The sequence below is a fragment of the Oncorhynchus clarkii genome, chromosome 1 (genome assembly GCF_045791955.1).
Source record: "Oncorhynchus clarkii lewisi isolate Uvic-CL-2024 chromosome 1, UVic_Ocla_1.0, whole genome shotgun sequence".
Lineage (NCBI taxonomy): Eukaryota > Metazoa > Chordata > Actinopteri > Salmoniformes > Salmonidae > Oncorhynchus > Oncorhynchus clarkii.
In genome coordinates, this window is record NC_092147.1 from 65141463 (window position 1) to 65418260 (window position 276798).

The 276798-nt window shown below is 42.8% G+C and overlaps 9 protein-coding genes and 1 long non-coding RNA gene across 20 annotated transcripts; 5 read left to right on the forward strand and 5 right to left on the reverse strand.

The window, feature by feature from the left end:
* Positions 1-4095: 4095 nt before the first annotated feature.
* LOC139410960 (zinc finger protein 883) lies at positions 4096-9454 on the reverse strand. 2 transcript variants are annotated; one of them, XM_071156689.1, is made up of 3 exons: positions 8403-8471; positions 8274-8299; positions 4386-8091 (listed from the first exon to the last, which is right to left on the reverse strand). In XM_071156689.1, exon 3 carries the CDS (start codon positions 8013-8015, stop codon positions 6615-6617), a length of 1401 nt encoding a protein of 466 aa, XP_071012790.1. In that variant the 5' UTR covers positions 8016-8091; positions 8274-8299; positions 8403-8471; the 3' UTR covers positions 4386-6614. The 2 variants fall into 2 exon arrangements, with proteins under 2 accessions (XP_071012779.1, XP_071012790.1); XM_071156678.1 differs by lacking the exons at positions 8274-8299; positions 8403-8471 and adding an exon at positions 9342-9454 and having other exon boundaries at positions 4096-8091.
* Positions 8602-17683, forward strand: LOC139411035 (uncharacterized). The gene is made up of 6 exons (XR_011634558.1): positions 8602-8689; positions 12152-12300; positions 12446-13993; positions 14263-14321; positions 14462-14583; positions 17091-17683. It is a non-coding gene; the product is annotated as an uncharacterized lncRNA (long non-coding RNA).
* Positions 17684-18820: 1137 nt separating this feature from the next.
* Positions 18821-33184, reverse strand: LOC139410930 (nuclear receptor coactivator 4). 5 transcript variants are annotated; one of them, XM_071156605.1, is made up of 10 exons: positions 32808-33184; positions 24129-24255; positions 23000-23140; positions 22744-22832; positions 22387-22495; positions 21716-21817; positions 21462-21584; positions 20135-21304; positions 19887-19979; positions 18821-19793 (listed from the first exon to the last, which is right to left on the reverse strand). In XM_071156605.1, the coding sequence occupies exons 1-10, from the start codon at positions 32843-32845 to the stop codon at positions 19788-19790; spliced, it is 1998 nt and encodes a 665-aa protein (XP_071012706.1). In that variant the 5' UTR covers positions 32846-33184; the 3' UTR covers positions 18821-19787. The 5 variants fall into 5 exon arrangements, with proteins under 5 accessions (XP_071012706.1, XP_071012716.1, XP_071012741.1 ...); XM_071156615.1 differs by having other exon boundaries at positions 19899-19979; positions 32808-33147; XM_071156640.1 differs by having other exon boundaries at positions 33044-33063.
* Positions 33185-43077: 9893 nt separating this feature from the next.
* Positions 43078-51770, forward strand: LOC139410986 (Yip1 domain family, member 3). Its single transcript, XM_071156746.1, has 9 exons — positions 43078-43335; positions 43701-43901; positions 44105-44211; positions 44325-44370; positions 44497-44589; positions 44878-45009; positions 45117-45230; positions 45813-45936; positions 50768-51770. Exons 1-9 carry the CDS (start codon positions 43264-43266, stop codon positions 50905-50907), a joined length of 1029 nt encoding a protein of 342 aa, XP_071012847.1. The 5' UTR covers positions 43078-43263; the 3' UTR covers positions 50908-51770.
* Positions 51771-61312: 9542 nt separating this feature from the next.
* Positions 61313-69698, forward strand: LOC139410993 (leucine rich repeat containing 73). The gene is made up of 6 exons (XM_071156760.1): positions 61313-61684; positions 62060-62220; positions 62713-62835; positions 65277-65377; positions 68922-69120; positions 69500-69698. The coding sequence occupies exons 1-6, from the start codon at positions 61413-61415 to the stop codon at positions 69568-69570; spliced, it is 927 nt and encodes a 308-aa protein (XP_071012861.1). The 5' UTR covers positions 61313-61412; the 3' UTR covers positions 69571-69698.
* Positions 69699-78626: 8928 nt separating this feature from the next.
* Positions 78627-149013, reverse strand: LOC139410918 (tight junction associated protein 1 (peripheral)). 2 transcript variants are annotated; one of them, XM_071156585.1, is made up of 10 exons: positions 148684-149013; positions 115906-116026; positions 111995-112053; positions 103043-103235; positions 100506-100534; positions 96180-96341; positions 92274-92340; positions 87275-87382; positions 86927-87010; positions 78627-81390 (listed from the first exon to the last, which is right to left on the reverse strand). In XM_071156585.1, exons 4-10 carry the CDS (start codon positions 103199-103201, stop codon positions 79906-79908), a joined length of 2094 nt encoding a protein of 697 aa, XP_071012686.1. In that variant the 5' UTR covers positions 103202-103235; positions 111995-112053; positions 115906-116026; positions 148684-149013; the 3' UTR covers positions 78627-79905. The 2 variants fall into 2 exon arrangements, with proteins under 2 accessions (XP_071012686.1, XP_071012693.1); XM_071156592.1 differs by lacking the exons at positions 111995-112053; positions 115906-116026; positions 148684-149013 and adding an exon at positions 111050-111106 and having other exon boundaries at positions 78633-81390.
* A 46325-nt stretch (positions 149014-195338) lies between these two features.
* LOC139410972 (delta-like 2 homolog (Drosophila)) lies at positions 195339-220070 on the forward strand. Of its 3 annotated transcripts, none has more exons than XM_071156725.1 (6): positions 195339-196545; positions 206957-207049; positions 211785-211842; positions 215665-215795; positions 215894-216041; positions 216747-220070. In XM_071156725.1, exons 2-6 carry the CDS (start codon positions 206971-206973, stop codon positions 217546-217548), a joined length of 1218 nt encoding a protein of 405 aa, XP_071012826.1. In that variant the 5' UTR covers positions 195339-196545; positions 206957-206970; the 3' UTR covers positions 217549-220070. The 3 variants fall into 3 exon arrangements, with proteins under 3 accessions (XP_071012826.1, XP_071012816.1, XP_071012834.1); XM_071156715.1 differs by lacking the exon at positions 195339-196545 and adding an exon at positions 200332-200514; XM_071156733.1 differs by lacking the exon at positions 195339-196545 and having other exon boundaries at positions 215665-215811; positions 216747-217683.
* Positions 220071-222083: 2013 nt separating this feature from the next.
* On the reverse strand, positions 222084-223329 carry LOC139411020 (2'-deoxynucleoside 5'-phosphate N-hydrolase 1). Its single transcript, XM_071156806.1, has 4 exons — positions 223114-223329; positions 222838-222909; positions 222432-222542; positions 222084-222250 (listed from the first exon to the last, which is right to left on the reverse strand). The coding sequence occupies exons 1-4, from the start codon at positions 223247-223249 to the stop codon at positions 222132-222134; spliced, it is 438 nt and encodes a 145-aa protein (XP_071012907.1). The 5' UTR covers positions 223250-223329; the 3' UTR covers positions 222084-222131.
* A 348-nt stretch (positions 223330-223677) lies between these two features.
* Positions 223678-227070, forward strand: LOC139411010 (male-enhanced antigen 1). Of its 2 annotated transcripts, none has more exons than XM_071156784.1 (5): positions 223678-223762; positions 225096-225415; positions 225557-225665; positions 225838-226727; positions 226891-227070. In XM_071156784.1, exons 2-4 carry the CDS (start codon positions 225128-225130, stop codon positions 225999-226001), a joined length of 561 nt encoding a protein of 186 aa, XP_071012885.1. In that variant the 5' UTR covers positions 223678-223762; positions 225096-225127; the 3' UTR covers positions 226002-226727; positions 226891-227070. The 2 variants fall into 2 exon arrangements, with proteins under 2 accessions (XP_071012885.1, XP_071012895.1); XM_071156794.1 differs by having other exon boundaries at positions 223699-223762; positions 225100-225415.
* A 617-nt stretch (positions 227071-227687) lies between these two features.
* Positions 227688-273883, reverse strand: LOC139410951 (serine/threonine-protein phosphatase 2A 56 kDa regulatory subunit delta isoform-like). 2 transcript variants are annotated; one of them, XM_071156665.1, is made up of 17 exons: positions 273764-273883; positions 272534-272617; positions 264621-264798; positions 240605-240804; positions 239154-239264; positions 238889-238981; positions 238146-238276; positions 237716-237775; positions 237516-237624; positions 237336-237389; positions 236151-236321; positions 235766-235893; positions 235347-235448; positions 235093-235165; positions 233349-233387; positions 233110-233226; positions 227688-232660 (listed from the first exon to the last, which is right to left on the reverse strand). In XM_071156665.1, exons 1-17 carry the CDS (start codon positions 273788-273790, stop codon positions 232523-232525), a joined length of 1815 nt encoding a protein of 604 aa, XP_071012766.1. In that variant the 5' UTR covers positions 273791-273883; the 3' UTR covers positions 227688-232522. The 2 variants fall into 2 exon arrangements, with proteins under 2 accessions (XP_071012766.1, XP_071012756.1); XM_071156655.1 differs by having other exon boundaries at positions 228103-232660; positions 233086-233226; positions 273764-273881.
* Between the last annotated feature and the right edge of the window lie 2915 nt (positions 273884-276798).

Consider the following 276798-nt stretch of genomic DNA (forward strand, 5'->3'; position numbering starts at 1 on the left):
GAAGGCATGGAGGATATGTAATTGGGAATTGTGTGATTACTATCCACTGTCATCTTTAAGTCAATGGAGCATCCTCAGATGCTCAAATGTCTCTCTACTCAAAAACACACAACACCTCTGCTCTAGCAACCTGCTGTTATGAGTTAAGTTATTGTTATACCGGTTACGCCTGTCAACATTTTCCATATACAACTACTTCTTAGCATGGCAACTAGTCTACAAGTCTCCCTCCATCACAAACACACACACACATACTTTGTCCATATCCATACCTGCACATTACAACCCTCGCCCTTTCTGGGTTCTCATTCCTTGTTTCACTACTCATTCTCTTTTTCCCCGGTCCTCATCCTCCAATCCGGAGCTTTCCAGGGGAATTGCCATGTCTATCACAGGGTTTAAATTGCCTGGGCTGCAGTGGGCCTCTGCTCTGTGTTGATAAGATGTGCTGGGGTTCCTGGCGGCTATTTTGGGGAAGAAATCGCATCTTGTGTTGCCACCGGGTGTTGAGCCATGAAAGTGTTTGTGTAGAAGAAGTAAAAAGCTTGGCACCCAGATCTCTGAGTTGTGGGATTCTGTCTCTCTCTCTCATTATGGAGTGTTAAAGTACATGTGAGGCTCCCCGGGCATCGCATTTTAACTGCTGAGGAGGAGAAATGAGAAGTCAAATGCTGAAGTTCACCCTGCCATAGATCAACAGCAGCTATAACAGCAACACCGCCATGCCATGGGGTAGACGAGGATGAGGAGGAGAGGAGGGTTAGAGCAGAATACTGGCGTCTCCGCTGTGCGGATTGATCTGTAAATTGCTTCAGCCACTCCCAGCAGAAACCTACATGTCGTGCAGAAACCATGCCGTGATCATAGTGTACTTTGTGCTCAACGTGTTTGAAATGTAAAGTCTATGTTCCCATGTTAGCGGAGACTGCATCGACGGTAAGCGCTGCACACGTCGGCTCAATCGGAAATGACCTTTACGTTTCTGACGTGGGACCTGTAAACGCTTCAGCGATACAGATTGAATAGAATCTTTTGTCTTTCCCTGCCATTTGTTTTATTCAACAGAACAGTACCAGTACATCCAATATTCTGCCCCAGAGTGGGGATCAATCAGATCAGACAGAAGTACTCATCCACTGCTGCTCTGAATCTACATATGAGAGAGAGAATGGTTGAAATAATGTTCCCCCTGAATCAAAATCTGCAGACCTCCCATCCCCAACTTGGAGAATGCCCCCCCCCCCCCCCCCCTGTCCTACTCCTAACGTAACATATGTGTGTGTGGGGGTCTAATAAGTAGGTAAGTGTCCTTAAGGGAGGGTAGGGAGGGGTAGGCAGCACAGCACTGGCAGTGAGGAGGAAAGCGGAGCTTGCAAGGGACTGGGTAAAGAGTCCTGGGAGGTGTTCAGTCGCTGCACAGGATCAACTTAGTATGTCCCAGAGCACATTTGACCTTCATGTTGACGCTGGCTGGGATCTTGGTCAGCTTTCTGGTGGCGGTTGGGAAGACTGAAAAGTGATGCATTGCGCCACCTTACTGGCATCAGTCACGTCAATACCATAGTACCATTACAAACTCTTAGCTCTGTTAGTGTCTTTTAAATGTGTCCCCCGGCCGCTCTTACAAAAGGTTATTAAAATATGTTATTATAAAGCAGCGGTCTTTTTAATGTTCTGTATTCAGTTCACTTCACTATTTTATAATGGTTTAATTTCCATCCGTTTGAAAATACCCTTCTCACTTCGTGTTCTCCAACCAAAACAAATGAAACACATGTGTAGTAGTGTGTGCCGGGCAGAGCTCCCCTTCTCCGTATTTAGCCGAATCCTTGATTTGAACGTGGCTGTGGGGAGATGTTGTAGCCTAAACATCACATAAGAGAGAATGAGCTCCACTTGATTGTGAGAGTGAGTAATTAGCTTGTTGCTTATCTAATCGTTTTGCCCTTTGTTTGGCACTTGTTGGTTTTCACCTCATTAAAATCAGCCTTATCAGGGATTGGCACAATGCACCACCACCTACTGAGCTGTGTGACCATGTTAACAGGGTAATATGTTGTTTGTTTGTTCTTCCTGCCCGTAGGGGCATTTATATCTTTATTCAGTCTGTATCGCTGCAGCGATAGATTGCATGATAGAAATGTAACGGTCATTTCAGATTGAGAGGACATACGCCAATGCAGTCTCCGCTAACACGGGAACATTTTTATCACGCTGTACCGCTGATTGAATAGAGCCCTTAGTCGGAGGTGGGTGATCAACCAGATTAAGGGGGAAACGGGCATTTTGCATGACTACAATCACACCATGCGGGGCCTTCGGTATGTGGGGAAACTAGTGGAAGAGGATGACATGGAACAACAAAGGATGGAAGAAGATCAGATGCTGAGAAATACATACAAATTAATGGAAATATAAGAACATTATTGATGTCAGGTTCTCTTTACTGCACCAACCAATAAATGATGGAAAAACTGTCATTTTCATTTCTCTCCACAGGCATGTGGTAACAAGTAGCATTCATTATTCAATGAGGGAAGTGAATGAATAGGTCCTTAATCTCCAAACCAAGAGTGAGCACAGGCTGGATCCAACTTAAAACTCCTTTGTTCAAGAAAGAGGCCCACAAATCAGTGCTTACAAATTTGTTTTCTAAGGTGTCCAAATTCCTACTGATCCGCCCTCTCTCTCACCCTTTCCTCTATCTCATGTCCTCCACACTGGTCTCAAAGAGGAACTGACGCCCCACAGCACTGTTTTCCTGTTTCCACGGAGACCGTGCCTCGCTGAGGTCCTGGGCACTGGGCTTTAACTTGTTTTTTTTATATATTTTTTTGCATTGGTTGGCTCCCAATAATGGAGCCCAAATGAGACAGGAAGGGCACAGTGGAGGGGGGGGTTCGGGACAGGGATGGGGGCAGAGAGAAGTAAGCAACAAAAACATTCAGAAATGCATTCATAATGACATCACTACCATTTCCCACAGCAGTTCTCATAGAGCGAGCCCTCTGCCTTCATTCATTCATTGGCTCGGAGTTGGCTTTTCAGGAGCCCGGGGAGGCCATCTCTCCCCTCATCTCAATGCCCTTTTTGTTGCAGAACACAGAGCTCGTTTCTAGGCCCACAGAAAAGCCTGGGTAATTTAGTTTAGGGTTGCCAGGAAGTCTGAGCCCTCTAGCCTGGCAACAATGGCAAATGTTATTGCCTCACTTTGAGGGCCCAGAAACTCCACAGCTGCAAAGCCTGAATTCTAATAGAAACTTTATTTTTTTTGGCCCACTCTCTCGCTCTGTCTTTACAAATTCCTTTGAGTGGTTGCAGAGTAGCCTAACAGAAATTAGAAGAGCACTTTTCTGGGCGGTGTGGGTCCCCTCGAGGTTTTAGTGTGCTATAGTTGTTTGATTCAAATCGCTGTCTTTCTAAATGTGACAGAGGTTGTTGTCTGATAAGCTGTGCCAATATCTCTAGATAAAATAGTATTTGACTTACTATTTATGTAGTTGACACGAATCTGAATCAACATAAATCAAGAGGAACAGTGAGTAGGATTCCTCTGGGACAAATAGCCTGGGTCCCAGTCTGTTTAGCTATCATTCCATTCCTTGCCCTGCTAAACGTGTTTTCGGGCAATGACAAGGAGTACAAAGAGCGGAATGTTAGCAAAACAGGTTCTGGATTTCAGGCTGTGAGACAAATACTATTAGTTGCATGTCTTTTACACACTAAGGGCTCCATTCAATCTGGATCGTGGAAATTCAGCGTTACAGCCTGATTGAAATTTACAGTCAATGTTCCTGCGTTAGCGGAGACTGGATTCACGGTAACCGCTGCAGATGAGGGTTCAATAGGAAATGACCTTTACATTTCTAGTGTGCTGTCTGTAACACTTGGGGCGATACAGATGGAATTGAGCCCTAATTGTTTGTGGCCCTGTGAGATATTTTTGGAAGCAGATCAAGAAAACAAAATGTCATTATAAAGTTGAGTTAGCCAATAAACATTTGTCTTAAATACTAGTAGAAGACCTGATAAATAAAATCAGTGCAAAAACAATTCTCTAACAATTTTTTGTAAAAGGAAGAAAAACGTCTTCTGTTTCTGTAATGGGTCAAGCTGACCGACTTCTTTTTTATTTTATTTTAAGTGTTTTGCTGCCATCTAGTGGGGGACATCAAATCACAGGTGAATTATCAACAGTAGTTGAACAATTTAACTAATTCAACATAATCCACAAAACAAAAATGATACTCATTAGTCAAGAACCACTGAATAGCGGTAACGCACAATCGAGTTATCAACTTAGCTGATTTAGTTGTTCCAATATTCTGTAATCAACGATAGGCCTACTCATTTTTAAATATATCCAGGACATCATGGAGCCAGCCTTTCTTTCATGAATGGTTTATTACAAAAACGCAAGACAAAAACAAGTCAACTGTATTCTAATGGCAAACACAATACAAAAAACATACACCTCTCTATAGGATGTAGGTCCGCTGCATCAAAAAAAGAAAGAATGACAGCGAAAAAAAGAAAACGATATGAGTTTCAGAATCTAAAAAGGCAGAGATTGCTGAAAAACAAGAGAGAGGAGAATATTGTTTGCCACTGGAGAAAAAAGGCCAGAACCACAACTGAAAACCAAACCAAATAAAACTGAACTCAATGAAGGTCTGTTTTGAGGGGAACCAGGGGAATTTAGCTCTTCAAACAAACATTAACTTACATAAATACAAGGAAGGTACCAAGTTTTTTTCATCATTTTTTTTCTCCTCGGTTATCAGTGTAGATGCAATAGACCGGGTCTGTGCTCGATACATGCCTCTATACACTTTCAAGAAATAAGAAAAAGAAACAGAGGTTAGATGTGACAATTAAATTCCAATTTAAACAGTAAAAATGGTATTCACAAGGTCAAATGTCGATAATTGTTTAGAGTACCCTGGTTGTGTTTAAAGCAAATATAAACATCAAACAAGGAGATAAGTTGAGCACTTTCAACAGATAATTGAACAGTTTAACTGGAAAAGAAAATCCATCTGGCTATGCATGTATACAAGCATTATTTGAAAGCTTTGATGATATACAGTAAGTAGTTGACAGCACTTGATAATATTTCTGTGAATAGTAATGGATTTTGTGAGAGGTTACATCTGAAAAGGTGGAACTTTAGGGCAAATGGGGAAGGCTTTGCCACCGAAATGATGTTTTCAACTATAGCCATTGTGAATCACATTCACTGCCATTTAAATTGCACCTTTGTTCCCAATTCATAAATAAGTAGTGCAGTTTCCCCTACAACCTCAATAGACAAATACTTGTACAAAATATGAAATCCCTAATCCCAGGAATATTTGAAGGTATTTGTCAAAATACACTGCACATATTAAATATCTCAACTATTCTCACTTTCACAAATGCAATGTTTTACACACACGCACAGCAGATGTAAAAACAACATATATTGTAACTATTCTCAAGTTATATTCATCATGCATACATATATATGGAGTCAATTTTATACTTTGTGGTAATTGCAGTCAGTATATGTTGACAAATACCACATATAGTATTTTCAAGTTCTAAGGATATGATTGGACTTCATATTTCGACATTAAAATCCTTAAATCAACCATCTGAATGTTCATCCGAACTCTTTGTAGTAGAACTAAACGGTCTAAGCACTCATACTACATAAAAACTTGGTTGAGCACCCGATGCTAGCAGTTTTCAACAAAAAAAGATGCAACAACGTAATTAAATCCCAAATATATAGAAAAAGATCTATATTTTGTTTTGTTTTTTAATTTCACCACTGTGTGTTGTCATTGAGATCATAAACAAGTGATGTTGAGTAGGGGATGGGAAAGTAACACGTGCCAGTTTTCTGATTGAAGGATTCATTTTAGCACATTTATTGGAAATGCCTGGATTCAATCAACCTTCTTTAGTTTCTCATAAAGTACTTCACTGTTTTGATTTTATTGATGGTTGGTTTGAGCGTCATAGATTACTTGCGTGAACTGAACAGATACAGTAAATCTTGAAGATAAACCATAGAAGCTTGATTGAACCAGGGACTGTGTGTGGTGTCATGCAGACATCACATTAATCCCTTAGAGGTCAAATCCTGATTTAGTTTGATGGCAAGGTTCCTTTTGACCCTTGTCATGTCACAGAGATAAAAAATAGATTATATACAGAAAAAGAGGAAATGGGTTTGCTCAACAGCAGAAGCATTTTATAGCAGTTTTATTTTGATGATGTGTAGCAAGGGTGGCTTCCTAACACGGCTGATATACTTCACATCTGGCAAGACTCTAGCAACACTTTCACCCTAACCCTGTAGCTAACCCAGACCAAAAGGGAATGTGAACAAAATAAATCTAAATATTTATTTGCATGGGCAGCAGAGGACAACACAGTCAGTGTAATCTAGGAAAAGAAATATGCAATTTGCTGATACCATACCATAAGTCATCATCACACACACGTTATATACTCAAGAGTAATGCCAATTTAAGTCCGAAACAAGATCCCCAAAAACCTCCCAACCCCTGAAAGCCAGAGTAGTAAGCTGTGTGTGGGTAGTTGAGAGCAGACCACTACTGCTCTCACTCAGAGTCTGAATCAAGTGGTGCCATCTCATCTATGCCCTTCCACTGGCGCTGGTGGGCCTCCTCGGCATGCTGCCGCTTGTGCCTGGAGTAGCTAGACGAGTGCACAAATGTCTTGTTGCAGGTGGTGCATTCGTACTTGCCCCCTGTGGAGTGAGATCTCTCATGGTGGTGGAGGTTGGACGACCTGGCGAAGGTCTTTTTACAGTAAGAGCAGCTGAACTTGTCTCCCTTGTGCATTTGCTGGTGCCTGGCAAGGCTCTGCGCCTGACTGAAGTGCTTGTCACACTGCTCGCATGCATATTGTCCTTCCTCTTCCTCAGAGACTGATGTTTGGCGCTGCCGCTGCCGCTTGGCAGCTCTTGACCGCTTGTTTTTCTTGCAGAGGGTGTAGAAGTTGGGTTTGTCCCTCGAACACAACTTGAGGCGTATTTTCAAGTCTGAGGACTTGGTAAGACTGTCTTTACCCTGGGCATAGTTATTCAGAAGATCCTTGACATGAGAGACTTGGTGTTTCGAGAGGCCAATGGAGTTCTTGAAGGTCATGTCACATTGTGTACACGCGTAGAACTTCTCTCCGGGGAGGTTCTTCACGATCGGGATCTTCTTCTCGCCAGGGATCTTCTTCGCGCCAGCCTGCTTTTTATTTTTCCTGCTGCCTGGCGGGCGGCGGACATAACTGATTTCTGCAGGTCGAGCACCAGAGGGAATACCCTTCCCTTTTTTGTGGATGAGCCTATGACGCGACAAGCTGGAGCTGTGGTTAAAATCCTTCCCACAGATGTTGCATGGGTAAACTCTCATGCCCCGATGTGTTCTCATATGAGTGCCGAGAGCTCTTCTGCTTTTGAATCGCATTGCACACTGTGTGCATTTATATTTGTTCCCCTCACCTGACCCTGCATCCATTTGCTTGTTTGGGGGTAGGGGTGCCTTTCCTGTGTGCAATTGCTGGTGTCTTGAGAGGCTTGAGGAATGACTATAGCACTTCCCACAGTAGTTGCAGCTGTAGTTTCCCCCTGGTGAGCTATATTCCCCTTTCTCCGAGCCTGAATCAGAGTCATCTCCAACAGGGACCAGATGGCTACTCCCTGGCTCAGTGTGGTCGTCCTCATCAGAGTCGTTTACTATGACACTCTGTTCTGCAATGTCACAGCCAGGGAACTCCTCCTCATACTGGGCAAAAAAGGGCTCATCTGGCTCTGCCTTCACCTGGTCAAGATTCAGGCCAGATCCCTCGTCCGCCTCCTTTTTCACACAGGATATTGTGAACTTGGACCCGACCTCTGCCCACTTGACAACATATTCTATGGGCTGGGTGTCCAGTTCCACTGTGATGAAGTCTGCACCAAGTGCGTCCGGTTCAGACGAAGTCAAATCAGTTTCCGAGTCCTCCATTTGACCAGGCCCTAAATGTCAATGTGTGTAACTTGTGGTCTTGTTATAATTACAGGGTCAACAGATTCCACCACTCCTAAAAGAGAGAGAAAAAAAGTAAAAACTACTGTCAGCTGCCTAGCTAGATAGCTCTATGTCATCGTAACAAATTAACATCACATCCAATATCACAAATAAACAAGAACGGTTGAATATCACAGGTTAAAACATTGACATAATTGTACTTTCACTATCGAAACGTGGAGTTGAATTGTGTACCGAGGAAGTGCTTTGCATTACGTTGCCTAGAGGAAATGAAACAAAAAAAACGACTGCTTAAGTAGGTGTGGTGAGCTTGAGCAAAACAACAAATTATTGATAATTACAGACTGTTAGTTAATACATTACATTTGAGGTTGATTTACGCCACAATGACAGAAAATTACCAGACAAAGCAGCAACAATAAACAGGAAATACAGTAAGGGCTGGGATGAGCACAATGCATGATGGGAGTGGATTAAATCGGCTGTGACTAAAAGGCCGCATTACAACAGACAGATGTATAAAAAAATGATTGCTTTCTTGTGCCCAAAACATAATCAAATCCTAAAATGACATCCAAGAACTATAGTGAATGACAAAGCAACATTGTCGCAGGGCGGATGCCGGTAGCTATATCGACCAAAGAGAGCTGGTAATGTATGTTTTATTAATTCCGCATTTTTAGCTCAGAAGGCGCTCTAGCTCAGACTAGACACAAATACTCACAGCGGCGTGAATTCATCCCCCCCGCCATAAAAATAGCACCGAGCATTCATCATGGACTGTTTTTTTTGTTGCGTATTCATGCATTATTCAATTGATTTTCTCAGACACATATTTCCCTATTGATCAAGCAGCATAGTGCTGATCATAGAAGCATAATACATTAAACAATGAACATGTCTTCAGTCACTGATCATGTGGATCATCTTGGAAGGTTGACAGACTCAAATCCAGCATCGATGACACATGCAGCTAGAGGGCATAAAACGAGAGCCAAGGCTCGAGAGCTGGCTTCATACGATTTTAAACAGCAGATTCAGTGTCATCAGAAGTCCCCCCCCAGTTACGATAATGATTTTTTTTGACAGGAATTGCCACCAAACCGTGGCCCGAGCATATCACCCGGCATAATGCTCATTGCAATAGACATGGCAAGATGGCTATATTTCGCATAACCAAGACGTTGTATCGTCATGTTTTAAAATTATAAGGCTGGTTATGTAGTCAAATTTGACGTATGAACAATTATACCGAAATAAGCGATGGTGCAAGTTAATAATGTTCTCGAGATGACTATTTACCGGGCTTTTATCCTTCTAGATTCGTTGTCTTGACCCTCGACGAAATTAGTCGATTCTGCCGCACCTCTGTCAGATCACAACCAGCGTCCACACGGATATCAAGCCTTGGCAATGGCTGCGTATCGTCACTGATTTGAAATACTGTGGATTGTCTTAACGCGTTGAAGGACAGTGTGTGGCAAGCCAGCCACATGCATTTTCAATCCATGATATATACCGCTCCTGCGCAGCACGCAATGTATCTCGAATTTCATTGGGCAATGAACCAGAGAGGAACAGACGTCATTGGACAGGACATAGCATGTGCCTGGTGTCGTGAAAACTGTCGCAAACACTATTAAAACAGTTACATTATTCGCCTTCAGTCTATTACTTGTTAAGATAACATGTAAATATTACACATTATTAAATTAAATCGTAATAACCTCCACCCTTTCCTTTTCGAACCACCTAAATACCAAATGTATTTGTCGAGCCAAACAAAGGACATCGAACCTTGGCTTTACGGCTTTTTGAGTGACGTCATTTGGTGGCTGCAGAGACGAAAGGGGAAGCAAATGTCTACTGTTTGCTGATGATCTGGTGCTTCTGTTCTCAACCAAGGAGGGCCTACCGCAGCACCTAGATCTTCTGCACAGATGCTGTCAGACCTGGGCCCTGACAGTAAATCTCAGTAAGACAAAAATAATGGTGTTCCAAAAATGGTACAGTTTTTAGGACCACGAATACAAATTCCACCTAGACACAGTTGCCTTAGAGCACACAAATTATACATACCTCTGACAAACATCACCGCCACAGGTAACTTCCACAAAGCTGTGAACAATCTGATAGACAAGGCAAGAAGGGCCTTCTATGCCATCAAAACGAACATGAAATTTGACATACCAATTAGGATACTTGAATCAGTTATAGAACCCATTGCTCTTTACAGTTGTGAGGTCTGGGGTCCGCTCACCAACCAATAATTTACAGAATGGGACAAACACCAAATTGAGACCCTGCATGCAGAATTCTGCAAAAAGATCCTCTGTGTACAACGTAAAACACTAAATAATGGATGCAGAGCAGAATTAGACCAATACCCACTAATTTTCAAAATCCAGAAAAGAGATGTTAAATTCTACAAACACCGAAAAGGAAGGGATTCCCAAACCTTCCATAACAAAGCCATCACCTACAGAGAAATTAACTTGGAGAAGAGCCCCCTAAGCAAGCTGGTCCTGGGGCTCTGTTCACAAACAGACCCCACAGAGCCCCAGGACAGCACCACAATTAGACCCAACCAAATCATGAGTATAAAGGTGAAATTAAATAAATAAAATGAGAAAACAAAAAGATTGACACATTGGAAAGAATTTACAAAAAAACAGCGCAAACTAGAATGCTATTTGACCTTAAACAGAGAGTACACAGTGGCAGAATACCTGAACACTGTGACTGACCCAAAATGAAGGAAATCTTTGACTATGTGAAAGGCCGCTGAAGGCAGACCTGGCTCTCAAGAGGAGACAGGCTATGTGCACACTGCCCACAACATGAGGTGGAAACTGAGCTGCACACCCTAACCTCCTGCCAAATGTATGACCATATTAGAGACACACATTTCCCTCAGATTACACAGACCCACAAAAAAATAATTGAAAAACAAATCCAATTTTGATAAACTCCCATATCTATTAAGTGAAATACCACAGCGTGCAATCACAGCAGCACGATTTGTGACTTCTACCACAAGAAAAGGGCAACCAGTGAAGAACAAACACAACCTACATTTATGTTTATTTATTTTCCCTTTTGTACATCATTACAACACTGTATATAGACATCATATGACATTTGACATGTATTTATTCTTTCTGAACTTTTTTGAGTTCAGTACTAGTACTGTTATTTTTTGTTTATTATCTATTTCACTTGCTTGTGCAATTTAAACATATGTTTCCCATGCCAATAAAGCCCCTTAAATTGAAATTAAATTGGAAGCGAGATACTACACTCTCTGTTTTCCCCGAGCTTTTTTCTAGTTTAATGAAAGTCAACTAACTATGTAGACCAGACCCAGCTGCTATTGCATTGATGTCTAAGGGAGACACACCCAGTTAAGTAGACTGAAACTGTCAACGCTAAAAGGCCTGCGTGAACTCTCTTAAATGTATCCACTATCTTTGGTGGATGTCTTAAACAAGTCTGCTAACGTTACTAGGTAGCTACATTGTTTGAAACTATTATCTAACTGTGTCGGAGTTGAGAAACTAATAGTACACCCAACAATTTCAAAGAAGCTAACGGTAGCTAGCTAAGGTATAGAGATAAGTATTCAGTAATAGTAAGTTAGCTACCGTACCATACTCAGAAGATAGCTAACGTTAGCTAGCTCGCGTTAAGATAGCTAGCGCTTCCTCGTCTTGTTTCTGGCTAACATAGCATAGATAGCTAACAAGCAGCCTGGGTTTGAATTAAATGCTCCCCAGAATAGCTGGTATATAGGCTAATGATAAATTGCAAGCCATCTAGTTACCTTTACCTAGGTGCGCTAATAGCTAATTCCTTTATTAAAGTAAGTTAACTAGATAATTTCACTAACTGAGCCAGGAAGGAAGACATTCACAGGTAAATTAGGAAACATGGACAATACATCATCAAGTAGACCCAGTAAGGGTGGAGCATCGCCTGAATATTCAAACACTGAATTCGGCGTAAATTATTTCTCAACGTGATATGGAAAGACTGCAATTCAATTCGACCTATTTGATGTGGCCATGAGCATCAGCTGACTATTTTCTGTGTGTTTTTCTCTTCTCACGCAGTGGCTGGGATGAGCCCCCTCTCACCGTATCTTAATGTGGATCCAAGATATTTTACACATGTGAGTTCCAGTTAGTATAATGAATGACTTTGGTTCACAAACTTGGAATCTGCCAGATTCAGGACCTGGATCTACAATACAACAAATCGGGTGTGTTTAGTTTTACTGAGGGAGGTCGGGTAATGTAATTATGTGCATGAGCACAACTGTAATTTTAGTCCCGTCCGAATCTGCCATGGCAGGAGAGTAACAAATAAATTCTTGTTTGTAAATTCTTGTTTGTGTTGCTTTTTAGGTGCTGCGGTTGGAGCTCTCAACGGGCTCCTCGTAGGACTATCCGAGACCAAAGACATGGCTTTGTCTAAGCCACGTAATGTACAGTCTTTGCACAAATTAATGGTCTTTTGGAGGCCGTGATTAAATTGGATCTCCTTCACAAGTTATTTCTGGATTTGAAAGACAAAGCAGATTAAGAGTTATGTTCGTCTCAATCACTTTTTCAGTATACGATAATTACTCATTCTGGTATCAACCAGCAGAGGGCAGTCTTCACCAATTTGTTCAGTATGTGTCAAAATATTTCATATGGCTGGTTGATAACTTGTCATGCTCTCCATTATGATTGCGCTGGTACAATGATTCAAGGGTTCCATTTGATCTTTATAAAGGTATTTAAATGCATCTATATGGGTAATAACATAAGCAGCAAGATTTTTGGCCAACCTCAATCTTATCGGTTGTGTGAACAATCTGCAATCTGTATTGGTTCAACTAAAACTCCAAAAGGATAACCACTTGAAAGGTTAGTCTTGGCTTTCCCTTCCAGATATGAGGCAATTATTTGGGACTTAAATCTACTCAAAGTATATGCTGCTCCACGCAAAGAAGAAAAGCTAAGTGACATGCATGGACAATCTGACGTGACATGGCATGACATTAATCCATCATTTGTAATTATTAACACTAGACCTCCTGCTTAGTTCACAGTGAGGATCTTACTCTGTGGTCCAAAGGTAAACTGCCAATGGGATCAGACCACCGCTAGAGAGAGGGGGGAGAAGCACTGAATTATATACCTCTACATTTGCTGAAATTGATTCTCACCAAACCTCTTGGCTGAATTTATAATGCTGATGGGCAGCATCATCATTTCCCCCAGTCGGTATCAGTAATAACACATTGTTCCATGGAAAACTGGATATAGTAGCCCTATATGATGGTGTTTTGTTGTAAATCTGACCTACGTTGTTGCTTTCACTGAGATTATGTCACACTCACCCGGCCATTGGAAAATAAATATTTTGTATCTAGCTACAGTGCCCAACCCTATCACATAACATTATCCCATTCATATTAGGCTAACACTCAGTGCTTAAAACTCTAGAAGAAAAAGAAACACACACCTCCCTTAGGCGAGGTGCTGGCCAGCGGAGCAGAAAACTTGAAAATAAAAGTGAGCCGCACACTCTAGGAGCTCAGGTGCAAAAATGTAATTACCAACGTTTCGACAGCCAAGCTGTCTTCATCAGGGTATAACCTGTGCTTAACACACCTTTGTCGACACACCTGACTTTTTAGTGCAGTAACACAGCTGGGTTTATAGGCCTTGTCAGCGCTCTTGACATCCCCAGCAATCACATGACTTAGTCCCTGACAGGAGAAGGAGGGCGAAGTCTGTCTTGGCCACGGGTAGATTGTGTTCACTGTAATGCCGGCTCCAGTTGGAATATTGGTTTGACCAGGGTCATTCTTTTTCCAGCTGTTCGCTGTTAGAAGATAGACGGTGTCATGTGCAGTTTTACTGTTTGTGCATGTCTGAAGCTGAATCAGATCAATCATGAAGGTACAGCAGTCTAACTACATTATCATCTGACAGGCTGTTCGTCACTTTGCCCGATGATCACCTCAACTCATGGTTAACCTTTTTGATTTAGGATTTCCATATAAACTGAAGCATAACTTCAACGGGCATGTGTCAGGTTTTCAATACGCGGCCATTTTACTAGAACCCCTAATCGTAAATCAACCCTTGTATCACATTGACTTTGTCAGAGTTGATGTTTAGACTGTAGATGTCTGTGTTTTTAATGGATATGATATCCTTACTTTTAGGCTCCTAAATCTGGTGACCCTCCAAGGAGCGACATGGGCGAACACACTTGGCTCACTGGGTGAGTGCCGTCATTCCCCACCAGAGGATTTACGCAGTCGTTGGTGTCATTTGAGCAGTGTCACACATTGGCATACTGTTATTGTTGTTTCTATTGAGATAATGTGGCATTAATTCACCTGTATGCTTTTGTGTCCTCAGCTTTGATGTACAGTGTGTTTGGGGGTGGCCATCAAGAAGGCACGGTTAGCAGAGTATGACATCAACACTGTTGCTGCTGGGATTATGACAGGCATGCTGTACAAGTCCACAGGCTGGTAGAGGTACTTTTTTTGTACAGTACAATAGCTGGCTGGATAGTATGATGTTGAATACAGAACGGAAAAATCCGATTTCCTGTCTGGAAACATTTCCTCATGTCTCCTCATCCACACAAATAAACAAAGACAGAGCCCTGGCTCACATTTCACTTACTTTTGCATTTCAGGTCAATTGCGGGGGGGGGGGGGGGGGGGGGCAGAAAATGCATGCATGACACTAGAGTACCTGGAAATACATTGTCACCTGCAGTAAAAATGTTTTCTGGCACTTGGGATCAGACAATGATAAACACTTCTATATTTTCCCCCCAACATATTATTTTTAGTGGAAGCTAATAGAAAATACCAATCTAGGACTTTCTGGTTTGGTCGACCAGGAAAGCCTGAAGGTTTATCTCAATGACTGATGACAGGTTCAGTGAGTTTGTAGGGAGGGACAATAGGCTGTAATTGCCAGATTTTGTTATCATCTAGACAGGACACCCCTCTGCTGCCTACATTTCCCAGCATGCGTCGCTCCAAATTCACAAGGGGAAGTTTTTTGAAAGCTCGCACAGGACAACACTGCTATATCACTGGGAGGGAGGGGCGTGGGTACAACATCAGCCAAAGGGGTTTAAGGACACCCAACTAAATATACAACCGTGGGATCAACAACGGGTTTCAGCTTTAGAGTTCATGTACTGTTAAGGTTGTAACATGAACACTACTCCGCTGTCCGAGTTGACCACCGTGGGTTTTCTTTGCCAGACAACTATTATTTCTGCTCTGAACATGCTTGAAACTCGTCAAACAGACATGCTGTCTGTCACATTTTAAACGTTAGACTCATCATGTAGTCTCTGTAAAATCTTTCCCTTTCTGACTTTTTATGGTACAAAACAAAGTCTAGTTATGAATTACTCTTGTTTATACTCTCCCCATCTGTGTTAAAGCCCTGCTGTAATAAAAAAATACAAAAAAGTGGTTTAATCGCACGTCATTAAAGCCGTGCTGCTGAGTCAAATGTCAAACTAAGGCCATGGTCGTAATAGCTCTGTCACTGATGTGTTCAACGTCTAGAATTCCACTCATGCAATGTGTCCATTGGAAATGAATCAAGTGAAGAGGTGCCTGTTTCCAGTTAGGGTTTGTCTTGTCTAGACCAGAGTCATTTCTCTCTGTATGGCCCTGACCTTCACCAGTAGGAACACTCAGATGGAATCAGATCAACATAAAAATAAAACAATTACGGACTTGCATTTGTGTGGCATGCTTACACACGTCACTAAACCTTGCAGGAAAACGGCTAGACATGCAGATCATTTCTTACGTCCATTAGGGAAGTAGGATTAACATAGCTAGTTGGACTTTTTGTTGTTGTCCTGAGGCAACTGGCAACCAACCTGCATAATTGTAACATTATCCCATTGTGCTGATGCCTCTGCTGACTGAGTCTGCCTCCCATTCAATTTGGTTTCAGACTAGTGGTTAATTGAGAAGTCTCTTAATAGTAGTGGTAGTGATTCACACAGCGTCATAGTGGGATATGAATAACAATCCTGACACACACAAAGGAAAATAAATGTTTTGTATCTAGCTACAGTGCCCAACCATATCACATAGCCTAATATGAAAGGTTCTTTATTCTATTAGAACAATTCCCTGCTGGTGCATACGGCATATGGAAATGATCAAAAAGCAGTTCGATGTAGTGTTTTTGACAATGACAGCATGTTTTGCATTCTCCTTGCATCAGTGCTCTGCTCCCATGGTTGTGGGCTCCCTTGTGTGGGTAGGCGGGGTGTTGTAATTCAAGCAACCTCTCCGTCTTCCTGCCATGGTGACATAAGCACCCCTACTGCACCACACACACTTTATCTAGGGGCTGCTGGTTGTGGGTGTGGGCCTGTGGCTGCAGTACGAGAGAACTTATCAGTCTTGTACCTTACCGCTGTATGGGACCAGGGACAGCCAACCACGCTGCTTCTCAGCTCTCCTGATACACTCTGAAGACGTGTTGGGTCTGCCTTTGCTTCTGTGTGCCCATAGCAATGGCTTCTCATTGATACGCTTTGCCATTCAAGGCTGACGCTGAACTGTAAGCTGATCCCGTGTACTTTCCTATGTATCTATGTGAAATCATGCTTAGTGCTGATGATTTACACCATCGTGGTAACCGCCACTCAACCCCGCCTGGTACATAGGGCATCGTGTTAACTAGGGTTCCATTAACCAATGAAGACATATCCCACTGTTGCTGTTAGCTGTGCGTACTTTCCAGGTTCCATAGGCGTGTGCAAATTCCTACCAACAAACTGCCCTTTCACAATGCCTTTGTCAAGAGTATGTGTTGAATGTAGACTGAGGAAACATACCTCATGTCTTTGTTCTATTGTGGCTGTGAGGGGGGTGGTCAGCTGCTAGATGTCTCTGTGGTACTAGAATTCCAGTCTTTATTCCATCACTGTTTATAAGTCGGTGTATGATATCAGTGTAGGCTGGTTAGATTTGACTTTTTTTTTTAATAGGGTGTGTACGTGGACCAGCGCGAGGGGGAATGGCTCTATCAGCTCTCTGTGTAACAACTGGGACCAACTGAAGGGAAACCCTCCCACCCGCTACTGAGCTCGGCATTGAACATGGACCAGTCAAAACATTTCCCCCAAATATATCTTGATACCTTTGTAGACATATCCTCCCTTTCCATAATAACTTCTCGTCCCTGAGTTAAGCCCCTAAGGTTGCATTGAAGGGTGGCCAGAGGTCAAGTGTTAGACCTAATTTATGCTGTAATGCACATCAACGCTGCACATTGATGTGTATCAATTTGTTGCTGGTGTTAGGATTCATTGCTGTGAATATCTGATCAACTGCCTATGCACAGCTTTTTCCTAAATTGAACTGTCTAAATGTCACATTGAATCAGTATTATTGACAGAGTTGAATGTTGTTGCAAAGATTGAATGCAGTCTTACTGAAGTGAAAGGTGGAGTTGCTTCCTATGGATGTCTACATAAGTATCTCATTCCACAACTTTGCATGTGGTAATTTGCAAATGTTTGCTTTATGCCAAGAGAATGTTACTGTTGTCGTTAATAAAAGTCACAGTTTGTTAAACTTAGGGAACATAATGTCCTGCTTTCTATAAAATGTGATTTCCTTTATCAGTAATGTCATACCAAGCCATCTTGTGATTTCACCTGACTTGCACAAAGATAAGATGGAAAAGGAGGCTCTCAAGTCTGTTCTGCTCATCTAAACAAATCTCAGAAGTAATGATTATTTTGCTTCGATTGCCATTTAGAAAGGTTGCAGTCATCGAGTTCAATCATATGACACTGATCTGTGTATCATAGCATATTAGATTGGTCCTCACATTTGTTTACTTGTGACAGGTTTTGCGACATGAAGTGCCTGCAGTTCCAGAAAGAAAAATGGTAACGGGGCAAAGCAGTTAGCCCACTTGTCTTTAGTCGTGGCACGGTTCTATTGGTCAAAAACCCTTTAAAAATAGATTGAAGTCAGTTTGCAGATTCTATATAGAACACTTGCAGCAGTTGTATGGTATTCAAGAAATTTGAGCTATGCACTTCTTGACTCAACCCATTTCAGTGAGGGGGTGTCTGAGTAGATATAGGCCATAGGTTGAGGCCGTCACATGCAGGGAGAAACAAAGTCGCCTGTGCATTGAGTTCAGAGTATGGTTGAGCCTGTGGCCAATGTCTGTCATCATGGAAAGACTGGTGAAACTTGTTCTGACATGGCTTATCTAATCCACGATAGTTGGGTACACAACCCCATTGTGACAGCAGCCAATATTGTCATCAGCACAACATTGGTTAATGCTTCACTGTGCATTTCTCCAGACCAACTGCCCATGCTTGCAACTTGGTTTGGGAAATAAAAAGAAGTTCAAACACTTGAGTTACAAAAGAAGGAAGTCCAAGAACAGAACTCAATGTGTTGTTTTTATTAAGAGTTAAATATGGTACAGGTACAACAGCAGAGAAAGATAGATAGATAAGCAAATGTTAGATAAGCAATCATATGGATAGTACTTCATGGTAATATGTTAAATGAACAGGGGAAAAAAACATTAGAAGCATTCATCAAGCACCATTGTGTTTCTCCTCTCCTACCCCACTCCCCATTGCACTTCAAGAGCCATGTACAAATACCTTTGGGTTTACCCACTATGGAGAGACATCTACAGAGGTAATATGCAGAAAGACATATCAGTGGTTATCAATACAAGGTGTTATTTTTTTTATCGGTTCTACCGTGATTACGCAGTAGTCGTTTGCATCGTTCGATTCAACCAATCGAAAGTCATTTCAATGGAATTACTATATTGGGCACAACATTTTCAGCTTGCATATTTGCAACATGAAAACAATCAACTCTTGCACGGCAGTGATACAATCAACACACAGGTGATACCGGACAGGAAAACCAACACTTTTCACAACGTATCCACTAAATACAATGAAGCAAACTTGAGGCACATAAACCAGAACAGGTAGTGCGATAAAGGAAGATGTATTGGTCATGGAGAACACCTTTAGGTTAAGCTTGTAATTCAGATGAGTATTTTGAAGCCATTGAAGAGAAAGCTATACTGGTGTTTAAGACAATAAGATTTCACCAGATCGGAAGAAAACATATACTAGGAAATAGAAATCAAAGTGTAGCTTACATTACCTGATAGTCTTATTTGAGTATGGGGGGGGGACTAGATATACCCACAGTGCATAGTCACAGACTGATGGAATTCTGTGAACAGCACTAGTGATGTATGCGTGACAACTCTTTACCGCATTCCATAGAAAGGGTTTCTTAAAATATGGTTGATTAAAATAAAATCTCACCTCCCTCAAACCAAGCATTAATGTATTGAGCTGGTACTTTCTCGAGAATAGAGATTCTCAAAAATCACATTGTGAGTTAGCTTTAGATCCAAGGGCCCATCTTGCTAGCTTGACATTGAAAACGCTATGATTATAGAAGACAAATTCAAAAAAAATCCAGATGGCAGTACATCCAAACCCCAGTCTCTACTTCAGACTAGAGGCACATCTCAGAGAGGGGGGGGGGGGGGGGGGGAAGAGACCCAGACGAGCATTGGAGGAAAGAGTTAATCAAGACATTGTGCGCGACGATCAGCATTAAAGTGGCTCCACAATAGAATCCTAAAAATTTCCTCAAAAAGCTACTGGTTACAGCTTTTACATCTGGAAAGAGGGGGAAAAGAAATAAAGAATTCAAGAACAAATAATTAACAAATTAGTTCTCAGATAAATATGAATGCCTATTGAGATTCTTACTTGTATAGGTGCCTGTTGTAGCCACTTCTCTTGGTCTCCACCGATTTTCATACAGGAAAATAGATCACATACTGTGGGAGGGGCAAGTCGCTCCTGAAATCAGACCAAGGAACACAGTATTGTGAGTATGACCCAGCTTTAGCTTGAGGCTAAAAAAGATTCACTGGTTAACCAGTGGTTGAGAGATTTCAAAACTAAAGAATGCAAAGACGGAGTTTTTCCAATCAGTTCATTATCCATAGCCTTACCTGAGCATTGGCCCGCTTGCGTAGAAGCCACTTGTCCTCCTCTGGTTCTGTGCTGGGTTGCTCCTTTGTGACAGCAGTGCTACTGTGGGTCTTCTCAGGTAAGACCCAGCACTCTGGATGCAGTGGTATGCTGAAGGGGTTCTCCCACTTGGGGGCTTTGAACTGGGAGCTGTGTTCCACCCTGCTGGCCTTCTCTTCCCCCTGGGAGGCTGGTTGAGACGCCCAGGCTGAGAGGGATAAGGCTTGGGATGTGGGGCCTATGGTCTTGCCAGGCTTGCTAGGGTAGAGCCAGGCCTCCAGGATGCCCTGAACCTTCTGTTCTTGCTCTTGGTGGTAGAGGGTGGACTGCTTGCTGGGGTTGTTTTTGTCCACCGAGACCCCGTTCTTGTCCCGACCCTCCTTCTTGAGGAGCCAGGTGGAGAGGGCCTCTTTGCCGCAGTTCTCATCACACACACACTGGGAGAAGCTGGCGCAGGACTCGTTGGCTTTGCAGGACTGCTGGCCTGGAATGGCCTGCTGCAGCCAGTTGTCTACAGGGCTGGGTGTCTGGGGTGTGGTGGCAGCAGAGGTGGGGGTGGTTTTCAGGCACAAGATTTTGCCCAGGTTCTCAATCTCCACAGACTTGTCACAGCAAGAGCCGCAGTCTGATTTGAGCAGCCAATCGCTGGTGTTGAAGCCCTCCTGGAAAGGCTTGAAGACCAGGGGTGTGTTGGGGGTCTGGGGTGTGTTGGCAGAGGTGGGGGTGGTTTTCAGGCACAAGATTTTGCCCAGGTTCTCAATCTCCACAGACTTGTCACAGCAAGAGCCGCAGTCTGATTTGAGCAGCCAATCGCTGGTGTAGAAGCCCTCCTGGAAAGGCTTGAAGACCTGCTTCCACCTGTCAACATCAGAGGCCTGGCAGCTCTCGCTGGTGGGCTCCTTGGCAACAGTAGCTGGGGTGATGAGCCAGTCACTCAGTTTCACCATCTCTGCCCTCTCTTCCTCCTCAAGAGCCATGTCTAACTCAGACTCATCAATCTTCTCGATGGAGAAGGTTGAGCTGCTGCTGGTGCTACAGATACTGTTGGTTCTCTCTCTGATGGGAGTCTCCTCCTTCAGCAGCCACATCTCCAGGTCCATCAGGTGGCCCCAGGACTTGTGGAAGTCAAAGGGGGCCTTAGGGCAGGATGACTGGATGACAGAGGAAAGAGAAAAAACATGACCTTTTTGACTTTGTAATAGTCTGGGTATAAAATTGGACCAAATATTTTCTCATGTGAAAATATCTAGGAGCCGTGTCTAGATAAATAAGCAACAAGAAAATGTATTTTGCGCCTTCTGGTCTCACCTGAATATTGCTGCGGGGTATCAACCAATCCTGTGGGTTCTTGCTTGGCTGGTATCCAACTGGGGTAGTAGTCACTGGACGGTTTCCAAGGAGCCAGTCGGAAAGAGGTACAGACGTCGCACTCTACATATAAGAAAACAAACAGGCGTGCATGTCAGTACAGTGCATTTCCTTGTGAGTGAGGACTCCATGCATGTAGAACCAAAGGAATCACAACTTCACATGGAAAGGGTCTGTGTCATCATGGTACAAACCTGTTTCTTAGCTGCGATTGGACAGCTCTGCTGAAGCCAAGATTGCTCACTAGTATTCGATTTTTGAGGGACAATATTCAGCACGGGTCCTACTTCCATGTGCTGGGGAGGGAAAGAGGGAAGTTATGAACATTCTATCCATAGTTAAAGGACATGTGGGAGATGTCAGGGTTTTATGTAAGCAGTAACCACATAGATTGAGTAACTAGGGCCACAAGGCAGTCAGCGAGAAAAGCATAACCCATACCGTCACTGTTGTTCTCAAACTGCAATTCCCAAGATTCCCCCCAGAATATTGATAACATGCAACTGTATACTATACCTTCATACAACATGGGAAATCTTTTCTAAGACTCTTTCCTTGACGACAACTGATATCAATTTACATGTCTAAATTTTATGAAATGTACCTTTAACATGTTCACAAAGACTGGCAATGAGTACAGTTTTACGCCTCGGTGTTGAGGTGTTAGTTGTAAAACCTCCATTAAGAGCAGATAGGGCGCTTTATGCGGGCAGGGTGACAGAAGAGGCTCAACCGGTAAACACACAGCCAAAGTTTAGACTTCTCAAATCAACATCGGGCATTGGGCTAAATCCAGTCTGAAGTGAATTTTGTTAGTAAGATGTGTGTGTGTAATTCTGGTTGTAGCTCCCAGAGGATCATGTACCTGGGTGGCAATGGTTCCAAAGGAGGTGATGGCCTGACGCAGGGAACGAGTGTCAGCCTGGAAGCTCATCTCAGGGGTTTCCTCAGGAGTCAAGTTCAGGGAAGATAACCTGAACACACAGAAGTAGACATTTCAGCCCACCCCTCCCACAGTCATCTACCTACTTTACATATGCCAAACTTCAGGTTCTAACGTGACTATGCCCAAGTTAATTAGAGGTATAATGGAAGCAAATACTGAGACTGAAATGATTGCTCAAGCACCATGACTTAAACACCAACTGTAAACAATAATTGTGAATGCTGACTCCCAAAATTACATTCAATTCAAGACAGAGGCCAATGTGGCAGCTCTTACTTTTCCATGCAGCTGGTGAGCTGGTTGGCCAGATTGTTGCTGTTGGAGTTCTCTAGCTGATGAATGAGAATATCAAACTGGCCTCGGAGCTGTGGGCAGAAGAAAGAGGGAGAGAAAAGGAGAAGATCAGACATGACACCGGTAACGTGAGGAGAAGGTAAAAAGAGAGAGACTAAATGGAACTTGATCTTCAGAGGTTTCTGAGCAGACACTTTGCAGTGCATAGTTGTGTTGCAGACATGGGGGTACTACTCACACAGTGAAGCTGATGCAGCTGCGTCTGCAGAGCCTCTCCCTTTAGCTGCTCCACAAGGTCAATCTGCTCCAGCAGCCACACCTCACGGGAACGCATAAACTCCAGGTGTCTGCTGATACAGGTGTGAAGCTGTGACTTCACCTGTAAACACAAGAGAAATTAACAAATTAGTTTGCAAAAATAAAATAAAAGACCTGCATACACACACTCCCAAGTCATGGCTGGGAGAGGTCGCTCCTGCTGCTGAAGCTAAGCAAAGTCAGACACACAGACAAGACAGCACACTGACCTATACACCCATCAGAAGTCTGATTCTAGCCTCCAACAGCCAACTACTATATCCACGTCAAAGAGTAAGGGAAAACACCTTTGCCTTGACCTATTCCTCTGCTGGGTAGTCAGAAAAAGGCTGGATGATTCACTAAGATGCAGTGAGACGTGAGCTGCTGCTGCAGTAGTGGATCCTCTGCCGTCTGTGTCCTCAAGACTGCAGTGACCTGCCCTCTCCCTGCTACTGCCTTATTAAGGCGGGTCAAGGAAACTATCCGGTGGTCATGTTTCAATTGTTGGTCTCTCCGGTCCCTCTGCTCGTCCTCATCACGAGCCACATACTAGTCATTAAAAATGTGGTCACGTCAGGAGGACAAAGACACGTTTTATCACAGCTCAAAAGACCCATTTTAACATCACAGCTCTAACAGGGCTTAGCATATCTGCCACAGTTATGACATACAATAATGCCATGGATCAGTTTGTGGAGAACTAATGACTACTCTGCCATGTTTGCTAGGCTTCCCAGCACATCAAAACATACACGCCCTATACCCATCTGCCTTCCTTAATCCTGTGGTGACTAACCATGTTGCTTGTCCTAAATCCCTGAAAACCACTTTGTTTACACCATAGAGCCCATTGTATCAAAATCAAATAAAATGTTATTGCTCACAGACATATTTAGCAATGTTATTGCGGGTGTAGCGAAATGCTTGTATGAGCCCGGCTGTGTGCCCCTGACATAACCAGAGCACAGACTGACCAAGTTGCGGTTCCTTCTGATCCACTAGAAGGGGGGGGGTTCAACCCTGGGTGGGACCACAGGCTGTAAGATGGTCCCCTGGTGGCTACTCACCTCTCTGGAGTTGTCCTTGAGCTGGGCCTCAGCCCTCGTCACCCCACCGATGGCCTCCTCCAGCTGAGAGCGCGCCTGCACACACTGCCTGAGGGTGGCCTTCTCTCGCTCCTCCACAAGAGACATTCTGCAGAGAGATACCGTTTTTGTTACAGGGTTAGACTGATAACACGAAAAAAAATGCTGTTCTTTCTTTCCAAAGACCTAAATCCTCCCTTGGTTCAGTGAGCCACTGTCTGCTTTCAGGGATCGATTGTGAGCCGAATAGGGGGTGCTCGAACAATCAAGTTCATTGCCTATACACTAATAAAGCAAATGCTAGTCTAATTAATGCACGAGTATGGAAATATTGTACCGTCAGCACTGAGGCTCAATTTGTGTTCCCTTTTACATTGAAACCAACAAACTCTCACTTTCCTGTTTTCTGTCCCTTTTCACTTCTGCTTCACAGAAGTGGGGGAAAATAAGTATGAGACGTAAGAAATTAAACAAGGTGCATACTCCCATCACAGTACTCATTTTGTCATTGTGACCACCAACAGGTATAACTACAGTGACCGATCAGGGTCACCAGCCAAACACGGAAGACGCTGGGCCAATTGTGCGCCGCCCTATGGAACTCCCAATCACGGCCAGCTGTGATACTGCCTGGAATCGAACCAAGGTGTCTGTAGTGACGCCTCTAACCCTGAGATGCAGTGCCTTAGACCACTGTGCCACTCGGGAGCAATGACTGAGGTACATTTTAGCAAGGGAATTAAGTTAAAAGGAATATTTAGGCCTATTAGTTCTGAATTGGTCTCATGACTTGTTGTTAACTGGGTCTTTACACCAGCTTTGAGGTCTCACATGACATCCCTCACAGGCATAATGGAGCCCACAACAAAACCCCCATCCTAAAACTGCTGCTCAATCACTACCTGTCATACCCATTCTGCTGGGCTTTTGACAGACAATGGACAACTGTTATAGTGAATGTTCAGCATGCCCTCTAGGTCAGGTTTCACCAAACTCAGTCCTGGACCCCCTCCCCCGCTGGGTGCACATTTGTTTTTTTGCCCTAGGACTTCACAGCTAATTCAAATAATCAAAGCTTGACTAGTTGGTTGGTCATGATGAGTTGATGATTTGGTTGATGTGATTAGATGTGTTGCAAAATACAGGTCCAGAATCAGACCGGATGCCCATCATTGATTTCAGAGATCACCAAGTGGGGTTCCTCTGGTTGTATTTGAGCAAAGGTTCAATAAATAGTTAAAAATTGACACTCCAGTGTTAGGCCTATAGTTTAAGCAAGTATTTCAATGCAGCTTAAATTTCAGGCCATAACATCTCACTCCCACTTAAAACATTTCCCTTTCTATACCTCCATTCATGTGAGTGTGTGTTCAAGCAGCTGACATAGGATTTATTCAACTTTAAGGATCAAGCTGCAAAGTTAATACTACACTGTTTAAAACATACAACACGATTAAGTATTTGATCAAAGTAAAAACGTAAAAGAGTTAAAAATTCAGAGATCTTAGTACAGCTTCAACCATAAATAAATATATAAAACCAGTACCTTGCAACAAAGTAACTGATACAAACGTCAGCTTTAGAGACTTGTTTGACAGTTTGTTTAGAGTAAAAGTAAGCGGTCTCCGAAAGCCGGGCAGCTTGCTTTTACTCTTTCCTTTGGTCTTTAGGAGACGACAACACCCATTTAAAGGTATTTCTCATGTTAAAATAGCACCGTCTTCGGCAATTAACCGGTTGGTCAATACATGCATTAGGGTTTAAAATGTCATGTAATATTAGCTCATGTAAAAAATGGAGGAGTTCGTCCCTACGTGGCTTGAATCGTCAAGGCCAACTATGCAAGAGACCGGCGAAAAATTACGTATTCTTGAAAATCAGCTGTACAAAGCCAACCAAACTCCAAGGTCATAGCTACCTCATGTTAAGGACTGTCCAGCGATATGTGTCCGTTTAAATCCGCTGATGTTGCTCCCTTCTCTCATAAACAAAGGATACCAGTTTAAGTGTTCGCTTTCATGATTTATCGTGCCACGAACCACGGCTGATCGCTTCGTCATTGGCTGAGTTTATGTCTGAGCCTACGTTCAAGCAACCACCATCATGCCGCGTTCAAATCAAATGGGAACTCGGAAATCTCTGAATTCCGATATATATAAAAAAAAAAAAAAGAGAACTCTTGGGGGGGGACTAGCTCCGACTGGGAAAGTAGATTTGAACGGTCATCCAACTCGGGCCTCTTCCTCGACCTCCGACTTGCCGACCTGAATAAAATCAAATGTATTTATATAGCCCTTCTTACATCAGCTGAAGATCGCTGACGTCGTGATATGGGCCACGTATTTTTCCGAGTTCCCAGATGTTCTGAACGCGGCACAAGTCTCGCATTCCGCACGTACACCACTAATAGGAAAACAAGGGCCCTTCAAAGGCGGTTCTAAGACCGCCAAGCGAATACTTGTCAGCATTTTTCCTTTTGTCAATCACACCAATGAAATGCAGAGCAGGCACAGGCGCATTACCGACACAAATAATGATTTGGCTCATTGGCTGGCTGTAATAAAATTACTCTCTATTGGAAATTTAAAAGCAATCAAGTGAATTCGACATTTCTTTACATTGTAATAACAAACTAACAATTTCCATGTGGGCAACACACTTGCAAAGTTCAGTGAGGGTCCAAGTGACAGGCTGCCATCCCCAAAAGGTGGGTTCAGTGTTTTAACTATAGTGAATCATTGTATTGTGTAATGTTAACTAGTTAATATGTTTTAGTAATCAGTAAATTGCCCATCACTGTGTGTGTGTCCATAGATAGACAAGGTTCACAATCATGTGTTGACAATCTGCTACTGTGGGGTGCGGTCTTCCTAGCCCAACATGTACTATTTTAAGGGACCGTTACTCCTTAAAGTCCAAGATTTAGACTGGCTCTGGCTGCCAAAAACTTCATCTAAATGTGAATCGATTCTCAATTGCGATACTGTTCTATAAACATAAAGCCCTATACTTTCATATCACAAAATAATTTCACAAATGCAAAATATACACTTACTGTACACTGTTTTAACCGGATTTATCACAGTTGCAGCTGACAGTATTTTTCATTGACAACACGTTTCTGGCGGCCTTCGAATCCCTCACGGTGTGCCCGATTTTGTTTTAAATGTGGACTCACATTATTTAAGTATTGTGTTGGGAAGAAAAGTACAATCATCACCTTGAAAGATTAGGAGCTCAATTCAATCCAACACACATTGCAGTATTTACAAAGTAACTTTTTCCCCAATGTCAAATTAACTCACAGATTGGTCTTGGGTAGTGTATAAAATGTAAAACTACCCCCTCATAAGTATGCTTTCACTTTTAAGAATTAGAAGTGTGTGGGCATGGGATGAATATTGTAAATAAAGGATTAAAAAAACATCTTCCCCATGTCGGATTAGATCTCACAATAATCTAACTATGAGCCAACTGTTTTTAATATTTAATATTGCGGAAAGATAGTTGCTTCCGTCAATGTAATGTTTTGCATCCCCATATATTTATATACACAAACATTCATACATATACACCTTTATTATTCCCTGCAAACCCTACCACCCCTTCCCCAATTGGAGTAAACTAATAAACAATAACACCTAGGCTTCTACCTTCAGTTTATACACATTTTTACAGACAATCTATTGTACAATAGTTATATTTTGTTTGTTTTTAAACCTTCCTCTATTTCTGATGTCCATCCATTTAGATTTATATTTGTATTTCTGAACCTACAGTGCCTTGCGAAAGTATTCGGCCCCCTTGAACTTTGCGACCTTTTGCCACATTTCAGGCTTCAAACATAAAGATATAAAACTGTATTTTTTTGTGAAGAATCAACAACAAGTGGGACACAATCATGAAGTGGAACGACATTTATTGGATATTTCAAACTTTTTTAACAAATCAAAAACTGAAAAATTGGGCGTGCAAAATTATTCAGCCCCCTTAAGTTAATACTTTGTAGCGTCACCTTTTGCTGCGATTACAGCTGTAAGTCGCTTGGGGTATGTCTATCAGTTTTGCACATTGAGAGACTGACATTTTTTCCCATTCCTCCTTTCAAAACAGCTCGAGCTCAGTGAGGTCGGATGGAGAGCAATTGTGAACAGCAGTTTTCAGTTCTTTCCACAGATTCTCGATTGGATTCAGGTCTGAACTTTGACTTGGCCATTCTAACACCTGGATATGTTTATTTTTGAACCATTCCATTGTAGATTTTGCTTTATGTTTTGGATCATTGTCTTGTTGGAAGACAAATCTCCGTCCCAGTCTCAGGTCTTTTGCAGACTCCATCAGGTTCTTCCAGAATGGTCCTGTATTTGGCTCCATCCATCTTCCCATCAATTTTAACCATCTTCCCTGTCCCTGCTGAAGAAAAGCAGGCCCAAACCATGATGCTGCCACCACCATGTTTGACAGTGGGGATGGTGTGTTCAGCTGTGTTGCTTTTACGCCAAACATAACGTTTTGCATTGTTGCCAAAAAGTTCAATTTTGGTTTCATCTGACCAGAGCACCTTCTTCCACATGTTTGGTGTGTCTCCCAGGTGGCTTGTGGCAAACTTTAAACAACACTTTTTATGGATATCTTTAAGAAATGGCTTTCTTCTTGCCACTCTTCCATAAAGGCCAGATTTGTGCAATATACGACTGATTGTTGTCCTATGGACAGAGTCTCCCACCTCAGCTGTAGATCTCTGCAGTTGATCCAGAGTGATCATGGGCCTCTTGGCTGCATCTCTGATCAGTCTTCTCCTTGTATGAGCTGAAAGTTTAGAGGGACGGCCAGGTCTTGGTAGATTTGCAGTGGTCTGATACTCCTTCCATTTCAATATTATCGCTTGCACAGTGCTCCTTGGGATGTTTAAAGCTTGGGAAATCTTTTTGTATCCAAATCCGGCTTTAAACTTCTTCACAACAGTATCTCGGACCTGCCTGGTGTGTTCCTTGTTCTTCATGATGCTCTCTGCGCTTTTAACGGACCTCTGAGACTATCACAGTGCAGGTGTATTTATACGGAGACTTGATTACACACAGGTGGATTGTATTTATCATCATTAGTCATTTAGGTCAACATTGGATCATTCAGAGATCCTCACTGAACTTCTGGAGAGAGTTTGCTGCACTGAAAGTAAAGGGGCTGAATAATTTTGCATGCCCAATTTTTCAGTTTTTGGTTTGTTAAAAAAGTTTGAAATATCCAATAAATGTCGTTCCACTTCATGATTGTGTCCCACTTGTTGATTCTTCACAAAAAAAGACAGTTTTATATCTTTATGTTTGAAGCCTGAAATGTGGCAAAAGGTCGCAAAGTTCAAGGGGGCCGAATACTTTCGCAAGACACTGTATATACACTTTACAGACCGTATGTTTTACATGTGTTATCTTGTTATTAGTCCCACAATTGAGCTCCATTCAACCCCTCCCATCTATCGCTTAACACCATCCATTTTGGATTTCTATTTGACATATATTTTTCAACTGTGCTGCAATGCCTCACATAATTACTGAACCTTTCTATTATCATAGCTTCTACAGATTGTAAATTAAAGATAAACCTTTTTGCTAAAATAATTATTATATTATTGATTGACTGACAATGACTTATCAAATCACCCGGTATTGCTATCTGCAGCGTTAGTTCTAGGTTATTGTTGCAATTATTAATGAGCATCGCAAGCTGCTCCAAGAATTTAGACAGGTTTGACTTCCCAACAGCAGCAGCACACTGAGCAGGCCAAGGTCCGCAGCAAACAAGTAAATTAGAGGCAAATTATTGTGTTCGTCAGGCCTGGCTATCAGCTCTGCTTCCACCCTAGGCAAGATTAACATATGCCACCCTGTGTCATGTATAGTATAAAGATTTGGAATCGATTGATTGACTTGAGTAATGATGTGTATCATGCTCAATTAATGTATTTTAGTTATGCTACTAAATAAGCTCATGGAAACAAAACATTGTTGCCAACTATTCACATCGGAATTACAATGTTGCAATCACTAGGCAGACAACTGCCTATAGTAGGAAACAGAGTTGTTATCAATAAGCCACATATGGCACACATGAGTCACAACCCAAAGACATTTATTAACATCATCCAGTAGAACTATAAAAATAGTGAGAATTTGAGCTTCGGAAATAAGTGCGCTTCATTTCACAGGAGCAGTGTAAAATATAGGTTCTCTCTCAATGAACCAGCCTTAACAAACCCTGGTTTTGGAATATGTTTTTTCTGGACAGACTTCCTTCTTTTCACTCTGTCAATTAGGTTAGTATTGTGGAGTAACTACTAGATGTGTGCCGAGTAGTCGGACAAAACAAGTATCGTAAAGGATATGGGCAATTTTCTGGATACGATTATGATCAGGTTATTTGTTGTAATTATTTGTGATCAGAAAAAAGTAGGCACACATCTTTCTCATGTCAGTCAGTCATCAAGTGAGGTGCTAATTGGTTTAAATAACTCAACTGGCTGGTTTGTTTTTCTGTAAAGAGAAGAGTACATTGATCCTGCTGCTCTGCTTGGATATAGTAAAGCTGCATTTGGTTTCATAATTTCACCCGATCACTTTCACTTCTCTGTTGCGGTCTGTTGGGTTCTAACTTGAAATATCCTTATTCATGTTAACATATTAGAACTGGCTGTATGAAAATTTACTGAGTGAGAAAGGGAAGTGCAGAAAGTTTACCTTCTGTCAGAACATGTTATGGTTAAATCTTATGGTTAAATCTCATGTACCCTATGGAGTGGAGAAGGGCAACGTCTGGTTTCAGTCACTGATAAGGTATGACAGTTAGGGCTGTGAGTTAGAGAGGAGTGAGGAATGTGGGTCGAGGTCAGGTCAGATATTGTGAGGAGGAACATGACATACACACATACATAGGAGCCAGGGCCATGCCTACACCAATGAGAGGAACCATATAAGTTCCTGCCTAGCAACATGGATGTCTAGATGTGCAAGGAGTTGACGCAGACCAGTAGAGCGTGTAAATATGTGTGGAAACATGTTGAACACTTTACTCAAGCCATTTCAGCTTTTGATTTTGAACTAATTTGTAAAAATGCCAAAAAACAGAATTACACTTAGACGTTATGGGTTATTGTCCATAATACAGTAAAAAAAATAACAATTAAATCTACTTTAAATTCAGGCTGTAACAACAAAATGTGGGAAAAAGTAAATGGATATGAATACTTAGTGAAGGCACTGTATAACAATCAAGCTGATATACTGTATAGCTAGATAGCGATGTGCCCATACCACTTTTCCCATTTTGTTTGACACCAGGCCTCAAACGATACCTTGATAAAGTTTTGGCTAACACCTTCGGTTATTACCCGCATGTGTTAGCTAGCTAGTATAATTAAACAAATGCCGTCTCCTGACTGCTTCAATGAAGTATGAATACTTTTACCTACTAGCTAGCATTAGCGTAACAACAAGATAATTCTCTTCCATACGAAGGCAGAGGTGGGCAATTCATGAGTCTCGACATTGAACCCGTTGGTTGAGCCTTCGAGTGCGTGACGTCTCACACATGCGCTACAGAGCCATCTGATTAGCCAGCTCGCACTGCCGGCATGAGCAGTTAGCACCAGCCAAACAACAAGCCCACCAATTTTTTTGTTAAACCTTAACACAAACGGTCTAGTATGTGTTGCTTGGCGCATCGGTCTAAGGCACTGCATCTCAGTGATAGAGGCGTCACTACAGACCCTGGTTCAATTCCAGGATGTGTCACAACCAACCGTGATTGTAGGGCGGCGCACAATTGTCCCAGCGTTGTCCAGGTTAGGCCAACATTGTAAATAAGAATTTGTTCTTAACTGACTAGCCTAGTTAAAAATAATTTTAAAATGAGCAAGTTAACACAAATGATTCATAGAATACGTCATGCGTCCACTGCCTGGCCAGTGATCTAGCTAGCTACATTTCAGTAATTAGTTATTCTCCTAAATACGGTGACTGGATACACTAGCTGAGTTGAACACATTTGGCTGAACACAAACTAGTAGCCAGTTGTTGCTGCCCATGGTGGAATCATATCTAACCCATTGGCTCCTGGATACTATGCTATGTCCACATGGTCTCATAACCATGTGTATGCGAATTAGCATTTTGTAAGCTAGCTAGCTGAGCTGTTTTATAAGAAAAACGGATGACATGAATCAAACACTGTAGTTAGCTAGCACGCTCTCTTCTGCGACAATATATTGTCAGATTCGTATTATAATTAATGTTAACTGTAATTGAAGATGGTGGTTACTACTGGATTAAGATCCGATGGAGATAAATTGTCCGCTATGGTTTGGAAAGGGCTCAGCCGCAAAGAAGCTCAACCAATCATCCGATGGGTTCAATATCGACTCCTGAAATTCCCCTGGTCATAGCTTTTGTCAGATTTGACCTTTTGTAGCAGGTTATGAGAATACGCTTAAAGCTAGGAGAAGGGTCAAATCTACATTTGACGTTAATTTGATCAAATACGGATCCCATCTAGGCATGAACATAACTTTCGTGCGCTTACGTGGTTAGCTAGCGGAGCTAACGTTAGCCATCGGAATATTTTCAAAACCTTTTAGCTAAATGTTAACATGCCACCGACCGCACCTACCTTTTCCCCTTGTATTGTACTCTTGAATTCGAAGACATCGACGTGTATAGCTAAGTTATCAAGCTGTTTTAAAATATAATAAAATAAAAACTATAGTCAACTGCTTTTCTTCTATGCGGATAAAACGTCCCGTGTCAGGGTCGTAACTAGTTAGAACAGCAACAAAGTCTTACACCCAGCTATCTCTACAATGTATCTTCTTAAAATCTGATTTTAAACCTAACATTAACCCTTACCTTAACCACACTGCTGACCTAAACTTACATTTAAACAAAACAAAAACAAGTGTTTTCCTGAATTTAAATTTGGACTTTGTGGCTGTAATATCTTGTGGAAACCTAATGTGTGAGGCAAAACGATTTGTTGTCTCGCACGGATATCTCGCGATAGTTGTACCACTACAAATAAGTGTTTATGCTTTGCTGCTATCTAGAGGTCTTTTATTTTATTTTAAATGTATGTCTCTGCATTAGATCAGTAGGTAGGGCAGGCTGACACGAATGAAAGCACTGAGCTACTACTATATAATAAAAACAGATGAAAGGGGTTATCATAATATTTGCTGGACTATTGTATTTACCGGTATGTATGACATTGACAGTTTTTTTTTTGTTGTTGTCAGCCACTCCCCCTGAAATGCATTTGTGGAGATTATTATATGGATGAGGGTTGGCTCATAGAAAGGATATGAGAAAATAAAATTGTATTCGTCACGTGCTGAATACAACAGGTGTGGATTTAACCCTCTAGAACAGGGGTGTCAAACTCAAATACCCAGTGGGCCAAAATGTAAAACCTGAACAAAGTCACGGGCCAACATTGAACAAATGAACCTTTTAATATGGACCCAAACAAGTTTTGCTTTAACATTGAATATGGAACAAGCATCGCTTATTACCATACAATATATAATTTAATAGTGGAGACATGCAAAATCGAATTTCAAATGAAAAAACACATCAATGGCATTCATTTATTAAATAAATACAATTTAAATAAAAATTGTATGCCTCTTTTCTATTTGCAGCCTTCTGATTTAAATACCAAAATAAACTTTTTCCACTGGCTAATAATTTTACAAATAAAATGAAAATAAATCAATCAACCATTCAAGCCCATGCCTTGTAGCAAGAAAAAGTGCATAAAGAAAACGTTAATTATTGCACACTGGTCTAATCTGATGTGCCCAAGCCAGATACCTGGCATCTCTTCTTGGATGCTAGTTCATCAATGTCTGGGCTCAAGCTCTGAGCTGAAGAAATCCTCAGTATCGAGCGAAGATGTTCATCAGTCAGACGTCTCCTGTGAGTTGTTTTGGTCATCTTCATCGAGGAGAAAAGTTGCTCGCATAGATAAGTGCTGCCGAACATGGAGAGCATCTGAGCAGCTTGGGTGCGGAGCTGAGGCATTGTGTCAGGGATGAACCGTGGAAACTGTGCGGCGCCCACAGCATCATACTTTGACTTCAGCGTGTCGTTGCACTGGAGTTCAATCAGCTCCATTTGGATGTTGGTTGGTGCATTTTCGACATCAACTGCGAAGGGATTACTAAGCAGTTCAAACTTGCATTTCTGGGCATCGAAGTCGGCAAATCGCCGGCTAAACTCAGCGGCGAGAACACTGAGTTTTTCAGCAAACTGTGCGCATGGGAACACGGTGGTAGAGATCTGCGCTTTTATGGATTGGCAGCAGGGAAAATGGCAAGGGTTTCCTTGCAGCATCTGATTCTCCCACAGGCACAGTTTAGTTTTGAAGGCCCTCACTGCAGCAGCGTACATGTCTGTGATGATGCGCCCCCGCCCCTGAAGCTGCAGGTTCAGCGCATCGAGATGGCTCGAGATGTCACAGAGAAAGGCCAGCTCACACAGGAACTTTTGCTCCCGGAGCTCTGCTGTATCCTTCCCTTTGGTTTCCAGGAATTGACATATTTCCTCACGCAGCTCGAAACATCTGTTCAGTACTTTTCCTCTGCTTAGCCATCTCACCTGTCTCAGCCTCCAGTATTTATGCTGCAGTAGTTTATGTGTCGGGGGGCTAGGGTCAGTTTGTTATATCTGGAGTACTTCTCCTGTCCTATTCGGTGTCCTGTGTGAATCTAAGTGTGCGTTCTCTAATTCTCTCCTTCTCTCTTTCTCTCTCTCGGAGGACCTGAGCCCTAGGACCATGCCCCAGGACTACCTGACATGATGACTCCTTGCTGTCCCCAGTCCACCTGGCTGTGCTGCTGCTCCAGTTTCAACTGTTCTGCCTTATTATTATTTGACCATGCTGGTCATTTATGAACATTTGAACATCTTGGCCATGTTCTGTTATAATCTCCACCCGGCACAGCCAGAAGAGGACTGGCCATCCCACATATGCTCTCTCTAATTCTCTCTTTCTTTCTCTCTCTCGGAGGACCTGAGCCATAGGACCATGCCCCAGGAATACCTGACATGATGACTCCTTGCTGTCCCCAGTCCACCTGACTGTGCTGCTGCTCCAGTTTCAACTATTCTGCCTTATTATTATTCGACCATGCTGGTCATTTATGAACATTTGAACATCTTGACCATGTTTTGTTATAATCTCCACCCGGCACAGCCAGAAGAGGACTGGCCACCCCACATAGCCTGGTTCCTCTCTAGGTTTCTTCCTAGGTTTTGGCCTTTCTAGGGAGTTTTTCCTAGCCACCGTGCTTCTACACCTGCATTGCTTGCTGTTTGGGGTTTTAGGCTGGGTTTCTGTACAGCACTTTGAGATATCAGCTGATGTACGAAGGGCTATATAAATAAATTTGATTTGATTTGATTTGACCTCTGTGTGATACGGCACGTCTGCGTATTCCGAACCACACTCCTCCAGAAAAGATTTAAACTGGCGGTGATTTAGACCTTTGGCTCTTATAAAGTTAACTACCTGTGTTACTGTGGTCATAACATGTTCCATCTTTAGGGCTTTGGCACACAGTGCTTCCTGATGTATGATGCAGTGGTAAACAGTTAGCTCACCTGCACAGTTCTCTTCCCGCATCTTCTCCCGAACCATGCCCACCAGTCCACTCTTTTTACCGCACATCGCTGGCGCACCATCTGTCGTTAATCCAACGAGTTTATCCCACAGCAGCTTTATTTCAGTTACACATTTGGAAACCTCCTCAAAGATTTCCTTTCCTGTGGTTGTGCCATGCATTGATTTGAATCCTAATAGCTCCTCCGTAACACACAGATTTGAGTCCACTCCACGGATGAAGACTGACAGCTGAGCAGTATCAGATGCGTCGCAGCTCTCATCCACAGCGAGGGAGAACGCAACAAAATCTTTTCCCTTTTCCATCAGCTGGTCATACAGTTTGGTGGCAAGATCACATGTGCGATCAGCTACTGTGTTCCTGCTCAGGCTCACGTTTGAAAATGCTTGTTTTTTCTCTGGGCATACGAGGTCGCAAACTTTCATCATACACTTTTTCATGAACTCTCCCTCATTAAAGGGCCGGGCTGATTTTGCGATCTCTGCTGCCACTATATAACTAGCCTTTACAGCAGCCTCGCTTTGTGATGTGGCTTTTTTAAACATATTCTGTTGTGAAACCAAACTTCTTTTCATCTCCTCTACTTTCTGGCTCCTTTGAGTCATGTCCAGGTCCTTGTATTTGTCATGGTGTTTCGTTTCATAGTGTCGTCTAATGTTGTACTCCTTACTTACAGCCACGTTGACTCCACAAACAAGACAAACAGGTTTGTCTTTTACATATGTAAACAGATATTCTGCCTCCCACTTGTCCAGAAAGCTCCTGTTTTCTGCCTTTCTTTTCGCCATTTTTGGGAAGGGTTAGCTCGCTGACAGTTGAAGCGTCTATGTTGCTATGACTACTGTCACAGAGGAGAGAGCGTTTCTGGGTCCTGTCCTGATTGGCGCGCTAAAACAGCAGAGCATTATGGGATTCGTAGTATTAGTGGTGAATGCGCTGTATAATACCGGCGGGCCAGCTCTAGTAGTAATTTGGTATTGTCTCGCGGGCCAAATATAATTACCCCGCGGGCCAAATTTGGCCCACGGGCCAGAGTTTGACACCCATGCTCTAGAATATATGTCTGGTTCGACTAAGCTAACAAATAGTCATAGACAAAGGAGATGATTGTGGACTACAGGAAAAAGAGGACCGAGCACGCCACCATTCTCATCGACAGGGCTGCAGTGGAGCAGGTTGAGAGCTTCAAGTTCCTTTGTCCACATCACCCGAAACTAACATGGTCCAAGCACACCAAGACAGCCGTGAAGAGGGCACAACAAAACCTATCCCCCTCAGGAGACTGAAAAAAATTTGGCATGGTTCCTCAGATCCTCAAAAGGTTCTACCGCTGCACCATCGAGAGCATCCTGATTGGTTGCATCACTGCCTGGTATGGCAAATGCTCTACCCTACAGAGGGTAGTGTGAACGGCCCAGTACATCACTGGTGCCAAGCTTCCTGCCATCCAGGATCTCTATACCAGGCGGTGTCAGAGGAAGGTCCAAAAAATGTTCAAAGACTCCAGCCACCCTAGTCATAGACTGTTCTCTCTTCTACCGCACGGCAAGCAGTACCAGAGCGCCAAGTCTAGGTCCAAGAGGATTCGAAACAGCTTCTACCCCCAAGCCATAACACTCCTGAACACCTAATCAAATGGCTACCCAGACTATTTGCAATGACCCCCCCTCTTTTACACCGCTGCTACACTCTGTTGTTATCATCTATGCGTAATCACTTTAATAACTCCACATGTACACTACCGTTCAAAAGTTTGGGGTCACTTAGAAATTTCCTTGTTTTTGAAAGCAAAGCAATTTTTTTGCCCATTAAAATAACATCAAATTGATCAGAAATACAGTGTAGACATTGTTAATGTTGTAAATGACTATTGTAGCTGGAAACTGCTGATTTTTAATGGAATATCTACATAGGCATACAAGAGGCCCATTATCAGCAACCATCACTCCTGTGTTCCATTGGCTCGTTGTGTTAGCTAATCCAAGTTTATCATTTTAAAAGGCTAATTGATCATCAGAAAACCCTTTTGCAATTAAGATCTCGCTTTTCTGTTAAAAAATAAGGACATTTTTAAGGGACCCCAAACTTTTGAACGGTAGTGTACATATTAGCTCAACTAACCGGTGCCCCCCTGTATATAGTCGCGCTATTGTTATTTTACTGCTGCTCTTTAATTACTTGTTACTTTTATTTCTTATTCTTATCCGTATTTTTTTAAACTGCATTGTTGGTTAGGGTCTTGTAAGTAAGCATTTCACTATTTGGCTCATGTGACTAATCAAATTTGATTTGATTTGATACCAAGGATCATTTAGCCAGTGGCATAAAGTACTTAAGTAAAAATACTTTAAAGGACTACTTAAGTAGTTTTTGGGGGTATCTGTACTTTAATATTTATATTTTTGAATACTTTCCCTTCACTACATTCCTAAATAAAATAATGTACTTTTTACTCCATACATTTTTCTTGACACTCAAAAGTACTCGTTACATTTTGAATACTTAGGAGGACAGGAAAATGATCAAATTCACACACTTATCAAGAGAATGTCTGATCAATAAACGCAAATGCTTAGTTTGTAAAGATGTCTGAGTGTTGGAGTGTGCATCTGGCTATCGTAAATAAATAAAAACCAAGAAAATGGTGCCGTCTGATTTGATTAATATAAGGAATTTGAATGATTTATAATTTTACTTTTGATACTTAAGTATATTTGAGCAATTATATGTACTTTTGATACTTAAGTATATTTAAAACCAAATACTTTTAGACTTTTACTCAAGTAGTATTTTACTTGGCGACTTTCACTTTTACTTGAGCCATTTTCTATTAAGGTTTTTTAACATTTACTCAAATATGACAATTCTTCCACCACCGTAGCTATTTAATTTAGAATTTTAGGACCCCAAATGCATTGAATAACAGATTAACTAAGACCGCACTCAATGAGCTGTTTGCCATAAGCAAACAGGAAAACGCTCATCAAGAGGTGGTGCTCCTAGTGGCCAGGGACTTTAATGCAGGGAAACTCAAATCCGTTTGACCTAATTTCTACCAGCATGTTAAATGTGAAACCAGAGGGTAAAAAACTCGACACCACCTTTACCCCACACACAGAGATGCGTACAAATCTCTCCCTCGCCCTCCATTTGGAAAATCTGACCATAATTCTATCCCCCTGATTCCTGCTTACAAGCAAAAACTAAAGCAGGAAGCACCAGTAACTCAGTCAATAAGAAAGTGGTCAGATGAAGCAGATGCTAAGCTACAGGACTGTTTTTCTAGCACAGACTGGAATATGTTCAGTGATTCTTCCGATACCATTGAGGAGTACACCACATCAGTCACTGGCTTCATCAATAAATGCATCGATGACGTCGTCACCACAGTGACCGAACGTACATACCCCAACCACAAGCCATGGATTACAGGCAACATCTGCACTGAGCTAAAGGGTAGACCTGCCACTTTCAAGGAGTTGGACTCTAACCCGGAAGCTTATAAGAAATCCTGCTATGTCCTCCGCCGAACCATCAAACAGGCAAAGTGTCAATACAGGACTAAGATTGAATCGTACTACACCGGCTCCGACTCTTGTCGGATGTGGCAGGGCTTGCAAACTATTACAGACTACAAAGGGAAGCATAGCCGCGAGCTGCCCAATGACCCGAGCCTACCAGATGAGCTAAATTACTTCTATGCTGGCTTCGAGGCAAGTAACACTGAAACTCCATGAGAGCATCAGCTCTTCCGGATGACTGTGTGATCACGCTCTCCGTAGCCGATGTGAGTAAGACCTTTAAACAGGTCAACATTCACAAGGCCACAGGGCCAGACGGATTACCAGGACATGTACTCTGAGCATGCGCTGACCAACTGGCATGTGTCTTCACTGACATTTTCAACCTGACTGAGTCTGTAATAACAACATGTTTCAAGCAGACCACCATAGTCCCTGTGCCCAAGAACACTAACGTAACCTGCCTAAATGACTACCGACCCGTAGCACTCATGACTGTAGCCATAAAGTGCTTTGAAAGGCTGGTCATGGCTCACATCAACACTATTATCCCAGAAACCCTAGACCCACTCCAAATTGCAAACCTCCCCAACAGATCCACCGATCATGCAATCTCAATCGCACTCCACATTGCCCTCTCCCACCTGGAGAAAAGGAACACCTATGTGAGAATGCTGTTCATTGACTACAGCTCAGCGTTCAATACCATAGCGTCCACAAAGCTCATCACTAAGCTAAGGATCCTGGGACTAAACACCTCTCTCTGCAACTGGATACTGGACTTCCTGACGGGCCGCCCACAGGTGGTAAGTGTAGACAACAACATCTGACACGCTGATCCTCAACACTGTGGCCCCTCAGGTATGTGTACTTAGTCCCCTCCTATACTCCCTGTTCACCCACGACTGCGTGGCCAAGCATGACGCCAACACCATCAGTAAGTTTGCTGACAACGATGAGACAGCCTATAGGGATGAGGTCAGAGAACTGGCAGTGTGGTGCCAGAACAACAACCTCTCCCTCAATGTGAGCAAGACAAAGCAGCTGATCGTGGACTACAGGAAAAGGCAGGCCGAACAGGCCCCCATTAACATCGCTGAGGCAGTAGTGGAGCGAGTCGAGAGTTTCAAGTTCCTTGTTGTCCATATCACCAATTAACTATCATGGTCCAAACACACCAAGACAGTCGTGAAGAGGGCACAACAAACCTTTCCCCCTCAGGAGACTGAAAAGATTTGGCATGGGTCCCCAGATCCTCAAAAAGTTCTACAGCTGCAACATCGTGAGTCTCCTGGCCGTTTGTATCACCGCCTGGTATGGCAACTGCTCTGCTTCTGACAGTAAGACGCTACAGAGGGTAGTGCGTATGGCCCAGTACATCACTGGGGACCAGCTTCCTGCCATTCAGGACCTATATAATAGGCAGAGGAATGCCCATAAAACTGTCAGAGACTCCATTCACTCAAGTCATAGACTGTTTGATCTACTACTGCATGGCAAGCAGTACCGGAGCAACAAGTCTTGGACCAAAAGGCTCCTTAAAAGTTTCTACCCCCAAGCCATAAGACTGCTGAACATTTAATCAAATGGCCACTGGACTATTTACATTGACACCCCCCCATCCATTTGTTTTGTACACTGCTGCTACGCACTGTTTATTATCTATGCATAGTCACTTCAACCCTACCTACATGTACACATTACCTCAACTAACTTGTACCCCCTGCATATAGCCTCATTATTGTTATTTTATTGTGTTACTTTTTATTATTTTTTACTTTAGTTTGGTAAATATTTTCTTAACTCTTCTTGAACTGCACTGTTGGTTAAGGGCTTGTAAGTAAGCATTTCACGGTAAGGTCTACACTTGTTGTATTCGGCGCATGTGACAAATGTTTGATTTGATTAGGGATGGTGCCAGGTTTCCTCCAGGCATTCAGGCCAAAGAGTTCAATCTTGGTTTCATCAGACCAGAGAATCTTGTTTCTCAAAGTCTGAGAGTCCTTTAGGTAAACTCCAAGCAGGCTGTCATTTACATTATTTTAATTGAACCTTTATTTAACTAGGCAAGTCAGTTAAGAACAAATTCTTATTTACAATGACGGCTTAGGAACAGTGGGTTAACTACCTTGTTCAGGGGCAGAATGACAGATTTTTACCTTGTCAGCTCAGGGATTCAATCTAGCAACCTTTCGGTTACTAGCCCAACGCTCTAACCACTAGGCTACCTGCCGTCATGTGCCTTTTACAGAGGAGTGGCCTCCATCTGGCCACTCTACCAAAAAGGCCTGATTGGTGGAGTGCTGCAGTGATTGTTGTCCTTCTGGAACGTTCTCCCATCTCCACAGACAAACTCTGGAGCTCTGTCAGAGTGAACATCGGGTTCTTGGTCACCTCCCTGACCAAGGCCCTTCTCCCCCGATTGCTCAGTTTGGCCCGGGCGGCCAGGTCTAGGAAGAGTCTTTGAGGTTCCAAACTTTTTCCATTTAAGAATGATGGAGGTCACTATGTTCTTGGGGACCTTCAATGCTGCAGAAGTTTTTTGGTACCCTTCCCCAGATCTGTGCCTCGACACAACCCTGTCTCAGAGCTCTATGGACAATTCCTTCAACCTCATGGCTTGTTCTTTGACCTGCACTGTCAACTGTGTGGACCTTGTATAGACAGGTGCGTGCCTTTCCAAATCATGTCCAATCAATTGAATTTACCACAGGTGGACTCCAATCAAGTTGTAGAAACATCTCAAGGATGAGCAATGGAAACAAGATGCACCTGAGCTAAATTTCAAGTCTCATAGCAAAGGGTCTTATTTACATAAGTGTTAAGGTATTGCTTTTTTTTTTATATAAAAATGTGCTACGAAAACTGTTTTTCACTTTGACATTATGGGGTATTGTGTGTAGACTGTTGGGGAAAAATATAAATGTATTACAATTTAGAATAAGGCTGTAACGTAACAAAATGTGGAAAAAATCAAGGGGTCTGAATACTTTCCGAAAGCACTGTATTTACATAAGTATTCAGACCTTTTGCTATGAGACTCGAAATTGATCTCAGATGTCTACCCTTACTAAGCACTTAAACTTGGCAATGACGTACTGTCCCCATGAGTGACAGAACACTGAGCCAATCACGGCGCAATGCTCCTATTTCCTGCTGGCTCACCCCACCACCACAGAAAGCACTGTGCTAGGCTGAAACACCTGCATTTTGGAGGTGCCTTATTCAAGAAAAAAAAGAGACCATGTGTGTATGCAGCTTTATTAACTGAATGATATATATTTGTACATTGCTTGCAAACTGATATGTGACACGTATTAATGCCAAAATAACATGCAAAACAGGCCTCTCAAAATATATATATTTTTTTTTTCTCTGAAAATGTGGGTCTCAAAACAGCCCCACCTGCACTGAATGACGTGTGATTCAAAATTCAAAAGGCATTCGTGCATCTGAGCTATCTTTTTTGCAGGTACATGGCAACAGTTGAATAAAATGAGAGAAAAAAAAGAAACAGCAGCGTGCGGGTTTCTTATTTTTTACCCACTGACATATGAAAACTCTGAACACAAAGCAACTCTAAGCATACACCATATGCACCTGTGAACTAAGATCTGAAAGGATTTGGTCATTTTGATTTGGAGCAAAGATATTTTTGCTAATTGTTTGGAGCAACATGCGATGTTTTCAATTTCAAAGTCGCGCGAGGTGTTATGTTTGCACGTAGTACGCACGACGTGTTACGCGTTGAGTCTGAGTGACGCAGCCCCACCTGATTAGGCAGTGTAATGCATTTTTGGGAACAAATATTTATATTTTAAGCGCCCCTGATGCTGTAGTTGACAATTCATTTGGTTGTATGTGAGATTGAAAGTGCAGTTTTCTTTTTAAAAGGGATCAAGAACACGTTCACCTGCTCTAAAAGATGGCTTCGTCTGATGGAAACAAAAACACGAACACGGAACCATGGGGTGGTTTTGAGGACAACATTATCCAGGTAACGTTAGCTAGCGAGTTAGCTAGGTAGCAATAGCCAGGAAAATACTTGTGATGTTTTTACTATTATTTTCCTAGCTACATCGCGATAATGTTACATCTTCTTTAGTGTTGCCAAACTAAATTTTTCTGTGCAATACATATAGTACAGAGATAGCTAACGTTAAAGTTTGTCCAAAAACAATGTTATGCTAGCTTGCTCGCTAATCATAAACTAAGAAACATGTATTTATTTTCTTAGCTAGCTAAATGAATTATTAACTTCACAGGTTGTGACAGTCTGATGAAAACATGAACAATTTGAGCGTGAAACAATTTCACGTACAAGGATGTACAGTAGTTATGTAATAAACTATCTATTACTAGGGCACTGGGTCAGCAGTGATTGACATGGAAAACATGGATGACACATCAGGCTCCAGCTTTGAGGACATGGGGGAGATGCACCAGCGCATGAAGGAGGAGGAGGAGGTGGCAGAGGAGGCTGAAGAGGAGACTGGAGAGGATGGCGAGTTTCTGGGAATAAAGGGTATCAAGGGCCAGCTGGGGAGACAGGTGGCAGATGAGGTGAGCTGAGAAAGCTTTGTGATGCTGATGGGGAACAACTTGTCACACACAACATTACCTTTGTTATAAAAAGGGCTTTGCCGTTACCCAATATTGTAATTTCTATCTCAATAGCCTTGTCTGGTGAATTTTGATGTCATAACTTTGACTTTCATCACACCTTTGTCAGCTGATTTATAATGAACGTTCCCTCATCCTCTTAGGTGTGGCAAGCAGGAAAGCGGCAGGCTTCCAAGGCTTTCAACCTATATGCCAACATAGACATTCTCCGGCCGTACTTTGATGTGGAGCCTATGCAAGTTAGGAACAGGTGAGTCAGTACAAATGTGTTTTGTAATCACGACTTGTAGTCAGTCCTAACATGTATAGTTTAGCATTCACATTTTATGACACTCTTCCTAACATGTCTCTTTTCTACCCTAGGTTGATTGAATCAATGATACCCATCCGTATGATCAATTTTCCACAGGTGAGTGGGATTTTCTTTTCCCATACTATTTTCACAGGCTGGGGAAAGATTTCAATCTAGAAGTTTTCAGAGCTTACCTGGCCAATTAACATAAATGTTTTTACTGCTCTTCTTTTTCAACTGCAGAAAATTGCTGGGGAGCTGTATGGGCCCATGATGCTGGTGTTCACGCTGGTGGCCATCCTCCTGCACGGAATGAAGACATCAGGAACAGTTATTGTAAGAGAGCCCAACTTATACTGTCTTCATAAATGCATGTTAATATACAGTATACAGATGGATATGGCATATTAGGTGTAATGAACACTTTTCTACATACAACTGTAGATGAAGGTAGCATCAACTCAACCATTTTGACATCACGAAAGCATAAAGCATCTGTTCAGAGTCTCAGACATTAGGTACTGCTTATTTAGCACTCATGTGGTCTGTTCATCCTGCATTGTTATTATTAGTTGTCTATCTGACCTTGATTAGGCCTAATAAATGTTTTTCTTCCCTGGACAGAGAGAGGGTACTCTGATGGGAACAGCCATAGGGACATGCTTTGGTTACTGGCTGGGAGTTTCCTCCTTCATCTATTTCCTGGCGTACCTATGCAATGCCCAGATCACCATGCTCCAGATGCTGTCTCTGCTGGTGAGTCAACAGTGACCATAACTCTCCTCACAGCATCCCTGTGTAATCCGTTTGCTATAAAAGCAGTGTGAAATCTCACCGTCTGTTCTACTATGTGCCCCCAACAGGGTTATGGTCTTTTCGGGCACTGCGTGGTTCTCTTCGTCACCTACAACGTCCACTTCCACTCCCTGTTCTACATCCTGTGGCTGGTCGTAGGAGGGCTCTCCACACTGCGGATGGTAAATAGGCAGATTAATTACTTTAATTCCAAAGAGCCCTTTGACACTCTCTGTCTGCGTTTTGAGTGGTAAGGCTTAAGCAACCGACTAGACGAACGTCGAGGAGTGAAGTCGGACACTAATGTGGTTTTCCAACAGAAAGGCTCAGATTAACATGGCAGTGTTGCCGTTGTTTCTAAAATTTTTAGTTTATAATGTTGAAATAAGTATGTCAAACTGAAATCACGTGTGTAGATTGTTAAATCAAATAGTGAGAGCCTAAAATATCACATTCATTTGTATATATCCACTGTATAGGCCTATATGAATCGCGGCAAAGTTGGTTCCTGTCTCAGTCATTTCTTTGCCTGGGTCAAACAAAAACACCCGAATGACTGGTTGATAATAGAGCCTCCCACAATGCAGGCGAAGGCTGCAGGATGAAGTTGGTGAAGAGCAACTGTAGGTGCAAGTCAGACAAGTTTTATCCCCATAATGCAACACACTTTGAAAGGCCTAGACAAAATATATCCGCTCGAATGCGCCCACTATGTCAGTGATAGTCAGTCTCTCCCCCTGGCTCACCTTCTCCCTCTCTCTCAGGTGGCTGCTGTTATCTCTCGGACTGTGGGCCAGACCCCACGCCTCATCCTCTGTGGAACACTGGCTGCTCTGCATATGCTCTTCCTGCTCTACCTGCACTTCGCTTATCACAAGATTGTTGAAGGTAAGATTCCCCGGAAGGCAAACCAGGACTCGTCTTCACAAAGCATCTCAGAGTAGGAATGCTGATCTACACTGAGCAAAAATATGAAACGCAACATGGAACAATTTCAAAGATTTGACTGAATTACAGTTCATATAAGGACATCAGTCAATTTAAATCAATTTATTAGGCCCTAATCTATGGATTTCACATGAATGGGAATACATGTATGCATCTGTTGACCACAGATAACTTAAAACCCGTCAGTATCGTGTGTGTGACCACCATTTGCTGCATGCAGCGCGACACATCTCCTTCGCATAGAGTTGATCAGGCTGTTGATTTTGGCCTGTGTAATGTTGTCCCATTCCACTTTAATGGCTGTGTGAAGTTACTGGATATTGGCTGGTACTGGAACACGCTGTCGTACACTTCGATCCAGAGCTTCCCAAACATGCTCAATGGGTGACATGTCTGGTGATTATGCAGGCCATGGAAGAACGGGGACATTTTCAGCTTCCAGGAATTGTGTACAGATCCTTGTGACATGGTGCCGTACATTATCTTTTTTTTAATTTTTTGAATTTTACCCCTTTTTCGTGGTATCCAATTGTAGCTACTATCTTGTCTCATCGCTACAACTCCCGTACGGGCTCGGGAGAGACGAAGGTTGAAAGTCATGCGTCCTCTGATACACAACCCAACCAAGCCGCACTGCTTCTTAACACAGCGCGCATCCAACCCGGAAGGAAACACCGTGCACCTGGCCACCTTGGTTAGCGCACACTGCGCCCGGCCCGCCACAGGAGTCGCTGGTGCGCGATGAGACAAGGACACCCCTACCGACCAAGCCCTCTCTAACCCGGACGACGCTAGGCCAATTGTGCGTCGCCCCACAGACCTCCCGGTCGCGGCCGGTTACGACAGAGCCTGGGCGCGAACCCAGGGACTCTGATGGCACAGCTGGCGCTGCAGTACAGCGCCCTTAACCACTGCGCCACCCGGGAGGCCGGGGCCATGCATTATCATGCTGAAACATGAGGTGATGACGGCGGAAGAATGGCACGACAATGAGCCTCAGGATCTCGTCACGGTATCTCTCTGCATTCAAATTTCCGTCTATAAAATACAGTTGTGTTCGTTGTCTGTAGCTTATGCCTGCCCATACCATAACCCCACCACCATTGGGCACTCTGTTCACAACATTGACATCAGCAAACCGCTCGTCCCCACACGACAGATGTCTGCCATCTGCCCGGTACAGTTGAAACTGGGATTCATTCGCGAAGAGCAGACTTCTCCGGCATGCCAGTGGACAGCAAAGGTGAGCGTTTGCCCACAGAAGTTGGTTACGACGACGAAATGCAGTCTAAGACCCTGGTGAGGACGACAAGCAAGCAGCTTCCTTGAGAAGGTTTCTTACAGTTTGTGCAGATATGCTTCAGTTGTGCAAACCCACAGTTTCAGAAGCTGGATGTGGAGGTCCTGGGCTGACGTGATTACACGTAGTCTGCGGTTGTGAGGCCGGTTGGACGTACTGCAAAATTCTCTAAAATAATGTTGGAGGTGGCTTATGGTAGAGATCTGAACATTAAATTCTCTGGCAATTCCAATTGCAAGCTCCCTCAACTTGAGACATCTGTGGCATTGTGTTTGAGTGGCTTTTTATTGTCCCTAATACAAGGTGCACCTGTGTAATGATCATGCTGTTTAATCACCTTGATATGCCACACCTGTCAGGTAGATGGATAGTCTTGGCAAAGGAGAAATGCTCACTAACAGGGGTGTAAACAAATTTGTGCACAACGTTTGAGAGAAATAAGCTTTTTGTGCCTATGGGACATTTTTGGGATATTTTATTTTAGCTCATGAAACATGGGACCAACACTTTATATGTTGCAATTATATTTTAGTTCAATGTAAGATCATTTTTGCCTTTTAAATCTTTAATGAAGGATGGGGGGACCAAGATCAGCACTCCAACTTTGAGACGCTTAATGAATACAAATATGTCCAAATATAAACACATTTGAATTGCTTCTATTCAATGATCCTCCAAGTTAGGCTTGGGCAGTGTACTAGGGTATTTTTAAATAGTTATAGTATGATTTTTCAATACTGTCAAAATAAAAAATATATAATAACCTCTGAGGTAGGGATAGGCGTTTAAAATAATTTCCCTATTCAAACAGTATCATACATTTTTGTCAGATATCCGGACATTCAAAATACACATTTTCTTCACTTCTGCGCATTGGAGAGAGGCTGGCGCTCTATTGCTGCAGCTACAGAGGGCTGTGTGTGTGTGTGTGGCAGTGAGCAGACAGAGGAAGAGCGAGAGACGCAGTAGCTGACTCGGCCACATCCAAGACTAGCTAACTTGTAGGAGCCACAATGTTATTTATCATCCCATACAGTGCATTTGGAAAGTATTCAGACCCCTTGACTTTTTCCACATTTTGTTACGTTACAGCCTTATTCTGAAATGGATTAAATAAACAATTTATCCTCAATCTACACACATTGCCTCATAATGACAAAACAAAAAGTTATTTTTCTCACGTTTTTGCTAATAAAAAAACTTATTTACATAACTATTCAGAGCCTTTTGATATGAGACTCGAAATTGAGCTCAGGGGCATCCTGTTTCCATTGATCATCCTTGAGGTGTTTCTACAACTTGATTTGAGTCCACCTGTGGAAAATTCAATTGATTGGACATGATTTGGAAAGGCACACACCTGTCTATATAAGATCCCAAAGTTGACAGTATGTCAGAGCAAAAACCAAGCCATGAGGTCGAAGGATTTGTCCGTAGAGCTCCGAGACAGGATTGTGTCGAGGCACAGATCTGGTGAAGTATACCAAAACATTTCTGCAATATTGAAGGTACCCAAGAACACAATCGCCTCCATCGAAGTTTGTAACCACCCAAGACTCTTACTAGAGCTGGCCGCCCGGCCAATCTGAGCAATCGGGGGAGAAGGGCCTTGGTCAGGGAGGTGACCAAGAACCCAATGTTCACTCTGACAGAGCTCCAGAGTTCCTCTGTGGAGATGGGAGAACCTTCCAGAAGGACAACCATCTCTGCAGCACTCCACCAATCAGGCCTTTATGATAGAGTTGCCAGACGGAAACCACTTCTCAGTAAAAGGCCCATGACATCCCACTTGGAGTTTGCCAAAAGGCACCTCAAGGACTCTCAGACCATGAAAAACAAGATTCTCTGGACTGATGAAACCAAGATTGAACTCTTTGGCCTGAATGCCAAGCATCACATCTGGAGGAATCAAGTCACAGTGAAGAATGGTGGTGGTAGCATCATGCTGTGAGGATGTTTTTCAGTGTTTTTTTTATTTTTAGTACATTTTATAAAAAATGTCTCAACCTGTTTTTGCTTTATCATTGTGGGGTTGATGTAGGTTGATGAGGGATTACAACAATTGAATCAATTTTAGGATAAGGTTGTAACGCAGCAAAATGTGTAAAAAGTGAAGGGGTCTGAATACTTTCAGAATGCACTGTATAACAGTGCCTGTCTTGACTGGAGTAGCCTAGAGAACCTAGCCAGCTATAGCTAGCTAGGCTAATTGAGGCCACATTCTGCGCTTTCTCCCCAACCCCATTAGGATAAACAACAGCCTACCTGTTGGTTGCTCATTGTAGACTACTCCTTCTCATTTTGCTAACTTTTTAATTCCATAAACTTGCATTGCATTAGTGACCTGTCACTCCACTTGCTACATATTGAGCCACTTTGATTGGCCAACCTAAACAGAAAGCTACACACCTGAAGGCTACCGGTCTTTTTATGGGCCGCACGTCATAAAAACAACATTGGAAAGTTTGTATTATTATATTAATAGTTTGAAACATCATGGTGTGTAATATATACCCTTGTATGTAACAATGTTACATGGATATTTTAATTTAATTTAGAAAAAGCCTTTTCAGTGTTAAATAGACGTAATAAAAATGGATACTCACACACAATACTCTGTATTCGAATACTATTGTCCGTTCAAATATTCAAATATCTGTGCACATTTCTACTCGGGGGCACACCCGCTTTGAAGGAACAGTGGGGGTGCATGCTACGCCACTGCTGGTAACTATCTAAGGTGCCAAATAAATGATCTCCAGCTCAGGGCTCCAGCTAGGCATTTGGTTTGCTAACTTGCTAGCTAAGTGGCTAGCTTGCAATACCAAGCTTCTTGGTTACAGCAGAGACAATCAATCAACTCCTGGATCAAGATCCCTGCTCCCTAAATTAGTTTTGTGCGTCAATGTGTTTTGTGTTGTTTTTTTTTTTGGGGGGGGGGGGGGGGAATAGTGCCCCTTGTGTGCACTGCCGGTAATAACGTATGGTACAGGGACGGTATGAAAATCTGGATACCGCCCAACCCTGGGCCAAGGTATATTCCTAAAAGTCCAATGCAGATGTTTTTATCTCAATATCAAAAAGCTATTTCTCAAGCAATCAATTTTCTAGGACTGCCTGGGAGTGGTCTGAGGGAGCTAATTGGAGGGATATGTAATTTTAACTAAATGTTATTAGCAGAGGTTTGAAACTCTTTGTAATTGGTCTATTAACTTATACCACCTGGTGATATCGCAGGCCAAAACTCAACCCTACCAAAACAGGCTGAAATTCCATGTGTTTTTTTCCAAACAGCTCTTCTACTAAAAAGTAGTTATTATAATTGTCACAATATTATTTCAACCTCAGAGTGGAAATACCATACAAAACACTGGAAAATCAGGTTTTTGACTCCACTGCCCTTTTTAAACTGGGTCTTGAATTTGATTAAATAAAAATGAGACATTTGTTTTGCATTTTTTTTGTCTGAAGGTATCCTGGACACATTGGAAGGACCCAACATGCCCCCCATCCAGAGAGTGGCCAGAGATTTGCCTGTGGTGGCCACCGCTGCTATGAATGCTGTGAATGCCACAGTGAAGACCCTTGGTGTTATCCTGCAGTCACAGTGATGTTGTGTCCAACATCAACGATGAGACCATAGGCTCATGAGAACCTGGATTCCATGGTGGTGGTGTTGTGTAGATAATACAGACTGATGTGAAGGTCAAAGACCATGGTGGTTACTGGTTATAGTTGACATTCATCATGATACATGAACATTGTCTCGGCAAACAAATCATCATCAGTTCACAACAACTATTGGTTGTTTATATTGAACCAAATCAAAAAACTAGTGAATGTCATGTTTGTTCTCTTCAAATGATTGACTCCCTTTTTCATAGGGATCTTGTATTTGTTAAAGCAGCTTGAGTGCATTAAGATTCCCAGCTGTTTGCATTTGTTCTCATGTTTAGACAAATTAATATTCAACTCGACACTCTCCTTTTTGTAGGCTTTGTTACACAGGGTAGGGTGATTCTATAAAATTCTAGACGTTCAACGGGAGGACGGTTCCCTAAGGCTGTGTGATGCCTTCTATAGTTTCTTCAAAGGAATTATTATTATTATTATCATGTATGATACGGGGTAAATTTAGAGTTTTATCTAGCTTGTTTTACACAATGCACCTCTTGTCTGATAACCTAATGGGAAAATAACCAGATATTCAGTTGATATGTCACGAGATACTGCATTAACTTATGCATATTGTTCCTTCTAATCAGCTTTTGTTTCACCCAGTCATTTGTGCTGTGCATTATTTGTACTTCCTAACATTTGGGTGGGATGCAAGGTAACCTCTCCTCCTTTTTATTTAAATGTGAAATTGTATTTATAGGGTTATTGTACAAAACGATACAATGGAAATAAACTTTACGGACCTAAGACATGGTCTTCTGAAAAAAAATCAAGAAGTCCTGCAATTAGATCCTAATCTATGAGTTTCACATGCTTGGGAATACAGATATGCATCTGTTTGTCACAGATACCTTAAAAAAGAACAGTCAGTATCTGGTGTGACCACCATTTGTCTCATGCAGTGCAACACATCTCCATTGCATAGAGTTGATCAGGCTGTTGATTGTGGCCTGTGGAATGTTGGCCAACTCTTCAATGGCTGTGCGAAGTTGCTGGATATTGGCGGGAACTGGAACATGCTGTCGTACACATAGATCCAGAACATCCCAAACAGGCTCAATGGGTGACATGTCTGGTGATTATGCAGGCCATTGAAGAACTGGGACATTTTCAGCTTCCAGGAATTGTGTACAGATCCTTGCGACATGGTGCCGTACATTATCATGCTGAAAAATTAGGTGATGGCGGTAGATGAATGGCATGACAATGGGCCTCAGGATCTCGTCATGATATTCTGTGCATTTAAATTGCCATCGATAAAATGCAATCGTGTTTGTTGTCCGTAGCTTATGCCTGCCCATACCATAACCCAATCGCCACTCTGGGGCACTCAGCAAATGTTGACATCAGCCACCCGCTCGCCAACAATGCACCATACACGCTCTGCCATCTGCCCGCTACAGCTGAAACCGGGATTCATCCGTGAAGAGCAGACTTCTCCAGCGTGCCAGTGGCCATTAAATATGAGCATTTGCCCACTGAAGTCGGTTACGACGCCAAACTGCCGTCAGGTCAAGACCCTGGTGAGGACAACAAGATGAGCTTCCCTGATACGGTTTCTGACAAGTTTGTGAAGAAATTCTTTGTACAAACCCACTGTTTCATCAGCTGTCCAGGTGGCTGGTCTCAGACGATCCCGCAGGTGAAGAAGCCGGTTTTGGAGGTCCTGGGCTGGCGTGGTTACACGTGGTCTGTGGTTTTGAGGTCAGTTGGACATACTGCAAAATTCTCTAAAATGACGTTGAAGGTGGCTTATGGTAGAGATCTGAACATTAATATCTGGCAACAGCTCTGGTGGACATACCTGCAGTCAGCATCTAAATTGCACTCTCCCTCAACTTGAGACATAGATGACATTGTGTTGTGTGACAAAACTGCATGTTTTAGAGTCGCCATTTATTGGTCACACACTAATTTAGCAGATGTTATTGCGGGTATAGCTAAATTCTTGTGTTCCTAGCTCTAACAGTGCAGTTGTATCTAACAGTTCTCAACAATACACACTAAAAGTAAAATAATGGAATTAGAAATATGAAATATTAGACTGAGCAATGTCAGAGTGGCACGGACTAAAATACAGTACAATAGAATACATTTATATACATATGAAATGAGTAAAGCAGTATGTAAACATAATTTAAACATTATTAAAGTGGCCAGTTATTCCAAGTCTATGTACAGTTGTGGCCAAATGTTTTGAGAATGACACAAATATTAATTTCCACAAAGTTTGCTGCTTCAGTGTCTTTAGATATTTTTGTCAGATATTACTATGGAATACTGAAGTATAATTACAAGCATTTCATAAGTGTCAAAGGCTTTTATTGACAATTACATGAAGTTAATGCAAAGTCAATATTTGCAGTGTTGACCCTTCTTTTTCAAGACCTCTGCAATCCGCCCTGGCACGCTGTCAATTAACTTCTGGGCCACATCCTGACTGATGGCAGCCCATTCTTGCACAATCAAGTCTTTTTGAGTTTGTCAGAATTTGTGGGTTTTTGTTAGTCCACCTGCCTCTTGAAGATTGACCACAAGTTCTCAATGGGATTAAGGTTTCGGGAGTTTCCTGTCCAAAATATAGATGTTCTGTTCCCCGAGCCACTTAGCTATCACTTTTACCTTATGGCAAGGTGCTCCATCATGCTGGAAAAGGCATTGTTCGTCACCAAACTGTTCCTGGATGGTTGGGAGAAGTTGCTCTCGGAGGATGTGTTGGTACCATTCTTTATTCATGGCTGTGTTCTTAGGCAAAATTGTGAGTGAGCCCACTCCCTTGGCTGAGAAGCAACCCCACACATGAATGGTCTCAGGATGCTTTACTGTTGGCATGACACAGGACTGATGGTAGCGCTCACCTTGTCTTCTCCGGACAAGCTTTTTTCCGGATGCCCCAAACAATCGGAAAGGGGATTCATCAGGGAAAATGACTTTACCCCAGTCCTCAGCAGTCCAATCCCTGTACCTTTTGCAGAATATCAGTCTCCCTGATGTTTTTTCTGGAGAGAAGTGGCTTCTTTGCTGCCCTTCTTGACACCAGGCTATCCTCCAAAAGTCTTCGCCTCACTGTGTGTGCAGATGCGCTCACACCTGCCTGCTGCCATTCCTGAGCAAGCTCTGTTCTGGTGGTGCCCCGATCCCACAGCTGAATCAACTTTAAGAGATGGTCCTGGCACTTGCTGGACTTTCTTGGGCTCCCTGAAGCCTTCTTCACAACAATTGAACCGCTCTCCTTGAAGTTCTTGATGATCAGATAAATGGTTGATTTAGGTGCAATCTTACTGGCAGCAATATCCTTGCCTGTGAAGCCCTTTTTGTGCAAAGCAATGATGATGGCACGTGTTGCCTTGCAGGTAACCATGGTTGACACAGGAAGAACAATGATTCCAAGCACCATCCTCCTTTTGAAGCTTCCAGTCTTGTTTTTCTAACTCCATCAGCATGACAGAGTGATCTCCAGCCTTGTCCTCGTCAACACTCACACCTGTGTTAACGAGAGAATCACTGGCATGATGTCAGCTGGTCCTTTTGTGGCAGGGCTGAAATGCAGTGGAAATGTTTTTTGGGGGGGGATTTAGTTCATTTGTATGGCAAAGAGGGAGGTTGCAATTAATTGCCATTAATCTGATCACTCTTCATAACATTCTGGAGTATATGCAAATTGCCATCATACAAACTGAGGCAGCAGACTTTGTGAAAATGGATATGTGTGTCATTCTCAAAACTTTTGGCCATGACTGTATACAGGGCAGCAGCCTCTAAGGTGCAGGGTTACGTAACCGGGTGGAAGCCGGCTAGTGATGGCTATTTAACAGTCTGATGGCCTTGAAATAGAAGCTGTTTTTCAGTCTCTCGGTCCCAGCTTTGATGCACCTGTACTGACCTCGCCTTCCGGATGATAGCGGGGTGTACAGGCCGTGGCTCGAGTGGTTGATGTCCTTGATTATCTTTTTGGCCTTCCTGTGACATCGGGTGCTGTAGGTGTCCTGGGGGGCAGGTAGTTTTCCCCCTCTGGAGAGCCCTGAGGTTGTAGACGGTGCAGTTGGCATACCAGGCGGTGATACAGCCCGACAGGATGCTCTCAATTGTGCATCTGTAAAAGTTTGTGAGTGTCTTAGGGGCCAAGCCAAATTTCTTCAGCTTCCTGAGGTTGAAAAGGCGGCGTTGCGCTTGCTTCACCACACTGTCTCTGTGGGTGAACCATTTCAGATCGTCAGTAATGTGTACGTCGAGGAACTTGAAGCTTAGTTGAATTTCCAATGTGTTATCACTATGCTTTCAACCATCTAAAAGCACAACCAAATTACAATGAAAAAACAATGTCTTATTTTTGGTTTAGTTGTCACACAAATCACCACGCTTTATATACTTACATTGGAATCAAAATGTGACCATGGATGTGTTTCTTATTTTAAAGTTGAATGTTAAATTAGTCTGTAAGATAGCCTTAACTTTAAGCTATTTACGCTATTAAAAAAGTTATATTGAACTGTGTTTGGTTGTCAACGCAACCAAATATCAACATTTGAAGGAGATGCATCTTCTGTTTGGATAGTTCCATCTGTGCTGCTGGCTTTAATTCAAGTTGGTCTACAAATGAATTAAAACCAATCAGAAATCTAATTTAAAGAATAGAACTAAATAGAATCAAACTTTAAATGCACTTTAAATAAAATTTGATTTGATTTAGTCCTATTCTTTAACTTAGATTTTTGGTTGATATGGAGACGTGAATCCAGCATATTAATGATTAATTTAAAAACAAACTGGTATTAAAGTCAGACTAATTCAGTGGCACAGGTGGAACTATCCAAGCAGAATATAAATATCCTTAAAATGTTGATATTTGGTTGCGTTGACAACCAAACAATTCAATAAGACTAAATATAGTTATATTTGAAATCAACCAGACCTTGAAACCCTAGGCCAGTGATTCCCAATCTTTTTATAGGCCCGTACCCCTTCAAACATTTAACCTCCAGCTGCGTAGCCCCTCTAGCACCAGGGTCAGCGCACTCTCAAAAAAAATTTCTCCATCATTATAAGCCTGCCACACACACACTATACGATACATTTATTAAACATAAGAATGAGGTTGAGTGTTTGTCACAACCTGGCTCGTGGGAAGTGACAAAGAGCTCATATAGGTCCAGGGCACAAATAATAATAATCAATAATTTTGCTCTTTATTTAGCCATCTTACATATAAAACCTTATTTGTTCATCAAAATTGTGAATAACTCACCACAGGTTAATGAAAAGGGTGTGCTTGAAAGGATGGGCATAACTCTGCAATGTTGGGTTGTATTGGAGAGAGTCTCAGTCTTAAATAATTTTCCACACAGTCTGTGCCTTTATTTTGTTTTGATGCTAGTGAGAGCAGAAAATCCACTCTCACATAAGTATGTGGTTGCAAAGGGCATCAGTGTCTTAACAGCACGATTTGCCAAGGCAGGATACTCTGAGCGCAGCCCTATCCAGATATCTGGCAGTGGCTTCTGATTAAATTAAATGTTCACAGAACCGTTTGTTTCGATGAGGCTCTCTTGTTCCGATATCGGTAAGTGGACTGGAGGCAGTCTCTCAATTCATAAAAACATCAAATACTTTGCCCCTTGATAACCAGCGCACTTATGTATGTTGTGAAAGCGTTACATGGTCGCTGCCCATATCATTGCATAATGCAGAAAATACACAAGAGTTCAGGGGCCTTGCTTTTGCAGCATTCCCTTGGCAGCAAGAGCCTCTCGGTGGATGCTGCAGTGTACCCAAGTGGCGTCGGGCCATCAGTACAGATACCAACACATCTTGACCACCAAAGTCCATTTGATGTCACAATGCTGTCCAGTACTTTAAAATATCCTCTTCTGTTATCCTGGTTTCCAGAAGAGGATGTCTTCCTTATTTGACCCTCAAACGTAACGGGCATAGCTGGGCTAGCAACAAATATAGAATTACTGATGCTAGCATTGGATGTGCTTGTGGAAGCAGAACAACTTGTGTCATCGACAGGTGCAGGTGTAGTACTGCTGGTAGTAGCAGTACTACCAGTAGAGCTGGTATGTGTCTCTATGGACGCGGGCCTTACTTTTTTTTTAACCATTTATCAATTTTTAAGCCAACGGAATGAGCAGCAGCTACGTTTGGCTACATACGGACCATTAGTGGAATTCCGCCGAGAGAGTAACAGTTAATGTGATTGGATGTTAATTTTTTGACTAGGCTACCTGTATTTGACATTGTGTTGTTATTTCGCTGAACACTAGATGGTTTAATTTTATTTTTGGCAGTGAAATGTGGCTACTCAGGCGAGAAAAAAACATCACCCAAATGTATAGCCCCATGGAAAATCTAAATGGACTGTTTGAAAATGTGAATCACATTTTTATTTGGCATAGCCCTGGGTATACCCCAGTTTGGGCATAGCCGCCCTAAGCCTATGCGTTCTCTATTTTTTGTTGAATTGAAACAATAGCTATGGATGACTTTGCAAGTGCTTTATACTGTAGTCCTAAATAGCTTAATCGAGGATATATGAATGATAAAGTATGGTCAGATTTCATTTGCTCTGTTAAACCTACACTTTGGAATGGCTTGGATAGCAACAGTAAATCTGTTTAGTTTTTAAGTGGAGATCGCTCAACAATCATTCTCACGATAGCACATTGGTAATAGTCAGTGATAAATATCATAGCTAAGCAAGGCTGGGCTTGGCTATAACCTTGCTGCCCAGCCTATTGAATTGTATTCTGATAGTGGATCTAATGTTGTTTTAAAGGTACAAATTCAACATATTTTATACAAGGTTTGTCTATGTTGAAATGTGGCAGCATAGCCATGCCCTCCACTAGTCCTCTCCGCTCACTAGGGGAACTATGGGATGTGACTGCAGTCTGCAACGAGACATGAGATAGGCACAGTGGAAGGATACTCAGCTGTCACACCCTCAACCTGGGTGACTACCAATGTGCTGGAGGCTATGGTTATTCAGTAATCATATATATATATTTATATATATATAGTACCAGTCAAACATTTGGACACACCAACTCAAAGGTTTTTCTTTATTTTTACTATTTTCTACATTGTAGAATTATAGTGAAGACATCAAAACTATGAAATAACACATACAGTGCCTTGCGAAAGTATTCGGCCCCCTTGAACTTTGCGACCTTTTGCCACATTTCAGGCTTCAAACATAAAGATATAAAACTGTATTTTTTTTGTGAAGAATCAACAACAAGTGGGACACAATCATGAAGTGGAACGACATTTATTGGATATTTCAAACTTTTTTAACAAATCAAAAACTGAAAAATTGGGCGTGCAAAATTATTCAGCCCCTTTACTTTCAGTGCAGCAAACTCTCTCCAGAAGTTCAGTGAGGATCTCTGAATGATCCAGTGTTGACCTAAATGACTAATGATGATAAATACAATCCACCTGTGTGTAATCAAGTCTCCGTATAAATGCACCTGCACTGTGATAGTCTCAGAGGTCCGTCAAAAGCGCAGAGAGCATCATGAAGAACAAGGAACACACCAGGCAGGTCCGAGATACTGTTGTGAAGAAGTTTAAAGCCGGATTTGGATACAACAAGATTTCCCAAGCTTTAAACATCCCAAGGAGCACTGTGCAAGCGATAATATTGAAATGGAAAGAGTATCAGACCACTGCAAATCTACCAAGACCTGGCCGTCCCTCTAAACTTTCAGCTCATACAAGGAGAAGACTGATCAGAGATGCAGCCAAGAGGCCCATGATCACTCTGGATCAACTGCAGAGATCTACAGCTGAGGTGTGAGACTCTGTCCATAGGACAACAATCAGTCGTATTTTGCACAAATCTGGCCTTTATGGAAGAGTGGCAAGAAGAAAGCCATTTCTTAAAGATATCCATAAAAAGTGTCGTTTAAAGTTTGCCACAAGCCACCTGGGAGACACACCAAACATGTGGAAGAAGGTGCTCTGGTCAGATTAAACCAAAATTGAACTTTTTGGCAACAATGCAAAACGTTATGTTTGGCGTGAAAGCAACACAGCTGAACACACCATCCCCACTGTCAAACATGGTGGTGGCAGCATCATGGTTTGGGCCTGCTTTTCTTCAGCAGGGACAGGGAAGATGGTTAAAATTGATGGGAAGATGGATGGAGCCAAATACAGGACCATTCTGGAAGAAAACCTGATGGAGTCTGCAAAAGACCTGAGACTGGGACGGAGATTTGTCTTCCAACAAGACAATGATCCAAAACATAAAGCAAAATCTACAATGGAATGGTTCAAAAATAAACATATCCAGGTGTTAGAATGGCCAAGTCAAAGTTCAGACCTGAATCCAATCGAGAATCTGTGGAAAGAACTGAAAACTGCTGTTCACAAATGCTCTCCATCCAACCTCACTGAGCTCGAGCTGTTTTGCAAGGAGGAATGGGAAAAAATTTCAGTCTCTCGATGTGCAAAACTGATAGAGACATACCCCAAGCGACTTACAGCTGTAATCGCAGCAAAAGGTGGCGCTACAAAGTATTAACTTAAGGGGGCTGAATAATTTTGCACGCCCAATTTTTCAGTTTTTGATTTGTTAAAAAAGTTTGAAATATCCAATAAATGTCGTTCCACTTCATGATTGTGTCCCACTTGTTGTTGATTCTTCACAAAAAAAATACAGTTTTATATCTTTATGTTTGAAGCCTGAACTGTGGCAAAAGGTCGCAAAGTTCAAGGGGGCCGAATACTTTCGCAAGGCACTGTATGGATGTGTAGTAACCAAAAAAGTATTAAACAAATCAAAATAAATTTTATATTTGAGATTCTTCAAAGTAGCCACCCTTTGCCTTGATGACAGCTTTGCACACTTTTGGCATTCTCTCAACCAGCTTCATGAAGTAGTCACCTGGAATGCATTTCTATTAACAGGTATGTCTTGTAAAAAGTTAATTTGTGGAATTTCTTTCCTTCTTAATGCGTTTGAGCCAATCAGTTGTGTTGTGACAAAGTTACATTCTTCAAGAATCAATGGCTATATATTAATACATTAAAAGTCCCTTTAATGGATTTAAAATAATTAATTAAATCTGATGCCAACCAGATGTCATCAAACAGGCACCAACTCACATCAACAACAACTCTCCAATCCATTAATATCTTAACAATATCAACACAAACGCTCTCCTCGCACACATACAAATACGTGATTCATGTGATAGAGCCTGTGATAGAGCCTAAACATATCTCATAACAATGTCTTACTATCTCATAATTAACTACTTACTATCTCATAATAATGACTTACTATCTCATAACTCTTAGTTAGATTTGATTGTTTAGGTGCTTCCATAATAGTGTGTTTGACCCAGAGAACAGTTTAATTGGAAGGTTAAACTCATGAGAGTTTATTCAAGGCCTATTGATTATGATGCTTTTTTTTTCTTTTTCAAAACGTTTTTATAGGGAATAGTTAGTTATATGACAGGTCTATTTATTTGGTGATCATGTTGCATTATGCACTTACATTAATAATTTGAGGGGAATAAATGTAAAGGCCAAGAGTTATCTATCTATGGGTGTGGTATAGACAGGTCAGGTGATGTATTTGGGCAGGACGAGACCAGCACAGCCCAGGTCAGACCGACGCCAGCACTGCACGTGATCAATAGCAATATCCTACTCTGTACTGAGACCACAGCTATATATATATTCGCCCTCGACTTGCATTTTTTACTCCTGAAGAAACATTTGCTCAGACCAGCAATATTTCCCGAGGTCTGCAGCCACACATATTCTTTGAGGAGGCTGCACGCGCCCTTGACGACTGAGGAAAACGAGCATTGGTAAACTAATTAGAGAGCAACATGTGACAGTCAGAAAAGGACTGATTGCAAAGATGTTTCTGATGACATTGAGAAGAGGGTGTCCATAGTAACCGCTACCTGCCGCAAAAGGGGCAAACAAACGATCGCCTTTGCTCCGGTGCCAAGCTCAAAACATGACTGGAATGCAACCCGTTTGTTCTGCATGAGGACCTGGAAAACTGCACGACATTCGATTTTATTGGAGCCTGGCTAATATGTATCGACGAATGTACCCATTCACGGCCTGTGTAAGAAGAATCGCGAAGGGTTTAGCGAGCTACGTGGTAGCAGGAGGTTATGTCAGCGCTTGAAACGGCGCATGGGGGTTTATGAACGATTTAACTTCAGAACACCTACCTCGTGTGCTCTTTTCCTATGCATAGCCTAATAAGAAATGCTCAATTAAACCAGCTACAATACATACAGTCTTGTAAATATCGGATATCGTAAATAGCCTATTGACTTTGAAATGTAATTTAACAGCCTACCGACGTTGGATAATTGTATCCCTACAATGCATGTCCATCTCTGCTGGGCACAAACCTTGAATGTAATGTAGGCCTAGTAGACAAACATTTACCAAAATGCTACCAGGTTCTATTCAAATAACGGGAGAGGCACTGTCGGGAGCTGAGATCAAGGATATTTGTGAAAGCCTGAAAGAGAACAGTGTGAGGCTTTTGTCTATCAGGGGATGTCAGCTTTCAGACCGAGACTTCGGACGGGTGTGTCGCGGAGTGACGGAGTCCCACTCACTGGCGCAACTCAACCTGAACCTCGGTGTGGTCTCCACCATCAACCGAACCAAGCATCTTGCCGATGCACTCAAGACCAACAGATCGATCCAGACCCTTTTGTAAGTAGTGGATTACAATTAATAAGTTGTCTGTCTGATTGATTGGTCTTAGTGGTTGATAATGATACGGCTACTGTCTATTCACTCATTGTAATCAGCATGGGTCCCTCAATTTGGGATCCATTAAGAGCTGTAGCATGTTTTTGCCATGGCATCACATCCGGGGGACCAGACTCTAATTGCCATGAGGATGAGCATGAACTCAAGTCTATGTCAAGTTGATGCTTTATGTAGCTTGAAAGCGGTGCTCTGCATTAGGCTATATGTGTAAACATGAGTGAATGAATTGGGTGGTCTTCACTGGCACTTTCATATTGAATGATATTCTGCATTTTTTCCCCCTCTTTCTCTCCTTCCATCTCTCATATGCCACAGTCTCCACGGAAGCCCCCTCCTGGATGCAGGATTGGTCACACTTAACACTGCTCTTTCCACTCACCCTTTACTGGTCTCTCTGGACCTGGGGGACTGTATGCTGGGGGACGAGGCACTGCGGCTAATCTGTGGCATGCTGCCTCCGGACGGGGCCAAATCAGGTAGAGCCACGCAACACTGCCCTCACTTTTACTGGAGGTATCGGACTCTGAACCTGCTTGGCTGGCTGAGGGACTGGGGCCTGGAAACAGTAGGCTAGTGTAGAGGTCCTCTCTTGTTAGTGTGTGTGTAGGGGAAATGGAAGCAGAGAGAGAAACACATGTTTTAGTATAGAAAATACAGTCCAGACAAATTGCAACCTCTATAGGCTTTATAGAGCATTCATAAAGTTGTTATTAACACCACATAGCTCTGTCACAATGATATTTTTCCATCCTATATGTCGCATGACATTTGCTTATGAGTGATTTCTGAAGCATCTTTATAGGCCGTATAAAGGGCTTTATGAAGGCATTATGTTTACAATTAGACTCATTTGACATGATAATGGAGAAAACACAGACTAGCTAGTCAGAGCCTTTAATATATGGCTACATTCAGCTCTGGCTATAGCTAGTTGGTCATTTGATGGTGATGGACTGCCTGTCCCACAGGTCTTAGGGAGCTGACTCTGAGTGCAAACCCCAGCATCACCACAAAGGGCTGGGCCCGCTTGGCCATCGCTGTGGCCCACAGCTCCCAGCTCCGAGTCCTCAACCTGGACTACAACCCCCTGGGTAAGAACCAATCACGAGGACACAAAACCAATTACTGTACTTTATATCAGTGAATTTCTTTATATGGAATCCGCTTGTATGGAATCAAGTTCTCAACATTTGAAAGGAATATTGCACTCAACCCAAAGTGTTGCCATTAAAAATACTTAATCAATATGAACTATTGTGAACTTCAAGTGTTGGAACAACATTACTGTGTCATCATGCGTAATGGGCCCGTTTCAGAGGTGAAGCACTCTTGAGTTACCGATGATGTCCATTTTATGGGCCAGTTGCCTCCTGCATTACCCAATAATATTTGTTATCTCCATGACAACCACCTGGCTGCTTGCACTAGAGAGAAAGAGAAATAGGAAAGGAGGTCATCTGAAGAACATAATGTCCCAAGTTAACTTAAATTTACATTTTAGAGGGCATAGGCCTTCTTGATACACAATTATAGGGCTATGGTAATTTTGGGTTATACCGGGTATTTAGGTATATAGGGCATAACATTTGGATTCCATTTCATCCATCTGAATTATGGAGATCAATGACACTCCTAATGACTGGCACATCAAAATCAATCAAATGTTATTTATTTAATGTCAAAGTGCTTTGCAGAAACCCAGCCTAAAAGCCCAAACGGCAAGCAATGCAGGTGTAGAAGCACGGTGGCTAGGAAATGCATGTGCCTTTAACATAGCAAATTGTAGGGGTAGCCCAGACCAGGACTCAAACCCGGGTTCAGTGACTGTCAGCCCACCACCTTAGCTTTTACGCCAAGTGATCTGAATCCCTTGACGAGGTCACTAGGTGTTGGGTTAAGGTGGTTACACTATAGCAAGTCCCTCATGTGAACTGCCCCGCCAATGGCCTCGCGGGCGCGTTCCCACTTCTGACACCAATGTAGTGAACACCGTGGGTAGCCCCAACTGGGACTTGTTTGGGCTCCCGAGTGGCGCAGCAGTCTAAGGCAGTGCATCTCAGTGCTAGAGGCGTCCCTACAGACCCTGGTTTGGTCACGGGCTGTATCACAACCGTCCGTGATCGGGAGTCCCATAGGGCGGCGCACATTTGGCCCAGTGTCGTCCGGATTAGGGAAGGTTTTGGCAGAGGTAGGCTGTCACTGTAAAATAAGAATTTGTTCTTAACTGACTTGCCTGGTTAAATAAAAATAAGTAAATAATGATGAGATCCAAACCCCTTGATGAGGTCGCTAGGTGTTGGGTTAAGGTCACAATACTTATACTGTTGAAAAGATGTGCCTGATGTGCCTGATGAAGGTGAAAGCTGAAACGTACACTCAGTGGTCAGTTTATTAGGTACACCCATCTAGTACTGGGTCGGACCCCCCTGTAGCCATGAAGGGATGCACCTGGTCAGCAACAATGTTCAGATACCCTTTGGCGTTCAAATGTTGCTCAGTTGGTATCAAGGGACCTAACGTGTGCCAGGAAAACATTCTCCACGCCTGTACCGTTGACACCAGGCAGGATGGGGCCATGGACTCATGCAGTTTAAGACAAATCCTGATTCTGCCATCAGCATGACGCAACAGGAACCAGGATTCGTCGGACCAGGCAATGTTTTCCACTCCTCAATTGTCCAGTGTTGGTGATTGCGTGCCCACTGGATAGGAGTTGAATGCGTGCGCCTGCGTGCGCCCGGCCCGCCACAAGGAGTCGCTAGAAAGCGATGGGGCAAGGACATCCCGGCCGACCAAACCTTCCCCTAACCTGAACGACGCTGGGCCAATTGGGTCTCCCCCAGCTGCGACACAGCCTGGGATCAAACCCGGGCCTGTAGTGATGCTTCTAACACTGCGATGCAGTGCCTTAGACCTCTGCGCCACTCGGGAGGCCTGAGATGCTGTTCTGCACACCACTGTTGTACTGCACCATTATTTGCCTGTTTGTGGCCCGCCTGTTAGTTTGCATGATTCCTACCATTCGACCGCTCTCATCAACAAGCTGTTTTTGCCCACAGGACTGGTGCTGACTAGATGGTTTTTATTAGTCGCACCATTCTCTATAAACCCTAGACATGGTCGTGCGTGAAAAGTCCAGGAGGCAGGCCATTTCTGAGATGCTGAAACCGGCGTGTCTGGAACCCATGATCATACCGCGCTAAAAGTTGCTTAGGTCACTTGTTTTGCCCATTCTAACGTTCAATCGAACAGTAACCGAATTCCTCGATGCCTGTCTGCTTTTTTATAGCAAGCCACAGCCACATGACCTACTTTCTGTAGGAGCAAACCATTTTCATGAACGTGGTGTACCTAATTAACTCTATCAGCTTTATGCTGTTGGAATAAATTAATTATTTATGCAAATACTAATCTGTGTGTGTAGTCCTAATCTGTTGTTCTGAGTCAATGGCACCAATCAGCTTTCTGTAATGCTCAAATGACAAACTCACCTTCTGAATTCACTCATGTTTTGGCTGTGTTGGGATTCCAGGGGACCAGATTGCTGGTATGCTAGCCGTGGCTGTGGCGTCCAGCAGAACTCTGGAGGTGTTAGATCTGGAGGGAACAGGCCTCACAAACCAGTCAGCACAGGTCTGTAGTGTCACCAACATCACCACTAGTGCATAGTCATCTGCACCACTGAGTGTGTGGAAAAACAAAACAAAGAAAGTGGAAGAAATATAAACGCAACATGTAAAGTATAAGCTGATTTCTCTCAAATGTTGTGCACAAATGTGTTTACGTCGCTGTTGGTGAGCGTTTCTCCTTTGCCACGGTAATTTATCCAACTGACAGGTGTGCCATTATCAAGAAGCTGATTAAACAGCATGCTCATTACACAGGTGCACCTTGTGCTGGGGTCAATAAAAGGCCACTCCAAAATGTGCAGTTTTGTCACACAATGCTACAGATGTCTCAAGTTTTGAGGTAGCGTGCAATTGGCATGCTGACTGCAGGAATGTCCACCAGAGCTATTGCCAGATAATTGAATGTTCATTTCTCTACCATAAGCCGTCTCCAATGTCAATTTAGAGAATTTGGCAGTATGTCCAACCTGCCTCACAACCGTAGACTCATCTCATATGTGTATATACTGCACTCAATACCATCTACTGTATCTTGCCTATGCCGCTCTGTACCATCACTCATTCATATATCGTTATGTACATATTCTTTATCCCCTTACACTTGTGTCTATAAGGTAGTAGTTTTGGAATTGTTAGCTAGATTACTTGTTGGTTATTACTGCATTGTCAGAACTAGAAGCACAAGCATTTCGCTACACTCGCATTAACATCTGCTAACCATGTGTATGTGACAAATAAAATTTGATTTGATTTGTAACCATGCCAGCCCACGACCTTCACATCCGGCTTCTTCACCTGCGGGATTGTCAGAGACCAGCCACCCGGACAGTTTATGAAACTGATGAGTAGTATTTCTGTCTGTAGTAAAGGCCTTTTGTTTGGAAAATCTCATTCTGATTGGCTGGGCCTATGTCGTCCCAGGCCCACCCATAGCTGCACCCCTGCCCAGTCATGTAAAATCATTAGGGCCTAATGGATTTTTCAATTAATTGATTTCCATATGTGATGAACTGTAACTCAGTAAAAAAATATATATTTTTGTTCAGCATAGTTTCATTATGATTTATAGCTTCCACCCCTGAAATGAAACATTTTAGTCATTTAGCAGACACTCTTATCCAGAGCGGCTTACAGGAGTAATTAGGGGTCAGTGCATGCTCAAGGGCACAGACAGATTTTTCAGCTAGTCGGATAGGGGATTTGAACCAGGGACCTTTCGGTTACTGGCCCAACGCTCTTATCCACTAGGCTACCTGTCGCCTTGTCATGTGAAAATGTGTATTTCATATCATTGGAAAAGATTTGCACCCAAGTGAGCAGTTCGGATTTGTTACTTCAAGCCCAAATATCATGTTTGACTAAAACGGTGACCTAAATCGTCATGGGTAAGCTCTGGCCATCGTCTTTCAGCTCAAAAAAGGATTTCTATTGGTGTGGCCATTTAACTTCCATGCCTCTTCTCAAAATGTGGTGCCCATTTCCAGTATTACTAATGCCAATCATCAATTGAAAAATAACTTACTTCCATTAATGTTATGGAGGTAGCTTTTCACATCCCTTATGGTTCCATTATATTTAATGAGCTTTAATGTGAATGTAACATTGTTCTTTTCCAATCCCACCTATTCTGTAGATTGTAAATTGATTTTATAGTTATATCCACTAGGTGGGGCTGCTGTATATCAAATCTCCCAATTTAGCTGTCATCGTAGCAAAGCCCTGTTCCTCTCATGGGCTAATTTCAAAGTCCGTCTGCTTTCTTAGGAGACGAAGGGGCTTTCATGGGCATGCATATGAGTGTGGAACAACAAGGGTGGGAGTGCTGAACAGAGCCTTGGGCTAGCATACCAAAGTCACCGTCTGGTGGCTGCGAGGCCTCCTCAGTCTTTGATCAAAGTAAACTCCATCTAGACAGGCAGCTCCTTCTTAGTCTCCCTCCCACACTCACTGGTATTGACCCATAACCCTGAGTCTAATTTGCTGTGAAGATGTGCTTACTACACTCAGACACTCTTTTCTCACAAACACACTTCGCCAGCTTTGGCCTGGCAAGTGCAAATGAAAAGTGCTCAAGACTTATGGACAATTTATCAATTTCAACAGACTTTCAATTCATTTTCTAGCTACTGTGTCTCTCTCTCCTCTCAAGCTAGCTGATTTATAAAGAGACTAGCCTTGACATGCACTTCACACTAAGAAGAAACGTCACTGCTTTTGAGACGAGTACTATAAATCGGAACAAATCGGAGCAAACAAAAATACACGTTGACATTGAAGTGATTTGTTACATGCCGAAGTAATTCAAGAAGGAACAAACCACATACACTGAGCAAAAATAATTTCAAAGATTTTACTGAGTTACAGTTCATATAAGGACATGTAAAGAACTTCATTTGGCCCTAATCTATGGATTTTACATGGGAATGCAGACATTCATATGTTGGTCACAGATCCCTTTTTAAAAAAGTAGGGGGCGTGGATCAGAAAACCAGTCAGTATCTGGTGTGACCACCATTTTCCTCATGCAGCGAAACACATCTTATTCGCATAGTTGATTAGGCTGTGGAATGTTGTCCCACTCCTCTTCATTGGCTGTGTGAAGTTGCTGGTTATTCGCGGGACCTGGACCACGCTGTCGTACGCATCGATCCAGAACATCCCAAACATGCTCAATGTGTGACATGTCTGAGTATGCAGGCCATGGAATAACTGGGACATTTTCAGCTTCCAGGAATTGTGTACAGATCATTGCGACATGGAGCCGTGCATTATTATGCTGTAACATGAGGTGATGGCGGCGGATGAATGGCATGACAATGGTCCTCAGGATCTCGTCATGGTATCTCTGTGTATTCAAGTTGCAAACGATAAAATGCAATTGTGTTCGTTGTCTGTAGCCAATACCATAACCCTACCACCACCATGGGGTACTCTGTTCACAACGTTGACATCAGCAAACCGCTCACCCACACGACGCCATACATGTGGTCTGAAGTTGCGAGCCCGGTTGGACGTACTGCGAAATTCTCTTAAACGACGTTGGAGGATTATGGTATGAGAAATGTACATTTCAGTTCTCTGGCAACAGCTCTGGTGGACATTTCTGCTGTCAGCATGCCAATTGCACACTCAACTTTAAAACTTCTTTGGTGTTGTGTGACAACTGCACATTTTAGTGGCCTTTTGGCCCCAGCACAAGGTGCACCTGTGTAATGATCATGCTGTTTAATCCGCTTCTTGATGTGCCACATCTGTCAGGTGGATGGATTAACACTCACTAACAGTGATGTAAACAAATTTGTGCACAACATTTGAGAGAAATAAGCTTGTTGTACGTACGGAACACTTCTGGGGTCTTATTTCAGCTGACGGAAATTGTGACTAACACTTTACATGTTGCGTTTTTATATTTTTGTTTAGTGTAAATTCACAACCTAGAATACAAAATCCCCACTGGCATGCAGAACTCTACCTACCAAGTCCTCTTATCAACCCCTACTGCAGCCTATCGGTGCTTCATGACAGTCTCCCCTCCCCTGTGCCCTCAGGTATTCCTGGACGTGGTGGAGAACTACCCCACCTGTCTGCGCATGCTGGTCCTGGCTGAGAACGCCATCAACCCCGAGCTGCAGCAGCAGATCTCAGACCTGCTCTCCGAGGGAGAGGAGGACGACGACAAAGAGAGCGAGGCCCGATGCAGCGCTGGCATCCCCACCAGGGAGAAAACCACCTGGGTCCCCCACAGTAGTAAGGGCTGACCTGGCCAACCAAAACGCTCTCCTTCCCTGTCCCTTCTTAGTCATAGTCTAGACAGTTCCACTGGGGTGTTCTGTTCTGGAGTCTTGCAGATTCAAAATAAATAATTTTCTATACCGAAACATCGGTATAAGTGATGACCTAAAATAAATAACCCTACAAACTAACTAACCCATTTGCTTAAGAATTAGGCCTGTTCCCATTTCCGGAGTGCTTTAGAGTAGACTGGTAGTGAGATCTGTTTGTGCTTTGGCCAACTTGTTCATTGTCTTTCCGTATAAGGCTGAAGCATCCTACAGATGTGGCGACCAGGCTAGCTGTGGAGTTATAGAAGTCCTAAACCCGTTTCCGTTGTCTCTGCCCCTTGCAGACTCCCACCCCCAGAGGGTCCTGCTGACGTCAGGTCTAGGCGAGAGCCTACTAGCAGAGACTGAGATGTGATTCCACAGCCTTCCTACCTTTTTTTTTTTAATACCTCTTTTCCTTTTGCTAGTCTGCACATAATTGTGTTAAAGATCACCTAGTAGCCTGCAACCAATTACATTTTTTGCATGACCTGTAGCACTTTTACATAACACAATACATTTTGGAGCAGGCACAAAATCCTTAAAACCCACACCAAGTGACTTATAGGCAATAGTGAATTATTTATTTTAAACATGCACAGTCTATTTATAGTTCCGATTTTGAAGGTTATGTAACCAATACAAGTCTGTATGCTCTGATATGATAGATCGACTATATATGATTGTTGTGATGGTCTGATGTCAGAATAAATCTGTTTACATCTTCTTAAAGACGTTTGGGTTCTCGTGTTTCCTAATTGAAATAGCCTACTTAATGAAATTCCTGTACAATAGCTAACCGAACACACACTGGTTTCCTTTGATCTGAAATGTACCTCTCCACTAATGCTTCATATGAACATGATTTTGAAATTGTAGTACTAGCCCTAATAACAGGATGTTCCTGGGGTCAGCACTTAAACGTCACATACAACATGATCTGAATTGAATGTAACGAGCATGTGGTAATTCAGTATCACACTATGACAATGCAGCAGTGTTGTTTCATCATCCCTGTATACAGTGAGCCCTACCCCCACCACCAGTCAAAGCTGATTACTATGGAGAAAAGACTTTATCCCCATCAAATCCCCTTGTGCCTAAATGAATTTCTAACTGGCCTATATCCATCCATGTTATGACATTCTATTCAACATTTTTTTTGCAAACCTCCACATCAATACATTTTAAACGCCTCCAGTGTGCTTAGGGATGTTATGGACAGTACTAACCTCTATTGTGACATTCTATAGGACATTCTTTCTAACCTCGTCTTAACGCCGCTTTCTTTGATGTTGTGGATTGAGGGTACAACAAGCCAACGTTAAAAGAGGCAAAGTCTTAGACAGAATGAAAAATAGAGCAGGAATTACTTTCAATGCCCATTCCGGACCAGCACATTCTCATGTACTGTAAGAATAAACCAATCATTTGTACAATTCACATTCAGTTTCGCTGGTAATCAGTTAATGAGACCATAATCTTATTTTTCACTGATCTGAGTAATCCAGTGAGGTAGGTTTCTGATGTTGGGGTGCATAAATGAAAACAGACATTTACTGTGTTAACCCCTTTCAGTGCTCCATTCCCATAGGACAGCTAAATAATGAGTGGAATCAGGGATGGATATCACGATCAATCTCCCGAGTTGCTAAGTGACAGGGACAACAGAAGCCTGTTTTTCAGTATCTCCTCCTGTTACACTTGAACTTTAATACCTCTTTTCCTTTTGCTAGTCTGCACATAATTGTGTTAAAGATCACCTAGTAGCCTGCAACCAATTACACTTTTTGCATGACCTGTAGCACTTTTACATAACACAATACATTTTGGAGCAGGCACAAAATCCTTAAAACCCACACCAAGTGACTTATAGGCAATAGTGAATTATTTATTTTAAACATGCACAGTCTATTTATAGTTCCGATTTTGAAGGTTATGTAACCAATACAAGTCTGTATGCTCTGATATGATAGATCGACTATATATGATTGTTGTGATGGTCTGATGTCAGAATATATATGGATATATGCTTTGAGGGCCCAACACCGAGTGGCATGATACAATAGTTTAGGGCAGTCATTAATGTTAATTACAGTGGGGAGAGCAAGTATTTGATAACCTGCAAAATCGTCAGTGTTTCCTACTTAAAGCATGTAGAGGTCTGTAATTTTATCATAGGTACACTTCAACTGTGAGACGGAATCTAAAACAAAAATCCAGAAAATCATTGTATGATTTAAGTAATTCATTTGCATTTTATTGCATGACAAGTATTTGATACATCAGAAAAGCAGAACTTAATATTTGGTACAGAAACCTTTGTTTGCAATTACAGAGATCATACGTTTCCTGTAGTTCTTGACCAGGTTTGCACACACTGCAGCAGGGATTTTGGCCCACTCCTCTATACAGACCTTCTCCAGATCCTTCAGGTTTCGGGGCTGTCGCTGGGCAATACGGACATTAAGTCCCTCCAAAGATTTTCTATTGGGTTCAGGTCTGGAGACTGGCTAGGCCACTCCAGAAACTTGAGATGCTTCTTACGGAGCCACTCCTTAGTTGCCCTTGCTGTGTTTTTGGGTCGTTGTCATGCTGGAAGACCTAGCCACTACCCATCTTCAATGCTCTTACTGAGGGGAGGTTGTTGGCCAAGATCTCACGATACATGGCCCCATCCAGCCTCCCCTCAATACGGTGCAGTCGTCCTGTCCCCTTTGCAGAAAAGCATCCCCAAAGAATGATGTTTCCACCTCCATGCTTCACGGTTGGGATGGTGTTCTTGGGGTTGTACTCATCTTTCTTCCTCCAAACACGGCGAGTGGAGTTTAGACCAAAAAGCTCTATTTTTGTCGCATCAGACCACATGACCTTCTCCCATTCCTCCTCTGGATCATCGGCAAACTTCAGATGGGCCTGGACATGCGCTGGCTTGAGCAGGGGGACCTTGCGTGCGCTGCAGGATTTTAATCCATGACGGCGTAGTGTGTTACTAATGGTTTTCTTTTGAGACTGTGGTCCCAGCTCTCTTCAGGTCATTGACCAGGTCCTGTCGTGTAGTTCTGGGCTGATCCCTCACCTTCCTCATGATCATTGATGCCCCACAAGGTGAGATCTTGCATGGAGCCCCAGACCGAGGGTGATTGACCATCATCTTGAACTTCTTCCATTTTCTAATAATTGCGCCAACAGTTGTTGCCTTCTCACCAAGCTGCTTGCCTATTGTCCTGTAGCCCATCCCAGATGTCCTTACACAGCTGTCTGGTCTTGGCCATTGTGGAGAGGTTGGAGTCTGTTTGAGTGTGTGGACAGGTGTCTTTTATACAGGTAACTGGTGCAGTTAATATAGGTAATGAGTGGAGAACAGGAGGGCTTCTTAAAGAAAAACGAACAGGTCTGTGAGCCGGAATTCTTACTGGTTGGTAGGTGATCAAATACTTGTCATGCAATAAAATGCAAATTAATTACTTAAAAATCAGTGATTTTCTGGATTTTTGTTTTAGATTCCGTCTCTGAGTTGAAGTTTACCTATGATAAAAATTAAAGAGCTCTAACATGCTTTGTAAGTAGGAAACCTGTAAAATCGGCAGTGTTATCAAATACTTGTTCTCCCCACTGTATATCATTGTGACGGCAACTGTAAGTAGGCTACTTACACTTTTCATAAGCAGATTGCTGACCCTGTTGCAGTCGTCATTGGATGCCACAGAGAACGGAATGCCCACAGGGAGGCAGGCTGGTTCACTGCTGGACCATGCCAAACGAACGCTGCATTGCTGGCAATGATAACATCGTCTGCTATGCAATCCGATGACGTAGAGAATCTCTAATGCCGGCATGTAATTCAATTAGGATTCCTTTATTATTATTTTTTTTTAAATCGCCGTCCCCTTTCTCTCTCAGGCAATGAAGGCATTTCAGCCATAAATCTAATTTGAGCTGCTACAGGATCTTCTTTGGATGGAGCTCCAATTTCCTAGGTTTTACTATTGTGAGAACATTGGATGGTGTGATATTGAAAAGGAATTGTGCATACCTCATATACAAGGTCATGAAAAAGTCCCTTTGTATAGTCTTTTTAATGATTGTCAATTTTGTTTAGTGTCCACCAAATGAATAGATTAAATCATTCACAAATGTATAACAGGAGGGTAAAGTATTTAGGCTTTTCTGTTTGTATTATCATCAGGGAAAACTCCACCTCGAGCTGGACTAACATTTTAAAAGTGATCCTTAACTGCAAGTCCAGGATGAGTCATATCAGTAGGGGGAACCCTTAGTTAAGAGCTACTGTTCTAATCTTCCAAGGTAAATGTGTCAATGTTTAAAACGGAGCTGAACTTCCTGATTTAGGCTCGTTCATTAAGAAATGCAGCTTGTTTGACATCAAATGGACCAACAAATTACACCATGTAAAATGGGACACTATTTTAATGTTGCACATCTTTTAGTTGTCTCATTAAATACGAATATTAAAAGTATATGAATTTCTACAATTTATAGTTAGTTTGAAGTTAAGTCGTTGAAGTTTGAAGCTATAGGTGGGTTGGTTGTTTAGCAACAAAGCCAACGCATGTGCAACTTTGGGGCAAAACAGACAGGGTTGGCTTAGATGTTTGACAATATGTAAACAAATACATTTGCACAATGAGGACTTCTCATACATCGTTGCAGTTGTTGGTTGGCTAGCTCGCAAATGTTAACCATATTGGAGTTGACGTGACAAAAAACCAACTACGATTCCCCACATTGCAGCTTCTTTTCATTGTTGCTGGCCATCTCGTCACAACACACAGACTTCTGCCCCATTGAAGCGTGCGCATCGTTTGTGACGTTGTCAGCTAACCAGTCTACGGACATTTTAAAGGATTGGCCCATGTACATTGTGTAATTTACTGATGGTCCCTATCTAGCCCCATAGGGATGTCAAACCAAATTGACCACTGTCCTGACGATAGGGTTGCGAGCAGCTGCACTGCAGCTTGTGTTGTGGGCAGGATTGAAATCAACCCAAGAAACTGTTTCAGTACCCTTCATTCACTGAAATACTATTTTTTCCTATCTCGCAAACCTGTTTTGGACGAGACTAACATCGATTATCTTATTGTCAATTTTGTCACTAGAATAAATGTTTGACTCAGATGCCATATAGGCCGTTTTCAAAACAAGACGTTTCTTTTTCGGGGCAGTCGCTCTTTAACCTCTTAAAAGGAACAAACCAAGTAAAAATATTGGAGGTAACAAAGATGGCTACATAACCAGACCACAAATTAAGTTTAAAATATTTAATTTGTTTTAAAATATACATCAGTTAAATTCAGAAAAAAACGAGTTCAGTTTCAACAGTCTTTTGTATAATTCTGTCCAAGTAATTTTTTTGAGAAAAAATAAAAAATAAATCACGTGATACATATGACCATGGAAGCATACACTTACATACAAATCAAAATGAAATCTACAAAGCTATGAATGAACAGACACTGCATCAGGAGAGCGATAATATACAACGGAGCACACTTTTCTTAGTATGAGAAAATAATCTGATTGACACTTAACTCCATGCTAGACAGGGTTTGGTTTGGGACAGACAGGTACCAGACGGCAGTGTGTCCCCTATGATAGGTATAACAGTATTATTCCCCAATAAGCACAATCACACCGTATATTTTAAATGGCAACCTCCAGCCAAATAAAAGTCCTGATTTAGGCATGTGTATTTGAGAGTATTTAACATGTATTTAATTCATGTCAAAGGGATCATTTGACAACTGAACACCATAAAAAGGAGACGTGGTGAATAATAAACAGCAATGGATGCATACATTGATGTGACAAGACAGCATCTTTATTAGTATTCATGAACCATCTCATTGCAATAACACCGCCCTTGGGCAGGGACTGGCTTTGTCACCTGGCAGAAATGAATGCTGAGCAAGAGAGAGCACAAATGCAACTTCCAAGCTCAGAATGTATGATTACACTATAAACCCCTGCTTCTGTATTCATATGTAGAGCCAGGGTTTTCTAATTGCATAATGTAATACTTCACGCTCCAGTTAGTCAAATATCAATATTTCCAATAAACCCTTGGCACTGTGTAAATATTGTATTGGAGACAACTGTGACTGGCTGTTTAAGTCATGCTCTGACTAAAACCTACACCTTCAAATTAACTGTGAGCTACCGGTTAACGGTCACCGTCACAGAGGGATTATCAGTGTGTTTATTCCACCGCATCAGAGAGAGCGACGAAGCGGACATTTTTCAACATTTCAGACTAAATTTTAAAAAGCTCCACATGACTGGAGCATCCCGGGAAGGTGACCTTGGATCAAAGAAGCGATGTGTCGGGCAGAGATGTGTTCAATTATATTCTTGAAAGAGGAGTCATTAAAGTTGCAGGAGACCAGATGTAAAGGCCTATTTATAATGCCGAGTAAATTAGAGCCCCGCACATTTTATCCTCTTTCTCTCCCCCCATTTCGATTTTTGTATTTGCACAAAACCTTGTCTACAGCACATCTGATGAGCCCATTAAATATTAAAAATGTACATTTCCAGTTTCAAGACCATGACAGACTACCATTCCTCCTTTCTCTTTTTGAAGTATTAGAGACCTATTTCTGAGTGTAATAAAAAATGAATAATTTAGCCAAGGGTTGTTACAACTATTAATTACGGGCTATTAACAGCACATCTAGACATCATGGAAAGACCAATAAGCAGACTAAGCAAAAATAAAATAGCTCAAATAAAAATGAAAATGTTTAAGGCTGTTAATAGGTGGAGTGAGGTGGATTTCTGAGCCCTCAGTCCCACGTCCCGTCACACAACACAATGGAGTTGAATTATTCAGGGTTCAGGAGTGAAAGCTTCCAACATATTGGATACAGTATGTGGAGAGCCTTTTATACCGGGATATGGGGACTCATCTCACTCAGGAGGGAATACAGCTCTCAAATATGACCCCAGTGACCGGCAGCGGCACAGTACTAAACAGAACAATGTTTCCATTTCCTTGATATGTCTTGTACTTCTTGGTCTAAGGACAGAGATTTTAGGGGGGACTGAAACCCACATCTACCAGGTACAGGGCAGGCTCAAGAGACATCAAGGAGGAATATATATATTTTTCTCCAGGTGGTTTCTGTGTTCCAGCATGCACTGCCTGCCAATGGACTTGAAATGATATTACACCGTCATCAGCCCATAGAGGGTGGCATGAACATACAATACCAGACGGATTAGAGTCTGACACCATGTGGACACGAGCATGTCTGAGGGTTGAGAAACACCGCACCAGGCGTGCACCTGTATCCTGGATTACTGCCTTATAACGAATGCAACTGCAGAGCTCCCACTGTGAGCGGTCAATCTAGGACCAATAAAACAGCAGGACTGTATGGTAGACTTGATAACCACACAATCAAAGAGCTGTTAGAAAGGGCAACAAAAATAACCCCCCCCCCCCCAAATCAGTAAATCATCCATATGTACTAAAGCTACATAGTTGAGTGTCTGATGCTGAACAAATGGAATTAAAAATTAACACAAATTCAACATGGCTGAATGCAGAACACTTAGCCAATTGAATATAATGGACCAAATGAAAAAAAAAAGTACACAAAAACAATAAATCTCTTGATGAATGAATAAATATTCCCGATCCATATAAAAGGCATGTGGATGAAAAAGTAACTACAGTGAAAATAAACGTTACATACTGCAAGCCATTTATCAGATCCAGGTACAAGTATGACATCCTCGGTGAACCCCCACAATGGAGACTGAGTAACACACCAAATCAAAATACTTTCCTGGTTAGGATAGTCAACGCTACAATTACCCCAAATCTCATCATCAACCAGCTGTCATACCATACAGACCTTTTGCCTTTCATTATCCCTGGTCACTTAGATGGTCTGGACACATGTACTGTAGCTGTATGAGATACAAATACGTTACCCACAGAAGTGGTACACAATGAGAATTGAAGGCATCTTCAAGGAGAATTACTTTCACCCAGAACCCAATGAATACTTGAAAAACACATCCACAAAAAAATGCCTGGAGATGGATGGCTTGGTTCTTCCCGAAAAATACTGACTCCATGTTTCATGCCATATGAGTCTTCCATTGTAATACCCCATATACAGTAGAGTTACCAATAGTACTACCGGCCTGTTTGTTTCTTGAAATGAAAATACAGTGATGACAAAAATCCAATGACAGAACAAAAGTGAACTGATCTTCAATTATAGAGCCAATGTTATATCTCCGTATCTAGTTCTGGAAATAATATTTACACACAACAATGACATAAGTTGCCCTCTGAACACAGAGCTTCAGGTTATAGGGGTGTAACGGTTCACCAAACCCAAGGTTTGGTACGTATTGCCGTTTTGGGGGTCATGGTTCGGTTTTACAGTGGGGAAATGAAATCAATTGTTGTTTATTTAAGAAAATACAAAGTGCTGTTATTCCTGATTCCATATATGATCATGAATCATAATACCTGATGAGAGCACAATCAGGAATATCACTTTGTATTTTCTTAAATGAAAACACACGATTACTCATCAACACTAAAATAAAGTGCAATATGCATGTAAAATCAATATGTAAACATGGCTCAGACATTGTATAGGCCTATGCTATAAGGTTTTCTTACAATAGAGAAAAACATGAGTGTGACTCTCATAAAGGGGGCCTGTCTGTAGCACGCTACTTGTCATTTGCCACTCCAGGGTAATGTGATGGGCTGTCACTTAATAAGTAGCGCTCTGTCGCCCTGGAGGCCCATCAATCTTTAGTAAGCGCAACACAGGGTGGGATTGGCCAATTCATTGACAACTTCGGTTTTTAGCTTGCTTATATAGAGCGGGTACTAATTACCCGTTGGCTGAAATGGGTACGAGAGGGCGAAGATCGTAATGTTGCTCGAGCACTTTCACCAGGTGCTGAAACCCCTAATTTTCTCAACCAATGAAAATGGGCGCATATCCGCGGCTATAAACATACCCATCGCTCTTGTAGTTTCTTTGGCCGGTCAGAATCAGCTGTGAAGGGTTCCTTGAATGTAGAGGGGAGACAAAGTTCTTTTTTGGGCGTTTCTGCCTTGCTCCGGTGGTAGGAATACTGGGGTGATGTTGGCCTAAATGTGTCAACATGTTTGAGATGTTGGCAGCTGCATAGGCTCTTCTCGTTGAGCAGCGGCGACATACTCTCCCTGTCCATCGCTGTTGTAATCTACTAGGAAGCAAACATTTTCCAAAACTGGAGATTTAAACGATGGAGAATCTTCCTGGTTTATCGACCACACCACTCGCCATACGGAACTAGTTCCCGGCTGCGCCTCACAAAAGGACGGTTTGAAATGCACAAATTAAAGATATGAATTTTGATTGCAATTTTGAGATATATATATATATATTTTTTTATTTTTTTTAATGTATGTATTCATTTGGGTACACAGTGCGGATCGAACCCAGGCCCCGTACAAACCGGTTTAGTACAAATACGTGTACCGTTACACCACTAGTAGGTTACTCTAGCTCAGAGAACACAAATACATTGACTGTTCTAGATTATCATTGTCATAATATCTCTATAAATAGTTGAGTTAACACCTCTGGCATAAAATGGGCGCTTAAAAATAAAAAAGGCCAAAATGTAAATGATTTGAATGAAGTAGTGATTGAAGAAATAATAAAAGTGAACAAAAAAAAATTAAAAAAAATCTACGAATACTGTATTTTTGTTATCTAGAAAATAACCTTTAGAGTGAGACCTAGAATTTCTGGAATCAAGGGTGACCTTCCTAGTTGTTGTGTGGTGGACCAATTTCAGAGAAGAGAGCCCTTAAGAGTGGGTGCTCAACAAACCAGTGCACACTGCAGGAAATTCAGAGGGGGATCAGAACAGAACATTTCTAGGCATTGGGGGGGGGGGGGGGGTTACAAACCCCCTCAGACAGAGAGGGATAGGCACAGAGTCTGTGTGGGGGTCCAGTCCACAATCCACCCCAGACAACAGCATGCACTTGCAAGTGCTCAACCTCTCCCCCATTCATCGATGGAGGAAAAGTTCACATGTCATCAGATGCCTGCATGACATAACATTTCTCTAGGGAGGGGGGAACACAAATTCAGGTCAAAAGAGAACACAGGAGGGAGAAGGCAACGACTCCATCCACATTGTCTGTTTTCCAGTCCTGCATATCAACGATCATCTCAAATGATGAGCTGAATCGTAGCTCCATCTGGGCTGTTCCATGAAAACACACTGGCTGGATGTTTACACACAGGAAATGACACGGTATGGCTATATCCTGGAGTCGCCCTTCTCCTCCGGCAACAGTTCGGAGTGTTTGAGAGACAGAAAAAAACGAACCTCCTGTAGAACCCTTTGTTCTGCTACTGGAGAGGTTTGCAGCTCACAGTGGCAAGAGAAGAAACGCTATGAACTTTGCCATTCAACTGGCAGGCAGGCATTGCACAGATCTCCAAAGAATCAGTTCTTGAATGTAGTTATTAGAGAATGTGCATATTTCCTGACTAAACTCATGAGAGACAGCAGCGCGGACAAAGGTAGGACCAACACGTGGTGGTCGACTCGAATCATCCTTCCTTGCTGGTAAGATAGAGAGCCCGCAGAGAAGAGTTAGTCTGTCAGACGACATATGAAGTGAGAGGAAAAAGTCCCCTAGGTCTCAGTCCAGCAGGTTACCATGCTCCTGTGCCCGAGTCAGGCTGTCTTTGCGGTGCAAGTGGTGGACTCCCATCCTCTTTGGGCTCTTCAGGGGTCGGCCGGAAGTGGAGGAGTTGGAGGGGAGGGGAGGGGTGTTCTCTGTGTAGTCCTCTAGCCCTGCCAGGACCCTGGGTACTATGACAGGGAAGTCCTGGGGCAGGATGTCTCTCTCCTCTGCAGAGCTGCCTACAGACCCCGTCTCCTCCACAAACTCATTCCTCTTGGCCTCCGCCAGGCTGGTCTCCACAGTGATGGCCGTTGACACGGTGTCGCCACTGGCGTCGTCTTGGTCGTTGTCCAGGGCCATCAGCAGCTGCTCGCTCTCCTCTGTGGAGAAGTCTGCTCCGTAATGTCCCCTCCTGTTGCGGAGGTCAGCCATGCTGCTGGTGTCAGTGTCCAGGCTGGACTCTCGGCTAGCTGTCCAGCTGCGAGTGGAGGACCCCTCCTCCCCGTCCGAGTAGGCTCCCCGTAGTGCCCCCCTGTGGGATCCCCCGCCCCCTGGCTTGCAGGTCCGGGTCCTCTCCAGGTCCTTGACTGTCTCGCTGCTGAAGGAGGTGCGGTTGACCAGGGTGCCCTCAGAGGATGGTGCCATCTTCTCCACAAACATGCGCTGCCAGTTGGCCAGCAGGTCCTCCTCAGAGCTGCCTGAGCTGGCGAAGGCGCTGGGGGGCTGAGGGGGGCTGCTGAAGGGGCTGGACTGACTGGAAATGGGGTCTGCTGTGTCCAGCTGAGTAGGTGTGCGGCAGGGGTCACGCTGCCCCCCTCCCCCTGAGGAGGAGGAAGCCCCAGAGCGCCAGCCCCCGTCCGACACAGCGGGGCTGTTGGGCACAGTGCGCTGGCGCTCGTTCTCCTCGTCATTTTGCACCAGGCTGAGGGAGATGGCCTGGCGCGTTGCGTAGGTGCAGTTGGGCAGGGGGCTGTTCTTGGGGATTTTCACCTTGTCGTCTGAGGAGAACTCGATCACCTTGCGGCCGGGGTAGAGGGGATGGGGCGGAGGGGGGGCTGGGTAGGGGTTGAGCTTCTCAAAGGCCCCACCACCCTCCTCTCCTGGCTGGCCGTCTGCTGACAGGCTGCTCTGGCTCCGACACATTCCGTTCTGCTGGAGGAGCTCTTGTGCCTGGTTGCTTTGGGCTGGGACTCTGCTGCTGTGGCGGGGACCCCCATTCTCTCGACCCCCTCTTCCTGCCTCGGCCTGGGGCCCCGTCATGTCCACATGCACAAACACGTCCTCTGCCTGGGGTCGGCCTGCGCTGCTGCTGGACTGGGCAGAGTTGAGCACCAGAGGCTCAGGCTTCTCCAGTACACGGGCGATGACGGAGGTGGGCACCACGTCGGCAGGCGTCAGGCTCATGGTGTCGGAGTCCTGGCCCTGGGCCCCCTGGGAACTCTTATCCGGCAGACTGGCCTTCATGTGCTTGTTCACCATGTCCTGCAGCTCATAGGGCAGCTGGAAGACAGAGGAGACACAAACATAAAACGTGACATGTTCCACAGACAGGCAAAAAAGACCATGTCAAAATCAGAAAGTTAAGGGCTATTTTAAACTAGAGTCCCGTGGAACACTAAAAGTACTACATATTACAGACGTAACTTGTATAAACAACATAGCACCAAATAATGAGAACTCCTCCCAACTGCAGTATCTCCCAATTCCCTCCATTAAGTGGAACGACTTTAAAAACCTGCATCTCACAAGGGCTGACAAATCTTTCTCGACTTGCGCTTTAAAAGCAGCTGGTGAAGCCACTAAGAGCTCGCAGTGGGAGTATTTACAACCTCATGTCAAATGCAATGAGCCTTAAAACTTTACCTCGTAACCGAGTAGCTAAAACGTAGCACTCATATCGCTCCTATGCAGGGACTTTGTGCTCCGATCCAAATTAGAAAGCGGCACATCTCAGTGGGATACGAGTGGAGTCAGTATTGTCAATAGTTCCAGATTATTTATCAAAGAGCTGCTATGATCCTGTAGTGGATTAGTCTCCCTGTGTAAAAGCAGTGAGTGACACTAACACATGGCAGCCAGATCAGACACGACACTGGGCTGGCTGTCTGATGCCGAATATGTGAATGGAAGAGAACGCAGGGATCTATCTGGTGGGTTGCCTTCAGAGAGGACTATCTCAACCTCAATCAGCGCTGTGAAGGAGACTGTCTCCTGCTGCCTTTCTTCCCTGGCAACCAAATGTCTCCTTGTCCCCGACTCCCCATTCACAGGAAACGAATAGCAGAAAGAATGAGAAGAAAAAAAAAATCTCTCACCTCTAATGAGATAACTGAAGGGTGGCAAGAAAGAAAGAGAAAGTGAGTAGAGAGAGTAAAGGGAGAAAAAAGGCAGGCATCTAGGGCCCTTTATCACGGTAATACTGGGTGTGAAGAGGCAGGGCAGAGATATTGATTTGTGGAAAATGGGCAGAGAGAAGAGGTGATTCCACAGCACCCACTGCCTGATGCCCTAACGATCCTGGTGAGCAACGATCGGACAGACCGCCCTCCTCCCGTTCACTTCCTCTGGTCAGCCGGGCGGGATCAATTAAACAGCACAGGGCTGCCAGGATGACCCCTGAATTTTATATGACATACCCCTGACCTCTGGGCCAATTACATATAGAGAGCTAACAGGCACCCTAGAGTCATAGGTCATAACCAATGATGTATATATACATTAGATGACTGACTGACAAGGAGTGCTGTGTTGAAGCCACTGCGCCTCCATCTTGGCACTCACATTTGTAAAAAAAATAAATTAAAATAAATTAAAAACATTTTGGAAAGTATAGAAATGCATTTATTTATTAATGTCTACATTAGTTTTTTCCAAGTTTATTCTAATAGACACATTAATGCATACTTTCAAATGTTATTGTTTGAGCTAAACATATACAGTGCATTCGTTTTCCACATTTTGTTACGTTACAGCCTTACTCTAAAATGGATGAAATTGGGTTTTTTCCTCATCAATCCACACACAATTCCCCAAAATGACAAAGCAAAAAAAGTTCTGAAATAAAACTTTTAAAATACTTAGATGTCAAATTTACTTAAGTTTCAGATCCTTTACTCAGTACTTTGATGACTTCACAGTTCACAGTTATTTTCAGGTCTCTCCAGAGATGTTCGATCAGGTTAAAGTCTGGGCTCTGGCCGGGCCACTCAAGGACATTGAGACTTGTCCCGAAGCCACTCCTGCATTGTCTTGGTTGTGTGCTTAGTGTCTTTATCCTGTTGGAAGGTGAACCTTTGCCCCATTCTGAGGTCCTGAGCACTCTGAAGCAGGTTTTCATCAAGGATCTCTCTGTACTTTTCTCGGTTCATCTTATCCTCGATCCTGACTAGTCTCCCAGTCCCTGCCGCTGAAAAACATCCCCCACAGCACAATGCTGGTTTTTGCTCTGACATGCCATGTCAACTGTGGGACCTTATATAGACAGGTGTGTGCCTTTCCAAATCATGTCCAATTAATTTAATTTTCCACAGGTGGACTCCAATCAAGTGGTAGAAACATCAAGGATGATCAATGGAAACAGGCTATACCTGAGCTCAATTGCAAGTCTAATAGAAAAGGGTCTGAATACTATGTAAATAAGGTCTGTTTTTTTAATTTGTAATAAATGTGCACAAATTAAAAACCTGTTTTCATTGTCATTATTGGGTATAGTGTGTAGATTGATGAGGATTTTTTATTTATTTTTTACTTGATCAATTTTCTAATAAGGCTGTAATGTAACAATGTGGAAAAAGTCAAGGTGTCCGAATGCACTGTATGTAAAAAAAGATTCTCCTAAAAGTATACTTTTTTCAAAGGTTCTAATGTTAATATCCCCACTACAACAACAAATACATATGTTTGTCCTTTAAACATTTAGTTGATTTACGTTAATTCTTATGCTGTTCCTTCTGGGGTGTGACAATTTGGCCAACCGGTGGCTTCAAAGCCTCATTGGCCAATACATACTATCAGCGATCCAAGGTTTATATACAGTACCAGTCAAACGTTAGGAAACACCTACTCATTCCAGGGTTTTTCTTTATTTTTTAAAACTAATTTCTACATTGTAGATTAATAGTGAAGACATCAAAACTATGAAATAACACATATGGAATCATGTAGTAACCAAAAGTGTGTTAAACAAATCAAAATATATTTTAAATTCTTCAAAGTAGCCACCCTTTGCCTTGATGGCAGCTTTGATTTGTTTAACTCTTTTCATAGTTTTGATGTCTTCACTATTATTCTACAATGTAGAAAATAGTTTTAAAAAATTAAGGAAAACCCTGGAATGAGTAGGTGTTTCCAAACGTTTGACTGGTACTGTACATCACTGGTCATGACGAGCTAACAAGCAGCTATGCATCACGTCCATGTGCACACAAAGGTACTGTGTTTTAGAGCCTCAACTAAACACACGCAATAGCTGTAGCAAAAAAAGTGTTACATTATTCAGTGAGTTAGAGACCTTTTCAGGGACCATTCTTTCCTATAGAACACTGGCTGTATTATTACAGGCACTGCAGGCAATCACCGTGACGTAAATCTGCACGGGCCCATTGATGGCCACAGTCATGGTCATTTTACACGCTTTTGTATTAACTGCTTGTGCGCTGAAAATGGTATCAATTAGCATAAACGCATCAATAGAGGGCCAGTTTGAGGCAAAGTGGGCATACTATATATGGCATGATGCCTGGGCAGATAAAAGCTGAGCTTTCTCATGGAACAATTACATGTGCAGCAGTGTGAATTGGTGCTCACAGACAGCCAATCCACTCTAGCGAGTAGCCTCAGGACTGGGCTGCTGGGCAACTTCTGCAATGCTGTATAATTGATTTGTTTCCTTAGGCAATCTTCAGAATTCATTAAAATCTCCCACAGATGGCTGCTGCCCGCCTGATAAGATGATTTGTATACACCGCTTCGTTTCAGACCACCTCCCAGGGAGCAGCGCATCTGGACACAGGATGACTCAATGCTGTCCGTCTGCCTCTTTCTGCCCTCCTGTCCGCCTGCTTGCCTGTCCGCCCGCTTGCCTGTCCGCCCGCTTGCCTGTCCGCCTGCTTGCCTGTCCGCCTGCTTGCCTGTCCGCCTGCTTGCCTGTCCGCCTGCTTGCCTGTCCTTGTCCATTCTGCAGGATCTTTTCCCAGGAGGACGCCGTAACCATGGTTATCCATGTTGCCCTTTTGGTGTGCTTCCTCTCCCCCTTTCGGATTCTCTCCTAATGGATGATGACTGTCAAGGGGATGTTTCCTAATGGTTAATGCTTTGATTTTCAAAAACGTGTCCTTGTCTTCCAAGGCACTTTCCTTGTTTTGTTTTGCGAAAAAGAGTTTGCTGCAACAATTAGAGTTAGACCTCAGTCGGTAGACCCAGTACAAGAACTACCAAGTTCTGCCCACTAGTTTCTTATCTAAGTCCTTAGTAGCTTAGTTGGTCAGAGGGTGATGCTGGAAACACCAAGATATTTGAAATTCCAAGATTCTTCAAATGTATGCACTCATTGTACCTTAAGTCGCATGTGTGTGTGTGTGTGGGGGGGGGGCATCTGCTATGTGGCATATAAATACACAAAATCAGTCTCGCAAGCTCGGGGGGGGGGGGGGGGGGGGGGGGGGGGGGGGGGAATTGCTGGCTCACTAAGGGAAGTCCATACAATCAACAAGTGTTTGAACAGGCTGCCTTTGACTACTTGAGCAGTTTAAAGAAGATCATATGAAATGTGTGTTTAAGTCCTAAAGTTGCCTTTGGCATAGAACCACCAGGTAAGCACAACGCTCATGACAAATATAGGAGAGCATAAAATAGTTCCCTCAAAGCACAAATAAGCTGATCACAAAACAAGGGAATAAATTGAGGCATGAGAACAGATCTGCAGTTTGAGGCAGGTTGTTAGGTTCCACAGCAGTAATCCTGGCTGCCACACATCCTGTAATGAATTACGGCAGGACTGGGAGATATATTTATGCTCCGATGAATTATACTTCTCCTAAAAATAGCCCTGGCTCCTGGCTGCCTGTCACGGCCCTGGGGCGACAACCTGGCTGGCGCATCGGTAGTAATAGTCCTCCGGAGACCAGAGTATCAGGAATTAAGACGTCACTGTAGATGAATAAACTAACTGAAGGTGTTCGAGCCGGCAGGTAGCCCTGTGCATCAATGGACTGGAGAAAAAGACCCTAAAGTCACTAAGCCTCACCTCCAAACACGGTCTCTCATTTGATAAGGGACTGGATTGTTAAAGCACAGGTAGTGTTGGACTTTGGCACTAAAAGGGAAGCTGCTCATACTAAATGTATTTATTCAAGAGTCTCAGGGAGTGAAATAAGAATCTAATGGATTGTACACCTGAGAAAAACATTTCATCCAAGAGAAATTCATAGCACAACACTTTGAAATGGATTTGTTTATTCATGCTAATGTGCTGATTACCCAGCAGTATGTGGTTTAATAGCTCTGATGAAAGCCAGTGTTGAACTCGGTGGCTCTTGATTTAGTGGAGAGACATCACTGATCACATTATGGGCCAGAACCCAGAGGTGAGAAGAGCGACTGAGGTGCTTCAAGTTTTCATTGGTCAATGGCAGGTCCAAACTAAGAAAGTATTTCTGGTACTGTATATCGTCCACCTCATAGAGTTGATTGGTCACACACAAAGGCCAGGAGCTGTGATAAAGCGGCCAGGCAAACCTCTGCTTTTTTTTTACCCTCCCCCTCTTTCTACTCTCTTTGTTTCTCTCTTTGCCTAGTCCTCTCTGACGCCAGGGTCAGACAACAGTCCCCCAGGCGACCGCTCTCTCCCCCTCTTTCTCTCTCCCATGTCCAAGAGTGTCACTGCGGAGGGCAAAACAAAGATCTAACAGTGCCACCATGACAAGTGGAAGGCGTTTTATATATATATATATATATATATATATATATATATATATATATATATATATATATATATGAGATGTAATCATTCACATCATACGATCAGAGCTGTACTTACATCTGCAAACTTGTGGTTCCTGAAATGGGACTTATTGCACTTCAAAAGCTGCACGGCCAAATTGCAATCTTGCCGATAGCGCTCCTGTCAGGGAGAAGAATAGAACAAGGGGTGAAAGGGTAGGGGTATGGAGAGAGAAAAGGATAACATGTTTTTTTAAAGTCAGAGGTATACTGGAAACGTCCATTTCTCACAAAGCACTTGGACTTTTTTTTTCTTAGAACGGTGGTTGAACTGTTCAAGGTCTCAATCTCCCCCCCCCTCACTACCACCACACTGTGGTTCTATACATCTAACTTCATATTTGGTATGAGATAACTCAAAGAGGGACAGTGTGACAACACCCACGTTCAACTCCTCCAGCTTGTCGATGGTGTTCTTGGCGTCCAGGAGTTTGTTGGTGAGCTCCACTATCTCCTGGTCCGTGGTCTTCTTGTCCCTCTCCACCTTACGGAGCTGCAGACGGATAATGGTGGTGGGATGCAGAACATTAGAAAAGCAGCGTCATGCATCACTGGCGGAGGGATAACCATAGCCAGCACTCGCTGCAGGACTCTATGTTTAAGTAAGCACACATGGGGATTTCCTCATTGATTACAGCTAATGCCAGTCTCCTCCTCCAAAGGCTGTTGCTAGCCACTCAGCTCAGCGGTGTTGAGAGAGAAACCAAAAAAAAAGTACAGCCGCAGAAAATGTCATAAAAACCAATCGATGGCACATTATGAAGGGACAAAGTGGGAGCTCTGGGTCTGAGTCTGTGCCGAGTCACCCTAATAATGTGGTTACTCCCTCTCGCACTCACGCCATACGTTTGGGGAACACAACCTGGAACTGCAGTCAAACAGCTGGGCAGGTGACACGCTGTTGTATCGTTAAGAGAGCCAGTGAATGGCTTCCGTTAACATCCAGCTATGTGAGTCACACTAACAGGACAGATAGGTTATGCAAAAATCCACAATAGGCAACAATTGATCAAATACTCTGTAGCTTCAGCACTAATATTAACTGATGCGCCATTATAAAAATCAGGATTAAGGGGATTTCAGAGGTACCACAGGAATAGCTTGTGGTGCTGATTGGCTATGGGGAGTGTTTTTTAAGTAACCATGACTTCGCCAACAAATTGGGATTGCTACAGTAGGGACCTCACACTATACGTGCAACATTTCTCAAGTTTTAACAGGGGGGGAAAAAAAGGAAAAAAAAGTAGTTTCTCTGGGCTTCAGTACTCTCACAGAAAACAATCCCTAAACCGCTGAGCTGGAGAACTTCCAGACCAATTAATTGTGCGTGCGGATCCAGATGCTGTGACTCCTCTGTGTGTGTGTGCGTGTGTGTGTTAACTAGCAAGCAAGCACAGGCCCAGATCGTCGCATTAATATTCACCACAGGCTCATTATTTGTTATTTTTTAATTGAACCTTTATTTAACTAGGCAAGTCAGTTAAGAACAAATTCTTATTTACAATGACGGCCTAGGAACAGTGGGTCCGACTGCCTTGTTCAAGGGCAGGACGACAGATGTTTACCATGTCAGCTCGGGGATTCGATCAAGCAAAACTTTTAGTTCCTGGCCCAACGCTCAAATCACTAGGCTACCACCCCCCCCCCCCCCCCCCCAAATTAGAGCCTCCAGTGAGCCCACTGTGTGGGGTTTGGATCTGCACTGACACCCTGTGAACAGCTGAGAGAGGCCTAGACCACGGCTGCTGTTCTGACCATCTGCTAACACAATATCAACATAATTATTGGTGAACACACCAAGCACAATGTCTTACTTTGGGGGGTGGGTCCTCCCTGCATCTTCTATCTGACATTGTCCATTTACTAGCTAGATGTTAACTGAAGCCTGCACGGAAGTGAGCACTGAGCAGCTCTGTCCAGTTGTTTTAGAGGTCGTGATCAATCGCGCGACATGATTGGACTATGAAAATAGCTAGATCCAATCCTCAGAGGGAGAGGGTGTGGTCACCACCACTAAATCACACTTAGTAGAAAAGAGGAACCGTCATTCATCGGTCCGTAGAGAATCAGTGAGAAAGGGAGTTACTGAGCGACATATAGACAGAATGAGACCCAGACTGCATCTCCTGCTCCACTGGCGGCCGTGTCAATAATTAACCAATTCGCTTTATATATGCTAAACTGAAGAGGCTTCGAAGGAGAAATACAAAATGCACACAGAAATAAGCCAGCCAGCCATTGTGATGCAGAGAGACAGTTTGACTGGGCAATGCCACATCCAAAAAACACCAGTGATCTCTTCTACAGCCCATTGAGCTGCAGAGCGTAACACGCCTCTGGTAAAGGGGATATACAGTCTACACCGTCCTAATATTGAGTTGCACCACCTTTTGCCCTCAGAACAGCCTCAGTTCGTCGGGGCGTGGACTCAACAATGTGGCGAAAGCTAATCAACAGGGAAGCTGGCCCACGTAGACTCCAATGCTTCCCACAGCTGTGTCAAGTAGGCTGGATGTCCTTTGGGTGGTGGACCATTCTTGATACACACGGGAAACTGTTGAGTGTGAAAAAAAACCCACCAGTGTTTCAGTTTGACACACTGGTGTGCCTGGCACCTACTACATTAACCGTTAACAAGGCACAAGTCTTTCGTCTTGCCCTCTGCTTGGCACACATACGCAACTCATGTCTCAAGGCTTAAAAATCATTTTTTAACCTGTCTCCTTCCCTTCATCTACACAGATTGAAGTGGATTTAACAAGTGACATCAATAAGGGATCATAGCTTTCACCTGGAGAGTCTATGTCATGGAAACAGTTCCTAATGTTTTGTACACTAAGCGCACAGAGAGGTGGGGGGACTTGAAAACTAAATGTTTCAATCACTGGGCACACCCAGAGATACACATAATCGCCCGGCCCCTCATGCCCAACCCAACCCCCATGCATAGGGGCCATAGCAGAGCTACACAGACAGGATGATGACTGCGGGACATCTGGAGCAGTTTGCCAGGACAAGACGATGGAGAGACTCCTAGTTCAGAGGCGACAAGCAGAGCAGTAATGAACATGACAACTGCAATAAATGCTCAGGGGGAGGAGGATGGAGGGAGGGAGGGAGACAGGGGAGAAATAGAATGATAACGCAACTGCGTAGACCCAGGTTTGACTGATAGCAGCCTGATGATGATGAGACAGCCCGTCACGAAGCAGCAGCATGAGAGAGAGGGAGAGAATGAGAGAAACAGACAGAGAGAAAGAAAAAAAGAAAAGAAAAGAGACGGATGGTGAAAACAAAGACAACACAGAACATTTTGGTCTCTTCTTTTGGACACTTGGCGAGATCTCCCGTGCGTCATCGGCTAATATGGTTTCTGATTGCGAACTCCTCTAACGCAGCACGTCAGAATAGGTTGAAACGGGCCCGTCGTTTAAGCCTGGACTGTTAGACAGTGGTCCATAGGCCTAGTCCAAAGCCACACAATCAGAACCGGGAAAATTGCATCAATTTAGGCTTAACACAAAAATAATGGAATCCACAAGGATGAGGAAGGATTTGAGAGCTGTGTGCTAGGGACGGCGGCGAGGACGCGATAATTCGATTCAAGGCTCGCAATTTGTTTAATAATTGAATCCAAAAATGTACAAATGCAACCATTGTGCAGGTTAAATGAATAAGCAGTGACCGACAACAATGTCTGTCAGATGCTGTGAAAACGTGTAAACCTTAGTTTTCCGTCGTGCATCAGAACAACCAGTAATTGGAACAATAGATAGAATCCTGCGAACGTTTTGAGTTCAGCCAAGTTCCACGGTAACATGCAAGAACTCAAAAATGATGAGAGTACTCAAAACACAGACATCGTTTTAACTGCCTATCCTTATTGTGCATTTTTAAAAAGGCCACCGTTGACAAGGTGACTGTGGGGGTCAGAGCATGTTTTGGACAGAGTAATCCTCTGGCAATTGCAAAGAGATTACCTCGCATCAGGGCCAGCCTCACTCACACACACAAACCACCTGTCCCCAAACACAAAGCGCCAACCGACCCATCAGTCCTCGATCCGTCTGTTTTCCTAAAGCTACCTCCTCTACAATGACAATTAACAGGGCTGGACTGAATTCAGAATCAGACAGTAGAATGTTTGCAGAGTAAATCTGTGGTGTGAATCCAGTCTGGGTAGGGCTAGCCTGTGGGTAATGGGCAGTCAAGGGGGATGGCTTGTAGTGGTGCTCAGATCACTTGCCATGCGGAGAGTTGGCAATTGCACACTACAGCAAGCAACATCATTTATTTCCCTGTCAGTGTAAAACAGAGCAGCTTGAACTTTGATTTTCTCACACAGCTATCACAGAGGGCAGGGGATCGTACCACAGCCACCAGCAAAGGATCACAGCAAACTATTTCGACATTAGTCAATCTACATATTTATGGGAAATTAATATTTGGCCAGTGGGAACGTTTGCTTTGACTAAATGTGATTGGATTAGAAAGAATAGACATAACGTATGCACACGCATGCACATACCACCAACAGAGACGGGCTAATCAAACAACCATCACACATGTGTAAACAGCAGCATACATATTAGAGGACATAGATGCATACTTTATGTCCTGACACACAATATCTGATTGGTTGTATGGTTGATGAGTCGTATTATAATCATCCAATAAAACGTACAGCATCATACATAGGTTACTATGTTTTAAAGGGACAGTGTGGGACTTGACATTGTGGGAATATGTAAAAGAGTCTCTGCACATAAAACCCCTGGTTGTCACCTAGTGTGATTTCGGGAGCGTGTGTGAGCTCGCGCACACAGACACACGTTTGCCTGGCGTGCTGCCTGGGGGAATAGCAGAGCTGTGGACCTTTCCGTCTCCCAGAGGGGCTAGCAGAGACATGGGTGATAGAGAGAATTGACTTCAAATGAAAGGCCAGATCATTCTGTGCTAATTCCTTGCAGCACTCTGCACCACAGAACCTTCCAAAAGAGACCCTGCGGCATAATTAGCTGACAGGTGTGGGATAATGGCATAATGAGAGTGCTCTTAAATAAACGTTTTTTTTTTAAACACACCGCTGTATGGGAAAGGTTCTTCCCCGATATAGAATAACTCCACTGACTTGGCATGCTGGGAAACTCCTTCGACATAGAAACCTTTGGACGTTGTAGTGTTTGCAAATCTACAATACTTTTGACCAGGGAAAGGTCAAAAGGAAAAGCAGTATTTTGGGAAATGGAGTGCAGGTTAAGTTGTGTGTAAATGTTTCCTTTCAAAAAAAGTAGTCACCAGAAGAACATGAAATATTTATGTCCAATGAACACCTATAGATAAGCAAAGAGGGCAGGTGGGAGGGTTGAAAGGTGAAAGGTTACCAGGGAATGAAGCTTCTCCTCCAGGTCCTGGTTGGCCCTCTGGGAGGCGGTGTAGCTGTTCTGCAGTCTGTGGAGGACAGAATGTGTCTCAGTTAATAGTACCGTGTCTACAGAGCTGAGCCCCATCCAGATAGAACACGTATTGGAAACCCACAGATGTTATTGCTGCAGAGACTGAGACACAGAGCCCACTGGTACAGAACGTAGCACTGCAGTAAAATAACTCGTCAACCACTTTTCTTTTTCAGTGCGATCGCCTCCCATCATAGTTCAGATTACGCGGTTGTCTTCTCTTGTGCATCTTGTCTGGTTGTCAAATGAATAATTTAAATTGCCATATAGACCAGAATTATCTCCACAATGAGGCACCAGAAAACGGGCAAACCCTGCAGTACAAGTATGCACGCAGTTCTCTTGGCAGTCACATCCATGCACATTTTAGTTCACTTTATTTCCATTGCTACTCAACAGCAGCACGGTATGAATCCTCTCAGACTTAATGAAGCCATCAGAGTTTTGCTCGCTCCGGTTTTCAACAGGTTAGACATTCGGAACAAATTACGAGAGATGGGAGGAAAAGGGAGAGAGGGGACTGTATTAAACCCATTTCAATAGGACCAATAGCAATTACTTTCCCACTATCCACTGCCTCCTAAATTGGCTAGATAAATTCCTCAAAAAAAGTGAGAGGTTGTGTATTTCATGGAATGCAATTATGGAGAACATTTTAAAAAGGGCTAAAATGGCAACCTACTGATTTTCCACATAGCTTTGCAGGACATGTTTGAGGTATTGATGTTCCTGTTGTATAGGACCCCTGATTGTGCACCACCTTCATCAGTAACGCTCACACTTTGTAATGGTGAGCAACAGTAAAGAGGTGTGGTAGTCCAGAAGTTCAGGGCACTAAAGTGCGCCACGCCTTAAGCTTTCAGTAAGCGTGAATCATGATAAACTATGCTCAAGTCAACTCCCTTTGAGACTTTTTTTTTTTTTAAAGAGAGAAAAACATCTATTTAAAAAAAGGTCTCATCACTTCTCGGTCCATTGTTAAATTACAAATATTGCCTTTGTATGGTTAAAACCCCATCTCACAGAAACCCCAGAGGGTTTGAACGCAGGACTGTCTGAAAATCCAATAGAAGTCTAAGAAGCACACAAATGATGCTCACAAAGCACTCTGCCCGTCACCCTTTCCACCGAGAGGGGATTACAAGGCCAGAGTCTAACAGCCGGTGATCCTCTCCGTGGTAGTCAGGTCTGCACCAGGGCCAGGCTCTAGCCTACTAGTTTCATTTCCTCTTTCTGCCATGAGCCATGCTGGGTGCTCATTTGACCACGCAGACGTGAACGTGTCACAATAACTGCTGTCCCCGGGCCAACTGGCCACGTGATTGATTCATTGATCAAACAATATTGCACATGGACACGCGCACAGGTTTAACCTCATCTATATTACAACCCTGATGCAATGACACTAAATCGCTATTGTAGTGTCCAGGGTGATACCAGTGTGTATAAATGGGATTCATAGTACAAAACCTCTGGCTTTTTAAGACATATTTCCCAAAGGGCTGTCCTTCCCAATAACACCAGCATCTCTCCTGTCGCATTCCTCACTAATCATAAAGGCTTCGCTGCAAATCACTGCCAATGACTTTCACTGTCTTTTTCCCCAATCAAAAGTGAATAGACATTTGAGCAAAGCTCACCGATAGCCACCGAGACCACAGCGGTGCCCATTTACATTAGTCATTCAGCAGACGCTCTTATCCGGACTTACAGTATTGAGTCCATACTTTTCGTTCACACTCCCGCAGCATTTCAGGGTTTCAGAGGGTAGACATTGATCGGACTTTGCGCCGACGGACTTGGAGCGCAATTACAGTCACCTGATGGCTCCGCTAAGAAGTCAGATTGATTAGTTTACGGCTGCCAGACTATTCAAACGAAGTCCTCAGAGAGTCACATGTGAATGCTGCTAATGGGTCTGGTAAAGTAAATAAATAGCTAAATTTTAAAAAATGTAGTCGTAATTACAACAATTGGCTTTTCATTCCCAGAGCCTTTTCAGTGATTGATCTCTGAAAACATCTGTGTAACGGTGCTGCCCGGTGATAATCAGATAGGACATACGAGTGGAGCACACTAGTTAACTGATGGCAATCCAATTGAACCCTTATCTTTGCTGAAGCTGTATTTGAAGGTGTGATCATCTAGTACGGAACTGCAGATGGACCATCGCATCCCACACAGGCATGTAGCCTCATTCTGTGATTTATTGATGGAAACACTGCAGGGATAATTGAAAGTGACTGGCTGCTCAGAGCGAAAAACAGGAAGATTCCTCTTGATTGGAGATAAACTGGGATGATTGCTTTTGAATGTGACACACACACACAACACACGAGATTTGAAATGAGCATCCACGTGGTTTTTCCCTGGAATCTTGACTTAAACGTGCATCTTCACATTAGTGCAACCCAGAGCCAAAGCATTCGTGACAGTAAAATTAGCAAATCTATTTCTCCACATACATGTGGACAGCGAGATAAAAATGAAATGGCACATTGACATATAAAGCTATAGGAAATGTATTAGGAAATAATTCAAAAGCAAGCAACATATTTAACGATTAAAATGCTTAAGAAACAAAATGGCAACCATTATCAGCCGACAGCAGATATGGGAAAATGTGTTGCCGCCAAGTCGTATTTACCAGCTTCAGCCCCGTGTCCTCCCTCTGGAGGAGTTTAGGTTTCCTGTGTGTGGTGGTGGGAAACTCATCCATCATTACCATGACACTTCCATAATAACATAAGCTTTACAATCTCATTAAAGTGAGAGCGTTTGTCTCAAATGGTGGATTATGCATACCAACCATTACGCGCGTGTCATTTTGGCCTCTTTTTTTTTTTTTTACCTGCACTTAAACTCACAAATTAGGAGCAAAACAAAATACTCAAATCTATTTTTTTTTATTTTTATTTTTTTTTCGGACTCAAAGCGCGCATTTTCCAGGCTTTTCAAGACCAACTTCCGTTAATAAGCTTTTATCGCTAAACTGTGAACATTTTAAATCTTTATTTAACAAGCTACAAAGTTGTACACAGGTGGTTCTGGGCCTGCCCCTTTTCTTCAGAAGTAACTTGATTGACAAGCAGATGTGTAGAGTTTGATTTATTAACCAAAAACTGAGAGGTGGGTTGCAGGTGTATTGCCAGGGAAAGCAGGAGACGCTTTTAAATCAAGAGGTTCTTCAACAGTGGAAAGATTGAAAGAAAGACAAATGATAGAAGAACCATAGTTGTGTGCCCGTAATGTGGTATAGAACGAAGTCAAGAACATAAACAACTAAAATGTTGTTCTGGCTCAACAGTCAGGCTCTGAGTTCTAACTCAAAAAAGGACTGGTGGTCATGTATTGTAGAGGAAGGCCTGACGTTGTCACTAACTAGGGCTGACAGAGGAAGTGTGGTCGGGCGCTATGGTAACATCCTCCCATTGAACAACGTTCTGAAATATAGATAGATACATCATAGATAAAACAGCATAGACTTTCTGGCATCTACATTTTTTCCATGTGGCAGAAACTCCCCCCAACCACCTCGCTCTCAAATAGACGATCCAACATGCCCAGAGGTTGAAGAAATTAAAGTAACAACTAGCTGCATAATCAGATGCCTAAGCTCTCATTAATTCAACAGCTTTGATCAGATTCATTAAAAATGGATTACCGGGGAAGGTATTCATTTCATCTTTATCGTTTCCGAAAAAAGTGAGGTTGGGAGAGGAAGTGAGTGTGCGGTGTAACGGAATGAAATATTATCCGTGTCACGAAGTGGCAAGAGTGCCTCCCATAACATGGATAATGGGCTCAGGAAATGAGGGAGGTTACGCTCGTCACCTGCGGAACTTGTCTCTCATCTTCTCCAGGTCGTCGCGCGTGCGACCCATCTCCCCCTGCATGTAGTGGCGGCTGGTCTCAAACTCCGTCTCCATGGCCTCCATCTTGTGGGTGGTGTGGGAGAGCCGCCGGCGAAGCTCTTCATTCTGCTGCTGCAGGATCCTGGAGGGGAGAGGGAGTGGTAGAGAGGTGAAGGTGGGTGGGGGGGGGGGGCAGTCAGCCCAGGTGCAGTGGAATGACTCACAGACAGTACTGTATTCACACATAGTGACTAGACTGACAAGACAAACAGAGAGCCATGGGAACTTGCTTCAGCCACAGAACTCACCCAAAATTCAGGGTCACAGTTTATTCATAGTTTATTGAAAATAATGTCAATGGGAATAGAGAAAATTCATAATTAACAACTACGATTAACATGAGGGAAAAATGGCATATGTGAAAGAAAGGTCCATGCACATGAGTGAGTGCATATTTATGACAGAAAGTATGCGTCTTTTCTCTGTGTGTACGAGAGAGAGCGAACACATGGTTGTTCACAGCACTCGTGTGTGTGTGTGTGTCGGGTGGCTGCCTGCCTTTGTCCTAGTGTGTCTGTGGAGTTTAATGGGAGCAGCTGTTAGGACGCTGGGGGGACGGAGCAGCTGCCATGGGACAGGACACATCTGCCATCTGCCACAACCCACTGTCCACAATCCTGTCACCACACCGTGTGTCGCACTATGCAGCATCCAGCCACCCACTCACTCACTGCACACTGATTAAAACCACTGTTTTCAGGGTCTCTGTCCTACCGGCTCAGACAGACCCAAATACCTAGGGGACCGCTCTGCTGCATGACAGCAGTTAGCAGCCAAAAAAAATATATCCTAACTACAGTCCACCGATGTATGTTTAAGTAAGACTTCCAGTGGGCTCAGATTAGGTTGTGAGAGCCAGGCAATTGATCGGCAGACGGGGGACCACAACAGGAGCATCCAGGTGCGTTACCCTGTCACAGGGTGTGATTGGGTGTGACAGGGTGGAATGAAGTTAGCCCTCGCACTGCTATCGGTTCCCCCGTGCTGCATCTGCAATAGTCAAATGGGACATTTTCCCCCACCTAACAGCTGGCAGACACAAAATCTTTAAAATCGACAAGCTCCAGTCCAAACTTCCAGAGCAACAGGGTAGTCCTCTTCAAAGTTGACAGCTCTGGAGGGGAAGGAAGGAAAATGCCCACGTGTATCCTACACATGCAGACACACTTTGCCAACCAAAACCAGGGCGACTCAAGAAAAGAGAACATCAATAATTCATGGTATGTTACGGTTGGTGGGGCGGCAGCCAATGTTTTATTCTATAATTACACACAGGATTTCACCGTCTCTGCACGGTTCTGTTCCGTTTTGGCTCTTTCAGGGCACGGGTTTGAGGAAAAAGGCAGAAAATTGGTTTTTGGCACAGTCTGTGGGTACTACCCTGTAACCCTGTACAAGTTTACTTGAGCTAAGTATGTGTGCACACACACACACACACACACAACCAACACATATGTTTATGCGGATTATGACATGAGAAACATGAGCTCAGATCCTATTCAGATCACGGAGAGTGGGTGTGTAAAAGAAGCCAAGCTTACGCCTTACGTTTAAAGAAGAAGAAGAAACAACAAAAGGAGTGTAATCCACTCTGCTATGCTGTAAATACACATAAGCAGCGAGGGGGAAAAAAATCTACATTAATTATACGGTAGAATACACGCTTTCACAGAACTGCTGCTGCTAACCAATGCACAGTGTGTATAAAAGCAAGGCGTGGCTACCATTAAGATCTAACCTGGATGATTGGGCATTACAGTGCAACAGCAAAGGCAAAATGAGCATGTCACAGCATAAAAGGTGTCTTGCGATTACAGACTACCCAGAACCTGAGTGCACTGCGGTTAGGGTACTTTTTTAGGCTGTTACAAAACACCTCTAACAGCCTTGCACATCGAGATGCTCCCCGGGAGCCAAACAGGAGGAGTGGTAAATTAAGGCGCAAATGGGAAAATAACTGTGATAAGAGAAAATAGATATTCCCAAGCTTTCAGAAAGGATTTTGAAAGACTGGGATTGGGAAACGGTCTTTCAATTCACTTGTAAAACACATCCTTAGAGGTTTTACATGCATTACACCAGGGTTGCCCAAACTGGTGACCCTAACTACATTTTTTCCCTTTCTTGTTTTAAAATTGTTGGACATAAAAGACTGCAAAAACACCAAAAGTATTCCCACACATAAGAGAGATATACACTGAGTGTACAAAACATTAAGAACATCTTTCTAATATTGAGTTGCCCTTTTGACCTCGGTATCGAAAGCGTTCCACAGGGAAGCTGGCCCATGTCGACTCCAACGCTTCCCACAGCTGTGTCAAGTTGGCTGGATGTCCTTTGGGTGGTGGACCTTTCTTGATACACACAGGAAACTGTTGAGCGTGAAAAACCCAGCGACGGTGCAGTTTTTGTTACAAACTGGTGCACCTGACACCTACTACCAAACCCTGTTCAAAGGCACTTCAATATTTTGTCTTGCCCATTCACCCTCTGAATGGCAGACAAACACAATCCATGTCTCAAGGCTTAAAAAAAAAAAATCCTTCTTTAACCTGTCTCCTCCCCTTCATTGACACTGATTGAAGTGGATTTAACAAGTGACATCAATAAGGGATCATAGCTTCCACCTGGATTCACCTGGTCAGTCTGTGTCATGGAAAGAGCAGGTGTTCTTAATGGGAAAACATTTGACAAAACTATTGTGACTTTAGTTGGACTTTTCTGACCTTTTCCCATTCAGAAGAGTATGGTGGAAACAACGGGAGGGAGAGAGGAGGAAGATCGGTCTGTCAACCGATGTACTGGTAATCCCATTCATCTGAGAAACAGTCCTCTGCAGCATGCGCAGTAGACGAACAGCCAACATTCTATAGAACAGCATGACAAAACTCCACTACCGCTGGGGAGACAGACTCAGCTCTGGCCTATGTAGAGACTTGAGGAACTCTAGGGCAAGAGTGGGTGACTGGGCGGTAATGATTAACAGCGGCACTCAGCTCAGGTTGTATTCAGTTAGTCTGACACAGAATCATTCAACATCCCACACCAGCGCAGGGGCATCTAGGCCAATCAGTGACATTGCTTGTGTACCACAAAGGAGCTTATCAGCATTTACCACCACAAGGAAGAGAATGGGGGGGGGGGGATCCAACAGCAGCTACGTCGGTGTCAATTCATTAAGCATTGCTGCCTGATGATGCCCACACATGTGGATGGTGGCCTGACTATATTAACCCTTTACATCTCGTTCACTGATACCAAAGGGAACTGTAGCGTACCAGAGCCAGCGCTGGGCTAGACTTTACTGCGAGAGGCTAAAATGACACATCAAACATGCACCGTCACACACGCAGCTGATAGATTTGGTAGTAATTAGCCGACTATAGGGATTATTTTTGGGAGAGGAAGTGGAGCGGAGGAGGACCGCAGGACTGATGGAGGTGAAAGTTCGAGCTGTAATTACAACTAGTGTTCCGTCTCTGTACTAGTGGTCAATCCTGCACGGCTGGTGGTAATGGACTCCCCCACATACTCCGAGCTGCTTTCTCTCATTAGCTGTGTGGAGTTTTCACAGCTGGGGGGGTTCCAGCAGGGAGACGCCACTGATCACATAGATTCACTTTGAGCCCAGGCTGGGGTGGGAGAAGGAGGCGGCAGGGGGGGTGTGGGTGACGGATGTTGGCGCTAATAGCAACCTGCTCCTCTTCCACTCTCACTCACCCACCTGCGCAGCACCCTTCCCACCACACCGCAGGGGCTTGTCATCATAGCACCATATGGGATCAGCCATGTCTCTATGAACCCTCCCTCCCCTTAGCGTTACTGACGCAGAAGCTGGGCGTCTGAGTGCGGCCTGCCCGGCTCCCTCTCCTCAGGAAGTGTCTAGACGGGAGCAGCTGGGGCTCCTGGGAAGGGCTGGCTGTGGCTTGGTGCCAACCTGGCCATCTCCTATAAGCAGCCTATCTACCCAGTGCCAATCAGGTCACGCCACCCGGGGCTACAGCTTCCCACACAGTAGACTGATCTATACAGTACACACTGAGGTGTCAAAACTGGGCTCAAAGTGAAGCAGGCAAATAGACACAGTAACCCATAGCCAAAGAAGTCATGCTGAGATTCACTGTTTTCTGTTTGTTTAAACTGTAAGTCAAATTTAGTATTTTCAATCCTGTGGCTGAAGCATTTCTCACCGAAAATACAGCACATATTTGTCAAAGCATAAGTAGATTATAAAATAATTACTTACTTGATCCTGTCTGCATCTGATAAGGAGTCCTGCAACAACAAACATCCTATTAGTTTGGCCATTGTAGATATGTTTGCAACAAAACAGACATTTTGCTGGACCGGCAATCATTACTGGCTGTAATTAGTAATTTCTTTTAAAAAGGCTCTCTATCTACAACCTTGAGGCATTGAGCTAGGCAGACAGACCTGGGAAACATTGGAGATGCACTCCGCGACAACAATACACCATTTCAAAAACACTCACTGGCTTTCAAGGACTGAACTAAGCAGAAATTGTACAAAAAAAAAATGTTCCACATTTATATTAACCTATTTCGCACTGCACAGAATTCAGATTCCTTGGTAGTTTTCAGTGTTAGCCACATTTCTGTTGAAGCCGAAGGGTTAGAGAGATAAGCAGACAAGGCAGAATTTTACAGGATGTCTCTTAGTTGCACATGCCAATACGTCTCATGGAGCTATGAAATCAATTTGACAGCCCCTGTCATTCTGCAAACTAAAAAAAAAAAAAAAGACTTCAGTTTACACAGAAGAGCAGCCTGCGCATCTACGGCACTTAAGAGGCTAGTTATCAGCACCACATATATGAATATTGTATTCTCATCTCTGTAGAATCATTTCACAGTATTAATCCAGAATATCTTTACAACATAATGGCCAGTCTCAACAACGGCTATACACCGAGTGTACAAAACATTGTCATGATCTTTCCACTGACCAGGTGAATCCAGGTGAAAGCTATGATCCCTTATTGATGTTAATTCCACTTCAAATCAGTGTAGATAAAAGGGGAGGAGACAGGTTAAAAGGGTTTTTTAAGCCTGGAGAAAAACTCAATATTAGGACGGTGTTCTTAATGTTTTGTACACTCAGTGTAGCGCTATAGCAGAATGCAGTGCATTAAAATAAAAATATCTAAAAGTAAAAAACTAATATGACACAGATGCACAACACTGACCTTTTCAGTTTGGATTGGACTAGAAAGCTGGCTAGTGAATACCACTTGAGTGTTTGTACAGTACGGTTCTACTCTCGAGCCATCTAGGGAAATGACTTACCTTCAGTTATTGGCAAATGTAATTTCAATTTATAATATGACGAGAGTTGTAGCTAAGCAACTCGCATGTTGAATCCGCTCGACACAATACACAGATTGTTGTTGAGAAGGCTTCCAATTATTTTTATGGAAGGCGTATAACAATGGAGGGGAAGGGGGGGGGGGGAGAACTTCTCCTCACATACCTTGACCTGTGATAAAATAGAAAAAGAGAGGTGTTGTGATACTGTTTCAGAGTGAGGAGGCTGGGGCACATATTTAGCTGTGGGTTTATCCATAGCGTCCTTGTGTTGTGTTCTGGTGTCCAGCTGAGAGGACTGGTGCCCTTTTTTCTGGTGATGGTCTCTCTGCCGACTCTTGTCCTCGCAATCAGTCTCACTGCAGCGTTGAGAGCTGGAGTCCCCGCCACCCCCCACACGGCTGTAGATGGGCCCCTCAGCTTTGGGCCTCGCTCCCTCCCTAAGGGGGTCTGCCCTACACTTCTCTGCATTCTGGTCAGGGGTGTCCTTCGGGGTGGGATGCCAGGTCTTTGGTCGACCTTTTTCCTTCCTGGAAGGCCCGTCCCTGTCCAGCGCCGAGGACCACTCGTCCCACGGCCGGCTCATCGCAGGGTTCCTCTCGGTTCCTCGCTTCTTCTTCGCTTCGGGAGTCAGGGGAGAATTTTGTGCCTGGTGCGGAGGCTGGTTTCCCTTAACCGGTCTTGTGTCCTCTTGCTGTTTTCCACCCAGCATTTGCATTCTGGCAGGGCTGATGAGCCTGGTGGTGACATCATCCAGGAAGTTGGAGAACTTCAGTTTATTTTCTAGGAATTGGATCATTCTTTCTGAGGTTGCTGAGCTTTGCGAAGTGGAGGACGGGGTTATCTGTCTGGTTGAGGTGGTCTTGGCCAGAGACCTCCTCTGGGGCTTCCCGCCTCGGCTCTGGCCCAGCATCTCGGCAGACTTGGACTTCCTGAGGTCTGAGAAGTGGACGCCCAGCTGGTTGGGCTGCTTTAGGATCCCCTTAGGAGGGAGGGCTAGTCTCTGGAAGGAAGTCTGCTGGTGGTGCTGACCTCCTCTGGGAACCAGGATCTCTGCATTGTCCTTGAAGACCAGCGAGCGCTCCAGGCTGCGACTGGACTGGGCTGGAGAGGTAGAGTAGCCACCTCGCTGGGAGTCATCTGAGCGGAGGTCTTCGTCTCCAGAGAGAGCGAGTAGGCCCTCACTGCGGCTCAAGAAGCGTCTCATCCCCTGCAAGTCCCTGGCTGCCTGGTTGGCTGTGACGCCCACTGTCATGCCTCTATGGCTGAAGATTTTGGGTGGGGGCAGGACAGTAAGATCCAGGCTGGACAGGCTGGAGACATCCAGCTCACTGTCTGAGAGCAGAGACCAGGAGGAAGAAAATATATTGCGGCTCTCAGGACTAACTGGGCATTTCAGGTAGGGGTCTGTGAACCTTGTTCGCTGAAAACCTGGAGTATGGTTTGGAATGCGAATTACCTGGCAGGGGTCAGGAGGGTTGGGGCCAGCGGTGTTGGCAAGCGCAGGCGGCGTGCTCCCACTAAGGTCCTCTAGGAACGAGGGCAAGTTGTTGCGCGACTCGCGGTGCTGAGGCGGAGCCTTGCGGTACGGCTTCCTGGCCGGGGTAGCGCTCGTCATCCTTGGTGCTCAGCGTCTGTCCGGTCGGTTATTCCTGCCAGGAGACAAGCATTAGATGTGGTAGAAGCGACACCAGCCCTGAGCCCTGCCCTGTGCAAAAAGCCAGCTGTAAAGGTCTGTCCAGTTCCACTCCCTTTCTCTCCCTCCCTTCCGACCATGCCTACTCCCTCCCTGGCTCTCTCCACTCTCCCTCGCTCCTAAAGCGGTAGCAACAAAAAAAGTGGTTTGAATCAATAGGCTTTGATGAGAGCAGTAGCAGTGGGCAGAAAAAAAAACGGCTGCCTGGTGCAAGCTGTCTGTAGTGGAGAGTGGAGGGAGGGGTATGGGATGCCACTTCAAATAAACATCAAACACAATTCATGTGTCGTGATGGAGGATTTTTTAAATATCTGCTCTCAAAATTCTGCCTGCAGAGTATGGTGTGTGCATACGTGTATGTGGAATAGAATGAGAGAGAGGAAAATCTGAGCATGCCCTCAAGCCTACAATTGATTACAAGCAGAAGTGTGTTCCCAATAGATGAACTCTTAAACTACAGTCCACTGACTGGAAGCATTGTGGGCTAAGTTTAGAATGTAAAAACTAGGCATATTCGTTAGGAAAAGAAGCCACACCCCCTACCAAAATCAAAACCATGGAAAACACACACACACACACGCTCCGGAAGGCACTTTTAGGAACACAGACACACCCACACCCACACACTAGTGGCTGTAAATGACTAAGACGCTGAACAGGAGAAGAGCCTGTCACAATATCTATTCTGATTGATGACTTGGCTTTTGCTGAGTCACTCTGTAGCCCTGTGGATCCAATTGCCACAGAGTGGAGAAACACCAGAGAGCCGTCTATCCATCCTGCAACACAGAGAAGGAGACCGTAGTCCTCTCTATATCCATTATACACGTACGTTACTTATGCCCCAGTCTGATGCACTCATTGCACTGTAAATCCGTCCGCATGCTTTCCAGCCGAAACCGTTCTGAAGAGTTTGTGCATATATCATGACATTTAGGTCTTTGGCAAGATTTTTTTCCCCCCCAGTTGTTCAGGCACATTTTATTTTTTTAGAGGCAAGCTGAAGTCGGTAGTTAAAGTCTACGCCCCTTCATCAGTCAACAGTAGGGATTCTTCAATTAAATGTTTGTCATTCAATGAGACAAATAATTTTTATGCAAATTTCACTTGAGGAAACACTGCAGCAAACATCTTAGTTGGATGTAATATAGCGCGCGACAGATCTCCTTGGAAAAAAAAAATGTGAAAAGTAAATGACAGATTTGAGTTATCTTGAGGAAGTGTATACTGGCTACGGCATCTTAAAAAAATAAAAAAATATTGACAAACAGTACTATTGCCGCGTTTTTCTAGCGAAGGTCTTTTAAGGGAGTATGCGAGCACATACCCACCAGCCGAACTGAAAGTATGCCGTCAACTTAAGCCATAGAAATCCTCTTAAGAGGTTCAGATACAATAAACCAGATTGAAGATCAGCACTCGAGATACCCTAACAACATGCCACTTCGATACAGCTAAGACCAGAAGTGACATCTTCATGGCAGGTTAGGAGAATTTACACAGAAGGTCAGGAAAGTTAACATAGCAGGTTAGAAGAATTATGTTAAGGTTTGGAAGAGGGTTTGAAGCGGTGTGTTTTTAGGGAGTCCCGTCAGCACTTTGCTATGTATCCCTGGGGAGAGCATTCTGAGAAATCTGAATGATTAGGAAAACATTATGGAATAAAGGAAGGTTTAACCACCTCTGGCTTGGTTCAAAGATTCCCTTCATTCAAAACAGTGCATAATTGCACGACTGGATTATGCCCTTGGGGGGACCAATGAACATAAGCCATCGATCAGTCCACCGCTTCCTGGGTCACAGATGTCCCCTCCACCCCTGTTCTCTCTCATGTCCCACAAATACCCCAGCAGCACAGGGGTGTTCATCATGTTGCTATTTTTACAGTGTGTGAACCCCGCTGACGGGTTCATTGGGGAAAATAAAGGGAGGGAAAGGCTGGTGCGTCACAGCGGAATTCCAACGAAAGATCAATGACCTTCACAGCAGCTTGTGCAGTGGGGTGGGGCCACATGGTCAGAACTAGTGTATGCGACGTCAGAGCAGAGTGCCAATCCAATCACTAGTGTATGCGACGTCAGAGCAGAGTGCCAATCCAATCAAACTATATACAGTGGGGAGAACAAGTATTTGATAAACTGCAAAATTGGCAGTGTTTCCTACTTACAAAGCATGTAGAGGTCTGTCATTTTTTATCATAGGTACACTTCAACTGTGAGAGACGGAATCTAAAACAAAAATCCAGAAAATCACATTGTATGATTTTTACACAGTCTCTCACAGTTGAAGTGTACCTATGATAAAAAATTACAGACCTCATGCTTTTACATGCTTTGTAAGTAGGAAAACCTGCAAAATCAGCAGTGTAACAAATACTTGGTCTCCCCACTGTATGTCACATGCGCCGAAAAGCTTACTTACAAGCCCTTACAATGATGTTAAAAAAGTTTTTTTTTTTTTTTACTAAATAGGGGGGGGGGGGGGGGGGGGTGTACAGGTTAATCGAGGTAATATGTACATGTAGGTAGGGGTAAAGTGACTATGCATAGATAGTAAACAGGGAGTAGCATCAGAGCAATGCTGAGTATCAGTGTGGCAGATGTGTTGTCTACCCTTACAACCTGGGGGAGGTCAGTCCAGGATCCAGTTGCAGAGGGAGGTGTTTAGTCTCAGGGTCCTTAGCTTGTTGATGAGCTGAGGGAACTACGGTGTTGAACGTGGAGCTGTAGTCAATGAAGAGCATTCTCAAGTAGGTATTCCTTTTGTCCAGGTGGGAAAAGGCAGTGTGGAGTGCAATAGAGATTGTGTCATCTGTGGATCTGTTGGGGCGTTATGCGAATTGGAGTGGCTCTAGGGTTTCTTGGATGATGGTGTTGATGTGAGCCATGACCAGCCTTTCAAAGCACTTCATGACTACAGATGTGAGTGCTATGGGTCAGTGGTCATTTAGGCAGGTTACCTTGCTGTTCTTGGGCACAGGAACTATGGTGGTCTGCTTGAAACATCTAGGTATTACAGGGTCAGGGACAGGTTGAAAATGTCAGTGAAGACACGTACAAGGTAGTCAGCACATGCTCTGAGTACACGTCCTGGTAATCCGTCTGGCTCTGCGGCCTTGTGAATGTTGACCTGTTTAAAAGGTCTTTCTCATCTGGAACAGCTGGTGCGCTCATGGATGCTTCAGTATTGCTTGCCTCGAAACAACAATAAAATGCATTTTATTGGCGGCAGGTAGCCTAGTGGTTAGAGCTTTGGACTAGTATCTGAAAGGTTGCAAGATCGAATCCCAGAGCTGACATGGTACAAATCTGTCATTCTGCACCTGAACAAGGCAGTTAACCCACTGTTCCTAGGCAGTCATTGAAAATAAGAATTTGTTCTAACTGACTTGCCTAGTTAAAAAAGGTTAAATAAAAAATGAAATAACAATTTTGCCCATCTGGTAGGCTCGCGTCACTGGCCAGCTCCTGGCTGGGTTTCCCTTTGTAGTTCGTAATAGTTTGCAAGCCCTGCCACATCCAACGAGCATCAGAGCCGGTGTAGTAGGATTCAATCTTAGTTCTGTATTGACACTTTGCCCGTTTGATGGTTCGTCTGAGGGCATAGCAGTTTTTAAAAAAATAAGCACCGAGATTAATAATCCGCACCTTGAAAGCGGCAGCTCTAGCCTTTAGCTTGGTGTGGATGACTGAGGTGGTACACTCCTCAATGCAATTGGATGAATCACTGAACATATTCGAGTCTGTGCTAGCAAAACAGTCCTATAGCGAAGCATCCGCATCATCTGACCACTTCCATATTGAGTGAGTTACTGGTACTTCCTGCTTTAGTTTTTGCTTGTAAGCAGGAATCAGGAGAATATAATTATGGTCAGATTTTCCAAATGGAGGGCGAGTGAGAGCTTTTTACGCATCTCTGTGTGTGGAGTGAAGGTGATAGAGTTCTTTCCCCCTCTGGTTGCACGTGACATGCTGGTAGAAATGAGGTAAATGGATTTAAGTTAGCCTGCATTAAAGTCCCCGGCCACTATAAGCGCCGCTTCTGGATTACATTTTCTTGTTCGCTTATGGCCTTATACAGATCGTTGAGTGCGGTCTTAGTGCCAACATCGGTTTGTGGTGGTAAATAGATGCCTACAAAAAAATATAGATGAAAACTTTCTTGGTAGATAGTGTGGTTTACAGCGTATCATGAGGTACTCTACCAAAGGCGAGCAATACCTCGAGACTTCCTTAATATTAGACATTGCGCACCAGCTGTTATTGACAAACACACATATCCCACTCCTCATCTTACCGGACGTAGCGGTTCTATCCTGCCGATGCACGGAGGGAGAGGGAGAGCTTTATTCGAGTCTCTGTGTGTGGATTAAAGGTGGTCTAGAGGTTTTTTTTGCCCCTCTGGTTACACATGTTGTATGTGTCGAACTGCTTTGCTTTATCTTGGCCAGGTCACAGTTGCAAATGAGAACTTGTTCTCAACTAGCCTACCTGGTTAAATAAAGGTGAAATAAATAAAATGTGACATGCTGGTAGAAATTTGTTCAAACAGATTGAACTTTTCCTGTATTAAAGTCCCCGGCCACTAGGAGTGCCGTCTCTGGATGAGCATTTTCTCGTTTGCTTATGGCCTTAGACCGCACTCAACGAGCTGTATTAATGTCAGCATCGGTTTGTGGTGGTAAATAGACAGCTATGAAAAATATAGATGAAAACTCTGGGTAAATAGTTTGTTCTACAGCTTATCATGAGATACTCTACCTCAAGCGAGCAAAACGTTAAGACTTCTTTAATATTAGATTTCATGCACCAGCTGTTATTGACAAATACACAGACCCCTCATCTTAACGGAGCTATTCGTTCAGTCTTGCCGATGCATGGAAAACCCAGCCGACTGTATATTATTTGTGTCATCGTTCAGCCACGACTCGGTAAAACATAAGATATTACAGTTGGTAGGATAGTCTCTAACGGAGCTCATCCAGTTTATTCTCCAATGATTGCATGTTGGCCAATATAATGGATGGTAGAGGTACCCAAATCTCACAAGGTACCCAAATCTGCATCCCCTGTGTCGGTCTCCTCTTCATGCGAATGAAAGGGATTTGTTCAACTAGATATTAAAATATGACCTTTGTCCTTGGAAACTGCAACACCCACTTAACTGATGCTTTTACCATTTACATTTCAGTGTTTATCTCATAGAAAGAATGACTAGAACGTGCATCCCCATTAGAAGTGCCAAGCCTGTTCTAGTCATTTTATTTCTGTGGTTCATCTATCCTCCATCTAGATTGTGATGGACTTTACAGTATGGTGGAATTTGGACCCGAGATGTTAAATCGCTGTACTACGTAACGGTTTGACTCATCCTCGAGAACTCTATTTCCTTGCCACACTGAATTTCTCATGCATGGTGTAGTCAGTGACTCAAACCTCCATTAAACATTCATTCAGTTATAACAAGAAAGGGAAGAGAAGAGCATGTTGAGTCTGGAAATCATAAATGTTTTGTGCGCTTCTTCTTCACATTTGAGTGACGAAGCCTAGAGTGATGGCCTAAGTCCCCATGTCACACAAGGCGTGGCAACCCCTGCAGTGGAAAGGAAGGGTGCATCTACTCAAAAACAGGTCTTTGCCACCGGACCTGCTTAACCAACTGCATAAGAATGTGCACCTATTGGCCTGACTAATATTTCAGTTTTTCCTGAGCTGTTGCATAAGCTGCTGGGGTCAAATAAAAGTTGGCAGATATAGAAAATGTCGGCCAATTTGTCCCTGGTCACTAAAATAACCAGATCAATGAAACACCACATGGATGTACAGCCTGTATTTACGCCCTGCCTACGTTTTACCAATAGGAACCTCTGTCCCCACGTCTCCGTCTCTGTCTGCGTGTGGATTTGTGAAATCGACCTCTGTTAAGAAAGCCAATTAAGGCTGGATTTCTGTCACTTTACAGCACTGCGGCTCTTTACAGAAATACACTTTACAGCCGTGTGGCAGTTTCTCAATAACAGCGCAGTGGAAAATAGCATAGTGATTTTTCGGGACTTGATGTTTGCCTGGGATTTAAGTGGCAGCACGAGGGGGTGGCAAGTTGCGTTCCATCAGTCATGAAAGAATTGTTTTCTACTCTCAGTTCTCAGACGCACTCCCACACAGGGGGGGGGGGGTCTTTACAAATGTTCCGGCAGTTAGAAGCATTAGTTTGTGGCATTTTTAAATGCGCAGGCAACAAGTCCCATTTAATGAACTTCCCTAATGGTTATCCCTGCCGTATCCTTTTCTTCATATGTCAGATGTGTCTTAAAGCTTTGCCTGAAAAACAACATTATTATAACTGACTACAGCCCAGTTTTCAATATCTTATAAAAAGGAAGTCAAACTTCGGTCAAGGATTTTTCTGCCATTGAAATGCTTGGGTGAACCACCTACAGTAAGTGTTTTTTTTCCGGGTTGCCCAAGTCCTAAAAGTGTAAAATAAACAACACTTTCGGTGTAAACGACTAAAAACAGATAAAGTATGTAGGAAAGACAATGGACCTAGATATGGGCGGCAGGTAGCCTAGTGGCTAAGAGCATTGGACCAGAAAGGTTGCTGGTAGAATCCCCGAGCCGACTAGGTGAAAAATCTAGTGATGTGCCCTTGACCAAAGCACTTAACCCTAGTTGCGCCTGTAAGTCGCTCTGGATAAGAGCGTCTGCTAAATTTCTAAAATATATTACAATATAATCTTTGAGAACTAACAATCACCTAAATAAAAGCTAGACAGTCAGGGAGAATATGTGTGAGCAAAAGAACACAGCATTATGTGTGAGCAGAATTGTGTGAGAGCAAAAGAACACAGCATTATGTGTGAGCAGAATTGTGTGAGAGCAAAAGAACACAGCATTATGTGTGAGCAGAATTGTGTGAGAGCAAAAGAACACAGCATTATGTGTGAGCAGAATTGTGTGAGAGCAAAAGAACACAGCATTAGCAAAACACATAGAACTGCAGGAAATTAGCTTTAAACTGATACATTGTCTCTCAGCTGCATGGCAAAACGTGTAAAATTACAGGAAATTAGCTTAACTGCAAAAATGTGAGAATTTTGGGGAATTGCAGGAAATCTCTCTACACCACCAAGGGTGGGTGCCTAAAATTCTCTCTAAAATTCAGCTGACCGCACCCCTTGCCATGCCCACCACCTAAGCCCCTATTTGATTCAGAAAAAACCCTGACTTCAGCTCATTAGAAAGATGGAATTACTTATAGGGAATCTGTAGTGACAGCCCTTGTTTGGGACATGAAAGTGTTGGAATGCCATTTACCCAAAGACAGTGTATTTGAATGAGCTACGGGGGGGGGGGGGTCTTGGTAAATGAGTGTGTGAGTTAAATCAGCCTTGGAATGAATGATCAGATGCAATTACAGTACAGAGAGAGTCAGGCAGAGGAAACGTGAGTGTATGAAATTACAGCACATCAAATGAATGGATTCTGATTAGGCAATCTGAGGTAAAGGAGGAAGACATCTCAATACTATAAGGAACAAAAGTATAAAATAAAACATGCAACAATTTCAAAGATTTAACTGACTTGCTCATAGAAGGAAATCCGTATTAGGCCCTAATCTATGTATTTCACATTGGCGCAGCCAATTCGTTTTTCCCCCACAAAGCCAGAATTAGTTTTCCCCCACAAAAGACGCCATAAATGCAGTCAGATTAAGACCCTGGTGAGGACGACGAGCACGTAGATAAGCTTCCCTGCGATGGTTCCTTACAGTTTGTGCAGAAATTCTTCAGTTGTGCAAACCCACAGTTTCATCAGCTGTCCGTTCTGGTGGCTGGTCTCAGACAATCCAGCAGGCGAAGAAGCCGGATATGGAGGTCCTGGGCTAGCGTGATTACAGGTGGCCTGCGGTTGTGAGGCCGGTTGGATGTACTGCCAAATTCTCTAAAACAACGTTGGAGGCGGCTTATGGTAAAGAAATTAACATTCAATTCTCTGGCAACAGCTCTGTTGGACATTCCTGCAGTCAGAATGCCAATTGCATGCTCCATCAAAACTTGAGACATCTGCGGCATTGTGTTGTGTGACAGAAATACAAATTTTAGAGTGGCCTTTTGTCTCCAACACAAGGTGCACCTGTGTAATGATACTGTTTAATCAGCTTCTTGATATGCCACGCCTGTCAGGTGGATGGGTTATCTTGGCAAAGGAGAAATACTCACTAACAGGAATGTAAACAAATTTGTGCACAACATTTTATAGAAATGGGCTTTTTGTGCATATGGAACATTTCCGGGATCTTGAATTTCAGCTCATGAAACATGGGACCAACACTTTACATGCTGCGTTTATATTTCTGCTCAGTATAGATTGCTAGTGGGTACAGCAGTACTTAGAGCAAAATTGACTAGAACATACTTTAGAATAGCAAAGCCTAGTCAGTGATTTAGCTTTACTTTTGTGTACATGACACTGGACATGAAAAATGATATGCTGCAAGGTCTGAAATATCTCAATGAAATGGCACAATCCAATAGCATTACATTTGATACAATCATCACACCACACGATCCCAGTTCCTAAACCTACTTATACCAGCAACATTTCCCCATGGTAAACCCACACACCTAAACGTAGCAATATAACCGTACTGAAACAACCCTAGGTTTCCCATTATTAGAAATAGAACATATTTCTAGGAAAATAACCACCATACCCAAATTCTGAGGTACTCCAGCGACGTCCTCATCCACAGGTTCTTAAGTCACAGGCATTCTGAAGAGATACAAAAGGAGCAGGCTGAATTGTAATCAAAAGGATTCCAGTAAAGTAGCTATTAGCTAGTGACTTCATTTGACCCTCCGTGATAGAAAGGATTCAGTGCACGTGCTGCTATGCTGGGTTCCCTCCTCCAGAATCGTGATACACCAAGGGGACTCGCTTACCTGAGACAACCTTAAAAACTTTGTGTGTGTGGAACCACTACTTTATCATACCCAGTTACCTAATGATGTCCACTGGGATTTGAGTGACATAGCTCACAATGATACCAGGTTTCGGAATTAGGTCACTGAAAAAAAAAATGAAAAAAGAAATAAAAAAATCGGAGAACTTTTTACACACCCAAAACTGTTCCGAGGCACTCTACCTAAAACGTTCAATCAAATATTGAGTGAGTGTTTCATGTTTGAGTGGAAATTCATGTGAGGCTGATTACACAGCAAGAACACTTCATACAACATTCAGCACCCCACTTTCACAATCTTCAATTACCTGGATTTGGTGGCAGTTATAAATTAGCTACCATTTTTAAAAAAAACTATTTTTATGAAACAAAGCAGGCATATGCTTAAGCAGAATACTGTAATTTAACACAATGGGTGTTTAATATTCCTGTATCAAAGAACTCTTGAAGGATATGTATATTTTTTGAAAAATAAATTCTCCTTAAAATTGGCTAATACAGCGGCCCCTCTCTGTGTGTGTGTGTGTGTGTGTGTGTGTGTGTGTGTATCAGCCTTGAGCTGATCACACACACACAATATTATTCAGTGTAAAAGCGGTCTTTTTTTTTTGTGCTGCTCAGGGCTATGGGTAAGCAACCTTTGCAGGAAGATGTGTCAGAGAATAACAAATGTGAACGCCTGTGCTGTAGTCACCAGCAATGCGTGACAATCAGCTAGTGGTGCCCTGGATTACAGAAACGCACCATGTTTTTTTTCTGGATCAAAATGGGGCTTAATTGGTGGGTGTGACAGGGGCGTGGCCAATGGTGTGCTAGCCAACTATTCTTTTTTTAAGGCACTCCTGTTGGCCGCAGTGACAAAATATAGCTGTTTTCAAGCTCATATCCTGCAATTCTACACAGATAACAAATCAGTTTTAACACACAAGAAAGATCACTTTTTTTTTTAATGGGTGTTCATTGTTTTGTGGAAACAAGTTAGAATTGAATAAAAAGTTGTAATTTTGACAAATTAGACGTGCAGAAATAAAAGCAACTTCTGAAAATGAATACTCGGATTATAGTGATGTGTCTGATCTCGCCAACAATGTCAAGCATGTTTAGATGGGTGTAATCTAGAGCCAAGTGTGTTGATTTTTAATCCAAGGGTATCTTTGACAAACATGTTGAATTATGCAAGACAACACAACAACAGTAATTAATGAGGCAATCTCGACAGTGCAGGCGATTGAGTGCAGATAGGGTAGTGTTTAGGGTAGTGTTTAGAGCTTGCAGCACTGTTCCACCCATTTATGCTAATGTTTTTAATTTATGCAAATACACTGTATTTATACAAATGAGGCACATAATTGTCTTTATTTTAACAAAAAATATTTTCTACAAAACCTGATAAAAGAAAATTGTTACATTTCACAATAAGTTGAACACCTGGATTCCCACCAAAATCTAATTTGTAAAATGGTTTGTGTTCTATAACTCAGTCAATATCTGATTGTTTATACCATTTCAAAAAGTATTGTTACTCATTGTCCAACTGTTGCATTAAAAACATCATTTTGTTGACTGTTGCTAATTGGAAAGGTAATTTCCTGAAATTCGACACATCTTGCCATGGCTTATGCTATCAGAGTGATTCAAATAGTTTAACTAAATCAAATGGGGGGCTCCCGTCATGACAAAAATACATATGGCATAATATTTAGAATTTTAGATTCTCCCTGGCTGTCTAGCTTTTATTTTAGTGATTGTTTGTTCTCAAAAATAAATAGGTTCAGATTTTTTTTACACAGAATTTCTTTCCCAATCCAGAACAACGGTCCAAAAAACACTTACATGGTCCACCCAAGACTTTCCCACGCAGAAAAAACCTGCACACACACACACAAGTCCACAAACACGTATGCATACACTTCAAACAGTCTCAGCACTGTTTGACATTTCACCTAATTTAAAATCATGTAATTTAAACCATGTAGAAAATAATGGAACATAGTGTTTTCCTCAGAGGTCACCCAGTGTTTTAGGTAGAGCACTCTTATAGGGCTCATTTACTATAGAACAAGCCAGTCAACAATAAGGGAATCAAATCATTTATTAAAAACAAAAAATCTAAATGAGAAATGTACCTTTTTAGCCTGTGGCTTACAGCGTAAGGGCACAGCTGTGGGAAGAGCTTGACCACAGAGATTTATGGTCATCACGAATCAATCATAGAATTTCTATTTTAAGAGCCATCCTTACGGTCACTCCTGAACAGTGGGTTGGTGTAAGAGTACCCCTTGCTGCGAAGCGTTTCTCTTACCACTGCCCTGGTGGCACTCTATGACATAGTTAATAACTGCTGGGATGTTCATGTTGCGCCTAATCTGTGCTCCCCCTGCTGTCATTCTGTGCTAATGTGGCTGTTTAGATGCCTCTCTACTCTATGTCCAGCATCCTGCTACCTGGGCTTTGTTTAACTTTCTGTAACAAATGAATTCGTAAAAATTGATTGATTGTACCGCCATTTTTGCCTCATCAACCCAATATAGCGACCAATTAGAGCAGCTGTTAGTGGCGGGCTGTAAATGGGTGGTGTTAGGGGAGATGGAGGCACACAGCTGGTGGACTCAAGGTTACCTGAATTGGTCCAATGAAAAAGCAGCTGCATATAAAGTGAACCTAGCGAGAGTTGTTTGCAAAAAAATAAAATTAAAATAAAATAAAAAAATGAACTAATGTTTTCACTGAGGTGATGGAAGGACAGTGCTCTGTTATTAACAAGCACCTGGACCGGGCGGTGGTGTGCTCTACAGGGCCATGTTCAGTCTTGTTTGGGCTAAGCTTGAAAGCTACGGTTCATATAACTGAACCCGTGGAAAATAGTCATTTTCCAGGGACATTGAGTATGGGAGAGAGAATAATAACCCGAGTCATTATGATACACTCAGGGCTTTTGATTTGGTGGAACCTAGGTGGCTGGTTCTCCTTCACACCGATTATGGACGCATGTATTATGCGTCTGGAGCTACTGTACTAACAACAACAAAACACTAGACATTTACTACACATTTTGTGGCTCTTCTGCCTCATTTACATTTAGCCAACAGAAACATTACCTTCTTGTATCAATGAATAAATAAACATGTTTAAGCAGGCTCTAGTTCAAGCTCACGAGTGAAAAGCATTCTTCAGTGAGGAAACCATTGGAGAATATCCCAAACAGCAGGAGGTCCAGTGTGCCATGCAAAACCTACCTGACAAGCAATTCACAAAACAGTAAGGCCACAATGTACAGAAGGGAAATGAATGTGTATTTTAACACTATAAACAGGAGTGATTTTGTGCATTTTCCATACACAAGAAAAAGGGAAACCAAGGACAGAGAGTAATGAATGAAAAGCATACTTTGTGTGTGTGTTGCGTGTCTGTGAGGGGGAAGAGTGAGCGAGAGAGAGAGAGAGAGAGAGAGAGAGAGTGAGCGAGAGAGAGAGAGAGTGAGCGAGAGAGAGAGAGAGTGAGCGAGAGAGAGAGTGAGCGAGAGAGAGAGAGAGAGAGAGTGAGCGAGAGTGAGCGAGCGAGAGAGAGCGAGAGAGAGCGAGAGAGAGCGAGAGAGAGAGAGAGCGAGAGAGAGAAGGCGGTAAAGCAGGATGATAGAGAATGGTGGATGAATAGCCACTCACCTTTAAGAGCGTATGCTACGTGTTCCAGACTGATCGCCCTGGGTGTGTCCCCTCTGGCTCCTCTTCCTGCCCCTCCTCCTCCTCGCTTTCTTGGCATGTGAACCTCCGGGCTACCGATAACCTGAAACAAAAGAAGGTGGATGGAAAAACACGGTCGTGTCAGTACCTCCGAGGTGTCAATCTCCCAACTCTTCGAATATGTAACAAGCCAGACAGAGCTGGGGCTCAGGGGACAGTGTGCGAGGCAAGCCTCATACAGGAGTTTTTCATTCTCTGTCCTTGGCATTCACTCCCACACCGTCTGACTGCCTGAATGACTGCTGCCACACATTAGCTCCCTCTTCTAAGCACGGTGATGCTATTGAGGGAAAATAAGGCCTTGATAATACATTTCTGCTTTGATTGAACCATCGGTCTGGAAGAGAGACCGTAGTCCTTTTCAAACAGAGATCCAGTGTTTCTAATGTGAGCATGATTAAGTGACAACTTAATTACTTTGTTTCCTTGGATGAGCCCTGGAGTTGAGTGCGTGAAGTCATTTGTTCAAAGTAAGGTCAAAGGAGCCAAACCGCCCTGTCAAGAGCATGACTAACACCCCATCCCAGCCAAATAGATACAGTAAACCTGACAATCTCTCACCTCCAATTTATTAAGGCTTACCTTCGGATATACTGGGATTTTGAATCCTTCATTTGAATAAAATAAATTAAATAGAGAGTAGCCGAAGACCCGACACATTTGTTGCCTGCGGACGAGAGCCAGTCAGTCTACAGCTCGACTCTGGCAAATCAGGGCTAACTTACTGACTTGTCTCTGCCAATCAGAAAGTCGATGAGACAAAGCTATGAAAGTATTTCCAGGGTTAAAATGTGTGCTACTGCAGATTGGACAAGGTTCACAGTACCCCTTGGTTGCTGTGTAGATTAAATACTGTAGCCCACAGGTTACCTCAATGACATATTTTTGCTTCATGCTCAAGTCATGAACAAAAAATGTTTTACGTTTGAAGTCTTAGAAGTCTTAGAAAATAAAATGTTCAGCACTGCAGTGGGCCATAGACTGCAGCAGGGTTCTCGAACTGTAGGGCTACGTTTTTTAAATTTATTTCTCCATTTTCATTGACACAAAAGATGGTAAAAACACCAGGAAATCAGCTCAGAGTGATTTTAATTGAATAAATCTGTTCCCAAATATTCCCACGCATAAGAGAGACACGTGATCTTATACAAACTGTAAGCAAGGTTTGAAATCATTTTTGGGAGTCAAATATATCCGTTTAGGCTTCTTGCGGTCAATCTGCAGTCTACAAATTATTTGTAATTCTTTTCCGACCCCCTGACCATCCACTCAAGAAAAAGATTTTCACCTCATTCTCCAACTCAGTCTTTCAGAATTATTTACAGACAAGACACCATTCATCGTCGGCCCAAACATCTTGATTACTGTCCAGTCATAGCTGTCAGCAAAGCTGTCAAAGGCTGTCTACTTTGAAGAATCTCAAATATATTTATTTAAAACTTTGTTGGTTACTACAGGATTCCATGTGTGTTATTTCATAGTTTTATGTCTTCACTATTATTGTACAATGTAGAAGTTAGTAAAAATAAAGAAAAACCCTTGTGTCCAAACATTTGACCGGTACTGTAGTTAAGCTGCAGCTGGCCCAAAACAGAGCACACATCTTGCTCTTCATTATAATCAGAGGGATAATATTAATACTATGCATGCCAGTCTCTCTTGGCTAAGAGTTGAATAAAGACTGACTGTCACTTCTTGTTTTTATAAGAAACAATGTGTTGGAAATTCCAAATTGTTTGCATAGTCAACTTACACACAGCACTGACACACACACTTACCCCACCAGACATGCCACCAGGGGTCTTTTCACAGTCCCCGGGTCCAGAACAAATTCAAGGAAACGTACAGTGTTATACAGAGCCATGACTGCATGGAACTCTTCCATCTTATATAGCACAAGTGAACCGCAAACCTGGTTTCAAAAAACAAATAAAGCAACTTCAAGGCACCACGCCTCTCCCCCACGTGACCTACTTGTTGTGTGACTGTACTGACACGTGACCTACTTGTTGTGTGACTGTACTGACGCGCATGTGTGACTGTACTGACGCGCATGTGTGACTGTACTGACGCGCATGTGTGACTGTACTGACGCGCATGTGTGACTGTACTGACGCGCATGTGTGACTGTACTGACGCGCATGTGTGACTGTACTGACGCGCATGTGTGACTGTACTGACGCGCATGTGTAACTGATAGACGCGCGAGCGCGCACACGTCCTTTGTAATGCCTGTTCGTCCCGTGCCCGACCCCGGTAAGACTAGCTGTCGCCATTGGCGTCGGCTAATGGGGATCCTAATAAATCAAAAACACCCGAGGCTAGGATATAATTAAAAGCATCAGGTGGAATGTCAGTTAAAATGTCAGCAGCTGTCTTCTGACTGGGAGACACAGCTCTGTTCACAGTGGGCCTACATGGATAAATCACAGATCATAACGCAAAAGTGAGAGGGGAATGAACTGTACCGTGTTATGCATGTGGGGGAGTGACAAGAAAATATGCAAATCCCTTTAAGTATCATCAACAAGAGACCACAAGAGAGAACAAAATGCATTTCAGTCATATTGGATGTGGGCCTAAGTAGTGAGCAGGAGGATTGGATCTAGTTTATCCATGTTGCTTCATACACTGCTCAAAAAAATAAAGGGAACACTAAAATAACACATCCTAGATCTGAATGAATTAAATATTCTTATTAAATACTTTTCTCTTTACATGCTGACAACAAAATCACACAAAAATTATCAATGGAAATCAAATTTATCAACCCATGGAGGTCTGGATTTGGAGTCACGCTCAAATTTAAAGTGGAAAACCACACTACAGGCTGATCCAACTTTGATGTAATGTCCTTAAAACAAGTCAAAATGAGGCTCAGTAGTGTGTGTGGCCTCCACGTGCCTGTATGACCTCCCTACAACGCCTGGGCATGCTCCTGATGAGGTGGCGGATGGTCTCCTGAGGGATCTCCTCCCAGACCTGGACTAAAGCATCCGCCAACTCCTGGACAGTCTGTGGTGCAACGTGGCATTGGTGGATGGAGCGAGACATGATGTCCCAGATGTGCTCAATTGGATTCACGTCTGGGGAACAGGCGGGCCAGTCCATAGCATCAATGCCTTCCTCTTGCAGGAACTGCTGACACACTCCAGCCACATGAGGTTTAGCATTGTCTTGCATTAGGAGGAACCCAGGGCCAACCACACCAGCATATGGTCTCACATTGGGTCTGAGGATCTCATCTCGGTATCTAATGGCAGTCAGGCTACCTCTGGCGAGCACATGGAGGGCTGTGCGGCCCCCCAAAGAAATGCCACCCCACACCATGACTGACCCACCGCCAAACCGGTCATGCTGAAGGATGTTGCAGGCAACAGAATGTTCTCCACGGCGTCTCCAGACTCTGTCATGTCTGTCACATGTGCTCAGTGTGAACCTGCTTTCATCTGTGAAGAGCACAGGGCGCCAGTGGGGAATTTGCCAATCTTAATGTTCTCTGGCAAATGCCAAACGTCCTGCACGGTGTTGGGCTGTAAGCACAACCCCCACCTGTGGACGCACCCTCATGGAGTCTGTTTCTGACCGTTTGAGCAGACATGCACATTTTTGGCCTGCTGGAGGTCATTTTGCAGGGCTCTGGCAGTGCTCCTCCTGCTCCTCCTTGCACAAAGGCGGAGGTAGCGGTCCTGCTGCTGGGTTGTTGCCCTCCTACGGCCTCCTCCACGTCTCCTGATGTACTGGCCTGTCTCCTGGTAGCGCCTCCATGCTCTGGACACTACGCTGACAGACACAGCAAACCTTCTTGCCACAGCTCGCATTGATGTGCCATCCTGGATGAGCTGCACTACCTGTGCCACTTGTGTGGGTTGTAGACTCCGTCTCATGCTACCACTAGAGTGAAAGCACCGCCAGCATTCAAAAGTGACCAAAACATCAGCCAGGAAGCATAGGAACTGAGAAGTGGTCACCACCTGCAGAACCATTCCTTTATTGGGGGTGTCTTGCCACCTGTTGTCTATTCCATTTGCACAACAGCATGTGACATTTATTGTCAATCAGTGTTGCTTCTTAAGTGGACAGTTTGATTTCACAGAAGTGTGATTGACTTGGAGTTACATTGTGTTCATTAAGTGTTCCCTTTATTTTTTTGAGCAGTGTATATGAGACATGAAGAAGAATTGTAAATATCATACATGTGATGGATCAATCTGCATGGAAACGGATCCATTTTTTCTGACTGCTCTTTGGTAGACTGCAGAGAGAAGTCAGCAGCCACTTAAAATGGGGCCTGTCAGTGAGAGCTGCCATGGGCCTATTCCTCCTGAATGCACCATATTGCATCACCAAAACCCCAGCCCTATAACACATCCCTACCTACAATCCTGCTCTGCCCATGCTAAACTGTGTGACAATTTAATCCCATCATATTTCCACTCCTGCGCTTCGTAGAGCACAGGCTCACACAGATGGACAGACTGTCCTGGACGGAGACAGTGGGCATAGCCGAGAGGTGACTGTGACAGTCTTCCATACTATAGTGACATTAGTTCCTCGGCCAGGGCTCAGAACATGTTTGAGTTATGGGGGCCTGAGGGCTACGGTGCAGAGGGAGTGTCCGGCTGGGTCTGAGAGATGTCAGATCAATGTGTGGCAGCCTCTTCACTCTCAGGTCATGGCTTCCTGTCTCCCCAAGGAACATACAGTATGGCAGCAGGCTCCACACAGGAACCACACAGTGGCAAAGAGCGGAGGCACTGGTTGACTGAATGAACAGCACATTTTGAGAGAGCGGCATCTTTAGTACATGCTAGATGAATTGAACTATTCTTTAATTGTATTTTACCACAATGGAATGTCTCTAAATGACCTTGGATTTCACATTCTGTTCAAAACTACCATGCAATCAACTGTGCGGATAGAAGTGTGATTTTTGAGATTCAAATCAACTTCGAAATCCTTTGTAGGAAATGGAAAACAACATGTATAAAAACACAAACGAGAACAATGACTCAAACACTGTTTACCGGGGAAACTATTTCCAAGAGGCTGACAGGTGTGTATAATTACTGCTGCGTTGGCGCTGGTTGGAGGAAACTCTAATGCAGTTTGCAGCTTTGAACTATGGTAATTATTTTCCTTTGCCTATTACATTGAAGCTTAAAAAAGGGGCAATCTGCAGTTGAAACGATAACAAAGCACTTTCCCAGTCTCTGTTCTGTTAAAAAGCTGCGGGGTGGGGCCTGGAGAAATGTAACCACTCAGCGATTAATAGAGAAGAGTTATGGATGCAAGGACTGACCATCCATGATATTAACATGACCATTTTAACTATGTTTTCAGGCTATATAGTGTTTGTTTACAAACATTGGAGTAAAACAAGCTTATATTTTGGGTTCTCATGGAGTGTGACAGTTGAACTAAGCTCATGAGGCATTTATAAGTTCTATTCTTCAAGAATCAATGGGTATTAGGGATGCAAACTTCGGTACATTTTGCTGCCAACTAACCGACCCTCATTAACCGGTCACATTTTTTTCCAAACAGTAAAATGATGTGAACAACAGAAAATACTTGTATGCATACAAGGAAAGGACATTTTTCATTTCGAGCTTCATGTAAACATGCAACAATAGCCAGCCTATCGTATTACACTATAGCCTATTATTGAGCATTCACCTCATGTAATGAAGCAACTAATAAAACACGCCATTTTCATTTCTCAAAATGCAATTTGTGGGTTCTAAACAGCGCACCTAATGCAAGCTGTGAGAGATGAAAATCTTAGTTAGAATGATGGGGAATCTAATAGTAACAACTAGGATGGGTTGCTAATATGACTAGGATTGTGCCTTTGGCTTCTAAACAACAAAATAAAGTTAATGTGAAAATCAGTAGAACAGCAGAGAAATGCTGGTTATTGGCATGAGGAAGTCTTGCAATTGCATTCACGGTTCTACGGGTGGATTTTGGCAAGGCTACTTTGAAACAAGGTAACGCCTCATTATTTGAAGTCAAGTACAACGTTCAGGTTTCAAACAAGTACACTGCCTCAAGCTCCCATTGGAAAGTGGTGGGTGACGCGCTGAGTACTGTTGACTATAGCCTATGCCAGGGGTATCCAACCTTTTCTAGCATGAGAGCAACTTCAAAAGAAATTAAACGTGTCGCTAGCTTTCAAATTAGGCTCATTCTTCTCTTCTCTCCCTTGCAACTTTTCCCTGGATCTTTAGTGCAATACTTTCTCTTGTACACTGTTTTCTGTCAATATACCTAGTAAAATAAATGGTTCATAAACTATTTATAAAAATAAAAAAACTTTATCTAGGCAAGTCAGTTAAGAACAAATCCTTATTTACAATTATGGCCTACCAAACGGCCTCCTGCGGGGACAGGGGCTGGATGTAATAAAAAAAATATAGGACAAAAACACACATCACGACAAGAGACAACATAACATTACATAAAGAGAGACCTAAGCCAACAGAGCATGGTAGCAACACAACATGACAACATGGCAGCAAACATGGCAGCAGCACAAAACAGGGTACAAACATGACTGGGCACAGACAACAGCACATAGGGCAAGAAGGTAGAGACAACCATACATCTCGCAAAGCAGCCACAACTGTCAGTAAGTGTCCATGATTGAGTCTTTGAATGAAGAGATTGAGATAAAAAAAAAAACTGTCCAGTTTGAGTGTTTTTTTGCAGCTCGTTCCAGTCACTGACTGCAGCGAACTGAAAAGATGAGAAATCCATGGATGTGTGTGCTTTGGGGACCTTTAACAGAATGTGACTGCTGTACGTGGAGGATGGGGGCTGCAGTAGATATCTCAGATAGGGGGGTGTGAGGCCTAAGAGGGTTTTAGAAATAAGCATCAACCAGTGGGTCTTGAAACGGGTATACAGCGATGACCAGTATATAGAGGAGTAGATTGCAGTGATGTGTCCTATAAGGAGCATTGGTGGTGTAACAGTATAGCTTCTGTCCCTCTCCTCGCCCCTACCTGAGCTCGAACCAGGAACCTTCTGCACACATCAACTGCCGCTTCTCATGAAGCATCGTTACCCATCGCTCCACAAAAGCAGCGGCCCTTGCAGAGCAAGGGGAACAACTACTTCAAGGTCTCAGAGCGAGTGACGTCACCGATTGAAACGCTATTAGAGTGCACCCCGCTAACTAGCTAGCCATTTCACATCGGTTATGGTGGCAAATCCGATGGCCGAATGGTAAATAACATCTAGCCGCTCGAAAGCACCCTTACCTTCCGATCTATAAAATTTGTCTCCGTAGTCTAGCATTTTTAATCTTGGTGATCAAAACAGTCAACAATTCTAAATGCAATGGTGCGTTATTTGTTGTGCAATAACTGGGCTTATAAAAGTATGTTTCACTCCAGTACCAGCTTGTGCGCTATATAAAAACAGGTGATATTTTACATTAGTAGCCTAAAAACACATATCTTGATTAGATTGATGCAGGGGGTTGAATACCCGTGTCAGAATCACCTTCGTCAGCAATTACAGCTACGAGTCTCTGTGTAAGTCTCCGAGCTTTTCACACCTGGATTGTACAATATTTGCCCATTATATTTTTTTATTCTTCCAGCTCTGTCGGTTGTTGATCATTGCCATTCAGCCATTTAAGTCTTGCCATAGATTTTCAAGCCGATTTAAATTAAAAAAAACTGTAACTAGGCTACATTCAAATCAGTCTTGGTAAACAACTACAGTGTATATTTGGCTTTGTGTTTTAGGTTATTGTCCTGCTGAAAGGTGAACGTCTCCCAGTGTCTGTTGGAAAGCAGACAACCAGGTTTTCCTCTAGGATTCTCTTTTCCGTTTATTTTATCCTAAAGAAAAACTCCCTAGTGCTTGCCAATGCGAAGCATACCTATAACATCATGCAGCCACCTCCATGCTTGAAAATATGACGAGTGGTACTCGTCATATATAAGTTCCTCGGCCAAGAAGGTTTCATAATTGCAAATGTATATACACATATACACATACAGTGGGGCAAAAAAGTATTTAGTCAGCCACCAATTGTGCAAGTTCTCCCACTTACAAAGATGAGGCCTGTAATTTTCATCATTGGTACACTTCAACTATGACAGACAAAATGAGAAAAAACAAATCCAGAAAATCACATTGTAGGATTTTTAATGAATTTATTTGCAAATTATGGTGGAAAATAAGTATTTGGTCACCTACAAACAAGCAAGATTTCTGGCTCTCACAGACCTGTAACTTCTTTAAGAGGCACCTCTATCCTCCACTCGTTACCTGTATTAATGGCACCTGTTTGAACTTGTTATCAGTATAAAAGACACCTGTCCACAACCTCAAACAGTCACACTCCAAACTACACTATGGCCAAGACCAAAGAGCTGTCAAAGGACACCAGAAACAAAATTGTAGACCTGCACCAGGCTGGGAAGACTGAATCTGCAATAGGTAAGCAGCTTGGTTTGAAGAAATCAACTGTGGGAGCAATTATTAGGAAATGGAAGACATACAAGACCACTGATAATCTCCCTCGATCTGGGGCTCCACGCAAGATCTCACCCCGTGGGGTCAAAATGATCACAAGAACAGTGAGCAAAAATCCCAGAACCACACGGGGGGGACATAGTGAATGACCTGCAGAGAGCTGGGACCAAAGTAACAAAGCCTACCATCAGTAACACACTACACCTCCAGGGACTCAAATCCTGCAGTGCCAGACGTGTCCACCTGCTTAAGCCAGTACATGTCCAGGCCCATCTGAAGTTTGCTAGAGAGCATTTGGATGATCCAGAAGAAGATTGGGAGAATGTCATATGGTCAGATGAAACCAAAATATAACTTTTTGGTAAAAACTCAACTCGTCGTGTTTGGAGGACAAAGAATGCTGAGTTGCATCCAAAGAACACCATACCTACTGTGAAGCATGGGGGTGGAAACATCATGCTTTGGGGCTGTTTTTCTGCAAAGGGACCAGGACGACTGATCCGTGTAAAGGAAAAAAATGAATGGGGCCATGTATCGTGAGATTTTGAGTGAAAACCTTCCATCAGCAAGGGCATTGAAGATGAAACGTGGCTGGGTCTTTCAGCATGACAATGATCCCAAACACACCGCCCGGGCAACGAAGGAGTGGCTTCGTAAGAAGCATTTCAAGGTCCTGGAGTGGCCTAGCCAGTCTCCAGATCTCAACCCCATAGAAAATCTTTGGAGGGAGTTGAAAGTCCCAAAACATCACTGCTCTAGAGGAGATCTGCATGCAGGAATGGGCCAAAATACCAGCAACAGTGTATGAAAACCTTGAAGACTTACAGGAAACGTTTGACCTCTGTCATTGCCAACAAAGGGTATATAACAAAGTATTGAGATAAACTTGTTATTGACAAAATACTTATTTTCCACCATAATTTGCAAATAAATTCTCTCTCATCTTTTTAAGTGGGAGAACTTGCACAATTGGAGGCTGACTAAATACTTCTTTGCCCCACTGTGTGTGTGTGTGTGTGTGTGTGTATATATATATATAATGTAGCCTACAAGTAGAAGTGTTTAGACTGTTCTGAAAAATAAGGTTCAAATCTGTACCAAAATGAAGTGTAAAAACAATCCAGATGGATATTAGGCACTAAGTGCCTTAGCAGCTGAAACAATCATTCATCCTAAAAGATTCAACACGAATGCAGGAAGAGTGTACAAAGAAAACATGTCTTATACAGAATAACAGATGTCAAGAGCCCACTCACTACAGATGAGTCATCTGATCACATTAATTTGTGAATGACCAGCAGAATCTTACACCCCACCACTCCAAACGGACAGTTGAACAAGTCGATCAACTCAATTCGCTGTCTGTGAAGCTCAGACACTTGCTCCTTCATCCAGTGAAAATACACTAGTGAATTAGGAAAGTATTGAGATCTTAACTTTTTCCACATTGTTTTCCACATTACAGCCTTATTCTAAAATGGAATAAATTGCCCCCCCCCTTCAATCTACACACAATAACCCATAATGACAAAGAAGAAAACACTGAAATATCACATTTACATAGAGTTGAAGTCAGAAATTTACATACACCTCAGCCAAATACATTTAAACTCAGCTTTTCACAATTTATGACATTTAATCCTTGTAAAAATTCTCTGTCTTGGGTCAGTTAGGATCACCACTTTATTAAAAGAATGTGAAATGTCAGAATAATAGGAGAGAATGATTTATTTCAGCTTTAATTTCTTTCATCACATTCCCAGTGGGTAAGAAGTTTACATACACTCAATTAGTATTTTGGTAGCATTGCCTTTAAATTATTTAAATTGGGTCAAACATTTCGGGTAGCCTTCCACAATAAGTTGGGTGAATTTTGGCCCATTCCTCCTGACAGAGCTGGTGTAACTGAGTCAGGTTTGTAGGCCGCCTTGCTGGCACACACTTTTTCAGTTCTGCACACATTTTCTGTAGGTTTGAGGTCAGGGATTTGTGATGGCCACTCCAATACCTTGACTTTGATGTCCTTAAGCCATTTTGCCACAACTTTGGAAGTATGCTTGGGATCATTGTCCATTCGGAAGACCCATTTGTGACCAAGCTTTAACTTCCTGACTGATGTCTTGAGATGTTGCTTCAATATATCCACGTAATTTTCTCCCTCATGATGCCATCTATTTTGTGAAGTGCACCAGTACTTCCTGCAGCAAAACACCCCCACAACATGATGCTGCTACCGCTGTGCTTTAAGATTGGGATGGTGTTCTTCAGCGTGCAAGCCTCCCCCTTTTCCTCCAAACATAACGATGGTCATTATGGCCAAACAGTTCTATTTTTGTTTCATCAGACCAGAGGACATTTCTCCAAAAAGTACAATCTTTGTCCCCATGTGCAGTTGCAAACCGTAGTCTGGCTTTTTAATGGCGGTTTTGGAGAAGTGACTTCTTCCTTGCTGAGCGGCCTTTCAGGTTATGTCGATACAGGACTCGTTTTACTGTGGATAACAACACTTTTGTACCGGTTGCCTCCAGCATCTTCACAAGGTCCTTTGCTGTTGTTCAGGAATTGATTTGCACTTCTTGCACCAAAGTACGCTCATCTCTAGGAGACAGAACGCGTCTCTTTCCTGAGCCGTATGACGGCTGCGTGGTCCCATGGTGTTTATACTTGCGTACTATTGTTTGTACAGATGAACATGGTACCTTCAGGCATTTGGAAATTGCTCTACAATTGTCGTTCTGAGGTCTTGGCTGATTTCTTTTGATTTTCCCATGATGTCAAGCAAAGAGGTACTGAGTTGGAAGGTAGCCCTTGAAATACATCCACAGGTGCACGTCCAATTGACTCAAATGATGTCAATTAGCCTGTCAGAAGCTTCTAAAGCCATGACATCCTTTTCTGGAATTTTCCAAGCTGTTTAAAGGCAGTCAACTTAGTGTATGTAAACTTCTGACCCACTGGAATTGTGATACAGTGAATTATAAGTGAAATAATCTGTCTAAACAATTGTTGGAATAATTGTGTCATGCACAAAGTAGATGTCCTAACCAACTTGCCAAAACTATAGTTTGTTAACAAGACATTTGTGGAGTGGTTGAAAAATGAGTTGATGACTCCAACCTAAGTGTCTGTAAACTTCCAACTTCAAACTGTAAGTATTCACACTTTACTCAGTACTTTGTGGAAGCACTTTTGGCAGCCTCGAGTCTCCTTGGGTGTGATGCTACAAGCTTGGTACGCCTGTATTTGGGGAATTTCTCTCATTCAGATACAAATCCGTGCTCTGGCTAGGTCACTCAAGGACATTCAGAGACTTGTCCCGAAGCCACTCCTGCGTTCTCTTTATCCTGTTGGAAGCTGAACCTTCGCCCCAGTTTGGAGGTCCTGAGTGCTCTAGAGTAGGTGTTCATCAAGGATCTCTCTGTACTTTGCTCCGTTCATCTTTCCCCTTGATCCTGATTAGTCTCCCAGTCCCTGTCGCTGAAAAACATCCCGACAGCATTATGCTGCCAGGTTTATTCCAGACGTGACACTTGGCATTCAGGCCAAAGAATACAAATCTTGGTTTCATCAGATCAGAGAATGTTGTTTACCATGGTCTGAGTTTAGATACCTTTTGGCAAACTCCAAGCGGGCTGTCATGTGCCTTTACTGAGGAGTGGCTTCCTCTGACCACAAAGGCCTGATTGTTGGAATGCTGCAGAGATTGCTGCCCTTCTGGAAGTTTCTCCCATTTCCACAGAGGAACTCTGGAGATCTGTCAGAGTGACCATCGGGTTCTTGGTCACATCCCTGACCAAGGCCCTCATCTCCCGATTGCTCAGTTTGGCCGGGCAGCCAGCTCTAGGAAAAGTCTTGGTGGTTCCAAACTTCTTCCATTTAAGAATGATGGAGGCCACTGTTCTTGGGGACCTTCAATGCTGCAGAAATATTTTGGTAACCTTCCCCAGGATCTATGCCTTGACACAATCCTGCCTCGGAGCTCTAGACAATTCCTTCAACCTCATGGTTTGGTTTTGCTCTGACATGCACTGTCAACTGCAGGACCTTATATAGACAGGTGTGTGCCTTTCCAAATCGTGTCCAATCAATTGAATTTACCACAGGTGGACTCCAATCAAGTTGTAGAAACATCTCAGGGATGCTCAATGGAAACAGGATGCACCTGAGCTAAATTTCGAGTCTCATAACAAAGGGTCTGAATACTTATGTAAATAAGTTGTCTTTTATTTTTAATACATGTGCAAACATGTCTAAAAAGCAGTTTTGATTCTTAATCCATATTTAAAATCAATTTTAGAATAAGGCTGTAACTTAACAAAATCTGGAAAAAGGGAAGAAGTCAATATTTTCCAAATACATGCACGCATGCATGCGTGTTTGTACACACACACACAAAAGTTAGACACCCCTTCAGAATTAGTGGACTCGGCTATTTCAGCTACACCAGTTGTTGACAGGTGTGTAAAATCACGCACAGTCACGCAATCGCTGAGGACAAACATTGGCAGTAGAATGTCCTTACTGAAGAGCTCAGTGACTTTCAACATGGCGCCATCATAGGATGCCACCTTTCCGACAAGTCAGTTCGTCAAATTTCTGCCCTGGTAGAACTACCCCGGTCAACTGTAAGTGCTGTTATTGTGAAGTGGAAACGTCTAGGAGCAACAACAGCTTAGCCGCGAAGTGGTAGGCCACACAAGCTCACAGAACGGGACCACAGAGTACGTAAAAAGGAATAATGGTCTGGGGCTGTTTTTAATGGTTTGGTCTAGGCCCCTTAGTTCCAGTGAAAAGAAATCTTAAAGCTACAGCATACAATTACATTCTAGACAACTCTGCACTTTGTGGCAACAGCTTGGGGAAGGCCCTTTCCTGTTTCAGCATGACAATGTCCCCGTGCACAAAGCGAGATACATATAGAAATGGTTTGTTGAGATCGGTGTGGAATAACTTAATTGGCCTGCACAGAGCCCTGACCTCAACCCCGTCGAACACCTTTGGGATGAATTGGAACGCAGACTGAGAGTCAGGATGGTCGCCCAACATCAGTGCACAACCTCACTAATGCTCGTGGCTGAATGGAAGCAAGTCCCTGTAGCAAACGGGGGACCAACTCCATATTAATGCCCATGTTTTTTTATGAGTTGCTCGACGAGCAGGTGCCCACATACTTTTAATCATGTACTGTGCCATCCTTTAAATCATGGATAAAGAATCATACCAAGTTACACTCCATAATTGTTGTAGCCACACAGCGTGAATCTGATTGTACCATTCCACAGATTCCGGCAGGGGTTCAAGGTATGGTTATCTAACTGGCTCAATGCAGGTTGGCCACAAAAGCCAGGTGATTCATCCCCTCTTGGACAACCTAATGCGTAGGCCCAGTACGTTTCATTCTTTCTGAAAGATTGAAAAATCTGTCATTTTGAAAATGTCTGAAATCCAATCTCTTCAAAACGATCCTGTTTTGAAGGAATACCGCAGTTAAACAAAGCCAACATGTGATGTGTCCGGCAGAGGTCTGGCTGCCTACGAATCCTGAAACTCTCTTTGGTCTGGCTCCGCCGCCACTTCCATTCCTCATTATTTTTAACGAGAATGTGGAACACACCTGTAGAGCCCAGTAAGCTGATCAACAGCACCTCACCTTGGGATTAACATTTATCACATATAACTTCTGAATCAGAGACAGCTAAATTATTCACAATCCTTCCATTAAAGGTCAATGGAGAGTCTGAGACGGAACCCGAAGGCAGACGTCACTACTGACTAATTGTGCTTTTTCCCCCTCCCCAACTAGATCCAGGGTTTACCAGTGCCATTTCCATCCCAATATAGTGCTCCATCTCTAGTTCTCCACAAATGGACAGTCTAAAAAGGGGTTATAATAGCTCAGCATAGATAACAAAATAACGCCCCTTGTGTGCACTTCTGGTAATACCCTATACCCCGGTATGGTACAGAAACGATACGACGGTATGAAAATATGGATACCGCCCAATCAGACTGCACTGCAGCCTCACAAACAGGTGACACTCGGTCACACAGGGCAATTTCCACAAGCAGTGCTTAAGCGCATGAATGGTAATTCAGCTCTCAAGTTTGTGACAGCTAATAAAAGAGAGAGCAGTTCTAATTAAAATCAGTAACACCCTCTGTTCATCTCTCCTCTGCACCCCTGTCTCATTTGGGCAAAGACAGAACATTCTAATTGGTCATGGGCAGCACAGGCAAACAGACAAAGCTGTTAAAACACGTACACAAACATCCTGGCACGTCAGTTGGTTACGTTCTACTATTCTGATTTAGTTGTCATCCAAAAGGGGGGGGGGGGGGGGGGGGCTCATTGACCTTCAAATTAAATTCCCTTTGACTGACAGTGAACTATGTCCTGTGTCAGTAAAATGCTAACCACATAACCTAGGTTGAGAGAGGATAAGACTGTATGAAGGAAAAAAAAGAAACTGAGACGCCAGCCTGGTGTGCAATCCATCACCCGCCCGAAACTAAGTGCCCCGTCATTGAAATAAATAATATGAAGCACAAATGTCAGTCAATAATTTAGAAAAACCTCCATCCTTGTCATTACCTGAGTACTAACACAGTGACATGATATAAGAGGATGGAGAATTTAAATATACATGATAAAAAAAATGTTTAAAAAAAAAGAGGCATTTGAGTATAGCCTCATACCATGGCTGTCACTCCATCTCATTCACTATGCCAGCCAAATAACACCTCAGAGCTTCACGGGCACACACACAGTGGCATACATTTCACTAACTTAGTCTGCCTGTCACCAGATATAACAACATTAGAAATGTCAGGGAGAATCTGCCATTGGTCTTTTAACTTGTATACATTTACATAGACACACACATGCTATTTATTCACCACTGACCCAGGACTAATGAAAATACTGTTCACAATCACTTATAGCAGACAGTGTATTGTAACTAAGCTTTATTTATCAAAAGGAATCAGCAAAGTGAATTAATTTCCACAGTGGATAGAATCCCTGAGCAGAATAGGATGGAGTAAACGCAGTATCAACATCACCACTCTATCCAGTACATGCTAAACAAAGCAGAGTATCAACATCACCACTCTATCCAGTACATGCTAAACAAAGCAGAGTATCAACATCACCACTCTATCCAGTACACGCTAAACAAAGCACAGTATCAACATCACCACTCTATCCAGTACACTCTAAACAAAGCACAGTATCAACATCACCACTCTATCCAGTGCACTCTAAACAAAGCAGAGTATCAACATCACCACTCTATCCAGTACATGCTAAACAAAGCAGAGTATCAACATCACCACTCTATCCAGTACATGCTAAACAAAGCAGAGTATCAACATCACCACTCTATCCAGTACATGCTAAACAAAGCAGAGTATCAACATCACCACTCTATCCAGTACACGCTAAACAAAGCAGAGTATCAACATCACCACTCTATCCAGTACACGCTAAACAAAGCACAGTATCAACATCACCACTCTATCCAGTACATGCTAAACAAAGCAGAGTATCAACATCACCACTCTATCCAGTACACTCTAAACAAAGCAGAGTATCAACATCACCACTCTATCCAGTACATGCTAAACAACGGACAGTATCATATGAGTTGGAACTAAACGCTTAAGTATCCTTTTCATATCTTTTAACACCTGATTTACTTCACAAAAGGCACATCTCAATAGGTGGACCAGGTAAGTCATGACATGGCACAAGTAAGGGGGTGGGCCTTTCCTCTTTTGTTCAAGCAAGCGGGGAGGCCAATGACATCACAGATTCCCATCAAGCCAACTCCTTGAATGCCCTACTCCTTGTAGTTTGCAGTTGTGTCAACAACAAACAAAAACACTTCTTTACTCAAATAGTTTTTTACCCTTTAGTGTGTGTGTGTGTGTGTGTGTGTGTCCTTTACTGTATTGATACTTGGGACATCGCTTTTCAACAGTAAAAGTTACAAATTGGCTGGAGGATGTCTTTAAACAATAAACAAAGGCTATCAGAGCCTGGTGAATGTGGTGGTCTGTGAAGAGGAAAAAAGACAAACAAAAAGCTCATTATGGCATGGAAGAGTACACATTTATAGGGATATTACAGCAGCAGCAACCAGCCCAGAGGAACCCTGCTGCTGGAATGCAGTGGGGGAGAAAAGGAGGAGAAGACGAGGCGGCTGTATTACCTCTCAGAAAGGCAGTGGAGGGAAGCCGATCCACCTGCTTAGCTGAGCAATGTTACCCAAAGCCCTCGGAGGACAGATTGTGGCTCTCATCCAGGTGTGACCTCGTGTTTCTCTTACATTACCCAACACTGAATGAGCAAACACGTACGCACATGAACACACACACACTGCCTACCTGCACTGGCTCATGCCAATTATCTGGAAATAGTGTGGAGGCATACACACAAGTACACCCAGTACCTTTTTAAACTACACACCACACACTAAAAACAGCACACCCACACACCGCCTTCAACCCAATTAGGCTAGGCCTACAGTATGTTGAGTTCTGTCGCCATTTCTCTCCCACCGTCTCATCTTCTCCTTAAATCATTAGTGGGAACAGGAGAAATGTCAGCGTCTGCTCTGAGCAAGGAGGGTATTTCTCCTCAAGACGTTCAACAGATGTTACAACAGCTTGTGATGGAGTCTAAAAGAGACACTCATACTTTGGAAACGAGACATTTGGATTCAGATGAAAAGCGGCTAAAAAAGATCAAGTTAGAGAACAAAGAAGAAGGAGAGACACGATAAGAGAAACCGATGAGCTGAAAGACTGGTTGAAATTTTTTTTTTTTTTTAGAAAGGATAGAATTAAAAGGAGGAGAAACATAAGTCAGTCTAACATTTAGGCTATGGCTCAGTGCATGAGGAGAGAGCCAGATGAGTCACCCAATTTCCTTAGAGGAAGAAATCAACGGCAGACCACACCCCTGCCATATTCAAATAGGCCTACCAACCAGGGCCAACCAAAAAACTACACATACTAAATGGGACAAGTGAGAACATGATGGGGAATGGGAGCAGGTAGCCTAGCGGTTAAGAGCGTTGGGCCAGTAACCAAAAGCTCGCTGGTTCGAATTAGGGCTGGGCGATATATCGAGATAATGTTTTAGCGCAAATGTTCCAAATGCCTGTATCGTTTTTATGAGCGTTTGTCTTTTTGGTCTCATGTGCACCGCCCAACTCGCAAAGACACCAAGCCCCTACCCCTCACATCAACGAAAAATCTTCTTCCTCTCTGACAAGCCGTTCCAACTCACATTTTGCATTTGAAGTTTGGTCCAACATCGGTCATATGGACACCGAAACATTATTTGACCGTAATAGAGGAGAACTGAACCTTTGTAACAATACCCTTTTTATATCTCAACTCCCAAAACTTAGAGCAGATCTTGCTAAGACGGGAGTATCAATTAACATTTTTGTGGAAAATTAAATGCTCAGTTTGTCACATGCGGCTTTGCGCCAGCAGTATTTCAGCCATACTTACGTGCTAGCCGTCTAGTCAGCGTTTTATAAATGTGCAATGATCATAAAAATACGCATCTATATAAAGAATTGGCAACTCGTTCTCATTCTCAGAAATAAGCATCTTATTCAGGTAGGCCACTTGATTTCAATATCTAAACAAAGTGAACAGGCTGTTGTTCAAACAGTTGGAGACAGACATGAGGGTGTGTTCATAACAGTTCAACTGTTCTACCTTGTTAGCAAGCAAATAGATCCATGTTGTCTAGACTTTAAATACACTGAGCAAAAACATAAAAATGCAACATGTAAAGTGTTGGTCCCATGTTTCATGAGCTGAAATAAAAGACTCCAGAAATGTTCCTTACGCACAAAAAGGTTAATTCTCAGATTTTGTGAACACATTTGTTTACATCCCGCCTCCCGGGTGGCGCAGTGGTGAAGGGCGCTGTACTGCAGCGCCAGCTGTGCCACCAGAGACTCTGGGTTCGCGCACAGGCTCTGTCGTAACCGGCCGCGATCGGGAGGTCCGTGGGGCGACGCACAATTGGCCTAGCGTCGTCTGGGTTAGGGAGGGTTTGGCCGGTAGGGATATCCATGTCTCATCGCGCACCAGCGACTCCTGTGGCGGGCCGGGCGCAGTGCGCGCTAGCCAAGGTTGCCAGGTGCTTCCTCCGACACATTGGTGCGGCTGGCTTCCGGGTTGGATGCACGCTGTGTTAAGAAGCAGTGCGGCTTGGTTGGGTTGTCTATCGGAGGACGCGTGACTTTAAACCTTAGTCTCTCCCGAGCCCGCACGGGAGTTGTAGCGATGAGACAAGATAGTAGCTACTAACAATTGGATACCACGAAATTGGGGAGAAAAAGGGGGTCAAATAAAAAAATAAAAAAGAAGCTGATTTAAAAGCATGATCATTACACAGGTGTACCTTGTGCTGGGGACAATAAAAGGCCACTCAGTTGCCACACTACACAATTCCACAGATGTCTGAAGTTGAGGGATCATGCAATTGGCATGCTGAATGTTAATTTCTCTACCATAAGCCACCTCCGTCATTTCATAGAATTTGGCAGTACGTCCAACCAGCCTCACAACCGCAGACCACATGTATGGCGGTTTGCTGATGAAAACGTTGTGAACAGAGTACCCCATGGTGGCAGTGGTATGGGCAGGCATTAGCTACGGACAACGAACACAATTGTATTTTATTGATGACAATTTCAATGCACAGATACCGTGACGAGGTCCTGAGGACCATTGTCGTGCCATTTATCCGCCGCCATCACGTGTACAACAGCGTATTCCAGTTCCCGCCAATATCCAGCAGCTTTGCACAGCCATTGAAGAGGAGTGGGACAACATTCCACAATCAACAGCCTATATGAGAAGAGGTGTCGCACTGCATGAGACAAATGGAGGTCTACTCACTGGTTCTGATCCATGCCCCTCTTTTCTTTTTTAAGTGTGTGTGACCAACAGATGCATATCTGTATTCCCAATCAAGTGAAATCCATAGGATGAGTTTAATGAATTGATTTAAATATTAATATTTCCTTATATAAACCGTAACTGAATAAAATCTTTGAAATCGTTGCATGTTGCGTTCATATTTTTGCTCAGTGTATCGAGATTAGCTGGCTACTCATTATGTGTAACTTTTATTTAACTAGGCAAATCAGTTAAGAACAAACGCTTATTTACAATGACGGCCTACACCGGGCCAAACCCGGACGACGCAGGGCCAATTGTGCGCTGCCCTATGGGACTTGTGATACTGCCTGGATTTGAACCAGGTACTGTAGTGGCGCTCATTGCACTGAGAAGCAGTGCCTTTGACCGCTGTGCCACTTGGGAGCAGTATAATAAGTCCTGAATTTATTCGATTTGTCCCAACTGTTTCAAATGCAGTCTATTGACCTTTTATAATGCAAAGGCGATTTGTTCATATATTTTTCAAAATTATAGATAACGTGATATGATTTAGGCCATATGATTTTTAGGCCATATCGCCAAGCCCTAGTTCGAATCCCAGCACCGACTAGGTGAAAAATCTGTCCATGTGCCCTTGAGCAAGGCACTTAACCCTAATTGCTCCTGTAAATCGCTCTGGATAAGAGTGTCTGCTAGATTACTAAAATGTTACTGTAAAATGGGGGAATACTCTGACGAAATTATTAGGCGTAGACTGCCTTTTGGGCATGTGGAAAAATGGAATAGAACAGATTGGGGGAAAAAGATTGTAGGGGGATGAATACTGGGGGCGGAGACCAGAATAGGCATTGTTTACTTTGACACACTGTAGAGTACAAAATACACACTAAAATACAACATTGTCAGACAGCTTGCTGTGCCTGCCAAACCCCTGCTGGTGCAAACCCACATGTTTGTTTGTTTATGTACATAGGCCTATAAAACAGCTCTTTCATAAGGTTATTAATATTATCATCAGGGAATGGAATGTGCATGCAAATGTTTTTCCTCTGTCAATCCTTTTTATCCACCTCTGAATCAAAATAAAAAACACCCTGTACCATTCAACACCGATTCAAATGGGTTTTCATACGTTTTGACAAGACCTGGGATTCATCTGGGCCTCTGGTGCATCTTAGGAGGAGACGAACCAAGGAAGTTAGTGGATGAACTCAAAACGGCAGAGGCTCTGCTCTTCTGAAATAAACGTCAAACATTATTCCACAATCCAAGAGACACTTCCAACCTCTGTCCTGGAATCAGTCAGGAGACGGGACTAATTCACAGCCACTGCAGGGGACAAAAGACTGGAAGAGCAGACAAGAGACAGCTACTGGCAGTCTCCCTCCCTCTAGCTGAAACTATCCCATGGTGCCATTGGAGCGCGGCTCTGTTGAGACATGCCAGTCCAGACTCCCCATACAAAGTCGCCCGTGCAGTACAAGACCGAGCTCCTTTTATTAGTAGTCCAATATCATAGGCAAACCCCCAGGAGGCATAATGGCTTTACCGCCACTTCATATAGGAAGTAGGGGTCTGAAAGCCACTTGGAGGCCACCAAGAAAATTGGACACAGACAATTCTAATCTATAGCAAAGCACTAAAGGCTGTTGCTTTTATTGCTTTGCAGTTGATTTTCCTTTTTATTTTTCTAACCCGGAGTTAAACCCAATGCTTTGCCTGTCACAAGGCACCGTTTCAACAAGACAAGTCACACACGCGTACGTAACTAGGCAATAAAAAGCAAGGGAGTAAACACTGAACAGTATAACATTCTGGTTAAATCATAAAGGGTAATAGCTGCCAACTGGCCTAAAAAGGCTGATAAAAATAGCATCCTCTAATTTCGGTATTCTTTCTCATTACGAAGCAGGCTCAACAACAACAAAAAAAACACATGCGGAGTCTCCCATTAAAAGTTCATGTTGGCCAGCTCTCCCTCTATACATAATAAAATGACAGTTTGCACACACAAAGTGCTCCCACACTCTAGGGAGCTGGAAATCATTAAAACCACGTGTGTAGCAGGGAAAACAAAAGGTGGACCTGGCCAATCATATTCATAAAATATTGAGCTATAAATGATTCAGCCATTTAGTGGTAGCAGCTGTGAGGATGTGTGTCCTGCTTGTCTGAATAATACTAGCGGAGAACACAGTGCCTGGCAGGATTCAAGACTGCACTGTCCCTAGGGAGTGTCAATTCTCATTCACTCTCTGTAAGGCCAACAACTGCTGCAGGTGACTGAATGAAACAGAAGAGGAAGTATATTCACTATGGAAACAGGGACATTCTCTGAAGTGTGTGTGTGTGTACACACACACACACACACACACACACGTCAGTGTACCATTGCATACACTAGTGAGAGAAAACAGTAATCACTTTAAGTTTCTTTTAGAAGGACTGACCTCTGCTTTAATGCAATGGATCCAGAGGTCAGTACAATGCTGATGTGGCTGTTCAGGCCCTAGTGAGTCACTGGGCATGCAGCGGTGCTGAGAAATGTGCAATCAGCGCAAATCACTGGAATCACTCGAGCCTGGCGCAACCTTGGGAGTGCTCCTGAAATCTTCAAAATATCAGAAGACAAAAAAACAGTGACATTAGAAATGCAGATATGCTGCGTGCTTTGGCCATTGTTCAGTAACACTTCTTTCCAAACCAAGCAACGGTCTTATTTTTATATATATTTTTTTTTTTAGATCGTTCAGCCAAAGCACGACTGGTTATATGGGTTTTGCTTCATCATTTATTTTACAAGTCGCTTATAGGAAGTAATAGAGCCAGTCTCAGACCAGGATTACATTTTTCATCAGTATCCAACTCATTCACAGGACACATTCCACACTTACCACAAAGGGATGTGTAATGAGTGTATACAGTGTATGACTGAATAAATGGCAGAAATAGACTCAACCTTCAGAGGAGCGCTTGAAATAGGGAATGTTTTAAGAAGAAATACTGTGACCACTTGTTTGCCTGGATGTCAGAGGTTAGAACACCATCAGCCCGTGATGCCAAAAACACGGCACAATAGTAGAGCCCTGTTCACCATATCTGGAACAGTGTGTCCAAAGGTTTGCTGGGAAATCACAGGCAAGGACAGCCAATGGCGCTGACGCAAGAACGACAGCGTGGGAGGAGGTGGTGAAAATGAGTGAAAAGAGGAAGAGACAGGGCGAGAGTGAGAGCGCCTGGGAAAGGAGTCAAGAATGTCCTGGCATGAGCTCGGAGGACTGTCATGACGAGTGTGACTGCAGATGATCCTCAGCTATAAAGGACAACGCCAGATCCACTAGAAAATAAGCATCTGACCAAATTACACGAGAACCCCTAATCAGATCCACCAGAAAATAAGCGTCTGACCAAATTACACGAGAATCCCTAATGCAAAAAGTTTGTCAAAAACAAGAATGCCATTAAAATTAAGGCGTTAGACAGTATTTCTTCTTCCTGAATAAAGATAGCAACTTTCCCTTCCACTACAGCCCATGATATGGGGTGAATGATAAGCAGTGGAGGATTGTAGGCAAAGAAGTAGGTCTAGTGGCAGCCAGAATGAGAGGCCTGTCGTGCAGGCCAGAAAGGCCTATAGCCTAATGAGCCAGGCCAGTCAGAAGCTCTGTAATGAGGCTACGCTCCTCATCCCGGTGTTGCCGCCACTACTCCAGTAGCAGCTGGCCACACAGGCAGTCACACCTGGAAAATCCCAGGGTGCAGGGAGTTAAGCCCCATCCAGCAGAGCTGGTAGCAGTGGGAGGCAGGCACAGAGAGATGGCCTGTTTGGCGTCTACACACAAGGTTCGGTTTGCTCAGCTAGGTGAAATGAACGTCCCTTAAAAGACCTTCCCTTGAAAAACGAGAAAAAAAGCGGCAAGAGTACCGTTTTGCCCCTCTTGAGAAGCTGTAGCCAGTATACCCTTAGATTCATTCTGACTAAGACAACAAGAAATCTGTAATTAATTGACGTAATTCACATGAAAACGAGTCACCACTCGTTGAACGACAAACACTTAATTGAAGAATCCCTACTGTTGACCAATCACTGTCGAAGGGTTTTGCCTCAAAAAAAAAAAAAATTGTGCATGCACGAACAGCCAAAAAAATCCTTGGTGAAGACCAATATGAACAAAATATATGCAAACTGTTCCGAACTCTTCGGATAGGATGACTAGCTAGCTAAGGCCTGCAAGACTTTGTACGGTTTCCCAGCCTCTGAGACACAGCCAGCCAGGTCTAACAAAGGAAAGTAAGCAACAGGAATAAGTGAGGAAAGGAAGGTTTGATGGAGTGGGTATGGAGGGAGGGGAGAGGCGTTTTGAATGGTTGTATGCCATTGTAAAAATACCACAGCAGGCTGTCACGGGCAACAATTCATTTTAAATACTCAAAATGTGCAAAACACCTAGATAAATCATTCAATTTGAAAACAAACTGGATATACCGGGAACCATAAAATTAAGAGAGAAAGTGGGTGTTTGTGTTGGAGGACACAAAGGGGACTGTGCGACTTCTCCCAAGGTTACTTTTCAAACTGTTTAATGTCGTCTTGAGGTATGGGTGTGTAGCCGAGATCAGTTATTCTTACCAGTAAATATATCCATTGGCAACCCTAGTGAGGAGAAATCGACTAAAAATACTATGGCCTCAATTGTTTTACTTTGAGTTTAACAGAGTTATAAAACCCTCAATATATATATATATATATGCTTATTAAAAGCTCAGTGGTAGCCAAAGATCAACTGAATTGTTTGGTGTGACCAAGCATGCACCTGACATGTCAAGATGATTGGTTTCAATAATGCCTCAAATGTACCCTAATCAATTCACTGTCACTCAGTGCCATTCATCCCCATTTCAAAAACATTTTAACAATTAACACTCTGAATGTACTTATGTTGAATGATACTAATTAGGTTAGATGACTTTTTAAGAGAGATGGAGTGTGCACGTAACAGTCCACCGCCTCTTCTCTGAAGCAATGACCTTTCACTTAGACATCTGAACAGGTTATAATGAGGAAACAAGTAACTTCATTAACTTCCACTAATCGCTGAGAAGCATTTAAGATGTGAACGAGGTAGGGAGGGAGCTAACAGATAAAATAATAAAGAGCATGGAGAAAACTAAATGGCTGGTTAAGTAAGAGATGGCCAAAAATCTAGCGTATAGACTGTCTAAAATAAGCGTTTGGAGGAATCCAACATGTACTCCAACTTGTCACAATTCAAAACCCACTTCAAAATATTTTTGGGGCAAATAAAATCTTTCAAAATCTAAATCCTCACCATTTGTTCTACTCAATCATTTAAAGAGACGATTTGTCTTGAACTGCCGGCAAACAAACACTATAGTGCAGGTTGTTTATATCCACCTCTGTCTGAGACCAACCGGAAAGTATGTGGCGGGTCACAGATAATTGGAAACGGCCAACTAAACAAACAGAAAGAGAGTCCTGACAGGATGGCAATGGGAGCATGTGGCTGAAGGGTAAATTTGCATAAGAACGGCATGGTGCTGCTTTCTGAAGTGCATTCCACCAAAACGGGGGCACTGAAGGACAGCTCGCACCACACGGCTACGGGTTTCAGAGATCAGCCTCCCTTTCACCAGCCCCCTGGCTCTTCCCCCTCCACACACACAAACAGATCAACCATTGTCTGCTGAGCTCCCTGGTAAATGGTATGGACTGTCCTGTGTTCACGTCACTTCCAAGCACTAGCAGCAGCTTTCTGGATACTCAGCAGCAGGGATAATGAACAGTCACGCAGTAGCCGGGCTGGCTCGGATTCAGCTCAAATCCACTGCCCCAGACATTCCGGTTCCGCTGTGTCCAGAGGATGATTAATATCTCAGCTACAAATCAGTCAAGTTTTATTACCAGTTCCAACCCATGATGGTGAGTGTCAGGTTTATTGCAAAGCCAGCCCCCACAGACGTGGGGTTTTTTTGCAACAAATTTTCTTCAATAATAAAAAAATAAAAGTTGAGGTGGCATCATGGTGAAGAGCACGGGCTCCCGGCACAGCTCTCCTTACGAACATACAAGTGCAACAAAGATTTAATTTCCACATATTGGTGAACCATTTTATTTTACAAGCTCCAACATCTCTATTCAATCTCACTCTCTGATCCATCAGCAGCCAATACTCAAAAGTGTAATCTTGCCACAAATCCTAACGTCTCTTTTCTAATTGACAAAACCCAAAGAGAGCTCTATATTACCAAACGACACTCATCCTGATTAAAAAAATAAAATAAAACTCCTTTCTCTCGAAGCTGGATTTATCCCTCTCTAAACTACCACGCCAAGCTCATCAATCCACCACTACACACACAAACCTCATGAGTGTGTGCCTACCACGTGGGCCCCAGAGTGAGGAGAACTTTCTGGGACTGGTGGCAGAGGCTCCCCCTCAGGGGAGACAACGAGCGGTGCGGATAGGCCTAGCTCTTTCGGCTGCTGAACCAGTGTAGTAGTAGTCTCCCTTCCCTGGAGCAGACAGAACAACAGAAGAGTGCTTGCTGTCCACACTGCAGTTGTTCGGCCATACAAGTTTGCTGTAATATTTGAACAAGGTCCACTTTTTTTTCTTTTTCTTCTCTCTGCTCGCACTTCTCAAAAAAATGAAATCCCGTTCAACATTTAAGAGGATATTTTACCCAAATTACAAAATTACATATTGGTATGACAGGAATGCCTGCTTTGGTTCAGTTTCCCTGGCACCGTCTCCAAATGCTTACGTTTGAGCATTTGTGGCACAAATCCCATTCAAGTCATGGTACCGATATTAGCATTTTCGTGCATCATGTTCAAATCATCTATAAATGACAGATTCAGAATCAATGAGATACTTTCGGATGATTTGGACAAGATGCACAAAAAAAATGCTAAATATCAGTACCATGATGAATGGGATTTGTGCCACAAACGCTAAAACATTTGCATTTGGAAACAGTGCCAGGGACATAGGGTAAGTAAACCAGCGAATAATTTTGTAATTTGTGTGAACTATTCCTTTAATAAAATGCAGATTGCCTTAGCCTAGTTATCCAGCTGAAATCACACGCTCTCAGCTACATCAGTCAGCACACCACATGGAGTGTGCATTATAGGTCTTCACTGGTCCCCAAAATTTGACCTTTGGTAAACAAATCCAAAAGCGCATTCAGGCCGTTACAGCCCGTAGAAACATGCCAAACTAAGTATGGAATCAATCTTTAGGATGTTTTTAACATAAAACTTCATTAATGTTCCAACCGGACAATTCCTTTGTCTGTACAAATGAAGTGGAACGTAGCTAGCTACCTTTCACGTGAGCGCGCCAGACAGAGGCTGTGGCACTCTGCCAGACCACTCACTCAAAGCACTCTTATGAGCCCCTCCTTTAGAGTAGAATCCTCAAAACTGGTTCTAAATACTGTTGACATCTAGTGGAAGCCTTGGGAAGTGAAACATAACTAATATCCCACGGTATCTTCAATGGGGGCTGAGTTGAAAAACTACAAACCTCAGATTTCCCGCTTCCTGGTTGGATTTTTTCCTGCCATATGGGTTCTAGTATACTCACAGACATCATTCCAACAGTTTTAGAAACTTCAGAGTGTTTTCTATCCAAATTTACTGATTATATGCATATTCTAGCTTTTACGGCTGAGTTGCAAGCGGCTTAATTTGGGCATGTTTTTCATCCAAGCTACCCAAAACTGCCCCCTACCCCAAAGAAGTTAACCAGAACTGATAAAGCCGGAGAGGAGGTCCGCTCTAGCAGGCATGGAGGAGCCGTACTTTGAGCGAGTGACACAGGGAGGAGGCAGCAAGAGAGAGCAACCAACCAACCAAGACTCACGTTACTGTAGATTAATAGCTGCCATTGCTGGGTTATTTATCATCAAATATGATTGTAGTACCAGTCTTGACTGCTAGTTAAGCTATCTAATGTTAGCTAGCTAGACTGAGGCTGCAGTGCAAGCGCTTTCTAATCCTACATATAACTCTTCATAATACTAGGTAGCACCCTACCTGTTGGTTCTTTTAGTTCCGTCATTTTAATTCAATTTTACATTGACTAAGTATCTATTTTTTGCCACACACAGAGCAAGGCTCTGACTGTATCCTATTGCCGCTTTGATGACTCACAATTGGCCAACAACAAGCTACACTCGTGAAAAGCAAGAGCAGCAGCATAAATTATGCAATTTCTCTCTCTCTCTCTACAGCAGCGTTTGGGTCTGTACAGGCCCTTTCCGGTTAAGTCAGTGAAAATGTACACATATCCGAGACAATCATATCAGATCCAACCCAGACCCGTGATATTAATTAGAATTCTGGATCGGGTCTCGGGTACAGGTGGAGCCGTGAAAACATTGGTGTGCATCCCATCCATTTTATAACAGCTTCAGTAAACTAAATGTTATCAGTGTAGTGGGGTAGGCTGGGTTTGTCTTTTCCCAAGCATCAATTCCAGGGAAATATCACTCATTATGACCAGAGATGTTTTGCTATACAGACAATGGCATTCTGGTTAGACCACAATTCAAGTAACGTTCTCTACAAAAGACACATTTGTACCACAAGTCAAGAAACACAAGAAGGACAAAGACAGTGTGGCTACAAACCAGAAGCAGGGAACACATTTGACTGCGTGGAAGTTTCACTACACTATATTTCTGATGAATGATTGGCCAACAAATACATTAACCACTAGTAGGATCTTCTCATAAAACACTGGCAGCCCACTGGTGTGTGGGTAAGTCTCAATGGAAAAGCACCACTAGACTTCTGCTAGAGCTAGACTACTGCTCTCCCTACAGAGACAAGCATGATGGAATAAACGTACCACGCAAATATTTTATAAGGAAAAATACAAAAAGCACTTAAATAGTTCATTTCAAGTTGACATAAGAACACAGTGAAAGCCTAATTAATTACCAGGCTTACGTTGGATAAAGCTTTCAAACTCTAGGTGGCATTCTGCAGTCTCCCTATAGTCTTTTCAGTCTCCTGAGGGGGATCGGTTTTGTCGTTCCCTTTTCACAACTGTCTTGGTGTGCTTGGACCATGTTAGTTTGTTGGTGATGTGGACACCAAGGAACTTGAAGCTCTCAACCTGCTCCACTGCAGCCCCGTCAATGAGAATGGGGGCGTGCTCGGTCCTCTTTTTCCTGTAGTCCGCAATCATCTCCTTTGTCTTGAGCACGTTGAGGGAGAGGTGTTGTCCTGGCACCACACAGCCAGATCTCTGACCTCCTCCATATAGACTGTTGTATCATCGGCAAATTTAATGATGGTGTTGGAGTCGTGCCTGGCCGTGCAGTCATGAGTGAACAGGGAGTACAGGAGGGGACTGAGCACGCACCTCTGAGGGGCGCCTGTGTTGAGGATCAGCGTGGCAGATGTGTTGTTACCTACCCTTACGACCTGGGAGCTGCCCGTCAGGAAGTCCAGGATCCAGTTGCAGAGGGAGGCGTTTAGTCCCAAGGTCCTTAGCTTATTGATGAGCTTTGAGGGCACTATGGTATTGAACGCTGAGCTGTAGTCAATGAATAGCACTCTCACATAGGTGTTCCTTTTGTCCAGGTGGGAAAGGGCAGTGTGGAGTGCAATAGAGATTGCATCATCTGTGGATCTGTTAGGGCGGTATACAAATTGGAGTGTGTCTAGGGTTTCTGGGAAAATGGTGATGATGTGAGCCATGACCAGCCTTTCAAAGCACTTCATGGCTCCAGATGTGAGTGCTACAGGTCGGTAGTCATTTAGGCAGGTTACCTTAGTGATCTTGGGCACAGGCACTATAGTGGTCTGCTTAAAACATGTTGGTATTACAGACTCGGACAGGTGTTTGGAGCATGCTAGATAGCACAGGTGGTCTTGTCTTCCGTAAACAGGCACTGTAACATGGAGATATGGCCAAGGGGGAACACTAGTCCTAACAAGGTGTGTATCAATTTAAAACATTTAAATTATTATTGTTATTGACTCTTGTGTAATGTAATGGAACTGAGAGTCATGATCAAGGGCTGTTGGATACTGTCTCCACCATTTGCTAAAACAATGACAATTTCAGAAGTTACTGACCACTGTAAAATGCTTTTTAAAACATCAGTAATACGATTTGAAGTGTCCTCATTCCAATTACAGGGACTCAAAAGAATCCTGTATTGTTATTTTTCGTCACTACCTCCCCGAGTCGGGAGTGGATCATTTGCATGCCTACTGCCTTCCTTGGATGTGGTAGCCGTTTCTCAGGCAGCCTCTCCAGAATCGAACACTGATTCCCAGTTAGCCCTGGTCACCATGGTAGGCACAGAAATTACCATCAAAAGTTGATAGAGCAGACATTCGAATGACACGCCAGTGCTGCGAAGGATTACCAAAATGTAATGTCCCCGAAGGTCAGCACTTGTTGGCACATCTTAGCACTAGAACTGCCACAGTTGCAAGTAACAATGGAGTGATCAGTGGAACCATAACTGATTTAATGAGCCATTCACGGATTCGCTGTACCGACCATGTGTACTTAGACTTGCATGGATTCATCTTTTTTTGTGAAAAGAATATGTCAGGATCAACCAGGTAGAGCATGAGGGAACAGTTTCTAAAAGAGGCACAGTTGATGAGGGCCCTTCCAGGATGGATCACGTATGCCAATTGGTCAGGAGTGAGACTGATAGACCATCCTCTCGGTGTGTCCTAATACAGAGAGTGAGAACCAGGAATGGAAGTACTACAGCCAGACCCCAATATCTGTCTGCACTATCACTACAGCCAGGTAAAATAACTAGACCCTCCCCAGACGGCAGAGACAGACCCAGAGGACGCTGAAACAATGTTCACCTGCTGAGAGTGAGAATCCAGGCGTGGGAGAATGAATACATAAAATTTCACTCCGAACCACTTAAAATGATAAAAATTGCAACAGAATACAAATAGGTCTAATGCAAATAAGTGTTACTTCATGAACAATACGTTTAAAAAGGTCATTATAGAAGTTTATTAACGGGCTAAGTCCACTGGAGTGACACCATCTTCATGTCACACTAACAGGCTGACCACACCGCTCACGTCGCGTGCATGTTGCAAAAATAAATTTAGAAATCTGTGTTATTCAATTATTACACCCACACTGCTCAGGCGCGCGTCAATGAGCATCTGCGTTGCCAAGGGCTAAAATAGAAGTCCTTTCTATTTCTGACGCAGATCGCGCTGCAAGTCCTGCCTCTCCCATCTCCTCATTGGTTTATAAAAGCAGGTACCCACGTGCCATCTCATTGGTTATACCCACGTGGCTGATTGAAAGACGAACTGTGTTGCTGCTCAGTGTAGTAATGCTATGAAAGTTTAGATGCCAATCACCATGTTAGTTCAAAGATTAAAAAGCCTGGAAGGAGAGATGACTAGAAACGATTCGGTTGACCGTTTTATGTGTGGATTAATTGTCAGGAGTAGAGGACCTTGTGCATTTCAGGTAAAATAACAAAATCAATGTTTATATCTCAGGACAAATTAGCTAGCAACAGTAGGCTAGCTAAATAGGACAAATTAGCTAGCAAGTGCATGCTAACTAGCTAAATTGCCATAAAGGTTTTATGCTTTTCGACCTGTCCCCAAATGAATGTCATTGGTTCAGAGTTTGTTTTGATATTTTAACCTGAGTGTCGTGATTGCGTTTGGTGTAGGTGGACAAAATAAATGTATGGACGATGGCGCACACACACAGCCGGTTTGGGTTCCGTGTAAGGGGGGGATAAAGCTCTCACTGTTGGAAATCTCAGACTGTTGATCCCATTTGGGCCTTATTGTTAACAGTAAGCCTAACATTTCACCACAACATGTTTTCATTGCTTTTTATACTTTAATTATACAAATTATTTCCATATATAAATTCAAAAGGCATCACATCAAAGGACTAAGAAACAGACCCCTTTTATGGCAGAGAAGTGCAATATTTTGAGAAATATTTCTGATGTAGAGCTTACAAATTTGTTCAAGACATGTGCTCCAGCCATGTCTGTACTTCCTTATTACAGAATCCTGCCCAGCACAATGGTGCCCAAATCCTGGTTCGTTGTTTAATCACTGAATTGTGTCACACTAAGTGGACATTGATTAAATATTGGCCCTAAAAGCAATCAGAACTATTTGAAAATATCATGAATAGACTGGGGGACTATTCTTTCATGAAATACATTTCTGTTACAAATAAAAGAGTAGGTGAAGGGAATATTATTCATTTTTTTCATTAATTTACTTAAGTTCAAAGTTTCACTACCTTACCTGGGAACAGTCACACCATTGAACAATTGTCACGGTTGGTTCATTGTAAGAAAACACATACACTGCATGAATTGACTCATGATTCAAGTTTTTTTATTTTTATAAATTAAATTAAAAAGCTTTTAGTATTTGTATAACAATTTTGCCATTATGGATTAAAATGGGTGTCTAGTCAACTACCCATATCAAGTTAATTTCAACTTTTAAAGAAGGAATTGTCTCCCGACCTCGAATTTCATGAGGTTTTCTTGAAAGTGAAAAATGACAGGTGCTTAGATCAAACGATATGGCCGAATCAGAGTTAGCAAATCTCAGGCCATATTACCTTAGCAATCGAGATAGTGATGCATTGACAGCATACTGGCATACTCATTATGCAGATTCGGTTGCAAAACGTTTCGTCAATAATTTACATTGCACTATTGAACAAATTCAAGTAGGTCCCTCCCCATTTCGTTCCGTTTACTGTTTGCCTTCGTTTGGTTTCTTACACCGTAAACGTTTTCTGATGCAAGACGTAATGAATCCACCTCTAGCTCAGTGCCATCAATATCAGTCAACGGTGGATTTATCGGTCAGATCAAATCATAAAAACATTGAGTAGGCTAAATACAAACGGGCACCTCTGTCGATACTTACTCACACGACATAGCCTGCGGCAATGTCCGACTCAATGATTTACAGTCGATGCAAATTACTTAGCCAGTTAAAACAAATGCAAAATATCTCCGATATCGATGTTAACAATTTAACTAAAAATAATCAAAAATAAGCCATCGATTTGATGTCATGATTGACCGGTCACGCGATAACGAAAGTACATCCCCATTGAATTCGGTTCTGTGGCCCACTTCAAAAGGTATTGTATCGAATTTTGTTCACAAATAACACATCTACAAACGTTTGCTTCTTTAGATTATTATAAATAGACAGCTAAACTTAAATCTTACCTGTTTAATGTCTGCTGTTATAGTTACCCCAAATAATACAATAAAAAAAATCAGTGTCAGAGGGCTGAGTCAGATCCGTAATAAACTTTATCCGCTCTTCTTAGGACGGACGCTGTCTGCAGTTTGGTCGCAAGGAAGGAAGCTCATGCGCTGTAATTATTCGATCACGTTGCGTAGACTAGACTCAAGAATGACACTGATATAAGTGCCTAACCATTAAGCAATTACACAACCGATAACTAACGGTTTATTCTCTATAAAACCGAAATTCAGGTATAGTTGTTCCCGGCCAAAGTTGATCTCCTACCCTCTTCATCTATCGCCATCTTTACCCGCGGGGTACGCTGGGTAATCCTAGGAATCCCCACGCACTGCGCGTCCTGACGTTCATGATATTCTGGAAATGGGATGGCAGGTGGGCTCTTCCAACTTTGCACTAGCTGCAGCACTTCATAGGCCACTAGTTTCATGGTACACATAATATGAGTGAAGGTGCTATTTTTGATATCAATTGAAGTACATTCATTTAATAATAGGCAAAAGGGTTAAATGTTAAACGTTGATAACAAAGTGCCCAATAGTCTACTTCATGATGTCAATTAAATTAGGCCTACTGCCCAACATAGGCTATTTAAGCAATAAGGCCTGAGGGGGTGTGATATATGGCCAATATACATACCATGGCTAAGGGCTGTTCTTAAGCACGGCACAACAGAGTGCCTGGAAACAGCCCTTAGCCGTGGTGTATTGGCCATATACCACAAACCCCTGAGGTGCCTTATTGCGATTATAAACTGGTTACCAACTTAATTTAGAGCAGTAAAAAATACATGTTTTGTCACACTCATGGTTACTCTTTTTTTTGTATGGGCATTAGCACAATATACCTGATCACAATTCTAGTTTCAAGACAGCAGCAATTAAAAAAACGAAAAAGTAGATTTTGCTGATTTATTGGTGCATTGAACCATGTCCCTTGCTGTAGTTTAAAAACTCTGTAGATAATGCTGAAACGATGGCATCATATCTGAATTTCTCCATCTTTATGCATCTTCACCATTGATCCCAAGTGGAAGACAAAACAATAATTCATAATTGTATTCACTGGATAGGCAATCCCCAAATATTTCAAGTAATATCTGAAACGTAGGCTACTGCAAGAATCTTTGTTTTTTGGACAAAATGAGCCAGAACAAAGCATTGGGAGAAAAGAGGCTACCAAATTCTGATATTTTTTCCACTGATTGGTGTTTTGACCAATCACATCAGCCCTTTTCACACCAGATATTTTTCAGATCTGATCTGGTTGGTCAAAAGACCAATTCGTGAAAATAAGATCAGAATTGGGCTGCCATTGTAAACGCAGTGAGGGTCCTCTGGGCTCCTGATGTGTTACACATAGAGGCTGAGCAGCAGGTGGCAGTCTCAGATCCTAGTTGACACATTTGTGGCTCCATGAGCAAAGATGAGCATTCCTCAGAACAGAAAACCAGTTCAGCTAACTTCATCAATGATTGCTCATTCCAGGCGCCCTGCCATTTTTAAACTGAATCAATTATTACACAGCGGTTAGCAATGGTATAGGCTATATTTGGACAAATAAAAAGTGTTTTAAAATGTTTAATTTACTAGGCAAGTCAGTTAAGAAGAAATTCTTATTTTCAATGACAGCCTATGAACAGTGGGTTAACTGCCTTGTTCAGGGGCAGAACAACAGATTTGTACCTTGTCAGCTCAGGGATTCGGTCTTGCAACCATTCATTTACTAGTCCAACGCTCTAACCACTAGGCTACCTGCCGCAGAATGATTAACCACTTTAGGATTATATACGATTAAAGTAGGTAAATTATATAAGGCACTTATGGTTGTCTCAGAAGTCATTGTTTAGAATCACTAGTTCTACATTTCAAACAATGTTGTCAACAGCACCTTGCCATACCCTCTAGTAAGACAATTAATTAACCTGCATTCATCTTTCAACAGCACAAAACAATGCTCCTGGAGTTGCATATCTCTCTATATTCTAATGTGCTGGTTGTTGTTTGGTTTCACCAGGTGAGGAGGCCCTTTCCTGTCAGGCCCAGCAGGAGGTTGCATACTAATGCTCTACCTGCCTGTTAGAAGTGCAGACAGCTGACCTGAGAACAGAAGGTAGAGAACACGTGTCACGCCATAGGTATCAGAGTCCACTGGCCCAGCACTTCAGCAAGCCTCACATCATGACGGGGAGCAGGCTGGTGAGTGAGTCATTTGCATTTTAGGTGGAGGAGCTAGAAAATGTTTGAATGAATTAAAAACAATGAGTCATCATGAATAATTTCCCCCAGCACATGAGAAAACCAGCAAACCAGATCGTTGTGATCAGTGTGTCTCCTCATCAAACAAAATCCTCTCAAATCTGCACAGGTAGGTGGGTGGTTGGGGGGGGGGGGGGGGGGGGGGGGGGGGTAGCAGCAGAGAGAAGCGGATTACTGTAGTTGAGATATTGTTTATTTAGGAATAATTAAGAGTCGCATGAAAAGGTAAGTGCTTTCAAAATACAATATGCAATTTCATGGTAGAACATGCCCAAAAACCTTTCACAAAGCTCTGTAGGCGTATTACTGAAAACATAAACTGCAAGGTCAAAACAAACTTTTGGTAACACGGCAGCCTGTAATTAATGGCAGTTTGGTATATCCGTTTTTTTGTGTTAAAAACAGCAGAGGAAACCATTGTACCATCACCCAGGCTTTGTTTTTACCGGTGGTGGAAAAAGTACAGTTGTCATACTTGAGTAAAAGTAAAGATACCTTCATAAAAAATTACTTAAGTAAAAGTGAAAGTCAGCCAGTAAAATAATACTTGAGTAAAAGTCTAAGCATTCCAAATGTAACAAGTACTTTTGAGTGTCAGCGAAATAGGCAATTATGGTTATTTGTGTTAACTAGAAAATAAGGGTTATATTAGTGTGCCAAACATAAAAATCTAAACATATTTTGATTCTAATATTCTCATATGAAGAGGCAGCATGAACCTTGAGAGAGTCACCGTTTCCCCTTTTCACACCAGCAGGTTCAGCCCCCGGCTATGTTTGTTTTCCTTGGTTGGAAAACACTCTGGCTTGCTGGAAAACCCATTCGTGGCACAGCGGGAAAATCTGCTCCTCTTCCGCTGTAGTGTAGTGTGACAGAGCTTCATGTCACTAATGTGGGTAAGGCAGAGTGACAGAGCCTGCCAGATCCTTTCCCCTGTTGTCTTCTGATGGAGTGTCATTATGGTTTACAAAACCCACATGCCTGTTCCGCTCAAGTGGTGGCAAGGCCACTAAACAACTATTTACAATTCTCAACATTTGAAGTGTTACAAATTGTTATTCACCGACATAAACAATGACTGATTGGCTATATAGCTTGTTGAATGGAGGTTTCAGAGCTCTCAGACATTACATTTCACAGAAGAGGGATTGAATGTAACCCCTGTGTCACTCCTGGACATCTCTAATAGGATTAAATTGAGACAACAGTTACATGCAGCCTTCAAATAAATGAGAGGAAATTCACTATATTATCTCTATATCTAGCATTACCAGACATAACCACAAGGGGAGGATAGGTAGCAGAAATTCCTCTCCTAATTGTCGATTAGCATGGGGGATGTCTCATAGGGATTTTTAAGGTCTATGTCCCTAGAGGAAAATGTGTGATAACAGTGCAGCAGCTGGAGCTTTCTCCGGTTATCACTCATTCTTTCATACCTCCATCCCATTCATTTTTCCCATAGGGATTTGACCCTATTACAAACACTGTGAGTATATAAGTTATTGCACACGTATACCCTTTAATCATGTGTCATTGGAAAGCTTAGATTCACACCTATCCATCAGACACATTTTCGGAATGTTCAGATGGACAGTACTTTGATTTTTGACCTCTAGGGTACATTTCAGAATTACCTGTATAAATTGCTTTAAAAAGGCAATCCTGTTACATTTTAAACTTTGTTTGACATGTGATGCTGAAAGCTCATGAAATTACCTTTCAAATTATATATAATATACAGTAACCAACTTTGAAAGCATCAACTACAACTATTGTTTAAAAATACCCCATATTCTGCCATTGACATTAGGATGTTGGAAGCTTAGCCATATGTTTTTGGATTGTGACAGAGGCACCATATTTCACACAAACAGTTAAAACAGGTAAAAAAAATTGTTTTGTAGATACAGGGCCATCGCAGGATTCAAGCATTAACCACACAGAAGCCTTTTTCCAATATTGCCGACTTATTGGATGAATTTTGCATGACCATACCTGTATAAAATATAGTAGTATGCCCAATAATATAGTAAAATGTTCATAGTGATGTAGAATACACAACCAAATGAGCCAGGAGTTCCAGATATACAAAGATGTTAAATTATTCACACAAATGTGGTAAGAATGTGCACAAAAAGCTGTCCGAATCGCTGATTTCTGATTTCTGTTGTGATCCTTAATTTAAATATTTAATATTCAAACATTTACAATTTATTTACACATGTAAATAGTCATGAATTTAAGCTGATTAAAACAACATACAATGTTATCCTATTAACTGTTTTCATTATGAGAACTATAAACCTTCTACATATATTCCGTTACAATGTAGTAAATATGATGTTGGGCCTGTTAAGGCCAATTATATTACTTTTAGTATTCTATTAACAGACCAATCTGCTATGGCCTCATCGTAAGAATATATCTTAATTTAGACTGTGTAATGGTTTCCTGCTCTCATCATAAAGATATTAGGTTAAAACGTATTGGCATTCCTATTGAATTTGACATTGTAATGCATGCAGCAATTGTATTTTTGATGAAAACAGTTAATAGGACAACATTGATATATCATTTGAATCAGATCACATGCATGACTTTTCACATGTACATACCCATTTTAAATGTTTGAAGATGAAATATTGCAATTAAAGATACAAAAACAATCAGAAATTGGCAATTCAGACATATTTTTGGGCACATTCTTCCCAAAATTCTGTGAGTGATTTAACATCTTTAAATATCTGGCACTCCTGGCTCATTTGGTTGTGTATTCTACATCACTATGAAGATTTTAAGATATTAATGGGCATACTACAGTTATATTTCATACAGGTATGGTCATGCGAAATTGATCCAATAAGACCCCATTGGGTTGTTTGGCGGCCATATTGGAAAAGGGCTTCTGTGTGGTTAATGCGTTAATCCTATGATGGCCCTGTATCTACAAATCTTTTTTTTTAAACTGTTTTAGCTGTGTGTTTGAAATTTGGTGCCTCGGTCGCCAAATGTAACAATCCAAAAACATACCATATTTGAATAAGCGGAACTCCTAGGATAAATATTGGATGATCAGTTATCATGGTCAAATCATATTGACAAGTTGTGGAAGTGGGGTGAGTTACAGTACCTTCAGAAAGTATTCACACCCCTTGACTTTTTCAAAAGGTTGTGTTACAGCCTGAATTTAAAATTGATTAAATTTATATTTGTCACTACACACAATAACCCATACTGTCAAAGTGGAATTGTGTTTTTCGAAATTATTACAAATTAATATAAAAGTATATGCTGACATTTGACGTAACCCTTAAACGAGATGGCCGAATGAACTGAGAGTTTCGCAGCTCCGCACAAGTAATGTCCAATTCTTAATCTTACCTCCACTTCAAGTTAAACCCATTTAAAAAACCATGGCGGCTACAAAAGGCGACATTACATGTGACATTGTCACCCGGACTCGAGCAATTTCCGCGGAAAAAGTCTCCAAGAAACAGCTAGCTTCAGAAAAAGCATAACCATCAACGCGGGGCGAATCTTATCCATGGAAAACTCACTGACAGACACCATGGAAACATTAGCATCTGCTAAAAAGAAAATAGGGGGCTAAGGAATAACTTTGTTCTATTAAACCTGTCCGGAAAAGAAGAGGGAAACATACCACTGATCCGCTACCTGCAAGACAAACTCCCCGAGTGGCTCCACCTGTCCACCGACAGGCCCATAGAAGTCGAGAGCTCACCGAGCACTGAGGCCCCCAGTCACCATACCTTTCCTGAGATTCACCGACAAGGAACAAGTCCTACAGGCGGCGAAAATCAACACCATACAGTGGGAAACGCAAACTCACCTTCCACCAGGACCTGTCAGCTGGAATACTTAATTGACCGAGGCATCTTCAGGGGATTCAAATACCCAAACGAGCTCAGGATTCTTCACCAAGGAGCACTGCGACACTTTAAAATTCCAGAAGAGGCTAAATGTTTTTTGAAGGACAATCCTGGCCACTGAAAAATGGACCAATGACAAAAAGCGATTACTGTTATTACCAATGGAGGTAAGACAACATATAGCCGCAGTCCAATGACCCACCCGCCCAGCTAAATGTCATTATAGTCGTCTATTTCTTATTTATTTTAGCTGAGAGGGATAGGTCCTATAGGCTAACCTCGGCCTACTAACGTTTTAGCCTACTTGTATTTTCTCTTTTATTTCAAGTGAGAAAATTATCCATTTACAGCTTTTCATCTTGTCTGTAGAACATAAGCTAATTGGTTGACAAAGTGATCAGATACTGTTAATTTATATTAGGCCTATAGCCTACTTTTTTATTTGTATTTATTAAATAGACCTTCACCATTGGCAGCCTGTCGATTACGACACATCTACAGACCTAACAAGAGGCTCAGTGTGTCAATTTTATGCCAATGGTTATGACCGCCTTATCCTGTTGATATTTCGTTTTAATAATAACAAATAACTTATCCTATAGATCCCTCTTAGTGATTTGCTCCCTCATGTCTGTTTTATTTAGTCCAAACGATTAAGCTTATGTCCTTTGGGGGATGTATTTGTTGGCTGGTCTATTGATTTTATTTACGCCATTTCTCACTCTCTTTTTTACTGTGGTCTGGATGGGGTGACGTTGACACTTAACTTACTACGGGGCAGAAAGGACGAGGCCTTTTGTTCTCTCGGGAGATGTTGGGCGTTGCGAAAACGGGAAAAAGAATTGTGACTGAGAGTGGGGTTAACAGATCCAACAGGATATGTCGAGTTGTTTGGGAACTCGGCTGGGGTGTTCAGAGATTGTTATTTTATGTACACCGTTTCTTTTTCTTTTATGTGATCGGAGCTGTAACTATTATCCACCTATACCCAGATATGACTTGCACTAGAGTTCCATTACTGTGCGAAGACGTTGACTAGTACCTTAAATCTACTGACATGGAACTGCCATGAGCTAGGTCATGCAATAAAACGGGAAAAAATACTATGTGCTCTCAAAAAGGAAAAAGCAGACAAGAGACACACCTCTGTGATGCTGAACATGCTAAACTCCACAGAGCTTGGGTGGGACAGGTGTATTTCTCATCTTTCAAATCAAACAGTAGAGGCACGGTCATACTTATCCATGAGCATGTTACATTCATGATTGACAAAAACATATCTGCTCCAGGGGGGACATTTATTCTGATAACTGGGTGACTGTATGAGCAACCAATTACTATCTTAAATATACACTGCTCAAAAAAATAAAGGGAACACTAAAATAGCACATCCTAGATCTGAATGAATGAAATATTCTTATTCAATACTTTTTTCTTTACATAGTTGAATGTGCTGACAACAAAATCACACAAAAATGATCAATGGAAATCAAATTTATCAACCCATGGAGGTCTGGATTTGGAATCACACTCAAAATTAAAGTGGAAAACCACACTACAGGCTGATCCAACTTTGATGTAATGTCCTTAAAACTAGTCAAAATGATGCTCAGTAGTGTGTGTGGCCTCCACGTGCCTGTATGACCTCCCTACAACGCCTGGGCATGCTCCTGATGAGGTGGCGGATGGTCTCCTGAGGGATCTCCTCCCAGACCTGGACTAAAGCATCCGCCAACTCCTGGACAGTCTGTGGTGCAACGTGGCGTTGGTGGATAGAGCGAGACATGATGTCCCAGATGTGCTCAATTGGATTCAGGTCTGGGGAACGGGCGGTCCAGTCCATAGCATCAATGCCTTCCTCTTGCAGGAACTGCTGACACACTCCAGCCACATGAGGTCTAGCATTGTCTTGCATTAGGAGGAACCCAGGGCCAACCGCACCAGCATATGGTCTCACAAGGGGTCTGAGGATCTCATCTCGGTACCTAATGGCAGTCAGGCTACCTCTGGCGAGCACATGGAGGACTGTGAGGCCCCCCAAAGAAATGCCACCCACACCATGACTGACCCACCGCCAAACCGGTCATGCTGAAGGATGTTGCAGGCAGCAGAACGTTCTCCACGGCGTCTCCAGACTCTGTCACGTCTGTCACATGTGCTCAGTGTGAACCTGCTTTCATCTGTGAAGAGCACAGGGCGCCAGTGGCGAATTTGCCATCTTGGTGTTCTCTGGCAAATGCCAAACGTCCTGCATGGTGTTGGGCTGTAAGCACAACCCCCACCTGTGGACGTCGGGCCCTCATACCACCCTCATGGAGTCTGTTTCTGACCGTTTGAGCAGACACATGCACATTTGTGGCCTGCTGGAGGTAATTTTGCAGGGCTCTGGCAGTGCTCCTCCTGCTCCTCCTTGCACAAAGGCGGAGGTAGCGGTCCTGCTGCTGAGTTGTTGCCCACCTACGGCCTCCTCCACGTCTCCTGATGTACGGGCCTGTCTCCTGGTAGCGCCTCCATGCTCTGGACACTACGCTGACAGACACAGCAAACCTTCTTGCCACAGCTCGCATTGATGTGCCATCCTGGATGAGCTGCACTACCTGAGCCACTTGTGTGGGTTGTAGACTCCGTCTCATGCTACCACTAGAGTGAAAGCACCGCCAGCATTCAAAAGTGACCAAAACATCAGCCAGGAAGCATAGGAACTGAGAAGTGGTCTGTGGTCACCACCTGCAGAACCACTCCTTTATTGGGGGTGTCTTGCTAATTGCCTATAATTTCCACCTGTTGTCTATTCCATTTGCACAACTGATAGGAAAATTTATGATTAAATGACTGAACAATAGTCTTATTTTAAATGAAACTGTAACTAAGTAAACGTATACTCTGTTTTATTATATCTGATTAACAATATGAGTTCATAAGAAGGGATCGTGTGACACGGACAAGGAGTAATTAAAGTTAATGAACACAATTCCAACTAGGAAAAAACGAATGGTTTGTGGATTAAGTAAACAGATAAGATAGTTAACCTATGGTTGAACCGTCGAAACTGAGCTCTGTGGTGTTTTAGATAAGGCAGTGAGTGCATTCCTAGGTTTACTGTTAATTAGAACTGTCAGCTAAGTGGTGATCGATAATGGTGAGGAGTCAAAAGTTAATTCAGTTGTGTTGTGTGTCTTGTGTATGTGTTAGTGAGTTGGAATGAACTTTGAATGAACTTTTAAAGTTCCCTTTGACCCGGTCTAGAGGAGGAGATTCATTTTAGAAGCAATGAAATGACGTCATGTTATTGTATATAAACTGTTGCTCGTGGTAACGTGGCAGCGCGCTCCAAGAATAAATTCTGTTACCTATTATTGAAAAGACTGGTCTCCGTCTATTTTATGCAAACAAGAATCTTACAAATTCTCATAAAATAGATTAAGGGAATTCAATTAATGAAAACATATTGGAATAACTAAATTACAGTAACAACAACAGCATGTGAAATGTATTGTCAATCAGTGTTGCTTCCTAAGTGGAAGGTTTGATTTCACAGAAGTGTGATTGTCTTGGAGTTACATTGTGTTGTTTAAGTGTTCCCTTTATTTTTTGAGCAGTGTATATGCCCCTAACACTGATTCTTCTGCTTTCATGTCGAAAATGATAACCCTGTTCAATGAGCATGGTTTTTCCAGTTCTGGCTGGAGATTTTAATTGTACCCTCAATTCAAGTCTGGACAAATCATCTCAAGTCCCCACCACAAACCCTAGATCAGCAAAGATGTTGAACTCTCTTACTAAAGAGATGGGACTGATAAATATCTGGAGAGCGACTAATAGCTCATCTATGGACTATACATACTTCTCCAATGTCCATTACACCTACTCTCGTATAGATTACATTTTTATTCCAAAGATTTTCTTACATTTCCTACAATCGGACCCATAGCTCTTTCAGAGAACGCCTTTGTCCACCTCTGCTTTGACCTCTGTAAACACATCCCAAGGTCAAAGTGCTGGAAATTCTACACCTCCATGTTATCAAACAAAGCATTCCATACATTGGTTACTACATGGATAGACAACAAAGACTCTCCTGTTTCTCCGGCCACAATGTGGGACGATGCCAAAGCCACAGTAAGAGGTCATCTAATTGCATATGCTTCCTTTAGGAAAAAATAAATGGAAGCACACAGGTTAGATCTTGAGAGGGAGCTGAAACGCTGTGAAAAAGTACATAAACATCCCCCAGACAGCTCCTCCTGGAGTCAACTTAAAGCAGCTAAACTGAATTGGACTATACTCGGGAGATAAAAAAAAAAAATGTTTTCTTTACCAAACAGAAATTCCATAAGTATAGCAATAGGCCTAGCAGATTGCTTGCTTACCAATTTAAAAAAAGAGCAGTCAGGGCGTACAGTCATGGCCATCCAAACAGCAGATGGCGAGGTCACATATGATCCAAATTAGATCAATTTAACTTTTCATGATTTTTACTGCAAATTATATACATCTGAGAGAAAGCATACAGATGCAGAACTCCCTTCTTTTCTAGAGGGAATCTCGCTACCAAAACTATCAGAGACCGACCAAGAAGATCTCAACTCCCCCTTCACTCCTGAGGAGGTCCTAGAGGCAATTACCTCCATGCCACCTAACAAGTACCCAGGCCCAGATGGTTTTCCCAGAGAGTTCTACAAAGCTTTTTTGCTCCAGCTTAGCCCTATGTTCATGCCAATGCTGGCAAATTTTTGCAAAAACAGAGCTCTCCCAGATTCTATGTACACAGCCCACATTACAGTGTTGCTCAAAAAAGACTGGTACTCTTCTGATAACCTTCACCGTCTTTCAAATCAAATTTTATTTGTCACATACACATATTTAGCAGATGTTATTGTAGGTTCAGTGAAATGCTTGTGTTCCTAGTTCAGACAGTGCAGTAATATCTAACAAGTAATGTAACCATTTCCCAACAACCACCTAATACACACAAATCTAAAGGGGTGAATGAGAATATGTACATATAAATATATGGCTGAGCGATGGCCGAGCTGCATAGGCAAGGTGCAATAGTATATACATATGATATGAGTAATGTAAGATATGTAAACATTATTGAAGTGGCATTGTTTAAAGTGACTAGTGATCCATTTATTAAAGTGGCCAGTGATTGGGTCTCAATGTAGGCAGCAGCCTCTCTGATTAGAAGCTGTTTTTCAGTCTCTCGGTCCCGGCTTTGATGCACCTGTACTGACTTCGCCTTCTGGATGGTAGCGGTGTGAATAGGCAGTGGCTCGGGTGGTTGTTGTCCTTGATGATCTTTTTGGCCTTCCTGTGACATCGGGTGCTGTAGGTGTCATGGAGGGCAGGTAGTTCTGACGTTTTGCCTGTTTGATTGCCTTACCTTGCCATGGTTAAATGCGGTGGTTTGCGCTTTCAGTTTTTCCGTATGCTGCCGTCTATCCACGGTTTCTAGTTTGGGTAGGTTTTAATAGTCACAGTTGGAACAACATCCCCTATACACTTCCTGATGAACTGATTCACTGTGTTTACGTCAATGTTATTCTCAGAGGCTACCTGGAACATATCCCAGTGCACGTCATCAAAACAGTCTTGAAGCATTGATTCCTATTGGTCAGACCAGCATTTAATGGACCTTAGCATGGGTACTTCCTGTCTGAGTTTCTGCCTATAGGAAGGGAGGAGAAAAATGGAGTCATGATCTGACTTGCCGAAGGGAGGGCGGGGGAGGGCCTTGTAGGCATCTCGAAAGGGGGAATAGCAGTGGTCGAGTGTTTTTCCAGAGAAAGTACTACAGTCAATTTGCTGATAGAACTTGAGTAGCTTTTTCCTCAAATTTGCTTTGTTAAAATCCCCAGCTACTGTCACGACTTCCGCCGAAGTCGGTTCCTCTCCTTGTTCGTTCGGCTGTCGATGTCACTGGCTTTCTAGCCATCGCCGCTCCATTTTTCATGTATCCATTTGTTTTGTCTTGTTCCCTGCACACCTGGTTTTCATTTCCCAATCAAATCATATGTACTTATTCCTCTGTTCCCCATCATGTCTTTGTGTAGGATTGTTTTGTGTTACGTGGTGTTTGTTCGCATACGCTGGTTTGTTCCGTGTTTTTTTGTTACATGAAGATTGTTACTTTTAACTTTATTCAAGCTGTATCTATTTTTGCACACTTACACTTTTGCCTAGTTTTGGATGAAGGTTTTTGACGCAGTTGCATCCTACTGTTATTTTCTCCTGCCAAATAAAGTGTGTGCCTGTTCACAACTCTCTGCTCTCCTGCACCTGACTTCTTCACCAGCAGCGCCCAGCCTTAACAGCTACAATAAATGCGGCCTCAGGATATGTGGTTTCTAGTTTGCATGAAGTCCAGTGTAGTCCCTTAAGAGCCGTCATGGTATCGGCTTGAGGGGGAATATACATGGCTGTGACTATAACCATAGATCATTCTCTTGAGATGTAATATGGTTGGCTTGATTGTGAGGTATTCTAGGTTGGGTGAACAAAAGGACTTCAGTTTCTGTAAATTATCACAATCACACCATGAGTAGTTAATCATGAAACATACACCGCCATCTTTATTTGTCCCGGAAAGGTCTTTATTTCTGTCTGCGAGATGTACTGAGAACCCAGCTGGCTGTATGGACAGGGACAGTATATCCCAAGAGAGCCATGATTCCATGAAACAGAGTATGTTACAGTCCCTGATGTCTCTCTAGAAGGAGATCCTCGCCCTGAGCTCATCTACTTTATTGTCCAGAGACTGAACATTAGCGAGTAATATCCTCGGAAGTGGTGGATGGTGTGCATTCGTCCTGAGTCAGGTTAGAAGTCCACTCTGAATACCTCTTCTCCGTCGGCGGCGTCTTGGAGCAGCCTCTGGGATAAGTTCAATTGCCCTGGGGGGTTACGAACAATGGATCCAATTCGGGATAGTCGTATTCCTGGACCTAATGCTGTTGAGTTACCGCTGCTCATATATCCAAAAGTTAAATAGGGCTGTATGTAATAACGCAAAAAAAAAATTCTGGGCTAATAATGTAAGAAATAGCACACAAAAAAATACTGCAAAGTTGCTTAGGAGCTAGCTAGAAGCAGAGCTGTCATGTCTGTCGGTGCCATCTTGCCAATGATATTATGGATCAAGTAAACTAACAGAAGGCCCCTGTCCTGCTGTCTTCACTGGATGCTGAGAAAGCGTTTGACAGGATGGAGTGGAGTTTTCTGTTCTCAGTCTTAAAAAAGTTAAATATGGGCCAAAACTTTATTAAATGGATTAAGTCCCTATATTCTCATCCAAATGCCATGGTGACTACTAACGGTCTGAATTCTGACAGATTTCCTTTGGGATGTGGCACAAGACAAGGATGCTCGCTGTCCCCCCTGCTCTACTTATTGAGGGGGAGCAATCCTCTACTTATTGAGTTGATAAGGAGCAATCCAAGTATTATGGGTCTGCAGGCGGCCTTCAGCACAAGATTTCGCTCTCCGCGGTTGATGTCTTGCTTTACATATCCAACCTTCAGAAATCCCTCCCATTTTAGACACAATTGCTCAGTACGGCAAGTTTTCAGGATATAAGATACATTTTAACAAATCCATTGTTTGCCCTCTCAATCTTACACTCACCAGCTCTATGAAGACACTCTGTCTGTTCCAGTGGAAGACACAGGGGTTTCAATACCTTGGGATCTTTGTAATACCAGATTTTAATTGAATCTAAGGGTGGCCTTGCCCTTTCCTGCCTTCAATTGTTCTACTGTTCTGCCCAAAGATGCTACATGCTAACACGGATCACAAAGAGACAAGACTCAATGTGTATTCAGATAGAGGCCCAATCCTGTGGTTCAATTATATTCATAACTTTAGTGAGGTGGGCAACATATCCAAAACCTTTGTGATTTACAGAACCCTACTAGCATAGAAGGACTGTAGGAAATACCTTGGCATTTCCTCCCAGATATGCTCCTACTCGCCTATAGTATGCAACCCAGACTTGCCAAAAGCCCTGAGTGATGCCAACTTTAGTCTTTGGCATACTCTAGGGATCAGGACCTTTTCAGACCTGTTTCAGCAGAACACAACTACACTGAAATTCTTTCAAGAGCTCTCAGTGAATTCAATATATCGTCAAATTAGACACGTAATTTCCTCAATTCACTTCCAAGGGGAGGTTTAGAGCTCAGCTGAATAGGTTGAGATCCTTCTTGCTACGGCACAATCCATCAAAGGCAAAATATCTACAGACTCCTTTCTGAGAATTTTGGCTCTTGCTTTACTCCTTTGAAAAGAATCTGGGAAAAGGACCTTTGTCTGACTATCAGTGATGAGTTATGGGCGGATGTTTGCGACAGGGTATACTGCTCCCCTACTAATGAAATAAGCGAACTATACATTTTTGTACAAGAAGTGGAACCTATATGCATGTATTGGAGTTGTAGAGAGATTGCCAAAATCTGGTAATCTAATAATACTGCTGCACAGATAATACTATATGTACAGTTTGATATGACCCTGTGTCTCTATCTTCTTAATGCCCAGCAGGACTTTGTTATTGATCCCGACAGAGAAAATGTGTTTATGGCTACCACATACTTTGCTAAGAAATGTTTTCTCCTACTGTGGGCATCTAATTCTTCTCCTACATTTAAAATGTGGATTGACCAGATTGTTAACTTTTTTCCCTCTTGAAAAGCTCACTTAAGACATCCACAAGAGACAGCCCAGGTTTGATCAACTCTGGTCTCCACTACTCAACTATATTTCAAATTTGACAGAGTGAACGGGTTGATTAGGGAAATGAGTGTATATACAGTGCCTTGCGAAAGTATTCGGCCCCCTTGAACCTTGCGACCTTTTGCCACATTTCAGGCTTCAAACATAAAGATATAAAACTGTATTTTTTTGTGAAGAATCAACAACAAGTGGGACACAATCATGAAGTGGAACTACATTTATTGGATATTTCAAACTTTTTTAACAAATCAAAAACTGAAAAATTGGGCGTGCAAAATTATTCAGCCCCCTTAAGTTAATACTTTGTAGCGCCACCTTTTGCTGCGATTACAGCTGTAAGTCGCTTGGGGTATGTCTCTATCCGTTTTGCACATCGAGAGACTGACATTTTTTCCCATTCCTCCTTGCAAAACAGCTCGAGCTCAGTGAGGTTGGATGGAGAGCATTTGTGAACAGCAGTTTTCAGTTCTTTCCACATATTCTCGATTGGATTCAGGTCTGGACTTTGCCATTCTAACACCTGGATATGTTTATTTTTGAACCATTCCATTGTAGATTTTGCATTATGTTTTGGATCATTGTCTTGTTGGAAGACAAATCTCCGTCCCAGTCTCAGGTCTTTTGCAGACTCCATCAGGTTTTCTTACAGAATGGTCCTGTATTTGGCTCCATCCATCTTCCCATCAATTTTAACCATCTTCCCTGTCCCTGCTGAAGAAAAGCAGGCCCAAACCATGATGCTGCCACCACCATGTTTGACAGTGGGGATGGTGTGTTCAGCTGTGTTGCTTTTACGCCAAACATAACGTTTTACATTGTTGCCAAAAAGTTCAATTTTGGTTTCATCTGACCAGAGCACCTTCTTCCACATGTTTGGTGTGTCTCCCAGGTGGCTTGTGGCAAACTTTAAACAACACTTTTTATGGATATGTTTAAGAAATGGCTTTCTTCTTTCCACTCTTCCATAAAGGCCAGATTTGTGCAATATACGACTGATTGTTGTCCTATGGACAGAGTCTCCCACCTCAGCTGTAGATCTCTGCAGTTCATCCAGAGTGATCATGGGCCTCTTGGCTGCATCTCTGATCCGTCTTCTCCTTGTATGAGCTGAAAGTTTAGAGGGACGGCCAGGTCTTGTTAGATTTGCAGTGGTCTGATACTTCTTCCATTTCAATATTATCACTTGCACAGTGCTCCTTGGGATGTTTAAAGCTTGGGAAATCTTTTTGTATCCAAATCCAGCTTTAAACTTCTTCACAACAGTATCTCGGACCTGCCTGGTGTGTTCCTTGTTCTTCATGATGCTCTCTGCGCTTTTGACGGACCTCTGAGACTATCACAGTGCAGGTGCATTTATACAGAGACTTGATTACACACAGGTGGATTGTATTTATCATCATTAGTCATTTAGGTCAACATTGGATCATTCAGAGATCCTCACTGAACTTCTGGAGAGAGTTTGCTGCACTGAAAGTAAAGGGGCTGAATAATTTTGCACGCCCAATTTTTCAGTTTTTGATTTGTTAAAAAAGTTTGAAATATCCAATAAATGTCGTTCCACTTCATGATTGTGTCCCACTTGTTGATTCTTCACAAAAAAATAGAGTACAGTTTTATATCTTTATGTTTGAAGCCTGAAATGTGGCAAAAGGTCGCAAAGTTCAAGGGGGCCGAATACTTTCGCAATACATGTTGTGTAAGGTGCTGTAAAAACTCATTATTTGCTCGTTGTCTCAGCTAAAGCTGGAAATAGCTAACATGATCACAGCACTTAGCTAACATGATCACAGCACTTAGCTAACATGATCACAGCACTTAGCTAACATGATCACAGCACTTAGCTAACATGATCACAGCACTTAGCTAACATGATCACAGATAGTGCTGCTGCAAACGTTTTTGTTTTGTTTTATAGTTTATTCTATTATTTATGTATGCCACATCTGTGAATGTGGAATGTGTTTTGGGTGTTGATTGAAAAACAAAAATACTTAATGTTTAATTGAAGGGGAAAAAAGGTAAAAAGTCAATTATTCAACCCCTTTGTTATGGCAAGCCTAAATAAGTTCAGGAATAAACATTTGCTTTACAAATCACATAATAAGTTGCATGCTCACTCTGCAATAATAGTATTTAACATGCTTTTTGAATGACTACCTCATCTCTGTACCCCATACATACAATTATACAGTGGGGAGAACAAGTATTTGATACACTGCCGATTTTGCAGGTTTTCTTACTTACAAAGCATGTAGAGGTCTGTAATTGTTATCATAGGTACACTTCAACTGTGAGAGACGGAATCTAAAACAAAAATCCAGAAAATCACATTGTATGATTTTTAAGTAATTCATTTGCATTTCAAACACAGATTCAAACCTATAGACCAGGGAGATGGGTAAAAAAAAAGCAGACATTGAATATGGTGAAGTTATTAATTACACTTTGGATGGTGTAGCAATACACCCAACCACTACAAAGATACAAGTGTCCTTCCTAACACAGTTGCTGGAGAGAAAGGAAACCGCTCAGGGATTTCACCATGAGGCCAATGGTGACTTTAAAACAGTTACAGTTTAATGGCTGTGATAGAAAACTGAAGATGAATCAATAACATTGTAGTTATTTACATAAGTTTTCAGACCCTTTGCTATTAGACTCGAAATTGAGCTCCGGTGCATCCTGTTTCCCTTGATTATCCTTGATGTTTTACAACTTCATTTGAGTCCACCTTTGGTAAATTTAATTGATTGGAAATTATTTGGAAAAGCTGTCTATATAAGGTTTCACAGTTGACAGTGCATGTCAGATCAAAAACCAGGCAATGAGGTCGAAGGAATTGTCTATAGGGCTCCGAGACAGGATTGTGTCGCGGCACAGATCTGGGGAAGGTTACCAAAACTTTTCTGCAGCATTGAATGTCCCCAAGAACACAGTGGCCTCCATCATTCTTAAATTGAAGAAGTTTGGAACCCTTCAAGACTCTTCCTAGAGCTGGCCGCTTGGCCAAACTGAGCAATCAGGGAGATGGACCTTGGTTAGAGAGGTGACCAAGAACCCGATGGTCACTCAGGCAGAGCTCTAGAGTTCCTCCTTGGAGATGGGAGAACCTTCCAGAAGGACAACCATCTCTGCAACACTCTACAAATCAGGCCTTTATGGTAGAGTGGCCAGACAGATGCCACTCCTCAGTAAAAGGCAGATAACAGCCCACTTGGAGTTTTGCCAAAAGGCACCTAAAGACTCTCAGACCATGAGAAACAAGATTCTCTGGGCTGATGAAACCAAGATGGGACTCTTTGGCCTGAATGCCAAGCTTCTCGTCTTGAGGAAACCTGGCACAATCCCTACGGCGAGGCATGGTGGTGGCAGCAATATTCTGTGTGTGGGGGGGGGGTAGGGTTCAGTGGCAGGGACTGGGAGACTAGTCAGAATCGAGGCAAAGATGAACGGAGCAACGTACAGAGAGAGACCCTTGATGAAAACCTGCTCCACAGCACTCAGAACCTCAGACTGAGGTGAAGGTTCACCCTCCAACAGGAAAGGTTCACCCTCCCTAAGCACACAGCCAAGACAACACAGGAGTGGCTTCGGGACAAGTCTCAATGTCCTTGAGTGGCCTAGCCAGAGCCCAGACTTGAACCCAATTGAACATCTCTGGAGAGGCCTGAATATTGCTTTGCAGCAACGCTCCCCATCCAACCTGACAGAGCTTGAGAGGATCTGCAGAGAAGAATGGGAGAAACTCCCCAAATACAGGTGTACCAAGCTTGTAGAGTCATACCCAAGAAGACTCAAAGCTGTAATTGCTGACAAAGGAGCTTCAACAAAATACTGAGCTAACATGAAAAGGGTCTGAATTCCTATAAACTCAGCAAAAAAAGAAACGTCCTCTCACTGTTAACTGCATTTATTTTCAGCAAACTTAACACATGTTAAGTTTGCTGAAAATAAATGCAGTTAACAGTGAGAGGAGAGGACATTGTATGAACATAACAAGATTCAACAACTGGACATATACTGAAGAAGTTCCACAGACATGTGACTAACAGAAATGGAATAATGTGTCCCTGAACAAAGGGGGGGGGGATCAAAATCAAAAGTAACAATCAGTATCTGGTGTGGCCACCAGCTGCATTAAGTACTGCAGTGCATCTCCTCCTCATGGACTGCACCAGATTTGCCAGTTCTTGCTGTAAGATGTTACCCCACTCTTCCACCAAGGCACCTGCAAGTTCCCGGACATTTCTGTGAGGAATGGCCCTAGCCCTCACCCTCTGATCCAATAGGTCCCAAACGTGCTCAGTGGTATTGAGATCAGGGCTCTTCGCTGGCCATGGCAGAACACTGCCATTCCTGTCTTGCAGGAAATCACTCACAGAACGAGCAGTATGGCTGGTGGAATTGTCATGCCGGAGGGTCATGTCAGGATGATGCAGGTGTTGTTACACATGGTCTGCCACTGCGAGGACTATCAGCTATCCGTCCTGTCTCCCTGTAGCGCTGTCTTACGCGTCTCACAGTACGGACATTGCAAATTATTGCCCTGGCCACATCTGCAGTCCTCATGCCTCCTTGCAGCATGCCCAAGGCACATTCACGCAGATGAGCAGGGACCGTGGGCATCTTTCTTTTGGTGTTTTTCAGAGTCAGTAGAAAGGCCTCTTTAGTGTCCTAAGTTTTCATAACTGTGACCTTAATTTCCTACTCTCTGTAAGGTGTTAGTATCTTAATGACCGTTCCACAGGTGCATGTTCATTAATCGTTTATGGTTAATTGGGAAACAGTGTTTAAACCCTTTACAATGAAGATCTGTGAAGTTGTAAAATTTTACAAATTATCTTTGAAAGACAGGGTCCTGTCTTTTCTTTTTTTTGCTGAGTTTATAAATGTGTTATTTCGTTATTTTTAATAAATTAGCAACCATTTAAAAAAAACAGTTTTTGCATCATTTTGGGGTATTTGTCACAACTTCCGCTAAAGTCGGTTCCTCTCCTTGTTCAGGCGGCGTTCGGCGGTCAATGTCACCGGTCTTCTAGTCATCGCCGATCCACCTTTCATTTTCCATTTGTTTTGTCTTGTTTTCATGCACACCTGGTTTACATCTCATCATCATTACTATGTGTATTTAGCCCTCTGTTCCCTCCATGTCTGTGTGGGGTATTGTTTATTTGTCAAGGTTGGCACACTTCCGGCTGGTTTGTGCCAGGTTTTGTTTTATGCCCGTGCTTTGTGGCAGCCGGTACTTTGTACTTGCGTTCTGTATTGTGATTGCCTAAGTAAAGTGCCTTGTCCACTCATCTCTGCTCTCCTGCACCTGACTTCCATGCACCAGCTACACCCACCATTTGAGAGTATTGTGTGGATGGACAATTTAATCCATTTTAGAATAAGGCTGTAACCTAACAAAATGTGGAAAAAGTCAAGGGATCTGAATACTTCCTGTGGTCCTGCAGGCTCTAGTTTAGTCTTATCTTGATTATTGTCCAGTCGAGTGCTGCAAGGAAAGACCTAGTTAAGAACAGAGCAGCGCGTCTTGCTCTTCATTATAATCAGAGGGCTAATATAAATACTATGCATGCCAGTCTCTCTTGGCTGAGAGTGGATGAGAGACTAACTGCATCACTTCTTAGTTTTATAAAAAACATTATTGTTTTGAAAATTCCAAATTGTTTGCATAGTCAATTTATGCACTGCTCTGACACACACACACGTACCCTTCCAGACATGCCACCAGGGTTCTTTTCACAGTCCCCAAATCCAGAACAAATTCATTTCAAGATCGCTGCTACCTACATTCCGGTTAGCAATGTGAAGCATAAAATAAATAAACACGGAATACGTTGATACACATCGAAAGTCGGGACTCCACAGATCATCTTATTTGTCTGCCTGTAACCTACCGTTATTGATCACCAACCTCAAGAGTCAAACTTTGTATTTTACACGTTTTCACCAAACAGAAAACATCTTATAAGGTTAGCTTCGATTTGGTCTGTGTTTGAGCTATAGCTACATGGGGGGTTCAAATGGATCCTTAGGTTGGCAGGAACACATCTGGCCTATTGCCATCTGATGATGTATGACTTAATGGCAACATCGAATGTCCACCGAGTGACTATATCTTTACGCATCAAAAATATGATGTTGCCTGCTTCCGCGCTGTTGGCGTCCATATCCCCTGTATGTCCCCCGACACCACCACATTGTTTGAGAGACGTTGGTGTTGCACAAATTTAGTTTTTATAGTGAACAATAACTTTTAGGCACATCCAGTGTGCAAAAACAGTGCAATTACTACAATCAGACACTTTGGAATGGTTGAAAGGACTCTTGATTGTGTTTTTTTTCTGATATTGTTCACATGTTGTGGGATACATCTGATGTGTTTCCAGCTCTGGTAATCAATAATTCACTTATAGCTTGTCAATGAAAGATGACATTCAAAATATGTTAGGATTTGGCCAGGATTGTTCCGGTTTTGGCCACTAGATGCCCCCATTGTGCTTTTTTGACCCTTTTTTTCCCCCCTGTTTCCAGATTATTATTTGCACCTGTGCCTCGTTTTCCTTGAATGTATTTAAACCCTTAGTTTCCCTCAGTTCTTTGCTCTGTGTTTGAATGTTAGCACCCAGCCCCAGCGATGCGGTGAACATTTGTTACTCCAGTTGGACTCTCTTGTGGTACTCTGTTTTTGTTCTCGTTTATTTATTTTTGATTATCTTTTGAGGCTTTTTCCCTGCTGTACCTACCACCTTGTGGATTTACCTTTTCACTTGGAGGATTACCTTTTTCTCTTGGAATTACTTTTGACGTTGTGGATTTATATTTTTGCCTGAAGTACTTTCCTTTTTACTTTATTAAAACACTGTCTCAAGTACTGCTTCTGGGTTATGCCGACTATTAGTTGCTCAGTTTGCTAAGTGACTGTTTCTCACACCAGAGACCCGAGTTCGTAACCGGGTCCTGACAGAAACACAGAGCCCAAAATGAACCCAGAGGCAGCCAGTTCCCAGGACCTTTTTGCCACGCTGTTCCACCACGAGGGGACTGTCCAACGCCACAAAGCCGCTCTGGTTCAGCAAGAGGCCTTAATGGCTAGACATTCTCAACTTCTGTCTGAGATGCTGACTTCCATAAAGCAGATATCTGATCGACTTCCCCCGGCAACCGCTCCCACCCCAGTACCTCAGATTCAAGTGCCCGTGGCAGTTAATCCCCTGGCTGAACCTCGTCTTCCGCTTCCCCAACGGTTCTCAGGTGATCCGAGTGCTTGTAAGGGGTTTTTCACCCAATATTCTCTCTCCTTCGAGCTGCAAGCCTCGTCGTTTCCCACCGACCGGTCCAAGATCGCATATATCATCACCCTGCTGTCGGAAAAAGCCCTGGCCTGGCTACTGCTGTGTGGGATGCCCAAAGTCCCTGCTGTGCCAGCTACTCTGCCTTTGCTGAGGAATTCAAGCGAGTGTTTCAAGGTCCAACCAGCGGCCCTGACTCAGCCAAACAGCTCCTGACTCTCCGCCAAGGTCGGCGCAGCGTGACGGACTATGCCATCCAGTTCCGCACGGTGGCGGTAACGAGTGGCTGCAATGACGAGGCGCTCAGTGTGTTTTCTAAAGGGTCTTTCCGACACCATCCAAGATGAACTGGCCACTCGGGAACCACCGGACAACCTCGAGTCCCTGATCAAGTTGGCCTCACGCATAGACCAGCGTCTTAGAGAGAGAGAACTCAACCGTAGACCTCTCGCCCTAGCTCCTATCGGTCCCAGCTCCGAGTCCCCACCTTTATCCTCGCTGGCTCCACTGGAACCCATGCAGATTGGACACATCTCCCAGGCTGAGAGAGACCGCCGGATGAGGGAGCGATGCTGTCTAAATTGCGGCAAACCTGCCATTTCCGCTCCACGTGTCCCGGGCTCCAGGGAAACGCACTGTCCCGTGCAGGCCTGGGGGGACTGTAATGGGAAACATAACCTCCTCCCATCCGTACAACTCCAGGCTGCTCATTCCAGTCACCCTTTCCTGGGACAACCACGAGCTTCCCCTTCAAGCCTTGGTAGACTCTGGAGCCGCAGGAAACTTCATGGATGGTATCTGGGCAAAGGAGAATGGCGTCCCCTCTGAACCTCTAAGCGACCCCATGAGTGTTACTACGTTGGATGGAAGCCCTCTGGGATCTGGACTTGTCACTCGCGTCACTACCCCCTTGCGACTTTCAGTTTCCCAACACCAGGAAGTGATTAACTTTCCTCTGATCCCCTGTTCCGAGTTCCCTCTCGGCCTTGGCTACCCCTGGCTTCACAGCCATAACCCTCACATCGACTGGCCTGTGGGCACTGTCAAGCAGTGGGGCCCTACGTGCCAAGCCACTTGTATCTTCCCGAGTTCCCAGAGTTCTCCTCCCGAGTCTCTAGAATCCATCGACCTGTCCCGAGTTCCCGAGTGTTACTATGACCTCAAACCGGTATTTAGCAAACAGAGGGCCACCATGCTACTACCCCATAGACCTTACGATTGCCCCATCGACCTGTTTCCGGGCACCTGCCCCCCCAGGGGTCGGATCTTTTCCATATCTCCTCCCGAATGAGCTGCTATGGATACCTACATCAAGGAAGCTCTGTCAGCAGGCCTGATTCGTCCATCCACCTCGCCCACGGGAGAAGGGTTTTTCTTTGTAGCCAAAAAAGACGGTGGATTACGTCCTTGCATCGACTACCGGGGACTCCATGCCATAACCGTCCGTAACTGCTACCCGATACCCCTTATGGCCACAGCATTTGAGCTGCTCCAGGAAGCAGTTGTCTTCACTAAGCTTGACCTGCGGAACGCATACCATCTTGTGCGGGTCAGACACGGTGACGAGTGGAAGACCGCTTTCAACACGCCTACTGGTCACTATGAATACTTGGTGATGCCCTTCGGCCTGTCCAACACCCCGGCTGTGTTCCAAGCGCTCATAAACGATGTGCTTAGGGAAATGCTTAACATCTTCGTGTTCGTTTACTTGGATGACATCCTCATCTTTTCGAGCTCCCTTCAAGAACACACAAAGCATGTCAGACAAGTACTCAAATGCCTCCTAGACAGCCATTTGTACGTTAAGCCGGAAAAATGTGAATTCCATTCCTCCCGAGTACAATTCCTGGGGTTTGTAGTGGAACCCGGTCGAGTCCAAATGGATTCCAGGAAGGTAGGGGCGGTAGCGGATTGGCCCACCCGCAAGTCCGTTAAGGAAGTTTAGCGTTTCCTGGGCTTCACAAACTTTTACCGCAAGTTCATCAAGAACTTCAGCTTGGTGGCAGCCCCTCTCTCAGCTTTAACCAAGGGTGGCAACGCAAGGTTTCTGTGGGGAAAAGAAGCTGAGACGGCCTTCCAAGGACTCAAGCAGCGCATCCTCTCTGCTCCCATCCTGACACTACCGACTGCGGATTAACCTTTTGTGGTGGAGGTAGACGCATTAGAGGTTGGTGTTGGAGCAGTCCTGTCTCAGAGGGGTGAAGACAAGAAGCTCCACCCTTGCGCCTTTTTCTCACACCGGCTTACGCCGGCCGAGAGGAACTACGATGTGGGGGATCGTGAACTCCTAGCGGTTAAGATGGCATTGAAGGAATGGAGACACTGGCTCGAGGGGGCTTCTCAACCGTTTCAAGTGCTACGGACCACAAAAATCTGGCGTATATCCAGCAGGCGAAGCTGTTGAACTCCAGACAAGCTCGATGGTCTCTTTTCTTCAATTGATTCGAGTTTATCCTCACCTATCGGCCCGGGTCGAAGAATCTCAAACCGGACGCCTTGTCCCGAGTCTACGCTCCTGCCATTCGAAAAGATACTGACATGCCTGTCCTTCCTGCCGCTAAGATCGTGGCCCCGATCTCGTGGCAAGTTGAGGATACTATGAGACGAGCTCAAGCTATCGAACCGGGTCCGGAAGGAGGTCCTGCCGATCGGTTGTTTGTCCCCAAGGCAGCGAGAACTCAGGTCCTTCTGTGGGAGCACTCCTCTCGCCTCACCTGTCACCCGGGCGTAGGTCGCACCTTGGAGTTCATCCAGCGAAGGTTCTGGTGGCCCACCATAACAGAAGACATTGCCACTTTCGTCAAGGCATGTCCCGTGTGCTGCCAGGGCAAATCTTCTCACCTCCGCCCTCAAGGACTCCTTCACCCTTTACCTGTTCCCCACCAACCCTGGTCCCATATCTCATTAGACTTTTTTACTGGCCGTCCTCCGTCCCATGGTAACACTACTGGACAGGGAAGGCTACGGTCCCGAGGAGCGCTCCTGGGTTCCTGCCAAAGACATACTGGACCCTGACCTCATTCGACAGTTCAGGGCCCTCCACCCCGAGAAAGCTGGTAGGAACGTCAGGAGCCGTTCCTAGGGGGGGGGATTCTGTCAGGATTTGGCCAGGATTGTTCCGGTTTTGGCCACTAGATGCCCCCATTGTGCTTTTTGACCCTTTTGTTTTCCCCTGTTTCCAGATTATTATTTGCACCTGTGCCTCGTTTCCCTTGAATGTATTTAAACCCTTAGTTTTCCTCAGTTCTTTGCTCTGTGTTTGAATGTTAGCACCCAGCCCCAGCGATGCGGTGAACATTTGTTGCTCCAGTTGGACTCTCTTGTGGTACTCTGTTTTTGTTCTCGTTTATTTATTTTTGATTATCTTTTGAGGCTTTTTCCCTGCTGTACCTACCACCTTGTGGATTTACCTTTTCACTTGGAGGATTACCTTTTTCACTTGGAGGATTACCTTTTTCTCTTGGAATTACTTTTGACGTTGTGGATTTATATTTTTGCCTGAAGTACTTTCCTTTTTACTTTATTAAAACACCGTCTCAAGTACTGCTGTGTCTGCCTCATCTTCTGGGTTCTGCCAATTTATTAGTGGCTCAGTTAGCTAAGTGACTGTTTCTCACACCGGAGACCTGAGTTCGTAACCGGGTCCTGACAAAATAATAAAAATACGAAAACGGTTATTTTGTTTGTGCTTGATTTTGTGTATTCTGAACTATGTAACTCCTATTTTCTGATCATTTCCTCACAATCTCCCAGATGTCTTCTTTCCAAATATACCAAGTTTTTGCATATCAGAATCATGTAATTACACATGAATAGCAGTTATTTTGGGGTATGGTCTATTTAGGCGGAAATCTAGATTTTGTCGTTACATTTTCGAGTTTACACCATGCCCGTGAGTGTGCCAAAGTGCCATTCCCTCAGAACCCTCCACCCCACAGACAATTCAATCACATCTTTGACTGCCCTGAGGACACCATCACCCTTAATAGGTCATTATCCTTGCCTCAATTACAAGGGAGTAATCAGCAATCTGCTCCTAATTTGCCCTTTATTGTCCTGTCTGATTAAGGTTTTACAGCTGTGAGGCAGCTGGTTTGTGAGGACCACCTGGTGGGCTATAGATTCTGTCCATTATTCTGATGTAGGAAGAGACAATGCCCAGTCCCAGCCTCACCCCAGCTGCTTCAGAAACAGGGCCAAAGCCCATCTCCGCTCTCTGGAGCATTGGGAGCTATGGCAAGTATGTGCATTAGTTTGGTGAATGACTCCCAACTTTAGCAGTTGCTCTTGTCATTATGGTTTCCACAACACTGCTATTTTAGATCGTCTGTGGTGCTGTTTTCTTTCTAATGCTCATGTTAATGATGGAACAGCACACTAGGGAGTTAGCCTACATTGAGTATTGGTGTAGTTTAGGTCAGGGTGCTGCATGCTGCATGTGTCGCAGCGTGTGTAGTGGTAGAAGATGACAGCTCGGGTGAAAGTGTAATCTCAGGGAAGTTCAGACTTCTAAGTCTGACTTGAAATAGTGACAGATCTCATCACCTGACTGAGCTGGTGCCTCCCCTGCTGCAGAATGCAGCCAATTTCATGAGGCAGTGTGAAGACCAAGAGGTAAACTCTATGTCATGAAAACACAACACCAGTCCCACATCTAGGTGACAGAATATAGAGATATATTGCATTTCGAGAATATTATTTTCTACACACCCCATTATCCAGCTCTTTTCATGTTTATTCAACCTCATGTCTTCTGAGATAATTGGTGGTACATGTAGTCTTTGGGGGTGTGTTGTTTTTCACACATCAGGTGTTTATAGGGGAGTGGAGACGGAAATCGTTTTCTCACTAAAGTATGAAGTGACAGTTAATACTAAGTGTGTGATGAACACTGACTGAGTCACGCCTGCTTCATCATTTATTGGAGGCAAGAATAGACACAAACTATCATCTAAACGATGATATCATCAGAGCATTCAAGAACTGCCTTCGTTTGGACAGGGCTCTGTTAAAGGGAATATTTCATGTTTGTGTGGTTAAAAGCTCAATGCAGACATTTTTATCACAATCTCAAATCATTTCTGGGTAACAGTTAAGTACAGTTGAAGTTGGAAGTTTACATACACTTAGGTTGTAGTCATTAAAACTCGTTTTTCAACCACACCACACATTTCTTGTTAACAAACTATAGTTTTGGCATGTCGGTTAGGACATCTACTTTGTGCATGACACAAGTCATTTTTCCAACAATTGTTTACAGACAGATTATTTCACTTAATTCACTGTATCACAATTCCAGTGGGTCAGAAGTTTACATACACTAAGTTGACTGTGCCTTTAAACAGCTTGGACAATTCCAGAAAAGGATGTCATGGCTTTAGAAGCTTCTGATAGGCTAATTGACATAATTTGAGTCAATTGGAGGTGTACCTGTGGATGTATTTCAAGGCCTACCATCAAACACAGTGCCTCTTTGCTTGACATCATGGAAAAATCAAAATAAATCAGCCAAGACCTCAGAAAAAAAATTGTAGACCTCCACAAGTCTGGTTCATTTTTGGGAGCAATTTCCAAACGCCTGAAGGTACCATGTTCATCTGTACAAACAATAGTACGCAAGCATAAACACCATGGGACCACGCAGACGTCATACCGCTCAGGAAAGAGACGCATTCTGTCTCCTAGAGATTAACTAACTTTGGTGCGAAAAGTGCAAATCAATCCCAGAACAACAGCAAAGGACCGTGTGAAGATGCTGGAGAAAACAGGTACAAAAGTATCTATATCTACAGTAAAACGAGTCCTCTATCGACATAACCTGAAAGGCCGCTCAGCAAGGAAGAAGCCACTGCTCCAAAACCGCCATTAAAAAGCCAGACTATGGTTTGCAACTGCACATGGGGACAAAGATCGTACTTTATGGAGAAATGTCCTCTGATCTGATGAAACAAAAATAGAACTGTTTGGCCATAATGACCATTGTTATGTTTGGAGGAAAAAGGGGGAGGCTTGCAAGCCGAAGAACACCATCCCAACCGTGAAGCACGGGGGTGGCAGCATCATGTTGTGGGGGTGCTTTGCTACAGGAGGGACTGGTGCACTTCACGAAATAGGTGGCATCATGAGGAGGAAAATTATGTGGATATATTGAAGCAACACCTCAAGACATCAGTCAGGAAGTTAAAGCTTGGTCGAAAATACAGTGCCTTGCGAAAGTATTCGGCCCCCTTGAACTTTGCGACCGTTTGCCACATTTCAGGCTTCAAACATAAAGATATAAAACTGTATTTTTTTGTGAAGACTCAACAACTAGTGGGACACAATCATGAAGTGGAACGACATTTATTGGATATTTCAAACTTTTTTAACAAATCAAAAACTGAAAAATTGGGCGTGCAAAATTATTCAGCCCCCTTAAGTTAATACTTTGTAGCACCACCTTTTGCTGCGATTACAGCTGTAAGTCGCTTGGGGTATGTCTCTATCAGTTTTGCACATCGAGAGACTGACATTTTTCCCATTCCTCCTTGCAAAACAGCTCGAGCTCAGTGAGGTTGGATGGAGAGCATTTGTGAACAGCAGTTTTCAGTTCTTTCCACAGATTCTCGATTGGATTCAGGTCTGGACTTTGACTTGGCCATTCTAACTCCTGGATATGTGTCACGTTCTGACCTTTATTTCCTTTGTTTTGTATTTATTTATTATGGTCAGGGCGTGAGTTGAATGGGCAGTCTATGTTGGTTTTTCTATGTTTTGGGGCATTTCTATGTTTTCGGCCTAGTATGGTTCTCAATCAGAGGCAGGTGTCATTGGTTGTCTCTGATTGAGAATCATACTTAGGTAGCCTGGGTTGCACTGTTTGTTTGTGGGTGATTGTCTATGTTAGTGGCTTGTGTCAGCACAGGTCTCATTTTGTAGCTTCACGGTCGAATTTGGTTTATTGTTTTTGTTACTCTTTTGTATAGTGTTCAGTCTTTCTTTATTAAATATTTTACCATGGACACTTACCACGCCGCATATTGGTCCTCTGATCCTTCTCGCCTCTCCTCTTCAGACGAAGAGGAGGACGACCGTGACAGAATCACCCACCAACCAAGGACCAAGCGGCGTGGTAGAAAACAGCGACGACAGCAGCAGCAGCAGCAGCAGCAGCAACAACAGCGGCCGGTATCACAGGACTCCTGGACATGGGAGAAGATACTGAACGGAGAGGGACCCTGGGCACAGGCTGGGGAATATCGCCGCCCCAAAGCAGAGCTGGAGGCAGCGAAAGCTGAGCGGCGGCGATATGAGGAGGCAGCATGGCAGTGCGACAGGTACGAGAGACAGCCCCCAAATTTTTTTTGGGGGGGGCACACGAGGGGTGGAGCTAAGCCAGGTAGCAGACCTGCGCTCACTCCTCGTGCTTATTATAAGCAGCGGGATACTGGGCAGGCACCGTGTTATGCGGTTAAGCGCACGGTGTCGCCAGTACGTGTCCATAGCCCGGTGCGCTATAGGACAGCCCCCCGAGAGTGTCATGCGAGTGCGGGCATCGAGCCAGGGCATATGGTGCCTGCTCAGCGGGTCTGGTCGCCGGTACGCAGTTTTGGTCCAGGGTATCCTGCGCCGGCTCTGCGTGCTGTGTCTCCGGGGCGCTGGGAGGGTGCAGTGCGTCCTCTGCCCGTGCTCCGCTCGTGCCGGGCGAATGTGGGAATGGAGCCGAAGGGAGAGGTGCGTGTAGTAAGCACTAGATCTCCCGTGCTTACCCACAGCCCGGTTCAACCTGTGCCTGCACTCTGGAGGGTCCGGGCTAGAGTAGTTGTCCAGCCTGGGGAAGTGGTGCCAAGGTTGCGCACCAGAGCTCCAGTGCTCCCCCACAGCCCGGTCTTTCAGGTGCCTCCTCTTAACCCCAAGCCTCCTGAGGGTCTCCCCAGCCTGGTGGTTCCTGTGGCAGCCCCACGCACCAGGCTGTCTCTCTGTCTCCTCCCTGCAGGTGGTTCTGTCTGTCCGGCGCTGCTGCCGGAGTCTCCCGCCTGTCCGGCGCCTCTGCCGGAGTCTCCCGCCTGTCCGGCGCCTCTGCCGGAGTCTCCCGCCTGTCCGGCGCCTCTGCCGGAGTCTCCCGCCTGTCCGGCGCCTCTGCCGGAGTCTCCCGCCTGTCCGGCGCCTCTGCCGGAGTCTCCCGCCTGTCCGGCGCCTCTGCCGGAGCCTCCCGCCTGTCCGGCGCCTCTGCCGGAGTCTACCGCCTGTCCGGCGCCTCTGCCGGAGCCTCCCGCCTGTCCGGCGCCTCTGCCGGAGCCTCCCGCCTGTCCGGCGCCTCTGCCGGAGCCTCCCGCCTGTCCGGCGCCTCTGCCGGAGCCTCCCGCCTGTCCGGCGCCTCTGCCGGAGCCTCCCGCCTGTCCGGCGCCTCTGCCGGAGCCTCCCGCCTGTCCGGCGCCGCTGCCGGAGCCCCTCTGTCCCGAGCAGCTGTCCCTCTGTCCCGAGCAGCTGTCCCTCTGTCCCGAGCAGCTGTCCCTCTGTCCCGAGCTGCCCCTCTGTCCCGAGCAGCCCCTCTGTCCAGTGGGGTCATTGAGAGGGGTGGTCATGGTGAGAAAGCCACGGAGGCGGACTAAGACAATGGTGAAGTGGGGTCCGCGTCCCGCGCCAGAGCCGCCACCGCGGACAGACGCCCACCCAGACCCTCCCCTATAGGTCAAGGTTTTGCGGCCGGAGTCCGCACCTTTGGGGGGGGGGTACTGTCACGTTCTGACCTTTATTTCCTTTGTTTTGTATTTATTTATTATGGTCAGGGCGTGAGTTGGGTGGGCAGTCTATGTTGGTTTTTCTATGTTTTGGGGCATTTCTATGTTTTCGGCCTAGTATGGTTCTCAATCAGAGGCAGGTGTCATTGGTTGTCTCTGATTGAGAATCATACTTAGGTAGCCTGGGTTGCACTGTTTGTTTGTGGGTGATTGTCTATGTTAGTGGCTTGTGTCAGCACAGGTCTCATTTTGTAGCTTCACGGTCGAATTTGGTTTATTGTTTTTGTTACTCTTTTGTATAGTGTTCAGTCTTTCTTTATTAAATATTTTACCATGGACACTTACGACGCCGCATATTGGTCCTCTGATCCTTCTCGCCTCTCCTCTTCAGACGAAGAGGAGGACGACCGTGACAATATGTTTATTTTTGAACCATTCCATTGTAGATTTTTCTTTATGTTTTGGATCATTGTCTTGTTGGAAGACAAATCTCCGTCCCAGTCTCAGGTCTTTTGCAGACTCCATCAGGTTTTCTTCCAGAATTGTCCTGTATTTGGCTCCATCCATCTTCCCATCAATTTTAACCATCTTCCCTGTCCCAGCTGAAGAAAAGCAGGCCCAAACCATGATGCTGCCACCACCATGTTTGACATTGGGGATGGTGTGTTCAGCTGTGTTGCTTTTACGCCAAACATAACGTTTTGCATTGTTGACAAAAAGTTCAATTTTGGTTTCATCTGATCAGAGCACCTTCTTCCACATGTTTGGTGTGTCTCCCAGGTGGCTTGTGGCAAACTTTAAACAACACTTTTTATGGATATCTTTAAAAAATGGCTTTCTTCTTGCCACTCTTCCATAAAGGCCAGATTTGTGCAATATACGACTGATTGTTGTCCTATGGACAGAGTCTCCCACCTCAGCTGTAGATCTCTGCAGTTCATCCAGAGTGATCATGGGCCTCTTGGCTGCATCTCTGATCAGTCTTCTCCTTGTATGAGCTGAAAGTTTAGAGGGACGGCCAGGTCTTGGTAGATTTGCAGTGGTCTGATACTCCTTCCATTTCAATATTATCGCTTGCACAGTGCTCCTTGGGATGTTTAAAGCTTGGGAAATATTTTTGTATCCAAATCCGGCTTTAAACTTCTTCACAACAGTATCTCGGACCTGCCTGGTGTGTTCCTTGTTCTTCATGATGCTCTCTGCGCTTTTAACGGACCTCTGAGACTATCACAGTGCAGGTGCATTTATACGGAGACTTGATTACACACAGGTGGATTGTATTTATCATCATTAGTCATTTAGGTCAACATTGGATCATTCAGAGATCCTCACTGAACTTCTGGAGAGAGTTTGCTGCACTGAAAGTAAAGGGGCTGAATAATTTTGCACGACCAATTTTTCAGTTTTTGATTTGTTAAAGTTTGAAATATCCAATAAATGTTGTTCCACTTCATGATTGTGTCCCACTTGTTGTTGATTCTTCACAAAAAAATACAGTTTTATATCTTTATGTTTGAAGCCTGAAATGTGGCAAAAGGTCGCAAAGTTCAAGGGGGCCGAATACTTTCGCAAGGCACTGTAGGTCTTCCAAATGGACAATGAACCCAAGCATACTTCCAAAGTTGTGGCAAAATGGCTTAAGGACAACAAAGTCAAGGTATTGGAGTGGCTATCACAGAACCCTGACCTCAATCCTACAGAACATTTGTGGGGAGAACTGAAAAAGTGTGTGTGAGCAAGGAGGCCTACAAACCTGACTCAGTTACACCAGCTTTGTCAGGAGGAATGAGCCACAATTCTTGTGGAAGCTTGTGGAAGGCTACCCAAAACGTTTGACCCAAGTTAAACAATTTAAAGGCAATGCTACCAAATACTAATTGAGTGTATTTAATGTCAGGAATTGTGAAAAACTGAGTTTAAATGTATTTTCCTAAGGTGTATGTAAACTTCTGACTTCAACTGTAACTCTGGGTCTTCCTTTCCTGTGGCGGTCCTCATGAGCCAGTTTCATCATAGTGCTTGATGAGTTTTTCCTAGCTACCGTGCTTCTACACCTGCATTGCTTGCTCTTTGGGGGTTTAGGCTGGGTTTCTGTACAGCACTTTGATATATCAGCTGATGTAAGAAGGGCTATATAAATTAATTTGATTTGAAACAGACATATCTCAACGTCAACTGTTCCGAGGAGACTTTATGAATCAGTCCTTCATGGTCAAATAGCTGCAGAGAAACCCCCGCTAAAGGACACCAATAAGAAAAATAGACTTGCTTTGGCAAAGAAACACGAGCAATGGACATTAGACCATAAATCTGTCCTTTGGTCTGATGAGTCCAAATTTGAGATTTTGGGTTCCAACCACTGTGTTTTTTTGAGACGCAGAGTAGGTGAACAGATGACCTCCGCATGTGTGGATCCCACCGTGAAGCACGGAGGAGGAGGTGTGATGGTGTGGGGGTGCTTTGCTGGTGACACTGTCTGTGATTTATTTAGAAGTTTATTGGGACTATCATTTGTTTTTCTACTGGACAATGACCCAACACACTTCCAGGCTGTGTAAGGGCTATTTGACCAAGGAGGAGAGTGATGGAGTGCTGCATCAGATGACCTGGTCTCCACAATCCCCCGACCTCAACCCAATTGAGATGGTTTGGGATAAGACCGCAGAGTGAAGGAAAAGCAGCCAACAAGTGCTCAGCATATGTGGGAACTCCTTCAAGACTGTTGGAAAAGCATTCCAGGTGAAGCTGGTTGAGAGGATGCCAAGAGTGTGCAAATCTGTCATCAAGGCAAAAGGTGGCTACTTTGAAGAATCTCAAATATAAAATATATTTTGATTTGTTCAACACTTTTTTGGTTACTACATGATTCCATATGTGTTATTTCATAGTTTTGATGTCTTCACTATTATTCTACAATGTAGAAAATAGTCAAATTAAAGAAAAACCCTTGAATGAGTAGGTGTGTCCAAACTTTTGACTGGTACTGTATATATACAACTCAAGAAAATAACCTTTTTTGACTGCAGCTAGGCCATTCCACTAATTCGGTGCCTTTTAAGAAGTGTAACGTGGTTATTTCACCTATTAAAACAATTATGTCATAAAGAGCAAATGTTCAACTTAATAAAACACTTGTTTTCCCATCTAAATCGGTTAAATAAAAATAAAAAATGCTATAGTAAATGCCTTTTAAGTGCCAAATAAAGTAACAGGGTTGACCATAAGGTTGATGAGTTCATGTTAAATCAGCCATAAATCCCCTTATGACAGGATGAATGGAAGCTTGTGTGCAACAGGGAGTGGCAATTAAATGCAAGCTTCACAAACAAAAATGTAATTGTTAAAACAATTGTAGCCTGTCTACAGTAGGTTGGTTGGATGTGTTAATTATGATTAAATATCCTCAATTCATAGTATTATCCGTGTGAGAGTGATGATCTAGCTGTCTACTGTATATGGTTTTGGGGGAACTGGAGAGTTCACCCGGTTGCTGTTCTGTGTATCAAGTGTCATCTTTAGTCATCCAAATTCCCTCTTTTCGGCCCCCTGCCCTTGCTCCAAACCTTTACCATCCGCATGATTGATACCCAGTCTTACGAGGTATCTTTGCCCCCTCCTTCAGAAGTCGTGTATCGGGTGTCCAGATATTAAAGGAGCTCTTCTTTTGATGGTGACGCAGGCTCCTTGATGGGTTGTCAAAGGAAAACACGCATGAGAAGCACAGCAGTACCTCTCACTGCTCCCTCCACCTTGAAATCTGGCACTTCTTTTACATAGCTGGAGGGGTATTTATAAAGAGAAACATCAGAGGTCTGACATGTGAACTGGCTGACAAGTGCATCTCATTGAAAAATGGCCTTGGTCTAATGTCTGAGGTAATAGTGGCTGGGCAGAAGGGTTATAGTGTCTCATCTTAGATGCTGTACATACCACATGTTACTTTCCAGTGACGGCTAAAGGAAAGTAATAATCAAGCAATATTGTATGTCACTTTAAACACACCCTGTTGGTGCCATGCAAAATCAATACCTCAATAACTATGATACCGTAGACCATCACTTAATATGTTGACACTAAATGAATATGAGGCTGATGCTACAGTATCTGTTCCAGGCCAGGGAGCATATGAAAATAAACCCAAGACTAAGAGGTGAGTTACAGTACACATGTTATATAGAAACAACACTCAATGACCCGTGGCATAGTTTTCATGTCACACACTCTTTCACAGACAGGTCCTGGATCCTCTTCCCAGTCACATTTTAAAGCCCTTCGCTCTCTCTTGTTTGAAGTGGCCATCACTCGGGAGTGTGTGAAACCAGACACTTGACGTATCTCCTGTCGCTCTCCTGCTTCTATATGAAGCCCAACATTCTCCGGTCCAATCAGTGTAGTAGGCCATTGTTTCCTACTATAAGGGTAACAGTGAGTTAAGGGTGTAAGATGAGATAGGTGTAACTCTCTTCTCATCGTCTTACTATTGTCCTGTCCCAGTCATGGGATTGTACCGGTGCATCAAGTCTGTCACCAACAGGCTCTTGAACAGCTTCTATCCCCAAGCAACGAAATAGCTACACGGACCGATTTTACCTTGTAACTTTATTGACCTTTTTATTTCAGTATTTGCACTGTCTCTATGCACACTCACGGGGCCCTACACACTCACACACACTGTCACTCCAACACACACGCGCAAACACTCACTCCATCATTTGCTCACTCGCACATAATATGCACATACATTTATACTGACTACACACCCACACGCCCACTCACATGGAAGCTGCTGCTACTCTGTTTATCTTACATCCTGTTGCCTAGTCACCTTACCCCTATACATACAGTATTTACCTCCATCGCTCCAGTATCCCTACACATATGGTATTGGAACTGACTTTTTAAATAGTTCCTGTATGTAGTAGTATGCTTACTTACTTTGTCTATTTCATATTTCTTACTCTTAGTTCTTATTTGTTTTGTTCTTTCTAGTAATACATTGTTATTATTAATTATTACATTGTTGGGTTTTGTGTTGGTACTTGTGCATGTGCTATTGAAACTTGGAAACTATTTTGGATTATTGACCGCCAGTTGTCACAACCTTCCCCTCACAACATTTCGAACCCAACTGACAGTACTAATCTCTGATCTCCTCTATCAATTACTAAGATTTGGAGGGCAAATGCTGAGTAATGAAGGATCAATCATTAGGCCCCAAGAGAAACTGTTTTCACTTCTAGGCAGAGGCAGTGCATTGAATAGTTTTATGGAAAGCGGTCAATACAGATGTAGGATCTTAATTTGATCAAGGAAGGACATTTAAAACGTGTAGTGCATTTGAGGTTTAAAAAGGCTTCTGAAGTTTTTCCATTTCCACTTTCAAATGTCAGACTTGAATTTCCCAATCCCTATTCATTATAATCCACATAACATAACATTATTTTCATGCTGTAGCAAACTGGCTCAAATTAAGATCCTACATATTAAGATCTGTAACCAACACTTCAGAATTGGTTTTCAGTTACGTATATGGTCCCTCATGTAACATTGTCAATGTGCAATACATCTAATTCATTAAATATAATGGAGAACCCCCATATGCACAATTGTACATGACTGCAAGTAAATGCTGTACAACTTCCAGATCTTTATTTCATGGACACTGCTATTTCACATCCGTCTTCTTATTCACTGCACAGTTGTATATACAGTGAGAGTGATAGATTTTGGGGATTTTTGGCTTTGCACTCCAGAACTTTGGATTTGAAATGATAAAATGAGCATGAGGTTACAGTGCAGACTGTCAGCTTTAATTTGAGGGTGTTTTCATCCATATCGGGCGAACCAGTTAGAAATATCAGCACTTTTTGTACGTAGTCTCTCCATTTTTAGGAGACCATATGTATAGGGACAAATTCAATACTATAGTAAGTGCCAAATAAAGCAACAGGGTTGACCGTAACAGGGTTGACTGTAACAGGGTTGACCGTAACAGGATTGACTGTAACAGGGTTGTCTATTTCATGTTAAATCAGCCACAAATCCCCTTCTGACAGGGGGAATGGAAGCTTGTGTGCATGCCATGCCAAGGGCCATTTTATTAAGGGTTACTGTGTGTTGTTTGTATAAAGTCTACTGTAAGTCACCTCTTGGGTCTTGGGTTTATTTTCATATGCTCCCTGGCCTGGAACAGATACTGTAGCATCAGCCTCATATTCATTTAGTGTCAACATATTAAGTGATGGTCTACGGTATCATAGTTATTGAGGTATTGATTTGGCATGGCACCAACAGAGTGTGTTAAAAGTAACATAATATTGTTTGATTATTTTACTTTCCTTCAGCAGTCACTGGAAAGAAACATTTAGTATGTACAGTTTTTAAGATGAGACACTACAGTATAATCGTTCTGCCCAGGCACCATCACCTCAGACATTAGACCAAGGCCAAAATGTATCATTTTGGAGTCACTTTTATTGTAAATAACAATAGAATATGTTTCTAAACATGTCTACATTAATATGGATGTGACCATGATTACAGGATAAACCTGATTGAATCGTGAAAAAGTTAGACGCACAAGTATCCTACCCCAAGACATGCTAGCGTCTCATCATTACAATAACAGGAGAGGTTAGCATTTTTTGGGGGGTATGATATTTCTCACTCAAAATTATTTCTAAACGGTTCACCCGATAAGGGTGAAAATACCCTCAAATTAAAGCTGACAGTCTGCACTTTAACCTCACAGTCATTGTATAATTTAAAATCCAACGTTTTGGAGTGCAAAGCCCAAACCAAAAAAATATATCACTCTCACTGTATATACTGTATAGCCCGTCTATAGAGATAAAAAACAACAACATCTGATTTAATTAACAAAAAGTAAAGTTACCTTCATTTCAACTCCTGACGCAATCAATCAGGGTCCATAATTCTTTGTACAAACCACAGGCTCCTGCTAAGAGTCAGGCAGCACTGCTATATCTCCCTCAGAATTAATAAAAGAGAGTGGCCGGATTAGGCCTGAAGATAATTAGAAAGGGTCTTCCATCAAACACAGGGATTAGACTTCACACTTTATTGAAGTCAAGCCACTAACTGAAATTCCCAAGACACTGCAGATAACATTCAGTCTTGTGGGGTTAAATGGTCAATTTTCCTTCAAGATGGAGAGAACAAAATGAGGAAAATCCTTTGATGAAGAGAAATCAAACTGACCCTGTATGTTCTGCATTTCGAATATCTAATGTTGACTTTGTCAGCCAACCCAGGACATCTGCTTAGACCAGCAAACAGATGAGGAGAATGGCTGCGTTTCCAAGAGGCTCAACAATGCACTCTCAGCATCATGCTCAAGGCCAGTAATTGTCAATTAATTATACTGTTTGTCCTTCCTGGAATCAATTAGCCTCTCTGTAAGGAGCTCAATTAATACGTGGAAAAGCTAAACTCTGTTCATAATAGGGTCCCTAACCTGCAATGTTCTCTCTGAGCCTCTCAGGTCTCTGTGGTGCCTGAATGGGAAGGAAGGAAATGTGTGCATCTTTTGCGGGGAAAAAATCTAATTAAATGCACACCATTGCAGTTATGTTAATAACTGCGTAAACTCACAGAGCACAGTTGGAGAGAAGAAAACTGTTGCCCTGGGTGATAAGTCTGGTGGCAGCAGCACAGGGAGCAGAACAGACATTTCCACTCTAATAAGCACGTTAGAAAAATGATCTGAAGTGCATGTGCTGTGTAATCTTTTAACAATATAATATAATCTGCGATCACTTTTAAATGTCAAAGAAATGTAGACCGACATACAACTTTGGACGCACAATCATTTCGTTGATCTAATGTTATTACCCTCTAATCAATTTGCAAACCAGTATATATCATCACCATTTGAATACAGTTGATATATGCATGATACAATCCTGTCTCTGTTGTCTCAGCGCCCATCTCACATCCTTTGAATTATGGGTAGTAGTGGAGTGAGACACACGAAGCATGTTGAAAGACCTCTGCCCCGCCAGGGAACGACGAGGTCCCCCTGCACCTCCTGTTTGCACCCCACGAGCAACACAGCATGGCATATTATAATCCAGATGAAAGGCAGAGTTCTCTCCCACAGCCTCAGGGCAGAGGAAAACAGGGTGCTTAATTGGTGCTCTCAGCACTGTACAACCGGCTTATTGGTTTTATTCGATGAAGCACTTCTCTTATCACCTCTCGGCAGGTATTAATAATGCTGCTAGGAGTATGCTCATTGGGACGCTGGGGGTGGATCGGGTGTCGACGCGAGACCCCTATAGTAGTGGCCAACAGGTGTGAAGGATGTTCCTCTGTGTGTGTATACATTACTCCCGCTGCGCACTGCCTAGTGTCTATCTGTCCAATGTACACAAGTCATCTATATTTATTGAAAGTTGATGTTATTCACTCTTTAGTCACCATACAGCCCCAGGGGAGAAACAACAGGCAGGGTCGGTTCCAGGCATAAGCGACGTAAGCTCACTTAGAGCCCCCCCCCCCCCCCCCTGCCACACACACACACACACACACACCAAAAAAGTATATATTTTTAAGGAACTCATTCGGGGTCTCAACTTACTATTGCAAGTAAGAATAGTAGAATACACCAGGTGAAATTTGGAAATGTGGTTGTGAATCAGCAGTTTTTCTCTTGTTATGTCAGTCACTGACAGTCAATCAATTAGCCATATCAGCTAACAATTTTTAGATTGGTAGTTAGTCTAGCCAGCTATCTAAACTTGCAGTAATGATGGCCGAATAACAACCAGGCATGTAATGGCAAACTACCTTAAAATAAATATCTCTGCCCCATTGCTAAATGTGTAGAATTGCAGAAAATGTACTTTAAAACGTAAATTTTTCCCTCCAATTGGATGGATTTTGAAAAGTGTGCATGTCTTTGTCTGTGTTTGGATGCCACGATGCGGGGTGAGGGGGTCCCCGTAACCAAATCTCCCTTAGGGCCCCCAAAAGGCTAGAACCGGTGTTGTGCCGAAAAGCTCCTGTAAGGGTGTTTAACTGGCGGCAGAGAAGTCAGATGCAGGAGAGAAATAACTGTGTTTCCAACGGCGCAGTTAATTTACAAAAAAAAAACACCGGAAAACATAATAATAAAAATCAATGGGTAACATAACCCGACGCCCACCAGTACAGACGTACACTTACAATAAACAATCACCGACAAGGACATGAGGGGAAACAGAGGGTTAAATACACTAAATGTAATTGATGGGATTGGAACCAGGTGTGATGGAAACAAGACAAAACCTATGGAAAATGAAAAATGGATCAGCGATGGCTAGAAGGTCGGTGACGTCGCCCGCCGAACACCGCCCGAACAAGGAGAGGGAACAGTCGTGACAGCTCCCCCCTGCCAGAATCCCCCCCCCCACGTGAACACGCACTCACTCAATTCTTCATTGCTGCGACTTGCTTGCTAGTTGAGATTTCTGATCACGTTAGGCTGCGTTTCATAATTTTTTTTATGTCGGTTTGATCACGGGGGAGGCACTAGCAATGTCTACATTTTTCGGTTTGGCTATTTGTTTCAAGTGTATCTCTTTGCCAAAATTCGTCATCTTTCCCATGTCTTTTTCGACTAGTAGTTGTTCTGAAATGTTTATTGCTTACCTAGATTTTACTCCCTCCTCTATGTTTAATATAACATACATACATTAATTATTCATTTCGGATGCTGATCCTGATGTGAAGTTTGTTCTATACTAAGTATTTGACACTGATGTGTGCCACAGAAAGGAAATTAGAAAGGGGGGTTCGGCAGGGCTATTTTCTTGCCTCCCGAAATCCCTGCCTCCCGAAATCCCCACCCCTCCCTCTATTTTAGGACTGTAAGGCCTGGCACACTTCATAATCATTTTAGTAGTTCATGTTGACCAGTAGTGTGTGCCAAGTATTTGACTCTAGCCAAAAAATTAAGGAAATTAGTAAGCAATAATAAAATAATAATAACAATAATAAGTCAAGAATTTGTACTCTGGGCGAAAAAGTTCAGTTCAAATATGTAAGTCAACATGAGTGCATATTCATAATCACAGTAAACTGTTATAATAATAGAAAAAAAATAAGAATCCCCATCAACCACAAAACACAATAATGATGATAATAATAGAAATGAAAATACAACAAATATATAACAATATATATGTACACATACGCACACATAAACTGTACATATACATAAACATATTCACAGGACACTCAACTTATCTCTTTTTCTACATCAGATATGCAGGTGACATTTCCACCTGGATGACAGCACATATTCAGCAAGACGGAGATGCTCTTCATCCGAGGGAAAGCCTGCCCATTCTCTGATGTTAGATCATCCGAGATGATCACATGTCATTTACATTCCAGCCCTTGTCAGCTCCAGATTTGACTACTTCAACTCACACCCTGCTGGAATCTCTGCATTCTCAGATTCCCCTCTGTTATTAATCTCTATATTGTAATCAATAAAGTGTTTCAAAATGCTGTACTTATATTAACATGTGTTCCGATCATTCCTGAGAGAGAAGGGATGTAATATCTCCAGATGGGCGTGTGGTACCTTCCTCATCCATGCCAACAAGATGTTACTTCTTGTGGTGTCATCATTGCCTTGAAAGTAAGTATGAGAGTATAAGTAATGTACAATTAACCTACTGAAAGTATACTGACTAAAAGGCAAAACAGAACTGTGAAATTGTATTATAGCTGTGTCGTTGTATACTTGCAAATTAGAATCTTAAAGTGTAACATAATTTTGTTGGAGAAATGCCCATCAATATTTTTCCCAGTTTGCTGAATGTGTTCTGAAGGAGGAGTCGATTGTCTTTTCAAATACGGACAACGATGTTAACATCATGAGAGAAGAAATAGCAGTTACTCTCCTCAAAAACACTGGTATGTTCAATTTCTAATTCAATATAATTGTAGATTAAAAAAACATGTACAGTGGGGCAAAAAAGTATTTAGTCAGCCACCAATTGTGCAAGTTCTCCCACTTAAAAAGATGTAATTTTCATCATAGGTACACTTCAACTATGACAGATAAAATGAGAAAAAAAATCCAGAAAATCACATTGTAGGATTTTTAATGAATTTATTTGCAAATTATGGTGGAAAATAAGTATTTAATAAGTATTTATTGTCTTTTTATATTTGATTTATTGTAATTGTATATCTTATTATGCCAAGATTTAAACAAACTTAACTTTCTGTGATGTTTTTTGTGTTATTGTGTGATAATATTTGTGTATTGTCTTTATCGTCTTAAAGATTACAAAATGTTTCATTAATAAATGTTTATGTTTCTTTATACTCTAATTTTGCTTTCTGTGGCACACACTACTGGTCAACATGATTATGAAGTGTGCCAGGTCTTACAGTCCCAAAATAGAAGGGGGGGGGGGGGGGGGGGATTTCGGTAGGCAAGAAAATTGCCTTGCCGAAATCCACCCCCTCTTCTAATTTCATTAATTTTGTGGCTAGAGTCAAATACTTTCTGTGGCACATCAGGATAGGCAACCAAAATGAATAATTCATTTGTGTTATATTAAACATAGAGTAGGGAGTAAAATGTAGGCAAGCAATAAATATTTCAGAACTACTAGTCAAATAAGACATGGACGAGATGATGAATTTTGGCAGAGATTTATTTATAGACTAAAACACTTGGAACAAATAGTCAACCGAAAACTGCAGACATTATTAGTGCCTCCCCCACAATCAAACCGAAATAAAAAATAAAATGAAACGCAGCCTAACGTGATCAGAAATCTCAACTAGCAAGCAAGGCAGCAATGAAAAATTGAGTGCGTGCGCATTCACGTGAAGGGGGGAAGAATTCTGGAAAGGGGTAGCTTTTCGGCAGCAGGTATCAGAGAACAATGAAAGTGAAGCATTTTCCAATGAAAGGCTCACAGTCAGTTTTACATTCTGTAGTTTCATGTGGTTTGAGGTATTTCTCAGACAGTTCTTACACGGGCTTCCCGGTCATTAGGCAGGATTGAGCGGCCGTCTATGGCGGCAGATTGCCGGGCTGGCATTTTCTGAGCTAAACTGACCAACAACACATAAAACGTCACATAATTCTGCCGAAAAACAATTACAATTTCTCTCAACCAGTGGCATATGTGCTTTTTAAGTGAGTGCTTATGCCACCCTTTGATAAGAAAAGCTCACTTTGTCAAAGGCAGGGGAGCAAAGTGTTTTGCTTGTCCATTCCCAGCATGCCTCTCCAGGGTGCTGTTGGAGAGACGCATCTCTGCAGCTCTCCACCAACGTTCTGTCGACAAAACATAAATCATATAGCAAATATAGGATATGGTAGAAAGACTATGTATCATTTTCTGTAGCCTACAGGCTGAATATAAAATGTATGACAATGTAATGAGAAGGACACTGTACATCATGCAGGTTTCTCTGATCAAATATGCTAACCTAAATGGCGCTCTATCGAATTTAAAAATGTGCTGACATGTTAACAAGCAACATATTCTAAAAACAGGACAGGTCAAAGTGAAATGGACCATATGGAATGGACCAATCACGACTGTTGTCCAGGAGTTTCATCTCATTGTCATTTTCAGTGGTTTCAAGTTTGTATCCGTAAATCTTTGACAAGCTGATCATAGCGAAAAATAAAATACTGCGTCATTTCCCGCTGTGTAAACGCATTCCAAATAGGCTTGCGATAACTCCTGATAAAGTTGGGTAGCTGATATTCAGAGCTTAAATAACCAAATGAGTTATTCACAGGAATCAGGACTATTAAAGCCAATGCAATTGCCTATTTTACAAATGGTGGGCCAACCACATGGATGGGCATTCATAAAATTCCATTGCGGGCAACACTGGAGGTTACACTTCAGTAAGCATGGACTGACTCCGAAGTCTTTTGGACTTCTTTTTTTGGTGCAGTTCTGGACCGGCCTTGTTTTCCACATGCACTTTTTGTTCAAGGGCGGCTTTGATTTCTTAAGCTACAGTAAGTATGTAAAATACTGTATATGGCATGTAAATGTTGATACACAAAGAGGGAAGACTACAATTTGAAACCCAGTAACAGTAGCACACAGTGGTTCTTGAATGTCAAGACTAGTTTGTTCCAATGATTCAGTTACATTGGAGTGGAATGGCGCATGTCAAGGTGAAGAGGTCAAACACACAATGTTCGTCCATCAGACCGTTTGTCTCCGTGTTTTGGGAGTGGGGTCTCCAGTTACCACGCCGACTGCTCTCTGGCCCCATCACTCAGTGCCCCAAATCGTCCTTCTTCCTTTCTACACACATAATGTGTACACGCACACACACACTGAACAGAAGCATAACTTTTCATTCTCATCTTCGATTCCAGTACTTACTCAACAGCATAGCAACATGACTGTGTTTACCTCAGGCAGGTCCTTAAGATTTTACTGAGTTACAGTTCATATAAGAAATCAGTCAATTGAAATAAATTAATTGGGCCCTAATATATGGCTTTCACTTGTCTGGGAATATAGATATGCATCTATTGGCCACAGATATCTTTCAAAAAAGGTAGGGTTGTGGATCAGAAAACCATACAGTATCTGCTGTGACCAGCATTTTCCTCATGCAGCTTGACACATCTCCTTCGCATAGAGTTGATCAGGCTGTCATAGAGTGGATCAGGCTGTTGATTGTGGCCTGTGGAATGTTGTCTCACTCCTCTTCATTGGCTGTGTGAAGTTGCTAGATATTGGCGGGAACTGGAACAATGTGTCGTACATGTCGATCCAGAGCATCCCACACATGCTCAATGGGTGATATGTCTGGTGAGTATGCAGGCCATGGAAGAACTGGGACATTTTCAGCTTCCAGGAATTGTGTACAGATCCTTGCAACATGGAGCCGTGCATTATTATGCTGTAACATGAGGTGATGGCGGTGGACTAATGGCATGGCAATGGGCCTCAGGATCTCTTTACGGTATCTCTGTCCATTCAAATTGCCATAGTTAAAATGCAATTGTGTTCGTTGTCTGTAGCTTATGCCTGCCCATACCATAATCCCACTGCCACCATGGGGAACTCTGTTCACAACGTCGAAATCAGCAAACCGCTCACAACGCCATACACGTGGTCTGCGTTTGTGAGGCTGGTTGGGACATACTGCCAAATTCTCTAAAACAACATTAAAGGCGGCTTATGGTAGAGAAATGAACATTCAATTATCTGGCAACAGCCCTGGTGGACATTCCTGCAGTCAGTATGCCAATTGCATGCTCACTAACAGGGATGTACACACATTTGTGCACAGCATTTTAGAAAAGTAACCGTTTTGTGCATATGAAACGTTTCTGGGATCTTTTATTTCAGCTCATGAAAGATGGGACACTTTACATGTTGCGTTTATATTTTTGTTCAAATGGCATTCCCACAGCCCCCCACAACACATAACCTTGCCCTTAACCCCCACATACTACACAGAGAGGCATGCCAGCAAGCATCCTGGCACCCAAACATAGACAAACACATGCACACTTCAAAACCCATCCAATTGGTCATGATGAAAACTGTACAGATGTAGGATCTTAGTTTGAGCCGGTTTGCTACAGCAAGAAATGTGGATTATAATGAATGAGCATATTTTTAGGGGGTTGGTACATTGATACAAGGGAAAATCAAGTTTGACATTTCAAATAGGAAATTACAAACTTCAGAAGCCTTTTTAAACCTCAAATACACTACGAGTTTTACATTTACTGCATTGCAGGAAAGTTATCCTGCAACAGGGGGATTAAATGATGATCCTACATCTGTACAGACATAATGCATGAGGCACATGGGACAAGCTTATGAGGACTTATGTGCTTATAGGATCTCTGTGTTGAATCCATACAGTCAAGAGATCCTGGGTTTGTACAGCCATTGCACGTAACATGCTGTCTGTCTGTGTCAGCCATCCGGAGACCTCGGCCGTTTGGATGCCTATTGGCCCTGCAGTCTTCTTCACAACCCTCAGCTGCTCCCAGGTCAAGGCTGCTGCTTGTGTGGAATGTTTGTTGTTCGCTCCTCCCACCATATCTGTCCCTTCATATTTGAGAGTCATTCAATACCTCCGCCATCAAGGTCTCTCCATGCTGACAGATAGCCCCCACGCCCCGCATTGTGTGCAGATTACTAGCAGTTAGGGAAGAACGCATCTCACAGGTGCACCGTCCAGTTCAATGTGCTACCTATCAACCCCACCCCCAAACGAGTGACTATTTCAAAGTCACCATTGGGCATGGTCAAATTTAGCGCCCCTCAACAAATGTAACAATGAGCCCCGGGAATTAGGTTACAACAACCTGGCCATGTCCCCTGGGACACCGTCCCCGCACCTGCCTCGGCCAGGAGACAGGCAACATATTTGCCAGAATGCGGCAGGGGGACTCTGGCAAATATGAATTTAACACCCTTCGTAACCGCCCACCTCAAAGTGACATGAGCGGAGCATCCCAGCAATGGAACGTTAATTCTCTCTCCCTGCTTGTAGCACACAGGGGGACGAAGGGTGTTAATGACTAGATTGATATCACAGATAGAACAATGAGCTAGTTATACAAATCTTTGGTGATATCTCCTTACGAAACAAATATCCGTAAAGAGCAAAGAAGACAGAAAACTGTCTGCTTGGACTTGGCCACTGTGTCTCAGCGTCATTTCAGAAAGTCAGGGGACTATTTCAGGCTTTGCGTCTCTCTGAAGAGGACCTTACCTGAGCTCTGTGGGCGGCTGAGTGTGAGTTCAGCTGCTCTTTCACTGTCTATTGAGTTTCAACTAACAGAGTGTCGTGGTTACACCTATCAAGGAGGGTTTACAGAGGGATCGGGGAAAAGAGGGTAGTCAGATTAACGGCGGATTAAGAGGGCTTCCCGACCTTGGCTTTTTTTCTTTGAGCTACCGATGTAATAAAAAGAGATTCCCAGCAGGCCAGTAAGACAAGCTTGAGCCTTTCTGTTGAGGTGATACTAAGCACTTCTTTCCTTGCCTGAACACAGGACCTGGCTTTGGACAATGTTAGAGGTTTAGACAGAGATTTTTTCTGTGGTTTGATGCTGACAGAAAAGCACTTGCCGGGTGTTGATTTATGGACAATAAAATATTCACACGACAAGTTTAGCTACCTGATATGCCATACAGCAGCCACAGCAGTCTGACACAGAATCAATCAGAGAACACGTGGATGGCTTGAGGTCTCTCTGTGCACTGGAAAGGAAGAGCGAGTAAGTGAGCTAGGGAGTGAATAGTGGAGTCAGTGAGCGAGCACTCGTTGTCCCTCCTCGGGGACAGCAAATTTCCACCAGCACAACCCAACAACTTCTGTTCAAAGACCCCGAGAGCTGGTGGCTGCTGTCTATTTTCTCCCTCTCCTTCTCATTTCGATCTATCCCACTGCACTTGGAGGGGCAATAAATAGCCACAGGTTCGCTGAGTGTGGAGCTGCTATCTAATCAAAGCTTAATTCAACACTGCCGCGAAACAATTTATCCGACAAAGTACTTGGCGATAGAATACAACCTCAGACACTCCCTCACTCTCTCTCTCAAGCTCAACGAGGAAGTGAAAAGAGTGTGTGGCCTGGAGGGTCAGGTCTGCACCCAGAGGAGAGGGCGAGGCGTGGAGCAGCCAGAGAGGGTGTGAAGTGGGGTGGACGAGTGTGTCTCCTTGTCGTCCATCTAGGGGGGAGCAGAGGCTTCTCCAGCCTGTCTGCAGCTCACCACACTAAAATAACCCAACACCCACAAGAGGGAGGCTGTTGCCCAGCGGGTGTGAGGATTGGACACACTTCAAGGGCAGAGGAGCCCACCGCCAGACTGATAGATTGGAGTGTAAGAGCACACTACAGGAGAGTGGACTGAGGGGAGTTTACTTGCCAAGCAAGGTAAGAACTGAAATGATTTCACATAGAATACATGAACACATTTAATGTAGATGATTATGTGTGTTGGCTTGAAAAAGTGTTTTTGGATGAAAAAGTTAAGAGCAACCTACTAAGTACATTAAGGGAAAGATACCTAATGACAAGATTACACATTGGTTTCATTGCCCTGTAAGCAGTCTATGGACAAGGTATGACAGCAATCCATGCTTTGGTTTTGTTTACCTGGGCACTGTATCAAATGGTACCTATGTTATATTAGCATTGTTTGGCTTCATGTCCAAGTCATCCTAAATGATCTAAAAATGTATTGTGTAACTCAATGAAGTTACTTATAGATGATTTGGACATGAAGCGTGAACATGCTAATATTTCAAGTCTTTTACCCTGTTGAGACATGTGCTTTTCGTTCCTGGGGGTTGAGTTATATTCTAAGCCCATTGACTTGCTCTGCTCACTTGAGATTATTTTTCCAGATCAAAAGCTACAGGCAAACAAATGTGGTCTCCATAATAAGGGCCCGTAAATCAGTGAATAAATACCACAACTTCCTAGTAAAAAGCCAACAAGAGTGTATAATCTGATTTCACTGGCCCGCACAACCCACTGGGCACACACTGGTGGAATCAACGTTGTTTCCACTTCATTTCAATGAAATGACCTTTAACCAACGTGGGGTAGACATTAAATTGACGTGTGTACCCAGTTGGAAGGCATTCTCTGCAACAAGACTAGAACGGGCAACACAGCTTAGGTGTGTGTGTAGCCTACACAAGCGTGTGTTTGTTTGGGTGTTTGTAAGTTCCGCTGTCGAAAGAAAGAGTTTTTCTATTTATGAGAAAATACTTTGTCTACAGCATACGTGAGGTCATGACAATTCCGGCTCTCACATCTCGTGTTAGCCCACTTGCTTTTGATTTAAGGTCCTTCAATAAACACCAATGTAGACATGCTGGGCACATGGACAGGAACCCAGTATCAGTGAGACTCATCTGCCAAGGCTTCATCGTGTTATTTTCTGGCTGCAGCACCGCAGGACTCGACCCATGTCCTCCTTCACTGTCACACAGTGATCTCTCTGCCTCCTGTCCTCTACAGATGCTTCCTAGTGATTTGTAGGAGCTGGCAAAACCCAAAGTAGGGAGTATCTAACACACTTAGGGGTTGTTATTGGCAACATCAGGCCCAAAGGATTTTCAGGTTCGTTCATTGACTATCTGCAAGTCAGACTCCAAGTCATTGACTGTGGGCCGTTAGTATAACAGCTTCATGATAATGAAGCCGCTGAAAGCTAAATAACTCATCTTGCACATTATGCCCTGCAATGAGGCAATATTATGCTAAAGACCCTTGTAGAGATTCTCCAGAAAAGCCCATCTCTTTCCTCTGTTGCCATAGCAGCCGTTGACCCCTGTGGCAATCAACCAGTGTTCTGGTGGGGTTAGCAACTGGATTATTCACTTCCAGGGCACATAGCATGTGAGAGGCCTTTCAAGGTACTCCTGTTCTGGTAAAAGAAGGATGAGCCACATTGCACAAACGATAAAGACAGATATTCAGTGGATGCATAAAGGCTTTTCCTCTTTCAGACGCTGTATTTTCCCTCCTAATCCGCAAATAAAGAAAGAAATAAACGGTGGCAGCTAATGAAAACTAGACAGAGTTTTGGCAAGGTAGATTGGTAATTCATTCTAGAGACAGGCGAAGGAGTCCTAGTGCAGTGACTCATACTATAAAACTGTCTGGCTAGAGTCACCTTTCACAACAGCCCTGTGTACGTAACAGGGAAGGTCTATGCAGTTAGATAAGACAAAAGGACTCTTCCAGGGTGGCATCTTTTTCCCCTATGAGCCAATGCATGTTCTGCCTTGGAGAGGAAATGGACTCTTGAGCCAATGGGAGTGGTGCAGGAGCATGTCATAAAGTATGTCATCCATAAACATTGATTTCTATTTTGTATTTGTTGCTTTTGTAATACGTAGAGGAATCTGAGGCCTGACAAATGATTTTCCCCTGTCCCTGAGCTTAAGCTTAATGTGTTACCAGAGGACTTATTGAGTGGAAAAGCTCTGGGCAGATAGTAAAACTGTCTAAGACAAAGGGAACCAGAAAGATCATTAATGGAATTAAGAACGTGTGGGAAAAGATATTCAATAAAGTCAAGTACATAACAGGATGATAGCATGGGAAGGAACTCGAGACAACTATGGGAAAAGCACACACACAGTATTTGCTCGACTCAGGCCAAAACTTTCAACCTTTGATTCTTACTTTGAAAAAACGAGTTTTACTGTCCCTGATATTTGTGTAAAGCAATGGGATTTGCTGTCAGAATCAAAGCAGGAAATGGCACAATAAATTGGCCACATATAATGATGCAAATGTTTTCATTTGATTAAGAATGACAATTTGACCATGTTTATTTTGGGAAGGCATTACAATGAAAAAAACTAACAAATGACAACAAACATATTCCCTTTTCTGATCTCTATTGTTGTAGTGTGTAATGCATACAAGTGTTCATTTAGCAATTTTCTAAATTGCAGTCATTGACATCAATTGTGGCAATTTGGAATCAAAGGGGTTAGGCAGGCTTAGTAAAAAGACTAACAGAAGCCATATAACAATAAAAGACTAACAAAAGCCATACACTCTCTGAAAGCAGGAAAGTAAATGATATTATTTTTTTCATGTGGAACAGATGCATCATAATCATGTAGTCTGAAACGAGTCACACAAATGTAAACACCAAATTGCTTGGTCAGATGGCTAGAATAATTGGCATGCCATTATCCCAATATAAACACATGCAGGCAGATAGGCAGGCAGCAGAAAGCAGCACAGTTGAGTGTGCTTCTCCATTCATCAGAATTTGGAGGGATATTATTTGTACACAGAGAGGGAGCCGGGTAGGCACACACCAGGACAGCTCTAAGACTGTTTGGGCTGGGTGAAGTGGATGGAAGTCCTTGATGTGTTTTCAGGAGCTGGTTGGGCTCCAAGAGTCAAATTGAAATGGGACTATAGACAATTTGAAAAACAAGCACCTGTAACCATTGTGTACTAAAAACAATGGTTTGCCACATTTAGCTGGATGAAGATATGTTTTCTCACAATATGCAGTAATAAGACACAACAGCCACTGTCAATTGTCACACATCTACAATACACACACACACACACACACACACACACACACACACGCACACGCACACGCACACACACACACACACACACACACACACACACACACACACACACACACACACACACACACACACACACACACACACACACACACCACAGTGTCTGTGGGAGGCAATCGTCCAGGCATGTGGATGCCTGTTTTCTAAGGCACACAGCCATGAAATTGTGGAGATAATCCCCTGAAAAAATTATCCTTTTCTTACTATCGCCTGCAGTGGAACGTGTGGGCACAGCAGGCCTCCAACCTCAGGAGCCCGATCTGTCGCTACAGCAACAGCCGTCCATTGACTAGCTCCACATTTCCAGGAGGCACAGAATATCAGCATGCACACATAAGGGTGCTTGATTGATATTCATCTCAAATATGTTTCTCGACTCTAGGGAGGCTGAGATTTTGAGAAACAGTGCCAGGAATTGATCACACAATCAGTTTGTGAGTCCAGTGGGGAATAGAAAGGAAGGTTATTGGCAGAAGTGATGACTGTCTAATGGAGATAAACACAAACTGTGCCTGTCCCTTTAAGAGTTGGTCCTTGGCAGGTCTGTGTTGTTAAGTGGGGAGGTGGATCCCTGCCTGTCTTTATTCTGCCTCTGTTTCTTTGACAGGATTTTTGATCAACAATCCCCTCCGTAATGTCTGCCTGCTCCTGAACATGTGTCTGTGTAGCTCTATTATGTGTTTTTAATACTTTGTGAGAGCATGTGTTCTAAATCATTCTACCTGAGGACTCTTATTCAGCGGTGAGGTGACCACCTTCAGCTCAGGTGTGTAACATACATACAGTGTCTGTTGGTGTGTGTGTGTGTTTAAATTATTGTAACCTTTTCTAGACAATATCTTGCATTGTTTTGCAAATGAACCAGAATCGGGATTGCTGTTTAGGATGATACAGTACATGAAAATGTGTGTAGGCACCTTGGTGAGTTATCTAACCATCTGGATGGTGCTTTTATGTTTACGCATAATTGTGGCCTATAATTTGCATCCATCTTGGCATCTTCTTGTTCTACTTCAAACTGGATAATAACAACATGTTGTGCCACGAGCCTACATGGAAAACGCACATTTCAACTACAGTAATGTAATAAGTAAGACGGTAATTACTGAATGAAACAAAACCAAGTTCATTTTAATTTTGATTAGATGCTATTTGTCAGCAGTGCAAATTTCTACAGTGTGGGTTTGATTGAATTCTACACAAAGTGGTGACTGTTAGCATTTCAAAGTCAGCCTCTATGGTCTTGTTATTGTTCACTTTACCATGTACACAATCTTTTCAATCAACAATTCTAATTGTTGGATTTACAGTCAGTATTCTGAATAATGAGATGGATGTTTTACCCTTGGCACTCTATTAGCGTTTCAGTTACATGAGGACATGCTTCCAAATACAGTTGAAGTCGGAAGTTTACATACACCTTAGCCAAATACATTTAAACTCAGTTTTTCATAATTCCTGACATTTAATCCTAGTAAAAAATCCCTGTCTTAGGTCAGTTAGGATCACCACTTTATTTTAAGAATGTCAAATGTCAGAATAATAGAGAATGATTTATTTCAGCTTTTATTTCTTTCATCACATTCCAAGTGGGTCAGAGGTTTACATACACTCAATTAGTATTTGGTAGCATTGCCTTTAAATTGTTTAACTTGGGTCAAATGTTTTGGGTAGCCTTCCACAAGCTTCCAACAATAAGTTGGGTGAATTTTGGCCCATTCCTCCTGACAGAGCTGGTGTAACTGAGTCAGGTTTGTGGGCCTCCTTCTGCCCACAAATTTTCAATAGAATTGAGGTCAGGGCTGTGATGGCCACTCCAATACCTTGACTTTGTTGTCCTTAAGCGATTTTGCCACAACTTTGGAAATATGCTTGGGCTCATTGTTCATTTGGAAGACCCATTTGCGACCAAGCTTTAACTTCCTGACTTATGTCTTGAGATGTTGCTTCAATATATCCACATTATTTTCCTCCTCATGATGCCATCTATTTTGTGAAGTGCACCAGTCCCTCCTGCAGCAAAGCACCCCCACAACATGATGTTGCCACCCCCGTGCTTCACGGTTGGGATGGTGTTCTTCAGCTTGAAAGCTTCCCCCTTTTTCCTCTAAACATAACAATGGCCATTATGGCCAAACAGTTCTATTTTTGTTTCAGCAGACCAGAGGACATTTCTCCAAAAAGTACAATCTTTGTCCCCATGTGCAGTTGCAAACCATAGTCTGGCTTTTTATGGCGGTTTTGGAGCAGTGGCTCTTCCTTGCTGAGCAGCTTTTCATGTTAGGTCGATATAGGACTCGTTCTACTGTGGATATAGATACTTTTGTACCTGTTTCCTCCAGCATCTTCACAAGGTCCTTTGCTGTTGTTCTGGGATTGATTTGCACTTTTCTCACCAAAGTTCGTTAATCTCTAGGAGACTGAACGCGTCTCCTTCCTGAGTGGTATGATGGATATTTCAAACTTTTTTAACAAATCAAAAACTGAAAAATTGGGCGTGCAAAATTATTCAGCCCCTTTACTTTCAGTGCAGCAAACTCTCTCCAGAAGTTCAGTGAGGATCTCTGAATGATCCAATGTTGACCTAAATGACTAATGATGATAAATACAATCCACCTGTGTGTAATCAAGTCTCCGTATAAATGCACCTGCACTGTGATAGTCTCAGAGGTCCGTTAAAAGCGCAGAGAGCATCATGAAGAACAAGGAACACACCAGGCAGGTCCGAGATACTGTTGTGAAGAAGTTTAAAGCCGGATTTGGATACAAAAATATTTTCCAAGCTTTAAACATCCCAAGGAGCACTGTGCAAGCGATACTATTGAAATGGAAGGAGTATCAGACCACTGCAAATCTACCAAGACCTGGCCGTCCCTCTAAACTTTCAGCTCATACAAGGAGAAGACTGATCAGAGATGCAGCCAAGAGGCCCATGATCACTCTGGATGAACTGCAGAGATCTACAGCTGAGGTGGGAGACTCTGTCCATAGGACAACAATCAGTCGTATATTGCACAAATCTGGCCTTTATGGAAGAGTGGCAAGAAGAAAGCCATTTCTTAAAGATATCCATAAAAAGTGTTGTTTAAAGTTTGCCACAAGCCACCTGGGAGACACACCAAACATGTGGAAGAAGGTGCTCTGGTCAGATTAAACCAAAATTGAACTTTTTGGCAACAATGCAAAACGTTATGTTTGGCGTAAAAGCAACACAGCTCTTCACCCTGAACACACCATCCCCACTGTCAAACATGGTGGTGGCAGCATCATAGTTTGGGCCTGCTTTTCTTCAGCAGGGACAGGGAAGTTGGTTAAAATTGATGGGAAGATGGATGGAGCCAAATACAGGACCATTCTGGAAGAAAACCTGATGGAGTCTGCAAAAGACCTGAGACTGGGACGGAGATTTGTCTTCCAACAAGACAATGATCCAAAACATAAAGCTAAATCTACAATGGAATGGTTCAAAAATAAACATATCCAGGTGTTAGAATGGCCAAGTCAAAGTCCAGACCTGAATCCAATCAAGAATCTGTGGAAAGAACTGAAAACTGCTGTTCACAAATGCTCTCCATCCAACCTCACTGAGCTCGAGCTGTTTTGCAAGGAGGAATGGGAAAAAATGTCAGTCTCTCGATGTGCAAAACTGATAGAGACATACCCCAAGCGACTTACAGCTGTAATCGCAGCAAAAGGTGGCGCTACAAAGTATTAACTTAAGGGGGCTGAATAATTTTGCACGCCCAATTTTTCAGTTTTTGAATTGTTAAAAAAGTTAGAAATATCCAATAAATGTCATTCCACTTCATGATAGTGTCCCACTTGTTGTTGATTCTTCACAAAAAAATACAGTTTTATATCTTTATGTTTGAAGTCTGAAATGTGGCAAAAGGTCGCAAAGTTCAAGGGGGCCGAATACTTTCGCAAGGCACTGTACTTGCGTACTATTGTTTGTACAGATGAACGTGGAATCTTCAGGTGTTTGGAAATTGCTCCCAAGGATGAACCAGACTTGTGGAGGTCTACAATTTTTGGCTGATTTCTTTGTCAGATTTTTTTTCTTGGCTGATTTCTTTTGATTTTTTCATGATGTCAAGCAAAGAGGTACTGAGTTTGAAGGTAGGCCTTGAAATACATCCACAGGTATACCTCCAATTGACTCAAATTATGTAAATTAGCCTATCAGAAGCTTCTAAAGCCATGACATAATTTTCTGTAATTTTCCAAGCTGTTTAAAGGCATAGTCAACTTAGTTGGAAACTTCTGACCCACTGGAATTGTGACACAGTGAATTATAAGTGAAATAATCTGTCTGTAAACAACTGTTGGAAAAATGACTTGTGTCATGCTCAAAGTCCTTACCGACTTGCCAAAACTATAGTTGGTTAACAAGAAATTTGTGGAGTGGTTGAAAAACGAGTTTTAATGACTCCAACCTAAGTGTATGTAAACATCCGACTTCAACTGTAGCCTCACACAAGTAGCACACACAAGTAGCACACACAAGTAGCACCTCCAATAAATTAATTATGAGACCAATTTCCACAGGAACAATTATTGAAAAATTATGTTCAAACAGTTTCTGGGGAAAATGTGAATGCTGTTTCTCAACAGGAAACGTGTAAATGGTGGCAGGCTTGTGAAAGAAAGAAAACGATGGTGTCAAGAATATCACAGGAGACCCTAAAATCACACCGTGGCTTTGTCCTACAGATACACCATAAAGACAATCAGTCATTTACAGTTGCCACAGCGATAGAGCGACATTTAGCTAAAAAGACTATAGGTGAGTACAGGAGCGGGGTGAAATACAGGTCAAAGTGTTTATGATTCCTGTGATCTGAAATATAATTTGATTCAGCAGTAGAGCACAAAACATTTATGTTATAACCAAGGGAGAAAGGGGACCGAAGGTAGGCCTTATTATTAATGAAGAGAGCTGCACTCAAGTCTCTATTTAAAGCAGGTAACAGAGTGCCTCTTGTGGAAGGTCTATTGAAGTCAGACCTGTATCTGATTGATGAAGAGCCAGGTCCAGGATGTGCTGCCTGCTGTTAGTATGTCTCCTCCTCAAGCAGTTATATCCTCAGATCTCGCTGACATTTTCTATCAACAAACTGACACATGGAAAATGTATCTTCAGAAAGGAGAACAGGTGAGAAATGGAAGGATCTCCATGTCATAATGTAGATGTTGTGTCAGAAAGGCCAGTACATGTTACATTTGGCATAGTTGGTCAGGTTTTTGTGAGCGTGAGAAACAAATCCGTACGATTCATTTGTTGGGGTTGTATAACATTCTTGTCAACACTTGAGCCAGAACAGACAGCATAGCTGATAATTGACATGGAATCCAGAGCGTCAATGACAATGGACTATTAAATGTGGCATGGGGAGAAAGAGCCCTCCTTATATGGAATTAAAACTCCTCTCAGGCTTCCCGTTCAAAGCAGGGCCCATGTTGGCTCTCATTAGCAGTTCACAGAACTCCATTAGGCTGTAGCAGGAACAGAGAAGGGCCCAGTTGGTGCCCACAGCCACATTCACAACGGCCATTCAACGGAATCTCAGAATGACAATTGGGAGATTACTGTGGAGGATATGAAAACTCCATCCAAGGGTAAGGCTGAAAAGTATAGCTCCCGACCCCTCGCTCTTAGTTAGCTCCATTCCCTGGAAGAGCTGGAAAGGTCAACTTGCCACTGCATAGAAAAGTGAGGACAGCACCTTCATCTGGATAAGGCATTTAGATGGACCTGGATAGGACCTGGATAGGACCTGGATAGGACCTGGTTAGGACCTGGATAGGACATGGATAGGACCTGGATTGGACCTGGATAGGACCTGGATAGGACCTGGATAGGACCTGGATAGGACCTGGATTGGACCTGGATAGGACCTGGATAGGACCTGGATAGGACCTGGATTGGACCTGGATAGGACCTGGATAGGACCTGGATAGGACCTGGATAGGACCTGGATTGGACCTGGATAGGACCTGGATAGGACCTGGATAGGACCTGGATTGGACCTGGATAGGACCTGGATAGGACCTGGATAGGACCTGGATTGGACCTGGATAGGACCTGGATAGGACCTGGATAGGACCTGGATTGGACCTGGATAGGACCTGGATAGGACCTGGATAGGACCTGGATTGGACCTGGATTGGACCTGGATAGGACCTGGATAGGACCTGGATTGGACCTGGATTGGACCTGGATAGGACCTGGATAGGACCTGGATAGGACCTGGATAGGGTCGAGTTGGCCGACTACCAAGTGGATATCAAAAATGTAAGTTCAAGTGCTGTGTGGCGGGAATGCAAATGTGATATACCTGAGTCACGGCATACTCTAGCCATCTAAATGGTTTAGCAGACCACTGTAAGCAAAGAGACCACGCTCACATGTCACATAGGTAACTAATAGCAACACGATAGAAACACACATTTGGAGGAGCAAGTTTATCTACTAAGCTTAGATGCAGTATCACTGCACTGCTCTCAAGAAGCCATAATGATCATTGTTATCTTTCTAACAGAAGTTAAGTGACAGTGTGTATGATGGCCCTGAGAGCGAGGGGTGGCACTGGAATGGTGCGGTCTTTCTGTAAATGTCCAGTATTAAAGATTCACACAACAGTGTAAATTATTGAGTGAGTGTCTGTGGCCTGTCGAGCAGATCAGGTTTCTCTCAGTTTGATCTTTGGGGGGGGAGTTGGTATTTTCGCGTTCCTGACTAACAGCACGCTTCATTTTGGTAGACTGAGTAAGCAAAGCCCCAGTTCTGAGCTCTGGAACTACTGAGACATAGAGCTGAGTAATATGGGGGAAAGAGATCTAGGCTGATACAAGGTTTTGTTGGAATCAGCAGTTGTAGGTGTCTCTCTCCAGGACCAACACTTGTCGTGGGATACCATCATGTCCGAGCTGATTTATAACTGGGACACCTGGTTAAGTGTCCTTTATCAGAACGATGACAGCAGGATAAGAGTTACGAGCCAAGATGTAATGACCCTGCAGGCCTCCGTGGCGGAATTTCTCACTCCTGTTCTGTAACCTTTGGAGACCCCTTTGTGGCCATAATCACGTTTGCCTTATGGTAGAGGTTTATGTCATGCCAAAGATAGATGTCCCTACATTCGAGTGTATTGGCACAAGGTAACCCCCCTACAGCCTAAAGAGGAATCTTCTGTGCTCGGTTTCAGATCCCGTTTGCACCATGCCTCTGAGAGACTCAGTCACCCTGCTGCTCTGGAGTTGCTGTGTACTAATGCTCATCCACCAATGCAAGGCTCAAGGTAAGGCATTTGCTGCATGTCAATTGGTGCCCTCAAGTAAGTCAGTGGCTCATTGCTAGCCAGTAGCCATCCACTACAGAAGTGGATGTATACCGGTGTGTACTTATTATAGTACATATATGTACTAATAGACAGAGAGCCCTGGGAACTGATACTGTATGCTGGGTAACAATCGGATTGAAGCCAAAGGCGCAATACAATTTCTGCTTGTTGATAAAAGTGAACAAAACTCTGTTAAAAACATGCATCATAAGTAGTTTGATCAATAATTTTGAAATAAAATATAAGTAAATCTAAAAAAGCAACTTAAAGGAGCACACTTTATAATAAAAAATATGCATATATTTTTTGCGTGCAATAACGAATGCTTTAGATCCGACTCAATAAAACAATGTTGAAAGCATGAAGTACAAAGATTCTTAACTGTATTTCAATTTAAACATTGAACATTGCTGGCTGTGCGTGAAGAATCATGCACGGAAGGGCAGGGACTGTTTAGTTAATTAGGATTCCCAATAGCTACTTCACGTGCAGCAGCTACTCGTCCTGGGGTCCACGTAAAACATTCAAATACATGACCAAGTACAGAACAGTAATATACAAGAAAAACACAAGATATGACATTACATTAAAAAAAAAATATATATATATATATATATATGGGAAAGACACCAAGAGACAACAGTAATACTATTTACACACTATTCATATATACTGTGAGGGGACACACACACACACACACTCTAACGCACATATATTTTTTTGTATTGTTTGTATTATTTTTTGTTGTTGTGTTGTTTGTATATTGTTGTGTTTTACATTTCTGGGATTTTCCTTGTCTATCTGTGTTTTGTTACTTGTTTTGTCTTTTTTTGTGGACCACAGGAAAAGTAGCGGCTGTTTCTGCATAAGCGAATGGGGATCCAAATAAACAAATAAAAGTGTTGAATCAGTCATAATCTGCCCTCAGTATGGAGTGCAATAGCAGATACGTTTTTCTTTCCTTCTCCCTCCCTTGTGAACTCAACTGTGAAATTCCTGTCTGGTTACAGAATGTGATTCATTTTTGCGTTGGCCCCTTGGGGCGAGAAGGGGAGCCGTGATGTGGTATGAGGCATTGTGTCAAGAGGTGTGTGACACGTGTCAGAGAACAGATGTCTGACCCTAGATCGAGCGGCAGGAAAGCCCTCTGTGTCACAGCAGTAGCTACTAGCCATGGGGTTTGCTTTAAGGATAAAGGGTCGAACAGTCCGTCTGTGTCTTTAGGCCCCGCCAGGAGCCTCAGAGCCAGGGGATGGCGGCTGATGATCCCTACTCGGTCGTCTTGCCTAAATATTTTTCTAGCGCCACAAGCAGCTGAGTGGATCCAGAGATTAAATGATCCTTAATTTCTCAGGGATCTTGTTACGACTCCATCATCTCCTTCAGACACTGGCGGCCCTTCGCACGTCCCTCCTCACCTCCCCTTCCTCCTCAATCTGAACTCAGGGCACACACACGTTCACACACTCCTTGGAGCTTGGGCTGGTGGCAGGCACACGGCCTGTCTGGGGATCAAAATGGAGGAAACCCAAACCTGTGCTGTGTGTATGACTGGCACCAGAGCTCTGGCCGCGGGGAGGATGGGGGGGGGGGGATAAAGTTTCATGGCCAGGGTTAAATTTAGATCCCCCCGGTTTTAACATGGAGAGACTCGTGTGAACTACCCCCCCAGAGGAGCACCGGGGAGCTTGCAGGCCCTGGGGGCCAGCCTAGGGAAGAAAACAGCACCTGTCCCCCCATGATTAGATGGCAAATCAGAAGCTCTTAAATAACACTGCTCCAGACAAAGGGCATTGTGTTTAACAGTTGGTGGTCCAGTCATTATTTCCGTGATTATCATGGTGATACATAAGCTGGTGACAAGGCCCTGTCCAAGGCCTGGATACGTACGATATCACTAACAAGCATTCTATGAATGACAAGTTGACAACTTACAGTATACTGTATATACCGTTACGCAGTTGTCATTATTTCTATTTTGACAATGCTTATACTATACTGATTTTTTTTGTTATCTTGCTCAATAATCAAGCAGATGGGGACTTCGTCCTGATTAGTTCAGGACTATTTATCCTGATTCCAAGTCTTCCAGGAATCAGTCTGTTGCTGATTCTGAGCCCTAGGCCTATTTGGGGTCGTGTGTGCCTTTATGGTTCCAGTCTTAGCAGAGCCGGAGGGAACTTATTACAAACACACAGAGTTCACCACAGGGACAGGGAATGGGGCAGACCAGACAGGCTTCCCTGGCAAACAGTGGCTGGGATTGGGCCACTCTGACTTGCTGCAGGGCCAGCAGCAGAAATGAGAGGCAGGCTGCTGTACATGCCAGGAGGCTGACTTGTCTCATCAGTCTATCCACACTCTGCAGTGATCAGATGTCTGTCTGTCTGTGCACCATGGCCTGCTCATTCCCTCCCTATGGACATGTGCATGATGTGTGCCTTTGACGCACCCCCATCCTGCATACTCCTCCTCTCTGTCCCCTCTCACTCTCTTCTCAATCATTGTGATGCTCACTGTGGCCCAACTCTTCCATCCCCTTAAACTCTCTATGTGTCTTTCTTCCTGCCAGATGTAACACAGTTCACATAGCACTTCAAGAGGCTTTGAAGTTTACTCTAATAAAAGGGAAATAAAATGGCCTCCATGTAGCTTTAACACTAGGGAGGATGATAAATCAGAGAGCTCTCTGCTCTTCAGCAAATAACAGAAATATGCTCCCATCCTAACCTGAGGCACTGGCAGCATGGGATAAATGGCATCTGAAGGATTGTTGATGGTGTGTACTGTGACATCCTCCGTGCCATTTCAGGACACTGTACAGGCCAGGCAAATGGCTGGATCAGGGGTCAATTCAACTGTAATTGCTTTGCTTTGCGTACACAGTAGCATTTAAACCAATTTATTTCCTATGGTCCTATAAAATTGCTAAATGTTTCTAGATAGACATGCATATGTATGGGCAGGTTTAATTAGATTCAGCCCCAAGTCATATAAGATGCCACATCTCTTAATGCGTGTTGTTATATTGAATGAAACATGCTTTTAAATTAGCACAGTATTCAGTTTTTGAATGCCAAAAAAATAAATAAGGTCTCTGAAAATATAACAGCTTACTGCAGTATTCCCCATTGTCTGTGGGATTTATTGTTTTAATAAACTTCCCTGTTTAGAATACATGAGCTAATACTGGGCTTTCCCAGCTGTCTGCATTTAAGAGATGACGGTTTCTGAACTGCTTCACCATCCTCAGATAACAGTTAGTACTTCTCAGCTGTTCCCGCGATGGCGATGGGAAAGCCAAGCCTTTCATTGTTCAAGGTCCGCCATGTTCCCACGGACACAGGGCTTACCGCAAGCCCACTGTCGTGTTGTTCATGGAAAATGCCTGCCATTCCACGTCAAAACAATGAGTGTCTGCATTGTATGCACACGCAACCGCAGGCTATACTAAAACATTTCCTACTGTATATTAAAGACAGAATTTGTACACGTTACTGTTTGGGAACAAAAATTGAATATAGGCTGCTGTAAGAACACTGCTCTAAAAATCCCTCAAAGTCCACCTCTCTATAGTGAGAGGGTTCGGATGTGTATAGTACTACAGTGTGAATTCCAGTGGGGTTTGGGCAGAGTTTGTGCGGGTGGAGACATGACTGCACGGCATTCCTCTCCTCCCAGCGCACACGCTCCCCTCGTGCTGCTGACTGCTACACACGCACCCCACACACCCTACCTGGCAAACCCCCATTATTTACCAAAGCCAAATGCAGACAGTACATTGGTATGCCTAAGGCCAGCCAAATCCACTAGTAACAACTGAGGACAATAACAGATGACTCACATATATATCCCTTTAGCAGAAGTTCAAATGCTTGCCAGTTTAAGGGGATGTTTAATAACTCAGCAATGCAGCTGTATTTTCCTTTCTGAAACCAATACCATATAACTCATAGTCAGATACAATCATATGAAACCTCAAGTCAAAGCAAACTGTGTGCCTCGTCGAACCTCGTCACCACTCCCCAGAAATCTGGCTGGTGGACGAGGCTGGCTTCGATTGACATTTTTTTCACTGTTGTTTCGTCATAACAAATGAGTCGGCAGATTCTCAGATGCCTGTCTGTCTGTCTGAGCAGCAGCTCAAAGTTCCCCAGCAGTTGCACCCGAGGAGTCATCGCACAGTCTCCGTGGAAGACGAGCTCTCGTAAAGTAACACTGCGCACACGGACGACCGACTGCCTAGGGTTAGAGGTCAAAGTGTCGTCAGCGTCCCATCGAGCCCTGAAAATCCCTCAAGCATCACTTAAACAGCGGTCATTCAGATAAGCTTATTCTGACTTTACAATTATCGAACCACGAGTGTATATCTCAGATACTGTTGTGTTAGAAATAGTTGTGGTAGAAAATGTATTCGCTTGGGATAAATGGCATATATTATATTAGGAATAAACACCCTGAATTCAACTGAGTTTTATAGAGCATAAAATGTATTTATTATCAGCTGCTGGAGAAAAAAAAGCTGTGGGGGTACATGCATACAAACAGCAGAAATATCACAGATAAGGCAAATGAATCTGCTCCGCGGATAATAGCCATATCTAATCAATGACAAGTATTAAGTCTGAACGTCAGGATATTACTGGTACATCTGGGATCTTTCTCTGAAATGAGTGTTTCCTTTCTCTTAAAGCTCTAAACTGTACGTGTAATGTGACCAATAGTCGGTGTGACGAGAATGCGGTGTGCAGGTAAGGAGAAACTTGATGGAAGATGCATCCATCTTTAATATGTCTAAAATATGATACAGTGCCTTCGGAAAGTATTCAGACCCCTTGACTTTTTCCACAATTTGTTAGGTTACAGCCTTACTCTAAAATGTATGAAATTGTTGGTTTTCCTCATCAATCAACACACGATGCCCCATAAGCATAAGCATAAGCATAAGCATAAGCACACGATGCCCCATAAAGCAAAAACAGCTTTTTAGACATTTTTGCTAATTTATAGAAAGTTTAGACAGAAATATCACATTTACATTAATATTCGGACCCGTTCCTCAGTACTTTGTTGAAGCAACTTTGGCAAGAATAACAGCCACGAGTCTTTTTGGGTATGACTCTACAAGCTTGACACACCTATATTTGGGGAATTTCTCCCAATCTTCTCTGCAGATCCTCTCAAGCTCTGTCAGGTTGGATGGGGAGCGTTGCTGCACAGCTATGTTCAGGTTTCTCCAGAGATACTCGATCGGGTTCAAGCCGGGCTCTGGCTGGGCCACTCAAGGACATTCAGAAACTTGTCCCAAAGCCACTCCTGCGTTGTCTTGGCTGTGTGCTTAGTGTCGTTATCCTGTTGGAAGGTGAACCTTCACCCCAGTCTGAGGTCCTGAGCGCTCTGGAGCAGGTTTTCATCAAGGATCACTCGGTACTTTGCTTCGTTCATCTTTGCCTCGATCCTGACTAGTCTCCCAGTCCCTGTCACTGAAAAACACCCCCACAGCATGATGTTGTCACCATGCTTCACCATAGGGATGGTGCCAGGTTTCCTCCAAATGTGACACTTGGCATTCAGGCCAAAGAGTTCAATCCTGGTTTCATCAGACCAGAGAATCTTTTTTTCTCATGATCTGAGAGTCTTTAGGTGCCTTTTGGCAAACTCCAAGCGGGCTGTCATGTGCATTTACTGAGGAGTGGCTTCCGTCTGGCCACTCTACCATAAAGGCCTGATTGGTGGAGTGCTGCAGAGATGTTTGTCCTTCTGGAAGGTTCTTCCATCTCCACAGAGGAACTCTGGAGCTCTGTCAGAATGACCATCGGGTTCTTGACCAAGGTCCTTCTCCCCCGATTGCTCAGTTTGGCCGGGAGGCCAGCTCTAGGAAGAGTCTGGGTGGTTTCAAACTTCTTCCATTTAAGAATGATGGAGGCCACTGTGTTCTTGGGGACCTTCAATGCTGCCGAAATTGTTTGGTACCCTTCCCCAGATCTGTTCCTCGACACAATCCTGTCTCGGAGTTCTACAGACAATTCCTTCGACCTCATGGCTTCGTTTTTGATCTGACATGCACTGTCAACTGTGGGACCTTATATAGACAGGTGTGTGCCTTTCAAAATCATACCTTTCCAAATCAAATTGATTGAATTACCTCAGGTAGACTCCAATCAAGTTGTAGAAACATCTCAAGAATGATCAATGGAAACAGGATGCACCTGAGCTAAATTTCGAGTTTCATAGCAAAGGGTCTGAATACTTATGTAAATAAGGTATTTGATTTTTTTTTGTGCAAACATTTCTAAAAACCTGTAGATTGCAGAGGATTTATATTTTTAATATCAAAATTAGGACAAGGCATTAACATAACAAAGTGGAAAAAGTCAAGGGGTCTGAATACTTTTCGAATGCACTGTATATCTTAATGTGTTGCCTATGACAAGCATACAGTTGAAGTCGGATGTTTACATACACCTTAGCCAAATACATTTAAACTCAGTTTTTCCACAATTCCTGACATTTAATCCTTGTAAAAAAAAATCCCTGTCTTAGGTCAGTTAGGATCACCACTTTATTTTAAGAATGTGAAATATCAGAATAATAGTAGAGAGAATGATTTATTTCAGCTTTTATTTCTTCCATCACATTCCCAGTGGGTCAGAGGTTTACATACACTCATTTAGTATTTGGTAGTATTGCCTTTACATTGTTTAACATGGGTCAAACGTTTCAGGTAGCCTTCCACAAGCTTCCCACAATAAATTGGGTGAATTTTGGTCCATTCCTCCTGACAGAGCTGGTGTAACTGAGTCAGGTTTGTAGGCCTCCTTGCTCGCACACGCTTTTTCAGTTCTGCCCACAAATTTTACCTTGACTTTGTTGTCCTTAAGCCATTTTGCCACAACTTTGGATGTATGATTGGGGTCAATGTCCATTTGGAAGACCCATTTGCGACCAAGCTATAACTTCTTGACTGATGTCTTGAGATGTTGCTTCAATATATCCACATAATTTTCCTCCTCATGATGCCATCTATTTTGTGAAGTGCACCAGTCCCCCCTGCAGCAAAGCACCCCCACAACATGATGCTGGATGGTCATTATGGCCAAACAGTTTTATTTTTGTTTCATCAGACCAGAGGACATTTCTCCAAAAAGTACAGTTGCAAACTGTAGTCTGGCTTTCTAATGCAGTTGCAAACTGCAAACTGTAGTCTGGCTTTCTAATGCAGTTGCAAACTGCAAACTGTAGTCTGGCTTTCTAATGCAGTTGCAAACTGCAAACTGTAGTCTCGCCTTATAATGGCAGTTTTGGAGCAGTGACTTCTTCCTTGCTGAGCGGCCTTTCAGGTTATGTCGGTATAGGACTCTTTTTTACTGTGGATATAGATACCTTTGTACCTGTTTCCTCCAGCGTCTTCACAAGGTCCTTTGCTGTTGTTCTGGGATTGATTTGCACTTTTCGCACCAAAGTACGTTCATCTCTAGGAGACAGAACGCGTCTCTTTCCTGAGCGGTATGACGCCTGTGTGGGCCCATGGTGTTTATACTTGGGTACTATTGTTTGTACAGATTAATGTGGTATCTTCAGGCGTTTGGAAATTGCTCCCAAGGATGAACCAGACTTGTGGATGTCTACAACAAAAAAATGATGAGGTCTTGGCTGATTTCTTTGGATTTTCCCATGATGTCAAGCAAAGAGGCATTGAGTTTGAAGGTAGTACTTGAAATACATCCACAGGTACACCTCCAATTGACTCAAATTATGTCAATTAGCCTATCAGAAGCTTCTAAAGCCATGGCATCATTTCCTGGAATTTTCCAAGCTGTTTAAAGGCACAGTCAACTTAGTGTATGTAAACGTCTGACCCACTGGAATTGTGACACAGTGAATTATAAGTGAAATAATCTGTCTGTAAACAATTGTTGGAAAAATTACTTGTGTCATGCACAAAGTAGATGTCCTAACCGACTAGCCAAAACTATAGTTTGTTAACTAGAAATTTGTGGAGTGGTTGAAAAACGAGTTAATGACTCCAACCTAAGTGTATGTAAACTTCCGACTTCAACTGTATATGACAAACATATAAAGCCATCATTCAGGCCCACGATATTCTGGTGTCAATTATGTCCTTTAGAGCGGGTCGCACTCACAAAATCTATGGAGTATTTCTACGAAAGAACATTCTACGAATGTTCATATTTATGTGCCTCACAGATGCTGTACAGAGCAGCGCATTGCAAAAGTTATTTTGTTAAGTATGGGCGCCCTCCTGTGTCCATTGCGGAGGGTAAGAGTGGCCCTGCAATTTTTGATTATGCCACTGTATATAACTGTATATCAGTGGAGGCTGCTGAGGGGAGGACGGCTCATAATAATGGCTGGAATGGAGTGAATGGAATGGCATCAAACCATGTATTTGATGTGTTTGATACCATTCCACTGATTCCGCCCCAGCCACTACCATGAGCCCATCCTCCCAAATTAAGGTGCCACCAACCTCCTGTGCTGTATATCTCCATCATGAGGCTCTGTTGGCTATAGAGTTGAGAGCTGATCTAATTGGCTGTGCTCTATTCCAGGTGTGACCCGGGTTGGGAGGGGCAGCAGTGCAACGTCTGTGCGAGAATGCCAGGCTGTGTCCATGGATCATGTCATCAACCCTGGCAATGCACCTGCGAGCCTGGATGGGCAGGGCGCTTCTGCGACAAAGGTGACAGAAAATATTTGTATGTATCAGACCATCATAATTGTATTTATTCAGTGAGTGGTAGAGCAGTACGTATTCACCGCTTCTCTCCTCTGCTTCAGATATCCATGTGTGTACAAATGAGGCACCTTGTCAGAACGGTGCCACTTGTTACGCCAACGTTTCCGGGGAATACTCCTGCCTCTGCCCCGAGGGATTTCACGGGAGGAACTGCGAGCACAAGACAGGACCCTGTCATAAGACCGGCAGGTGAGTTCAATTAGCAACACACTCGAAAACAATCTATGGAACAAGTTTGTCTCAGGCCTACTGCTTCTGCCTTAATCAAAACAAATCACAAGTTCAACCCCAACCAGTGACTCAACTAGTGGTCATTTTAGACTTTTCAATGGGAAACTAGCTACACTATTAGTGTGTGTAAATTACAATCAATCAGTGGTTCTCTCAATGAGTGTGTTTCAGTGTGTGTGGGTTTTGACTGTGTGGTGTCCCAGCTGGTCCCCTGATGGCAGTCAAAAACATGCAGACTGGCACGGGCCACGTAGCAGCCTGGTCAATTTGTATCCACTGGAGAGCAATCATGTGATTTAATGGGCTCATTATCGGCCAAGTGAGTGGCCTCTAGTGCTAAGAAACACATTGAAGCCAGGCATCTACACTACAGCCCCCATGGAGTTCCCAAATCACTGGCTAAACGGTTACCAGGGAAACCATACAGGCCAAGGCACAGACTCTGGGGCAGATTTGTCTTAAAGTGCCAAATCAATGCCTGATTGAATGTAATCACTTATCATCACAGAGTAAGCGCCACACATTTACTTACAAATCAGTTGGATGTCCAGGCCCATATGAACAGGCTTGGGTTAAGTAATCAATTCAGCACTGAAAATCTATTCAGTTATTCAGATCATTTACCTCAGGGTTTTTAGTGCTTATGTTGTCTTTATCTTTCAGGTCTTCGTGTAAGAATGGCGGGCAGTGTGAGGACAGTGGCGGTTATGCTCCAGAGCTCTCCTGCCGCTGCCTGGCAGGCTTCACCGGGCCACGTTGCGAGAACAACATGGACGACTGCCTGATGCGCCCCTGTGGTAACGGTGCCACCTGCCTGGATGGCATCAACCGCTTCTCCTGCCTCTGTCCCGAGGGCTTCATGGGCCGGTTCTGTACCGTCAACCTGGATGACTGTGCCAGCCAACCTTGCCTTAATGGAGGGCGCTGTCTGGACCGTGCCAGCACCTTCCACTGCCTCTGCAAGCCTGGGTTCACTGGCAGGACCTGCGAGGTGCCCTTAAGGAGCCCAGCGAGCCAAGCGCCCATCAGCAGCTCCCATGACTGGGCTGGGGGAGGTGGGGACTGGGGAAGGGTAACTCAGTCCAGGCCAGACCAGGACATCACGAGGGGGGACAATAATAGTGGAGACAGGCTGCTTAAGATCTCTGTGAAGGAGGTTGTGACCCAGTGGGGGTCGTCTGGCCTGTCAGAGGTGCAGCTCATCACCCTCCTGGTGCTGGGGGGCATGACACTTGCCGTGGTGGTGCTCACAGCTGGCCTGGTGCTGAGGGGACATTGGCAGGACCACTGTGCAAGCTGCAGGTGCGGCCCCACCCCCCACCTGCACCCGCTGAAACACCGAGACCGCCAGCCACCCCCGCAGAGCCACCTAGTCACAGTAGATCAGGAGTGTAAGATCAGCTTCCTGCACACACCCACAGCCCCAGAACTGGAGAAGAAGAAACTGAACACTGAGGTGATTTAGGTTATGTTTACTACCTCCACAGCCCTGAACACAGGACACAGACTGCTCTCAGCAGAGGGAAAGCCATGATTTTATCCCAGCCCTGCCTCCATGACTGATTTTCTTCAGTACTGACAGTCAAAATACAGACAACATACCGACCTAGGTATCGAAATCTAAAGAGACGCAGGACCAAGAAGGGACCAGTGGGTCTGTTCAAGGGTAAATGTTAGGAGTGTCAAACACATTCTCTTAACAAAAGGAGCGTAGTCCTAATATTACGGATTATTTGTTGACCAGAGGGGTAAAGCGGAGATACATCATGAGAAATATAGTCAAGTCCTTTGGTTACTTGTCACGGACAACCAATGTGTAATTTGTCCGTCCACAAAATCAGCTGATTCGATTTCTTGGCATGAACTGCATGTAAGACAGGCCTACTGACAGACAGCTTTGGAATGCAAGCCGAGACAATGCCCTTGTTATGTCAACCTAATTGGTGTACTGGTATTTGTCACTGCTGTTCTCGTCACGATATTAGGCCAAAATGTTAGACATGAATGAATCTACCCATATTTTTCCAAATGGGCTCTGACCTCGGAACAAGCTCTGCAGTGAGCCGAATTCTGACATGCAGACAAATGATTGCCTGAATTCATGTTGTTTTAACAGTGTACTTTTTATACCACAGACTCAAGATCTGCAACACCTCAACACCTACTTCATTTAAGTAACTGTCCAGTGTTTCCAGATTTCTATTAAATATGACCTATAAATAATTACAATATGAGTAAAATAGTTTTCCTTCCAAAAAAGTGTAATTGTGTATGTAAAAAAAATCTGCTTTTCTGTGTTGGAATGGTGTGGGCGTACCCCATAGAGTTAGATAGAGGCACGGGCATTGCCATTTAGGGCTTTCAACATTTTAAGGTAGTCAACAGGGTTGTACTTTCTATGGGTTACGGAAGGATGACATGATTCCATCCAGGGCATCAAGAGGGATCAGCCAATGAATTATACTTGTGAGAAAGCACTAGGAGGCCGTATGTACCTTTTCAGTTTGTTTGTCAACTCATAGAAGTAGTAGAAGAAGAATATTGACTACTTCAAAATAAAGATGGCCTTAATGGCGCTGCCTGTACGCTCACAGATGCCATCATGGGATATACACTGAGTGTACAAAACGTTAGGAACAGGTCTACCGGGTGGTGCACTGGTCTAGGGCACTGCCTTGCAGTGCTAGCTGTGCCACCAGAGTCTCTGGGTTCGCGCCCAGGCTCTGTCGCAGCCGGCCGCGGCAGGGAGGTCCGTGGGGCGACGCACAATTGGCCTAGCGTCGTCCGGGTTAGGGAGGGTTTGGCCGGTAGGGATATCCTTGTCTCATTGCGCAATAGCGACTCCTGTGGCGGGCCGGACGCAGTGCACGCTAACCAGGTCGGTGTTTCCTCCGACACATTGGTGTGGCTGGCTTCCGGGTTGGATGCGCGCTGTGTTAAGAAGCAGTGTGGCTTGGTTGGGTTGTGTTTCGGAGGACGCATGGCTTTCCTGTACGGGAGTTGTAGTGATGAGACAAGATAGTAACTACTAACAATTGGATACCACAAAATTGGGGAGAAAAGGGGATAAACATTTTTTTTAAACATTAGGAACCCCTGGTCTTTCAGGTTAAAGAAGGATTTTTAAGCCTTGAGACAATTGAGACATGGATTGTGTATGTGCCATTCAGAGGGTGAATGGGCGAGACAACAGATTTAAGCGCCTTTGAACGGGGTATGGTGCCAGGCGCACCGGTTTGAGTGTGTTTTCACGCTCAACAGTTTCCCATGTCAAGAATGATCCAAAGGACATCCAGCCAACTTGACATAACTGAGGGAAGCATTGGAGTCAGAATGGTCCAGCATCCCTGTGGAACGCTTTCGACACCTTGTAGAGTCCATGCCCTGACAAATTTAGTTTTTTCTGAGGGAAAGATGTTCCTAATGTTTTGTACACTCAGTGTATATAAAGATGATATCTCGATCTATCACTGTGGACAACAACAGAATGATGTGAGTGTATACCGGTCATTAAAAATATTAATGTGTAGACCGCTGATTGGAAAACTCATTCTTCTCTATGAGGAAATAGCAAGCATTTTTTAAATATTCTGTTTGAGATACACGTTTGAGGTGGGGACTTCATGTTTTTTAATTTATTTATGCTTTGGCCACATGAGTATAGAATGAGTTAACAACATTATTTGGGTATTAGTTAACAGAATATGAACTTTTAAGAGTGAGATTTTCACTGGACAGTTACTTTAAATTATAATTGTATCATTTCGTAAAAAGTAAAATTCTGTCAACACTGAAAATTAATTTGTGACCTGTTTACTTCTGTATGGTGTTTAATAGCGAATTTCAATATGGATTTGCTTAACAGTATTTTGAAGCTGTACATTTTATTTATTTTCTGTAATTTATTATAGAACGTGGTCTATTTGCAATGAGTCTTATTTTTTTATACTGAATTGTCTGCAATAAAGTTGCGAACTGTTTCCTGTACAGAGTGCCGTAATGACTGCCAAAAATGCTTCCAATTCAGTGTAGATAGAGCCAGGATACAGATAACAGGCACAGAAGATCTAAGAACACATACCTGGCTTTATCCCTAAATTACATGACCTCAGCGTGACAGGTCAATTCAATCAAGCAATTGAAAACAACACATTGATCGTCCATTTACCTATGATACTGTACCTTCTTTGCTACAAGGTGTCACATTTGTTTGTTGTTTAAAGCATTCTGAATGTCTATTTTCCAGGAGACAAACACCAATGGTTCAGACTTAGCATTTTATACCACCCCTTTTATAGACCTGCAGTCTTTTCTAGCAAGCAATTGTTTCTACATAATTTGAGACTTACCCTTTAAGTTTCCCTGAATCTCTGTGCTCTTATCCCACCATAAACATTTCCTCAGCTCCCAAGCCCCTGAATTTACCAAATAATGCCCGGTGGGTGGAAATGTGACCTGACCCCAACCTGACATAATATCCAGCAGAGGAGACCCCAAGAATAACCTGAAACTAGAGTCCTCACTTCCTGTGGGAAAGAGCTCCAGACAGTTCCCTCCTCAGGTTGACCACACAGGAATGATAGAGCTACTCTGTAACATGCATGTCATCACAACACAAGTTCCCGTAAGATAGCATTGTTAGAACACACCAAAATCACTTGTCATTTTACCAATTGAAAAGTCAGGCCCTGGACAAAACACACAATAAGATAAACCAGCAGCCAGCACAAGGAAATGTAGTTGTCTATACTCTCATTGAGGTTTTCACTGACCTTTGGCCAGTTATTCAGTGCCCTAATCACTGCCGACGAGAATTTGTTCCTGAAGCAGATGGTTTGCTCTGGGAGCCTAATGGTGTGCCTCCAACTCAGTACAACATCATCATAGCTGTGCTGTCAACTGGTACTGATGTGAAACAAATGGGAAGTGTTTACTGATGTATGATGGTCCATAAACAGTCATGCATTCAGATCCGATAAAATATGAGCTAGTGAGCCTGAGGAAACCCATCAGGTTGTTTTAGGAGAGATGTGCAACATCTCTCTTTGGTTGATATTAGTCCTCTATGGCCTTTTATTGGCAGAAATGAAAATGACTGTCCTAACTTTGTAATGAACACAGACAGTTATGATACTCAATACTGCCAGTGACAGGCCTAGTGTGAACCGATAACTATTTACCATTTCCATCTCTAAGGTTGACTGGTTCCTTTTCCCTGGTCACCTGTCACAGTTCAGTGGTAAAAAAGGACTTGGGAGAGGATTTTGATATGTTTTCAGAGGTGATGGAAGTGCCAAGTGCCAACAGCTGGGCCTGTGTGGGCAACAGTGCTTGTGTCACAATGGCAGCTGCCTCTTTAGGGACAGGATGGCAAAAATGTATGCCTGTGTAGACCGGCCTCCATCCTTCCCCAGCTCTGCTGCCTGTTAACATTCAAGTCAAGCTGGCACCACTCCACTATACCATATATCCTTATACAGGCATACAGCGCACTAAGGTAGTAGTCTAAATAGAACCCAAGATTTATACTGTATAAGAGAAAGTGTTATGATTGACTTAAAGAGATATAACTCATTCACCTGCTCTAGTACTAAGAGCACACGTTCTTGTTGCATCGGTGAGGAATAGCTCACTAACTCAATGTGTCAACCATCTGTCAATTTTAGGATATAATTTTTATATGAAAAGAGCCCTACATGGTTTTTAAAGGGAGCCAGTTACACCCAGTGGACAGAAGAACCTGCATCTACCTCATGAAGCAAAGTACAATTAACAAAATAGCAAATGCACCATGGATGTGACCTTATGATATAGCTTTATAAGCATTCAACAAACTGATATGCAATCAGTAAAAAGACAAGACATTTGCTTACGGTGTATGTAGAAAATGTATTCAAAACATGTCATATCTATAAAATCGCTCTCAAAAAAATGTTGATTCATAACCATTTTTGACAAACATAGATCCTTAATTGAGAAACTTAAGGAATCCTAACCATATCTCTTCTTATACTCTTGAAGGCACCATAGATGTGCAGTTAGACCATCTCAGACTTTGACGAGTCCGTTGAAGTATTCTTCCAGGATGCCCTCCACCTCCTCCTCTTTGTAGTCTCGCACCTGGAACAGGGACCCGTCAACCGCCCCTCTGATCATGGCAGACAGTGCTGGACAGAAGCCATATCATACAAGGTTAGTAGGTATAAAAGACTGGAATATGATCAAATCAACATCAAGTTGTGACGGTCTCAAATGTGGGATTGTTTAAAGCTTGCTGTGATATGTGTTATTGAATTCATGTGTTATTGTATTATGATAATTTCTCTCAAAGTCAAACTGTAATCTTACATTTTCCAGAGGAGGGCCGGAAAAGACAGAGGATTTTCTTGTGCATGTCCAGTGCCCTTCCCAGCTCATACCCAACTCCAAGAGAGGGCTGTGTCACTTCAGCTATTATCACTGACATTAGAGAAGAGCAATGTTTAGATCGAAACATTGTGTAGTAGCAAACACTACTAACGTGTCTTGCAACATGGGTATAGATTAGTCACTTTCCGCAATGGGTAACTTTTTTAGCAAGAACAAGAGCTAATATTTAAATACTGTAGGAGTAGCATTATACACCTTTGCTATTCTGAAATAAATCGCTTTCAATGAATAGTGACAGAGTAGATGCACATATTATAAACAAGACAACAGACAACAGACAACAATATTTTCATCCTAAGGCAAACTCGTCCTGACTCTTTCTTACCATCAGACATCATAAGCCATTCCATATCTCGGTCATGGATAAATGTATTGCCTTCCTGCACAGCATCCTCACCTAGGACAGTCAAGATGCAAGGTTCAAGTAAATGTTGACAAGTTCATGACCACCACAGTACAAATTCTAGTCACAATGCAAAAAAAATAGTTTCATAAAACGTAACAGTCCAGCAAACGACAAGCAAGTTGAGCTCATGCTGGTATCCAAATCTACAAATTCTTTACAGGGAAGACACCGTCTGTGGTAAAGAACGTGGCTCACCTTTCTCTGACAGATCACAGTGACTCACGTGCTCCGTCAGAACTTCTCCATATTGCTGTAGTTTTTGCACAATTTTCTGATAAATAACCACATCCTGTCTTCCTCCACGAATACTGCCACAGAAGTAAATTTGCATAGCTTTCCTTTTAGCTTGCTAACTTATAGGTAGGTGTCTGAAAACGTTTTTGATTGAGTCGAGTGAAAATGATGCCTAAAAAAATAATCCAGTGTCCACTAGATAGCACAGGCACAAAGTCAAATGGTTTATATCGTAAAATTTATGATTTTTTTTTTGTTTTGCTTTTTTGTCTTAATTTAAGGTTACGACACAAGGTTAGCAATGCGGTTAAGGTTTAAGTTACGGTTAGGGTTAGTTTTAAAAATTAAATTTTAAGAAGATTCTTCGCAGAAATGGGAGGGGTTTATAACTTTGTGGCTATGGTAACTAGTGATGACCCCACAGTGTGTGATTAGCTAGCCCGTGCATCGTGTCCTTTCGCCTTTTGGCGCCATCTCGTGGCACACATACTGGCGCCAAAACGCGAACGCGATGACGTCAAATCCGCCTCGATTTCCGTTTCGTTGATTTACAGGAACGTCGACAGTGACTTGGTGGCCCAAAAACATTGAGGAAAATATAACTGTGAAGGTTAGTGCAATTAGATGTTATTGTTACACACAGATATATATGTTCAAAAGGTTTATAATACTCTCACCTCTTGCATGGGGTGTGTCCCTCATTGGGCAGTCTGAATCGATATCCTTTGCTAGCTAGTCGTTTAGCTAAATTGCTAACGTTAGCTAGCTGACGTTGTTAGCTTGCAGGCTATCTACATCAGTTTATTTAGCTATTAGATAACAGCAGGTAGGTAGGTGGAGGTCGGCTACTCTAAACTATATATCTGTCTCCATGTTCGTGCATTATTCGCTTCGTGTCAATGTAGTTAGCTAGCTATAACGTTACCTCGTTAGAAAGTCATTTTATTCGTCACTTTCTTCGTAAACAGCAGGTGTTTACTAACCGTGAAGTGCTTACGGTTAGAGAAAGCAAATACATAAATAATATAAAATAACGAAAATAATAAATACACAATGAGTTACGATAACTTGGCTATGTACACGGGGTACCAGTGTCGAGTCGATTTTTAACTAGGCAAGCCAGTTAAGAATAAATTATTATTTACAATGAGGGCCTACCAACATGCCTCCTGCCGGGACGGGCGCTGGGATTAAAAATAAAATACAAAATATAGGACAAAACACATCACGACAAGAGGGACAACACTACATAAAAAGAGACCTAAGAAGACAACATATCATTGCAGCAACACATGAAAACATAGCATGGTAGCAGCACAAAACATGGTACAAACATGATTGGGTACAGACAACAGCACAAAGGGCAAGAAGGTAGAGAAGTGCAGGGTTACGAGGTAATACATACATATATCTAAGAATAAAGTGACTAGACAACAGTATAGAAAACAGTAGCAGCGTATTTTTTCAAATTTATTTTACCTTTATTTTACTAGGCAAGTCAGTTAAGAACAAATTCTTATTTTCAATGACGGCCTAGGAACAGTGGGTTAACTGCCTGTTCAGGGGCAGAATGACAGATTTGTACCTTGTCAGCTCGGGGATTTGAACTTGCAACCTTCCGGTTACTAGTCCAATGCTCTAACCACTAGGCTACCCTGCCCCGTAACGTGTATAAAAAGCGTATAAAAAGGTCAATGCAGATAGTCCGAGTAGCTGTTTGGTTAACTATGGCTTGTGGATAGAAGCTGCACCAGAATTGGTGAGTCAGTACCACCATGCAGTAGCAGAGAGAACAGTCAAGGACTTTAATACAAGCCAAGCGTCCCTAGTTCCATAATAAACATCCATTGCAAAATAATAAGCCACAGGTAGACAGCAAGTACTGTATATAACTGCTGTGTTTATATGCCATTTCTACCCCTCACTCACACACTCTCCCCCAGCCAGGGCTTGTGCCTGAGTCCGGCGTCCGTGAATGGAAGTGGAGATAGCATTCGAGATGGGTCCTGAGAGAATCTTACCAAACTCTGAGGAGGAGCTGGGCCAGGAGCGGCCGTCGGATGGTGGAGTGGGCGGGGAGTGGAGTGGAGAGGACATGGAGGAGGGCGGTGTGGGAGATGATGAGGAGGAGGAGGATGATGGAGGTTACTATTACCAGCCACTAAACCAGGACCCTGATGGACTAAATGCTGCACCTGGAGACCAGCCTGAGGATATGCCCCCAGTAGCAGAGCAACTGCATGAAGTCCAGGAGAGAATAGAGGTATCTAACCCAATGTTCTGAATATGATCTATGCAGTATTTCAATCAGTGTCGTGTATTTATCATTTGGACAAAAGTCAGTAAAATGTCAATTGTCATTGCTTGTTGAGACATTGATGAAACTTAATTGATTCCTCCACAGTCAATGGGCTTACATCTTCCCCAGCCCCCTCCCCTAGACAGTGATGAGGAGGAGGAGCCAGAAGGAGCCTCTGCCCTGAGCAGCGCAGCCTCCATCCCCATGGATGAAGGTGAGGATCCAGTCTTGCTTAGTTCATCCACAGTACCCAAACATACAGGGAATGCTCATACAGCCTTAGAACTGACCATAGCTATTACTACTCCTTTATGGTATTGCTCATTAAGTTGCCATGTAATGCTCACTCTCAATGTAATGCTTTGTACTTATGTCCACTCCTAAAGACCACGTGGAGCTGGTGAAGAGGACAATGGCAGCAGTGGCCCTGCCCTCTCTGGCTATCCCAACCTGGGCTCAGGAGATCTCTGACGACCAATGGAAGGACATGGTCCAACAGACACTCCAGACTCGCCAAAGCTCTGGAGGCCTGATGCTAGAGCGCAAATAAGACTGAATGGGACTCCTTCCCACCGTCTGTCTTAACTGTGCCATGCATTTCACCATCACATTTACCTCAGCTCCTCTGAGCGGGTCATGAGTTCTAGGTGTCTCAAATCTCAAGTTCCAATTCCTATTAGATTAAGATATCTCTCCTAAATGTGTTTGATAGGAGCCTCTGGGTACTCACTACTTCTAAGGGCGGCAGGTAGCTAGTAACCGAAAGGTTTCTGGTTCAAACCCCAAGCCGACTAGGTGAAAAGTCTCTGTGCCCTTTGAGCAAGGCACTTAAAACGAATTGCTCCTGTAAGTCACTCTTGATAAGAACATCTGCTAAATGACTAAAATGTAAACATTTACTTGGTATTTGTAAAGTTTAATGTGAATGAGGTCAAATGAATGAGTATAGTATATTTGTCTCTCAGATCATGCAAACTCTACTGCTTCTGGAAGGAAGAACTTGAATCAGTGTAAAGTATAATGAGGCTCAATTGTTATGACAGGTAAAGCCAATTGGCCTTGAGAACAGAAACACTACTCTACGTGAACTAGGAGTTCCCCCACCCTAAGCTTTTTGAAACGTTCCAGTGTACAGTCAAACCACCTTTCCAACACCAGATCGCCTTTGTTATTTTTGGGTGGTGATTACCATATTGCAATACTGTTTAATCATTGTCTTTGTTGAGCATAATATATATATATGGGCATCCATAGGAAATGAACAATAATGTCCCATGTCTCGTAACGTGTTAATTTCCTGGGGACCCAAAGGGGTGCACATTTTAGACACCTGATTCCACATTTTAGACACCTGATTCCACTCATATGTTTCTGATGAATGGAATCGGGTGTGTAGTGTTAGGGTAAAAACACAAATGTGCACCCCTTTGGGTCCCCAGGATGATGGATATTGACTTGTTTTGTGTGTGAGGGCAACATATTTCCAAACTCGATGGATGTCAAACATGTCCACTTTATTTTTTGCCTTTTTCTTTTGTTCTGTACATACATGAACATCTGTACAAAATGATTTTCATACTATGTAATGCTCTAACTAATTAAAGTACAACCTATGTACATATGACCTGGAAGGCAATTTAAGATTAGTGTCAGAACTGGACAGAGTGGAGAAGGGAGTGGAGCAAGACCCTTTGGTTCAAAATGTAATCTTCAGTTTGTGTGGCTGCTGGACAAACTAAGCACAGTTCCGTGTCATCACTTGACACCCAGCAATGGCATTTAGTGTACAGTAACAATGCTTCCTCTTAGTGAGTCTGGAATGTCTCAACAGGTACCTTTTGGAAGCATGGTCAGTAGGAGCCTTGTTCAGTCAGGTAAGAGAACAGTTACATTCATTCTATTATTATGAACTAATATTTTAAATGATATAGAAACGTCTCATGCACAGCTAACTTTTTCAAACCTCACCAGAAAAATACAATTTAGAGATTGGTTCTTTGGATTTGCCAAATCTTGTCTGCTATCTGAGCCAATGAGATTTGTTCCACGCAGGGTGAGTGTAGAGGTTATCGCTACTTTGAAAACTGAGCACAGTACAAGATACATTTATTTAAGTGTGAGGATAAATGGATTTAAATGTAAGGAAATTGAGATTATATAATAAACAGCTCCAGATAGTTTGGATTAAGACTGCTCTAACATTATTACTGTCGGGGAGGAAACATTGGCAGCCAACTTTTCACTACGGAAATCAAATTTTATTTGTCACATGCGCGGAATACAACAGGTGTAGACTTCACTGTGAAATGCTTAATAACAAGCCCTTAACCAACAATGCAGTTCAAGAGATTGCCTGGGTGAGATGACGAGTCACTTTGCCCAGCAGCCATAGAGGGAGTTGTTCTCCACTGTTGGAGTGATTGACAGGAAGCTCAAACAATAGAAGAGACCCTTACAAAGAAATTATGACATCGTACAGCAAGTGGTAAAAAACAAGAGGGGGGGGTAATTGGGATAAACCTACAGGACAAGGGGTTGCAACCCTAAGCAATATACATTACAATATACCGTAACACAAATATTTGGAACGATAACCGCAGGCTTTCCTTTTTCCAACATAATTATTGTGCCTAATTAGTGAGGCAAGTATATTTTTTTCATCTGTAGATAGTCCTTTAAGGAAGATGATTTGTATATGGAAGTGCACAATACAAAGTGCACTTTGCTTGAGCGCTTGAAAGAACACAATCTACGACAGAGACCTATTGAATCAAGCCGGTTTGGAGGAAGAGAACTAAATAGGATTCCCTACACTTGAACTGAAACAACCCTTACCTTTCTACAATGAAGCTGACTCAACAGAGGAGCATTTTCAAGAAACATACACTGAACAAAAATATAAATGCAACGTGTAAAGTGTTAGTCATGTTTCATACTAACAAAAAGCTTATTTCTCTCAAATTTTGTGCACAAATTTGTTTACATCTCTGTTAGTGAGCTTTCTCCTTTGCCAAGATAATCCATCCACCTGAAAGGTGTGGCATATCAAGAAGCTGATTAAACAGCAAGACTATTACACAGGTTCACCTTGTGCTGGGGACAATAAAAGGCCACTAAAATGTGCAGTTTTGTCACATACTGTCACAGATGTCTTAAATTGAGGGAGCGTGCAATTGGCATGCTGACAGCAGGAATGTTCACCAGAGCTGTTGCCGGAGAATTTCATGTTCATTTCTCTACCATAAGCTGCCTCCAAAGTCATTTTAGAGAATTTGGCAGTACATCCAACCGGCCTCACAACCGCAGACCACGTTTATGGCATCGTGTGGGTGAGCGGTTTGCTGATGTCAACGTTGTGAACAGAGTGCCCAATGGTAGCGGTGGGGTTAAGGTATGGGCAGGCATAAGCTACGGACAATGAACACAATTGCATTTTATCGATGGCAATTTGAATGCACAGAGATACTGTGAATAGATCGTGAGGCTCATTGTTGTGCCATTCAACCGCTGCCATCACCTCAAGTTTCAGCATGATGATGCATAGCCACATGTCGCAAGGATCTGTACACAAGTCCTGGAAGCTGAAAATGTCCCAGTTCTTCCATGGCCTGCATACCCACCTGAAAATGTCACCCATTGAGCATGCTTGAGATGCTCTGGATTGATGTGTACGACAGCGTGTTCCAGTTCCCGCCAATATCCAGCAACTTTGCACAGCCATTAAAGAGGAGTGTGACAACATTCCACAATCCACAAATCAACAGCATGATCAACTCTATGGGAAGGAGAAGTGTCACGCTGCATGAGGCAAATGGTGGTCACACCGATACTGGTTTTCTGATCCACACCCCTACATTTTTTAAAGGTATCTGTGACTAATAGATGCATATCTGTATTCCCAGTCATGTGAAATCCATAGATTAGTGGGCCTAATGAATTTATTTCAATTGACTGATTTCCTTATATGAACTGTAATTCAGTAAAATCTTTGAAAATGTTACACGTTCCGTTTATATTTTTGTTCAGTATAAATCCACAAAAAAACAAATAAAAAAAGAAAGGCAAGAAGAAGGCTAGAGAGGAATAATTAGAGGCTGAGGCGACATTAACCATTTGGCCAGAAACATTAATAAACATATTAACATGAATTTGACGGAAGGAATGGATGAGTTGGGATAACAATCATGGCAGTCAAGAGTCTGTAGACAGAGTAAGAAGGTTATCTTTGAGAAAACGATGGACTAATTCTGCACCAGTTAATGGTTGCTTTTCCTAAAGACCAACCTCTTGAGGACAATATTAACCTGACATTCTATCTAACGGAATTATTTTCGGAGGTTTCTTTTTGACACAGTGACATGATTCGTTTTTGTGCTACACCTCTAATTATAAAAAATACAAGAAACATTTTACAGTTCTATTACAAGTTGAGACATTTGTCAACTCATTCTCTTGTATGGACAATTGCTAATATATCACGTTTTTTATATCTTTAAGTGCTTTTCAAAAGCCAGTTTTGTGAACTACAAAACGCTGTCAAAAACAGATCAAAACAAAAACACAAACCTACACTTATTCATGTGAGCAGCTAGGTCTGAACTAAAGTTATTGTTTTTCCATGGATTCTGAAATAAACCAATCATCAGGATTACAATCATGTTATTAGCATATGACTAATCAACAGGGAAAATGAAATTCAACAGACGGTGTAAGGCCATGATTTTACTCTGCAAAGAGGTGACGAAGACACTAAAACGTGAGCAAAACAGTCTCATGGAAGAGATTGACATAGAGTAAATAATTAAATTATGATAAAGTCAGCCATCTTGATTCCTAGTGCTCTCTCATTTTATTTAATTGCCTTGTCTAAGTTGTAGTGCTGAACGATTAGTGCTTTTTGAGGTTGGTTTGGTTCTGAAAAAATAATCACGGTTTAAATGCTTTATACATTATGTGGGTTGTTGTGCTGAGCGATTAACCAACATTTCATTTTTTTCTCTCCGGTTATTAATCAACTAATTGACCGGCATCAGTTCAATTACAGTTCTTTGTGAGCCCAACGCACCGTTTCTCTAGTGGGAAATCAAATCATTCACGAGAGAACTCAAGTCAAGAACTATGTGGGACGCTGGGATGAAGGGAGTTGTAGTTTTCCTTAAGCAAATGTTCAACCTAGTTCATTGCAGAAACGTGGTAATTAACTACAATAACCACAATCCATTGCACCTGTTTTTTCCAGCTCGGACAGAGACGGATCAGAGAGGAAGAGGCGGAATGAAAGATTTCACTGTCGCCAAAATCTGCCCAATATTTTGAACAAACGCTTGTCGTCTGCTTTCCCGCCTTTGGGACAATGACATTGTTAGGGTGGCGACATGAACATCTCGTCATTATATACAGATCTCTGGACGGATACACTTTTACAGATACACTTTTAAGAGAGAGGAATGTACAGAACAAAACAATGAGAGGGACAGAGACAGTTCGTAAAAGTATGCTTTATCTACTTTGAAGAACTAGTAAAAAAAATATATTTTGCCAGTCAGCTCTGAAGCATACTTTAGGCAGGCTAGCTAAATAAGATGATTGAAGAGAGTACAGTATGGGGAGCACATAGATAACACTAGATGGCCTGGCTGGCTGACTGCTACTGCCTGAGCAGAGATGAGATGATGACTCTAAGGAATGAAAAATAATAAAGTAATCAAATAAAAACTGAAATATTTTATTATTTCATAAAAATGTCCTATTTTTTATTGATGTCGAGACACTGGAATATTTTCAATGTTTTGGCAATTTAATGTTTGGAATTTACATCAAAAAGCTCTAAAATCATTGCAATGTAATTATTCCATAATGAATTTAATATTTAAATAAATAATCGAAACCGAAATTGAAAACCGTGATTACTTTTTAATAATCGAACCGACCTCAAAAATCACTAATCTTCAGAACTAGTTTGTTGAATGCTGTAACACAGAATAAAAATCATTAATAAAAGTCCCATGATGGCAATGACTGCCAAGTGCTGCTTATCACTTATTAACCATAATTTATTCACATTACTTTAATAAAATATTTCAGTTGTGTATATTTCATTCTAAGTCATAATCTCATCCCTAAAGAGACAGCTATGCTGTCTGACAAAATTAATATTTTAATAGTTCTTCAAAGTAAATAAGGCATACTTTTATGACTGCTGAATACCAACTATCAATTACTTAGATCATGTATTTTCAGTGAATTATGGTCATTGTAGGTAATTACCACATTTTCCATGCTAAACTATGTAGAATACTGGCCAGTTGGCAACTACAACTCCCTACCATATCGTACAGTCTGGGCTTGATCTGATTTCTCTAGAAAAACTACACACCGAGCTTACAGAAAAAAATCGAAAGAAATGGAATTCAAATAATAGAACCGACATCGGTCAATTAGTTGTTTAAAAAACATTTTGGTTAATAGCTCAGCACTACTAAATTGTATTGTAAGCTTTGTGTCACAGACTTCGCTTCCTCAACATTTACTATGTTGCCTGGGCATGACCTGACAGCTAGGGGTTTTTACAGAGCAGAACCACTATTTTCACTAGACTTCCAGCTAGACTAAAGCATGGCCTCATCATCCACCAAACCATTCAGATTTACCCACACCCTCTCACTCCAGGCAAGCTAGCAAGAGAATCAATCACAATCTACTGCCCTCTATAGGTAATGCTGGGTTCCAAAAAGGAAACAAAGAAACATGCTTCACGGATGCTTACACTTAATACTACTGTTGTGTTATTGTTGTCCTTGTGCAACGTAATGAACGGCCCACTGTAGTCAAGTATGTATGCATTTCTGTGCAAGCTGGAACTATTGTAGGTCTGTATGTTCCTATATGTGCGCATATGTGTGTTCTTGTCCGTCTCTGTGATGGCCCTGGTTTTCTGCAGATGGGGATCTCCGGCAGAGATGAAGGAGTGGAGGGGGAGGAGAAGCGGAGGAGAAGGGGGGGGCGTAAAGCAGGTGACTGGTTGGATGCGACACGGGGGGGTTAAGTGCAGGGGGTGCCACTGCTCCCTGGTCAGAGGGCCTCCTCGTTGGCCGTCAGGTACTCCTCCGCTCTCTTGTGCTGCTCCAGGGCTTTTATAGTGTACACGTCCTGCGGCAGCTCCGACTTCCTCCGGATCATCACCTTGTCTTTCTTGATGTCCTTCATCCCCTATGGAAGTTTATAGAACAAAGTGTTCAAGACCATATCCAATACAGTAATGAAACGTCTCGAATGGACAGACATGGTCTGGTGAATTCATAAACTGACATGAGTTGGTTGAGGAATACATTTAAAAACTTTAAAAACATAGAAAGATGAAAAGAAGAAAAAAGAAGAAATAAACATGTGAAAAATCAACAGAACAGCGCTGTTTTTTCTTAATCCATTGATTAGTTGGTAGGTGTATTAATACTATCCTGAACGACAGCCTGCAGGTGGGCGTACAGTATGTGGTACGGGTGGTGTGAGTACATACCTGTGATTCAACAAATGAAGGCCTTGACGATTCATTGATTAGTAGGTGTGTTAGTAAGTGATTAGGCTGGAAAAACAGCCTGCAGGTGGGCGTATGTAGGCTAGACAGAGCAGTGTACCTGTGAGTGTGCTGGTAGTTGTACCTGTGTGGCCTCTGTCTCGACAGTCTTCTTCAGCAGCTGAATGTCCTCAGCAGTTGGCGTCTCCGTCTCCATGGAGTACAAGGGCACCCCTCCCGGACTCTCATTGTACATCATGTACTGGAAGATTACAGACACAAATTAGTTGTATCTGGTCTGGATACGGCCTGTGAAATACACCCACGAATGTACAAAGAGCAACATCATACAGCCCATTGAATTCAGTAAGAAAAGAGGCAGACCTCTTCTTGTGGGTGGAGACCAGGTCGGAGGTTGGCAACCTGCAGAGAAAGTATAAGTTACACCATGGCTACATTCACTGAAGCACAATTCCTCTTAATTAAAACTTCAGCTATTTGTGCCTGAGCGCTTGGAGCTGGGAATCAGTCATGAGAGATGATCAACGGTGATAATTAGATGTGTCTGGAACAAAAGGACTTTACAAAGTCTAATTAATTAAAGCATGACCCTGTTTAAAACCCAAAGATCCCTGCCTACACATCTTAATGTGCAGACAATTTCACACGCAACCATAGCAACATAATTGCTGAGGACTGAGGAGTTTCTCCCCCTGTTGGTTGATTTTTTACCCCCTTTTTCTCCCCAATTTCGATGTTGTCTCATCGCTGCAACTCTCCAACGGGCTCGGGAGGCAAAAGTCAAGTCATGCGTCCTCTGAAACATGACCCGCCAAACCGTGCTTCTTAACACCCGCCCGCTTAACACGGAAGCCAGATGCACCAATGTGTCGGAGGAAACACTGTTCAACTGATGATCGGAAGTCAGCCTGCAGGTGCCCGGCCCACCACAAGGAATCGCTTAGAGCGCGATGAGCCAAGTAAAGACCCCCCCCCCCCCCCTCGGCCAAACCCTCCCCTTCCCCCGGACGATGCTGGGCCAATGGGACGGGACTCCCGGTCACAGCCGGTTGTAACACAGCCTGGGATCGAACCCAGGTCTGTAGTGACGCCTCAAGCACTGCGATGCCGTTTGCGTCACGTGTGTGAGCGTTGCAAAATCCTTTTCAACATACATGTTATTCAATTATTGCACCCATACTGCTCGCGTGCCAACGAGCATCTGCGTTGCCAATCGCTAAAATAGAAGTCAAGTAGAAATAGAATAATCACACAAAGGGAATGGACAAGTTCATATGCAAGTTTTCGCTCCTCCCTTGTACTTGATTGATGAATTAAGGCCACTAATTAGTAAACAACTCCCCTCACATGTTTGTCTAGGTCAAAAATCCACAGACACTAGGACCTCCATGGAATGAGTTTGACACCCCTGATATAGGGCCTTGAAACTCAACTCTGGACCTCGAAGCCAGTGCCACTGCTTGTTTTCATTGTTCTCCTCCAATCACGGACTGATTTAGACCTGGAACACCAGGTGAGTGCAATTTATTTTAAGATTGTTTCTGTTCTGAGTTTGAAGGCTCTATATTAACTTGTCCATTCCCTTAGTTTGATTATTTAACCTTGCTTAAATAAGAAATGTTTTTATGGTGAGCGAGTGTTGCGCCTTTTCCTTTGCAATGATGATTACATTTTTTGGTTGCACCTCGACTTACGTTGGTTGAGCACCCTTCTCTACTTCTTTCCAAAATACATGACCCTAAGCATTATGGGATGCTAATTGCTTAATTAACTCAGGAACAACGCTTGTGTGGAAGCACCTGCTTTCAATATACTTTGTATCCCTCATTTACTCAAGTGTTTCCATTATTTTGTCAGTTACCTGTATTTGCAGGATCAGAACAACAGACAGGATGCGTGTTGCTAGGGACCATTCATTTGATACTACATACAGTACACTTTTTGGGGGCAAATCCAATTATGCAGTGTCCATCTACAAATGTGTATATGGAAATAAATTGCAGTGTCTCATTTCCTGAGCCTACTCCCTAGAACAACGTGATGCGAATGTTCCACAATGCATGGGGATAGGGTAGTGGTGTTTTTGACATCCTGCCATAGGGATCACCTGTGGGTTATGCTTGGCCAGCTCCTCTATCTTGTGCCAGACCTCCTCACGCTCCTTCAGCTTGCACTTCTCTCTGAAAACACATCAGCAACAACAAAAACTACAGAGTTGGGGCCAACCAGGAAATCAGCTGGCTTGGCATTTTACTGTACTTTGAGGTAGAGGATCAATAATTTCAGATGGGAATAAAGGAAGGTGCTGATTTACTAGAAGACCATGCAGATGTCCTCTTTGAGCATGCCCAGTGGACTCACTTCTGTTTCTCAGCCTTGTACTGCTGGGTGCAGTCATCAAACAGCTTCTGGTTCATCTCCATGAAGAGCTTCAGGGCGTTGTAGATCAGCCCATGGATTGTCCTGAAGAGAGGAAGGCCATGTAACACAATGCAATATGTGCAAGTTAACATACAATGAATCATTGAAATGCATATTTCAGAGATTGCTGTACATCAAATGTTTTGATGGATTATATTCAAAAGGATCCAGCATCCTATTTTCAGGGGGAGAAAAATATTTCTGCACTATTGCAAATTGTATTTTCTTCCATTACAACAATTCATAGGTTTCTTCTCTCAAATGTGAACCCAGGGTCCTAATAGCCAGGCTTGTTTTGGATGCACGCAAGTTCAGCAGGAGCATTGATCTTTCAATTGACTTGGCTGCAGGGGTCGTACTTGTTCCAGTGGCTCTTGGAGTTCTTGTAGAGAGCAGGGAACATGATGGGGAGGATCTTGGCTGCGTTGTCGCTGATCAGGCTCATAATGTACTCGTTGTTCCAGTAGTACAGCGCCCTCTCTGCCACCTTGAGAGCACAACACAGGAGGCAATCAGAGACAATACACCCCTTGTCAGCTAAGTGGTCTTCTTCTATTGTGGGTATTGTATAGTTCCTGTTCATTACATAATATCGCACTCGTTTCTAATACTAATTACTTTCAATTGACATGACAAGTTATTTTTCCTTCCTGAAGGCAATTTTATATTCTGTTATGTTTGGGGCAGTGAAGCAGAATGAGTAAACACAGTAGTGTGAGTGAGCTTGAGGCAGGCGTAGTGTACCTGGAAGTGTGGACTGGACACACACTTGGCCAGCTGTCTGAACAGCGGCTCCATGATCTTGACGAACTCAGAGGGCTCGATGACGTCCAGGATCTCCTCCAGCTCGTTGAGGAACATCACCTCTTTGGGGCTGTGGGTCTTAGGCCAGAACTTCAGCAGGCCCATGATCACCTCAGGGTCAAATCATTAACACAAAATTAACATTCAACGCCCACAACAGCAAAAAAATTGATGTTTTTGCACCTCCACTGAACATTTTCATAATCCATATATTTTTAGCTAGTTTGGATGAAAAAAAAAACATATCTAACCATTAATAAATGGTATAATTAAGTGATATGATGCATTTTGCAACCCCACTCCCCCGTCGCACCAAGATGAATGGTTTTGCCCACTAAAGTTTTGCTCCACTGCTTTGATTGGTGCAGCTAGAAACCACAAGTGTCTATCCAATAATGAAAAAGGCACCCGTGAAAAATTATTCAAGGAACTTGTTTATCTGTTTTGTTGTGCTGTCGTTACATTTGTATTGGTGTTTTAGTGTTTCGTGTCCAATGCTGATATAATTTGCGGCGTGCATCATGAGCAAAGTCATTGTAGCCTATCATTTCACTTCACCTGTGAGAACCAAGAGCACGGGCTGACTTGGCTTTGAGGTACCGCAGCCGCAAAGCTTATCAACAGCCCAACAAAGGTTTTCACCGTGTCCAATACAACGTAGAAAAATACATCTCTAGCCCAAACCATTCAATAGATATTGCCAGAGCTTCATCTTATTCTTTCTAACAATTTCTAATGCTTCTGACAAATTCAGCTCCAGAACCAACCATAGCCTAGCCAGCTGGATCATTTTTTGAAAATGTGTAGTAAAACCCCCCCAGCAAAAACAGATAACATTAGCTAGCTAGTTAAGGTTAACAAGATAGCTAGCTAGATAAGGTTAGCATTCTAGCTAGCTTCAGCGACTGTCAGTGCCCTATTTGTTGTTGTTGTTTCTCCACTCCACGTGGAAATCATCACGACGTTCCCACCCCCAATTCGTGGATATGTATATATTAAGAGCCTACGTCATTCTTCTGAGGTGGAACCAAATCCAAGCATTTTCTAGAACAGGAATTACGTCAAAATAGGGGTGGCAACTTCCTCTAGAGGGCCCTTTCACTGTGTGATGAGTATTAAACTCACCGGTTCAGTTAGACTGCTGTCCTTTTCCAAGAACTGCACAACACAATATGCCAGCTGTGGAGAGATAAAGAGAGAGACAAGTCGTATAAGTAAGAGCATATCAGCAGGAACTTAAATGAGAGGCACGTCTGAGCCTCATGCTGTGTGGGGGGGGGGGGGCCTTTCAGAGCACTGCGATACCTGGGGGTGGTAGACGCTGAGTGACTTCACTTTGTGAAGCGGCAGCAGCCCTCGGATCAGGAACATTTTGTGCTCCTCTTTCAATGGCAGGGCAAAGCCGTTGATTATGCTGGGGATGAGGGACAAGGGAAGATTTGTTTGAGATGAATGGTAAAAGAGCATGTGTTGAGGGGATAGTACACTGTGCAGTGTGCACTCACCTTCCTAAGATTTCTAAGAGCTCTGCGATTCCATTGTGATGCTCCGTTTCATATATAAACCTGCAATATGAGACCAGACCAAGGTCAACTATCGATTACAATTACACAGATAACAGATATACTGACACATCTTCTTACATACATCAAACACAACCTCAACATTTGACAACCTTGCAGTTTTTTCTTTGTTGTGGTTACATATCGATCCTCCCAAGAACAGACAGACTCACTCAATCACACTCTGTGAATAGATTTCAATGGCGAGAGATGTACCTGCTTGCAAGACAGACGCATAGAAACAGAATAACTAGAACGGGCATCTCCCCAATCAAGTCAGCATCCTGTGTTAGGTGGACCGGCAGCCACATTGGGTGTACCTGTAATTCTATTTCTATGGACAGACATAACTGGTGTAAAAGCCATATCTCACCTGTAGAATATGTTGTTGATCTGTCTGCGGATGTAGGCCCGGAGGCCCAGGAACTTGCCGTAGATCCTGTGGAGGATGGTCTTCAGGAAGTCCCGCTCCCTGGGGTCTTCACTGTCAAACAGCTCCAGGAGCTGTGGGGGTGGAGTAGGGACATGATCAGGCATATGCGTTCAAGAAACTAGCACTACTCAATAAAATAGATACAAATGGGACACTTGCAATTGTAGAGGCAAAACATTTTTCAATCAGGCAAAGGTAGAAAATATACTATTCGTCAGACAAATAGTCCATTCACTGATACACAAAAATGTTCCTGAACATGTAGCACATAGTATTAAGTGGTGCGGTGAAAACAAAATTACACTGCCATGAAATTTGATAGAGGCTGGATTTTGCCATAACATAATGCAAGGCCATGTGTGTTTGGAGCCCAGGCCAGCACTCAGAAAGTGAGTAGGCTGACTCAAGTCCTTAACATTCATTTCCAGCAGCGGTGGATGGGAAGCATCATGTGGTGAGATGGAGCAGAGTGATCCCTGCTAATTCCCTCTCAGCTCTCATGTCTCTCTACTGTGTGGGTGGGAGACGGAAGCTGGCCAAGGTATGAGTGAACACACACACACAGCATAATTCCCAACTGCCTGGACGCCAGGATATTACACATACTGCCAATTAAATATTTTAACAGCTCAGCAGTTACAGGGAGTGAAGTTTGTGTTTTGTTGGAGGAGAGGGATACTTACAGACAGTACAAACTTTTGGTCAATGTATTTTTTAGCGACATTAGGCTGGAAATCAGGTGACTCCAGGAATCGTAAGAAGAATTCATACACCAGCTAGAGGGAAGAAAAATAAGACATTGAGATAAAAGGTTGGTGTGATTTGAGGCTGAAAATACTGAAGGGGGGAAAAAAAGTATTAAAAAAAGTCTAAAAAATGATAGTCTAAATTTCAAATGTAAGAAAATATTCACGCTTACACTCACATGTGCACGCACACACACGTTACCTGTAGGTGTGGCCAGGCAGCCTCCAGTGTGGGCTCGTCCTCCTCTGGGTCAAACTCAGCCCCTGTGGGGTTGGAGGATGGTGGTAGGGTCCTGAACAAGTTGATTGAAAACTGAACAGGGCAGAGGAGAGATGTCAATCAACATGGCAACAATCAACAACTCTAAAGCTGCCATCCGATTGTAAATGTTAGGAAAACACAGCACAGCCCATCTGATAATCTGATACCACACAAAAGGAACGACTTTCATAAGATCAGAGCACAGTGTGCCCTGGCCTCCTCTGCCTACCAATGAGAAAGGCCCTAGTAAGGTCAGTTTATAAGGTAACCCTGGTAACTCTTGTTTAAAGGCTGTTTAGGTTAGCCCTGCTAACACTACCACTGGGAGAGCTGCAGTTGAGCAGCATCCCTCTGCCTGCATCCCTGCAGCTGACGCAACGCAACGCTTCCCCAGCACCTGCTTCTTGTCTCGGCCTGAGGCTGCCGCAGCACAGAGCCCCTTCGGCACTGAGGAGAGAGAGCGAGGCTGGAAATAGCCTGCCTGGCTCCACAGCTCCATCGCCCAACCTCAGCCTCATTACAGAACACTGGGAGAGGGAGAGACGACAGCAGAAAGGGAACAGGAGGTGGTAGTTTTGAAAGAGGGACAGTGATGGACAGCGGGGAAGGGAAAGATATACAGTGGGATGGGGAGAGAGAAAGGAGGGGCGAGGGAGAGAGAAAGGGAGGATGTAGGAGGAAGAGAGGAAGAAGGGGAACGATATACAGAGGGGGAGATCCACATGAGGCCAGTGTTGTGGTGCATGGCCAACAATTCAGAGATGTTCAACGGAAGAGCAGATGTATGGGCTATAATTTGTGATGGATAATTGCTCAACATTTCCCAGTGCACGCTTATTACTCGTTGAGCACAATGCTCAAATTTGTCACAAGCGGAGGGGGAGAGAATGACCCGGGGGGGAGGAGAGAGAGAAAGAAGAGGGTGAAATAATATCCCGGGGGGAGGAGAGAGGGAGGGAGTACCTCAGAGGAGAGAAGAGAGGGAGAGTACAACAGGGGGAGGAGGGACAGAATTCCCCAGGAAGTAAGATATAGGGGGAAGAGAGAGGCAGATAATAGCCCAGGGGGGAAAAGAGACGGAAAAGAGCAGCTTCCAGGGGGATTTGGCTCGATCTGACTTATCACTGATATAAATAACGACCTTTGGGTGCTCCTCAAGGGTTTGATGCTGATTCTCTCACCCTACTGTGCTGGGTGGAATCCTGAGCCAGGCTAAGCTGAAGTCATTATTGAACACAGAGTCAGGATGTGGCATACTGAGGCGACAGGGGGGCCTTGACAGCATGTTAACACCCACAACCTTCCCCTGAACATGGTGATTAAATACAGGCCCAAAACCTTCCACACTTTGTCAGGGTTTATGTACAGTAGGTGCATGGATCTCTTTTTACCATGATCACACCCTCTGGGTAGATGGACTCGGTGACCACATCGCGGTTGTGCGTGATGTACTCCACCATCTCATTCAGGCCAGCACGCTTCACCTCCTTGTACTTCAGGTCGCTCAGAGGGTCCGTGACAAAGTCAAAGAGCACGCAGCACTGCCGCAGCTTCTGCACAAACAGCTCCTCCCGGTCAATAAGGGGCGCATCTGAGGAGGAGAAAGGATGGGAAGATCAATGATATGCTGTATGTCTAGATTAGGGCTCTCCAACCCTGTTCATGGAGAGATACCTTCCTATAGGTTTTAACTCCAACCCTGTTCCTGGAGAGATACCTTCCTATAGGTTTTAACTCCAACCCTGTTCCTGGAGAGATACCTTCCTATAGGTTTTAACTCCAACCCTGTTTATTTATTTTTTATTTCACCTTTATTTAACCAGGTAGGCTAGTTGAGAACAAGTTCTCATTTACAACTGCGACCTGGCCAAGATAAAGCAAAGCAGTTTGACACATACAACAGAGTTACACATGGAATAAGTAAACATACAGTCAATAATACAGAAGAAAAAGTCTATATATAGTGTGTGCAAATGAGGTAAGACAAGGGAGGTAAGGCAATAAATAGGCCATGGTGTTGAGGTAATTACAACATACCAATTAAACACTGGAGTGATAGATGTGAGAAGATGAATGTGCAAGTAGAGATACTGGGGTGCAAAGGAGCAAGATAACTAAATAAATACAGTATGGGGATGAGGTAGTTGGATGGGCTATTTACAGATGGGCTATTTACAGATGGGCTATGTACAGGTGCATTAATCTGTGAGCTGCTCTGACAGCTGGTGCTTAAAGTTAGTGAGGGAGATATGAGTCTCCAGCTTCAGTGATTTTTGCAGTCCGTTCCAGTCATTGGCAGCAGAGAACTGGAAGGAAAGACGGCCAAAGGAGGAATTGGCTTTGGGGGTGACCAGTGAGATACCTTACTATAGGTTTTTGCTACAACCCTGTTCCTGGAGAGCTACCGCCCTGTAGGTTTTCGCTACAAACCGAATCTAGCTGGTTGAGAAGCTGAATCCGGTTAGTTACAACTGGGGTTGGAGAGAAAACCAACAGAGGGTAGCTCTCCAGGAACGGGGTTGGAGAACCCTTGGCTAGATAGTGATTCATAACTTCAGAAAACATTATACACTTGTTCTGTCATCCCACCATTTTGTGTCCAAGGCTAACATTGGGGATAAAGTGTGAGATACAGATTCATACACCTCCATTCATAGACCTCCACGTTATTTACCCTGGCTCAATTGTACCCTTAGTGTTGTGAAACCCTGCTATTCCACACAGCTAGCTACTGTTTTACAATTCAGACTCCCTTATGCAATGAGGCTTTCATGAAACCACAGCACCCCACCTCCTCCTCCTCCTCCTCTTTTCCTGGATAATGAACATCAAGGTCTCCTGTACTTGTCAGCCCCCTCACGGAACTGAGGAAAATGGCATGACACTGTGGCATGGAGGCATGCAGACTCCACCTCACACACAGGTCTATAGGTGTTTCGGCCCTCCAGGACCGGAATTGAACAGCCTTGATCTAGTGTGTTGTTGCTCGTTGCGTAATGTTTAAGCACACTTGGCGTGAGTGCTTTACTATCATGTCAGCTTAAATGAATAGGATTTACATGAATGACCCATTTCAAAGGGTCAGAACATGTTTGGATGTGAGCTATATTGTAGTGTGTTTTGGAGGATGTTGATTTGAGTTGGGATAAAATATCATTATTCAATTTGCATTGTGGGATAAGACCATGCAATCGAGTGGGTATGAGAAACACTTGAAACAAAGGAGGATTATGGTCAAGGACATAGACGTGAGGGTTGAGCCGTTTTTCAAGAACACAAGGAACTGAATAAGAGTGAGAGGCTGGAATCTGGGGCACAGACAACAGTCCCAATAAAACGACATTCGAGAAGAGCCTTAGAGAGTGGCACATAGATTTCTCATTGTACTGGGCAATACAAGTACCAAGACATGAGAAACTGGCTTTAAATTGCCAAGACTTTTAAAAATATTTTTTTAAACCTTTAGGCAAGAACAAAATCTTATTTTCAATGACGGCCTAGGAACAGTGGGTAACAGGATCTATTTTACTGCCTGTTCAGGGGCAGTATTGACAGATTTGTACCTTGTCAGCATGGGGATATGAACTTCCAACCTTTCGGTTACTAGTCCAACGCTCTAACCACTAGGCTACCTTGCCGCCCCACTTGGTATCAAAGGTTATAAAACAAGTTCATAAATATATACAATAGCAGTTGGTAACAGGATCTATTTTACTATAAAAGTAGGGGGTCTAAGTTGCAAATTGTGTGTCTACTGGAGGAATGATTCCATACATTTTTCAAATGAACTGCCAATATTCTATTCAAACAATGCAGTCAATCCACAGCCATAGATACAAATCAACTGATTTCAGCCAGTGGTACCAAGGCAGCAGCTACTCTTCCTGGGGTCCAAACACACTTGCTTCACACATAAACAAAAGATAAAACAGTACATCATACATTATTACACCACTACATATCTACAATACAAAATGTATAATACCACCATACAACAACATTACAATGTACGTGTTTATACAGTGAGTGTGCGTATGTGTGTGTCTAACTGTGTGTGTTTATTCTTCACAGTCCCTGCTGTTCCATTCATTGTATTTTTATCTGTTTTTTAAAATCTGATTCTACTGCTTGCATCAGTTACTTGATGTGGAATAGAGTTCCATGTAGTCATGGCTCTATGTAGCACTGCGCCTCCCATAGTCTGTTCTGTTCTCCGGGACTATGAAGAGACCTCTGGTGGCCTGTCTTGTGGGGTATGAATGGGTGTCTGAGCTGTGTGCTAGTAGTTTAAACAGACACCTCAGTGCATTCAGCTTGTCAACACTTATTACAAAAACAAGTAGTGATGAAGTCAATCTCTCCTCCACTTTGAGCCATGAAAGACTGACAGGTGTATCATTAATGTTAACTCTACACGTGATGATAGGACTTGATAGGATATTTGTAAATGCAACAAGTACTGTAAATGTATCATATAATAACTCACAGCTTTCTAAGAAAACAAACATTTTGATGTATGGTCTGTTTACATATATTGTAGAGGCTATTTAAACAGAAAATGGGTGTAAAACCAGTATACACTGTATTTATAATTATATGACAATATTTTTGGTTGACAATTCTATTACACAATTTCTGAAATATCACACGCCTTACTTTGATTTTCATGCATTAGTAAAATCAGTATTATGCCTCTACTGCCATTCATTCCAATTAGACGGGTTTGGATTTCTCCCTGACCAATATGGCTGACATTTTCACCCCATTATGGAACTTTTAGGGTTATGACATAACCCCTCTAGCAATTTAAAAGGATCTCTATGTATTGCCCCATCTTCTCCACTGACCAGACCAGGGCCTTCCTGGTCAATACAGCCTGCCCCAACCGACACAAAACAGACACTTTGACATCATGCAGTCACATTTCTCACAAGGGGTCTATTTCATTATCTCAATGTTGTCACACTCCCCACAAATCACCCTGGTATGTGACAGTTTCTCTGGGGAAGCTCGCACGCAGTCACACAGACTACTGCAGGGGTAGGCAATTAGATTCAACCGCGGGATGATTTTTTTTGGAGCAGAGGTTTTGCAGAACATCATAATTATATACAGTGGGGTCCGAAATTATTGATACCCCTGAGAAAGAGGAGAAATAACGACTGTCTAAAATAAACAAATCAAAATACTGAGCTATATTGTATGCAAAGAAATTGATGGATTGAAAAAATGGATTTTGTTTAACAAGTAATATCTGTTATTGGTAATGGTGAGAGGTTAGCATGTCTTGGGGATATGATATTTGACCCTCTGTAACTTTCTCATTCATCATTATTCACGGCTCATATGTAATCACAATAGCATCCACGTTAATGTAGAAGTGTTAAGAAATGTATTATATTCTTATTTATAATGAAACTAACTCCAAAATGGCACAATTATGTTATTTACCATCAATTTCTGTTGGACACAACATAATCTGAAACACAACCAAAACAAACTGCAAATGCATCAAAAATATTTGTAGAGTCACAAGCTCGATGTAGTCAAACTTTTGACAACTTTGTTTCCATTAATAATTAATAATAATAATTTAATAATAATAATAATTTTGACCCCTGCAGTTGAGAAAAAAAATGTATATTACTTGTTAAACAAAATCTCTTTCTCTGAGCAATTGTATTAGTATAAAATAATATAATTTCACAAAAAAAAAATAGTTCCAGAGGGATCCGTGACACTCTCCCTGACCGATTCTGTAATACCTACATGTTTCAAACAGACCATAGTCCTTGTGCCCAAGAAAGTGAAGGTAACCTGCCTAAATGATTACCGCCCCGTAGCACTCACATCAGTAGCCATGAAGTGCGTTGAAAGGCTGGTCATGGCTCACATCAACGACATCATGCCGGAAACACTAGACCCACTCCAATTCGCATACTGCCTCAACAGATCCAAAGATGATGCAATCTCAATTGCACTCCACACTGCGCTTTCCCACCTGGACAAAAGGAACACCTATGTGAGAATGCTGTTCATTGACCTCAGCTCAGCGTTCAACACCATAGTGCCCACAAAGCTCATCACTAAGCTAAGGACCCTGGGACTAAACACCTCCCTCTGAAACTGGATCCTGGACTTCCTGACGGGCCGCCTCCAGGTGGTAAGGGTAGGCAACAACACATCTGCCACGCTGATCCTCAAAACTGGGGCCCCTCATGGGTGCGTGCTTAGTCCCCTCCTGTACTCCCTATTCACCCACGACTGCGTGGCCAAGCACGACTCCAACATCATCATTAAGTTTGCTGATGACACAACAGTGGTAGGCCTGATCACTGACAACGATGTGGCAGTCTATAAGGAGGTGGTCAGAGACCTGGCAGTGTGGTGCCAGGACAAAAACCTCTTCCTCAATGTGAGCAAGACAAAGGAGCTGATCGTGGACAATAGGATTCTCTTGATGGTGCAGCTGTTCGAACAGGCCCCCATTACCATCAACAGGGCTGAAGTGGAGCCGGTGGAGAACTATCATGGTCCAAACACACCAAGACCGTTGTGAAGAGGTCACGGCAACACCTTTTCCCCCCCAGGAGACTGAAAATATTTGTCATGGGTCCCCAGATCCTAAAAAAGTTCTACAGCTGCAACATCGAGAGCATCCTGACCGATTGCATCACCGCCTGGTATGGCAACTGCTCGGCATCTGACCGTAAGGCGCTATAGACGGTAGTGCGTACGACCCAGTACATCACTGGGGCCAAGCTTCCTGACACCCAGGACCTATTTACTAGGTGGTGTCAAAGGAAGGCCCAAACAATTGTCAAAGACTCCAGTCACCCAAGTCATAGACTGTTCTCTCTGCTACCGCATGGCAAGCAGTACTGGAGCGCCAAATCTAGGACCAAAAGGCTGCTTAACAGCTTCTACTCCCAAGCCATAAGGCTGCTGAACACTTCATCAAATGGCCACCCGGACTATTTACATTGACCCTCCCCACCTCTGTGTTTTTACACTGCTGCTACTCGCTGTTTATTATCCATGCATAGTCACTTTACAAATTACCTTAACTAACCTGTAACCCTGCACATTGACTCATTACCGGTACCCCCTGTATAAAGCCTCGTTATTGTTATGTAATTTTCATGTGTTCCTTTTTGATTTTATATTTTTTTTACTTTAGTTTATTTCATAAATATTTTCTTAACTCTATTTCTTGAACTGCATTGTTGGTTAAGGGCTTGTCATTAAGCATTTCACGGTAAGGTCTACTACACCTGTTGTATTCGGCGCATGTGACAAATAAAATTGGATTTGATTTTAAGATCACATCTCTTTTTATATTTTGGGGAATACTTGGGAACAGATTTCCAAGACTAAAATAAATTTTTTGCTGAATTCCTGGTGATTTTACAGACTTTTTTTTAACCAAAAAAATACAATCCTACAAAAACTAAAGACTCGCGGGTCTTGACCTGTACTACTCTATAACATCACGGAGGACTTGTAACATAGGCACATCCTCCTCCATAAGATGATATAATACGAGTGCCCAATACCTTTGCCAAAAACAAGCCGTTAAACTGAGTAGCTATGAGGCTCAAGACAACAAAGAATGTCTACTCTAGTCTAGAGCAATGAGAACAAATGGTGGGTTAGAGTGGAAGGGGATACTGGACACTACGGGTTTGGCACTTGAATACTTATGTCAGCCACTATTCCACTAGGAACGTAAGCTGCTTAGTGGTATAATCACAGCAAACAAAATCACTACTATACTGCCAACCTCAGTCTTCCTCCTACCCCTCCTCCTCACAACCGCTGGCTCCATTTTAAAGTGTTTCACTCCAGGCCGGGGCCACGGAATCTATGACACAAAGCTAGATTATATAATTTCAAATTAGTTTTTTTTTTTTTGTGATGGAGGATGAATCATCCAAGGAGGCCAGCGGCATGTGACAACAGGCGGAGGCTCCCTATTGGCCCATTGGCCCGGAGGACCAGTAGAGTGGCTGCATATGCCTTGCATGCGATGAAGTGATGCGAGACCAGTTACAAAACAGCACAACTATCATCAGGCCTCACACAGATGGAGAAAGGCTTGAACGGAGACAGAATTTGTTCAATGTGCCCAACGTGTGACAGTGCATATGGGAGATATAGAATAGGGGAGAGTGGGATAAGTTACCCCTTTTGCTTATTAAGTTTAGCCACCCTTGTTTCTAGGAAACCATACACAAAATGAAGCATTTTTTTTATTTTTTAGAAAGATGGCTTAATTTCATGGAGTCTGAAGGAAGAAACCACATGAAAGAGTGGTAAGCAAATTAGGTATTTTAAAAAAAAACGGATTTTCACAAAGTCAAATGAATTGATTGTGTTAGTGGTTTCATGATGCTTGTATCTAGACCAAATTAGATCATTTAAAGATTGTTCTATACAGCAATTGGGGTCTCTATAAGCTTCGATATGAGGTCCAAAACCTAGCATGACATTGCATCCTTGTAGCTGTGTGGGCTAATATAGGCAAAATGTTTGCCTTGGGGTAATTTGAGCCAATGGCTGAGCCAATAGCTGAGCCAATGGCTGAGCCAATAGCTGAGCCAATGGCAGAGCCAATGGCAAGTTGAGCAAATTCAAGCATTGTCTTCCCAGGTGTAATGCAAGGCATTATAGCTGGGAAATGACGTATGTTAAATGTTAAAAGTGTTTGTTAGGGTTTAAGTCTGTGTTAAAAGATGCTTAAAATGATTAAAAGGCAAAAAAAAGCGATTGAGTGTGTTGAATTGTGTTTGGGAAATAAACAGACATGGTTTTAAAATGTAGTGGTAATACTTAATTCAGTACAGAAACTTGTAGGCAGCTTAATTTACCTTGTCCCGCTGCTCAACTTACCCTGTTTTCAAAACTATCATGTTTACATGGATTCTGATTATTTCCAGGGATACACAACATCCTGAAATATATGTAGATATCTTTATTAGAAATAATACTATATTTATCTTGACAGAGTGATGTTGAATGTAAAAAAAATGGCTCAACTTACCCCACTCTGTATTCTAAATTAAAAAGAGAAAATAGTCACAAGAGGCTGGAGTTCTGGCCATATCTATCGTCTCTCCTTATATACTAGAAGGCTGTTTTATACCTAAGGGCGGCAGTCATCCATCAAAACAAAACAGACCGTATGAATCCCAGTTCTAAGCAGATTCAAGAAGAGACATCTGTACACCTGACCTACTAAGACTCACCTGACCTACTGAGACTCACCTGACCTACTGAGACTCACCTGACCTACTGAGACTCACCTGACCTACTGAGACTCACCTGACCTACTGAGACTCACCTGACCTACTGAGACTCACCTGACCTACTGAGACTCACCTGACCTACTAAGACTCACCTGACCTACTAAGACTCACCTGACCTACTAAGACTCACCTGACCTACTAAGACTCAGTCAGTGCTCCCCCTGCACCCTCCTGAGAGCACGGGGGAGGACACCACTGCATACATCACGCACTCTTACAATACAGCAGCAAGTGCTCCTACATCTATAAATAAGTACACCTTACTGATACCAAAGCATATCTCATAGTTTCCATCAGACTATAGGTTGGACATTTTCTATCGCCCACAGGTAGAAAACATGACCTTCTCAGGATAAAGGTTTACTGAAGATGAATTGGAATCCATATAGCCTTCACTTAGCTAAGAGCAATCTGTTGGACAGTATTGTGCATCTATGCTTTAAAACCCCACTTACTCACTTACTATATTGAAAAAGATCACCAGAGGCTTAACGTCAGATAGATATCAGATTCCTTGAGTTGAAAGACTTAGGGAGTGCCAAAAGAGTGGAGTTCCTTACGAGAACTAATCAATAATCATGTACCCAAGCATATGGAGCAGAACATCAACATCCTTCCTCGAAGCACAGCAGAATCAGATGAGCCTTGTACAACATAGCTAAATAACATTCAACCCTCTGTACCGTCAGTTCAGTTCTGCTTGTCAAAAACCACATCTTGGCAATAACATGTGGCCAAGGCCTTTCAGTAGGGCTGTCATGAGACCAAGCCTTCACCCTAAGGACCAACAATCCCCCACTTCCCTGGAGTAAGATATACTCTCATATACACAGACTTCTATTATCTCCAATAGATATCAAATAAACAAATAAATAAAAGGATATAAATAAAAGACTTGTCTTGGCAAGTTTGAACACGGAAAGAGTACTACAGTTCTGGACATATTTTTGTTGTTGTAGAGAGGTAAATCCTTTTGAATTCAATCACTTTTTGACAGCATCCCTTTTGATTTGAACAAAACCTTCCATACGTATTTGCCCGTTGTAGAAGTGCTCTTCTAAAAAGAAGTTATGGTATAATTCACACTCTGGATGGCATTTTCAAGTGAATGTACTCCGTTATGCTAATACCCTCATATAAAATCCTGACCTTGAAGGCAAACACAGTTTTTTTGTTATTTACTTGTGATTTATTTCAACAGGTAAATTTACCAAACCTAAGCTGAAGAATTTGATGCGTTGAACTATCATAATTACACTACCGTTCAAAAGTTTGGGGTCACTTATAAAAGTCCTTGTTTTAGAAAGTATCGTTTTTTTGTCCATTAAAATAACATCAAATTGATCAGAAATACAGTGTAGACATGGTTAATGTTGTAAATTACTACTGTAGCTGGAAACCCTGATTCTTTATGGAATATCTACATACAGAGGCCCATTATCAGAAATGTACAGCGGCCCATTATCAGCAACCATCACTCCTGTGTTCCAATGGCACGTTGTGTTAAATAATCCAAGGTTATCATTTTAAAAGGCTAATTGATCATTAGAAAACCCTTTTGCAATTATGTTAGCACAGCTGAAAACTGTTGTTCTGATTAAAGATGCAATTAAATTGGCCTTCTTGAGACTAGTTGAGAATCTGGAGCATCAGCATTTGTGGGTTTGATTACAGGCTCAAAATGGCCAGAAACAAAGAACTTTCTTCTGAAACTCAGTCTATTCAGACTATTCTTGTTCTGAGAAATGAAGGCTTATTCCATGAGAGAAATTTCCAAGAAACTGAAGATCTCGTACAACGCTGTGCACTACTCCCTTCACAGAACAGCGCAAACGGGCTCTAACCAGAATAGAAAGAGTAGTGGGAGGCCCCAGTGCACAACTGAGCAAGAGGGCAAGTACATTAGTGCGTCTAGTTTGAGAAACAGATGCCTCACAAGTCCTCAACTGGAAGCTTCATTAAATAGTACCCGCAAAACACCAGCCACAACAGTGAAGAGGCGACTCTGGGATGCTGGCCTTCTCAGCAGAATTCCAGTGTCTGTGTTCTTTTACCCATATTATGGCTTTTCTTTGCAACTCTGCCTAGAAGGACAGCATCCCGGAGTCGCCTCTTCACTGTTGACGCTGAGACTGGTGTTCTGTGGGAACTATTTAATAAAGCTGCCAGTTGAGGACTTGTGAGGCGTCTGTTTCTCAAACTAGACTTGTGAGGCGTCTGTTTCTCAAACTAGACACCACTACAAGACCATGGTAGTTGCCTACTGACAGCAAGAGGAACTTCCCCTCCCTACAGGCTATGCTCAAACCCTACACCCCAACCCGAGCACTCCGTGCTGGTCTCTTGGCTCTCCCACCATTACAGGAGGGCAGCTCCCGCTCAGCCCAGTCCAAGCTCTTCTCTGTCCTGGCACCCCAATGGTGCACCAGCTTCCCCTTGAAGCTAGGCCAGAGTCCCTGCCCATCTTCCAAAAGCATCTGAAACCCTGCCTGTTCAAAGAGTATCTTAAAGGTGGATTGACTTATGACTATCCAATCTACTCATCACTTTTAGGAATAATAGGCTATCTTTTAGTCTGAAAATGTGATGATAAACACATGCAATACTTTATCATAAAGGTGATTTTTTTTCATGATTTATTTATTTGTCTTCCCCTAACTCAGCATTTCCCAAACTATGGGTCACGACCAATGTTCCCTCCCATTTTTTTCTGCACGGAGCGGAAAACTTGAACGAGAGAATTTTGTGCAACTTATGGGGCACATTCACAGTGAACATTGAGGCTGTACTCTTGCTGTTTTAGACAGTAGCCAATATGCTATTGTGGCTATTTGAGCATAATGTAGGCCTACCAACAAAACCAATGGCGCGAATCCCATAACATCACATGGAAATAGATTTTGATTTCTATGATGTAGTCTACAATAGCCTATATGTGGTGTTCAATGCAGGCCTACATTGCATGAGACTTCTTAAAAAGGTTTTTACATTATGAAGGGCTTGATATTAACTCATTATTTTTCACTTGGTGTGCGTGGCAGTCCTGGAGGAACATTGGTCGCGACCCCATGACAGGTCGCCTGATTTGAAAATAGAGTCACGAGAGAAACATTTGCTCCTGGTTATTAGAACCGAGGTTACGTCGGTAACATCTGTTAGCCGCTAGATGTGGTTGTAATAAACAGAGCGGTTTCTGTTTTCTTCCTACACGTGGCTCTATCTTTTAAACGGTTTAAGCAACAACAACAAAAATTATGACACAATCACTGACAGATAAGACTAAGTAACAAGTATGTGTCTTCTGTTCTCTCTACAATACCCACAAGCCACGCATGACTCATTAGAAGTGGACAAGACCAGGCACTAATTCTGACTGGGGGGAAAAATAACATCATCAATGATGGATGTCCTTTTCTACACAGAAAACCTTACAGAATTATGGCCCGATGATCTTTTGAACATCCCAATACCTTTCTGATGCATCAGTCACTTCAAACCATACTTCCTTCAGATTGAAATACGGTCAAAGGTACTGTCAGACTGATTTGTAATAGATTGTCATAGCCCCAGTTAAAAAAGTAAACATTAGCCGTTGATTACATCACTTTTTTAAACTTTTTTTTTTACATGGTGTGGTCACAGATTTTTATTTTAATATCAAAAATGAGAACCTTTGCCCTAACTCGAAACTCACGCGCCACCTATGGATTTGACCTTTGACCTATATGGGCTGAGATCTCAAGTGCTCCGAGCAAACATTATGTATGGATCATTTACTGCATCATCAGTTATCCTAGTTCACGACCTATTCTTTCACAGCCCACATTTTATGATGCACTCAAAGTGGCGAGCTAACCCAACCAATAGGACCGTATAATTCATTCTCTGCATGCATTTGCGTTTGAGAGGTTCAAATCCTTGGTGATCTTTGAATATGCATGCCATGGCAAGTAGCGATCTATGTCTAAACATACTAAATATTAGCAGTTTACAATCCATCTTAGTCTAAAGCACTTCAACACTTCGCAGCACACAGTGCATGCAATGGGGTTAATCCCATTTCCCAGGATAGTCCAATTTTAACATTCCCGGAAAAAGCAAGCTGCTGCGGAGGTCAACGGGTCACCTAACCAAGACACTCGGCCGAATGTGCTGATCACAAGCGGATAGTGATAGAGAGGGAGTGTATGTAACGCCATGTGTAACACACCCTCAAGCACTAGACCGAAACACACAGCAGCGCAGTGCCACTGGACAATATGACTGTCTGTTGGGAGAGAAATAGTCCTCATGCAAACTCCATGGCTGAAGCACCCTGGCGGAGAACAGCTGACAAACACTGACCTTTCTCTGTGAGATCACCGTCATAACACTGCAGTGTAAAGAAGACGTTTGCCGATCAATAAAAGGAAATCAATAAAGCTTATGAAGGGCTAAAGAAGTTCATACACTAACTAATAACTACAGCAACACAGCCTCAACAGTATATACATTATACTCAGCTCTCTGACTACAAGCTAGGAGTTTACTCCTACGGTCATTGGCCTTTTGAATACATGGAAGAGGATGAGGTAGGTTAGTCTGTCCTAACTAGTTTTATTGTCTTTAGCTTGGGATGATGATGATGATGGTGATTTTGACGACGATGTAAATGAGCATTTGGATGTTTTGCTTTTGGTCAGCATGTTTTTTTTTTATGAGTGATGTCTCTGAGAATGTGATGGCGAAATGTAATTACCTACTATTGCTACTGCTAATGTTGATCATAGTATTGTTGTATTTATATTGATGGCTGCCAACCCATGACTGATGCACAAGCACTGTATGTACTACTGTTGTATTCGGTATCATGGGGATTCATGTGTGTTTTTTATGTTTTTTTATGTCTCATGCACTTTTTGCTACAAAACCAATTGCCCTGTATGGAACTGGGAAAGGGCTTCAGTCATGTCTGAACAATAAATCAGAAGTAGGAGGTTTACATCCAATTTGAGAGAGATTTTCTTGCAAATATTATAAATCTGCATCGAAAAATATGTGCATTTCCCCACCAGAGGTGTTTCCATCAAACTGACTTTGTTGCGGATGGAAGGATGTGCGTGAGGACGTAGCGCACATTAAAACAACTTTTGCTCTTAGGTTTTCATGTACCGGATAAAAAAATACATGAGTTTAATCTGTTTCCATTGCATTTTTCATTCTACTGATAAATGGCAAACTTGCCGACGCAAAACGATACCACCATGTCGAACAAACAAATTGTCTGTCAACATGTATTAAATTGTACTGACATTTCCTGTTCATCACACTTTTTTTTTTTTAAAGACGCCATAGGAAACAAGCATCTACTACAAACTACCGGTACACCTATGAATTTTGGTATGACAGAAAACCTATTTTTTCCCCTAAAGCCTGTGCATTTGGTCTATATGCTGTTAAATAGATGCTTTTTATGTCAGATTTTGGCATTTATCTTCTAGAACTATAGTCATAATTTACCAAAATATGCAAATCCTCCAGGTACAGTATGTCAAAAAGCCTGAATTGAAGAGTGAATGTGAGGAGGAGGCTGTGCCTAATCTGCCTGCATGGTGTGTTATGGCGAGGTTTCGCTGTCCTACTTAGCGAAGACACTTGCACTGCTGATCCAATTACTGCCTGTGATCCGTCTGCTCTGCCTCGCTGCCTGGCCAGACAAGGGGAGACTCAATGAGAGGAGAGCCCAGAGCAACAACAGGAGGGACAGGCCGAGAGAGAGAGAGAGAGAGAGAGAGAATGAGAGAGAGATAGAGAAGGAAAGAGATGTGGTGGTCACTGAGAACCTGGGTATTACAGTAGCTTTTGTGCATCCATTTTCATTTCTACGCATTTTATCATGACCATACCTGATAAGTCACACGAATAACAAGGCATTTCTGTACCTTGAATCACATTGTATTAGAATAATAATGTCAAAGTGTAATTATGTTTTTGTACAAAAATACTAAATGAAAAGCTGAAATGTCTTGAGTCAATAAGTGTTCAACCCCTTTTTTATTGCAAGCCTAATTAGTTCAGGAATAAAAATGGGCTTAACAAGTCACAATAAATTGCATTGACTCACTCTGTGTGCAATAACAGTGTTTAACGTTATCATCTCTGTACCCCACACATACAGATAATTGTAAGGTCCCTGAGTTGAGCAGTGAATTTCAAACAGATTCAACAACAAAGACCAGGGAGGTTTTCCAATGCCTCGCAAAGAAGGGGACATATTGATAGATGGATTCTGTATCAATACACCAAGTCACTACGAAGATACAGACTTCCTTCCTAACTCAGTTGCCTGAGAGGAAGGAAAATGCTCACAGATTTCACCACGAGGCCACTCCACAATAGTAACCGAAATTACACCGTGAAAAGAAGGAAGCCTGTACAGAATACAAATATTCCAAAACATACACTAAAGTAAAACTAAAAAAATGTGGCAAATATGTTCTGAATACAAAGTGTTATGTTTGGGGAAAATCCAACACAACACATCACTGAGTACCACTTCATATTTTTAAGCATGATGGTGGCTGCATCACGTTATGGGTATGTTTGTCATCGGCAAGGACTAGAGTTTTTTATGATAAAAATAAACAGAATAGAGATAAGCACAGGCAAAATCCTAGTGGAAAATCTGGTTCAGTCTGCATTCCACCAGACACTGGGAGACAAATTCACCTTTCAGTAGGACAATAGCCTAAAACACAAGGCCAAATATACACAAAGTGTTCAAAACATTAGAAACACCTTCCTAGTGTTGACTTGCAACCCCGTTTGCCCTCAATCGGGGCATGGACTCTACAAGGTGTCAAAAGCGTTCCACACGGATGCTGGCCAATGTTGACTCCAATGCTTCCCACAGTTGTGTCAAGTAGGCTGGATGTCCTGTGGGTGGTGGACCATTTTTGATACACACGGGAAACTTTTGAGCGCCTGGCACCTACTACCATACCCCATTTTAAAGGAACTTAATTATTTGTCTTCCCCATTCACCCTCTGAGTGGCACACATACACAATCCATGTCTCAAGGCTTAAAAATCCTTCTTTAACCTGTCTCCTCCCCTTCAACTACACTGATTGAAGTGGATTTAACAAGTGACATCAATAAGGGATCATACTTCCACCTGGATTCACCTGGTCAGTCTATGTCATGGAAAGAGCAGGTGTTCCTAACTCAGTGTACATTGAAGTTGCTTACCAAGACAACATGGAATGTTCCTGAGTGGCCAAGTTACAATTTTGACTTAAATCTTTTGGAAAATCTATGGCAAGACTTTAAAATGTCTGTCAAGCAATGATCAACAACCAACTTGATAGAGCTTGAAGAATAGTTTAAAGAATAAATGTGCAAATATTGTACAATCCAGGTATGGTGAGCTCTTATACTTACCCAGAAAGACTCACAGCTGTAATCGCTGCCAAAGGTGATTCTAACATGTATTGACTCAGGGTGTTGAATACTTATGTAATCAAGATGTGTTTTAGTTTACATACATTTTTTTTTACAAATGTTAGAATTTTTCTTCCACTTCGAATTTTGTGTAGATCTTTGCCAAAAAAGTACAATTAAATACATTTCAATCCCACCTTGTAACACAACAAAATATGGAAAAAGTCAAGGGGTGTGAATACTTTCTGAAGCCACTGTATATGTGTGTGATTCATTTTAGCGAAGACTATACATGCAGTTCTGCATTTTGAAGTACTGGGATGAAAGGGCCAACATCAATGAGCATCATCATTCCCCATGACTGATGAAAGTGGAAGCGATCTAATGAAAATATGCAGACAAAAGCTATTGCCAGTAACTATTCATATAGATCATATGGAACATTTAAAGAGCGATATGAGTCAGAAACATTTATTCTAGTGTCCAAATTGACTACAAGTGTAAATAGGATCATTTGGGTCATAAAGTCAGTCTCGTCCAAAATGGAGATTTGCGAGATGATAGGAAAAAATGGTGTCAATGAATTAAGAGTACCCCACAGTTTCCTTGGGTTGGGTTTATTTCAATCTTGCCCACATGCCCACAGCTGGCAGCACCCAAGTAAAATCACCAATTTGGAGCGCAGCTGCAAGCAACCCGATCACAATGCCCATGGTAAATTTGGTTTGACTTTGGATATCCCTATGGGGCTAGTCAGAGACCATGAGTAAATTACACAATATACATGGGACAGTACTTAAAATGTCAGTAGCTCAAAATTTCAATGACTTACCTCAAACCAACTATAAATTGTAGAAATTCATATATAATGAGAAAAAAAAGATCTGCGAGCATATAATAAATAGGGAATGCAAGGATTGATGAGGGTTGGTGGATATGACCAATTCATGGTATATGGGTCTAAATGTTTCTTTCCTCTCTCACCCTCTCCAGCCTACTTTGAGTGTTCAAATTATAATTGTATTTTCTGCATGATAGAAAATGTATTTTGAGTTGCAATGAAGGGATGCATGGGCTATAACTTGAAACGCGTGACATGATCTAGTTTATTTGGTGAAGACCGTGGATTATGCTTTCTTCAATTCTGAGGGGTCTAAATGATCCTCCCATGTCCGCTGTGGATGGCATCGGCTGTAGGCCAGCATTTCCCCAAACCTCAGTCCTGAGAACCCCAAGGGGTGCACGTTTTGGTTTTTGCCCTAGCAGCCAGGACCGAGTTTGGAAACCGCTGTTGTAAGCGTTCTCAGCTCCATGCCCGCCCGGGAATCAAGCCGGCCTGGTCTTTACTGTCCTTGGAAAATCCCCTTTGGGCTCGGGGCAGGGGCTTCACTGACGACAATAATTTAGTCTTTTTTTGTTTGTTCCTTTTGGAAATGCTATAGAAATGTTATAATTGTATCAATGCAGTTAGTCAAAGTTATTTTAATGTAATTTTTTAGACAACGTCTAAAATGATTTATTGAGAAATGGAGGGTGGAGAGGGGAATGCAATAAAGGCCTCGCAGTGGGGAAAGCTAGGAGAGACACAGGGAGGGTTATATAGGGCAGAGATTTACATAGGCCTATTGCTATTTGGGATTAGGGATGGAATGTGTGGGGAAAGGGGTTTTTGGTTGGTGTGTTATTGTAAAGGGGGAAATGAAAAGATTATTAGTGACATGGCAATTATGGTTTGTTCCATTCTGGGATTTTACATACTATTTCTTTCTGGGTTACATCACAATGAATATATGGAGCGATCCACTCATTTGATCCTTTTAGTGATGTTTAAGATTATCTCTTTGAATATTAATGGCTCACACTATGAAAAGAAGGAAATGCGTATCCCATCTTAAAACAAAGAAAGTACAATATGAGTCAAAGTTTGTCCACACCTACTCATTCAAGGGTTTTTCTTTATTTTTAAAATTATTTTCTACATTGTAGAATATTAGTGACGACATCAAAACTATAAAATAACACATGGAATAAAGTAGTAACCAAAAAAGTGTTTAAATATATTTTAAACGTAGTAGCCACCCTTTGCCTTGATGACAGCTTTGCACACTCTTGCCATTCTCAAATCAAATGTTATTTGTCACATGAGCCGAATACAACAGGTAGACCTTACCATGAAATGCTTACTTAGAAGCCCTTAACCAACAATGCAGTTCAAGAAATAGAGTTAAGAAAATACTTAAACTAAAATCAAATCAATCAAAAATGAACACAAGAAATGTACATAACAATAATGAGGCTATATACTGGGGGTATCGGTACCGAATCAATGTGCAGGGGTTAGTCGAGGTAATTTGTAAAGTGACTATGCATAGATAATAAACAGTGAGTAGCAGCAGTGTAAAAAAAAAGGGGGGGGGGTCATTGTAAATAGTCCGGGTGGCCATTTGATTAGTTGTTCAGCAGTCTTATGTCTTGGGGGGTAGAAGCTGTTAAGGAGCCTTTTGGTCCTAGACTTGGCACTCCGGTACCGCTTGCCGTGCGGTAGCAGAGATGACTTGGGTGACTGGAGTCTTTGATAATTTGTTGGGCCTTCCTCTAACACTGCCTAGTATGTCCTGGATGTCAGGAAGCTTGGCCCCAGTGATGTACTGGGCCGTACGCACTAGCCTCTGCAGTGCATTACGGTCAGATGCCGAGCAGTTGCCATACCAGGTGGTGATTCAACCGGTCAGGATGCTATCGATGGTGCAGCTGTAGAACTTTGAGGATCTGGGTACCCATGACAAATCTTTTCAGTCTCCAGAGGGGGAAAATGTGTTGTCGTGCCCTCTTCACAACTGTCTTGGTGTGTTTGGACCATGATAGTTCGTTGGTGATGTGGTCACCAAGGAACTTGAAACTCTCGACCCGTTCCACGTTAACGGGAGCCTGTTTGGCCCTCCTTTTCCTATAGTCCACGATCAGCTCCTATGTCTTACAATGAGAGGTTGCACTTATCTTCATCTCTCAACCAGGTTCATCTGGAATGCTTTCCCAACAGTCTTGAAGGAGTTCCCACATATACTGAGCACTAGTTGGTGGCTTTTTCTTCACTCTGCGGTCCAACTCATCCCAAACCATCTCAATGGTCGGGTGATTGTGGAGGCCAGGTCATCTGATGCAGCAGTCCATCACTCTCCTTCTTGGTCAAATAAGCCCTTACACAGCCTGGAGGTGTGTTGGGTCATTGTCCTGTTGAAAAACAAATGATAGTCCCATTAAGCGCAAACCAGGTGGGATTTCGCTGCAGAATATTGTGGTAACCATGCTGGTTAAGTGTGTCTTGAATTCTAAATAAATCACCGACAGTGTCACCTGCAAAGCATCCCCACACCATCACACCTCCTCCTCCATGCTTCATGGTGGGAACCACACATGCAGAGATCATCCGTTCACCTACTCTGCATCTCACAAAGACACCGCGGTTGGAACCAAAAATCTCAAATCAGACCAAAGGACAAATTTCCACAGGTCTAAAGTCCATTGCTCGTGTTTCTTGGCCCAAGCAGGTCTCTTCTTTTTATTGGTGTCCTTTAGTAGTGGTTTCTTTGCATCAAATCGACCACAAAGGCCTGATTCATGCAGTCTCCACTCAACAGTTAATGTTGAGATGTGTCTGTTACTTGAACTCTGTAAAGAATTTATTTGGGCTGCAATTTCTGAGGTTGGTAACTCTAATGAACTTGTCCTCTGCAGCAGAGGTAACTCTGGGTCTACCTTTCCCGTGGCAGTCCTCATGAGTGCACGTGGTTTTTGAAAATGCACTTGAAGAAACTTTAAAAGTTCTTGACATTTTCCCGGAGTGACTAACCTTCATATCTTAAAGTAATGATGGACTATCATTTCTCTTTGCTAATTTGAGCGGTTCTTGCCATAATATGGACTTGGTCTTATACCAAATAGGGCTATCTTCTGTATACCACCCCTACCTAGTCACAACACAACTGATTGGCTCAAACGCATTAAGAAGGAAAGAAATTCTGCAAATTAACTTTTAACAAGGCACACCTGTTCATTGAAATGGATTCCAGGTGACTACCTCATGAAGCTGGTTGAGAGAATGCCAAGAGTGTGAGTGTTTTTATTTGTTTAACACTTTTTTGTTACTACATGATTCCATATGTGTTATTTCATAGTTTGTCTTTACAATTATTCTACAACGTAGAAACAAGTCAAAATAAATAAAAACCCTTGAATGAGTAGGTGTGTCCAAACGTTTAACCGGTATTGTAAGTCTTCACACCTTTTGCTATGAGATTTGAAATTGAGATCAGGTGCATCCTGTTTCCATTGATCATCCTTGAGATGTTTCTACAACTTGACTGGAGTCCACCTGTGGTAAATTCAATTGATTGGACATGATTTGGAAAGGCACACGTCTGTCTATATAAGATCTGACAGTTGACAGTGCATGTCAGAGCAAAAACCAAGCCACAAGGTCGAAGGAATGGTGCGTAGGACTCTGAGACAGGATTGTTGAGGCACAGATCTGAGGAAGGGTACCAAAACATTTCTGCAGCATTGAAGGTCCCTAAGAACACAATGGCCTCCATCATTCTTAAATTGAAGAAGTTTGGAACCACCAAAACCCTTCCTAGACCAGGCCACCTGGACAAACTGAGCAATCGGGGGGAGAAGGGCCTTGGTCAGGGAGGTGACCAAGAACCCGATGGTCACTCTGACTGAGCTCTAGAGTTCCTTTGTGGAGATGGGAGAACCTTCCAGAATGACAACCACAACACTCCACGAATCAGTCCTTAATGGTAGAGTGGCCAGCCAGAGGTCATTCCTCAGTAAAAGGCACATGACAGCCCACTTGGAGTTTGCCAAAAGGCACCTAAAGGACTCAGACCATGAGAAACAAGATTCTCTGGTCTGATGAAACCAAGATTAAACCCTTTGGCCTGAGTGCCAAGCGTCATGTTTGGAGGAAATCTGGCACCATACCTACGGTGAAGCATGATGGTGGCAGCATCATGCTGTGGGGATATTTTTCAGCGGCAGGGACTGGGAGACATGTCAGGATCAAGGGAATGATGAACAGAGAAAAGTACAGAGAGATCCTTGATGAAAACCTGCTCTGGAACTCAGACTGGGGTGAAGGTTCACCTTCCAACAGGACAACGACCCAAAGCACACAGCCAAGACAATGAGGGAGAGGCTTTGGGACAAGTATCTGAATGTCCTTGAGTGGCCCAGCCAGAGCCAGAACTTTAACCGATCTAACATCTCTGGAGAGACCTGAAAATAGCTGTGCAGAGACGCTCCCTATCCAACCTGACAGAGCTTGAGAGGATCTGCAGAGAAGAATGGGTGAAACTCTCCAAATACAGGAGTGCCAGGTTTGTAGCGTCATACCAAAGAATACTTGAGGCGGTAATCGCTGCCAAAGGTGCTTCAACAAAGTACTGAGTAAAGGGTCTGAATACTTATGTAAATAAGGTATTTCTGTTAAAAAAAATACATATACACTACCATTAACAAGTTTGGGGTCACTTAGAATTGTCCTTGTTTTTGAAAGAAAAGCATATTTTTTTGTCCATTCAAATATCATATTGATCAGAAATACAGTGTAGACATTGTTAATGTTGTAAATGACTATTGTAACTGGAAATAGCTGATTTTTTAAATGGAATATCTACATACGCATACAGAAGCCCATTATCAGCAAGAAGGCCATCATCCCGGAGTTGCCTCTTCACTGTTGACGTTGAGACTGGTGTTTGCGGGTACTATTTAATGAAGCTGCCAGTTGTGGACTTGTGAGGGGTCTGTTTCTCCAACTAGACACTCTAATGTACTTGTCCTCTTGCTCAGTTGTGCACCGGGGCCTCACACCCTTCTTTCTATTCTGGTTAGGGCCAGTTTGCGCTGTACTGTGGAGGGAGTAGTACACCGCGTTGTACGAGATCCTCAATTTCTTGGCAATTTCTCGTATGGAATAGCCTTCATTTCTCAGAACAAGAATAGACTGATGAGTTTCAGAAGAAAGATCTTTGTTTCTGGCCATTTTGAGCCTGTAATCGAACCCACAAATGCTGATGCGCCAGATACTCAACTAGTCTAAAGAAGGCCAATTTTATTGCTTCTTTAATCAGAACAATATTTTTCAGCTGTGCTAACATAATTGCAAAATCGTTTTTCTAATGATCAATTAGCCTTTTAAAATGATAACCTTGGATTAGCTAACACAACGTGCCATTGGAACACAGGAGTGATGGTTGCTGATAATAGGCGTACAGAGGCCCATGTTAAAATTCCATTAAAAATCTGCCATTTCCAGCTACAATAATCATTTACAACATTAACAATGTCTACACTGCATTTCTGATTAATTTGATGTTATTTTAATGGACAAAAAAAAGTGCTTTTCTTTCAAAAACAAGGACATTTCTAAGTGACTCCAAACTTTTGAACAGTGGTGTATATTTTTGATAAAATGTCTAAAAAACAGTTTTTGCTTTGTCATTATGGGATATTGTGTGTAGACTGAGGGGGAAAAAACTATTTAATCCATTTTAGAATAAGGCTGTAACGTAACAAAATGTGGAAAATGTCAAGGGGTCTGAATATTTTCCTAATGCACTGAACAATGTGGCTTTCAAACTATCCAATAATGGCTAAGCACTGGAGGGGAAGGTTGAGGAGATTTAGGTTACGTTACAGAGTGTTTTAAAGTGTGTCCTTTTGGACCGTTCCAAATGTTATCCCAAAAAAAAGAGCCAATGATACAGATATGCAGGGAATCAATCAAATTCTATGCCATTCTAGGACAGTGTGGTTGTCATTACATGAAAAGGATCAAAGAGTCTCCACATAGACCAAGATATGCTTCTGTATGTTATAATCCTGCTATTTGTGTGGGGAAGCAGTCAACCATTTGGGGGAAATGGGTAGGAGAAGGGGTTCATACTCTGCACAAGAATTAGGTCTTTTTGGTGTAATATGCTAATTCAAACCTGTGTGTCAACACTAGATGGTGCCATTAGGTCAAAGGGTAACAATGTTCTTTCAATGCCAAGCGCTGTACAATCATCTTATTTATGTTACAAAATACTGTTAAAAGATTAATAATGACACCTGTGAAAAACTTGAATTGTGTGTCAAAAGTATTTACAATGCGAGATAGATAAGAATACATGATTGTATATTATTTCAAATATTGGGCAAAATGTCACAAGCCGAGGAAAAGGGTATACAATTAAACGTTTTTAATAGATTTCACTCCCATAAGGTTACTAACCCAGGACGGGTTAGTCACAGAATGATGTGCGTTGGCGTGAGGGGGCAAAAATAACCCTCCTACATGCCAGAGTTCAATCTTGGTTTCATCAGACCAGAGAATCTATGTATTTGTGTTTTGTAGTTTAATATGTAGGTTTGTTTAGTTTATTATTGTTTTGGGATTGCATTGGTTATGGTGCACTGGGCTTAGATATAGTTTGGTGTACTGTGTGTTTTTTGTTTGTTGTCAATACAGAAAAATACACTGAGAGCACAAAACATTAACACTTGCTCTTTCCATGACATAGACTGACCAGCTGAATTCACGTGTAAGCTGTGATCCCTTATTGATGTTACTTGTTAAATCCACTTCAATCAGTGCAAATGAAGGGGAGGAGACAGGTTAAAGAAGAATTTTTAAGCCTTGAGACAATTGAGACATGGATTGTGTGTGTGTGCCATTCAGAGGGTGAATGGGCAAGACAAAATATTTAAGTTCCTTTGAACAGGGTATGGTAGTAGGTGCCAGGCCCCGGTTTGAATATGTCAAAAACTGCAACGCTGCTGGGTTTTTCACGCTCAACAGTTTCCTGTGTGTATAAAGAATGGTCCACCACCCAAAGGACATCCAGCCAACTTGACACAACTGTGAGAAACATTGGAGTCAACATGGGCCAGCATCCCTGTGGAACACGGTCGAAACCTTGTGGAGTCCATGCCCCGACAAATTGAGCTTGTACTGAGGGGTGCAACTCAATATTAGAAAGGTGTTCCTAATGTTTTGTGTATATAAGTGTATATCGTCCCATTTACATTGTGTCATTTATTGAGGGTTCCTTACTAGCCCCGCATAGATGCTATCCAAAGTCAAACCAATTTTGCCACGGTCGCACACTGGCCAGCTGAAGCTAATTGCCGAAAGAAGTTGACTATTTTCCTAGCTAGTCTAGGCTACTTCCAGACACAATACCCGGTTAGACTGTTTGAAGTTATCTAAAAGGTTGAGTGACTAACTGTGTACTGTTTTGGCAGAATGAATGTACAAACGCTTCCCACATGCAAACACACGAGACACCCACATCAAAGCATACCTCCAAGACACAAATGTCATTCTCAGTCGCATTTCTTAATGAGGATGACTGAAACTGAGGCCAAATCAGTCCGTTCAGCCCCCATTTAAGATCTGGCTGGAGCGAGGGTAGCATAAAGGATCTCTATGAATAGGACAGTGGTTGTGTCCCAATTCTCCACCTTTCTCCCCAAGTTTGCACTTGCACACTTTCCATCATGAATTTCAAATGGTGGAAACCTCCACCAGCCAATGCTTTTAAATGTGTGAAAGGAACAGCACACTTCAGGAGAAAGGTGGAGAATCCGGATGCAGCCAGAGAAGCTGGTGGGTTAGCTGGTGATACCTTTGAGGGCAGGAAGCTTCTGCAGCTCTCTGTTCTTGGCGAGGTTGAATCGTGACGAACTCTGGCGACGCTCCTTCTTGACGATCTGGGGACCGCCAGAGTATTTGATCTTGTTGAGCTGAGTGGGTGGTGGGGTGCTGTTGCTGGGACGCTTGCTGGCAGTTTGCTGCTGCTGCGCCTGTGGACAGCACACACACGAAAATCACAATGAGCTTGATGTTCGGTGAGGCTTGGAAAAGTTGGAACCACTGAAAATAGATTGCAAGATGGATGTTTTATTTGAACTGAATGTATAATATTGCATTTACATTTTGATATCTGTCCTCCTGAAGCCTTGACAGAGTTTTCTATTTGAGAAGATTACAATTTGCATTCCCGAAAACTTCACTGCTATTTCTTGGGATCGACATGTACTTTCACAGTAAATCAATCTTAGTAGACAAAAACCCATTCAATCTGGTAAACATCGTTTCTCACTAGCTGCTAACCCATACTACAGTCACCATGCAGAGAGCAGTAAATGACTCCACAGAAACACTCTGATTGGCTTGATCTAGTGCCACCATTATCCTGGAGTTTTAAAGGGAGCACACAGAGAGATGACTCCTGAACATAGGACTGGTCATGTTGTTGAGAATGAGAGGGGTTTTATTCTGTCAAACACTACAAACACTATAATTCCATGTCCAATTTTTTTTTTTTCTCTAAAGCTTCCGTCTGGGACATTATAGACTAGAGGGAATAGAGTAGTATTGTCAGTGATGTCCTAATTCTGTGAAATCTAATTTGTAATCCTTTCATGACGTCCATGATTACATGCAGAGAAGTTCATCACAAACCTCAAGAGCATTGAACTCCCCTGACAAAATTGATGTCCTCCTCAAGGATTGTAATGAACTTACATATGTGTAATCACAGACCAGAAGAAAGGATTTAGGTTTTCACGTCACTATTAAGTTCCCTCTACAATGCCTCTTGGGAATTGTAGTTCTATGCTAACCTAAAAAAAACTATTTGCAAATCCATGTTCTTGAACAAGCTTGTCATTGGATATGCAGCTGCTCTTGTAAATAGGTTGACTGAATAAAGTACTGCTCTCATGCAGTCCACACTGACTGACTAAGGTCCAGAATCGAGTGGACAATCACATCTTTGTACTTAGTTTGGACTCAAGTATGCATGAGTAACACTGCTCTCCATTCAGCAGTAATGTCAACTACTCCTTTGTAATACTGAAACAGTTCAGTTGAGGTTAAACTGTGTTTTTTAGGGTATTACATAGTTACCCTCTCTTTGCTTTCAGTAGCGGTGCATGGGTAAAATAGCTGGGGAAGCCAGAAAAAAAACAAAATTACAACCTGTGTTGTGATAATTCCTTTGCTTGCTCTATAACCTGTTTGTTCATATGCCTCGCGACCGTGATACAGTGCCTTCGGAAAGTACTCAGACCCTTTTGACTTTTTACGCATTTTGTTAGGTTACATCCTTATTTTAAAATGGATTAAATTGTTTTTTTTCTCATCAATATACACACACACAATACCCCATAATGACAAAGCAAAAACAGGTTTGACATTTTTGCTAATTTATAAAAAACTGAAATATTACATTTACATAAGAATTAAGGCCCTTAGCTCAGTACTTTGTTGAAGCACCTTTGGCAGCGTTAACAGCCTTGTCTTCTTGGGTATGATGCTACAAGCTTGGCACACCTGTATTTGGGGAATTTTTCCCATTCGTCTCTGCAGATACTCTCAAGCTTCGTCAGGTTGGATGGGGAGTGTTGCTGCACAGCTATTTTCAGGTCTTTCCAACAATGTTCGATCAGGTTTAAGTCCAGGCTCTGGTTGGGCCACTCAAGGACATTTAGAGTCTTGGTGGTTCCAAACTTCTTCCATTTAAGAATGATGGTAGCCACTGAGTTCTTGGGGACCTTCAATGCTGCAGAAATGTTTTGGTACCCTTCCCCGGACCTGCGTCTCGACACAATCCTGTCTAGGAGCTCTACAGACAATCCCTTCAACCTCATGGCTTGGTTTGGGACCTTATAGAGACAGATGTGTGCCTTTCCAAATTACGTCCAATCAACTGAATTTACCACAGGTGGACTCCAATCAAGTTGTAGAAACATCTCAAGGATGATCAACGGAAACAGGATGGACCTGAGCTCAATTTCAAGTCTCATAGCAAAGGGTCTGAATATTTAAGTAAATAAGATATTTCTGTTTTACATTTTTATAAATTTGCAAAAATGTTTAAAAAAACTGTTTTCACTTTGTCATTATGGGGTATTGTGTGTAGATTGCTAAGGATTTTTTCGTTTGTTTTATCCATTTAGAATAAGGCTGTAAAGTAACAAAATGTGGAAAAAGTCAAGGTCTGAATAGTTTCCGAAGGCCGAGACAATAAGAAGGCACAGTGGCAGAGTAAATTCAACCACATCTTTGTTTCATCACAAAACCAGAGAGCAACCACTGTCCAGTGAAGTCCGCAAAGAATATTGCAGGTAACAAACAGTTACATGACCTACAGCATGGTCAAGTAAGTTACTGTTTCTGACATTTTCAGACCACTAAACAGCTATTGATTTAGAACCACGGAGTGTTACCGCAAGTCGCAAAGAAAACAGGAGCTGCTTCCACTGTTCTAGCACCATTTCAACATCATCAAATCACCGATGCTTAGTCTAATAGTGACAACTAAAAGATACCAAAAACAATTTAGTTCAATCAACGCAAGCTAAATATCATGTGGCTGTCTACGGTTCTGATTTCTGTGGGTGTGCGTATGTGTGTGCTTGCTTGTTTGTTTGCTCAAGTATAAAACACATGTTGACTCACCCTACTTGTAGACAAACGCCAATGCCATCCTCCTCTCTTTCATGTTGCCTAAAGGGTCTATCACTCTGTCATACAGTACACACTTTTATTTTTTGTTGTCCTAGGCTAACCTGGCTAAAATGCTTGCTTGCTTGCTAGCCTAACTTCCTTTAGTGGGCAGCGTTAGCTAGTTAACATCAGCCTTCTACATCAAGCTACATATTGAACTTCCATCCACAGTGGCAATGTACGAATTAATGGTTGGATCAGAATCTCTGTTACAATCACTATCCAAGACAGGGATTTTACTGGTTTTACTTAACTCTCTATCTCCATCCATGGCTAATTTAGGAAAAGGACCATTTCAGCTAGCTAGCCACTGGAGAACACCACCACAACAAGATGCAACAATTCAAGTTGTTTCTGTCAATGACGTATAGTTGAAGTCGGAAGTTGACAAACACCTTAGCCAAATACATTTAAACTCCGTTTTTCACAATTCCTGACATTTAATCATGGTAAAAATTCCCTGTCTGAGGTGTTAGGATCACCACTTTATTTTAAGAATGTGAAATGTCAGAATAATAGTAGAGAGAATGATTTCTTTCAGCTTTTATTTCTTTCATCACATTCCCAGTGGGTCAGAAGTGTACATACACTCAATTAGTATTTGGTAGCATTGCCTTAAAATTGTTTAACTTGGGTCAAACGTTTTGGGTAGCCTTCCACAAGCTTCCCACAATAAGTTGGGTGAATTTTGGCCCATTCCTCCCGACAGAGCGTGTGTAACTGAGTCAGGTTTGTAGGCCTCCTTGCTCACACACACTTTTTCAGTTCTGCCCACACATTTTCTATAGGATTGAGGTCAGTGCTTTGTGATGGCCACTCCAATACCTTGACTTTGTTGTCCTTAAGCCATTTTGCAACAACTTTGTAAGTATGCTTGGGGTCATTGTCCATTTGGAAGACCCATTTGCGACCAAGCTTTAACTGATGTCTTGAGATGTTGCTTCAATATATCCACATAAATTTTACTTTCTCATTATGTCATCTATTTTGTGAAGTGCACCAGTCCCTCCAACAGCAAAGCACCCCCAGAACATGATGCTGCCACCTGCGTTCTTCACAGTTGGGATGGTGTTCTTCAGCTTGCAAGCATCCCCCCTTTTCCTCTAAACATAATGATGGTCATTACGGCCAAACAGTTCTATGTTTGTTTCATCAGACTAGAGGACATTTCTCCAAAAAGTATGATCTCTGTCCCCATGTGCAGTTGCAAACCGTAGTCTAGCTTTTTTATGGCGGTTTTGGAGCAGTGGCATCTTCCTTGCTGAACGGCCTTTCAGGTTAGGTCGATATAGGACTTGTTTTACTGTGGATATAGATACTTTTGTAACTGTTTCCTCCAGTATCTTCACAAGGTCTTTTTCTGTTGTTCTGGGATTGATTTGCACTTTTCGCACCAAAGTCCGTTCATCTCTAGGAGACAGAACACGTCTCCTTCCTGAACGGTATGACGGCTGCGTGGTCCCATGGTGTTTATACTTGCGTACTATTGTTTGTATAGATAAACGTGGTACATTCAGGCGTTTGCAAATTGCTCCCAAGGATGAACCAGACTTGTGGAAGTCTACAAATTTCTTTTGATTTTCCCATGATGTCAAGCAAAGAGGCACTGAGTTTGGAGGTAGGCTTTGAAATACATCCACAGGTACACCTCCAATTGACTCTAATTATGTCAATTAGCCTTTCAGAAGCTTCTAAAGCCATGGCATCATTTCCTGGAATTTTCTAAGCTGTTTAAAGGCACAGTCAACTTATTGTATGTAAACTTCTGACCCATTGGAATTGTGATACAGTGAATTATAAGTGAAATAATCTGTCTGTAAACAATAGTTGGAAAAATGTAGATGTCCTAACAGACTTGCCAAAACTACCGTTTGTTAACAAGAAATTTGTGGAGTGGTTGAAAAACAAGTTTTAATGACTCCACCTAAGTGTATGTAAACTTCCGACTTCAACTGTACGCTCTTAATGCAATTTGATAGGAGTGACGTCAAACTGGCTTCCCTTGACACTTCTTTTGTGGTGCGCTAGGACCATTCACAGTTGAGCTCACTCAGTTTAGCTCAACGCTGATTGGCTATTATTTGACACTTTTCTTTTATCAAGGGAGGCTAAATGCTCACTTGCTTCCCTTGCATTCAATGCTACAGGCTGCAACGATGTCATACTCTTTATGACCAGTTTGCATCAGATAGATGGCCTACACATACAGAGACAGAGGGGGGCTGTTTCGCTCGCTCAGATGCGTTCTCCGGTGAAATAAATATAACCTTTATTTAACTTGCAAAGTCAGTTAAGAAAAAAAATATTATTTACAATGACGGCCTACCCCGGCCAAATCCTAACCCGGACGACGCTGGGCCAATTGTGCGCCGCCCTATGGGACTCCCAATCACGCCCGGTTGTGATACAGCCTGGAATCGAACCAGGCCAAATTCAGCCTCTTCAGAATTTAAGGAAAATGTTGAAACAGAGAGACAAAATGTATTATTTTATGTTTGTTTTCTCTTGGCATCCATGAATACACACCCCTGTTGGCTTTACAAATCACGTGTAAGGCCGCTGTCCCCTAAATGCCCGTTCCCCATCCTGTTTTGGGCACTAACCCCTCCCTACCCTCTGCCATTACAGGCAGATATGCTTACAGGGGTATTTCCAGTGTAATTGAGAACAGGAGGGATTCCCTCAGGGAATTAGCTCTATGTTAAAAATGTATTTCATTCAATGAAATCACTGAAGTATACTGTTGAAATTAAGTTTAATAAAAAACGCATGGTCCCATGGTCTCATGTCTCAATAGCAGTGTCAAATGATACTCTATTCAAAAGGTCTGGCTAAAAGGTCTGGGTAAAATATCTGGGTAAAAGGGAAATAAGTACTGTAAAAAGTTGCAGGTTGAGTAACTGCAGCACTCTCATTGAAGTACAGTAAGAGGATCTGTAGGATTGATTAGCTGCTGAAACGGCTTCCCCTTTCTTACGAGGCCACGGGAACGGATCAATCCAAAAGTGAACAACAACACGACCATCAAAGGGGAGTCCTTAATGTTCATCCTCAGATAGTGTAAAATACCCATCAAACTGAGCAATACATGTTATATATTGGCCTGCAAAGATCAAGTGCAGCAATTAAGTCTGATTTATCAGACCCCCCCCCCCCCCCCCCCCTTTCCGGTATGACCTTTTGACAGGTGGAGTGACTGGATACGTTTCTACTATGGCTTTCACCTATCACAATCAGTGATCCAGAAGAAAAAGAGATGAAGAAAGGTTGTTTTCTAAACTGTCCCAACAGTTATGATTTCATGTATGTTTGACAGTGCATAGTCTGCATGCAGTGCATTGACACATCTGGGCATGTTTTAGAAAACCTGGGTGGTGATGGTGTATGTTATGGACCATTCCCATATTCCCATCAGACACATGCCGGGGCTTGCCCAAAGGCATGGCAGAGATGGCCGGTTTGCATGACTGAGCTGGTCTCAAAATAGACCCAATCAATAGCCTTTCACCCTACGCAACGTCAAACCCTAAGCGCCCTGCGTTTCCTGTCACCAATACCGCTCTCTGGACTGTGGGATGTTTTGAGAGCGCTAACACTATAGTTTGTTAAGGTACGCAGGCTAATACTTACGCGAGAGGTTAACAAGCCACACTCAGCGACTAATGCAGGGTATCCAGTGTCAAACCAATGTTAATGAGGTGTACAGTTGCAGGACATGGTGATGCAGTATTGGCTTATACTGTACATCAGTGTTTTTCAACCCTGTGCCTGGGGACCCACTTGTGCACACATTTACCTTCTGACCGAGGACTAAGACACATGATTCAACTTATCAACTAATCACTAAGCACTGGATTAGTTGAATCAGGTAGTTGATTAGTTAAATGAGGTGTGTTAGTGCTTCACTGAAAAATAATGATAAAAAAAAACACTGCAAGATCAAAGTAATATATCTATTTAAAACTGTAAGAAGAGCTACATTTGTTTCTGTGAGGATCCAGGTAGCCATAAAGCATGTGCCTACATTGCTATCTTGGAGTAATCTATGGGCACTATATCCTAGAAACCTGCCTAGCAGTCACAACAATGATCTGTTGCATACTGAGTGAAAGGCCATTTGAAACACTTCGAGGCAAAGAGGTCAGTGTTTGTCATCTACAAAGATTCATGATCGTATTTATCTAGCCATACCAAATCAGACATAAACAGCCAGATCAATCATATTCTGAGCTATCTGAACCTGCATGACCTTTTCCACACTGTTTTTCCATCTCAGAGAGCTTGTTGGCTAACCAAAACAAAATTAGAGTTCTGATTAAAGAATGTTAATTTAGATTTGTCAAAAACTAAAATGTAAAATAGGCAGGTTTAACTTCTACTTTGACAGGAGGATATTTTACTGGGCAGTAAACTATGGAGAATGTACTGCCTCTATGGTGGTCTATGCAGAGCTCAGCTGCATACAGAGAGGTCTGTACACAGAGGACAGCCGCTCCATTCCTGATAAAACGGCTAGAGTCTGGATCTATCTCAAGCATCATAATGTTAGAGTAACAATGTTCCCCATAACAATGTTCCCTAGGAGCTGCTGTGAACTCAACCAGCAGGCATATATGGCTGAACAGACATAAGCCATACGTGTCATTATGCAAAGGCCTGACATTATGTTTAGCTTCTCTCTGTAATGTTGGCCTAAGCAGGGCAGGAACAAGTATTGACACTGATGCATTACTATCTAATGTAACATTGAAAACGAGCTACAGAACTAGATTAAGAAACAGGAAATACAGTGTCAAATAGAATTACATGGGGGCATACATAGGCCCCTGATTCAACAGACCATTTATTATTATATTTGGATTTATATAACTAGGCAAGTCAAATTAAACTCAAATTATAGATTAACAGACATACACAAATCTTTGATCAATTCATCTTCAGAAATAAACTGCAGGCTAAAAACGAAAATATAAATACTGTCAAATAACCATCTGGATCTGTCATGTTAATCAAATAATATCTTACCTCATCTGCATTTTCAGTTCCTGTGTCTTTCCCACTAGTGGCATTACTGTTTTTAGTGCTACTTTTGGCAGATTTGGTTGGCTCCTGTGAATGACAACAATAGTTATTTTACTGTATTCATAAAGAAGAACACAATTGATATAGGACCATACACAACTCACATCCTCTGGTCTTTGGAGTGCACAATGCACAGGGATTTAATTTCTGTGGTATTGCCGAATGGGCACGCAGGGCATATGCCCCCAACCAAAAGAAGGTCGGAGGCCCTTCTGGAGGTCGGGGACCCACAGAAAGCATATGAACACGTCATAAGCATTCGCAAAATGTTTTGAATTGCAGGAAATTTGCATTAAAACTGCAAAATTGTCTCTCAGCTTCATGACAAAATGTGTCGAATAGGGGAGGTAGGTAGGTGACCTGGGGCCCCAAATGCGGTAGTTCCACCCTAGGTAGCTACAATGGCCTTGCTTTACCTTCAAAAACAGTAAGAATGCATTCTTGTGGCCAAGACTGCTGCATTTGTAAGACAGACTGTATGGAACTAGACTTGAAATACCCTTTAAGTGGGAAAAAACGGCAATTACTGACCGCTCAGACAACGACTAAGCACAAGCCGATATTGAAACATTGTAGCAAGCGATCTGACATATACAAGACGAGTGCATTCTCTTAGGAAGAACGAGACATTGAACTTGTAGCTATCAACTTGATGATAATCTTGTGTTTATGTAACGAATGTAGTCTAACCAAATGCATGCAAGAATAGCTGTCAACTTACTATCAGAGATCAGCCTAGGCTCACACTAATGCATGTTCGCAGTTCATATTCTGACAACACATTCGGAGAAACATACGACAATATGCCATTACCAAAACTAAACATTATTTTACGCAAAAAATGATTTGAGAATATGAATTAATTCAAGTTAAAACGTATTGTTGCTGTAGGCCTAGGTTAGTGTATCGGTATCACATCCATTACGTCAATTTTCAAATAATGTAATATTCAGGGTAATGTAAACCATTTGATAAGATTACATTTGTATATGTTGTTGGCTACTGATGGTATTTGCACGGTCTGAAAAATTATCTGCTCTGCTAGGCCTTACGATATAATAATACAAAATCTAGTTGGCGAATTAGAATACATCACGAGATACGGTCCACTTCCTCTGAACATTTAGCAACAATATTTTAATTGTTACCATTATGTTGCGATCATTACGTTACCTTTTCCTTTTTAGTTTTATTCGGCATTTTGTGGCTGTTGGTGTTTTTCACGGTGACTCCGCGACAGACTTCGCCGGGACTCGATCGCTGCCACTCGGTTACCTTCAGCTCCCTGCGCCCTTCTAGGCCAAGAAAAAGACCATTGGCCAGTCACACATTATACTGCCTAGTGACGGGCCACTGTAATTATTACATTGGGTGGTTATAGGATGGGCGTATTGCACTCCCGGTCTAGCGGTTTCCACTAGAATACTAGATAGCACAGCCACAAAGTCAAAATTATATTTTTAGTCTTAGTTTAAGTTTAGGGCTAGGCATAAGGTTAGCATTGTGGTTAAAGTTAGGTTCAAATCTAATTTTTAAAAGAGAAAGTGTAGAAATGGGCGGGATGTAGCCATAATTATGACCGTGGTTGTGCTAACTAGTGACGACCACATCTAGGGTGAGGGTAAAAACAATACAGTATGGTGGAGTTGCTGAAATGTACTTATTACCAAGCAACAATTCAAGAATGAATCCCTCCCTAGGCTTATAACATAGGGACATAACCAATAACCTATCAACATAATTAGGACGTAATTGTGAGTTAATTGAAAACATTGTTCAGAAATATAGCAATAGGATGACTAGCTAAATAGTTAACAGTACATTACAGTATAATGGAGATGCAGCCCTTACATTGAGCCACCTTTGCCGTGGTCATGCATGGATTCAACTTTTGGCATGCACGCTACAGCTGAGCACATTGATGCCAGTGCTTCAGTCACATATACTGGCAGTTCTGTAACAGAAAATGATCCACACTAGTTTGTTCATAATATACACAAAATTGTTCTGAAATGGAAGATTAAAGATATGATTATCCAATACCTTTATTCTAAACAATATTTGATCTATAGGAAGATTTGGGGTTTTCCAAAGTAACCCCATACTGTAAAGTGAAAAGTTTGACATGAATTTGGCAATTTGTGCAGCACACCACTGGAAATATGCCTCCAAAACAAGGTTTCAGACATCTGGCGAACTGTACAACCTACAAAACTATAGCACAATTTATATGACCACTTACAATGCGCTTTTACATGACAAAATATTTACTGGCAAAAGGCTGTGGCCTCATATTGTATTGTCAATGCACTTTACCAGCACCACCTGCTGGACGTGATCCATAACCTTCTTAGGGGCTAAAGAGGAATCCCATCTATGTGTATGCATGCCTAAACACATTTGTAAAAACACGTTGGTAAGTATGTTATTGGCAATGATCTGCACCCTTTTTTCATTATCAATATGGACAATGAGCTTCCCTTCAAGATAATTTATTTGGAAAATGAAATGACATTGGTTGAGCAAGGTTTTAAACACATACATAGTAAATAAGCCAAACAGTTTAGGCCATGCTCCAAAGATCTTACAGTGAGCAATAATTCACTGATATGGTACCAGTGGCGATAGAGTATTAACCACAGTCAGTGAAATACATGAATAGAAATGAGCATTTCAGTACAGCTGAATAATTATTCAGTGACAGAGAACAGCAATATCCTATGACATAACATACGTAACAAGTACATAAATTCCCCTCATGTATAGATTGTGTTGCCTTATTCGATCCACATTTCACTGAACATTCACAGGAAAATCAAATCTTAATTGTTTAGAGTGGCCTTACCTTTTTCTGAAGAGAAGACTGATCTACCAGCAGGCATTGTTGAACATAACATTATGCAGAAACTTCAGATATGGTCTTTGCCATACCTTTTGATCTCAAGTCCAATCAATTGCTTTCAGAATTCTATAATTAATTCTTAAAGTAATACTGTTTAACTATGAGCCAAAAGCCTTATTCATGCTGCCCTCAGTTTTGCCATACTACTCATACACAGGTAAGTGACAAAAACATTGTCATCCACACAATTAGAAATAACACCTATGTACATACATAAATACATATAATAACATTGTTCTGTTCCTTTCTGAATTGCTGCCACTGAGGTTTTTCCTTCAGAATTCCTTTCGACTGCAATGGGCATACCCAGGGTTGGGGAGTAACGGATTACACATAATTTTGTAATCCCTTACATGTAAGGAATTACAAAATCGGATTTTTACAGGTAAGGGATTACAAAAACGGTAACTGTAATCCGTTACCTGCAAAACAATATTGTAATCGGAGTAGTTACATTTGAAAAACTAGATGATTACTTTTACATTCAGAAAGTATGTTAGCGAAAAAAAATCTTTGACACTTCTGTTTTTTCAATGACATTCTAACTAGCATTGGGAAAAAAAAGGCACACATTTAAATCCGTTCCACCTGAGCGAGTCTGACCATCTATGCTGACAAACCAAATATGTTTAATGGAACGCGGGAATAGGCTTTTGTTGGCTACAGTCCAAGCTGTCTTCTAATAGTGCGACTGCTGTCGTTATCCAAAGATTATCCAATTTGAATAAACGCTTGGTAAGGGTAACAGCAGTGGTGTAGTCTACGGCGATACGGATATCAGTTATTATTGATATCTACTTAGCGCATTGATGTGATTGTGAATCACACTGCTACTCACTCTCATTTAGCTATTTTCGCTTTACGGATTGTGGTTGTTGTGGATGGCTGTTCACAAATCTAAATGTGTATTTGAACCTAATAATGGTTGAATTCAAGAAGTTTAAGCTGTCTATCAAATCATTGTTTTTGAAACCAGGTGACAGCCAGTGAAAATTGCGCTCTTGAAACAGCTCCGAAGTGCGGATCCCAGCCTAAGGAATAAAAGTTGGGCTTTTATTGCCCAATCGAATGCATGCTTGTCAACAAATAAATCCATAGGTCTAATTGACACACGCTCAAATTTGCACACTTTTGACTGCCCCTTTAAGTCTATCTGTAGTTGCTACATATACACACACATTGATTCTTGAAGAATATAACTTAAAAATGACTCATGAATTAAGTTCAACTGTCACACTCCATGGGAACCCAAAATATAAGCTTGTTTTACTCCAATGTGTGTAAACATTGTGAATGTAAACAAATA

Coding starts and splice junctions, on each gene's coding strand:
- LOC139410993 (XM_071156760.1), top strand. CDS start 61,413: ATGCTACCAGGTTCTATTCAAATAACGGGAGAGGCACTGTCGGGAGCT. Junction 61,685..62,059: donor AGATCGATCCAGACCCTTTT/GTAAGTAGTGGA, acceptor CATATGCCACAG/TCTCCACGGAAGCCCCCTCC. Junction 62,221..62,712: donor TCCGGACGGGGCCAAATCAG/GTAGAGCCACGC, acceptor CCTGTCCCACAG/GTCTTAGGGAGCTGACTCTG.
- LOC139410972 (XM_071156725.1), top strand. CDS start 206,971: ATGCCTCTGAGAGACTCAGTCACCCTGCTGCTCTGGAGTTGCTGTGTA. Junction 207,050..211,784: donor CCACCAATGCAAGGCTCAAG/GTAAGGCATTTG, acceptor TTTCTCTTAAAG/CTCTAAACTGTACGTGTAAT. Junction 211,843..215,664: donor GACGAGAATGCGGTGTGCAG/GTAAGGAGAAAC, acceptor GCTCTATTCCAG/GTGTGACCCGGGTTGGGAGG.
- LOC139410951 (XM_071156655.1), bottom strand. CDS start 273,790: ATGCCGAATAAAACTAAAAAGGAAAAG. Junction 236,322..237,335: donor ACAGCAGTCTAACTGAACCG/GTGAGTTTAATA, acceptor TTTGACCCTGAG/GTGATCATGGGCCTGCTGAA. Junction 235,166..235,346: donor TACAAGGCTGAGAAACAGAA/GTGAGTCCACTG, acceptor ATGTGTTTTCAG/AGAGAAGTGCAAGCTGAAGG.
- LOC139410986 (XM_071156746.1), top strand. CDS start 43,264: ATGGCTTCGTCTGATGGAAACAAAAACACGAACACGGAACCATGGGGT. Junction 44,371..44,496: donor GTATGATCAATTTTCCACAG/GTGAGTGGGATT, acceptor TTTCAACTGCAG/AAAATTGCTGGGGAGCTGTA. Junction 45,010..45,116: donor TCCAGATGCTGTCTCTGCTG/GTGAGTCAACAG, acceptor TGCCCCCAACAG/GGTTATGGTCTTTTCGGGCA.
- LOC139411020 (XM_071156806.1), bottom strand. CDS start 223,249: ATGCAAATTTACTTCTGTGGCAGTATTCGTGGAGGAAGACAGGATGTG. Junction 222,543..222,837: donor ATGGCTTATGATGTCTGATG/GTAAGAAAGAGT, acceptor CTCTAATGTCAG/TGATAATAGCTGAAGTGACA. Junction 222,251..222,431: donor CCGGCCCTCCTCTGGAAAAT/GTAAGATTACAG, acceptor GCTTCTGTCCAG/CACTGTCTGCCATGATCAGA.
- LOC139410930 (XM_071156605.1), bottom strand. CDS start 32,845: ATGTCTTCGAATTCAAGAGTACAATACAAGGGGAAAAG. Junction 23,141..24,128: donor TCAAGGACAACTCCAGAGAG/GTGAGTAGCCAC, acceptor TTGTGTTTACAG/GTGAAGTCACAGCTTCACAC. Junction 21,305..21,461: donor TACCCCGCAGCAATATTCAG/GTGAGACCAGAA, acceptor TCTGTCATCCAG/TCATCCTGCCCTAAGGCCCC.
- LOC139410918 (XM_071156585.1), bottom strand. CDS start 103,201: ATGACGAGCGCTACCCCGGCCAGGAAGCCGTACCGCAAGGCTCCGCCT. Junction 92,341..96,179: donor ATGAGAGACAAGTTCCGCAG/GTGACGAGCGTA, acceptor TGTCCTCCACAG/ACTGCAGAACAGCTACACCG. Junction 81,391..86,926: donor GGAACCACAAGTTTGCAGAT/GTAAGTACAGCT, acceptor TCTGTCTTCCAG/CTGCCCTATGAGCTGCAGGA.
- LOC139410960 (XM_071156678.1), bottom strand. CDS start 8,015: ATGGAGGACTCGGAAACTGATTTGACTTCGTCTGAACCGGACGCACTT.
- LOC139411010 (XM_071156784.1), top strand. CDS start 225,128: ATGGAAGTGGAGATAGCATTCGAGATGGGTCCTGAGAGAATCTTACCA. Junction 225,416..225,556: donor AAGTCCAGGAGAGAATAGAG/GTATCTAACCCA, acceptor ATTCCTCCACAG/TCAATGGGCTTACATCTTCC. Junction 225,666..225,837: donor CTCCATCCCCATGGATGAAG/GTGAGGATCCAG, acceptor CCACTCCTAAAG/ACCACGTGGAGCTGGTGAAG.